At 34.4% G+C, this 281,105-nt stretch overlaps 4 protein-coding genes and 5 non-coding genes across 14 annotated transcripts; 2 read left to right on the top strand and 7 right to left on the bottom strand.

The window, feature by feature from the left end:
- Positions 1-72,798: 72,798 nt before the first annotated feature.
- On the bottom strand, positions 72,799-72,905 carry LOC149418699 (U6 spliceosomal RNA). The gene has a single exon (XR_016303071.1). It is a non-coding gene; the product is annotated as a U6 spliceosomal RNA (small nuclear RNA).
- A 23,877-nt stretch (positions 72,906-96,782) lies between these two features.
- On the bottom strand, positions 96,783-100,411 carry Cmpk (cytidine/uridine monophosphate kinase Dak1). The gene has a single exon (XM_089638624.1). The coding sequence runs from the start codon at positions 100,300-100,302 to the stop codon at positions 99,661-99,663; it is 642 nt and encodes a 213-aa protein (XP_089494750.1). The 5' UTR covers positions 100,303-100,411; the 3' UTR covers positions 96,783-99,660.
- A 4,675-nt stretch (positions 100,412-105,086) lies between these two features.
- Positions 105,087-210,624, bottom strand: LOC149418695 (peroxisomal leader peptide-processing protease). Of its 5 annotated transcripts, none has more exons than XM_089638924.1 (8): positions 210,471-210,624; positions 116,316-116,837; positions 115,055-115,298; positions 112,965-113,158; positions 110,500-110,606; positions 109,490-109,652; positions 106,562-106,888; positions 105,087-105,526 (listed from the first exon to the last, which is right to left on the bottom strand). In XM_089638924.1, the coding sequence occupies exons 2-8, from the start codon at positions 116,812-116,814 to the stop codon at positions 105,441-105,443; spliced, it is 1,620 nt and encodes a 539-aa protein (XP_089495050.1). In that variant the 5' UTR covers positions 116,815-116,837; positions 210,471-210,624; the 3' UTR covers positions 105,087-105,440. The 5 variants fall into 5 exon arrangements, with proteins under 5 accessions (XP_089495050.1, XP_089495047.1, XP_089495046.1 ...); XM_089638921.1 differs by lacking the exon at positions 210,471-210,624 and adding an exon at positions 185,707-185,758; XM_089638920.1 differs by lacking the exon at positions 210,471-210,624 and adding an exon at positions 185,593-185,732.
- Positions 144,456-144,528, bottom strand: TRNAV-CAC (transfer RNA valine (anticodon CAC)). Its single transcript has one exon. It is a non-coding gene; the product is annotated as a tRNA-Val (tRNA).
- TRNAY-GUA (transfer RNA tyrosine (anticodon GUA)) lies at positions 146,277-146,365 on the bottom strand. The gene is given in 2 exon segments: positions 146,277-146,312; positions 146,329-146,365. It is a non-coding gene; the product is annotated as a tRNA-Tyr (tRNA).
- On the top strand, positions 184,068-249,822 carry ITP (ion transport peptide). 2 transcript variants are annotated; one of them, XM_089638926.1, is made up of 4 exons: positions 184,068-184,202; positions 245,073-245,296; positions 246,145-246,265; positions 247,694-249,822. In XM_089638926.1, exons 2-3 carry the CDS (start codon positions 245,073-245,075, stop codon positions 246,263-246,265), a joined length of 345 nt encoding a protein of 114 aa, XP_089495052.1. In that variant the 5' UTR covers positions 184,068-184,202; the 3' UTR covers positions 247,694-249,822. The 2 variants fall into 2 exon arrangements, with proteins under 2 accessions (XP_089495052.1, XP_089495051.1); XM_089638925.1 differs by lacking the exon at positions 184,068-184,202 and adding an exon at positions 210,756-211,258.
- Positions 249,823-252,358: 2,536 nt separating this feature from the next.
- Positions 252,359-276,535, bottom strand: LOC149418691 (uncharacterized). Its single transcript, XM_089638623.1, has 9 exons — positions 276,327-276,535; positions 266,937-267,086; positions 261,445-261,633; positions 260,739-260,854; positions 258,765-258,863; positions 258,160-258,210; positions 257,486-257,630; positions 255,729-255,889; positions 252,359-252,954 (listed from the first exon to the last, which is right to left on the bottom strand). Exons 1-9 carry the CDS (start codon positions 276,496-276,498, stop codon positions 252,790-252,792), a joined length of 1,248 nt encoding a protein of 415 aa, XP_089494749.1. The 5' UTR covers positions 276,499-276,535; the 3' UTR covers positions 252,359-252,789.
- Positions 258,010-258,081, top strand: TRNAD-GUC (transfer RNA aspartic acid (anticodon GUC)). Its single transcript has one exon. It is a non-coding gene; the product is annotated as a tRNA-Asp (tRNA).
- TRNAI-AAU (transfer RNA isoleucine (anticodon AAU)) lies at positions 258,490-258,563 on the bottom strand. Its single transcript has one exon. It is a non-coding gene; the product is annotated as a tRNA-Ile (tRNA).
- Positions 276,536-281,105: the final 4,570 nt, after the last annotated feature.

The following is a 281,105-nucleotide window of genomic DNA, read 5'->3' as shown; positions in this document are numbered from 1 at the left end:
AATGGCTGTGTAAGCACCTTATGGTATTGATCGAGGACAAGAGTTTACGAGGCAGTGAGAACCCAGGCCAGTGGGGTTGTGTATGAGATGGGCACTTTCACTCAAGTTTCAACCTATTTTCTGGAATGAGAGCTGACCGGAGGAGTCTCTCTCCTTCCATCAGAACAGATGCCCGCTCCATTCACTCTCCGGCGACTCCTTAGGCCCTAGACTGCCTCGCAGACCCTGATGTAGGCCTGACCCTTCACCATACGAAAGAAGAAGATAACGTACATAATCGTTGAGGCTACAAACCTTTGAAAATCTTGGCCGCCTTTATTTTAAATGCCTTCACTTATTTAAAATCAAGGTGGTCACGCCAAACGCATGCCCCCTGGCCAATGCATTCCATTTATGCGAACCCTGGGTGCAGGTCAATAACACACATATGTGACATCCGCGCAGTAGGCTTATCTCCACAAATCGCATACTTGTGCGTAGGCAGCGGTTAAATGCTTAAAGCAGGTATATTTCACTGTACGGTGAAACTCTCGTAAGAAGTTCCCACTTAAGAAGTGTCACACTGTGAAGTTTTGTTTTTCCGAAAACAATAAAATATTTTTAATTCTTTTTACCTATGAAATACTACAAAAAAATTGACACATTTGGAACTCAATTAAAAAGTTTTTGTTTGTCCGGTCCCTTGGAAAACTTCTTAAGAGAATTTCACTGTATATCCTATTGCTTTTTGATTTGTTTTAATTCTTTCTGAAAAAAATTTGCCAGATTTTTATGCTTACCGGGGTTTTGTCATATACAGGATGTATCGGCACGTACCCGACAAACTTTAACCAGCTTTTCCTTAGCACATTTGGAGTAAAAAATGTTATGGGCCCTTTTTGCTGTCCGGTAACATTTTTTTTCAATTAAAAACAAAAATTGATAAAAAACATCCACACTTCGTCACTGTCATTGGTATTGTTTCTCGTGTTCAACAGCTGTTATTAGCAAGTGTGTCAAAAAGCGTGTTCGCTCTTTCATACACACTAAATAATAATAGCTAAAAATGAGACGAATGGTGCCATGCCGTTTCGTTGTGATCGTAAAAGCGCGCTAATGTAGGTACGTATGTATATTATTCAACGAAACTCGAATAAAATATTGCCAGGTGGGTTTTCAAACTTTGACAAAGGATAAAACAGTGGTGACATGTGGTGAAAATATGAATAGTAAATTTTTTATAAAAAAAAAATGTTACCGGACAGCAAAGTGCCCATAACATTTTTTACTCCAAATGTGCTAAGGAATAGCTGGTTAAAGTTTGTCGGGTACGTGCCGATACACCCTGTATAATACATTTTAACCATGTGCTTTTGGTCTAAGTACCACTCATATAATACAAGTCATTACTAGGACCCGGTGATAACTGTTCTGGGTCCTACTAATTACATACGCAATTAATTCATCTTTTGATATAAATTCAAGCCTTGTACTTTATTTAACGTAATTATATTTAACTTTCTTACTTTACTACTTTGTAATCATGAGGGAATTTCACCACATCCGAGTAAACTGTTGATTACAACTTCTCATTGAGTAGTGTAGGTTTATTATCTGTTTTCACCTCTTAGTAAGGCCACCCTTCAAGGAATGCCCGTCCTTACCACCATGTTAATCCCATGGTTAATGTTATTTGACCGAGTAAAACAGTTTAGTCAGAGATGGTGAAATACCCCTTAATTCTTAAATATTATTATACTATAAGGGAGGTAAGGTATACAGGGTGTTAAGGAAAGTACTTGACTGACATTATTTATCATAGTAAAAAAAGTAAATGTAAATGAAACATCAAAAAGTCAACAGAGATTAAAATTTCATTTACATTTTTAATTCCAAAGGAATAAAGGAATCACTAGTTAAAGTAAGTCAAGTACATAAATTAACACCCAGTATATTATTGATTTATACTTATTATGTTACCGGACAGCAAAGTGCCCATAACATTTTTTACTCCAAATGTGCTAAGGAATAGCTGGTTAAAGTTTGTCGGGTACGTGCCGATACACCCTGTATAATACATTTTAACCATGTGCTTTTGGTCTAAGTACCACTCATATAATACAAGTCATTACTAGGACCCGGTGATAACTGTTCTGGGTCCTACTAATTACATACGCAATTAATTCATCTTTTGATATAAATTCAAGCCTTGTACTTTATTTAACGTAATTATATTTAACTTTCTTACTTTACTACTTTGTAATCATGAGGGAATTTCACCACATCCGAGTAAACTGTTGATTACAACTTCTCATTGAGTAGTGTAGGTTTATTATCTGTTTTCACCTCTTAGTAAGGCCACCCTTCAAGGAATGCCCGTCCTTACCACCATGTTAATCCCATGGTTAATGTTATTTGACCGAGTAAAACAGTTTAGTCAGAGATGGTGAAATACCCCTTAATTCTTAAATATTATTATACTATAAGGGAGGTAAGGTATACAGGGTGTTAAGGAAAGTACTTGACTGACATTATTTATCATAGTAAAAAAAGTAAATGTAAATGAAACATCAAAAAGTCAACAGAGATTAAAATTTCATTTACATTTTTAATTCCAAAGGAATAAAGGAATCACTAGTTAAAGTAAGTCAAGTACATAAATTAACACCCAGTATATTATTGATTTATACTTATTTTATTTTTAACAGTGCTATACAAATAATCCATTTATATAAGTTAATATATTTTCTAGTAACAATACTTTTAGTACCAAGCGGGTGGTGTTTTTAGATAATATTTTTATACAAGATAAAATTATGAAAATTGGTGAATAGGTGTAAATGATTTTCGATGTGATTCTAGATTACTTTGCAGCTTTGATCTGCAGAGCTCATGATGGAAATACACTGCAGTCCTTGAAATTCCAGACAGGAGTCAATAATTCATGGTGCACCGTTTGGGAATTTTTACTGCTTCAAAAATCAAGACCTCTGTTTTATACTTCAGATGAAAACCAAAAATATATTTTACTCGTTCTATGGTACAGCAAGATCTACCAAAATTATTTTTCTTTTTAACTAAACCCCTTGAGTTAGCACATATATTAGGTTAAGCATTTTTAACATAAACCCCTTGAGTTAGCACATATATTAGGTTAAGCATTTTTAACATAAACCCCTTGAGTTAGAAGCATTTTTAACACAAACCCCTTGAGTTAGCACACATATTAGGTTAAGCATTTTTAACACAAACCGCTTGAGTTAGCACACATATTAGGTTAAGCATTTTTAAGATAAACCACCTTTATATATCACGGATTTGACTTTGTGTTAATCGAATGCCACTAACCATGTTTTCAAATGTTTCTATTTAAAATGAGCAATCATTTTCCGAATGTTTTAATTGTTGAAATGAGCGATCATTTCGGATTGTTTTGATTATTAAAATGATTGATCATTCCAGAATGTTTCGATTGTTAAAATGAGCGATCATTACGGAATGTTTCGATTGTTAAAATGAGCGATCATTTCGGAATGTTTCGATTATTCAAATGATTGATAAAACTTTTGGAATGGATTCCTCAATTGTGACCTTAGACATTTAGATACAATATTCAGCAGGGTCCATTTTCATTGCATCCCAGTATAGATGTAAAAAATATTTTGCTGACTTACTATTCGATAGTGTAAACTTCCAAAGAATCAAAATAGGTTAGTTTATGGTTTGAGAGATTACATTTCATTTCAACCATTAACTTACATGGTCACGTGTTTTATGATGGTGCTTAAATTATATTGCAGCAAATGCACTTTTCTTTATTAGGTTAGAAATAAGGTTAATAAAAAAAAAAATTGCACTGCTTGTTCCCATTCTTCAAAGTTTGCGAGGATTCAAAATGCATGTCGTAGCTGGGCTGTTATATTATTCGATATTCTTATTACCATGCGTTTTGTGAGGCTGTAAAGAGGAGATAGGTAGGTAAGAAAAAAATCGACAAGTATACATAAGTTTTATGAGATGGTTCCATGATATGTCATCAAAATGACAATTCAACAAACCTATAAAAATGAAACAAAAACTAGGTTAAATAGTTACATATGTAACCTATTTAACCTAGTTTTTGTTTCATCACTTTTAATGACTTTATAACACTTTTTATAGGTGTGTTGAATTGTCATTTTGATGATTTATCCGGTCACTGTAATGAGACGTACCTGACTTGCTTTAACCCATTCCATCCAAAGTTATTTTGACTGAAACTGACCACAGCAACTAAATTAATTATTCATCGAACTTGTCCTGAATTTGTTGATGTAGTAAAAATTACATAAATTTTTGGTTTTGTATTTATTCAATATCAATTTAATTTTTAATATAAAACAATTAAATAATTTTTTTAAATATAATAAAAAATGCTGTAAGATGACAATGCATGCAACTATTTATGTAAAAATAAACATTTTGTTGAGAGGCATAAATTATGGCAGCCCGGTGGGAAGCCTTCTAAGTTGGCTGCCGTAAATTGTGGCAACTCGGACGGGGTGGGTTAATTAGTGATTCCTGTCATTATTTGACGTAGATGACATTTCGTTTTTTTCCTCCAAAACGTTAAAAATCTGTAGGTATTGGACAGTCAGGGTCGGGTTGGGGAGTTGGATGGTTGAGTTACCAGTGATGACTTGTGAAAGATTTATTTTTTACACCGGAGACCAAAATTTCATTTACGTTTTTACTCCAAATAATGTCAGGAATCACTGGTTAAAGTAAGTCAAGTACGTCCCTTAACACCCTGTATATATGAAATATTCCATAATATAAATTAAATTCATTTTTATTTACCCACGCCGGGTGAAATTTCTAGGTAGAGAGCTAAGGAGCTTTCCGCTCCGTCACGAATTCCGTAGTACATAACGGGCCAACATAATGTGTTGCCAAACAAAAACAATGTTGCCAACAAAATTTGCTTAAAGCATTTTTAAAAAAACTACAACTAATTAAATTTAGAAGGTAGGTACTTTAAGTGTTAAAAACTAACGTTTTGAGAAAGAGTTAACAGCCCAGTGACTATGTATGAATATGACCAAGCAAGTATTTAGTTCTATGTAAGACTAAGATACTTAAACATTGCTTACGTAAACTGCAAAATTTTGTAGATGAGCCGAATTATGTTTTTGATATATACAGGGTGTATCGGCACTAACCCGACAAACTTTAACCAGCTATTCCTTAGCACATTTGGAGTAAAAAATGTTATGGGCACTTTGCAGTCCGGTAGCATTTTTTTTTTCAATTAAAAACAAAAAAAATAAAAATTTCCACACTACATCACTGTCATTGGCATTGCTTTTCGTGTTCAACAGCTGTTATAAGCAAGTATGTCGAAAAGCGTCTTCGCTCTTTCGCACACACTAAATAATAATAGTTAAAAATAAGACGAATGGTGCCGTGCCATTTCGTTGTGATTGTAAAAGTGCTCCAGTATAGGTACACACGTGCGTTATTCAACGGAATTCGAATAAAATATTGCCAGATGGGTTTTCAAACTTTGACAAAGGATAAAACAGTGGTGAAAATATGAATTATTCATTTTTTATTAAAAACAAACGTTACCGGACAGCAAAGTGCACATAAGATTTTTTACTCCAAATATGCTAAGGAATAGCTGGTTAAAGTTTGTCGGGTACGTGCCGATACACCCTGTATATATATACATTGATTATGTATCGTCGGCTTAGGTACTGCCATGTTATCATTTGTGTAACTTGTTAAGATATCAAAAAACTGAACGGAATTGAAGATGAGCCTTTTACTAACTCGGGTATTGTAAAAAGATGGATCTATTTTGAAATTTGTAAACTTTTCCATTTTATGAAGCCAAAATTCATTGTAATTTAAAGTTTATTTTTATTAATATTACGAATTATTTAAAATGAAAAACTCCCTGGCAGTACCAGCTTATGTAAATCAGTGTTCGGCATTACCAGCTCTGTGTAAATCATGCTGTAAAGGACACAGATATGTTAGTTAAGGTCCCAAAAAATATTGAATTTTCAATATTGCTTTCATTGAAATGTAGCAAAAAAAGATTTAAAATAAAGATTTTTAATTTTCGAAATAGTCTATTAATTAAATGTATATTATTAGTGTTGGATTTCAAAATGATATTACCTTCGTGTATTTTATCCAAAGTTCTCACTTTTCTAACCATAATTTCCAAGAGAAACGTGAAAACAAGATAAGTGAATGTGGAAAAACGAGTTCAATGTTTTCGGGCGGAAGAAACAAAAAGGAATGTTTTGGATGATCGTTGGTTTTTCATTGTGATGAAAAATTTCGTATTCGTTGTTTTGTTGTGATCACCTCGATGTATCGCGCTCGTGATCAGGGCCGGCTCTGTGCAGGTGCAATTGGAGCCGTCCGTGATACCTAACATCTAAATCTACACCCTTGATGTGTTGAAATTGGGGGCATAATGTTAATGTCAGGTTTTACCCTTTACATAGATCGTCACTTTTTTAGTTTTCAAGCCCACAACTAGATTATCGGCTAACATGAAAAAAATCCTTTTTTGCCGTGACGCCATCTGTGGAGAAAAAAATTAATTAACAAATCTTTGGCTGAAGAAAATTATTTGATATCTCCGATCGACATCTGTGAATTTATTATCATAACTATTTACTTTTTCATCGTTTTATCAATTAATAAAACAATAAATTTTACCAATAATCGGTTTCTGAAAAGATCCTTTCTTGGCCGACAGTGAGTAATCTAATCTAATTCTTATCTTCATCAAGATTACTAGAAACTTCTATCAAGTGTGTTCATTTCTTATTTTGTGAAATCGCGCACTGAGAGTACATTGTAGACTTAATCAATCAATAATATCGAAAATGAATGTATTATATTATATTGTTCTGGTGGTTCTGTTCCTTGGGATGATCCGTCCATACGTGATTCCTAAAGAATTTGACAATGGAGCTAAGCAAGCTGAAGTTATTAAACTGTGTGTGTTAAATATAACAGAATCAAATTTTTCATATGTTCTAATACCTTATGTCTTTAAGTCAATCACCGAACAAAGGTCATTCCCCAGTGGAAAAAAAAATTGTACCCGTTACTCTGTTGTAGAGGATCGCTTCCTACAAAATAATATTCTCACCATGAAAAATTCAACTGCTGTCTTCGATTCGTGCCATATTTCCAAATTACAAAAGAAGAGTCTAAAGGGGCTGATTGCGAACAAAGAGTTAGAGATGGTAACTATAGAAGAATTGCAAAAAAGTGACAAGGTCTTGAAAGAGTATTGTTTTGACGACACAAGGAATTCTTCAGAAGTGACATCATCATCCGGGAATTTGGTTTTTGCCGTTCGTGCTGTGGTCCTGATTGTGGCCACCATTGGGAAATACATATTGTAGCTGTGGAACCTGAGATGACAAAATTACAGGTACAGTAAGAGTACATTCTGGTTGTCATCGCGTTTGGGTCCAACCCAGGTGTAGTGTGTTCAATTCCTCAGCTGGCTAAGTCCTCCATCACAACACAAGCAACATTTTCCGCTTATTGTGGTTGTAGTAGGAGATTTGCAAAGTGTTAGGTTATTCGTAACTCGGAAATTTTTGTCTTTCTTTCCAAAAAAAAAAACATTAACACGTTGAACGCCATTGTGGAAATAAAGAAACATTACCATTTTAAATTTGAAAAAAGAAATACTCTAATGGCATTGGCGACCATCAAAACGTATTCCTTTTTTTTTTTTGACCAAAATTTTCCATGAAAATCAAGAAAATGAACTGCGGTCACCGGTGACCTACATGGCGTTCAACGTGTTAAGAACTATGTATTTCAGTGTAAGTGCATTTTTTTTAACCTTCCAGCGGGCGCGCTGAGAAATTTCCCTTGAGCGGGCGCTTATCGTAAATATTACGTCATCGAGTTTTCTCCTTCTAAGTGGTGTTTTCTTTATACAAATGTTAAGGAATTTCTTTAAGGTTGTGGAAAATGATAAATGGCAGTACTTAAAAAAAAATTATTTGACTTTCTTAAAAAAAACGAAGCAATACTTTAAACATGTTAATATTTCAAAACAAAATATTTATTCAAACTATTTAGTCAGAATCAATATTCTCATCCTTACAGTTGTTACAAACCACCTCAACTGAAGAATGGTTATTGCATGGCAACACTTCATTGATGCTGAGGATCTTTTCTTATCCAGTGCACATAACCGACAAACACCGCGTTTTGGAAGGCTTCTGTTTTCTTCTTCTGTTATGGGTTCAACTTCCCGACCGTAATTCACTTTGAGAAAAGCACTTATATCTTGCGGTTAGGGAATGCAATCCCGCAAGAAAATGTCAATCCAGGTATTTGCGGGACTGAACAATCTTAGTCCCGCTGGATCCAGGTATTTGCGGGATCCAGCAGAGTGGACTTAGATCAATCGTATAATAAAGACCTAATACCTCGATCTACCAACCTTGTTTTTAGAGTTTTAAATTTATACCTATAATAAAACAAGTTCTTTGGGACATTTTAAATGATTTATTAATAGGTATACCTTTAGTTAGACATAGGTAAAGTTTTAAAGTTTTCATAAATTTGCAAAGAATAAGATAAGACATAAATTTACATAACATACCCGCCTCGGAACAGACTCTGTCTAGTGAGGTGGGTAAAAGAAATCTATGTACACAAATGAAAATAAAATAAAGGCCCGGAATGCCGGCACTGAAACTGAAACTTAAATTTAAATAATAACGTTCAGACGATAAACAATATTCTTGTACAATGAAGTTTAATTAAACATTATTTTGGAAATAGCTTCGTAAAAAAGTTAAAGTATTAATTGTGTCATCTGATAAACGGCTTATGATATTGGACACAAGGTAGCCAGCTGCTGAAAAAGCTCCTTCAGCTTCCACGCTGGTTGGCACAATAGTCATTAGCGCATTGTAAGTGAATTGAAGGTATGTGCCTTTTAATCCACCGGACTCGAAGTAATTCAGAGTAAGTGAGGGTAAATCTGTAGTTGCTCTCTTTCAGCTTTAAAAGATCTTGAATAACCATCATTTTTAGTGTCTTGCCGTAATTCATAACCATTAATTTGAATGAATTAGACGATGTTGGTAAGTTAAAACCCCCGGCTTTAAAAAGATCTCGCAAATCCGACGAGGTACAGAAAACTCGGAATGGTAAACCATCTTTAGACACCATTCGTGATACCCTCTTTTCTTGAAAAATGGTCAGTGATTTTATTTGTTGATGGTTGAGGTTCACAATGAGCCGATGTGGAAGAACTGGACGTCGATGCAGTTGTAGAAGCTTCTGTGTAATCCCGCCAGTCCAGCGGGATCCCGCAAAATTTTCGACTGAGATTAGTCCCGCAAAATGTCTGCGGGATCTCGGTATTTCGGGATCCCGGTATACCGGGATTGCATTCCCTACTTGCGGTAAATGTTTGACATTTGATCTGAAGATAAGATGCTCTTTCATCATGGTCAGTGCCAAATTTAAAAAAAAAATTCTTCGATGCTTTGGAGCCTTTCCTGGATAGGCAAATTTATATAAAATTTGAGCATTTATGGCGCCAATATTCAAAAGAGTGTAAAAAACTACACACGGCCATCTCTTTGTTATTCTAGAGACCAAGTAAGCAGCACACATTTTGTCGACTGTATCCACTCCGCCTTTGGTTTCGTTATAGTCCATAATAACCTGGGGCTTTCTCGTATCAGGATCCATTTCGCTGTCGTCGTGTAATGTTGATAGTAATATTACAGATTTATTTTTCCGTGGTACATAGGAAAGCATCATTTTATCCTTTTGGAAACCAAAAAGAGTGGACCCAACAGCTCTGCTTTTGTCCAGCAAGAATTCTTTTGGGATTTCGGCTTTGTTATTTTTTATTGTGCCTAAAACTGTTATCTTTTTTGTGAGTAAATAATCAGCGAGTGGTACACTTGTGTACCAATTATCGATGGTCAAATTGCAGTTTGAGTTTTCTATCAGAGTGATCAGACGTTTTACCATATCTGTTGGAGTATTAGAGGCCGCAAATGGTTCATCGGGTTGTATTCCACAGTATATTTCCAGATTGGATGTGTAAAAACTTTTGGCATCACATAACGCAAACATCTTCATCCCGTATTTTTCTGGGAATATATTGACTGAAACTACAACGACCTCTAAATGGATGCAGCATCTCATCGATTGTAGCTCAAATTGAATGATGACTTGCAGTTGTTGACGAAAGCTTGTTAGGTGGGTTTTGACCCAGGGTACAAATAATAAACAGAGGAGTATATGTACCAACCTTACCTTTCTATTCGACGTACAAATACTAGTTGTAAAAACTTTGTTCGATAGAACGCGCCAATCTAGGTTATAATTAATCATCTAGAATGTTTATACACAATAATCTCAGCATTTGATAATTTCACCGCGGCCCACTGAGGGAAGGGGGAGGTCACATATATATTTTTTTTTCCCCTTTTTTTCCGAATTTTCACATTAATTACATTCAATATTATATAAATCAATACGAATAATGGGAACCAATTAAGGCGCATCCTGTGCGTGGGTAATATATATATAAGTTATTACCTAGAAATCAACAAACTACGGGCATATAAAACAAAAACAAGATTACATTTTGTCTAAGCGGTTTGTATAAAAAGTGTTTACAATAGTGTATAGTGAAGTTATAGGTGTTTAGTGTATTATATGGTGAATATTTTACGAGAAACATAAATTGTTACAAATGAAATAAAAAAAATTTCAACTGCTGTATCGAAAAGCCATAATTTTAACTGTTTTAAATATTGACGAAGTTTAGTAATCACTTGAATATTTTTCGGTAAAAGATTGAAAGTACGAGGTCCAATGAAACTGCAGTGTGTTTGCATTTGTTTTGTGTTCGTTTGGGGAGTATAAAATACATTATTATTTCTAATGTTGATTCTGTTTTCATTTGATTTACCGTATCAAAAGCTTTTATTAAGTCTAGAAATATAGCTAAAAATTTTTTTTATTTTGATTAACAGATGTGTATAATTTTTTAGTCAGATCGAATATAGCATCTTCAGTGCTTAGTTTTGTTCTGAAGCCATATTGATTTTGGGGCAGAATTTTGTTTTGTTGTAAGTAATTCATTATTCTATTTTTGAGAGGTTTGAGACCAAGGAGATAGGTCTGTAGTTGTCTAATTTATGCGTTTCTCCCGTTTTGTGAATTGGTATTATGATGGAGATTTTTAATTGTTCGGGAAAATGTCCCTCTTTTAAGGATATATTAAAAATATGTAGTAATGAAGTTAAAATGTAATGTTTTTTTTTTAGTGTGTTACCTGATAAACCATCAATTCCTGTAGAATTTGTTGATTTTAGACCGTCAATGTGTTTATCAATTTCATTTGTTGTGATGGGTGAAAAATATTCTAAGGAGTTAATTGAATAGTTAGTTGAGACCAAAGATATTAGAAGAACGAGATGTGCTATGAGCAGTTCGTACTGAGTGGAATTGTTTTGCCGAGTGTCGCCGGTTTTGTTCACCAATACTACTGCACACCTTCGCTTGAGCTAAGGTATCCGCACTAATACATAGAACAGATTTCTGTGCGTACACGTCCCGATACCGTTCAAAGTACCCTAATTAGGTAGTACTCCGGCTACGGTCCGGCGGCCAACATAGCATATCTCGTTCTTCTAATATCTTTGGTTGAGACTAAGTGTAAAGATGAGTCTACGTGTGTTGTATTATCAATTTTACTAGAAGATTCATGTACTTGATCTACTACATTTGTAAAAAAGTTGTTAAAGTTTTCGGCAATGGCCGATTTGTCTTTTAAACTTTTTTAGTGAACTTTTAAAGAGAAAAATAAACACGATAGGTAGGTACGGACTGAAGCCTGTGCCTCATCTTTAAATTGCCAATTGGTCCTAAGTTGTTGCCCATATTTCGAACGTTGATGTCCAAATAATATATAGTTCCATCTTTACCCTAAGGGCATGCAGGGCACAAGCCCAGAGCCCCGGCCTCAGGGGGCCACAGAACTCATAGTATAGAAACATTATTTTGCCCATATTTCGAATGTTGATGTCCAAATAATATACAGTTCCATCTTTACCCTAAGGGCATGCAGGGCACAAGCCCAGAGCCCCGGCCTCAGGGGGCCACAGAACTCATAGTATAGAAACATTATTTTGCCCATATTTCGAATGTTGATGTCCAAATAATATACAGTTCCATCTTTACCCTAAGGGCATGCAGGGCACAAGCCCAGAGCCCCGGCCTCAGGGGGCCACAGAACTCATAGTATAGAAACATTATTTTGCCCATATTTCGAACGTTGATGTCCAAATAATATACAGTTCCATCTTTACCCTAAGGGCATGCAGGGCACAAGCCCAGAGCCCCGGCCTCAGGGGGCCACAGAACTCATAGTATAGAAACATTATTTTGCCCATATTTCGAATGTTGATGTCCAAATAATATACAGTTCCATCTTTACCCTAAGGGCATGCAGGGCACAAGCCCAGAGCCCCGGCCTCAGGGGGCCACAGAACTCATAGTATAGAAACATTATTTTGCCCATATTTCGAATGTTGATGTCCAAATAATATACAGTTCCATCTTTACCCTAAGGGCATGCAGGGCACAAGCCCAGAGCCCCGGCCTCAGGGGGCCACAGAACTCATAGTATAGAAACATTATTTTGCCCATATTTCGAATGTTGATGTCCAAATAATATACAGTTCCATCTTTACCCTAAGGGCATGCAGGGCACAAGCCCAGAGCCCCGGCCTCAGGGGGCCACAGAACTCATAGTATAGAAACATTATTTTGCCCATATTTCGAATGTTGATGTCCAAATAATATACAGTTCCATCTTTACCCTAAGGGCATGCAGGGCACAAGCCCAGAGCCCCGGCCTCAGGGGGCCACAGAACTCATAGTATAGAAACATTATTTTGCCCATATTTCGAATGTTGATGTCCAAATAATATACAGTTCCATCTTTACCCTAAGGGCATGCAGGGCACAAGCCCAGAGCCCCGGCCTCAGGGGGCCACAGAACTCATAGTATAGAAACATTATTTTGCCCATATTTCGAATGTTGATGTCCAAATAATATACAGTTCCATCTTTACCCTAAGGGCATGCAGGGCACAAGCCCAGAGCCCCGGCCTCAGGGGGCCACAGAACTCATAGTATAGAAACATTATTTTGCCCATATTTCGAATGTTGATGTCCAAATAATATACAGTTCCATCTTTACCCTAAGGGCATGCAGGGCACAAGCCCAGAGCCCCGGCCTCAGGGGGCCACAGAACTCATAGTATAGAAACATTATTTTGCCCATATTTCGAATGTTGATGTCCAAATAATATACAGTTCCATCTTTACCCTAAGGGCATGCAGGGCACAAGCCCAGAGCCCCGGCCTCAGGGGGCCACAGAACTCATAGTATAGAAACATTATTTTGCCCATATTTCGAACGTTGATGTCCAAATAATATACAGTTCCATCTTTACCCTAAGGGCATGCAGGGCACAAGCCCAGAGCCCCGGCCTCAGGGGGCCACAGAACTCATAGTATAGAAACATTATTTTGCCCATATTTCGAATGTTGATGTCCAAATAATATACAGTTCCATCTTTACCCTAAGGGCATGCAGGGCACAAGCCCAGAGCCCCGGCCTCAGGGGGCCACAGAACTCATAGTATAGAAACATTATTTTGCCCATATTTCGAACGTTGATGTCCAAATAATATACAGTTCCATCTTTACCCTAAGGGCATGCAGGGCACAAGCCCAGAGCCCCGGCCTCAGGGGGCCACAGAACTCATAGTATAGAAACATTATTTTGCCCATATTTCGAATGTTGATGTCCAAATAATATACAGTTCCATCTTTACCCTAAGGGCATGCAGGGCACAAGCCCAGAGCCCCGGCCTCAGGGGGCCACAGAACTCATAGTATAGAAACATTATTTTGCCCATATTTCGAATGTTGATGTCCAAATAATATACAGTTCCATCTTTACCCTAAGGGCATGCAGGGCACAAGCCCAGAGCCCCGGCCTCAGGGGGCCACAGAACTCATAGTATAGAAACATTATTTTGCCCATATTTCGAACGTTGATGTCCAAATAATATACAGTTCCATCTTTACCCTAAGGGCATGCAGGGCACAAGCCCAGAGCCCCGGCCTCAGGGGGCCACAGAACTCATAGTATAGAAACATTATTTTGCCCATATTTCGAATGTTGATGTCCAAATAATATACAGTTCCATCTTTACCCTAAGGGCATGCAGGGCACAAGCCCAGAGCCCCGGCCTCAGGGGGCCACAGAACTCATAGTATAGAAACATTATTTTGCCCATATTTCGAACGTTGATGTCCAAATAATATACAGTTCCATCTTTACCCTAAGGGCATGCAGGGCACAAGCCCAGAGCCCCGGCCTCAGGGGGCCACAGAACTCATAGTATAGAAACATTATTTTGCCCATATTTCGAATGTTGATGTCCAAATAATATACAGTTCCATCTTTACCCTAAGGGCATGCAGGGCACAAGCCCAGAGCCCCGGCCTCAGGGGGCCACAGAACTCATAGTATAGAAACATTATTTTGCCCATATTTCGAACGTTGATGTCCAAATAATATACAGTTCCATCTTTACCCTAAGGGCATGCAGGGCACAAGCCCAGAGCCCCGGCCTCAGGGGGCCACAGAACTCATAGTATAGAAACATTATTTTGCCCATATTTCGAATGTTGATGTCCAAATAATATACAGTTCCATCTTTACCCTAAGGGCATGCAGGGCACAAGCCCAGAGCCCCGGCCTCAGGGGGCCACAGAACTCATAGTATAGAAACATTATTTTGCCCATATTTCGAACGTTGATGTCCAAATAATATACAGTTCCATCTTTACCCTAAGGGCATGCAGGGCACAAGCCCAGAGCCCCGGCCTCAGGGGGCCACAGAACTCATAGTATAGAAACATTATTTTGCCCATATTTCGAATGTTGATGTCCAAATAATATACAGTTCCATCTTTACCCTAAGGGCATGCAGGGCACAAGCCCAGAGCCCCGGCCTCAGGGGGCCACAGAACTCATAGTATAGAAACATTATTTTGCCCATATTTCGAACGTTGATGTCCAAATAATATACAGTTCCATCTTTACCCTAAGGGCATGCAGGGCACAAGCCCAGAGCCCCGGCCTCAGGGGGCCACAGAACTCATAGTATAGAAACATTATTTTGCCCATATTTCGAATGTTGATGTCCAAATAATATACAGTTCCATCTTTACCCTAAGGGCATGCAGGGCACAAGCCCAGAGCCCCGGCCTCAGGGGGCCACAGAACTCATAGTATAGAAACATTATTTTGCCCATATTTCGAACGTTGATGTCCAAATAATATACAGTTCCATCTTTACCCTAAGGGCATGCAGGGCACAAGCCCAGAGCCCCGGCCTCAGGGGGCCACAGAACTCATAGTATAGAAACATTATTTTGCCCATATTTCGAATGTTGATGTCCAAATAATATACAGTTCCATCTTTACCCTAAGGGCATGCAGGGCACAAGCCCAGAGCCCCGGCCTCAGGGGGCCACAGAACTCATAGTATAGAAACATTATTTTGCCCATATTTCGAACGTTGATGTCCAAATAATATACAGTTCCATCTTTACCCTAAGGGCATGCAGGGCACAAGCCCAGAGCCCCGGCCTCAGGGGGCCACAGAACTCATAGTATAGAAACATTATTTTGCCCATATTTCGAACGTTGATGTCCAAATAATATACAGTTCCATCTTTACCCTAAGGGCATGCAGGGCACAAGCCCAGAGCCCCGGCCTCAGGGGGCCACAGAACTCATAGTATAGAAAAATATTTTGGTTTTTGTATGTATGTTGTTTGTTTTTGTCTTTCAAAATGGGCCCCCGAACTTAGTGCAGGCTTAAGACGGCCTTGATAATATTTACCTGTGGCGTAATGCATGTGACGTAATACTTCAATGCTTAGAGGGGAAAAAATCTGATGCATGCTGATGACATTCAGTGACGCACTCCGCATCTACTCATACAGACTAAATTATATTTGATTATGTTGTATTATTTGTTATCCTGCAAACAGAAAAGTTACGATAACAAGTATAATATGTACAATAGCAAAGCCCCTGACTGCAAATTGTAAGGTTGGGTTGGTATTAATGAATTAAATAATCATGTCTCTTCTACTCTTTTTGCAGAAACTTCACCTCAACACTTCAGGACTTCGATCAACACAAATCAGAAAACCAGGCTGAACGTGAAACATACCTACCAATAATTAGTATTATGTTTTTTTGTAGATAACGTTGTGTGACTTTAAAACTTCGAAGTATTTGTAGGTTTTTTTGTAGATAACGTCATTTGACTTGAAGACTTCATTATTTGTAGGTTTTTTATACACTAGATTTGGTGGCTGGATAACCCACCAAAATGAAATTATAGGTACTTTAAATTCATTTAAGAAAATGGTCAAAATCTCTGTACTAGCTGAGAGTGATGATTTTGTCCGGGTTAAATCTTCCCGGTAGGAAAAACTAAACCCTTCCACACACTTTTCCACAAATGATCATCTAGTCAATCAACATTATGCAAGTACATTATATAAGCAAAATAAATATAAAACAATAGAAGAACAACACGTCAACTCACCAGAGATAGAATGGGAAAATAATTCACCGACTCCAGATATTTTCATATCAGAGGGTTCGGCTCGGTAGAACTCCTAACAGGGCCTATAAATCCTACTGATCCTTCAACATAAATATTTAAAAAATCTTTCGTTATCCTACATGTATATAAAATGACTAATTTTTGCATTTTTATATATAAATTTTTTGATAGATCTAATACCCCTAAATTTTGAATGAGAGAGCTAGGTATAATGCCAGTTTTTATAGTCTGAGAATGCCAAATTCTTTTTATCTCATTTCCTAGATCTGTGTATTTTCTTATTATTTCATTAACAGATTTTTACAGGAATTTGGAATTGCGACATCAATGAAATAAGTAATTTTTAATAAATTTTATATCGGGTCTATTATGACTAATCGTTCGGTCTGTTAGTATAGTTTTATCATAATATATTTTATAAAATTCGTTTTCTAAAAATGAATTTGGTTCGTATTCATAATATGGTATTATATTCAATAGAAACACTAGATCTCATGGTCAAAAACTTATCCAACAAATAACTACTAATACAACTTTTGGGCAAAAAAGCTTCTTATATCATAGTATTTAACTCTACAATAAATTACCTCTCTCACTCAAAAACCTCAACATTATAACATTTAAATCTCAAATAAAAAGCTGGATAATTAATATAGGGAGATCTGAAATAGAGAATATACTGATATCAAACACAGACTAAAACCGAATCTACTAAACTGAACTATACAACAAAACACTATCTTACTTATTTAAAAATTATTTAAAAAAAAAATTATACTACATGATATATGTTTACTACATGATATTTGTTTATAATTAAATTCATGTTTATTTTTATTATTTGCATTGCATATACACTGCATAAATGGTACAATTATAACGTCTTAGGCTATATTACCTGTAATTGTTATAAATAAATGTACAAATTATATATAAATAAATAAATAAATATGTTACTTTGTTTTAATATTAATTTCTTATAATTAAATTATAATATGTAAATGACATCCTCAGCACGGGAGATCCCAGTGAGGATATCATTATATCTATATGTTACCAATGAAAAGAAGACAATAAATCATTATTTTTTAAAACTTCCGATTTTATGTCCGGGTTAAATCTTCCCCATAGGAAAAACTAAACCCTTCCACACACTTTTCCACAAATGATCATCTAGTCCAAGGCTGCCCAACCTTTTTAACATTTAAAAGTCACTGGCGGGCCACTGACTACTGACGGTTCCTATTTTCGTCCCCCCCCCCCCACAATGAGGTGCACATTTCACCATTTTCTTTTGTCTCATAATTTTTCATTTTTGCAGGTGGCTGTAAATTATTATTATTTTTTCCTCTTATTGTTGATACCTTGTATATATGACCTGTTAAACTAACCAAATAGAATAAATTTTACTAACAAGTTACTAATACCCAGCACTTGGATACTGCGAATAACATTGTATGCATGGACATTTTCGAGGTCTTGTTTTGAAACTTTAAATGTAGACTCGTTATATCAAAAAAATTTGCGTCCTTGCGAGAGCTCTGAAGGGGTACCTAAAACAGAGCGGGGAAGTGGTGGGCCTCCTCCAGAATATTGAAATTTTATTGTCGTTTATGAAAATAATAAAATAAATAGCATCTACTGCCAAATAACGAAACAACATTTTATGTAACAAATATCTAAATCCAAGTAATTGGTACAATCAATGTGATTTCTGACATTGTTTTTGTTTTAATAATTCTCCTATGTTTGGAGTCAGTTCAGATGTTGACACATAAATAAACCACTCTACACTTGACAGTAGCAACAAATCAGACATATGTTGCTCAGTTAGAGATGTGCGGTATTTATTTTTTACTAAATTAAGATTAGAAAGAACTTTTCACAAACATACATAGATCCAAAACTACTTCAAAATTGAAACGCCAGTCTTCCTTTGGCACCAATTTCCAGAAATCTCCAAATTCTTGTCAGTTCCATACAAATTTTTCTTTAAAAAATGATGACTCCTTCATTTGTACACGCAATTGCTTCATACAAAATTTTATAGCATATTAATGATCAGCAGAATCCATTTCTAGCAAAAAAAAATACACTTGAAAATTCAAGTCTCTATGTCTATGAAAGGCGATTTTCAGCCCACTGTGCACAGTTTTTTGGCTTGCATTGTAAATAAAATATTGTAAACTAGATAAAGCATACTCATATGTAAAGCATTTAAGCATTAAAATGAATCATCAACAAAAAAAAGATTTTTTTTCCACTTTAGGATTTTAAAAAAAAAAATCGCACCTTGCGCCACAATATGAAGTATGTCAAAAAAATACAAATAAATAGTAGTATTATCTGTGTGTAAGGGTAGAACGGCCAACCTTATGATTCCAGAGATAGCCTCATTTTTAATGACAGCGCCATACAAATTTTTCTTAAAAAAATTATAACTCCTTCATTTGTACACGCAATTGCTTAGTACGACATTTTATAGCATAGTAATTATCAGCAGAATCCATTTCTAGCCAAAAAAAATACCCTTGAAAATTCAAGTCTCTATGTCTATGAAAGGCGATTTTCAGCCCACTGTGCGTCGTGTGAAAGGTCTCTGAGTGCCCTCCGACGCATCGGAACATTCCTCCGACTACCAGCAACTGAAGCAGAGAAGACTTACTTATCTAGCAATACTGCACGTGCATAAGGCGGAAACATTTAGTTTAGATTTAAATTAAATTCTTAGGGAATTTGCTTCAAAAACGGCTGAGAGACGCAACGTTTTTGGTATCGTTCAATGAATGCAATAAAGCAATATTTAAAAAAAAGTTTTTTACTCACTGAACCTGTTATTTGTTTGACCTAGTCATCTCCGTTTTGTCTTATTTATAACTAGTTGATTGACTGGAGAGGAGACTGAAGGAAGAGGGTGACTAAACAAGTTTGCCCCCCCCCCGTCATAGAGTACTTCCGCGGTCCCTGTGGCAAGCTTCTCTTTCAAGTCTTTGTGTATGGGAAACAGATCAATATTTTCGTTGGCTACACATAGTCGGAAGTAAGCAATCTTTGTCTTGTAATTTGAGATTTAAAATATTAAGTTAATTGGTTATGTCAACAAGAAATGCAAGATCACTCAACCAGTACTTATTCTTGAGTAAATCACTTTTTCCACTTTTTCTTCTAAAAATTCCAACACCTGCTCTCTCAAGATGAAGAAATGTTTTAACATGTTGCCCCTTGAAAGCCATCACACAGCGCAATACAGTTGTTACTCTCCAAATTCGCTGATTTCTTCTTCAAATGAATTGACGTCTGTGAAGAGCTTTTGAACGTGTGTAATTTATGCAGCGTACTACCAGCTCCATTATATCATTCAACTTTATGTCCTTTGTACACAACGCCTCCTGGTAGACGATGCAATGATACGAAAGTATTTTTCGATCCCAGTAATTTTAAAACTGGCGGGTATTTTGAAAATGGTTCACTTGGGCCACTTATAATTCTTTCACGGGCCACAATGTGGCCCGCGGGCCTGGGGTTGGGCAGCCTCGATCTAGTCAATCAACATTATGCAAGTGCATTATATAAGTAAAATAAATACAAAACAATACATCAACAATAATTAATCTTAGGTGGATGAATTTGTGTATTTAGGAAGCATGTTTACGAGAGATGGGAAGGCTGACAGAGATATTGAAAGAAGAGTAAATGCAGGTAACTCCATTACGGAGGACTGAACGCAGTTGGCGCTAACAAAAAATTGTCCATAGAAGCGAAGTTAGCAGTCCACAATGGAGTGCTGGTACCTACCCTGATGTATGGAAGTGAGGCATGGAACTGGCAAAGAAAGGATGAAAGTAGATTGAATGCTGTTGAAATGAGATCCCTGAGGCGTATGTGTGGTAAAACCATGTATGATCGTGTGAGGAATGTGGATATCCGCAAAGAGTGCAAGGCTGATGTAAGCGTAATGAGTAAGATCAAGAAAGGGACGCTTAGATGGTTTGGGCATGTAGAGCGAATGAGCGAAGAAAGGAGTGTAAGGAGAATATACGATGCAAATGTGAATGTATTTAAAATGACATGTATTTAAAATGACTGATTTTTGCATTTTTACATATAAATTTTTTGATAGATCTAATACGCCTAAATTTTTAATGAGAGAGCTAGGTATAATGCCAGTAGCAGAAATAACGAATGGTAATATTTTTATAGTCTGTGTATTTTCTTTGCAGTTAACGTAAGCAATGTTTAAGTGTCATAGAACTAAATACTTGCTTGGTCATATTCATACATACTCTCAACAAAATGTTTATTTTTACATAAATATGTATGCATTGTCATCTTACAGCATTTTTATTATATTTAAAAAATATATTTAATTGTTTTATATTAAAAATTAAATTGATATTAAATAAATACAAAACCAAAAATTTGTGTCATTTTTTTACTACATCAACAAATTCTTGTTGTTTCCATGTTAACCTTCCAGGGAGCGGGCTGTCGTATAATTTACGACAGACGCGCCTTATCGCTTCCCCCACTCTTAACACTTAGTCGTAAGCATCGAGCTTAGAGCTATGCTAGGGTCAGTGTTATGGTCAGTGCAGGGGCGTATATCTCCCGTCTGACCTTGTAACCCTGATGGAAGGAGTTATACCTAGGTAGATGTATTGCGCTCGTGATCAGGGCCGGCTCTGTGCAGGTGCAATTGGAGCCGTCAAGGCGCTGATAATACCTAACATCTAAAACAGGACCCTTGAGTTTTACATTCTGCCAAATTTTACACTGTGAAAAATGTTTGTTTTAAAATTGGGGGCATAATATTAATGTTATGTTTTACCCTATACATAGATTTTCACTTTTTTAGTTTTAAGCCCACAACTAGATTAACGGCTAACATGAAAATAATGCTTTTTTGACGTGCCGCCATCCGTGGAGGTAAAAAAGTAATGAACAAATCTTTAGCTGAAGAAAATTATTTTATCTCCAATCGACATATTCTTATCGTCATTAAATAGATAACAAGATTACTATAACATTCTAAAATGTATTCATTCTGTGTGGAATTTGAGGCTGTTCAGTACTGCTATTTTTATTCTGTGAAAGTGATAATGACAGTACATAATAAACTCAAATTAATCGATGATTTCGAAAATGTATATATCATATGTGATTCGGGTGATACTGTTTATGTTTGTTGGGATGACCCATTCATACGTGATTTCTAAAGAATTTGACGAAGGAGCTAAGCAAGGTGAAGTTATTGAACTGTGTGTACCAAGTTCTTTTCTTCTGCGTTACGTCTTAAATCCAATCAGCGAGCAAAAGTCATTCACTAATGGAAAACATACTTGTTCAGTAGAACCCCGTTAATTCGAAGCCCGATAATTCGAAAAAACGCGTATTTCGAAATTTTATACAAAATGGTTTTTTAATTCGAAATTCGTTAATTCGTCATTCGAAATTTATTTTTGTCCGCGCACGAAAATTTGTTCGTGTAATTCGAAAAAAAATGATTTTTCGAAAATAAATCATAATATTTCGTAAATCTGAATCTAAAAGGCAGCCGTGTCGGTAAAACCCCGAAAAATGTGTTTATACATCGTCATGTATTCATACATCGTCCTAATTAGTATGATTATTTTGTAAATCTGAATCGATTTACACTGGAATGTCGTATTTTTTCCAATTTATTTCGAATATCCGAGTTTGAAGGGCCGAGAAAATACGTTTTACGCGGATATATGTCGTAGTTTTACGAGTTTACACCAAATATCTGAATTTAAAGGGGCGGCCGCGACGAAACTCGGCCGCGAAATTTCGATTTACGCGTAAATGTATCGTAATTTTACGAATTTATTTCGAATATCTGATTTTTAAAGGGCCCGCCGCGTCGGAAATCGGACGCGAAATTTCAATTTACTCGGAAATATATCGTATTTTTAGTAACACATCGAATATCCGAGTTAAAAAATACGGCGCGACGGAAATCGGCCGAAAAATTTCGATTCACGCCGAAATATGACATATTTTTACGAATTTACTTCAAATATCTAAACTTATAAGGCCGGCTGCGACGAAAAACTGCCGGTAAAATACGATTTACGCTGAAATATATCATATTTTTACGAATTTACATCAAATATCTGAATTTAAATGGTCGGCCGCGACGGAAATCGGCCGCGCATTTTTGATTTACACGGAAATATATCGTATTTTTGCGAATTTATTTCGAATATCTGAATTTAAAGAGCCTACCGCGACGGAATACGGCCGCGAATTCTCGATTTACACGGAAATGTATCGTATTTTTACGAATATCTCAATTTAAGGGGCAAGCCGCGACCGAAATCGGCCGCGAAATCTCGATTTACCCGTAAATAAATATCATTTTTACGAATTTATTGCGAATATCTGAATTTAAAGGGCCGGCCGCTACGGTAATCGGCCGCGAAAATAATGAAATAATTGGTATTAATACGAATTTAATCCTAAAATACCACCCGGATTTGAAGAGGCGGCCGAGAAAATCAATTTTCGGCGTATTTTTTATTCTTTTTCTTTTTATAAAATTTCGAATTACGTAGGAATTCGTTAATTCGAAATTAGATTTTTAATGTCCCGTGGATTTAGAATTAACGAGGTTCTACTGTATTCGATACTCTGTAGAGGATCGCTTCCTACAAAATAATATTCTCATCATGAAAAATTCAACTGCTTTGAAGAAAGCAGTTGAATTCGTGCGATATTTCCAAATTAAAAACTAAGAGTATAAAGGGGATGATTGCGAACACAGAGTTAGAGATGGTAACTATAGAAGAATTGCAAGAACGTGTAGAGGCCTTCAAAGGGCATTGTTTAAGGACCCAAGCGATGCTCCACCCAATTCTTCAGAAGTGATATCATCATCCGGGAATTCGGTTTTTGCCGTTCATGCTGTGGTCCTGATTGTGGTCGCCATTGGGATATACATATGTAGCTGTGGAACCTGAGATGACAAAATTACAGGTATATTAAAAACTATGTATTTTTAACTTAAATTTTTTTTTTCAACGTGAAAATGTATGTCTATCTTACTATGGTCTAATGTATATTTTATGAAAAGGCTGTGTTTCTAATATATACTACTACAAAAAAGGAGTCTCTTCTCAACTCTCCTTCTGCATTATTTATTTGTGCTTTTTAATTCAATTTTTAGGATTGGGGGGATAGTGCAATCCCAGTCTGCAAAATTGCATGACATATATACCAAAAAAACTGCTCAACCTATCCGCTATTTTGACTCCTTATCACCGGATATGTCAATGAAATTGATTTTCTTTCCGCAAAAATTTGTCATGTATATATGTATATATTTTTATATATAAGGTGTCCGGGATAAAGTGCACAAACTTCGGGAGGTGTTTCTACATGATAGTACAAATAAAAAAGAACTATACCTTTTTTGAAATGAAGCCGCGTCTTTTGTCTTCTGCCAATATGAACTATTACAAACAATTATGCAGTAAATAGTTTATTGTTATAGTGATACGATACTTTTTGTTTTAGAATTAAGTTTTTTTCATTTGGACATCTGGAACAGTTTTGATGGCGTTAGGATTAAGTTAAATATTATATTAATTTGTATGTTAGTGATTTATACCTAAGTATCAGTATGTTAGACTAGATAAGCAGTTCGTAGAAGGGGATGGCCGATACAGGTGTCGATGAGGCTCGCTATCCATCACATCGCCAACCCTTCGGTGGCGCAAAGAGGAGGAAGGAACTCGAACAATGTCGAATTGGTACGTGGAATATTAGAGGAGGTATGGAAAGAAAGATGAATGAATTGTGTGACACAATGGATAGCAAATGTTTGGACATACTTTGTGTATGAAAAAAGGTAGCGGTACAATGCAGCATAATGATAGGCTCGTCATTTGGTCTGGGAGACCAGATACGGAGAGGGCTTGTCAGGGTGTTGCAGCACTACTGTCTCCCAGAATGATTGAATGTATGTTGCAGTATGAATGTGTAAGTCCGAGAATAATGTGGATCAGGTTCAAAATCGGTTTGACAAGGGTGTTTCTTGTTGTTTGTTATGCCCCTGTCAATTCTGAGAGTGACGAAGAGAAAGATGATTTTTGGACTGGTGTGAATGATGTGATGAGACTGAAAAATATTTATGAAAGGATTATAATGGCAGGCGATTTGAATGGGTGGGTAGGAATTAGACGTGACGGATTTGAATCGGCCTTAGGTATGTTTGGGGATAAAAGAACGAATGACAACGGGAACAGAATAATTGAAGTATGTTTAGAGTGGAACCTGTTTGTGTCCAATACTTTTTTCGATCATAAAGGTATCCACCAATATACGTGGGAAAGAGGAAATGAGAGGTCAATTATCGATTTTGTAGTAATTGACTCTAGGTTGAGAGCCGTTACCGAAGACACGAGAGTTTTCAGAGGGGCAGAGGTTGAAACTGACCACTTTTTGGTGGTGTCGAGAGTAAACCTCTTTCGCGGTTGGCGCTCTAAAGTGAAAACGGTACTAACTCCAACAAGAATCAAAATAGAAAAACTACAAAACGATAATGAGAGAAGTAAGTATGTGAATTGTGCAGAGATGAGATTGAATGAGAAGAAAATGGACGGTCTAAGCATAGACGAAACATGGAACCACATAAAAGTAAGTCTTTGTGAATCTGCTAGAGAGGTTTGTGGAATAAGTACGCAAGGTAGGAGGAAAGGTGATGCATGGTGGGATGATGAGATTAAAGCACTGGTCTCAGAGAAGAAGAAAGCATGGTTATGTCTGATTGCGGCTGGCAGTGCTTCCAGCGAAGAGAAGGATCGAGCGAAAGAAGTATATAAGGAATGTAAGAAAAAAGTAAAAGTTGGAGTGAAAGAACGAAAGAAACGCCTGGAAGAGGAAGAAGGAATGAAAATGACAAACCATTTCCAAGAAAACATTAAGTTGTTTTGGAAGGAAGTCAAAAGGTCCCGGTGTGGCCCTGAAACCGGAAGCATGAAAGTGATAAAATCTTAAGATGGAAAAATGTTGACGAATGAGGAAAAAATAAAAGAGAGATGGATGGAGTATTTCGAGGAAGTCTTCGAAAGCGAAGTGAGTGACAGTGATTGTAGCGGCGAATCAGATATGAATGATGATGGACTGAATGTTAACGAAATTAGCATGGATGAGATAGAAAGATCAATTAAGTGTATGAAGAATGGTAAGGCTGTCGGTTTCGACAATATTGCTGCTGAATATTTTAAAGGAGGTAGCCGTATAATTCTCACATGGTTATGCAATCTTTTTAACCAATGTTTAAAGGAAGGTTACACGCCTTTAGATTGGAGAAGGGCAGTGATCATGCCATTATACAAAGGTAAAGGGTCACGTATGGAATGTGGGAATCATAGGGCTATTAGCCTGCTAAGTTCAGTTGGCAAGCTGTATGGTAGAATTTTGATTGAAAGGGTAAGAAAGGAAACAAAGGATAAAATATGGGATGTGCAAGGTGCTTTTATGAGTGGAAGGGGGTGCATGGACCAGATCTTCTCATTGCGTATGCTCACCGAGAAGTTTCTGGCAAAAAACCAGAAACTTTTCTGTGCCTTTGTTGATCTACAAAAAGCATACGACCGAGTCGACAGGAAAAAGCTATGGAAGGTGTTGTCAAAGTATGGAGTGAATGCGAATCTGACTCAGGCAATTGCGTCTCTATATGAGGGAAGCGTTGCATGTGTTAGGGTGAACGGTGGTTTTACGGGGTGGTTTGATATCACAAAAGGTGTTAAACAAGGCTGCGTAATGTCACCGTGGTTATTCAATCTATACATGGATAATTGTATGCAAGAATTGAAAGAGGTGGGATTGGGCGTGAATTTGAGTAATCTGAAAGTATGTTTTCTGTTGTATGCTGATGATGCGGTGCTGATTGCTAATAGTATGGATGATCTGCAGTCTCTCGTGTCTAGGATGAACGAAGTATGCGTGAAGAATGAGTTAATGATGAATGTAAGTAAGTCTAAAGTAATGGTGTTTGAAAGAGAAATTACGAAAACAGTGTGCAATATAGCTGTGAATGAGGAATACTTGGAGCAGGTGGATGAATTTGTGTATTTAGGAAGCATGTTTACGAGAGATGGGAAGGCTGACAGAGATATTGAAAGAAGAGTAAATGCAGGTAACTCCATTAATGGAGGACTGAACGCAGTTGGCGATAACAAAAAATTGTCCAAAGAAGCGAAGTTAGCAGTCCACAATGGAGTGCTGGTACCTACCCTGATGTATGGAAGTGAGGCATGGAACTGGCAAAGAAAGGATGAAAGTAGATTGAATGCTGTTGAAATGAGATCCCTGAGGCGTATGTGTGGTAAAACCATGTATGATCGTGTGAGGAATGTGGATATCCGCAAAGAGTGCAAGGCTGATGTAAGCGTAATGAGTAAGATCAAGAAAGGGACGCTTAGATGGTTTGGGCATGTAGAGCGAATGAGCGAAGAAAGGAGTGTAAGGAGAATATACGATGCAAATGTGAATGGTAGCAGAAGTCGGGGACGCCCGAGGAAGACATGGCACGACCAAGTGAATCAGATACTTGAGTCGGGCCATGTCAAGAGTCAGAACAATAGAAGAGTATGTATGAGACGATGTATGAATGTGAATGAGGCAAGGAGTGTGTGCCAGGACCGAGTTGTTTGGCGGTCCGTCCTCTCTGCCTACCCCTGCGGGGAAACGGCGTGATGGTTAGTTAGTTAGTTTAACTTCGGGAGATGTTTCTACATGATAGTACAAATAAAAAAGAACTATACCTTTTTTCGAAATTCCAACGTTTTCTGGCACTTTTCAGGTAGAAAAGTTGAATTTGCTTGTATGGAAAAAATTATATTCTTCGATTGAAAAATATTTTTTTATGAAAAGATAATGGAATTTCGATAAAAGTTATTTGTTTTTTACTTCTACCATCTAGCAGTATCACCTCTTAAAGTTAGTGCACTCTTCCCCCTCAAACGCTGTATACAAATTAGATTTAAAGAGAAAAATAAAAATAAACTTGATAGGTAGGTACGGACAGAAGCCCGTGCTATCTCTAAGGTGCCAATTGTTCCTAAGTTGTTGACCATATTTCGAACGTTGAACTTTACCCTAAAGGCACGCAGGGCACAAGCCTCAGGGGGCCCCGGAACTCATAGCATAGAAACATTCTTTTGTGTTTTTGTTGGTGTACTGGACGGGAGTCCGCACAAGACTGTAGATTTAGGCGCCGGGTCCAAACCGTGTCTTCAACCGATGAGAATGCTCCTTTACGGCCGATGATGATGATAGTAGAAATATTTGATGAAATCTGCCTCCCGCACCCAGGCTTGGTGAATGTTGGGCACTGGGTGTGCTGTCGTCTCTGCTCGCTTCTGGCATTGGCGGTTTTCCAGAGGAGGGCCGGCTTGTCTTGAGGAGGTAACACCAGAAGATCTTGGAGCAGAAGACTTGGCGAGGTGAGGCAGATGTTGGGCAGGAGTCACTTGTAGATAAATAAAACGCTTGGTTTCGGTGGTAAAGATGAACTGATTTATTTTTAATTATGTGGCTGCTTATATTCAATAAGCATGACTCGCGCCCGACATTGGGCTGGGAGCCCAAAAGTGGTGGGGGATTGTACCCGCGCCAATAATGAGTTTATATGCCCCGGAAAAATGTCGCATATTCATTTTGCCGGCAGCACAGTCGAAGGTAGTCGCTTAAATTTGCGAGTTAGAAAAGATTTTGAAGGCTTACATGAATAACAATTACATAGTTTAAATGCATAGTAGTTATAAGAATGTGTATCTTGACAACTAGATTTTTTGTTTGCCAAGATACGACAAAAAATAAGAAAAGTTTGTAAATAAATGTGTAAAAATGATCTCAAAGTGATCAAATTTGTAAAACATTGTTAAGTTGGTATTTTTCCCAGGTCCCCCGTAACATAGCGCTCAGAAAGAGATAAGATTAACTATGCTACGAGGTTCCTGGATTTTTGTACACGCAAAAAAGGTAAAAAATATTGTTCAAAAAATGGTTATACATATGTGTGAAAAACAGATTTTTTAATATCTCCTCAGCGGTAGTATATAGAAAATAGTGTTTATTTAACTACCGCCGAGGGGATGAACAAGTAAAATATAAACATTTGCAATATTTAAAAATTGATTTTTCCTAGTAAATTTTACATAGAAAAAATGTTGGACATCGATCCACGCGGCAGGTAAGCGCGCGATGCGGTATCGACGCCGTTCGTAGACCAAATTTTCAAGCCGCCTGGGCCGAAAATTGGAACAAAATGACCAGTGGCGGAGAGTGGTGATTTTGCCAGTGGCGTGGGGTAGGCACATTTTATAAATGTAAAACAGATTTTATGAAATTAAATAATGTGGTCAACTACGTCCGTTACAGTTGGTTTCCTGTATGTTTTTGGCTTTCAAAAGGCACCGCCGTACTTGGTGCAGGCTTAAGACGGCCTTGATAATATATACCTGTGGCGTAATGTATGTGACGTAATGCTTCAATGCTGAGAGGGGATAAAATCCGATGCATGCTGATGACATTCAGAATGCCGATCAGTGGATGCAATCCGCATCCACTCATTCAATCTACATTATATTTTACTGTTGTATTTTTTCATCTCTCTTTTCGGGTTCTGTGAGAGAACTATTCAAGTTCTGTTATTATATCATTATAGGCTATAGTTGCATGACAACTGAAATAATAACAGAATTTGAAAAAATCTTTGAAATTTGAAGAATTTAATTTGTTTTTAAATTGTAATCATAGAAATTGATAATTTATATTTATAAAAATGATGAATTTATATGAAAAACCCAGGGTTATTTCATAATAATAAATAATATGTGTTATGTATTTATATCATACGGTTCTTTTATTTACATAATTTGAGAGTTATTCTGATTAGAATGTTTGTTTGCTATTTTTACAATCCATTTTTCGTACCTAATTTAAAACTATATTAACAAATAAAAATTGGGTTGTTTCAACTCCAAAAAAGCTTCCGCTATATTTATTTTCCATAAGAGAAAATTCAGGTAAACAATGAAAATCTTTGTTGTTAATTCACTCATGGAATTCAAGGATTTTTAAAAACTTAATTTATTTTTTAAAGTTTTTGAAAAAATTTGTTTATGACCACAGGCCTTGAGATTCCTCCCACCCTCCTTTTTCTCATCTTCTTCCTCTTACAATATTTGTGTGGAAACTCTACTTACACCCTCTAAAAAACACCCTTTACATTGTAAAAGCTATCCATTCGGAATGACAAGTTTACTTACCATTCCTTGTTATTTTCGTGAAAAAGCATTTCTGATCTTATGAAAGTAGGTACTTACATAGTTACAAGTTTTGATTGGAAAGTTAGTTCTGCAGATATGGGTTGCCTTGTATTGTGCAATATGGTATACAATTATTGAACTCCTTTGTATAAGCAAGAACTTGTACTTGCCGCACTGCATTCACACGTCGCTGACTCTTTAAGGTCCCACCTGTGCACGCGGTTTCACATAAACATGATAATTTAGATCTGCGAAACAATGTATTAAGTAAAAAAAACTACAAAGCATGGCAGAATGATATATTCGTAAAGAGGGAACTGTACTATTTTTGGATCAATTATATACCACTAGTGCCACCTGTGAAGGTTAGGTTATATTGTGTATGAAAGGTTCTCGCCTCCGCTATTTATTTATTGTTAGTTCGCGTCGGCAAGAACAATTCCTGTATTGCTGATTTTTGAATTTGAAGTTTGTCAACTGCCTTTGTCATATAAAAGGTCAGGTTTCATTAAAAACCAGGGGCGTATAACTCCCGTCTGACCTTGTAACCCTGATGGGAGGAGTTATTCCCAACCCAAATTCTTGTAGACAAAGCTGTTGTGGCTGAAAGCTCAGATCTCATTGGCTCAGAGCGAAAATTGTAGTTTGATCTCTCGCTCTCTACCATAGCGACTTGTGTAACAGAAAGAGAAGCTAAGCATGGGTTATGCTCCGATAAAAATTAACGGTAATTTCCAAGACGCCATTTCGAAAGTTGAAGTCAGTTGAAGTTTTTAGCGTAAATATTTTGAATTTTCTTTCACCCATCTAAAAATAATGTTGCGTGCTAGAATTCTTCAAGGTGATAAATTAATGCCGTGTTGTGTTAAAGGTTGCTCAGACGGATTCGATAATCCGGTCTATCTCCACCAATTGAAAGAAGGACCCGAACCCGTTGTTAAATACAGGTACTAACCTCTCGTTCTTTGATACAATGTTCCTGATTCCTGAATATACTTCATTGGCTAATAATTTAATTAATTTTCCTTTTCAGACCTATCCGTATTCCGACGCGATACCATACCACGTATAAGGATGCTAAAACTGCTAAACAAAGCCACGATTACATCAAACAAGGTCATTTAAACCTCCAGAATTGCATCATGTAAGTACCTTATTCAGATTTAACCAGCATTTTCCATGATGTTTGCTGACGACAAAGCTGTGGAAATTATATGAAACCCTTGCAGGAGAATTTCAATAACTTCTAATGCTGTGGCAATAATAATTAACACTTAAATTTGTTACTCTTTAACTAATATTTATAAGATGTAAGTCACCTGCAGTACGCTTTAACAGTGTGGAATCCTCATTTGAAGGAATATTCTGAAGGTATACACCTAATTTATATTGCAGTGAAACTCGCTTAAGAAGTTTTGTTTTCGCTCCCTACAAAGTCTGCAGAAACTGCATAAAACGCGATTTTTTCCCATACAAGAAAGTTCAAAAGTTCAACAGTGAATTAATCCATCACCATTAATGTCCCCTTTTTCTTAAAATATTTTTAATTAATTTTATCCATGAAATTTATTAAATATATGTACAATACTAGAATAGTGTAATCATTGGTCAAATTTTGTCTTTTTCTAGGTAAGACGAAGGTCATTTTGAGCTGCATTGGTCCGACGGCAGCCCTTTCTCCCAGGAAACAGAAGACGCACTTGGAGATTTTGGGGACCAGACGGCAACTGCGATATTTATAACATTTGTATACAGACTTTTCTGTGGGCCTTTTTAAGGTATACAATTCCGTAGTATATTATTTTGATATTCTCATAAGGTCTCGCCAGCATTAGCAATGTAAGCGGCTAAAAATAATCTTTATATCCACTTTTCTCTGCTTTTTATCAATATGTGTGTCTTTTTATCAATATGCATGTGTTATTTATCTAAACCTTCCGGAAGAAATTCTCTAAATGATGCTGAAAACCTTATCGAAATCAGTCACATAGTTAAGAAGAACCAAGCGCACAAACAGACAGAGGCGAATGTCACTTTATTTTATACGATTTATAGATAATGGATTCCACCACGAATTGTCAATATCCAAAATAGAAATATTAATTACATGTTCTTAACTTCTATTTCATAATATCTTTTGTTGTTTTACAAGATTTTATTATGTACACGATTTTTATTTCTTATATTATGGTTTATGTATTATGATTTAAATTGTACCATTTAAAAGTCAAAAGGCCTTACTATTGTTGTTCGTCTAGTCAGGGCCGGCCCTGAGCCAAATGGCGCATGGCACAAGTAAAATTTTAGCGCTCCTTGTCAAAACCAGTAGATGCCTAGGCCCTAGGTAGTAGATAGGCTATCATTGAAATCAATTATATTTTGATGATTTGTATGTATGCGTAGCGTGGTTTTTATGAAAGATAATCTTACGTTGGTTTAGGTATTTTCACCCTTGTAAATTCAGCGCCCGAAGTGGGCTGCTACAATTGCGCCCGCACAGGGTCGGCCCTGCCTCTAATTATTTTTTTTTATTACTTGACATAGTGAATATCTTTCAACATGTTGAATATGTATTTTGTGTATATATTCTTGTATTTTTGTGCAAGGTCAAATTAAATCCTATAAGGTTGTTGCAGTAAGACAGAAATCCTGGGTTCGATTCCTAGTTGAGACCGTTACTTTTTATTTTGCTGTGTCTTGTTCTGTTTCATGTTTTGTTTAGATATATTAGTATTATCTTCTACTTCAATGATAAATCAATACTCAATACATCGGTTGTACTGACCCTGTTTTGTATTACTGTCCATTGTCTTTTTGAAAATAAAAAATATTTTGATGTGTGCATAGCTGTGGGTTTTTATTATTTTCCTTTTCCTGCATTCCATTATTTTTATTTTTAAAATATAATTTTTTTGGGCTAGTGAATGAACGATTTTAGCTGGGTGCATTTATATTGTCTATGTTTGCACTTTTTTTAATGGCCTTGAGATTTCTTTATGGTCCACGATATATTTACCTGTCTGGACCAAACGACCGTTTTATCTGTGGTTAAGGGGGTGACAAAATGGGGGCATAAAAAAAGCCCGAAGATATCGATCTAGAGAGTTTATGGTTTTAGTTTATTTATACTAGAATGGTTTATTTATGCACCTACTTGTCCTAAACACGCGTCAGCCGTGCTGTTAGCGAACATTTCCTGTAGGAAGTATAAATACTTAACTGATAACAAATGTATTAATATTTAAAATAAATTATTATATCGATTCTGCATTGTTTTTTAAAATTAATTTCTCAATACTGAGAAAAACGTAATTTTGTTGCAAGCCCGACATGAGCGAATAGTACCTAGAATTCATATCACGCTAGAGCTTATAGCGAGCATTTATGATGATAGTAAGAAAAAAGATAAGTTTCTTGCTTGGTGTGAAAAGATAAAAGATTGGTTAAAAGAATTTGAAACAGCTCAAAACGAGATTGAGGAACAATTGCTGTCGTTAGATAAGATTAAAGAAATGTCAGAATTATGAATCATTGCGAATAATGTTGATTCAATGTATTTTGAGATAATGCAAATGAAAAGAGTTATCACTAGTACTTGAAAATTCAATTCCTAAAACGTGTACGGTGAAATGGTGATAAAGCTAGCCACTTTTGATAGTGACATTAAAAGTTTCAGTTATTTAATATATTTACAGTAAATAGTATTTCTTAGTCCTCCTCACTAGAGTGACCTGTGCTGAAGCGTACTAAAGTTATTTATTTCTGTTTTATTAGTTTTCAATGTCGTTTTTAATGATTTTCAGAGTTTTTTCATTAATCTTTTTCATCCAGATTTTTATTCTTGATTTGTAATAATTTTTTTAGAAAAAACCCAACCAATTAGCTTCTCTCCAATGACCTATTATTGAACGGTCCTAAATTGCAAACTGAAATTCCACGTATGTTTTTACAGCTGATATTTGTAAGATGTATCGGCAAATATTAATTATTCCCTCTCAGTGTAAATTCCATTGAATTTTTATGGAGAGAATCTCAGAAATAACCGATTATTAATTTCGAGTTACAAACTGTAGCGTATGGTTTGTCTAGTTAACAATTTTTGGCTATTCGTATCCTTCACCAGCTTTCACAAGATGATGAACGATCAAATTATCCTGACCCTGCCAAAGTGATTTGGTAACAGGGACAGAAACAACTAGCACAGCCCTCAGAATTGAACAATATATCATTGCCTTGTTGAAACTTGGGAAATTAGAATTTAGGAAATGGCAATCTAATACACCCTCACTTTTGGATCAGGTTTCGCAAGAGCACCAGCAAGGTAGTCATTCTTTAGATAGCACCGGGCCTGTGAAAATATTAGGCATTCAGTGGAGCATTCAGGCATTCATTATTGAAAACATTTATCGCGAATAGGGTTGTACAAATACTGGAAAATACATCAAATGCTATTTGGAAGCATGTTGTCTCGGAGGAAAATTGTGCTGATTCTGGTTCAAGAGGGTTTTTCCCACCGGACATTATATCACACCCTTTGTGGTTACCAGGACCACAATGGCTTCATCAACCAATTCAGCTGTGTACAATCAATCTGTCGAAGAAATACCAGAAATCAAAACATACAACCTTAAAACGTTTGTATCATTTCAAATAGTACCTAATTCGATTGTTAGTAAATATTCTTCATTTTGTAAATTGCTACGCGTTGTCCCGTGGATATTGCGTTTCGTAAATAATTGTCATAAACCTCCTGGTAAGGGTAATACATACCTACTCAACTTATCTTAGTTCTCGCGAATTGAATGATTCGCTTATGAAAATCGTACGCATCGAACAGGAAACGTATTTTTCTGTCGATATACGTAACATGCGAAACGGCATTCCATGTTCAACCCAAATTTAAATCTTGAAACCGTTTCTGCCACGGTATCATCAGTGTGGGCGGTCGACTCAAGTATTTATATTTGTCATACGAAAGTAAATTTTCGATCTTACTTCTAAAAATCTATAATTTAGCTTATTTAATTATAGATTATTATCATAAACTATATCTTCATGTTGCCCCGCGAAGCCTTCAATTCACTATTCAGCGTAAGTTTTGGATGGTGGCTGCACGGAATAAAATTCTCTCACAACTGTCGAAATGCATTGTCTGCTATAAAATGAAATCTTCGGCGCTACCTCCCCTAATGGGTGATTTACCTCTCTCGAGTGCAACAAAGCCGTGATTTTTCTAGAGTCGGTGTTGATTTCGGATGTCTTGTGATCTTTCAAAATGTTATTTATGTGTATTTGTATGTATGGCGACGAAAGCAGTTCATTTAGAAATCGTGTCTGATTTATCTTCAGAAGCATTTATTGCAGCTCTTAGCCGGTTTACAGATCTTCGAGGGTTATGTTTTGAAATTATAAGCGATAACGTAACCAATTTTGTCGGTGAAATCGGTACATAGCGTGATGTTATATCTAATCATTTAACATAGAGCCGCATCGTTTGGTCTTTTAACCCTCCAGATAGTCCTCATTTTGGAGGCTTATTTGAGGCAGGGATAAAATTCGTAAAATACCATTTGAAACGGGTGATAGGTGAGACCGTTCTAACGACAGTTATCAGTAGAATTAAGGGCAATCCTCCACTGCCGCCCTTTGTGTTCAATGAGCTCAGACCTCGAGGATGTCAATGGACTCACCTCTGGCCATATTTGATCGGTGGATTCCTACTGGAGTTGCCTGAATATGACTTGCTTGACACCACGTCTAATCGTTTAAGTAGGTGGCAACATCTCTAAAAGAAGTCGCAACATTTTTGGAAACGTTGGCATTTAAAATATTTAAATAATCTTCAACAACGATCAAAGTGGTGCAGAATGAATCCAAACATTAAATTAGGTCAATTAGTGTTAATAAAGGACGATCGTCTTCCACCCACGAAGTGGGTGTTAGGAGGAATTATCGAAGGATGGTATGGTTAGGGTAGATACTGTTAAAACTCAAACTGGTTCGTCGGTTCGACCAGTGATAAAGCTTTGTCCGTTACCGGGAGCATAAAATCATTATTAGTGATAATTCTTAAGATATATCTAAAATAGAAATGCGTTTTCATTTTGTTTTTTTTTTGTTTTTTGACCATTGGGATCTATATTTTCTGTTGTTGTTATTTAGACACCTATAATCGAATTCTCGTTTTGTTGTGTCTCGTTGGCAGTATAATAGATATTATATAAGAATGTACTTAAATGTTTCATCAACAACAACAACTTTATTTTTACATTGTATCTTTTTTATAAATTTCCTCATTAAACGTACAAAACTTAGGAAAATAAAAATAATTTTAAAATCTTTCATAATATATGGTAGTATGTATAATTAATATAAATAGATCGATTTGTAGGTTCACAAGATTTTGACAATACATTCGAGAGGTGAAAGTGTCACTAAATAGGTAGCATAATGTTAAAAATTATCAGTATCACAGAAGAATATATCATCCGCTAATCTCTGCCTCCTGTAGTATTCTTTCCGGTCTTCTGATGATGAGTTGTTGCCAAAATTGTTGTTATATGCTAGTGACATATCTGCATAAAAAGAATAAACCAGGTTATTATACAAGTTTACAAAAAATAATAAAGTAGCATTAGAGGAAAAATCATAATTCTTAAAGGCATAAATACAAGGCTTGGGCGGTCGAACTTTGAAAGCCGTTTTCTCATGCTCCATGGCGCTGAAAGGACTGATATTTTTATACTAATAATTTCTGAAATATCGTCAAAATCGCAGAAAAGCGACATTAAAAATAAAATAAAAAGGAGCTCTCCCGACCTCCCAAAATGTGTTTTATACACAAAACATGTGTGTTTTTTTAATGGCATAAGAACAAAATAGTGAACAAATATGTTTTTTAGTATTTCTACACCAATGAAGAGAACTAGCTCTCGAGTTTGGTGTAGGAGTAAAAAGTAATATTTAATTATTGAAGACCTAGGATCCTAGATGTGACCATATCCTTTTCTGATTTTTCTGTTTCAGATTTTCGTTTAGAAATCGCTAATATTGTCTTCAATAATTAAATATTAAAATTTGAGGTTTTACTCAATAAAGTTATTCCAAAAATAAGTAAAAAAAAGTAATATCATAGAGTGCATGATAGTACAGGATATGATAACACTATAAAATATAAATAATGTTCGAAATGAACTTACTGCATTGTGTTAATGTGTGCTCATTTTTTAAATATAATTTTACTTTTTTCTTGAATAATATCAAATCTGTTATTTTTTTTTATTCTTCGGGAAGACTAATAAAATATTTTATCCTTTGTAAATATAATTGTTGTGTAGAAATTAGAGGAATTTGGATGTTACAATTGTGTCTTAATGATGAATTAATTTTTAATTGTTTCAATGCTTTGAATACTTGTAAAATTAAGTCCTTTTATAGATAGATGTCTTCAAGGTCTTGCTGAAGGGAATGTAGGTTGTTTTTTCAAAATAAATTTAATAATTAGTTTTGGTACCACTTTTACAGGGCTTACAATTTTTTCATATGCGCCTCCCCATCCAATAATTCCATACTGAATTAATGACTCGACTATTACGATATTTCTTAATGTAATAAATATATAAATATATTTCCTAATAATAAATTTTAATATTTGGATAAGTTTTAAGTTTATTTATTGAGAAGGGTATATAAATAGTTTATTGGCATTAATTGAGAGAAGGTTTGAATCAAACTGTTAATACTTATAAATAATACTTCCAATGAGGTTTTGTTTAAAAATATCGTTAACATACAAGATAAAAAAATAATGGAACCGATACAGTGCCTTGCGGTATTCCAAAATCACTTGTAAGGGGTAGACATAAAATATTGTTTATTTTACAACTTGCGTTCTATTCTGAAGATAACTTTTTAACCAATTTAATGCTCTGTCATTAAAACCCACTACACGTAATTTTTGTAATAGTTTGACATGAGATATGCTGTCGAAAGCTTTTTGGAGATCAAAAAATATACCAATAGACTTCGAAGACCTATCTAAAGCGTCTTGTATTGTATTAGGTAATTTAGCAATGGCGTCTTTTGTGCTTCTGTTCTCCATGAATCCCAACTGATTTTCACGAATTAGGTGATTTGAATTTCAAATTTCTTGTTCCTATAATAAATAAATAATTATAAAGAAAATAAAATTTCAAGTCATTTTGGGTTTTTACGCTGTTTTACTGACAAAGTTTCCTATTGAGGAAATGTGCTGTAAAAGTTAATTTTCTTAGGACAATGCCTTGTCAGTTGAACCTTGCCCTCAGGAAACATCGATATGAATTAAACAAAAGAACAATGAACATTTTTCTACTTATCTTAATTACAGAAATGGAAACTCATGGTTACATGTTTAAATATTTTTAATTTAACAAAAACAATAAGATTAAACAGGATAATCATTAATCAATTACATGAATATGGTAGCTTTATAATAGATTACATTTATACATTGTGGAGATTATCGAACAAAGAAAATATATTTTAGATAGCGTTCGCTATCTATGTCCGGGGGTAAAGTGCACTAACTTCGGAAAAGATGGGAAATCCATATAATTGTAATAAAATTACCCTCCCTGAGCGATGGGTTCGCCTCACTCTTTACGCTAAAAACCTACCCACATAGTACACACAAAATAAATTACTGAAAGACGTGATTTTTTTGATGTAATTTATTCCGCAAATAATCGAGGACGTGATACGACCCTGAATTAGACAAAGACCAAATAAATAACCTCTCATTGCACCGTCTTACTTATAAAGATTCCCTAATACGCTGCTACAGCGCTGGTATAGGCTATACGGTGAGGAGGGCTGTATACTGACGGCCGGCGTGGTCTAGTGGTATACGCTTTTGACTACAGATCCGAAGGTCGCGGGTTCGAACCCGGCGTGCGCAAATAAATTTTATTTGATTAATTTGTGTTATTTCACAATTAATTAATTAAAAATAATATATGGTATATTTGCGGCACGTTCCAGAGTGGAAGATACTCTCAGTATCGCCCTGGTGTAAGACCACCATTCAGAATTGAAACGTTGCTTGAAATGGCTTTAGCCGTGTTTGGTGACCAGATCTGAATAGCCAGGTACGTCCCCACCTTCCTCTTCCCCATCTCCCTCCCCTCCCCAATACCCTCAGCCTCACAACATACCCCAATTGGGGATGCCATAGTCTCACTGGCTCCAGACGGGAGCAGTTGGGACTCTTGTGCGGTAATACTGTAAAAAAAAAAAAAAATACTGCTCAGGTTAAAATATTTATACTCATTCCCAGATCTGACGTAAGGTCTGCTGGTTGCTGGACTAGCTGGATAAGATATATAGTTGTAGAAATGTATTATATATTTGTACAGCGCCCTTGAGGTAACTTTGCACAAAAACGGCGCTGTACAAATAATCCAAATATTATTATTACTATTATCTAAACCACACAAATAAGAAAGTTGACCTACCTAGTAGTAAATTAGCCATCTCAGGTTCCTTTCTTTTGCTTTTATTATCACGACCACAGCTCAAGCTTATCCCAATTCAGTGGAACATTGATTTGAAGCTCATTACAATTATTATCTTCCAAAAGCGGGTCCGCTTCTCTAATTAATAATTCTTGCAGAGTAATCCGCTCTAACCCGAGGTTTGCAATTATCCCCCTTAAACTCCTGGCAGCCATTCTGCTGAGAAGCTTACATTCATTGAAAATAGCACTAAAATTATTTACGATAACAATTTCATCTTGAAGCGAACAGTTGTTATCCGGGGTATAATGCGTGCAAATTGCGGTTCCATTAATGAACAACTTACGAACAGATATTGGCTTAAATACGCAGGGAATCATTTGATATTTTCCACTTCCTGTAATATTTAAGATACACCTGTGTTCAGGCTTAGCTTGCACAGGTTCGAATTCCTCTGAAGAAGATGAAATTAGACCTGAGATGGTGACTGCAAGGCCCATGAGCAGAACTATAGAAAGCCACTTCATTTTAAAAATCACTGATTGAAACGCAAGTTAAATTTTAAATAGACCGCTAATCAACTGTAGCCCAAATATACGAATGAAAATATATATTGAAAACAACCTACTTAAATGAAATGCTTATCTAATAGTGATGTACATTTTTTTAAATACGGTTTGATGTTAAATACTCATATATTTTTATCTTTTCAGAACAAATTTATTCAACATATGATAATTCCTCACATGGCAATTCAACACAGTCATAGCTCATCATATGACAGATTCAGAACAATACAAACTAGAATAGTACATTTTTATCACACGGGATTCTGCACACTTTTTGTAGATTCACTGTTACCAATAGACACGTGCCAAAACTCACCTTCCATTTTATGGCTGTTCAAGCTTGTCAAAACCATAGACAAGAAATATTTAGAACGTACATACTTTCTTATAATACCAAAATATTGTGTGAAAAGTGCGCATTCGCTTTATTTGCGTGAAAAATTCGCTTTATCAACGATTTTGTAATTATTATCCTGGATACCAATTTCATTGGAGGTATCTTCCTGCAGTATAAGCCTGCTTTTTTCAACTGTAAACCTACTTTTGACAGTAGGATTAGGTACTAGACCCAATCCCAACGTGGCTTCTCAAAAAGTGTCTGAAACATGTAGTACCCTTCCTAGTTTATCTGTATAGGAAAACTTTCGATTTAGGCGAGGTACCCCGACTGCTTAAAAAGGCCCTTGTCTCACTAATGAAATCCCAACTAGATTCTGAGGATTTAAGTAATAATCGTCCTGTGTCAAATTTACCGTTTATCTCAAATATCCTAGAAAAAATTGTGATCAGGCAGATAACCGACCATCTGGCGAAAAATGAACTGCTGTCATAAGTCCAATCAGCTTATAGGAGGTACCATTCTACAGAGACTGGATTACTGCGCATGTTGTCAGATTTGATGCTTGCAAATAAGTTAAGTAAGCTAGCTTTGCTATCATTATTAGATTTGAGTGCAGATTTGACACCATCGACCACAATTTTCTGATCGACAGACTGGAAAAAACTTTTGGACTGGGTGGTGGAATTATCAAGTAGATAAAATCGTAACTCTGTGGCCGAACCCAATCTGTAAAAGCGTGCAGTAAACTCTCTCCCTGACTTCAGGAGTCCCCCAGGGTTCAGTGCAGAATCATTCGAACTTCTTTCCCATTGCTATGCTGACGATCAGCACATCTATTTCTACTGTGCACCAAATGAGAAAGACAAATTAAAAGATATCACTGTAAAATGCATTGGTGCCATAACAGAGTGGATGTCTTCGAAAAAACTAAGACGAAATCCATCCAAAACAGAAATTCTCTGGACAGCAACAAAAAGTTCCAGTCAATATTAGACAAATCTCCTCTCATTACATCTGGTTGCAACATCACCCTAACAATTGCATGAAACTCCTAGGTGTTCATCTAGATGAAGATTATTATTCACTCAAATCCTAAATCAACAAAACAATAAGCGCAGGTTTCGTTCACCTGGGTCAAATCAAGTATATAAGAAGAAATATTCCGGCTAACGCCACAAAGATGTTGGTAAACTCTTACGTTGTATCCTGACTCGACTATTGCAATGGCATATATTCAAGTCTCCCTTAAATATACACTGACAGACTTCAGTCAGTTTTCAATTCTGCAGCAAGGCTTATAACAGGTGTTTCCAAATATTCCCACATCTCACAACATTTGCGGAACCTTTTTGGCTTAAGTGCCCTGAAAGAATCCAATTCAAACTGTGCTGGATGGTTTTCAAAGCCGTACATGACATGGCGCCACTTGTCGGAACTGATACGCAAGCTAATTATGTAATTTTTTTTATTCTAATTATGTATATTCACAAAGCTTGTGCTACATGTGAAAATTTTATAATTATATTATTTTATAATTTATTATATTTATTTTACTATGAACCCTTGAAGTCTATTTTCCAGAATTTTTGATGTCATTGGTTCCTGTTTGGTAACCACCACCACCACCGTTTGGTAATAACAACTACCTATGTTCTTGTCTTTTGGTTTTCCCAAACAGAAAACCGAATGGGCCGCATGCTACGTTCTAGATGTGATTATTGTGTTGTGTAGGCAAATCTGCAGTACTGCTTGAAGATATAATACCTATAACATGGTTCTACAACAATAATATCACAGGAACACGCTATTAAATTGGTTAATATATTTTGCGTAAAAATAATACTATTTCATACGTGGAATTACAGTATAGTGCAATAAATGAGTTTCAAGTTATTCCCAAATAATACTATTAATACACGTGGAATTACAATAAATATATTTTTTTAATATTGAGTTTTTTTTTATCTCAAAAACAGTAAAAATGCAGAAATTAAAATTATTTTTTTTTAATATTTTTTTTTATAGTGAATACCTCACAAGAGTCCCAACTGCTCCCGTCTGGAGCCAGTGAGACTATGGCATCCCCAATTGGGGGATGTTGTGAGGCTGAAGGTAAGTGGGGAAGGGAAAGAGGAAGGTGGGGAAGTACCTGGCTATTCAGATCTAGTCACTAAACACGGCTAAAGCCATTTGGAGCAACGTTTCAATTCTGAATGGTGGTCTTACACCAGAGCGATACTGGTAGTATCTTCCACTCTGGAACGTGCCACAAATATACTATATATTATTTTAATTAATTATTTGTGAAAAATAACACAAATTAATCAAATAAAATTTATTTGCGCACGCCGGGTTCGAACCCGCGACCTTCGGAATGGCAGTCCAATGCGTTACCACTGGACTATGCCGGCCGTCAAAATAAATACATTTTGCACATCTGTATCTGAGTTTGTATTGAATATACTCACATTTAAAAAAAAATGTTTTCGTTACAATGTCAATGGACGACAAAATTATGGGACAGTGGTGGACAGGTGCGCAGTATAGTATCTTGGATTGGTCTCGTCGACAGAGAATCACAAAGAAATGGCTCTTTGCAAGTGTCAATACCTCAAATAAAAACACAAACAAAATATTTACATAAAAGCGTCAAAAACAAATAAACAATCTACTTGTGAAAATCACAAATAAATGTGTTTTTAACATGTTCACATTAAAGCTCAGAATTATTTAGTTGCAAACAACAATGTTAATTTTTTCTACTGAAACTCGGTAAACAAAGGAAAATATAATAAAAATTTGTAATAACCCTTATCAAATCAATTGGTAAAATAGATCAACCAGGTAAAATCATGGATCTGTTTTGGCAGAACTAACCCACAACGTGGGGGTGATTTCATAAGGGTTATACCTACTTAATTAGAATTATATTTTGATTACCAATTAATAAGAAATAGAAAAATCATCAGCTAGGCTTTTGTAATGAGATTTTAAACGAATTAATGAAAATATGTCAAAGTTGTGGAGTTTACTTAGGTATTTCATTCATCAATCTTAATGTTCTTGGTACGAAGTTATGATATATCGTGTTATTTAAGTGTATATCTAATCTGTCCAGAACAAGTCGAGTCATTATATTAGGGTAAATGTAAATATTTCCAGGTTACTTACTTGGATTATGTGAATTCGTTAATAGCACATTGAGGTAACTATATTTCACGAAAATCAAATCGTTTCTTTCACTGGACATGTCAACTAACTTTTCAATTTTAAATACAGCTGTAATAAAATCTTAAATTTAAAGCCAGAAATTTTGACATACCTCGATAATCCTCTCAATAAGCATTTTATTACGCGTAACATAAAACAAGCAAATAAATTGTCTGAAGAACACATTTTGAACGTGGCCGGACGTATGTCGGCGTCGGTGATAGTTGGCTTGGTATTGTTTGGCATATTGGTAGTTTACAAGTGCGTCTCCGGCGCTGGATCCTCGGCCCGCTGGAGGTGGGGGTGGCCTTGGGCCCTCTCATCCTGCTGGTGGCCTTGGGGCTGCACCTGGCCGTCCGGCCCTGGCCCCCCGAACCCTCCCTGGCGCCCCCGCTGCCAGTTCAGGCCCTGTGGGAGGAGTCCTATCCCTCCATTTCGCTGTGGGCCCCTGAAACTCTGTTCCTTAATGATGTGGTGCAAAAAGCAGCCAAACGGATGAATTTAAGAGATGAAGATGTTTTACTGTTAGACTGTCGCATATGTGAGTCATCAGCCACTTTTCCCTAATGTGGATATTGCATAAAATGTGATCTAAGAAGTTTGAATTCTTCCCAAACCATCTGTTTTATGCCCAAACCATCAATATTAATAAAAATAAAAATGTATAAAATTAGGTCCAAATAGTTAAAAAATATGGCTTTTGAAGTTTGCTAAGTTCAAATTATTGTCAAATACATCCAAAGTTTTGTTACCGAGACTGAATAAATGTTGTGTTGGGAATGCAAACCATAGTTGGAATGAGATATATACATAATATGTAAAATGTTAATGTCTGTCTAGTTATTCGTTTAGGTACGTGGAGATTGATTGAATGCGGGAGTTCAGAAACAATTGAATTTTGAGTTTAGCAATTATAATAAAAAGGTTAGGTCGTTTATGAAGTACAGAAATTAAAAAAAAAATCGTTGATGTCGTGTAATAAGTGAAATGCTAAATTCAACGATGCATCTGTGTGAGTAATTACTATGTTTGTGTCACCTCTGGCCATGATACTTATATTTACAGTATTCTTTTTAGCTTTCTAATTTAGAATATATAATGTAATTTTATGTTTTAGCCTTGCTGGGGTTTGAGAGTGAAGAAGTCTTGATCTAAAGAAGAAAAACATAACCGAACACAATACCATATCCATCATATTCCAGGTAATATCAGATAGGATGGAACACCACAATCTTTATTTAATGACGTGCATTCTTACAATACCATAGCCATCATATTCCAGGTAATATCAGATAGGATGGAACACCACAATCTTTATTTAATGACGTGCATTCTTACAATACCATAGCCATCATATTCCAGGTAATATCAGATAGGATGGAACACCACAATCTTTATTTAATGACGTGCATTCTTACAATACCATAGCCATCATATTCCAGGTAATATCAGATAGGATGGAACACCACACTCTTTATTTAATGACATGCATTCTTACAATACCATAGCCATCATATTCCAGGTAATATCAGATAGGATGGAACACCACACTCTTTATTTAATGACATGCATTCTTACAATACCATAGCCATCATATTCCAGGTAATATCAGATAGGATGGAACACCACACTCTTTATTTAATGACATGCATTCTTACAATACCATAGCCATCTATAAAAACTATAGCAGACTTAAGGTCATGCGATGACCAGTGTTTTTTTATATAGTGTCCTCTGCGTGCAGTTTTATCTTTTATAAGCATAAACTTTTTAATATAAGTGTGTTTGTCGGAAGTGACTTGCCAGGAAAGTATGTTTTGGTATCTTTTCTAAATAACAAATGTAGATCCTAGGAAATAAATTGTACAGCGCCCTTGAGGTGATTTTTAATAAGAATTTTGATAAGAATTCACGAATTCGATCAAGATCACGAAAACTGATTAGACACTGTATGTTTGTAGTTTGAAAACGATTTTTGGATGGGATTAATAATATCATTTATTCATAATATTGGTAATGATATTATGAAATCAATAACAGAGTTACAGGGTTTTTATAGGAAGGTAGAAGAGGGAGAGAGAACATCAACTTTGATGGGGGGGGGGGCGAGGGGGAGGTAGAGGTGAAAGTAGCTGGAGGGGAGGGGAATATGTTTAAAATGGGGCTATTTGATAAGAGTAAATTGGTTTTATGTATTTTTAGGGTTTTTTTTATTTCCAGAGCTTCTAGATTGTTAAAACGTAAACCTATCCCATTTCTGTGCAGCACATCTGTACCCGAGGATTTATTAAAAGAGTGATCTTTAACTATTAGGTGTGCTGCGAATTCTGTAAACGTTATTAAAACACTATTTGGGCACCTGAAGTATAATTTAATTAAGTAAATTTATTTTCTTTATCGTTTGAATAGATCAAAAGTTTTCCTAGGTTATTGGTATAAAAAGCGGCTTTAATTTCTGTTGGAAATTTTGAAACACAAGAGGATGAAGAATTATCAATCATGAATAAAATTCTACGCAAACCGTGGATTTTATTTAATCTGGTGTTGGGTACACTATTATACAGGAATTTATTAAAAAATTATTTAAAACTACCGGTAATTGTTTGGTTTCGGTTGCCTCCTTATTATACCTTTTTAAAATGTCTGCTCAGAAGATCTCATTACTGAGCACAAACTGCCTCCTGTTTTATATTATGTTTTAGTTTTAATATTCTTGTTTTGTCCTGTTCTGCTGTTATTCTAAGTTTTGTCATCACTTTGTATAAACGGTATATTTAGTGTTGTAATATTATATCTGTAAGGCACACTGTAGGAATAATTTTAAGAACATGACCACTAATACTAAATTACAATAATAGAAATGATACTAAAGTGCGCTATATAAAAGCCATGTTTTTATTATTATTAAGTTATGGGCAAATCCATTATTTATTGCAATAGTATTGATTATAACGAGTTCTTCAATAAAGTTAGTGTTAGATAGAGGGATAGTGACATGTCTGTGGACCATGGAATGGAAGGCATAATGTTTATGGCAAATGGGATGGTTTGAAGTACTATGATTACTATATCAGTAAAGTTAGGTTCTCTGTAAATATTGAAATTGAATTTATTATTAATAATGGATAGGGATAGGTTTAGAAAATTTGAACTACAATTAGTACCTACTTCTACTGTGCACTGAATTTTGTTATGGAACGAGTTTAGGAGTGACAAGAAGGAGTTAAGTTGACGATCAGTACATTTCTATCTACAAAATATTTCATCAACATATCATTTCCACATATTCACACATTTTTTAACAGAGGCGACTTAGAACCAAAAATGCGTTTTTCCAGGTTATCCATAAAGATATCAGCAGAAAGAGAGCTCGTAGGTAAACCCATTTGTAAACCTTCATTTTGCTGATATGTAATATTGAATTTAAAATAGTTTTCGCAAATATGACTAATATTGAACATACGGGCTAGATTGTCAATATTGGTCAATAAATTATATTGATTAATAACGGACAGTATATTTATACATTCGGGTACAGGTACATTTAGAAATAAATTTACTGCATTGAATGAAACTAATTTGCAGTTGTTTGGAAGAGTTAAACCTTTTAAATTGTTAATTATGTGGATGAGTGTTTCAGGCGAATAATTATTGCTTGTAAAATAATTGTTACCCTTTGTGCTATGCATAAAAAAAATCTTGTCTTAAAAACATTAGTTTACCAAAAAAATAATAATGAATATTTGACAAGTTCAAGTATTTCACCTAAAAATGTAGACAATTTGTCTCGACGCCATCTAGTGAGAGAGTTAGCACTTACAATGCCTTTCTCATATAAATAAAGTTGGTTGTTTTCAGGTGAAAAATGTAACAAGCAGTAATTGTTGAATGAAACACTAGTATATATTGAATAATTTCGCGGGTAAGAGATAAGCCGCCATAGCTCAGTGGTCAGAGCTGTCGACCGGAAATCGAAGGGACACGGGTTCGAGTCCCGTTGGCGTCATGTATCTTTTATCAGGAGATTTTTCAATGTGGATGAGTGTTTCAGGCGAATAATTATTGCTTTTAAAATAATTGTTACCCTTTGTGCTATGCATAAAAAAATCTTGTCTTAAAAACATTAGTTTATCAAAAAAATAATTGTTAATTAATTCATAGGAATTCTTAATACATCGGGGAAAACACAATTATTATATAGGTTAGTCACAAATGCAACTTTGTAATTCGGGGAATTACAGCAACAGTTCTAATAGCTATTAGTTTTGTGGATTTTCATGAATCCATATAATCTTGGAATTTTAAGGTTTTTTTTGAGGAATTTAACATTGCCATGAGAAAAATCTTTAAAAATTGGGGATTTACAGTCTTTTAATGCATTTTTGATGTGCTGTTGAATTTATTAGTCGGGTCAGTTTGTAGAATTGTCATCATTGATGAAGTTTTGGACTTAGAACGGTTCATTATTATTATTGTATTGCCTTTATCGGCCTTTGTTAATAATAATTTTTCACTGGTTCATTTTTTGGGAAAGTTGTTAGCTTGTAGGGATTCTGGATTAATCTTGGGATGATATTTGGGTTAAATCTTGTAAAATTTCAGCACTTTTATATTAGAATGTTGTAAGAAAGAAGTGAAGAAGTGTCCACTGCTACATTTTTGATCGTATTATTAACATTATTTTTAGTATAATGAAGGTTGTGTTTTAAACCTTTGGAGAGTAGTGACATCTCTTTAGGGGTAACGAAATAGATTTTGTACTCGATCATAAAATTTATGTATTTAAAATAGGGAATGGTTATTATTAGATTAAGCGGAACACAGATTTTGAAGATTTTTTTCCAGAATTAAACCTTTTTTTAAGTTTATAAACTTGATGAACTTGGTGAACCGAAACCGGTTGGTTTTATATATTGAAAATATATAAAATAAAGTGGTGTTAAAAACAAAGTTATATTATTCTAATTGTTTTTTATCAAAATAATTTATAATCTTTCCCAAAACATCTATAAAACAATATTTTTGTTTCTGCCTGTTGGCAATGGCGGCACAAGAGATTAATACCGTTAAACAAATAATAATATTCAAACCATAAATGCACCTAAGTATTGTGCTTTAAATTCCAGCAACCTAAACGGGGCTCCCCGGCCCCACGCTTACCTGACCCTTTTCCCGGGCGATTACCGGGCCCTCTACTCGACGAGCGTGTACCACGGACTGTCGAGCGCGGCGGCCCTGCTGGCCAACCTGCTGGCCCTGGAGGCGGGCCTTCCCCCTATTAAAGCACAGGCTCATTCCTGGCCCCCCAACCCGGCCACCAGGATCCACGAGAAGTACGAGGGGAAGAGTTTCACCGAGATCATCCTTTGGACGTGCTGCATTGTCACAGGTGAAATTATATTCTATGAGGCTTCAGCATGCACTGACAACCAAAATTAGTATGTTTAATACTTCTGTCTATTTTAGCCTATTGTAACCTACTTAATAAGGAAGTTGAGTCCATTTTTTTTATTTTTTTTTATCAATGTTCGCATTCAAACTTAAATACTGTTTTTTTTTTTTTTTTAAGTTTGTTTTCATAATTAAATTAATTCTCAAAGTTTAAATTTTATTAAGCCCGCCAAAACGAGCGGAATCCGAGCGGTAAGAGGCGGGGTGTGGTGTGACGTCATTCGAACTGTGAAAACCACGTCGCTTAAGCATTTTGTATGGAAAAATTTTTAATTCTTCAACAAGGAATTCCAGTAATTTTTTTACCAATGTTAACCGTCTATTAGAATTGATGTTATTAAAAAAAAAAGATTTCATAGTTAAATTAATATTTTAAGTTAGAATATTTGCTTTTCCCGCCCGGTACGGTATTTGTTGACGTGCCCCGCGCGAATTCAGGACCACCGCGCAGAAAAGTAAAGACCAAAAGTAAAATAACGGTTTACAGCCCAGTTCACTGTGAGACTTTTCTGGGCGGCCGGCGGCCTGAAGTGTATCACATGTTATGTGACATGTATAATAATCTTTCTAAAACTCTCTGTATTCCTTTCTATAACACACTGAAGTCAGCTCCCAAAACTAATCTTAATTTAAGATTTCACAATGTAAATTGTAACCCTACCGCATGCTCAAACTGTAAAGAGATGAAATCAGGAAAAAATATTAAGTACTTAGGTGTAACCATAGATTCTCAACTAAAATGCCAGCCATATAAAAAAAACTGTTAACAAACTGAGATATTTAAATTATATTTTTAAAAGAATGTGTAATATAGTTAATATAAAAACCATAAAATTAGTTTATGATGCACTAGTTCATTCATCTATTTCCTATGGAATAATTGGTTTTTTTTTTTTTTTTTTTTTTTTATTTATTTTTTTTTTTTATTTTTTTTTTATTTGTATAAAGATTACATACAATATTATTTATACCCGCTAAGCTACTGCAAGTAGCTTGTCAGCAGGAGATTAGTTGCACCTATAATAATAGTATAGTACATAAAATTAAAATAATCATCAACGCTTTAGCGTAGTAATACATACATTTCTACAAAAAAACCAAAAAAATAAATAAAAAATTGTGTAATACCTTAAATTTGAAAATACAGAAACAGTGTTGTGGGGAAAAACAGTCTTAATACATGAGGTTACTCCTTAGTAGCCATGATTTTAATATTAAAGAGAATTTACTAATGGAGCAATTTTCTTTTAATTCATATGGCAATTTGTTAAAAATTAAAGGTATTGTGTATTCAAGAGTTCTTTGACCATATTTGTTTTGAAACACAGGTACTTTCATTCCTTTATTTTGTATGAAACGTGTATTGTGTACATGATCCACCATTGTTTTATACGGACTGTCAGATATATGCTGTAATACAATTTTTTGGGGAGGAAGTTACAATAATCATCTCAAACCATTAGAAATTGCCCAAAAATCAATAATTAAGATTATGTACCAGAAAAGTAAATCTTATCCCTCCAAACAATTGTTTAGGGAAACCGATATTTTGGACCTTAGACAAACCTATAGTTTTCAATGTCTTAAATTTATCTACAAGCACCCAAACAATTTTATTAAAAATTCTAATCGTTCCAGTCGACGATGTGGCGCCTGTGAGTATGTTGTACCCCACTGTAAAACTAGACAGGCCCAGAGACACATTAGTTTTATTGCTCCAAAAATCTATAATTCAGTATGTTCAACCCTTAAAGAGACCACTCGTCAAAATCTTCATTCATATAAAAAATATATCATTCATATAAAAAATATATCAAAACTTGGCTCAAAACAGCCAAAATAGATATTTTTTTCTTATAAGTTATTAACAAAGCCATTAATTATACTTACAACTAATTAGCTTTAAGAGTAGATATATAATAAAGTCTGCTATGTGTTTGTTATATCAATTAATACTTGTTGTACCAATTAATATTCATTGAGCACTTAAATATTTTTGGAATTTTAGTAAAAAGTAACTGAAATTACGGTAAAATCAATCACCATGTACAATATTTTATTTTTATTTAAACCACTGTTTTAAATATCCACATACAAATAATAATGCCCACGCACAGGCCTCGCCTTTGTGGGATTTTTTTGTTACTCTCTTTTATTTTTGTTATTATGTATGTACCTGTATATATATGTATCAAAAAATATTTCAATAAAAAAAAAAAATAAAAAATAAAAAAACTTCTAAGTTATGCAATAAACAACATATTATTATAAAGCACTATACGAATATGTATCTTTAGAAATCCATTTCATATAATAATAACAACAAATACGTACATATATTTGACAACCCCAAATAAACGTTTGGCCTATACACCTCTCTCATCTAAACCGACCATCTCTCATGTAATAGAAAGAGATGCACCATAGGTGATCCGTTGTACGTACAAGTCACGACACATGTGACGTCAGAATTCTTTCGACCAATCGTGGAGCGTATACGGTCTATTGCTATTGAATGCTTTTTCAAGAACGTTTAACTAATTCTAAGAATAATAATATAGAAATATATTTATATATTTAGAATCGATATTTTTTGATCTACATGAACATATTTTTTATAAGTCAAAATATTTTTCACTCAACTTCCTTATTGGTGCTTTCAGGAATATCAGAGGCTGCTCTAGGGGTCCAGAAGTGACAGGTCATCTGAAAAAAATATGTGCGACTAATCTTTATTTGATATGGCGCTATGCCCTCTGTATTCATAACAAAATCGAAGCAATTCAAAACAAATTCCTAAAATATCTTTGTTATAAGTCATTTGTAAGATTTAATAAATGCAGAAGCAGCTTCATTCTTTAAAATTGATTTACTGAGTGACGGAGGCATCATAAGGATGCACTATTCCCGTATAAAGTAGTTAACAATAATATTCAATACCCAGATTTGCTAAAAAAGATTCAATTCAATATACCTGCGCGTTCAACATGCTCTTCTGTCCTGTTCAGGGTGGATCAATGCAAAACGAACTCTAAGCAGAATTCTTGCCAGAACAGCCTATGCAATAATTACAATAGCGTATTATCCAATTATGTCTCTATTGTTTATAAATCTATAATGATTTGATTTATATCTACGGCCTCTCTCCATGGCTATAAATGTATTGATAAATGTTTTGTTTTGTAAATTTTTCCTTTTATATAACCTTTTGTTTCGTATAAATTTGTGAATTCATATTCCTTTCTTACAAACTTAATTTATTTATTCCTTATTTTGCTGTCTCAGTACAGGTAAAGTTACAAGGAGGAAATCCATAATTGGTTTTATTTTGGCTTTATAATACTTATGTACCTAAAATAAATGTAAACTGTCGATTTCTCGAAAATTAATAAATGAAATAAATTCATTTGTAGGTACCTCGTGAATTCGAGAGTCAAATAACATTTTATGGTAAATATTTTTATGCGATAAGCATGCAATATGCAAATACAAACTACGATTATCTCACCATCTGTAGATGTCTCTGATGGAGTGAGAATATTTATTGCCCAGTAAAAATATTAAAATAAAATAATTCGTAGTTATTGCTGTGTATGAAAAACAGAGCAAAAAGCACAACCAATCCTAAGTGGGTATCTAATACAACTGAATGGAATCATGTGTATACCTGTAAAAGGACCCTTTTATTTTTTAAACAATAAAATGTGTACCCATTGTTTATGTCGCCGCTGCGGCGCCATCAGAGTTGTTGAATGCGTCCTATGTAACGGCATTTATGCCAGCCTTCCAAATATAAAATTGACAAACTTCCATCAGTGTTAAATGCAGTAGCACGGCTCATAACCGGGGTTTCAAAATATTCGCACATTTCAAAACACCTTCGTAACCTTCACTGACTCGAGTGCCCTGAAAGAATCCAGCACAAACTGTGCTGGATGGTGTTTAAATCCATCAATGAAATGGCCCCACCCTACATCTATGAACTATGCGTCCTGGAAAACACTGGTCTGAGGCAGTCAACTCTTAGATCAGACATCATCAGCTGTAGGCAGACTGAAAGAACCTAAGCGCAAGCCAAATACTAAGTTTGGTGATCGCGCTTTCGGAGTATCTGGGCCGAAGGCTTGGAATAAACTCCCTCCGGAACCAAGGTCCATAAAAAGTCCAACAGAATTCAGGTCTAAACTAAAAACTTACCTTTTTGAGCTGTCATACCCATAAATTAAATATACCATTCCTAAGAAAAAGTCCAGTTATATTCAATTTTCCTAAATCTTGTATCTAAATTTCGCTAATAAACAATTAGATAATGTTAATTAAGTGTTAATCTCAAGTGACATACCAGGTAAGTATTGTACTGTATATTATCTCCATAAATAGTTAAGCAATAACATAGATCACTGTAGAAATGTATTATAAGTTTGTACAGCGCCCTTGAGGTGATTTTGCACAAAAACGGCGCTATAAAAGTCATCCAATTATTATTATTATGTCACCATAACGGCGACAACGGAGTACAAAGAGTTAAGTGTTCAAAACTAAAGTTTTGAGAAAGGGTTAAGGCGTCTTAACCAGCGGCCGAGAATTCAAATTTCGTCAAAAGACGGTCTCGCGATAGACGTTTTTTTCCACGAAAAGCTGGTGTCCCCCAAGGCGGATCACTGTCTCCTGATCTGTATAATGTATGTTCTAGTGATATTCCCCCACCAACGGACCACAGCGTAAAACTTTCTCAAATCGCAGACGACACAAACGTAATTTCAAGTTCAACTGTCGTGACCACTGCTACGTGCCGCGTACAGCTCCAGGCCACTATAATCGAAGATTACTGTAAAAAATTTAGAATTAAAATTAATCCCACTAAAAGTGCTGCGACAGTCTTTGCACGAAGACTGCCCAAACAGCCCCCGAACATAATTCTGTTCGGGGAAAATGTCCCATGGGAAAAAACAATAAAATACCTCGGAGTAACATTAGACTCTAAACACATCAATGAGAAAATAAAGTCAGCAAATAAGTCAATATCAGCACTCTACCCGATGCTAGGTAGAAATTGTCGACTATCAGCAGACATATATACGCTGCACCCATTTGGGGACACGAAGCTCAAACACAATTAAATAAATTACAAGCCCTGCAAAACAAAGCCATTCGATTAATGTTGAATGCGCCGAAGTGGATGAGGGTTAACACTCTCGCTCAATACAGCGTGAAAGAAATTACGAAACATAAAAGACGTAAAGTAATCCTCCGCAAGGAGTGGGCAATTAAGTATATAAAAATAAATAAATCCTGTCCCAAGTCGCAGTATAGTTGTAAGTTTCATTTCACACCAGCATAATAAAATCATTCCAAGTAAAGTTTCAAAAGAAAATCCAAATTTGCCCTTATGCTAGAGTCAGTAAACTCATTGTTTAGGAACTCTGTCTAGAACGAGATAGAAATACCGAATTCAATACACTGCGAGCCGTACATCCGCGCGGTTGACGAAGCCCACAGCATAGTTCCGATGAAATCTGATAGTATTATTGTCCTAGCGTCTGGACGATGTAGGCCTTCTGATTGGTCAAATTTAAATTATTTGTTTCGGTTAAATTCCGCTAACTTGAAAATTATGACATTTATAAATAAAACAAACATTTGATTCAACTTAATGACAATAAACAACAACTCTTTGCATGTACGATTTTGAAAAATATTGATATTTAATATTATTTACGTAAATAATAATTTCGCACTATTTGACAGAACACCGATATGAAGTTAACGAATAATACGCGTGTGTTTGTAGGAAGTATGGGCACTGCCAACCTAGTAAAATAACATGAAACACAATCGGAAGATAGAAACGCTTCGTTGATTGTAAAGTTAGCCAACAAATCTCTAATCTGACATGTACTTATATGTATAATAAAACAATCATTTTGCCAGGTACATATATATATTTATATAATATATATTAAGGTAATTATTCGGAATCGCTGGACAAGGAAAATACGAAATATTTTTAAATAAAACCTTCTGATTTACCTTAATTAATATAAAAAAAAATTAACACAACAAAAGCGAATTTTCATTTTACGTAATTACAAATTAAAAAACTAAAATTAAAAATTTCCCATATGCTGTTCGATTCATTTTATAGTAATTAAGGTAATTCAGAAGGTATTATTTAAAAATATTTCGTATTTTCCGTGTCCAGCGATTCCGAATATTTACCTATATTAATTTACGTTTACCCATTTAGGCAATTGTTCGGGAAAGGTAAAGTTTTACCCTAACAACTCACGTCATTCTTATTATGCCTAAACTCCTTCCTGTTCCGTGTTTTAACAATATATATTCACACTCTCTCTGTGAATGACCTAATATATCTAACTATTAAATGTAACTGTTGTTAGTATCACTTAAACTGGGCAAAGCGCAACCAAGTGCCGCCCGCAGGGCCTAGCAGCAAAATCCCGCGGAGCGGGTTTTTAACTGCTAGTAACAATTATTGTTGTTGAATTCTCGGTTGTAGATTTCTTCCTAATAAGTAGTTACATACATATTTGTAAATTATACGTCGGAGTGCGTGAACATAAATAAATACAAATGCAGTGCGTTGACATAGTAGATACAAAATAGGTAGGTAAATGAATATACATTAAAAATATATACATATTGTTATTAATTTTTTATAAAATTTTATTTTACATTTATTAATTTTATTTTGGTTTTACAAAAGTGATTAAAAATCTCTCGTTTTACATATTTATTCGTTTGTACGATAGGTATTACCAGTAAGTTTTATTTCTAATACTTATCCTTAAAGTTTAACTTGATTTGATACGTATGATATTGAAAATAGGGTTTATTCCTCACAACTGAAGTAGTATATTAAAACTAGGTTTTATTGCCAACTATTTTCTATGGTACCTACCTACCTACATATGTAATTATGCAATTGCATAATATTGTACCACTTCCATGTATTTGTTTTCATGGTTAACGGAGGTAGAAAGACCTGACTATTGTTTTATTTTTGAAATCTTATTAAATTCACGAGGTAAATTTCAATTGAAAAAATTATAGGTAAGTACGTCAAAAATAACCTCTTTTTTTTCCTAAAACAAGAGGCTCAATTCACAATATGACATTATGAAACTGACAAAAAGTAATACAAAAAATATTAAATATGTTGAATGAAATAGTGAATTGGACAATAGAATATAAGTTATGAACAAAAACATGATTTGAATCGCACATCACTTGTTTACAATTTTACAATTTAAAAAATTTAAAAACTGTTTTAATGGTACAAAAAAAAACTGGGATGAGATAAATAATATTTTAGGACGTAAACCCAAAAACGATTGTGATGAAACAATAACACGATATATGTTAAAAGATAGAACTGAGGATTCTGTGTCAAATGATTTTGTGAATTACTTCTCGGATAGCATCAGCAACATGTTACATAAATGCAATCACAAAGCTACTAATTTTGTACTGGAAGAACTGCCTCACATTTTTGTTGTTAGGTAAGTTTTTAGATTGTCACGGCCAAAAGCATTTTTGTTGTTTGTTTTTGGGGTGTTGCCTCACAGTTTATTTATACCAAGAGCTACTGTAACTGATATTGAAAACATTATTAAAAAAATGAAAAACTCTAAAAGCACAAGTATTGACAATATAAGAATGTTTGATTTAAAAAGAAATATAAAAACTCTTGGGCCAATAATTACCCATTTAATCAATACGATAATAAAGCAAGCAAAAATTCCACAAGAATTTAAATGTAGCATTACTAGACCAATATTTAAAGGTGGAAAACACATTGAACTGGGAAATTATAGGCCTATTAGTATACTACCTGCGTTAGAAAAAATTCTCGAAAATTTTTTATCAAATAAATTAAATAATTACATTGAATAATTCGATATCATAGATCCAAATCAATATTGCTTTCAAAGAAAAAAATACTGAAAAATTACTGCAAGATTTTTCCAATTACATAAATAATCAATTGAATAATAAATTACATGTTATTGTGTTATTTATCGATAACTCTAAAGCTTTTGACACAATTAACTCTAAAAAAACTGCTAGAAACCTTAGAAAAAAATGGAATAAGAGGAAAAGTGTTAAATTTATTTAAAGATTATCTTAGAAATAGAAAAATATGTACCAAAATAAATAGTACTTTTAGTAAAACAAAGAATGTATCTGCAGGAGTTCCACAAGGTTCCATATTGGGACATACACTATATATAATTTATGTAACTATAATGAAAAAACTTTTCTCTTTTGTTAAACATTTTGTATTTGCAGATGAAACGGCATTGGTCATATCACATAAAGATCTAAAAATTGCAATTGAACTCATGCAAATTGACTTTAATCAACTTTGTAAATGGTCACATGATGCAGGACTATTAATAAATGCTAAAAAAACCAAAGTTATGCATATAAGATCACCTAATGCCAGATTTCAATTTAATCCTAATATTATTTCTCATAATTTTAATTGCATCCATAAAAATATCCCGACTAATTGTAAATGTGAAAGCTTAGAATTAGTTACAGAATATGTCTATCTTGGTGTTACAGTAGATTGCTTTTTCAAATGGGACAAACATATTAAAAAAAACCTGTAAAAGACTCAGATCAATTGCTGGCAGAAAGTACACATTAAATTTTTTCCTATCAATTGAAACACTTAAAATAATTTATATGTCAATAGCAGAATCTATTATAAGATATGGATTAACCATATGGGGAAATACTAGTATAACCAATCTGAAACAAGTCCAACTTGTACAAAACGCCATTGTAAAATTACTAGTCGTCCCTAATATTTTTAAACAGAGACATAATACACCGTTGCTGTTTCAGAGTGCCAAAATTTTACCTGTTGAGGCTATTCTATGGCAAAAAATCATAATTCAATATATAATATTTACCCCGCAGCATAAAGAAAAATTAGAACATAAATACAGTACTAGATTCACGCGCAATGACGGGTTAATAGTTCCGAAATTTAATAATAAATACGGACAGAGAACGTTTGAATACAACATACCGAAGATATTTAATTTATTACCTGACACTATAAAGCAATGTAAATCTATGAATAAGGTTAAATATATGGTGAAAAATTGGCTATCGGAAAAAAAAATTTACTTTAATATGTGTGAAAAATTGTATGAAAAAATTGTTGATTCTGTAGATATAAGATGTAAATTATAACTTATAAAAATGTATAATATTTTTTTTTTTTTTTTTAAAACAAATTCAATTTATTCAATAAATAAATTTACAATGTGTGATATACATATATATATTTCACTAGTAATAAGATAAGATATAATGATATGATTAATATTTATTATTTTTCAATGTTCTCCCATAAAAAACAATTGCTTGTGTGTATGGGATGAGGTATTATTTGTTTAGTTTCTTAGATTTTTATTTAATTTTTTAATTTTTTGTTTTTGTTTTTCTTTTATTTTATTTTTTTTTTTTAAATTTAGTTTAGGTTTTCAGTATATTTTTTTAATTGTGTTTTGAATTCTTTGAAACTATCATTTAGTGATCTTATATTTTCTGGCAATTTATTGAAGAAATTTGTTCCTAAGTATTTGTAGTTTTGCTGACCCAAAGTTTTTTTACAAATCGGAATTGGTAACATGTATTTTTGCCTGAGATTTGCTATGTTTTTGAATAGTACGGTTTTGTTTAGGATATCATCTTTGTAAACTTGTAAGGTTGCGTGATACAGGAAAAGAGTATTTAATTTTCTGACTTTAAATTCTTTGAAAATGAGCTCAGATGAATATAAAAATGATTTCTTTAATATTATTTTAATTATTAGTTTTTGCGCAATGTAAAGAGGTTGTGTGTGAGTTTTATAGGCGCCCCCCCATCCTATTATACCATATTGGATTATGGATTGACAGAATGCGAAGTACGTCATTCTCAGTAGTTCTTTATTTAGAATATGTCTCAAGCAACTAAAAATTAAGGTTAATTTTCGTACTCTGTTTTTGAGAATGGTTATATGTGGTATCCATTTTAGGCATTGGTCAATAGTGATCCCTAGATATTTGGTTGAAGTTTTAATTTCAATATTAGTACATAGTAAGTTACAGTGGTGTTGTTGAGTGCTTGGTGCAGAGTGAATTCGAATGTTTATTTCATGCGGCGTATTTGGTTTGTTTATGAAAAATGGTACGTAGTGTGTTTTTTTAGAGTTTAACGTTAGTAGGTTATTGTCAAGCCATGTTTTCAATTCATTGATGTCTGAATTAGCCTTTTTGTTCAGTTCTAACCATGTGTTTGCTTTTAGAAGAAGCACTGTGTCATCTGCATATGAGACAATTTCCCCGTATTTAGCAACTTCAAATATATCATTTACATATAATATGAACAAAAGTGGTCCTAAAACTGTGCCTTGTGGTATCGAGAAGTTATTACTTTCGGAATCACTTAATTCATTTAACAATTTTACTTGCTGTGGTCTATTTTCCAAAAAGCTTATAATCCAGGATAGTACCGTTCCATTTATTCCAATTAATTTTTTTTTTTTTTTATTAAGTTAGTGTGTGAAATACTATCAAATGCTTTTTTAAGGTCAATAAATATTCCAATGCATTTTTCATTTGAGTCTAGGGCGGTATATATAAAATTAGTTATTTTTGCAATAGCATCGTGGGTGCTGGTATTTTTTTTGAACCCATACTGTTTAGAATTAATAATTTTATGTTGTTCTGGGAAGGACCAGATTTGATTTTTTACAATTTTTTCGAATATTTTTGATATATTTGATAAAAGGGATATAGGGCGGTAATTTTGTGGGTCGTTTGGGCAGTCAGCTTTATAAATCGGTGTTATTATTGTTCTTTTGTAGTTATCAGGAAATACACCTTTTATAAGGCTTGTATTTATTATATGCGTTAGGGGGTAAATTAGATATTGTTTCATTGTTTTTAATACGTTTACATCTATGTTGTCATAACCGGGTGTGGAACCCCCCCTTAAATCATCGATAATTTTTCCGACATCAGTTTCTGTTATTTTGTTGAAATTATTATATTGGTGTTGGGAAGCGTGGGGATTCTTTTTATTACTGTTGGGACATGTTTTGATGGCGTTAGCCAGATTTTTTCCGACATTTGCAAAATAGTTCTTTAGAATATTACAGCATTTTTTGGTGTCAAGTTGGACATTATACGTTTTTTTCCCATCTGAAATTTCGGATACACAACTGTTCTTTCTATTCTTATTTATTATTTCGTTTATTGTAGTCCATATTTTTTTATTATTGTTTTTAGCATCTAGAATTAATTGGGAGTAGTATCTATTTTCGTTTTTCGAATTAAAGTTGTTAATATGTTTTTATATTTTTTATAATAAGAAATAATTGATTTTTTGGCAGTCGGTTGATTAGCTAATTTGTAAAGTTTGTTTTTTTTTCTAACTGCTTTCACTAATCCGATAGTGATCCAGGGTTTTATTTTTCTTTGTTTTAGAGTTTTGATGCAGATTTTTAATTTCAGAGGCATTTAAAATGTGTTCTGATAATTTTTTTTCAAATAATGATGCACATTGATTGGCGCACTTACTGTTTATTATTTCAGTCCATTTTTCGGTTATGAGTGATTTTTCTAATAGTTGGTAGTTTAATGTGGTTTTTGTGGTACTTGATTTAGGTAGGTTTTTTGTTTTATTTTTTGTTTCATAGTTAAAAAGGGTTGCGTGATGATCAGTTATATTTATCTTCCAGGTTGAGGATTTGATATTTTTTATATAATTCAGGTTTACATTACACCAAATATGGTCTAGACAAGATGGCGTTTGATTTGGTACTTCACGGGTATAGTTGTTGATGCACGATTTGAAGTTAAGATGAGTCATCATGTTCAAGAAGTTATTTTTTTCTATAGAATTATGGTTATTAGAAATATTTATGTTAAAGTCACCACATATAATCGTAAAAATCTTTGTTAAATTATTCAGGTATAGATAAAGTTCGTTTGTAAAATTCGTTATGCTTGATTTGTGTGTGCGGTATATTGTAATGATTCTATAAATAGAATTTTTAAATTTAATATCTATTTTTAAACAGTTGACAAATTCAATATTTACTTCTTCTGTGTTTATCACTTCACAATCGTCACGTACAAACATAATTATTCCACTATTTTTGTTTATAGATTTTTTAGTTGCTATTCCTCGGTAGTTGGGTAGCGCACTTATGTATTGATCGCTGTTGGAGTGTGTTTCAGTTAACCCTATGCACACCGGTGATGTATTTAAATTATTAATATTTATTAATAATTCATCTAGATTTCTTGAGATACTTCTTATATTCATATTCAGCACTAAAAAAGTAGAATCCCTATTTTGACACCATTTGTTAATTTCGGTAACGTTTTCGCATATTTCTTCTGTAATGTTGTAGTTTTGGTCAATTTTTTTTGCAATGTAATCATCCATGTTAGTTGTAGTTGATTCGTTCCTTTGCAAATTGTAACATTTTTATGCGTTGTTTGCATTCTTCATTGTTTGCTTTATGATTTGTTGGAAAATAACTTTTTTTCAAAAGATTGTTATTTGTGCAGTTTATGCACTTTGGGACTTCATTTTTGTTATGAAACTAAACTTTAAGCACCTATTGACAAGCCAATTCAATTGGCTTAGCAGGACTTGTTTGTTGATATGTATTAACTATTTATTCAATAAAAAATAAAAAAATAAAAAAATAAATTTGGTCCGTGGCTCTTTTTGACCACCAATCAACAGTTTTATGAACCTTGACATAAGTTTTAACATTTATACATGGAATATCGATGGCAGATATAAACTCCTGATAGCCCCTAGTTAATTATTTTTCCTGGAAATTAAAAAAAAACACAAAATTATCGCTAAATTTTACAAAACATATTCCGACTGATTCGTTCGAACGACCCTGTAGTATATAAAGTACATACAATGTACACGGATAATTAAATATCACTAACCTTTTTTTTCTGAAAATATTTCTCCCACGTACGTTTTTGTCGTAATTTGTGTTTTCTAATAAAAAAAAATTCTAAGGGTATTTTTCTTCCCATTTTTAACAGGTTCGCTGCCGCCTATGCACAATATAAGTGATCCTAGGAGCCAAATATATTTTTTTATTTTTTTTTAGTGTTTAACTCTTTGCACGCGGCCGTATCAACTGTTGTTACGGCAAAAAGTCCACACTCATACGCGGCTGTATCAAAAAGTGATACGGAAACTTTGAATGCCGATATTCCAGCGGTCTTTCGACATAAATTTATTTCCCGCTCGCTTGAACATTCGTAGAACTATCGCGATGCTGACATCTACAAGAATTTCTCGAAAATAAAATTGTATTTCATTAAAAAACATCGATAATCAAGTGAGCCTTTTTGCACCTTCGAGTGCTATAGTTTACAATTTTGTCAACGGATGGCGTTAATCAAATTTTGTTATTATATTATGTGACATAAAATTTAAGTGTTCAGTTTTAGAAAAAGTTTTCATAACTAAAAATGAAAAGTGATGTGTCTATCAACGCAGTGGCCTAAGTACACATACGCCGAGTGAATGGCGGGACCAAATTCAAAAGATACGGTACGTCTTTTATGTTTTTGTTTTTATAAACATCTAAGAGTGTTGACACACGAGGATTTGTTATCATATTGTGGAGAATAATCTGTTCTGTCTATATAGTCCAATAAATCATGCCAGAATGCTTTAATTTGACATTTAATTGCGTGCATAGGTATTTGGAAATATGTACCGCGTACGGGTATAGATAAAACGGAGCAAATTAACGCGGTTAAAAGGAAATATACTTACAATAATAATAAATCGTTGCAAAAGTTATTGCGTTTATAAAAACAGTTTATTTTTAAACAAGTTCTGCTGTGTAATTATTATTACGCGTAACAGCTGTTTCGCCCTCTGAAGGCATTCTCTGAAAATATTCTTATCGTCATTAAATAGATAACAAGATTAAGTACTAGAACATTCTAAAGTGATTCATTCTGTGTGAAATTTGTCGCTGTTCAGTACTGCTATTTTATTTTGTGGTAGTGATAATGAGTGTACATAATATACTTAAATCAATCGATGATTTCGAAAATGAATATATCGTATGTGATTCGGGTGGTACTGTTTATGTTTGTTGGGATGACCCATTCATACGTTATTAAGCAAGGTGAAGTTATAGAACTGTGTGTACCAAGTGCAAACGAATCAAATGGTTCACATGTTCTTCTGCGTTTCGTCTTAAAGCCAATCATCGAGCAAAAGTCATTCACTAATGGACAACATACTTGTATTCGTTACTCTGTAGAGGATCGTTTCCTACAAAATAATATTCTCATCATGAAAAATTCAACTGCTTTCTTCAATTCGTGCGATATTTCCAAATTACAAGCTAAGAGTCTAAAGGGAATATTTGCTAACACAGAGTTAGAGATGGTGACTATAGAACAATTGCAAAAACGTGTAGAGGCCTTCAAAGAGCATTGTTTTAAGGACCCAAGCGATGCTCCACCCCGTATTTCAGAAGTGAAATCATCATCCGGGAATTCGGTTTTTGCCGTTCATGCTGTGGTCCTGATTTTGGTCGCCATTGGAACCTGAGATGACAAAATTACAGGTACATTAAAAACTATGTATATCTAAATTATTTTTTTTTTTTTTACTTGGAAACTTTTTTGACTTCCTATGGTAACTATGTATGTTTATCTTCCTATGGCCTAATGTATATTTTATGAAAAGGCTGTATTTCTAATACATTCTTCTTCTTCAGGAATCTCTTCTCAACTCTCTGTCTGTGTTATTTATAATGTTTTTAATTCAACAGGATTGGGGGGATAGTGCAATCCCATTCTGCGAAATTGCGTGAGATATATATTTATAAGGTGTCCGGGGTAAAGTGCACAAACTTCGGGATGTGTTTCTGCATGACTCGGCGAAATTCGAACTCACCTACTTCCCCCCGCTCCGCGACTTTGACTCTTTCATTACCTTCCTAATTTCAGTAAACAGTGCAGCATGTGATGCGGTTGCGGCCATAGTACAAGTATAAAAGAAAACTAACTTTTTTCGAACTTTCAAAGTTTTATGGTACTTTTCAGGTAGAAAAGTTGAACTGTTTGTATGGAAAAAATTATATTCTTCTATTGAAAAATATTTTTTTATGGAAAAGATAATGGAATTCGGAAAAAAGTTATTTATTTTTTTACTAATACCATCATTGTGAATCACCTCCCGAAGTTAGTGCACTTTACCCCCGGACACGCTGTATACAACTATTAGATTTAAAGAGAAAAATAAACTCGATAGGTAGGTGCGGACGCCCGTGCTATTTCTAAGTTGCCAATTGGTCCTAAGTTGTTGACCATATTTCGAACGTTGATGTCCAAATAATATATACAGTTCCATCTTTACCCTAAGGGCACGCGAGGCACGAGCCCAGGGCCCTTTTTTATATTAACTCCACACAGGAGGCCCTGAAGAAAATAGATGTATAATAGTTATAACTCATGGCATTGAAACATTCTTTTGTGTTTTTGATGGTTTCCTGTATGTTTTTGGATTTCTTAGTGCATGCTTAAGACGGCCTTGATAATATATACCTGTGGCGTAATGTGTGTGACGTAATGCTTCAATGCTGAGAGGGGAAAAAATCTGATGCAGGCTGATGACATTCAGAATGCCGATCAGTGGAAGTATTCTGCATCTACTCATTCAGACTACATTATATTTGATTATGTTGTATTTTTTGTTATCCTGCAAACAGAAAAGTTACGGTAACAAGTATAATATGTACAATAGCAAAGCCCCTGACTGCAAATTGTAAGGTTGGGTTGGTATTAATGAATTAAATAATCATGTCTCTTCTACTCTTTTTGCAGAAACTTCACCTCGACACTTCAGGACTTTGATCAACACAAATCAGAAAACCAGGCTGAAAGTGAAACATACCTACCAATAATTATTATTTGTTTTTTTTTGTAGATAACGTTGTGTGACTTTAAAACTTAATTATTTGTAGGTTTTTTATACACTAGATAGACTTGGTGACCGCATAACACATCAAAATGACAATTAAACACACCTATAAAAAGTGCTATTAAGTTATGAAAATTGATGAAAAAAACTAGTTTATATAGTTACATATGTAACCTAGTTTGGTTTCACCACTTTTCATAACTTTTATAGGACTTTTATAGGTGTGTTGAATTGTCGTTTTGAGGAGTTATCATAGAACCACTAGACTGTAGTTTCTCTAACTATGCTAAATTCTTTTTTTTTTAAATTTTCTTTTTTCAGAGATTTTTGGTTATTACAATTATTGGGTATGTTAAGACCACCAAGCTAGGTACATGATTATACGTTGATTATATATACAGTACATTCAAATAATAAATCAAGTTAAAAAAAATATATACCTATGCATAAAAAGTTATTAAAATTATATACATATAGCATCAAAGAGAATTTGTTTTGTTTGTTACTTTTATACTAACACAGATTATAAATATGTTTTCATTAAACTTGTGTTTAATTTTTGTTGTTGTTTATCACTTTTGTATTGGGCTATTTGAAACACCTTGATTTTTAGTCAAAATAATATATTTTCCCAACGGTTGATTATTTACAAAAACAAAACATATTTTCTAATAAATAAACCTTTTAAATATATATTTTAACATTTTTTAATGAATTTTTGAAAAAAATTAAATAAGTCCGTTCTGAGGTGACAGCTAGGGCAGCAAGACGACCCCCGTGGTCAAGTGGCCAAGATTCTAGATTATTTTTATATTTATTGTAATGGTAAAAGTATATAATATTGTATATGCAGCGCATTTCAGAGTGGTGCACTATACATTCACTATCGCCCTGGTGAAAGACCACCATGTAATCGAAATATTGCTTTAAATGTCTTTAGCCATTTGTTTGGTTACCAGGTCCAAGTAGACTAATACTTCCCCACCTTCCTCCTCTCTAGCTCCTTCCCTTCTCCACTCACAATTGGTGGTGCCATAGTAGTTGTGTTGCGGTATTTACATAAATAACTACATATTGAAAGAAGGGTAAATGCAGACTTGAATGCCATTAACGGAGGACTGAACGCAGTTGGCGCTAACAAAAAAATGTCCAAAGATGCGAAGCTAGCAGTCCACAATGGAGTGCTGGTACCTACCCTGATGTATGGAAGTGAGGCATGGAACTGGCAGAGAAAGGATGAAAGTATACTAAATAGAAATGAGATGTATGGTAAAACCATGTATGATCATGTGAGAAATGGGGAGATTCAGAAAGAGTGCAAGGCTGATGTACCTAAGTCTATTGAGTAAGATTAAGAATGGGACGCTTATATGATTTGGGCATGAAGAGCGAAGACGGGAGTGTGAGGAGAATATATGAAGCAAATCTGAATGGTAGCAGAAGTCGAGGACTCCTGAAAAAGACATGGCACGATCAAGTGAATCCGATACTTGAGTAGGGCCATGTCAAAGTCAGAAGAGTAATAAAAGAAGAGTATATTTATTTATTTATTACACGCCCTAGTGGGCTTTAAAAAAATACAAGCATTTTGTATCAGAGTAAACACTTAAAATTTAATACAATAAAGAAGAATGTAAACATAATGGCAAAAATGAATCCTCACGCATATAATTGAATTTAAAAGATTCAACAAAACAAAATAGTAGAAGCGGAGAAGTTATATGGGTACATAGGTCTATTTGTGTCTAGAAGAATAAAAATGATAGAATATACAACATTTATACTGATTAGTTTTCAAATGAAATATATCACCAGATCAGAATATTTGTTTCCGAGATTGTGAAGTCTCGGAATCGGAGAATTTTGGTAAGCTAGTGTCCTGGTGTTATTGAAGTAAAAAGGTAAGAAATGTCGGCATGATTTTTTGGGAACATGGATATTGATACATTGAAGTAATTCGGGACAGTCAATTAAAATGTAGTATTCTTTGTAACAGTATAAATCTGTGCTTATTCTTCTTTCTGAAAGTTACAGTAGAGACATTTTATCCAAGAGGTAATTGTAATTTATGTTTTGTAAAGGAATATGCAATTTATAATTTATAAACCTTAGAAACTTCCGTTGAATCTTTTCAATGTTATCTGAATGAATATTGAAAAATGGAGACCATAACGTAGAGTTATACTCAAGTTGGCATCTTACAAGGGTTTTATATAACATAATAAATGTTCCTAAATTATTGAAATATTATCTCATATTCTATATGAGACGATGTATGAATGTGAATGAGGCAAGGAGCGTGTGCCAAGACCGAGTTGTTTGGTGGTCCGTCCTCTCTGCCTACCTCTCCGGAGAAACAGCGTGATGGTTGGTTAATAAGTTTTATATGTTTTTTTATTGTTGCATTGATGCATTTTTTTTTTTTTATTTTTTTTTATTCACATTTAAGCCCGCTAAACTACTTGTGTAGTTTGTCAGCAGGGACATAGAGACAACATTTATACATTCATAAGATACAATTTGAACGGTACATAATTACATAAATTGGTTACATTGCAGAAAAGTTTAAATAGCAGCATAAAAGCCTTATATAATAAGCAAGTAAAAATAAATGTATGAACAAATTAGTATTATCAACATAAAACATAAAAGCCTTATAAAATAAGCAAGTAAAAATAAATGTATGAACAAATTAGTATTATCAACAAGTACATCAATAGTTTCATAAATAGAGGTAGGTAGTCAGGTATTATAAAATAATTGTTTTTCCATTTTCTAAGAATATGAATTCCATTTCAGGGGCATCAGTATAGATCATTATTATCCAATAACCATTTCCTTAGATTATATTTAACATTGGCAGTATACATGTTATTATTTTTAATTGTCATTGGTAATAAGTTAAACATTTTGGGTACTATATAGTTTAAAGTTCTTTCACCATATTTATTAGTACATTTCGGAACTACCAGTCCTTCATTTTGAGTGAATCTTGTGTTATGTTTATGGCAAACTCTTTCCCTATACAATGAATCAGACAATATAACATGTTGACTTACAATATTATAAAACAATAATCCTCTGACAGGTAAAATATTCAGAGACTTGTATATTAATTTAATGTTACTTCTGTGTTGATTGTCATATTTATGGATTAACAATTTTATAATGGAGTTTTGTAATGTTTGTATATAGCTTATATTAGTTTTACAAGAATGTCCCCAAGAAGTAATTCCATAACGTATAGTGGATTCAGCCAGAGATAAGTAGATTAACTTTAAAGTACTTATAGGCACGAAATATTTTATTTTATAAATCCTACCCACAATAGCTCGTAGACGTTTACAAACATTAGCAATTTGTACATCCCATTTCATGTAGCAGTCAATAGTAACACCCAAATATACATAACTTTTGACAAAATCAATGGTTTCACATGAACAGGGCTGTGCAACATTTTTATGTATGCAGTCAAATGTGTGTGTATATAATGAAGGAATTACATTACATCTGGCGTGTGGAGATCTGATGTGCATAATTTTAGTTTTTTTGGCGTTTATAAAGAGGCCTGCATCATGCGACCATTTCAGTAGGGCAATAAAATCATGTTGCATAAGGTTCATTGCAGTAACCAGATCTTCGTGCGATATTACGAGCGCCGTATCGTCTGCATATACAAAATGTTTAACAAATGAAAACAATTTTCTCATAATTGAGACATAAATAATATAAAGGGTTGGCCCTAGAATTGACCCCTGTGCAACACCTGTTGAGATATATTTTCTTTTGCTAAATTTTTTAAGAATTTTTACTCTTATTTGTCGATCAGTTAGTAAATTTTTTAATAAAACTAGCAGCTTTCCTCTAATTCCTATTGCCTCCAGTGTTTCTAATAGTTTATTTGTATCAATGGTATCAAATGCCTTAGAGTTATCTATGAATAAAACCAAAACTTGTTTTTTTAGATTTAATTCATAATTTATGTGATTTGAAAATTCCTGAAGCAGCATTTCCGTACTTTTTTTCTTTTGAAATCCATATTGGTTGGGATCCAACAAAGAGAAAGATTCTAGATATTTATTAAGTTTTATGGAAATGTATTTTTCAAGTATTTTTTCTAGGGCTGGCAATATGCTTATTGGCCTATAATTTTGAATATCTGTATGTTTGCCCCCTTTGTAAATTGGCCTAATGATGCTACTTTTTAGTTCATCTGGTATTACTGCTTGCGATAAAATTAAATTGATAAAGTGTGTTATAACAGGCCCTAAAATATTAATATGTGTCTTAATGTCAAACATTCGAATGTTGTCAATCCCCGGTGACTTTGAATTGTTTAATTTGCTAACAATAATATTGATTTCTTGGCAGGTAGCTCTGGGTAGGTACATACTATGTTGCACTTCATTCGGCCTGACGGTCGATGCTAAATAATCACATTTATGTATCATAGAGCTAACACTATTGGTAAAATATTCAACAAACTTATCTGCTACGGTTTCTTCATTATTCGTATTTAACATATATTTCGAGATTATTTCGTCACAACTACTTTTGGACTTGCGTCCTAATAATTTATTTATTTCATCCCAAGTTTTTTTTGTATTTCCAAAATAATTTTTGAATTTATTGTTAAAAAAGGTAGACTTACATTTAATAATTTCTTTTGTCACCTTATTTCTGAAAGTTTTATATTCCAATTCAAAGAATTGATTGCTAGGAAAATTCTTCCACCTTCTGTACAATGAATCTTTTTTTTTAATGTTTTCTAAGATATTAGAAGTTATCCAAGGTTTTATTGACAGAGGTCTTTTTTTGGGTTTATAATTCATAACGATTTTACTCTGTTCATACAAATTCTTAAAGTTGTTTTTAATTTTACTATATAGTATATTGCAATCTTGTTCCTCAAGCAAGGAGTGCCACTTAAAATTATGAATGTTTTTGTCGATTTTGTTTTGCGATAAAAACGAAATTCTTTCCCCGTGTTCTGGGGCTTCTTTCCTTGCACTATATTTAATATTAACTGCAGTTAAAAAGTGATCCGCTATAGTAATATTATTACATACACATGAGGAAAGAGAATCGCTTTGTTTACATCCACTGTTAAATCGGACAAATATGTGGTCTAAACAAGTACGAGTAACTTTTCCTGCTAAAACTGCTTCTCTAGTTACGTCACAAATACATTTGATTAAATAATTATCCGACATTATATTTTCATATGCCATAATAATAGGGTTTTGACAATTTAACAAGTCTAGATTAATATCTCCTATAAGTAAAACATTTTCTTTGGGGCTTATAGTATGCAGAATGGCAGATATTTCATTAAGAAATTGTGGTTGGCTAGAGTTGGGGGGGCGGTATATTGCTATGATGTTTAAAATACTCTTGTTTGGAAGTGTCATAGAGCCAAGCACACATTCAAAATGATTTGTTTCTATTGTTTTCTGTTGAAATGTGAATTCATTTCGAACATATAGCAATATACCTCCTCCAGATTTTTTAGTTCGGCAATAGTTGTAACAATTAAATCCAGGAATATTATACAGACAGACAAGATTCGGTGTTATAGCCGTTTCACATAACATTAACACATGAATATGCTTCCAACAAGTATTTAAGTAGACATTCAAAGTATCCCAGTATTTATAAATCGATCTAACATTCAACTGAACAATATTAATATTTTCCATATTGTAGTTGCTATGAAACTTTAGCCAATCACAGAAATTGTGAGTATTTTCGTAATCTACCTCGTCATCTTCTTCAATGTAATTAGACGCCATAATCAATAGTTGCAAAGTCCTTGGCAAGGGCAGCCTTGTAGGCCGGGCAGGAGTCCTTGTCTCCAGTCGGATGTGCAGCGGGCTTCCCAAATCTTGTACAGGTGGCGCAGACAGGCTCGGCGGCGGCTTTTGGGCAGTTTATCCGGGCGTGACCTTCGCCTGCGCAGTGTCCACATCTTTGCTGGTCCTTGCAAAACTTGAAGGAATGTCCGATCATTTGGCACTTGGAGCACACTGTAAGTCCAATGAAGTCACGAACACGGCACACATTCCAGTCCACAAAGACTTTCCCCTGCTCCACCAGCACGTGACGAATGTGGGCAGGAACCTCGAAGACCCGGTGGCAAGTTGATCCAGTTCGAGCGCCAGCAAGGTGACTTAGCTTGCAACTTTTTACTGCGAAATCTAGGCCTGCTTTGTCCTGGGCTCCTGCTAAGGCATTTTTTAGGAAGCACTCGTCCGTTAGGTCACGAGGAACATTGAAGAAAATCACCCTTGGAAGCCGTTTTGTTGGTAATCGAGCGCTTAGAGTGTCCGAGTTTGCTAGACATGGGGTTTTCAGTATTTTATCCTGATCTTCTTGTGTTGCAGTATGGATTACAACGCCTTTGTTTCTGATTCTCCTAATACCCGTCACACGGATTCCAAGTTCTGATGGTCGTAATGTATCTTTTAGTAGCTGTTTCGTATCGTCGCTATCTTTTGTAGAATCCAGCTTTGGGAAGATGCATACAGCAGGTTTGGGGGTCCCAACGTTAAGTCCTGAGCGGTTGATTGATGGTATCATCTTCTGTGGGCCATTTTTCACAATATCGGCAAACGATAGGCTTGCTTCCGTGGCATCGGCTACTCTACGCATCACTGGTCCTAGATCTGACTCCAACTGCAATATTTTTTCTAACCTGTGTTGGTTTTCTGCTTTTTCAATCGCGATCTCTCCCTTTGCCACTATTAATTTGGCATTAACTGTTGCCAGATCAGCTTTGAAACCCTCTCGTTCCAATAACAGCTGTGAAACTGATCTGAATACAGCGGATACATATGCGCTTATCCGCAGTTGTTGATCCTTTGAGACTCTTGACTGCTTTTCAGCAAGGACATCTTGGAGTGCTCTTAGACTTGCTTCAGTGTCGTTCAGTATCTGTACTGAGGACACTGGGATTTCACTATCATTTTCAGACACGTCGGAATAGTCCGATGCTCCGTCAGATTCCTCATCTTCAACCACTGGAGAAATCATTCCCGAGGCCTTTTTTTGTGATGGGGACGTCATCTTATCCAGCATTCTTTTTTTACGCCGATGGCAGCATTCATCAGGCATCGGTGGGATGGACATTTCAATGAGAACAAACACACAATCTTAGGTTGTTTTAAAACTTTCGATAAAAATGTTTAGAATCCGCTAGAATAGTATTATTTTATTACTGTTTTATCAAATAAACTTTTTTGGCACTTAAATTTTCCATATAAATACTGTTTGCACACGAATTCGGAGGTTTTTTTTAGTTTTTTTGCAAGAGCAAAGTGTAAACACGAACTGCTGTCACTGCGATTATTGTTACACTGATTCATTTTATCACTAAATAAATTCATTAAATTGTTTTGGGGCAGGTAGGGATTTCGCAGTTAAATTATGTATAAAAAGAAATAAAAACTTCATAATTTTTACTACTAACTCCTAAGCCCCAAGGGCGTTAGTAATTAAATAAATAAATAACGATACACTTTGTCCATTAAAATGGCACAGTACATAAAAATACACCAATAAACAAAAAATATAAAAGTACCTAAATGAGAGTAAGTTGAGTTGTTACTGGAAAGCGAATGAATATTGGGACCAACTCGAGTGACTCCTCCCTTTGGGCGACTTCGTAACTGTGTTAGTAGGTATAGGCAAAAAACGCCAAAAAATGTGGAACGCTTCACGATTTTGCGTGTCATCCTTGCGCAGGGGCCATGCTAATCTTCTCTGTATCGTTCCAATTTTAGTATATGTACTGCCGAAGCGAGTACACTGTCAATTCAATTAATATTGTATATATAGTACGTTTCTAGAATATAATCATATGCGTGTGCTAAATAATCTTAATTGGGTTCATTTATTGGCTAAAATAGTTATCAGTTATGACAATAGATGTCAGCGTTATGTAATTTAAAAAATATTAATTATAACCTAAAATGAGCTATTAAAATGAGCCTCTTACCTATCATTAGAAAAGAATAATTAAAAACCTAAATCATAACTGGGTAAACTAAATAATAATAATTTATTTAAGAAAATACGCAGGGGCAATGCAATCCCATGAATTCAATAATTATTATTATTGCCAGCAATAAAACAACAAAATTGCACAACACATATTTATTTAATGCTGTATAGATAATTTTGTAAAATAGAATTAAAAAGATTAATTAGTAATATTTAATAAATAAAGAGGTGAAAATCTATAAAGTAGTTATACATATAAATATAAATACATTTCCTAATTCTTTTGACAAGTACACAAATATGTGGTTTCTATTTGAAATCTTGATCTATATATACCCCAAGATATAATGTTGGACTTAAGAATAGAACATGCTTGATTGCAATTAGTACTGACACATTTTTACTTTGGTGTATTAGAATTTTAGTTGTGGTTTTAATTTAAATTTATTGATAGAGAATGGGATAAATTTTGTTTTTTCAGTGTAAGAACAGGAGATTTTTATCGAACCAGTTTTTCAATATATTCATATCAGTATTCGCTATTAACGGTATTATTTTTATACAATATAGAAATTCAGTTAATTGACAACACGTTTTATGCATTTTAATCAATTTATTCATAAGTTTTGAGTACAATTAACGTCAATAAAATAAAATAACGACATTTTTCAATAAATACATTTTTTTAGATTTATTAAAAAAATATTAATCTAATACACAAAAAATATCATAAGCCGTTACAACTGCATTAACAACCCACAAATAAATCTATAATAATTAATTTTGCACCACATTGCATACAAATCATTTCAAAAGTTTGTCATACAAGATGGCTGTTAGGCAATTTTCCCTCACCATAGATTTGGCTTCAATGCCATTCATATAAATTCGCACAAATGATCTGTCCAGGGCGTTTAAAGTCCATGGTAAAAACAGAATTAAATTAACTTAACCTACCTTATATTTAGTTTTTATCAGTTTTATGGGGTTCAGACGTTTCAATTTTAATTCATCAACTTTTATTGAACGACAACATTTCTAACTAAAAACTAGCTCAACTTTGTTCCCACTAAATTGTCAATACTTTCAAGTGTCGAGTTGATCAACTAAAATTGAAACGTCTGAATCCGCTATTTGAGCATTGTTTCGATGACAATATTATAGACTATAGACAAAGAAAAACATTCTCGTTTGATATTATTTAAATTAAATTCCTCATAAAATGTAAAAAACCTATGAAAATAAGATAATTTAAAAAACTTTCATTATAGAAGGTAATATGTATGATTAATATAAATAGCTATCAGTGGGTTAACAATATTTTGACAATGCCTTCGAAGGGCAAAACTGTTAAAAAATATCAGTATCACAGAATTGCGAATATCTGCTTCCAGTAGTATTAGTATAACGAGTCTTCCGATGATGAGTTGTTGCCAAAACTGTTGTTATATGCTAGTGAGATATCTGAAAAAAAGAGAATAAACATAGTTATTTTATATGTTAATAAAATAATAATAAATCATACTTAGGGGCAGTGGCGGCTCGTGAGTTTTGTGACATAAAAAAATCGAATTTTCGAAAACAAAACGTTTTCGGCTACAACAGTAATAATGCCATTTTATTTTAATATTAGCCCCCTCTTACTCCCAAAAGTCACGAGCCACCATTGCTCCCCAGCAGAAGGACCCCTCCTACATGCAAAACATGGGTTCGAACTTAGAAAGCCGTTTACTCAGGACCTATTGTCCCGTTCTGACAGAGCGATTTTAGTTGAACGACTTTTATTGAACGACAAAAATTGAACAATATATCAATCAGACGTTTCAATTTTACTTGAACCGATTTTGTTAATCAAGATGGCGTCAAGTGAAGTTATCGCTGCGTGCATCCCTATGATTTCGAACCTTTTACGAAACGAACTTTAGAGTATGAAAAAGCATAAAATACTTCGTACGTGGGCTAAAAAATGGATTATAAGGATATTATAACTTTTAAGGCGTTAGAAGATACCGAAGGCTATCGCAATCATTTGCGAATTTCGAAAGAACAATTTGTACTGTAAAAAAAATCAAGAAAAAATCCAAAAACAGGACACAGTTATACGCGCGGCTTTCCCGGCAAAAACTAAGTTACAAATTACGCTAAGATAACGGCAACGGGGAATTCTTTTTCAAGTCAAAAAATATTATATCATTGTTTATAAAAGAAGTGTTCGTTGCAATAGTTGATGCCCTAAAATTTGTTATGAAGATAAAAAATAATAATTTTTTGAAACATTCATAGACGTGTTATTTAATAATAATAACTTCTAAGTTACAGTAACACTTTAAAAATAATATTATTAATTGCAGTGTCACGGGCATTATTATTTTTGTAAACTTTTTGCTTCTGATCCCAATGATAAGGATGGCTTTGGTATAGATCCATAAATCTAAACATCATATCATCCGACCACTTAATACATTTTTTCTTTGAAGTAGATGCCATGATGGTAGGAACTAGGTACGCGTAAATAACTCACTTAGTAGGGATGTCTGACGTCTACTTTCGACTGCAGGGAACTAAAAATCGCAAGCGACTTGAAACATATGTTCACACGTTTCGATTCGGCGGGAAAATCGAACGATGACTCATACTTGAACAACAGAAGTAGGCGGGCTTTCAACATTCGTCGTTCAACTAAAAACTTGATCAACTCTGTTGAAAGGCTGTTCACACTTGTCGATTAGCTTTCAAGTGTCATTCAACTTCGACTTGTGATCAACTAAAATCGCTCTGTGTGAACGGGGTGTATGGCAAACGGTCTGCAATTTTGAATGCGTTCCAAGAATTATGGTCTCAAATGAAATCAACGACAAAATCTGCATTAAGAGTTAACCTTTGAAACCCGTTTTCTCAGGCCCTATTGGCACCGAACGGTCTGAAATTTAAAATTAAAATAAAGAAAAAATGGACTGGAGTTCCTTATTATATATTGCCCGTAGGTACATAAGATATATTAATCTGTGTGAATTGTTTTTTTTTTTAATTTTATTTATTTTTTTATTGTGAAAAACAGTGTATACTATATACAGGGTGTATCGGCACTAACCCGACAAACTTTAACCAGCTATTCCTTAGCACATTTGGAGTAAAAAAATGTTATGGGCACTTTGCTGTCAGGTCAGGCAAGTATGTCGAAAAGCGTCTTCGCTCTTTCGCACACACTAAATAATAATAGTTAAAAATGAGACGAATGGTGCCGTGCCATTTCGTTGTGATTGTAAAAGTGCGCCAATATAGGTACACACGTGCATTATTCAACGGAATTCGAATAAAATATTGCCAGATGGGTTTTCAAACTTTGACAAAGGATAAAACAGTGGTGACATGTGGTGAAAATATGAATAATATTTAATAAAACGTTACCGGCTAGGTAACGTTTTATTACAAACTTTAACCAGGCTAATAGCTGGTTAAAGTTTGTCGGGTACGTGCCGATACATCCTGTATAACCAATTACATTTCACAATAATTTCTACCTATAAATCTCAAGTCTTAGATAACGGCATAAAAATACACAATTTTATCGCAAAACGTTAACGTAAAAATACAATGCCAAAACACGCGCGCGTATTTGTATATAAAATAATTATTATCTAAACAAAACATATTTGCGAAAATGAGCTCATCTAAAAGTTCTAACGATGTAATGCGTAATAGTGATGGACGATACAGGATTGTTGAATGTAGTAAATTAAATCAACGCCTGGGGAGATTAAATAATTTATCAAAAATGTGGCGGTGTTATGTTATACTTGCTGGCGTTAACTAGTCCCTTTTTATCCCGCTTGCACGACGTACTGTACTATCCATTGATGTATGGTACTATCATATGTACGGTGTTGATTTTTGGGCTAAAGAAAGAAATTTGGTTTACTTATCAATTTGATATGAAATATCGTACGAAACGTTATTTACGATATGAAACCGTATGAAACGGGCTTCACAAATCCAATATTATTCACCACCAAGCGTTGTAGGAATATAACACAGGAGTGTTAGACTCTCGTAAAGGTAAACATGTTTAATTATAATTTGAAATATGTTCTTATTATGTAAATTTAAATAATTATATAGTATTTTATAAAATAAATTAAAAAAATAACTACTGATAATCCAATTCTCGCCGTTTCTCACTTATTGTTTGAAGTCAAATCTTTTGCGCAGCGCATTTATGAAAACCAACGAAGGGGCGGTACACATAAAAATCAAACACAAACAATTTTATATCAAAAAAATAATAATAAAAACTATATTAAAAAAACCCTATTCTAATTCGTCCGAACTTTTATTCAAACAATTTAAGGTCTGAAAATTAAGTGCATTATACTTCTTCCATGCAACATTTCAAATTTATAAAAACAATATTCAAAATAATGTTGCACCCTTTAAAAATAACAGAAATCTTAGACAAACGTCAATACTTCCTACTCCTAAATGTAAAAAGACAATAAGACAGTTCAACCATGAATATCTTGGAGTTAAATTTTTTAACTCATTACCAGAAAAAATTAGAAACATGAATGCAAATATAAAATAATTTAAAAGCCACCTTAAAAAGTATTCCGAACAGTTGAACTGAATCATATCAAATTTAAACCAATATAACAACACCCCCATACACACAAGCCCTGCTTATTTATGGGGGTACATCAAATACTTATATTATATTATGTAATTAATAACTGTATTATTATGTAATTAATAACTGTATATTGTGTAATGTAATTCGTGTATCTTTTTTTATTAATAAAAAAGTGGTGATAATTGCTAAATGTAGAAACGATATCTCGAGTGCTCAATACAGGGTAGTCATCTCACAATACGTAGTGAATAATATTGTACCTATTATAAGTTCGCTATAAAAAATATAGGAAGCCTATAATCAAAGATAAAAATCAAATAAATGGTTTGTGTAGAAAATGTTTGGCTTTTCCGGAAACTATAGAACATATTATATCGGGATGTTCTGTATTAGTACCGTCCGGGTATTCATTTAGGCACAATCAAGTTTGAAAAATTATTTACGAAAGCTTGGTAATTAAACATAACTTGATTGCCTGCCGTAATATAGTAACATATTATGAATACGAACCAAATTCATTTTTAGAAAATGAATTTTATAAAGTATATTATGATGAAACTATACTAACAGACCGAACGATTAGTCATAATAGACCCGATTTAGTTTGACATGACAAAATTTTTAAAAAAGTTACTTATATCATTGATGTCGCTATTCCAAATTCCTGTAAAATTCAAAAATCTGTTTCTGAAAAAAATAAGAAAATACTCAGATTTAGGAAATGAGATTAAAAGAAGTTGGCATTCTCAGACCATAAAAATATTACCATTTGTTATTTCGGCTACTGGCATTATACCTAGCTTTCTCATTCAAAATTTAGGCGTATTAGATCTGTCAAATAATTTATAAATAAAAATGCAAAAATCAGTCATTTTAAATACATGATTCTTAAAATATTTATATTGAGGGATCAGTAGGATTTATAGGCCCTGTTAGAAGTTCTACCGAGCCGAACCTTCTGATATGAAAATATCTGGAGTCGGTGAATTATTTTCCCATTTGATCTCTGGTGAGTTGACGTGTTGTTCTTGTATTGTTTTGTATTTATTATTCTTATATAATGAACTTACATAATGTGGATTGACTAGATGTTCATTTGTGGAAAAGTGTGTGGAATGGTTTAGTTTTTCCTGTGTCGGAAAATAGAAAAAAAAATGAGACGATGTATGAATGTGAATCAAATATTTATAATATTTATCAATACCCACAAAACACCTGTTTTCCATTCGATGTTAACATGATTTCTATTTTGTTTATCACAAAATAAAATTAGACTTTAAATAAATAATATATTTTTTTATACGTCGGGAGTGAAAATGTGTTACAATGTTTAAAACAATTGCGTAGCAAAAATATTTACAGAACCACTAAAAATGGCTTAAAGATCGATTATAATATCCTTTGATTCAAAATATAGGAGAATAATAAAAATATTAATTTCATCAAAGACGTCTAAACCATTTATCATTTTTATTATTTCAAAAGGCACTTACAAATTACTTAAATAATTTAAAAAAAAACAATATTTTTACATATAAATAGGGTCTTGAATAATTTCCAGTCGGTTGCTGAGCGAATGTTGCGCCGGGAGGTCATTTATTTTTTCCACAAAACACTTTCGTGAACATGTAAGTACATCAGAAAAAGGTAATTGTAAGGGTTAGTCGTTACTTTACATCGAATAGCTAAGTTGAATTTTTTGAACATCCAGCGTATCGGCGACTGACAACCTATAACTAGAGATGGCAAAATTTCGTTTAACTAAAAACGCGAAAAAATATTTATGTTTCGAAAATAGGGGATTTATAAGTTTTCTTTGCGTTTCAAGGCATTTGAAAGTGTTTCCAGTGATTTCTATTTCGCGAATTAACGCGAAAAACGTGATTTTGGCCGTATTTCAGCTAAATTATTCTATTTAGCGAAATAGGCGCGAATTTCCCGAAAATACCGGGTATTAAAATAATATGTGAGAATTTCAAAAAAACGATATTTACATTACGATTTTTTATAATTTTGTTACTATATGTGTAAATATTTAATATTTTTGTACTGTAGGCTAAAATTGCTTTTTGACATTACACAAATTGTGCGAAATAAATTACGCCTATTGATGTTAACCGCAATCTGAATTTGTTGTGTTTGTGTTCGACCCGTAGGGGAGGGCGGGGTTGGGTTAAGTAGGAATTAACAAGCTGATTCCCGCGAAACGTGAAGTGTCAAAAATATGATACTCGGTTTAGAAACAGTATATACACAGCCGAACGTGTCCTGACTTTTCAGATGCCAACCGGCCGTCGCTTGTAATGGTTGTGCGCAGTGACCTCAGATTGACAAGTAAGCAAACTTTTTGTTCTTTACAATAAATTGATTTAAGATTTTTTCATTCGCTGAATCAAATTATAGTTTTATCATGAATCGAGCTCTATTTTATTTACAGTAACACTATATTATTTGTTTGTAATTATTTTAAATAGTTTGTTTTCTGTAAATGATGAAGTAAAAAAAGTGACCTTGGGGCTAAAATTAACAAGTTGAGTGGGGTAAGTATTAACGTGTTAATAGTTACCCCGTTCATGAAATTATTATTAACATGCCTGATATTTACATAAGTATTTTGGAGGTTATTGGTCAAATATCACGCGTACCATCAAATGGGCCGGAATTTTCAAACGAATCAAGACCATCTACTAATAACAAACCCGGACCATCAAATGAGCCAGGACCTTCAAACGAGCCAGGACCTTCAAATTTCCCAGGACCATCAAATACAAAGCCTACAGAAAAGTTTAATATTGAAAGCATACGACAGCTTCCAAAAGCATCACCACGTCTTGACTCCAAATGCAAACGTTCAATAAAATCAACGATCCTCACCGATACTCCAGAAAAATTGGCCTTAGAGGATGATGCCAAATTAAAGTTAACCAAAAAGATAAAAAATAGTCAGATGGAAGCAAAAAAACAAAGTCAAAGGCAAAGGAAAGGGGAAAGGTAAAGGCAAAGAAACCCGGAGAGCAGAAGTGAAAAAGGTAAAGAAACATATTCTGCAGGATGACAGTTACGAAGAAGCCTGCTTCTGCTTAGTTTGCGCTGAGTCTTATAACGAAGACACATCTGGACTTGACTGGATACAATGTATTTTATGCAAAAGATGGGCTCATATCACCTGTGTTAGAGGTGACACCAGAAAATACATATGCCTCAATTGTTTCTCGGATGATGAGGGATCGTATTCCGAATAACTATTGCCTAACATAAAAATATACTATCAAAGTTCCTAACATAGTTCCTATCACAGTTCCTATCATAAAAATTACCGTTTCATTTCAAATAAATATATCTTTAATATAAATGACTTTTATTTAATTATATCATAGAATTTTAGCTTCTGTTAATAATTGCCCCTTGAGTTAATACTTACCCCAGCTCCTTTAATATTTACCCCACATACGGGGTATGTATTAACAAATGATTTTATTGGTTTTGATGACTCTGTCTCTGAAAGGACTTACCTAACTGATGATTTTTGTTACTAATATCATAGCTGAATAACCAAAGCATGCTATGAATAAAAAAAAAAAACAAAAAAGTTCATTATCATTGAAAATATAAACAATTTTACAAAATTTGTTAGTACCAGCCCCGCCCTCCCCTACTTAGGACGGGTTGTTTCGGAGTATTTGAACAATTCATCAAATTTCAACGTTCATTTCTGGGATCTGTGAAAGTCCAATTTAAGTTCTGTTATTATATCATTATAGGCTAGTTGCTTGAAAAAACTGAAATAAAAACAGAACTTGAAAAAATCTTTCACAGAACTTGAAAATGAACGTTGAAATTTGATGAATTGTTCAAATACTCCGAAACAACCCGTCCTTAGAGTTTCCTTCCTTATTAATTTAATATTAAAATTAATTATTTATAATCTTTCACATGGAAATACTTGCAAATGAAGGTTAAACATATATTTTACCAAAAATACTTAAAATATGCGCTAAAAACATTCAGGAAATACATTTTTTCTATTTTGCTACATAACGCTAAATTATGCCTCCAAATGCTATAAAACGCCAAATTTCCAATTGTTAATGCTAAAAAATCAGAAAATTAATGCTAAATTTTGCCATCTCTACCTATAACCCGCGGTTCTTTTGTACGCTTTACACGATACGTTTTTTCGTACAGATCCATGCAGGTCGTCTTTCGATATGGACTGACTCGGAAAATAAGACTTTTTTTGATACCGATTTTAATGTAGGTTATTATTATGAAGTAGGCACCATTTTTGAAGTAATTTTAAGTACACCTAATAGAAAATATTAGTATATAGATAAATGTGTGGTAATGTGATAAACCGCACATGCGGTGGAATTTCACAAAATGCTGTTCATAATAATGATGACATAAAAATTATTAACTTCCCAGAAGAGATAAATGAAAGTGTCACAGATAAATATTTTATTGAAAACACCACACAAATAAACACAGTTTCATGATTCCTGGAAAATAATTTAAATTGACAATTGATTTTACTTGGTCGATGGATACAACAACATAATTCCCAAGTGTGATTAATAAATAAATCATCAATATTTTAGCAATCCATTGTAAGTATACAATAGGCATATCGTCTAGAGTAATTATGTATTACCAAATACTGGAAATTGAGCGGTGAATTGCCCTTGCAATTGGTATAATTTTTTAATATTAATTAGTATGTTTAATTAGTATATTTATTGATTAATTAGAATATATTTTAATGTATTTAATTTGTATTGTACGTTTAAGTACTTAGGTAGATTTAGAGTAGGATATGATATGATATTTTTTGGTTCCTATGTGTTTTGCTGAGATAGGTACAGATTAGGTGCGTATAAACACACGCGAGCCGAACTACCGAGGTGAATCACAACTTGAGGAAAGGAAAGAAACAACCGTAAATGGCGTGAAACGCTGCTTGGGGTTGCTTCGTTCCTTTCCCGTAATTCGTGGCTCTGCTCGCGCGTTTTATCGTGTTTATAAGCAGCAGTATACATTTAGAAAATTGATTATTATTTAGATAAGAGAAGTGATATTTCGTCACATTAATAATATAAACGTACATTTAAAAAAATGTATGTTTATATTAGAGCACATGAAGTGTAACTCTTTTAAGTTTAATACATAAAATAAAATTAGTAAAACCTTACAGGCTGAAACAACAACCGTTTTCTTTTAAGATTTAATCGTAGACCTTATCTATAAATGAAAAAACCTTAATCGTAGCTTTGCAAGCATAATATCAATGTTGTAATATCCAATTTGATCACATTTTTATAAGATTTTTTAGTGAATTAAATGAATTAATAATAGAAACACCAAAAGTTGGAAGTGTACGATTTAAGGAGAAAATATTATGGCATTATTAGGGTACATAAAATGGTTTTCTGTACCCACCTACCTGTAAATTAGACTCAGGTTCCTCGATGGCTTCCTTTCTTTTGCTTTTGTTATTGCTATAATAATATGTATGCAAATTCCGCAACGATCACGACCACGGCTGAAGTCCATCCCAATTCAGCGGATCATCGATTTGTGCTTGACAATTATCTTCCAAAAGCGGGTCCTCTTCTCTTATTAATAATTCTTTCAGAGTAATCCGCTCTATCCCGAGGTTTGCAATTATCCCCCTTAAACTCCTGGCAGCCATTCTGCTGAGAAGCTTACATTCATTGGAAATAGCACTAAAATTGTTTACGATAACAATTTCATCTTGAAGCGAACAGTTGTTGTCCGGGATATAATGCGTACAAATTGAGGTTCCATTAGTGAACAAATTGCGAACATAGATTGGCTTAAATACGCAGGGAATCATGTGATATTTTCCATTTCCTGTAATATTCATGATACACCTGTGTTCATGCTTAGCTTGCACAGGTACGAATTCCTCCGAAGATGATGAAATTGGACTCGAACTGTTGACTGCAAGGGCCATGAGCAGGATTATGCAAAGCCTCGACATTTTAAAAATCACTGATTGAAACACACAGATTAAATTTTAAACCCACTTTGAACTACAAGATGGCCGGGATGACATGTGCAATAATTTAGTCTCCGTGGATTAGTGAATTTATATAATGATTCCACTAAACAAGCGCACTAAAGCAGCACAAACAGTGTAATGAGACCCATTCAAAAAAATAATTGATGATAAAACTACACTATTCGTTATCTATACATATTTTGAACAGTGATGTGTAACCTTTTTGAATCTATTTGTTTTCTCGAATGAATGTTTGAATGAAGTGAACCTTGGAGGTGGAAATTTAACCACTTCCCGACATCCGATCGAAATGAAACTCAATAGATGGACTCGTTGTCGATGACCATCATTGGTGGCAATCACGCATGCGCACGTGGACATATACCCATTTCTCCGAAATTGGATGACGTTACCCAATCTGAATTTGGCTCAGTTGTTAGCGCGGTTGACTCCAGTCCTTGGGGAGGAAGGTTGAATCCTCATTTTAAAAAATACATCTACAGTCGAACTAGGTTATAACGATCACGGCTATAAAGAGCAATTATATAACGATATTTTAGTTCAGGTTCATCTTCATATAATTGTTGGCTGTTATAACGAGGTCGATTCGATGATATATCGTGTACATAATTTTGTCAACACAATTTATGAATACATGAATGGGTCGTTGGGTATGTAAAACACGAATAATTGGGAATTATTATAATTTACCTGTCCGGTAGTGAGTTTCTGGAAAGAAAATAGTACCGCTAAAGGGAGTTTTTTGGGATTGGTCTCATCGCGAGTTTGGTCCGGACAATACCGCGGGTTCGCCGTCCTCACGTTTCTTGAAAATGGCCGTTCTTTCTTCGCCACCCAGCGAGACTTACAGTTGCACTTCGGTTAAAAAATTTCCGTACTGGGCTGAAAATAACCCATGACCCCTTCAATCCCGAAAAGTGACCGTTTGGTGTGCGATTTCCAAGTTTGGGGTGATTGGGCCTTATTTTTTCGAGGACAATGGACGAACCCTGACTGTTAACGCTCAATGCCATGTTTCCATGTCGGAAATTTTTTTTGACCCTCAATTGGAAGAAACAGATCTGGGAGACATCTGGTTTTAACAGGACGGTGCTACAGCTCATACTGCTTAAGTTTCAATGGTGAAACTGCGACAGATGTTCCCTGCGCGCCTCATCTCTCTGAGGGTTAACGTGGGTGGCCCGTGTTTTTTTTTTATAGTGAATACCTCACAAGAGTCCCAACTGCTCCCGTCTGGAGCCAGTGAGACTATGGCATCCCCAATTGGGGGATGTTGTGAGGCTGAAGGTAAGTGGGGAAGGGAAAGAGGAAGGTGGGGAAGTAACTGGCTATTCAGATCTAGTCACTAAACACGGCTAAAGCCATTTGGAGCAACTTTTCAATTCTGAATGGTGGTCTTACACCAGGGCGATACTGGTAGTATCTTCCACTCTGGAACGTGCCGCAAATATACTTTATATTATTTTTAATTAATTGATTGTGAAATAACACAAATTAATCAAATAAAATTTATTTGCGCACGCCGGGTTCGAACCCGCGACCTTCGGAATGGCAGTCCAATGCGTTACCACTGGACTATGCCGGCCGTCTAAACATAAACATCTTCCTCATCACTTTCGATTAAAATATCAGCAATGTCTTGTACATTCAAATGGTTAGCCATTGTTTATAAAAATAAACGTAAAATATATAAATTGAAGAAGTTATCAATACGAAACACAAAGTCAAATCACAGTAAAACACTGTCCAAAATATGAATAACCTAAAATAATAAAATGTCAATGATAATAACAGTATAACGAATAATATTTTATATCGTTCACAGCACTAAGATTAACACTATTGAATTTTGTTCAAACTGTGAAAAACTGTATTCAAACTGAAAACAAACACTATCGGTACAATATATGTAATACATATTCACATCCAAACACGTGAGGTAATTTTTAATGCAAGATGATTAAGTTATTCAGTGTAAAAACAAACAAAAACCACAAATTTCACTTCACACAAGACGTCGCTCGCAATAAAAATGTTGTTTACCACCAACTGCCAGACAGTAACGTCACGGAATATTTAAATTGTGAATAACTCCGTTGGTAACATACCTCAATCGTTAAAAACTTTTGCAAGTTATGACAAATTGTCCCTAGATGGCAGTAACTTTCGGTTCTCTGGAAGAAATTCAATAATTAATTAATTTTAGGCGCTACCGTGGTACGGTCATACTAATTACAAACTATTTTTGTCTCGCCGTACCTGTACGGTCATACTACCGGACAGGTTAATAAGTAGGTAATAATAAATTTTTAAAAAAGGCCCTGCGCACAACGGCGGCTGGTGGGAATTTCCCATTCCGTTAGGGACGGACTCATATATTATGTTTATGGCAATACCTGTGTAAGATTGTCGACTATGTGAAACATTACTATCGGGCACTATGTAAAATTGTCATAAAATCTGCGAAAGTCATGTGAAATTTGAACTTGGCAAATTTGTTCCCTTTTTACGTCTTCTTTTGATATACAACTCATCGTCATTTTTTTTTTAAACCAATACATATTTTTATGAAGGTACCTACCTAGTTACGAGTACCTACATCCCTGCAAGTGGTAAATTTATGAAAATGTAATAATAATAATAAATAAATTAATTATTAATTTGCATGCTTTTTAATCGAAAGGTGGTATAAGTACATGTAGTTATTTTATTCATTTGGAGTAAAAGGAGCTGATAATATTGCAAGCGAAGGTACATAATAAATTGCGAAAATAATCTGTTGGTGGCTCGAATGCTGATATAATATTTCAAGAGGATATGGTAAAAGAAGAAAAAAAAAATCAATAAATTAATTTTATGAAATTAAATAGTTAATTATATACTAAGTATGTACCATTAAAATTTGAATTTGATCAATTACTACTAATATGTACCTGCAATCAAAAGATATGTAAAAAATCAAATTAAAACTATAAAATATAATTATTATTTGGTGGATCAAGAAGTTGTTTTATTTGTAATTTAAAGGCTTTATAATTTTTTTCAGATTTGATTTTATATGAGAGTGCATTAAAAAAAATTATACCTTGATAAGTATAATGGTGTTGAGAAGCGCTCATTTTAAATTTAGGGATTTCTAAGTTGCCACGTGATCTTGATCGGTTACTTATTTTTGGAAATGTTATTGTAGGATTGAAATGATCTTTATGAGTTTGTAACAATGAGTTCTTTTTAAATATATTATTTAGACTGAGAACCCTAAAAGAGTTAAATAACTGTGTTGTTGGAAATATAGATGGTTTACGTAGGATGACTTTTAGAATCAACCTCTGTGCCTTTTCTACAGGTAAGAGGTTAGTTTTGAAAGTCCCCCCCACCCAATTATACCATATTGTAGAATAGATTGGGCAAGAGAGAAATAAATAGTTTTAATCATATTATATGATAGCATGTTTCTCAATCTAATGAATAAGTAAATAAGTTTTCTTACTTTGGTTGCCGTATTTTGGACTTGTTCGTTCCATTTTAAGTGTCTCTATCTACTATGATACCCAGATACTTTATATTTTTGCATGTTATTGGTAAACAATTTACATGTATTTTAATGGAAATGTTGTTTTCAATTTTTTTTTCTTACAAAGAGAATGGGATGCAATATGTTTTCTCGGTATTTAGTGAGAGACAATTTAGGTCGAACCATGTTTCTTATAGTACGAGAGCCCACGACCAAAACCATGTCTCATAGCAATACGGCAAAAACCCTATAAAATCGTTAGATTGTATGATTCTGAACCCGACTAGGTGTGTAGTAACGGTCGAAAGTGTAGCAACTGCGTGGGAGGCCATTTCTGCTGTGTCAAAAAAAAAAGACAGTCGGTATTATAGCAATACGTCTGATAGTGAAAATGTACATAGATTTTATAATTGTATTACGAAAAAGTTTGTTTTCAGACATTTTGCGCGTAGCATATAGTCTGAGCGCATTTTTGAAAATGTCAACAAATTTAGCCGACCTGTATCATAGCAATACGGATAATTTTTTTTTTCAACTTTTCGTATTGCTGCCATGATTACCAAAAACCTGTTTTCAGACACTTTAAGTGTAGCATATACTCCCAAAAACGAAAATAACGTTTCGGAGTCGCCTGGCCGACGCCTCTGTTAAATGTTTTTTTTAAATTTACAGCCTTCATAGATATTCAAGAATCTCCCTTGTCTATTATATGTACTTTGACAGATGACAGATGTCATTACTTATTTCTTTTGTAAAAGTTACTCAAGTGTGCTTTAAATAAAACCAAAACTATCAAATCAATCAGTATTTAATTTCAACAGCCTCAGCGCTTGTTACGACGATTCCGAATCCGACAGCGATTGAATACGAGAATATTTTGTAACTTTGAATAAACCGTTTTTTTTTTCAACTTCATCCCAGTTTCCTTTTGTGCGATTTATTTCAGTCCTTCAACTTCAATGTTACGGTTTCGGGTAAATTCTTTGTTAATTATCATCTAATAAATTCAGGGTCGCAACGTATTCATTGGTTTGTAACAGAAAATTCAAGATGCCTCAATACGATTTTTAAATGATATCTGAGTATCGAAAAGTTGTCTGATAGAGAAGGTGCTACACTTAATTTGTCTGATATAAATTTTTTGCACATGTGGACAACTTATTTTATCATGTCCAACAATTTTCAGACATATTGCTATGATACTGATCGGTAAAATTTGTTAACATTTTCAAAACGGTCTCAAAATTTAATGCGTTCACATTTCCGTCTGAAAATTGTTTTGTTCGCATCAAATAACCAAAATTTACTAATAAAAAAGATTTTCAGACGTATTGCTATGAGACATTTTTTTGTCTCATTTTTAATTTTTTTAAGTGATTTTACGGGTTTGCGCTACACCACTAACGTCTGAAAAATATGTTTCCGGTATCTCAGAACTATCATTCAACTACAGTCTGCAAATCAGACATATTGCTATGATGCAGTTCGGTAAAATTCTTTGACAATTTTGAAAATTCGGTCAGATCAAACGCTACGCGGAAAATGTCTGATATTGGTATTTTCGAGTTCAGGATAATCCATAGACATATGAATATTAGGTAGACCTGCCCTAAGTGATTAAAAGCGTATTATCCCCACTCCCCATACCGGTTCCGTTGAGCCGGCTGGGCTCGCGTACGGCCTCAAGTGATATTTGAAAACGTGACGTCATCATTCTTGTGCGAACTATGGTCGAGGCATCATCGGTTCATTTTACGAAATAACACGGCAAAATGTTTACTTGTACTATGAAAACTGGTAAAAATAGATGCGAAAAAAGAGAATAAACCCAATTGTCGTATTACATTCCATATATAAGCATTATTTTATTTTATTTTAAGCATATTCACATCGTATAATATGAATCAGTTGTTACTATCACATCGAGAAACGTCTGGACGCGAAACACAAAGCTGGTTGGTTGCTGGGAAGTAAATTATGAACATTTATAAAAGTGTCTTAACTAAATACTCTGAAACTAACTACGACTCTGAATATAGAAGCTGCCTTACTTTGCCGAATTTGGACTTCGCAAATTTGTTCATAACGTGGCGAGTAATTTGCGCTCCCATGTAAAAATGTCTATTCATTCAAAGCAGATTTTACTTTTAAGAAGTAAATGGTGATATTATAATGCGAGATGCCTATTTACTGTCAGATTGATTTATTGACGAATCACAGTCATCTTCACTCCCTTCGTTCTTCAACAGTTGATTTTACCCCTCGCCTTTATATTCTCGTCTATTAATTCCTATGTCTGTGGGATAATCGTATTTATCGATTTGATGCGGTTTTGGCCGTATTGCTATGAGACAAAAATTTTGGTCGTGGGCTCTCGTACTATTATGGATCTTAGTTCCGGAGGAAGTTTATTCCAAGCATTTGGCCCAGATGGTATATAAAAGGTATTTGGCTTGCGCTTAGGTTCTATCAGTCTGCCTACAGCCAGAGATGTGCAAAATGGGTACCCAAAACCATTTGAAATGCAAAATGGAAATGGGTCAAAACTTTTCCATTTGAAAATGCAAAATGCAAAATGGTTTTTAGAAAAGCATTTCAAATGCAAAATACCTATTTTCAAAATGCATTGAAAATGCAAAATGGTTACTCAGGTCAAACAATTAAAATAATTATAGAATTTAAACAATTTTGTCATTTAATAATGGACATCAATGTAGAACAAACATATTACATGATGGTACATCCAAAAACACCACAACTACATATTATGAAATAACAAAAAATTTGCGCTGGTCTAATGTTGCCAACGTAAAAACATAGAAACTGCTATCTAATATTTAATATTACAGCGTCTTGGCCCATGTTCAGTATTTGAATCAGTATTTTTTGTAATGTTATCACTCAATTGCCAGGGCTCCTACCAGGGAGCAACTTGACAAATGTAAATTATCTCTCATAGCGAGGTTGAGGGCCGACTGATATTTGGGGCTTATGAAAAAAAGATGAGTGGAGATAGTAGGAAGAATGTTGCAAAAAAGCATTTAAAATGGAAAATGCATTGAGAAAAGCATTTAAAATGCAAAATGGTTTTTAGAAAAGCATTTAAAATGCAAAATGGATAATACGCATTTTGCATTTTGCATTTCCATTTGAAATGGATTTATTTGAAATAAAGCACATCTCTGCCTACAGCTGATGATGTTGCTGATCTAAGAGTTGACTGCCTCAGACCAGTGTTTTCCGAAATGCATAGTTCCGAGATGTAGGATGGGGCCATTTCATTGATGGATTTAAACAACATCCAGCACAATTTGTACTGAATTCATTCGGGGCACTTGAACCAGTGAAGGTTACGAGGGTGTTCTGAAATGAGCGAATATTTATAAACCCCGGTTATGAGCCGTGCTGCTGCATTAAACACTGATTGAAGTTTGTCAATTTGATATTTTGGAAGGCTTTCGTAAATGCCATTGCAGTAATCGACACGTGAGACTACTTAAGAGTTGATAAGTAGTTTTGTTGAGGCATAACTTTTTCAACAGAGGGGCCGCTTTGCCTATTTTTCAAAAGCCCGCTACCTTCAAATGGATTTTTTGTTTTTTTCGACAGCGACATTTAAGATTGAAGATTTCAATTGATTTTTGTTTAAATTTCATGTTATGCAAACCGGTTCTTCAAATTTAGTTCCATTTAGGATATGCAGCGTAAATTAATCAAAACTTTATTAAAAATATTCTCAGCCAGGGTTTTCAAGAATTACCCCAAACATTTTGATTTTTCTCTATAAGTGGGCAGTATAAAATTGAAAAGCGGGCCACAAGAATTGAGCCGCGGGTTGTATATCACTGGTTTGTGACAGTTAAAATTTTACAGCCGAAAACCAAAACAATCCGCCAAGCTAGTTATTTATGACTTATGACAAATGAGATTTTACAAGGGGTACGATATGCGCAGTGGGTACGATAAATATGCCTCTCCTTTAATGCGCAAGCAAGTGATAAGAAGATTGACAATTTAGTGATATTTTTCTTGGAAGCCTTGGAACATGTGACGATAGTTACAATGCGTTGATTGTTTTGAGGGGGAAATTGAGAAGCATGAAATTACTTTAATTTGTAATTAACTAAAGTCGCACTTGCATTTAACTGCTATATGTAGGAAGGGTCGACAGTCAGATGGGTCAACTGACGGTTATTTGACATAGGCTAATAACAGTAATAACTATTCTAATATTATTCTGTTCACGACATCGATGCACGGATTTTAAATTTCGAAAAAGTAATTTTTTTACTTCTACCATCATGTAGAATCACCTCCCGAAGTTCGAACACTTTGCCCCCGGGCCCTGTCTTAAAGTGTAACATAGTTTTTTATAAATATCAATTTTATGAAAGTGTATATATGTGTAAATACTTTTATAAAATTAATATATATGCTTTTATAAAATGATATTAAAAAACATTTATCGAATTGAAATAAAATTTTCTCCCATGAAGGTTTTTCTTATAAGATTATCTATTCATGTCTGAGAGCAAAGTGCACTGATAAGATGTAATCTACATCAGTGCTCCGCAACCCTTTCTCACCTAAGACACACTAAAATTCTTCCTAGAATTCCGCGTCACACCAAAAGCTAAAATATATAGGTATTAAATTGATACACAATTTTTTTGTTTTTTTTATTTGACAAGTATGCATACATATAACTATAACTATAGAACTTCGGAGAGGTGAAGTTTTAAAGTCATGTCATTAGTGCTTCCGTAAAATTTATTGCATTGGTTGCAAAAGGATTTCGAATCCAATCATATTGTTCCGTATTGATGGAATAAAAATACAGATCAAATTTGTGCTGAAGCATACTTAAATGTTGTTGGGCCAGATCCACAATTAACTGTTTGTTTTCAATAGTACTTTGGTTGATCTTTTGGTACATTTCCACACATCCTTTTTGCAACTATTTCTGCCAAAGTTCGTTTTTTTTTTCAACCCTTGTAATTTGTATTTTGCATTTTTTTATTAAGTTCATTCAAATGCTCGAATATATCAGCCATGCATGCAAGTTTAATCAATCAGTCATCATCATCGAGGTGCTGATATACGTAGTTCGTGCATATTTTGAATTAAAAGAAACTCACGCACCTCGTGACGAAGCTCAAACAATCTAGCCAAAACTTTGCCTCGGGATAGCCAACGAATTTCAGTATAAAACAATAAAGATTCATATTCGGCTCCCATTTCAGCACAGAATATTACAAAATTTCTATACTACATTTTGAAAAATAGACAATGTTATAAAAAATAATTTGTCATTGTGTATTAAATACATAATGAAATACTGTAAAATGTCAAATACATTGAATTTGACCGCGTCACAGCTGTGTCCGGCTCACGGCACACCAGTGTGCCACGGCACACTGGTTGCGGAGCACTGATCTACATGATGGTAGAAGTAAAAAATATAATTATCTTTTTTCGAAATTCCATTATTTTTTTTCCAATGAAACAATATTTTTTGAGTTACGTAAAAAAACATCATCATTATTCAATGGACAATACAAAACGTATTTACTCGCATTTCCAATTACAGATGCTTTAGATATATTTTCAAATAGACGCATTTTGAAATAAATAAAATATGTAGCTAAAAATAATAGAAAACTTTTTACATAACGATAATTTCTAATACTTAGGTTTGTTTTTTGATTATTTTTTTGGCTTTAACTGTTTTTTTTTAAATTTAAGTAAATAATCAATTTTATAAAGATATATGTACATTTTATAAAAATGTACGTAAGACTTACATTTTAATTAAATATATTATTAATATAAAAAAGAACTGCGTAATTCATTAAATCAATAATCTTCCCTCAGTTTGAGAATTATCAGCTACCCGGTGAGTTGTTGTTAAAAAAGACAACGCGAAAGCCTCTTTTACATGTTTTCCGAAATTTGGTTTTCAAGTGGATATTTTTGTAAAAGTTAATTCCTACGATTTAAATACTCCAGGAGGATTGGCATTGGTACAACGGTAGGTAATATTCATTGGAACTTCACATAAAACATTGTTTTCGTTGGAAAAAATATCAACCATGACGTAAAATATACTTATCGAAAGATTGGAACTAGCATTTTGGAGAGACCGTTTTGTGGTACTCTTTCAGGATGCAGAACGGTAGAATGTCCCATAATACAGGGTTTTTCAATAAGAGGTGTTATTTTGAATAGGCCGCTATTTCGGTAGATGTTATTTTTAAAGCTGTCATTTTTTGACATTTGACAAGTAGAAACTGCGCCATTAATAAAAATGGAATGACACACGCTTCAACAACGCATTGAAATTATTAAAATTCACTTGAGTGAAGCAAATGCAAATCATCTTGAGTGATGAGGCCCATTTCCACCTCGGTGGCTTCGTCAACAAGCAAAATTGTCGCATCTGGGGCTCGGAAAACCCAAGGGTTATTCTCTATCGCCTCTCTATCCTCAACGTGTGACTGTTTGGTGCGGTTTATAGTCCGGCCGCGGCGGAGTCATTAGACCTTACTTTTTCGAAAATGAGGCTGGAGCAACAGTTACGGTGAATGGATTTCGCTATCGAGAGATGATTAATGATTTTTTATGGCCGGAATTGGATGGTATTGATCTGGACAGCGTTTACTTTCAACAAGACGGCGCTGCGTGCCACACAAGCAACGAAACCATTGATCTTTAACGATTGAATATCAAAATAACACCTCTTATTGGAAAACCCTGTATTATGTGGTGAAACTTATGCCAGATCATGGTACTGGCAATTGAACACCGAAAGTTTGCAAGTAAAACTTTTGCTATTTATTTGGAGTAAAAACGTTTAGTGACATTATATAAAAAAATATTGTATTGTATAATATAATAATATAAATATACGGGACCATGTAAAACGGGCTTGCACGCTCACAGTAGTATCGCAAAATTCTAGCAGTTACCGTCCAGATTGCAACATGTGTGACTTGGAGATTTCATAAATCCGAAACTCTTTGTTGTTTATTTCAATTTTTGAAAAATAAGATTTTCCGATAAATGCCATAAACACGTAAAATAAATTATTCAAATATTTGCAATAAAATATTATTTACAATAAATCACGAAATTTTTGGTGCCGAGAGCAAAAGCGCATGTCTGTTAGGCAAGCCGTTCGATGGCCGTCCGACTGGCGACAGGCGAATGACGATTGTTTGAAAGGGACTTATGTAAATACGAATGTTAGAGAGAGCGCGCTAATATTAGCATTTAGCATTTAAAGAAACACTGATTTTTTTCAAACTGTAATGTGTTAAATAACAGAACAAACCTGTTTTTTTTCGGAGCGATTAAGCAATTAATTCACGATTTTTTCTATCAAGGGAATTTGATGAATTTACTTTTTTAACATAAAAAATGTACGGAGATTATCTTAAAAAATGTGAAAAAAGTGTTCAGGGGAAATTTATTACGGTTCGGTAGAAATTCGAAATGCCGGGTCTAAAAGTCTTTCAAACTTAATTTTTTTTGGTTTGACTTAGGATTGAACCCTCCTACCCAGAAACAGGAGGATCGGGTAGAATCGGGTAGGACCGAAATTTATTTCTTATATTGGTGATGTCATCCGATTTCAGATAAATGCGTATATGTTCACGTGTGTGTGATTGCCACCAAAAGTTGATAGAATGTATTGTCATCGACGAAAAGATCTGCCGAGTTTCAGGTCGATCGGATGTCAGGAAGTAGGTTAATTTCCGCTTCCAAGATTTGCATTAATTCATGACCGAAAACAAAAGTGTATTTATAAAAGCCCTGTATGTTTCTCGTTCTTCAGAATTTTACCAGAGTGACTGAATACTTACGCGGTTGTGCATCAATGAAATTAGAGATTTTATTTATTTATTCTTGTCTAATTTATATAGCGCCGCTTTTGTGAGATATCACCTCAGGGGCGCTTTGGTCAATATTCTTCTCCAGGCAATACAGAGAGTTTACTAAAAAAAATGATGAATAAAAATAAAACCAATTGTTTTCGATCAAAACTATCTGACCTCTTAGCAGAAGAGATGACATTTATCATTATACAAATTAATATTTTTATAGCAAACTAGGTAGGTACCTACTTACTTTTAAAATTTGAAAATGTTCCTCCTCATTTTTGCAAATTTTTATCGTATACAAAGCACAACATTTCCTACTGTTGGGAGACATTGGGACTATAGCATCCCTGATAGGGGTATATTGTGAGGCTGAAAGGAATGGGGAGGAAAAGGAGATGGGGAGGAGCAAGGTTAAGCTGTTAGGTAAGTTTTTTTGGTATTTTAATCGGTGATTTGCAAGGACAAGTTAAATGTAAGCTTGGTTAAGTTTCGTGGTATATTTTGTGTTCATTTTTGAATATATCGATCGTCCAGCTCATTATTCGGACAAATCCAAAAACAAAAAAAATTGAGTTAAAGTTATAAATAATTATGCAGCATTATGTTTGGAAGCGCGTCTCTTTATCTGGTTCCTATCAATTAGTCAACATTAATTTTGAAAATTTCGTAGAAGTTTATCCGGTAGTTATCTCCTTTCTTATCATAATTATCACTTAAAAAATGTTATTACAAGTCACCATGACCTTTTCAGACATATTATCAGTGAAACAGCAGTAGATGAAGAATATATAATACGCAAGTGAATGGTACAAGTCAGGAACACCCTAGGAAAACACGACACTATCCAGTAAAAAAACATGTAAAACCATTTAATGAGTGTGGAAGATACATAGAATAAAGAAGAACAATAGAAATGTCTTCCAGACAAATTTGAATGGATACAAATTACACGACTAAATTCGTACCTTTTGGTTCTAGATCATTAAGCAGTTGCTCTATCTCACTTAAACTTTCCTGACATTGTATATCGCCCTCCCACATGATTTTCATAATGATGGTGAAACGCAGTTTTGCATTGAAAATTTAATATGTGATTGGCCAGATTTAAATATGGCCCATACGGCATTTTTGTTCTATGTAAGATCCTAAAAAATGTAACTTTCTATTATTCTAATTCTTACTATTGTATACTTTTCTATTATTCTAATTCTTGACAAGGCCCGACTCAAGTATCTCATTCACTTGGTCGTGCCATGTCTTCCTCGAGCGTCCCTGACTTCTGCTACCATATGTATATGAATGAAGCAAACAGTGTTCGCCAAGATAGAGTTGTGTGGTGGTCCAATCTACCAAACCCCTACAGGAAATCGGTACTGTTCAGAGTCGAAACATGCTCGAAATGGCTTCAGCCGTGTTTAGTGACCAGGTCTAAACAGGCAATCCTCCTCAAATTGCCTGAATTGGGGATGCCGTAATCCCACTGGCTCGAGGCAGTTAATACTCTTGTCTTGTTTTCATGACAAATAAAAGAGAAATGATTTAAACGGGTCATCCCTCGGTTCGGCTTCACTGTATCATGAAGGAAGGATAAAAACATATAAATAAAACATCAAATGAACTTACAATTTATAATTTTATTAGCATTTTTCTAAGGCCAAATTAATTGTGACTAATCAAAACAAGAAACCAACTGGAGGTTGTTCAACGCAATCATAATAATTTTTTCTTTATTCTCAGAACAGAAGGGATCGGACAGAAGAAGCAAAATAATGATTAACAGTTACTATTAATAGTTGTATTCAGTTGGCTTCTCAAGTAATATAAATCAATAAATGATGCGGCCATATTGGTTACATTATTACATACATAAATTAGTAATTATTTTTGCATATGGGAGTTGTAGCAATAGCTAAGTAAGTTGCGATCATGTACACCGTAATAAGTTCTCATACGGTGGAAACACAGCACTAAATACAAAACGAAATCCAAATGCATGATATCAAACAAGTGCCTGGCACCTGTTTACGTAGAAGCCTGAACAAAGCACCTACCGCTGAAAATGTTCAGGTTATACGTACAAAGTTTCCTTTTTTACTGTATATCAGTAATTTCACTAAGAAGTTTGTATTGGAGTTTATTAATAGACAGAGTGTAGCTACCTTCAGTTTCATAGACTTTTTTTGTTAAAATTTTACCTATCATCAGTGTTTATTGTTTTAAAACATTAACCGCCTTGCTTATAAATGCGGTGTAAATATAATGCGGAGCGAAGGTCAGAACAGTAAAAACCTGACTTGTTACCACAGCGTTTGAATAGTTAAAACGGTCTTAAACCAGGCTCAAGGCCGGCTTTACCATACCAACATTATATAAGAATCTAATCAGTAAAACGATTGGTAAAACTAAATATGATTATGAATCTTGTTTCAGTTATATTTTGTCTGCTCGAAACTACAAAAAAAGAAAGGTTAATGTTAACTCTACAATATTTTTCAATTATTTCTGACGGTCATTTTGCCATTTGAAAATTGGTTGTCTGATGTCAAACTGATTACTCGCAGCAAGTTTGTCATAAAAAAGCCCTTGGTGCAGGTGTGACAACTTCCACGGCGCGGTGCCGAATATTTTACTTGCATGTGAAGACAGGGCTTTACAAAAAATCAATATATGTATACATTTTGCGTATTATCCGAAATTGTTTTGAAAACTTAAGGTTTAACTGTTCAAGTTTATGAAACATGGCCTAGTGAACTTCACTTGACACATTCACGGACACAACGTCTATTGACGTTGTTTTAGAGGAGATGTGATGACACAACATATACATATATACGTCTTTTAGTCAGGGAGGCGATAGGACGCAATTGACTGGGAACTCAAGTTACGCATTGTAATAAACACTTCTAGTGCTTCTGTACTGAAAAGTGTCACACCCAAAGATGATAATTTTTTACTACCTATTACACATGAACCTTGTTGTATTAAGAACGGTGCTTAGCAATTTAACATTACATAATTGTAACTAAAACCACATCATTTTGTTTTGATTGAAAAGAAATGTCACCGGAGACCAAAATGCAATGCACATTTTTTACTCCAAATAAGCTCAGGATACGCTGGTTAGTCTGTTACACCCTGTGCACATATTTTTTTAACGTAAAGCCCTTACGTTTAGTGCTTCATAAACAATTGCAGATAATATGTACATAATATGCACTAATCTAATCACACTTCGTTGTAATGTTTGCAATAAATCATTGATTTAAATACAATACACTACTAAATACAATAACAACATAGTAATACAAATAAATTATGTATACACACATGATTACAGATTAAATACAGAGAAATTTATTTACTTCAAGGATTTACTGGCCATGATTATAAATAAAAATAAACGGTAATTATTTCCCTAAGGCCACAGATTATGGAAATTACACTCTGTTGATACTTAATTATTACAAGAAACAACTATTTATATGTACAAAATAGCTTATCAGGTGTTTAGTTTGGGTTGATTGATTAATGTAGATTGAAATGTAACTTTCGTATGTGCCACTCCTTACAAAAAAAGTCCAAAATGGCGGCAAAGGGATCAAACAAATTTTGAACTTTGAATAAAAATGAAATTATAATGCATCTTTTACCATCTATCCCGAAGTAAACCGTTGTTTCTTCTAGTAATTAAGTTGAAACAAAGTGTTTTTGCATAATCTGTGCCCATCCAAAGTGCGGCGGTTAGGGAAATATTTACCCAATAAATAATTTTCTAAGTGAAGGTTATTTTTTATAGCCATTGAATTCATTATATACACAACACAGGTACTAATTTACCAACTGTCATTTAAGGTTAGGTTGCTTCTCTTTCTTGCCCAAGTGTAGGAACTCTGTCCCGGCGCATTTGATTTGTGCTGAACTGTCAGACTTGCAATAATCCCTTTTTTGCGAGTTGTTATAAGTAACTGTGGTTTAATCCAATTAAGCTAACACTATAAAGTTAATTAGATGAAGCCATCCATTGGAAATATCCCTGAGTAACTAGAACCATTAAGTTCCCTAGCTACTCAACTCTTAAGTTACTAATGGTAAAATTTGGACTAATTTTTTGACATTTTTCAATCAATAACATCATGGAACTTAGTTCAGTAACGTACATATTCTATCTCTACAGTACAAGGTGCATAGTTACAGCAAAAACTGTTAAAATAATATAAATATGTAAATTATAAATAGTAAATATTAGCGACATTCACTGTTTTTACGCAATTAAATTAAAAGCTAATACACATTTTTTGGTTGTAAGCATAATAAAAAAATATTATATATTTAAAGCCTGTTCGTATTGGGAGGGAAGAAAAAACTTCCAATGCGCACAGGACATTAGTTTATCAAAACATATTCAACTTAGTACCTAGTGTAGAACATTACATTACGCAGAGTGTAGAACGGAGAAGAGACTGGAATGAGCCCTACACAACAAGCCTCGAGCTTACGCGGATTCTCCGGCGAACTTGCTGAAAGCCTCCTTGACCTTCTGGAAGACCTGGTCGGGCGCGGCGGATGCGTCGATGCGGGCCACCAGGCCCTCCTGCTCGTAGTATTTGATGATGGGCAGACTGTCGTTGAGGTAGGTGTGGAAGCGCTTCTTCAGGGACTCGAGGTTATCATCAGAACGACCGCTGCCCGCTGCGCCGCGCCCGAGGCAGCGCGCTGTGCACGCATCCTCCGGACAGTCCAGGAACAGCACAAACAGCAGCCGCGCCTTGTCCCCCATGGCGCGCTGCCAGCCCTGAAGGTTGTCCTCGTTGCGCGGAAAGCCGTCGATCAGGAACTTGCTCTGGCCGGACAACTCCATAGCGCGCGCGATCAGCGAACATGTCACCTCGACGGGCACTATCTTGCCGTTGCGGATCATCTCCTCGATCATGTCACCGTACTGCGAGCCGGGCCGTGCTCGCTCCTCGCGCAGCAGGTCACCGGCCGACAGGTGCACGAGGCCGAACTCGCGCACGATGTTCTGGCACTGCGTTCCCTTGCCCGCGCCGGGCCCACCGAGCACGAAAACAACTTCGGGCAACATTTTGAACTTTGACAAGTTATGGACCGCTTTGCTTATCACACGTCCACTCATAAAAACTTTGTAACTCGATCGATTTTATCAAACGATAGCCGATAAGCGGCTATACGTCAGGTATCGCGGAAGTCCTTGAATTGTCAATTCTTTTGACAGTTGTTGGAGAATGGGGATGCCATACGAAAAAGTACTTATTTTGACATTCAAGGAAAAGGTGAATAATATCGAAATTTATGAAAATAACCGATAATAAAATTCATGAACCTAGAGCGGCCAAATGAGTATTTTATTGCTTCCAACTCTCAATAATAGCACTGATACACTATATAAATACTAGACTATAAACATAGAAATTGCACAATGTAAACCCACCATATTATAGACGTCACTTTTAAAATCAATTTATTATCTTCTTTCGATTTCATATACGGATAATATAGGAATGTATCTTTTTTAGAAAAAAAAATAGGTACTTTTTTCCATTTTAATCCTTTTATTATTGAAATATCTAAAAAATATAATTTATATTTTTTGAAAAAACATTTATGAAACAAAAAATGAAATATAATATATAACATAAATATTTTTTACTTCTGGCGTCAGTATTTCTTTTAGTAATGGTATCACTAGTAATAATTTGTCAGGGCTCCTACCAAAGAGCAACTTGACGGACGAAAACGAGCGAAAGTAGCCTGCTGCGAGGCCTTTTTCTTATAGCCCAGCTACACTACTCGCGAAGTTGATCGAAGTTGACCAAATACGATAGTGTGGGCACGAACTTCGCTTCGCTTCGGGCATCTTCGCTTCGCTTCGCTTCGCTTCGCAAGACTTCCGATTGTTGTCGGTAAATGCGCCCGAGTCAAAGGACTCGAAGCGTCACGGCATAAATAAACCAATCACTGACTGGTTGGACTGAGTTACTCGCGAAGTACACGAGTGTGTGGGCACGCACTTCGAACTTCGTCGAGGACTTCGTCGAAGCGAGTAGTGTAGCGGCCGCTTTACAAAACTTCTATAGATTTGAAGCCAAAATACTTAAACTAAACTGAAAAAAAAATAATCCAAAGGTAAAAGGCAAATATCTCGTAAGGATTTGTGTTACTTAATTTATTTATAAAATGGCCAATTTTAGAGCCAACTTTGGCAATTATTTATTTTTGTCAGATAATTGTACTCATTAAAAAAGTACTCTTGTCCAATATAATGATATGTAAAATAATAAATTAAAACATTTATTATAGTACCTAGCAAATATTTGTGAAAAAATTCATAAGCACCTATCTACATAAATAAGTGATCTTCCCACTGATTTTTATAAAGTGCATGCCTCACTATTTTAGAATAACACAATGCTGCGTTATGCAAAAATGTTAGTAGTATTATTTTCGATTTTTGTAGGGGCAAATAACAGTCATTTGGAAGTTCGAACCGCTAGCTGTAGGCGCGCAAGGTGGCAAGGTGGCAAGAAAAAATATCAGATGGGGGGGGGGGGGGGGTATAGAATGAATTAAATAAATCTTAATATAACCGAATTATTTAGATAACAATACGCATCTTTTTTTATACCATCCTTTTGTTAGCTTATCCGTAGGATAATTATCCGAGTTTATTATTCGGTACTCGAACCTACAAATAGTTTAAGTATATGGGGTAAGTTTTTTTACATATTGCGTGTATTTAATTGTTTTTATTCATAAATAAACATTATCCTATGGATAACCTATCAAGGGGATGGTGAAATACTTCAAGTTAAGTTGAGGTATATCCATGGACCTATACAGCCCTGGACAGAGCATTAGTGCGATTTTGTGTGAATGGCATTGAAGCCAAATCTAGGGTGAGGGGAAATTGCCTGGGAGCCATCTTGAACTGATTTGTATGCGAAGTGGTGCATAATGAACTATTATTATTTTATTTTTGTGTTGCAGTTATAACGGCTTGTGATTTTTTGGGTATTTGATGAGGAAAGGAATGGGATACGTCATTAAAAAACTTAAGTATGTTTTGGCATTTTCCATACATCTTATCCCTCACCCCGCGGCTTCAAATTGTTCTTGAATTGCTCCGTACAGGGCATTTTAGGACCATGGGTATATCTAATACCCACTATTTAATTTCAGTGTTTCTTGAGTGGTTTATTTTGAATTGTCTGAGCGTAGCTGGTAATGTTTAGTAATTTATGTCTTTGTATAACATAATCAATAACAATCCATAACATAATCAATGTTATTATATAATTTTCATAAATTCTCCAGTCCTCTAAAAGAAGTATCAAATATACCTGATTCTAACCCCGATCAAAGTGGTCCAGAAGCTAATCCTCAAAGTAATCCTCAAGAAACCCTTCACGTATCCAACAGAAACGCTATTTACAGATTTCGGGGTGCCCCGAGTGGAGGATATATTCAAGAAAAATGCAATTATCCAAATTTATAAAAATAATATAATCAAAAAATTTGAAACCCACCTATCTAAAAGATATCAATACAATATCGAAATTCCTAAATGTAATACCAAACAAATGCAAAATAACTATACCTATTTAGGAATAAAGTGTTTCAACAACCTTCCGATTGAAATAAAGAAATTAAAGGATATTAACATACTTAAACTAAAACTGAAGTTACGCTTTCAGAAATAATTAACAAATAAATTTCGTTTTTCCCTTTATTGATATTTATTGTCAGTCTATACTCATCTCCACTGTATTTAGATGTTGTTTATTTATATATTGTTCCTATTATATATATATATATACTTACCTATAGCATAATGGTATTCTATTTTTCTTATAATTAGTGTAACTCTCTCACCAAGCACAAGAACCAGTTTCTTCATTGGTGAGATTGCGAACATAAATATATTTTGTAACCATTTGTACACTTGATCTTTCCAACTAATTATCTAATAAAAATGTAATGTCAATAGTAATGGAGGGTAAAATAGCAAATGTGCAGTGTTTTTACTATTATATTTCACTAACCGTGTAAATTACAATTCGTTTCAACTTAATTACTATAAGAAACAACGATGTTCATCGGGATAGATGGTACAAGATGCTTTATAATTCCGTTTTTATTAAAAGTTCAAAAATCTTATAAAACATTCTCTTTGGCGCCATTTTGGACTTTTTGTATGGAGTGACACTTGTAAGAGTTTAGTTTCAATCTAAATATGCATAAATTGCTTAATTAGCCCAAATTAAGAACTTAATAACCTATTTTGTGCATTTAAGTAGTTGTTTCTTGTAATCATTGTTCAAACAAAGTGTAATTTCCATGTCTGCCTAAAAGTACAGCAGTTAAGGAAATATTTAGTATACGTTTTTCTGTTTCTGTTTGTAAATAATAAAATTAGACAGACCTTAGGAACTCGTGATAAATTGTACAATTAGACAGACCTTAGGAACTCGTGATAAATTGTACAAAATTAGACAGACCTTAGGAACTCGTGATAAATTGTACAAAATTAGACAGACCTTAGGAACTCGTGATAAATTGTACAATTAGACAGACCTTAGGAACTCGTGATAAATTGTACAATTAGACAGACCTTAGGAACTCGTGATAAATTGTACAATTAGACAGACCTTAGGAACTCGTGATAAATTGTACAAAATTAGACAGACCTTAGGAACTCGTGATAAATTGTACAAAATTAGATAGACCTTAGGAACTCGTGATAAATTGTACAATTAGACAGACCTTAGGAACTCGTGATAAATTGTACAATTAGACAGACCTTAGGAACTCGTGATAAATTGTACAATTAGACAGACCTTAGGAATTCGTGATAAATTGTACAATTAGACAGACCTTAGGAACTCGTGATAAATTGTACAATTAGACAGACCTTAGGAACTCGTGATAAATTGTACAATTAGACAGACCTTAGGAATTCGTGATAAATTGTACAAAATTAGACAGACCTTAGGATCTTGTGATAAATTGTACAATTAGACAGACCTTACGAACTCGTGATAAATTGTACAATTTATTACGAGTCGTGATTTTGTGACAGTACAATTGTGATTTTTCACAAAAACGTCACCATTATCCTTTTTTTATTTTTTTCCGACTTTATGTCCGGGTTAAATCTTCCCCACAGGAAAAACTAAACCCTTCCACACACTTTTCCAAAAATGATCATCTAGTCGGTCTACAGTGCAAGTGCATTATACACGGTGTCCGGAAACTCGTAGTACAAGCGGGAAACTGGAGAATCTACACCACATGGGGAACCCAAAAAAACATAAAGTTTTTTGATTTGAGCATTTTCAAAAAAAAAAAAAAAAACCAAAAAAAAAAATATTTTTCGGCTATTTTAGGGTTAAAGTTTTTTCTGGTGTTTAGGGTTGAATAACAGATGTTTTAACCCTGCAGAGCAGAAATATTTTATGATTACACCGGGTTAAATGAAGGGTGATTTCAAAATAATGCTTCAAATCCGAGTTTCTTCATTTGTTTTACTTTCAAATAGTTTTAATTAGTTAGGTACTTTGATCTTCAGTAATAATTTATAAGAATTTGATTAAAAAAAAAAAAAAAAAAATCAACTTCAAACTCGATTTACTCGATAACGAAAGCTCAAATAAAAAAAAAATATACTACAAAATCGACTCCAAATGTGATGTAGATTCACCAGTTTCCCGCTTGTACTACGAGTTTCCGGACACCCTGTATAAGCATAATAAATACAAAACAATACAAGAACAACACGTCAACTCACCAGAGATCAAATGGGAAAATAATTCACCGACTCCGGATATTATTATTATTATTATCTTTGCTACTTTTATTTATGACCGTTTGTTTCTTAAAAAAAAACCAAATCTTGTTTCTCAAAAAATTTATTTACAAAATAGGTAGGTATAATAAATATTATAATTTTGAAAGGAATGCGTATATATACATAAATTCCAATTATTTACACAAATTATCGTGATTTATTTTTGGGGTATTATGCCGTGTTACGCTACCTCCTTCTTAAGCCAAAGTTTCAGACAGCGTTGTAGTATTCATCATCAGGTCAGATGAAGAAGGAGAAAGTACTACCCCATTTAAATCATGATAATACTTTTGGCGTGAAAATCACAAATCATATCTATTTTTATAAAGTTTTAAGTGTTTAATTACACTCTAATAATAAAATAAAATAAAACTATAAAACCAATCCGTAGTTATTTTTGCATAGTCCTACAATTTACTCGTGTATGTTTGGAGTTTCCAGAGCGATTGTACTTCTGGTTTCATCTCTTCCAGTTCATTTAAAACTGATGAGGCTAAAACAAAATAGAAAATTAATGAATTGTAAAATACATTCTTTTTTTAATTGTATAAAAATAAATGACACTTCATAATATGAAATACTAAAGCAAAGTATTTGACACATATCGAGGATCAAAGTCAAACAATGTTATATAAAGACTAAACTAGATTTGAAAAGATAAAGGAGACATTTAGTTCAAAACACATTTTTGTTTATTCTACATTATATAATTAAAACTATATAAATAAAATTCTAAATGTTCGTTTGTTCAAAATCTTACATCTCTGAAAGTTCTTAACCAATTGCTTCGAAATTTTGACACAACGTTGCATAAGAATATGTGTGTTTTTATATACCTATATTATTTAGATGACACCTGTGACAGGTAAAAACATGACTTTTTTTAAAACATCGCCATTTTTTGGACGTAAAAGCTACACGGGCTCTATATCTGTTAGCGTAGCGTAGCGAAGTTCTGTTTTAGCTCGACCATTTGGTTCTATCATTGTAATAATGACCATTTATCCTAGAATAATAATGACCATCCTGTTCATGGGAGTGGTGTTTGTGGTGGCCATGTTTGATAGTACCTTTTTATCCCGCCAGAGTTTACATGAGCGTGGATTTTACTACTAGGTGTCAAATATGATTCATCAATATTATGGTACCTACATGCCAGAAGAAAGTTTGAAAACATAATTGTCATTGAGATGTGATGTTTTTTTGTACATTAGTCCTAATTTGAAATTATATTGTTTTACATAAAATAGCTAATTTATGTATTTAATTACCTACATACAAATCTTATGATTTCTGAGAAAATTTTGGTTTTCATTTGTTATATGAGAAAATTAGAGAAACATACCCTTTTGGAAGCGAGATCTACTGTTCACAGAACTACTAGTTCAGCTTGGAATAAACTGCCTCCTACAATAAGGTAACTATAGGGTAAAGTGTCGATTATCCTGTAAACTTGTACTTTTGTACAAGTTAACGTTGTTTGACTTTTAAGTCCTCTATATATATTTTTTTAATAAAAATGACTCACAAGGGTTTTGCAAAAATTTGCTAAGTGCTTCCTGAAACACGCTGGTGGGGATTGCCATGTTGATGTTGGGAAACTTGGTGTTGCTTTTTTCATCGATGGTATTGCAGGCGATGATCCCAAGCAGCTGGCAGGCAAGGGTCTGGCGCCCGTCTTGTCCTCTCCGCAGGCGCAGCACGGCCCCCCCGCTACACCCCGCCTGCACGCAGCACGAAGTCTGCAGCATGTTGGGGACGGACTTGGTGACACAGCCCTTGGTTATAGTGGCTCGCAGGGTGTCTGTGTGTGCCTCGCTGAAAAAGGGGAACCCGACGGCGATGACAGTTTCTCCTGCAATGATTTTCATTATTATGTTTATTTATTTCACAAATGTAGTGATGACCAATATTTGTTAGAAGTCAACTTGAGTACAATTCTCCAGTCTGGAACCCACAATACAATAATCATATACGCTGTTGAAAGAATACCAAAAAAAATTATACTTTCTAGGGACGGGTTGTTTCAGAGAATTTGAACAATTCATCAATTTTCAAAGTTGATTTTCAAGTTCTGTGAAGGTTCTTTTCAAATTCTGTTATTATATCATTCTTGAAAAGTTGTTTCACTAAACTGAAATAATAACAGAACTTGAATAGTACTATCACACAACTTGAAAATCAACTTTGAAGTTTGATGATTTGTTCAAATTCTGTGAAACAACTCGTCCTTAGTTTTAAAATGTATATTCCAGCAATTTTGTTGAACTGTTACACTCTTTTAAAATATATAAATATCACAGACATATGAATATATGGACTAGAAATTAAAGATGAGGGGTAAAATCAACTGTTGAAGAATGAAGGGGGTAAAGCTTACTGTGATTCGTCAATAAATCAATCTGACAGTAAATAGGCATCTCGCATTATAATATCACCATTTAGTTCTTAAAAGTAAAATCTGCTTTTGAATGAATAGACATTTTTACATGGGAGCGCAAATTACTCGCCACGTTATGAACAAATTTGCGAAGTCCAAATTCGGCAAAATAAATTTCTTCTATTTTCAGAGTCGAATATTTCGCTTACGTATTTAGTTAAGACACTTTTATAAATGTTCATAATTTACTTCCCAGCAACCAACCAGCTTTGTGTTTCGCGTCCAGACGTATCTCGGTGTGATGGTATATGTTTCTACAACTGATCCATATTATACGATGTGAATATGCTTAAAATAAAGTAAAATAATGCTTATATATGGAATGTAATACGACAATTGGGTTTATTCTCTTTTTCACATCTATTTTTACAAGTTTTCATACCACAAGATACCATTTTGCCGTGTTATTTCGTAAAATGAACCGATGATGCCTCGACCATAGTTCGCACAAGAATGATGACGTCACGTTTTCTAAATTCACTTGAGGCCATACGCGAGCACAGCCGGCTCCAATGGAACCGGTATGGGGAGTGGGGAATAATACGCTTTTAATCACTTAGGGCAGGTCTACTAATATTCATATGTCTATGATAAATATGTTTAAATTATCGAACAGAAGGTTTTTCACTGACTTGATATTTCGATATAAAATTCTTAATAATGCATTTGATAATCCAGAATTGCTTAGATCGATATCGATAAGCTTTTGGATTCCATTATTTAATACTATAACTCGGGATTTATTTCAGAGCAGAAATTCTAAGACTAAATACCATATGCACTCCTCACTGTCCAGAATACTAATGGAGGGAAATAATTAAGCCGAGTCAGTGGACATCATTAATTTATCACTAAATAAAAACAAAAGATCGTTGCTGGGGCAGTTCAGTTACACATAAAAGAAAAAAGACTGTATACTTTTAGTATTCTTATGTGAAAGCCCTTGAGATAGAGTTTTTTAAATTTATTTTTTATTATGGAAGACGGTTGACTTAAGGTTCCCGTGAGCACTTGGCCATAGGCCCATTGTGCTATGTCCCATTTTACCTCATTCCTTTAACAGTAATCGGGTCCTTTTTATAAAGTTCACCAAGGTTGTTATTGGATATGTGGCTATGTCTTCTGGTTCTACAATGTGTCTTCCCAGGTATCTGAGCCTTGTTCCCCAACAGGGCGGGACATTGGCGCCAAAGGTGAATTGGAATCTCTTCAATTTCTTCACATTTTCTGCATCTGTTGGTGTTTACCACTCCCAACAACTGCGTGTGTCTCCTGAGATGGCAGTGTCCCGTTAGTAGTCCTACCTGTTCCCTCAGTGAGTTTCTGTCCATATTGAGTAGTTGTCTGGTTCACCTTGGGTCTGGTCTGTTTGTGAGTGCTTTGGATTGCCTCATTCCGGGTGCCCTTTCCCATTCCTCCCAGTGCCGGAATTTGACCCACCTTTCAATATGTACTTTTGTATGGCAAGCTGCTACGCCTACTGTCGGCTTGGATCCCGCAAGAGGTGCTTTCGCCCCTTTCCTTGCTAGTCCATCAGCCCGCTCATTGCCACTCAACTCCTTTATGTCCTGGTACCCAGAACAGGGTTATTTTATTGATAGTAGCAAGTTCTTCAAGCACTGTCCTGCATTCCATCACCAGTCTGCAGTCGCATTGGTTACTTTCCAGTGCCATTAAGGCTGCCTGGCTATCAGAGCATATGCCAGTGTTCTTATTCCTGTACCCGATACATATGTTCTCTTGTGTACAAGCTAAGATGGCCTCCATCTCAGCTTGAAATACAGTACAATGAAGAACAGAACAGTACAGTACAGAACCCTGTAAACAGACCCCGGACCCTGTTCCTCTGAATTAATACACATGATAGTGATGACCATTATTATTTTCTACTAACTAAGGTGGTAGTGAAACCTGCTCTGCATTTTAGTCTAAAGTAATTGTTTTATTTTTAATTATGCTGTCACATCATAAGGTATTTTGTATAAAATTTATATTTTTATTAATATTTTTTACTACCTCTCACAGCGGGTTCAGAGGCCAACTCCAAAGCCTTGGAAGAAATAAAATCATCAGAATGAAGCAGGGCCAAGTCATAGGCCACGTTGTCGAGAGTTTTGTATATGAGTTTGGCTTTAGCAGTTTTTCCCTTGCAGAATATTGAAAGGCCGTATTTGCCGTGCTGAAACATTAACAAGACATTCACAGAAGGTTAAAACTATGCATACATCGTTGAAATTACATACATTCAAAATACTTAGATATTCTACATAGATTAGACGAAAAAAGGTTAAAGTGTAATTATCAATGTTGTGCTAGTTGTGCTTTCCTGCAATGGATGTTTAACCCATTCTTTAAAAAATTACACGGATAAGCACGTACAAGCCAAATGCTCATGTTATTTCAAATGTAATTTATTATCTTATTGTATTATGCAGGGTGTTCGGGGGTAAGCTGTGCTACCTTCAGGGGGTGACTCTACATAACTTTTTTCAAAATTCCAACATCTTAAGGTAGTTTTTAGGTAAAAAAATTAATTGTAATCTTTTTTACTTCTACCATCATGTAGAATCACCTCTAACCTCCGAAGCTAGCGCATTTTACCCGGGACACCCTGTATATTGACAAAACTGATTGATGTGAATAAAAGAATATCTATTTATCATGAGAAAAGGAGTGAGATCTTGACGAAGGTGACTTTCATAACACGTATGACAAATGAACATCACATGCTCGGTGCAGAGAAATTGACGGCAGCGTAGAGTTAGAGGACAGGCGCAATGAGCAAAATGCCGCACTATGGTAGATGACCCTCACGAGCACCTCACCAAGCGGTTGCGGGCGGCAATGAGCGGGTCATGAGTTGCACCAGGTTGGTTAGGAAGGTACCTAGGCTCTTACGAAGCTATTGTACAAAGCAAAATTCTCATAGTGTTCCTTCTCACAGGTTAAAATAATGTTTATTTAAAAATATGAGTGGGTAGCATTCTGCATACTGCTCTGTTCTCCATATATCATAGTAACCTTACATTCTGCACGACATGTGCGCAAGTGAGGATGTAGCCTTGGCCCATCACCACTCCAGATCCCCAGGACTCTCCGCATCGGACCAGGACTATGGCGTTGTCTATTATATCTGGAAGAAAGGTACAATTATTATTATGATAAATGGCACGTTTGGTAAACAAAAAATACAGGGAAAATTTTACATATGTATAGTATAGGTATGATGAGAAAATGTTCTGCTTCTGAAAGAGTAACCCTAGCTATTTATAAGCAAGAAATATATGTTTGCAACAAGCAGAAAAAACTCTTCAATCGTGAGATCTGGCGCCATGAAAATGAACATTTTTTTGTCTGGAATTTATATATCAACACCATAGAATAAAGAAAAACACTACAGGTGCCTTCCATACAAATTTGAATATAAACAAATTTCCCATTTAGCCCAATAGCCCAGCACTCTATTTCACTTACACTTGCCTGACATTGTAGATCTTCATCCCATAGGAATTTCGTAAACACAGTTTTGTATTGGAAATTTAAGCCCCGATTAGGCAAATATTTGGATCACGAAACACGCTTCAAGACACTTCTTGTGTTATTCTTTATTCTATGATCAATACAAATATCTTCAGGTTACATTACGCAATGTTATTTCAACATAGGGGAGTGAAGAGAGCTATGAAATATTAACACACTTCAGCAACATTGTTCAATATTTTTAAAGTACCAAAAAGTGAAGACCTTATTATAAATTTTCAAAGAAAATGTAATAAAAAAATTTAAACTTAACTCATCATTAAGGCATAAGCATAACATCCAAATTCCTCTATTTTCAACACAACAAATGCACAATAATTATTTTTACAAAGGCATAAAATATTTCAATAGTCTTCCCGAAGAAATAAAAAAAAAATAGCAGATTTGGTATCATTTAAAGAAAAAGAACAAATTATATTTTAAAAAATTAACAACCATAACATCACCAATCATTTCATTTCTTGCCATATTATAAATTTTTAACGTTACAACATCCTAGTATTTAAGATTATATTTACTATACACTATTTTATAGTATTGTGGGGTAAATTATAGGAAGTTTGCATCTCCCGAAAATTACAACAATATTATTTTTACCCATATTCTTGTGAGGCTGGTATCATTGTAAACCTGGTAAATAATATCATTCTGTCTTCAGAAGTCTTGCCGTCGGGTTGACCCTAAACCTCCTCTAGCGTACGCGATTATTTGTTTGTAAAATTATTATAAGTGAGTTTGTTAAAATAAAAACTAAATTAGAATTATCCGAATTCTCGTTATTTCACACTAAAAATAATCACGCAACCTCGGATTCTGTGGATTCGGAGAACCGCAGAATCATTTAGCCATCAATCCATTTAAACTGGCGATGATAACCAATCCTCCAAAGTATCATTGTACACTAAAATGTAGTAAAATTATGAAAAAACTCATACACCAAGCTCAAGAGCTAGCCCTCTTAATTGGCGTAGAATCCCTGTAAATGTATTTCACTATTTTGTTTTTGCCATATATTATGTTTATTACAGTAACAATGTTATAATTCTTCTTCTTCTTCAATGGCGCTACAGCCCATTTCGAGCCTTGGCCTCCTTTAACATGAGCCTCCACCGCCCTCTGTCCTCGGCCGTCGTCTTCCAATCTGCAACATGGAGTAGTCCTCTGGCATCTTTCCTGACATCGTCCTCCCATCTCAGCCTAGGTCTGCCCGCCTTTCGCTTGCCTCCCGGGTGTCCTGTTAGAACCTTCTTTGGTACACGTGTGCTTGGCATTCGGTGCACATGTCCTGCCCATCTTAGTCTTTGGAGCCGTAAATGAGTAGAGAGTCTGGGAGCTTGGTAGATGTTATATGTTATAATTAATACAATAAAAAAATAAAAAATGTGGGCGAAAACAAGGGTCCCATTCCAGAAAATTGATTTTGTTTTAAACAGCTATATCTTTGAAAATAACACATATATTTTAATTAAATTTTTTACACAGTACTCACCGCACCCCAACTATAAAATTATTGTCTGAAATTAAAGCCTACTTTTGTAATACAACTCCACAAACTGAAGTCAAAGTCAGTGTTGGGCCATTTAGCAATGTTTTATTTGTAATAAATGTACGCATTTTATTACATCTAAAAAAATAATTTTTGTACAAATCATTGTAAAAAAACTTTCACATCTCCGGTGCGATAAGTGTAAGGATGTAATAACGGTTCTACAGGTTTAAATATAGTTTCCTTTTGATAAAATATTCTTCCACACAAAATACAAGAATTTAAAGATGGAGAAGACTTGGTTCACATATTAAAATACATAGAGGTACATAGTTGTTGTTTATTGACATCAAATAGTTATATAAAATTTTCAGACAGCAATTCCTTTACATCCATTCAAGTATCCCGCTGGAAGTGTGTTAGTTAACTTCCCGAAAATAAGATGGATAGATTGTTAGTATTTACCAATAACAGCGAGCACTGGTAGCTCCTTGGGCGTGAGGAACTGCTGCCGGGTGGCTGGTGACAGGGGCGGAGCCAGCAGGTGGCGCAACGAGGGCCCCAGGCACCCCACCAGCGAGAGCCCCACCCACTCCCCGCGGTTCCACGATAGACTGTTCAGTGTCATGCCGAACAGACGGCCTTCACTCGCACTGTTGCTGGAGAACACATACAAATAATCAAAGTGATTTCAATTTCTTAATGATTATTTCAGCCAAACATCATATTGCAAGCTTTAAGATCTCAAAACAGTGTTGAGGTTCTATTTATATCAATTTTTACCGCAATACCGCACAAGAGTCCAAATTTCTCCCACCCATCTGGAGTCAGTAAGACCAGGCAGGGCTGGCTATGTGCAGGAGCAATTGGAGCAGTCCGCTCCGGGGACCGACATGCCAAGGTGTCGAGGAGCCAAGCAACCAAGTGGCTGATGCCTAACACAGTGCCCTTCAGGTTTTTAATAGCAGCAGGCGCCGTTTAGCTAAGGGCCAACCCTGATATCCTATTAGGGTATGTTGTGAGGCTGAATGCGGGGAGGGGAAGGAGATTGGGAAGAGGAAAGTACCTGGCTATTCAGATCTGGTCACCAAACACGGCTAAAATCATTTCAAGCAATGTTTCGATTCTGAATGTTGGTCTTTCACCACTGAGAATATCTTCCACTTTGAATCAAACTGAATAACTATTTGATTAAATAATATTAGCATGCCTTTATGTTAACACATTGTAGTCGGGAGCTTCAAACAATAGACTCTAGCCTATAGCGGGTGTTTTTCGCGATTAGCGCAAAAATATATCCTCATCCCTTTCGCTGGTATCTGAAGAAATTTTTGAAGGGTAAAAGAAAATATCAATTAAATAAATTCCACTAAAAAACATGTCTGTTTTGTAACTCTGTATATCATAACTAAAGCATGTGTATATTAGCGCCACTCTATCTTCACAAGTAAGGAGTGCTGGGAATACATCCAATTGCTAAACAATTTTTGTGTTATCTCTCATTCTGGAAATGATTATTGTAATAACATCCTCGAGATTATCTCAAAAAAGTAAAGGTCCAATGAATTTATAACACGTCATAAAAATATAATAGGTACTCATATTTCCAGTACGACTAACAAACAATCTTTGAAATTTAACAAAATAAAATTGCCTAATTATAGCAAGAGTATGTGTGTACATAAACGCCTACAAAAACAAATAAAATCCAAACTGCTTTCCAGAACCACCAAGGTAATAGTGTACAAAACACTAATTAGACCAGTGCTAATTTGATTGTACGCAGCCGAGACGTGGGTTCTAACTAAGAAGAATGAACGAGCACTGGACGTTTTTGAAAGGAAAATTTTGAGGTGCATCTTCGGACCGGTTCTAGAAAATGGATTTTGGCGCAGACGTTATAACAATGAGCTCTATACTCTGTTTAAGGAGCTAAACGTCACAAAGTTCATAAAACTGGGAAGACTTCGGTGGCTAGGTCATGTGGAGAGAATGACCGAGCATCAAGAACCAAAGTCCCTGCTGAGCTCAAGACCGATAGGGAGAAGGAGCCTGGGAAGGCCAAGGTTAAGATGGAGCGACAACGTCCTCAAAGATTTGTCTGCCTTGGAGCTTCGAAACTGGAGAGAGCTGGCGCGGGACCGAGATGAGTGGAGGAAGACTCTTGAGGAGGCCAAGACCCACCAGGGGTTGTAGAGCCAAAAGTGATGATGATGATGTGTGTACATAAAAGAAACAACGGCTTATCTTTTTTTGTTATATGTGTGTGTAGTTTGTAATGTCTTCAAGCGTTTAGATTAAATAGTCACGGGAAACAATAATAATAATTTTCCTTCCTCGCCTTTGATGTGGAGCCGGCGTAAAGGGTATTTTTACCCGTCCCGCCGATAAGCACCAATCGGCCGCGCGGGAAAAAATACCATTCCCGCTCATAGTGTGTTAATAAACCTCCTAGAGCCTTGCATTCTTTTCGGATCTAGTCAATCGTCATCCATTCGTCGGCGAATTTTTACTACCATAAGGGCTCACTTCTCTGCCAGGTAGGTCATACTTACTTGTCTTCGAGATATGCAGGGCCCCCTTCACAGCCCAGCGTGGTTGAGGCATCGCACAGCAGTAGTTGAGGGCCTGCACCCAGGCAGTTGCAGGCTAGCCCCCGAGACAGGGAGTTGAGGAATACCTCGGAGCCGAAGGGGGTCCCTTGTAGCAGCACCCCCTCGCCGCGCTGGGGCTCCACTGGAGCTAGGAGCCCTAGAAGATGAGTGAGAGCATCGCGCACTGAGGGAGCACTCGAAGGATCTGAAATACAGTAATTTAAATAAATAAAAGTTGCTGATTCTGAAATGCGCTTAACTGTGTGACTTTCCATCAAGTCTTACAGACAAATGGCTTCTGTATTTAATCATCGCACTACAGTCCAAAGGATTGGAAATCAAATGCACATATATGGGAAGAGTTTTAAGAGGTTCATAGAGTTTGAAAAACTGTGCGTACCCAAAAGAAAATTATGACAAAAATAAAGCCAGAGTAAAGTTGGCCTCTCAGAAGCTGGGCGTACTGTACAGGGCCCGCAGATACTTTAATAGTACACAACTGCTCACCCTGTACAAATCGCAAGTGCGCCCTACTGTCGAATTTGGCAGCCATCTCTGGTCTGGAGCCCCAAAATACCTGAAAAAAACCCTTGACTCTGTGCAGAAACGGGCGGTCCGTTTAATAGATTCCCCAATCTTAACAAACGGACTGCAATCTTTAGAGCACAGGCGTCAGGTAGGTATGCTGTCCTTGTTCTATCGGTATTATAATGGAAGATGCTCTGAGGAACTAGCGTCATTGATCCCTTCGGCACCGATGCGTAGTCGGGATACACGCCAAACGCGTGCCCAACATTTGTACACAGTTGACACTTGTCACATGAGAACGGGTCGCTTCTACGATTCGTTCTTAAGTTCAACAGCTCGGCTGTGGAACGAACTGCCGGCCTCTGTGTTTCCTCCCTCCTACAACATGGGACTCTTCAAGACCCATGTTCACTCCTTCCTCTCCACAAAAAGACCCTCCACACAGCATCCCCAAAGATGACATAGGCCCTGAGGGAAATTATTTTCTTCAGGGCCTCCTGTGTGGAGTAAATATAAAAAAAAAAAAAAAAAAAACATCAACAGATGGAAGATTAAGAACATTACATAGTATCACACCGCACCAGGATGATCCTAACAGTATCTACCTCTCTGGAAAGAGGTGCAAATGCAGTTTATGATCATGCTGTCACTTCGATTATAATATTAACGGAAATAAAAAAAGTAATTTCATTACCTCCAATATCTATTAACACGAAAATTGAAAGAAAGTTTTTTCCAGTTTCATCTTGTTCTTGCAGATCTCCTTGCTTGTGACCGATGGTCCAATTGTTAAATAGATTGTCAATAATGTTGCCTAGCAATTCGCATTTCCACAAAAATTTTATTTTCCCTGGGGAAACCACAATATTGGACACATCCCTGCCATCTTCCGACAAATTCTTTAAGCTGTTACTATCATCAGTGGGGTTCCAAACCAAATCATTATCATTCCATTCGTAGCTTACATAAACTTTCGGCAGAGCTTTATATCTTTTGTCTCCTTGGAAATCCACACCATTTTTAAGATTTTTTAGTATTTTTTCTGCGGCTCTCAATGGAGAAATCAATGATCCGTGTGTCAGGACCCATCTTCCTCCAAATTTTATGCCAGATGAGAAAAATGGAAGAGGATTTGCTACACAACTTTCTGATTTTCCTACGACGTACGAGACGAGGGCACCAGCAGTATTCATTATTTTTCTTCACGTCTACACTCCTGAAAAATAATAAAGCGGAGTATTATGTCATTGGGATTTGTTGGATTACTTTGATCGGAGAATTCTATGGCATCGGCTGTCAAACGATATATTTCCAGCACGGATTGTAAAAATATAAATAAATATTCGAGGTAAAATAAATAATTACGAAAACCATAGACATATGAATATTAGTAGACCTGCCCTAAGTGATTAAAAGCGTATTATCCCCACTCCCCATACCGGTTCCATTGGAGCCGGCTGTGCTCGCGTATGGCCTCAAGTGAAATTTGAAAACGTGACGTCATCATTCTTGTGCGAACTATGGTCGAGGCATCATCGGTTCATTTTACGAAATAACACGGCAAAATGTTGACCTAATGCTATGAAAACTTGTAAAAATAGATGTGAAAAAGAGAATAAACCCAATTGTCGTATTACATTCCATATATAAGCATTATTTTACTTTATTTTAAGCATATTCACATTGTATAATATGGATCAGTTGTAGAAACATGTCTGGACGCGAAACACAAAGCTGGTTGGTTGCTGGGAAGTAAATTATGAACATTTATAAAAGTGTCTTAACTAAATACTTAAACGAAATATTCGACTCTGAAAATAGAACCGAATTTTTTTGCCGAATTCGGACTTCGCAAATTTGTTCATAACGTGGCGAGTAATTTGCGCTCCCATGTAAAAATGTCTATTCATTCAAAAGCAGATTTTACTTTTAAGAAGTAAATGGTGATATTATAATGCGAGATGCCTATTTGCTGTCAGATTGATTTATTGACGAATCACAGTCAGCTTCACCCCCTTCGTTCTTCAACAGTTGATTTTACCCTTCGCCATTATCTTCTCGTCTATTAATTCCTATGTCTGTGACGAAAACATATTTTTAAATTAGATATAATAAAGGAAGAAAAATAAATTGAGCGGTCAAACGATATATTTCCAGCACGGATTGTAAAAATATACTTAAATAAATATTCGAGGTAAAATAAATAATTACGAAAACATATTTTTAAATTAGATATAATAGAGGAAGAAAAATAAATTGAGCGGTCAAAAGCGGTGTAACCCACAAAAATTACCAAAAATACTGTTTCACCAAATAATGAAACCGCACAAGAGTCCCAACTGGGAGAGAGGAAGGTGGGGATGTACCTGGATATTCAGAGCTGGTCAAAGACGGCGTAAGCCATTTCAAACAACGTTTAAATTCTGAATGGTGGTCTTACATCTTAATCTTAAATCTTAAACCATTAATTAATTAAGATTAATTTATGAATTAACACAAATTAATCAATTTTATTTGAGCACGCTGGTATTTGAACCCGCGCCCAGCTTGCTAGTGGAGAGCCTTACCCCTTGACCACGGAGGCCGTCACAAAGTGGATAGATCAACCAAAAAATGTATTTCACTGTGAACTCCGCATTTTATGTTGCAAATTTTACTTGAACCACCCCCACGTATAAAAACTAAACCCAATATTATCTCAACTCCACATTTTTGTGGATTCATCTATCAATATTCCAATAGTCTACATTAACATTTACAGTTTTTATTGGTTGGATAAGCAATAAGTTTTCAAAATAGATTTGATAAACAAAAAGGAAAGAAAAATATAATTTAATATAAAAAATGCTGATTTATGTGGTAAATCGCTAATCTCCTTGATTCTGACCTAATTTAAACAATAAACCAGAATGGGTCGCGAGTTCAAAATCCGACTTTTGCAAAGAGAAATGAATAGCAAAAAAATTAAATTGGTTTAATAAGACATAAAATTTTATATAAAACATTCGTAGTATTGGTAGTACAACAATTCAAATTCAAAAGTTTTTTTTAAATCCTTTGTTTAACGAAAAAAGAAAGAAGGCAAAAATATTTAAAAAACGAAATGCTCAGATCGAAATAAAAAGTTTTCAAAATGTTAAATCAGTTTTCCGCTTGTACAATTTCCGAACACCGTGAATATATTTCAAAGAATGGCAAACCTTCCCAGGTTACGAACAAGTATTTGAATTCCTCCTACCACGATCATTATAAGCGGAAAACGTGCTTGAGAAAATAAGGAGGACTAACCTTGCAGAAAATTTAACCCACGTCACCTTTGCTGGAACCCGACGCTTTAGACAGCTCGATTAATTATCCGATCATTTAACCCAAACTCAGAGAAATTTCAACACATTCTGAGAATACGACATCAGAAGTAAGTTTAATTCCCGGGCAAAGGCGGGAACTCACCGCAAATGTATAGCATTACCAGTCAATTATGTGGCGGAAGGTAATGAATAATGAAAGAGGGCGGTAGAAAAAGTGATGTGATTAAAGATCCAAAGGTGAAACTACAATTTTATTATAGATCATTGTAATGATAGGGGTAACGTCAAGTGCCGGCCCGCCTCTAACAGGAGCGGACAGGCGGGGGGGCTATTTGGAATTTAAATAAATGGCGTCTGAACCAGATAAAATGGCGCCAGAATCAGATGGAAAGGAACCAGAATCAGGTTGAATGGCTCTAAAAGCAGATGGATTGGCACCAGAATCAGTAAAAATGGCGCCTGAATCAGGTGTGGCGACTGAATCTAATTGAATGGCACCTGGATCAGATGGAAAGGAACCTGGAGCAGATTGGCGCCTGAATCGGGTTTAATGACACCCAGATGCATAGAACATGGACAGAATTAGGTTGAATAGCTCTAGAACTAGGCGGAATGGCACCAGCATCGGATGGAATGCCACCTGAATCGGGTTGAATGGCACCTGAATTAGATTCATATTACCTGAATCAGATGAGAGCAGCCATAATCAGGTTGAACGATTTCAGAATCAGGTGGGGTGGCACCTACATCAAGTTGAATGACACCCGGAACAAACAGAATGACGACTGAATCAGGTTGAATCGCACCTTTTTTATTTATTTTATTTTATTGATACATCATTTAGAGAGTACATGTGGTTTTTTGTGATATTCACCCTCCATGCTAGGGATGACCCTGTGTTATGGCGGGTGAATCAATTGAATGTCGCCAGAATAACCTTCGGTTGAATTTCGCCGGTATAAGAATAACGAATGTCGCCTAGATCAGATAATCTGGCACCTGAATCAGGTTGAATGGCACATAAGACTAAATGATATCAACCGCCATCTGTATATTATGTTGGCATTATTAGGTCTACTTGAACACGACTGCCCACAATGATAATGCCGTGAAAATCAGAAGCAAATATGGAAAATAATGGTAGTGTTACTTTCCCGGATTAATCTAATATTTTATTTTGTATCTCTTCTTCCGTTTCGACTTCTGTGAATATTGTTGTTGATATTGTTTCAATAAATGGAATCGATTTTATTTGCGTACGCCGGGTTTCTAGCTAACCTTCGGGTCCGCAGCCGAGGTCTTAACCAATCGGAGGTCAATTTTTTCTGGTGTTGCGTTTTTAAGGTTCCAGTCCGCCCCTGCGATCCGAAGGTGGTTGTGTTTATATTTAGAAGTGACGCCATCGCGTTAGAGGAATGGATTGGTGGTGGGGGGAGGTAGTTGGTGGTGAGATCACTGATCAGCACCCGGCGAAGTACACAGCCTCTGGCTATCTGGACCAGATTACCGAGCGGTTTAGTACGCCCTCTACCAGACGCCTTGGACAGTGGTTGTCACCAGAAATGCCAAAAACATTCACGGGGGGGGGGGGGTTTGGCTAGCAAAATTCTGAGAAGAAAACAAAGATTCCAAGGAGTCAGTGGAACTGTGAAGGGAATAAAATTAAAGAGAGAAGATTGGAAAGTACCTGGCTATTTATAACATGTCACCAAACACTTCTAAATGTATTTAAATCTTATCTTCATTCGGGGTTTTTTGTTTTATTTTTTTTTTACTATACATTAGAAGTACATTTTTTATAAAATATAATTTGGTAATGTGAACCTCACTTGGTGCTTTACCCGTGCTGAGGTCCCAATTTTACAATTTTATGCTAGTAAATAAAAAAAGTACTGTATTGAAGTTATGTTAATCAAACAAATTTAAATTAATTGTTAAGAAATAAAATAAAATAAAGTAAGTTCACTTTTTTAAATATCTAATTTTATCATTCAGTTTAATTTTTTATATATTCTACTTTATTTTCGTTTCTACATAATATAATTATTTTTGTTATTACATTATAATATAACCTATGAACTGCTACCATGACAAGGGCACGAGCCTAATATGGCAGTCGAGAGAATACAAGTAAATTGTAATATGTAAAATTTATATTACGAAATAAAAAAAGCAACGTTTCGATTCTTAATGGTGGTCTTTCACTAGACAATTAAAACATAAAATAAATGCCCTTCTCCCCACACCCTCCGGAAAAAAGGTTGATCAAATATTAGAAGCGCTTTCTTAATGCCCTCGCCGACCCCTTACTGCCTTTCAATATCTAACCTGTCCCTAAGCCAATAAGGCTCTAACGCCCCAAGCAGCATTTTGGAAACCACTTGCATAGACGATGATTGTTACAGTAATTTCAAATGTGTACGCCACACTAAATCAGACTAAAATTTGACCGAAGGAGATAGACGTGATAGAGGCAAGACGAGGGTCCTTGGTTCAAGTCCTAGATGCGACCTAATGTTGTCTTAAATAATTAAATAATATAATTTAATCATTGAAGACACCATTAGCGATTCTTGAAAGAAAATTGGAAACAGAAAAACCACAATAAGATCGGTCGCATCTAGGAATCATTCCTATCTTTTTCTGTTTATAAATTTTCGTTAAAGAATCGCTAATGTTGTCTTCAATGATGCTCAACGATTGTTACATATTTTTGGGCAATATCAGGACATTTTTTTTTGAATCTGTATAAATTATCGACAAAAATTTTTACTTTCTACATAAACAACTACGCACGATGGCTCCCTAGGCAGACTTAGTAAGATGATCCAAAATGGTTGGCGTTTTGGTTGGATGGTGGTTGGATTCTCTGGCGGTACAAATGTTCAACTTGATAGCCACAACCACTTATTGCATACAACGCATCTACGGATGGTTAAACTTCAAGCGCCCTTAAGGCGTGTCCAGGTATCTCTATACTGCTCTACTTCAGCGACCTCCGTCCGTAGAGCCTCTCCTCGCACAGCCAGTGGAGTTACTTCCCCCAACTCTGTCTTGGATGGCCCATTGAACATCTTCCCTCTGAAAGAACACTTGGAGTTGCTTCCCCCAACTCTGTCTTGGACGGCTCACTGAACGTCTTCCCTCTGAAAAAACACTTGAAGTTGCTTCCCCCAACTCTGTCTTGGACGGCTCACTGAACGTCTTCCCTCTGAAAAAACACTTGAAGTTGCTTCCGTCAACTCTGTCTTGGACGGCTCACTGAACGTCTTCCCTCTGAAAAAACACTTGAAGTTGCTTCCCCCAACTCTGTCTTGGACGGCTCACTGAACGTCTTCCCTCTGAAAAAACACTTGAAGTTGCTTCCCTCAACTCTGTCTTGGACGGCTCACTGAACGTCTTCCCTCTGAAAAAACACTTGAAGTTGCTTCCCTCAACTCTGTCTTGGACGGCTCACTGAACGTCTTCCCTCTGAAAAAACACTTGAAGTTGCTTCCCTCAACTCTGTCTTGGACGGCTCACTGAACGTCTTCCCTCTGAAAAAACACTTGAAGTTGCTTCCCTCAACTCTGTCTTGGACGGCTCACTGAACGTCTTCCCTCTGACAAAACACTTGAAGTTGCTTCCCTCAACTCTGTCTTGGACGGCTCACTGAACGTCTTCCCTCTGAAAAAACACTTGAAGTTGCTTCCCTCAACTCTGTCTTGGACGGCTCACTGAACGTCTTCCCTCTGAAAAAACACTTGAAGTTGCTTCCCCCAACTCTGTCTGGGCCGGTCCACTGAACGTCTTCCCTCTGAAAAAACACTTGAAGTTGCTTCCCCCAACTCTGTCTGGGCCGGTCCACTGAAAATCTTCCCTTTGTATTGGAAGAACACTTAGATTTGCTTTGAGTTTGATCTTCTGGCATTCTTAATACATCCCATTTTGCAACTCCTGCTATTTCTAGTAATCAACAATTCATTATCACTATTTGTTCCCATCACTATACTTAGAAATCACACAATCTGTAATAACAGGAATAACAAAGTAGCGTAAAGGAGTCTTATTTCGTATCTGCGGGGTAACTTCGCCACATAAAAAAACTTTCTTGTTGGAAAATGTGTCTAAAAATAATGTCTCTCTCAATATTGAAAAATTTCAAACGATGACTTTACCCGAATCAAAAATCCCATTACGTATCATATTCTTTCACTTGCAAAGACGGGTTGTTTCGGAGAATTTGAAAAATTTCAAAGTTAATTTTGAAGTTCTGTGGAAGTTTTTTTCAAGTTCTGTTTTTATTTCAGTTCTGTCAAGCAACTAGCCTATAATGATATAATAACAGAACTTGAATAGGACTTTCACAGAACCCGAAAATTAAAGTTGAAATTTGATGAATTGTTCAAATTCTCCGAAACAACCCGTCCATGAATCGAGCAATTTGTCAGTAATTTAACTTTAAAATCATTTGTCCAAATTGGAACAAAATAAATAGGTACACATTTAAAATATAGAATTATAATTAAATTTAAATGAAATAATTTTACGATTGAGGTAGGTACCTACCTACTTTATCGCCTGTCGGAATTCACACAATCATCAGTTTCAACTTTGATAATATAAAAACAAATTTGAGTTAATTACGCACGAATATTACATAATTGATAAGCCTCCGGATTCCACAGCGTAATACTAGAGGTCAGGATTTATTTCAGTGCAGAAATTCTGGGACTAACTACCATATGTATTCCTCTTTGCCCAGAATACTGATGGAGGGAAACAATTATACCAAGTCAGTGGACATAATCAATTTATCTTTAAACAAATATAAAATATTGTTAAAGAAGCAATTCAGTTATGTACAATAAATAATGTATATTTCTTAATATTCATATGTAAAAGCCATGAAAAAGGTCGTTAATAAATAAATAAATATTACGCACAACCGGAAAGAGTATATTTGATGCATAATCCTTCATACCCTTAAAAACAAAAAAAAAAACAAAAAAAAAAAAAATTAAAATCATGAATATACATAAAAACAAACATAACATCTTTACAGCGGCGAGTAGCAGGCGTCCCCGGTGCGGGCCAAAACTGTTGGTAAATTTTGCCAACATTCGCGGCCTGCACACAAATTTAAATTCCGTCCATCACCATCTTTTGTCCCAACGTCCCAACCTTCTTTTCCTATCCGAAACTCAGATAGCCGAGCCGCCAAACTCCTCCTATCTGGACTGCCCGGGCTTTACCCTCGCAAGCAAATTCCGACTGAAAGGAGGAGTCTGCCTCTATAGTCGAGCTGACGTCAGCTGTGTGCGACTATTGAGTCTGGAAAACTCCAGATTCGACGTAATGTGGGTGCGCGTCAATCTTGCCAGTACGGCAAGATTCTACGCATGTCTATACCGCTCACCGAACCATAGCGAATCAGACACTTCCGAGCTCTTCAAACATTTGAGCGATACTATTGATGATCTCTTGCCCCGCTACCCTTCGGCCGAGTTTGTTGTTCTGGGGGACTTCAACGTTCATAACGAACCATGGTTGAAGTTCTCAGGCCCAACGGACTCGGCTGGCCGACAGGCGGAATCCTTTGCCATTTGCTACGGATTAGAGCAATTGGTTCAGGAGCCTACAAGGGTTCCTGATGTCCAGACTCACCGCTCCAATCTGTTAGACCTATTCTTAACTACTGTGCCACACGGTTATAAGATTGACGTCACAGCGCCTCTGGGATCATCTGACCACTGCCTAGTGACGACATCAATCCCCGTTAGCCTCAGACCAACCAATGAGAGGCTGAGGAGAAAAGTGTGGCACTATAGGTCAGCAGATTGGTTCGGTATGCGGGCCCATTTCAATGCTTTTCCGTGGTCAGCTGTTTGTTTTCGGACTTCGGACCCTTCAAGATGTGCCCAGGAGATTGGTGAAGTCATCAATTCGGCGATGGATGGCTTCATACAATCGACTACTAAAGAAACTGGTGTGGGCTCAAAGCCGTGGTTCAGTCGACAATGCTCCGAAGCAGTTCGACGAAAAAACGCGGCTTACCGAGCCTACAACACATCTCGAACGCCCGAAAGCAGATCAGCATACAACAAATCGGCAAAGGAATGCAAGAGAATCATCAATAGGTCAAAATTCGAACACGACCTGCAGATCAGCAAAAAGCTGGCTGCCTGCCCGCATGGCAGCAGAGCATTCTGGTCGCTTGCGGGCTCAATAGGTCGAAATTTTTGCAAACCCAGTTTGCCACCTCTTACCAGACCTGACGGCTCACTAGCAAACACCGCCACCGAAAAGGCAAACCTTTTAGGGAAAATGTTTGCGGAAAACTCGACCCTCGACGACGGGGGTGCTGTTCCGCCGTCGGTTCCTCACTGCGGCTTCTATATGAAAAAGCTGAGGATCCGGCATCGGGATGTACTCCACGTCATACGGGGGCTCGATGTTAACAAAGCTAGTGGACCTGATGGAATACCTGCCCTGGTATTGCAGAGGTGTGCTGCGGAAATAGTTCCAGTTTTGACAAAGCTCTTCAAAATGTCCCTGAAGTGTGGCACTGTGCCCTCTGGTTGGAAAAAAGCGGTAATTCACCCTATTCCCAAGAAAGGTGACCGCTCCAACCCGGCCAACTACCGCCCCATAGCGATCACATCAGTTCTGTCCAAAGTGATGGAACGTGTGATCAACGACAAACTGCTCACATACCTCGAGAAGAACAAAATTATCAACGACCGTCAATACGGATTCCGGCGGAACCGCTCGTGCGGTGATCTTCTCGCGTATGTGACGCATGTTTGGGGGCGGTGCCTGGAACGTCACGGTGAGACCCAAACGGTCGCACTAGACATATCCAAGGCCTTTGACCGGGTCTGGCACCGAGGACTTGTCAACAAATTGCATTCTTACGGACTTCCCGCATCCTGTGTACGTGGATTGCTGACTTTTTAAGGGATAGGTCGATTCAGGCGGTTGCTGACGGTTTCACCTCTTCCTCGCACTCCATAAATGCTGGCGTCCCACAGGGATCGGTTCTGTCTCCGACTTTGTTTTTGTTGCACATCAATGACCTTTTGACATGTGCACCGATTCATTGTTACGCGGATGACAGTACAGTTCATGATAGCTTTTTGTTTGACAAGCCCCCAAAGGGCACACAAACTCCAACGGCTCGGAGGGCTTTGAAGCAGAGAATGGACGGTTATCTCGAGAGTATTTCCTCCTGGGGTAAAAATAATCTCGTCGAATTTAATGTTTCAAAGACCCAATCCTGTCTGATTACGTCTAAAAGGGATCCAAATGATAATCTAGTCTCCTTCAACGGAAGCAATCTTCCGAACAGGCCTTCCATTGATATGCTTGGTGTAACTATAAGTGACCAGCTCAGGTACGGGGGCTCCATCGAAGCTAGAGTAAAGTTGGCCTCTCAGAAGCTGGGCGTACTGTACAGGGCCCGCAGATACTTTAATAGTACACAACTGCTCACCCTGTACAAATCGCAAGTGCGCCCTACTGTCGAATTTGGCAGCCATCTCTGGTCTGGAGCCCCAAAATACCTGAAAAAAACCCTTGACTCTGTGCAGAAACGGGCGGTCCGTTTGATAGATTCCCCAATCTTAACAAACGGACTGCAATCTTTAGAGCACAGGCGTCAGGTAGGTATGCTGTCCTTGTTCTATCGGTATTACAATGGAAGATGCTCTGAGGAACTAGCGTCATTGATCCCTTCGGCACCGGTGCGTAGTCGGGATACACGCCAAACGCGCGCCCAACATTTGTACACAGTTGACACTTGTCACATGAGAACGGGTCGCTTCTACGATTCGTTCTTAAGTTCAACAGCTCGGCTGTGGAACGAACTGCCGCCCTCTGTGTTTCCTCCCTCCTACAACATGGGACTCTTCAAGACCCATGTTCACTCCTTCCTCTCCACAAAAAGACCCTCCACACAGCATCCCCAAAGATGACATAGGCCCTGAGGGAAATTATTTTCTTCAGGGCCTCCTGTGTGGAGTAAATATAAAAAATAAAAAAAATAATAATAATATTTGGCTGATTTATATAGCGCCGTTTTCGTGCAAAATCACCTTAATGGCGCTGTACAAATATATATATTGAATAATAAATAATTATCTTAGACATAAGAAATGTCTATGGTTTGGTGGAATTTTTTGATAAATTGGGGTATTACGCAATTTACAGGATATTCATCATTAGTGAATGAAAATACTTTTTGCAGACAGAATAATCTCTTTCCAGGAAAGAAAACACAAGTTTTGCAAGATTTTCCCACTTCATGAAAATTTTTAACAATGCAATGTTTTAAGATATTTTATTTAATACTAGCTGTACCTCACCACTGCTGTGCCTATCAGTCCGTCTATACAGATAGAGAAACAATAGCGCGAGTTGCTTTTACATCTAACAGGTGGCGTTGTTTGTCAAAAAAACATTTATAAAAACACACGCGTATTCGAATGCAAAGTCGTGTCAAAATTACAAAGCAATCGATGAAGAACTTTCAGAGATTTAAGATTTTGAACAAACGAACAATTACATTTTTATTTATATTGATAGATAGATTATTATAAATCATAACAGCTTTTCCATACCATAAAACGTTGAGGTACATAGAAAGAGTCTATATTTCTTGAAAAATAAGTGAAAAAAAATGTTGTTCCCGTGCGGGAATTAGAAAGGGGGTTGTGGCGGCTGTCGATGACGCCCGAATCCTTCCGACCGCGAGCGAACTCCACGAACGGAACCGCTGATGACAGCACGCCGCGCCACGGCACGGAACATTTGGGTTACCGGCGCGCCATCTTCTTGAGTTTTTTTAATATTGAAAAGCCAATTTACGCGACTAAAGATTATGGTAAAACCCTGTTTACGGATGAAAGGTTGCCATTGCTTTCCCTATCTTTTCCAGCATTACTTGTAGAACATCTCAGCGTGCATGTCTGCATTTTGAAGTTATCGCCGGAGACCTATGTCTGGCGAGCGCTTGAAACCGACTCAAGCCCGTGGTATCTCAAAGTGAACAGTGAACCAATGCTTGAGGGGAAGAAGATGAGGAAGAGGAAGGTGGGGAAGTACCTGGCTATTCAGATCTGGCCACCAAACACGGCCAAAGCCATTTCAAGCAACGTTTCAATTCTGAATGGTGGTTTTACACCAGACAAAGTTACCCCCACAGGGACAAAGTAAGCACTTTTACGGCACCTACTTTATGAAAGCGTAGTTGGAAACTCTGGTGAGGAGTTAACTGAGGAGCGAGGAGCGAGCTTCATAACGAACTCTCCAAGAATATGATGGTAATAATAGGGCAGAGTCCAATGAGTTCTTTACAATTTGCATACAGCATGTTATTATTAATGCCAATGCGGAGAATAAAAGGATAAGGAACTTGAGAGAAAAATATTATGGCTTAAAAAACACATATTCATACAGATCACAGGTCCCCAAACTTTTTTGTCCCATAGACCATGAGCCGATTTTTTCGGTTTTGAGTGGACCCCTGCTTACCAAATATTGATTTTTTCAAATTCATCAACTTAAATGTGTTTTTGAAGCTGATTTACTTTAGAGAGATTTTTTTTTTAATTAAAGAATTATATGTTTTATAGTTAAAGTTAAGTTAAGTAAAAGATAAAATACAAATCAAGTAACATAGCGTTTTTTTATTTTTTTTTGAAGTGAAACTTCTTTAGGCGCGTAATGGATTTTCGATGGACGGAGTAAAACCGAGTCAGGATCGACACGAAAATGCGGGTACCCCCACCACCGCTCACCGTTCACTGTCCCTCTCTCACCATATGCGCTTGTTGAGGTGGGGGAGCCGCTCACGAACGTTCTCTCTCTTCTCTTCTTTCCTCTCTCTCAGACACCAGCGAACTGCGCCACGCCAAGCATCAGCTGCTTGGTTAGTATACTGCGTCGTGAGTGTAATACGAGTGAAATACGTAATTGATTGTGGTTCATACGGTTTAACAAAAGAAGTTTCACTTCTGTCTTGCGTAGGCTTGACACACCCACTTTTTTTTTATTAATATCAATAGAAAAATTTGTACATTATGTAGGTTTAAAGTATAATATAAGTATATTTTTTGTATTTTTTTCACAGTCCTCCTCACTAGGGTTTCCTGTTCTGAGGCGGCCTGTAGTTTTTCTTAAATTTTTGTATTTAGTTTTGAATTGTCTTTACATTGTCTTCATAATGTTTGTAAGTTGATTGTTACTTTGATCTCTAAGCCATGTTTTGACTTTTGTTTTAAATATACTCATTTCGTTTATTTTTTTGGTTTCATTTGGTAGAGCATTGAACAATTTTATAGCATGGAATTTATTATTTCTCTGTCCAAAGGATGTGTTTAAACTGGGAGTAATCAGGATATTTTCGCTTTTTGCCCTGGTTGTGTATTTATGTTGGGCAGTGGAGTATTCGGATATGTTTTTTTTCAGTTTAAATAAAATATTTTTTGAATATAGTTTCTGTACATTGTAAACATTGAAGTTTTTGAATATTTCTTCTGTCGGAGTTCTAAGCGGAACTTTCAGTATAGTCTTTAATACTCCTTTTTGTGCTATATTGAGCCGCTCTGTGTGAGTGCTCAAGGCAGACCCCCATCCAGTTATTCCGTACTCTATTTGTGATTGACACAAAGCATAGTATACTTTTTTAATATCGTTTATATTGAGGATATTGCGAATGTTTCTAAAGAAGTATATGTACCTGGTTAGTTTTTTTGTAATTACATCTATATGTGAGTTCCAACATATAGATGTAATTACAAAAAAACTAACCAGGTACATATACTTCTTTAGAAACATTCGCAATATCCTCAATATAAACGATATTAAAAAAGTATACTATGCTTTGTGTCAATCACAAATTTCAAAATTGTGTCAATCACAAATCAAAATTCCGTTGGTAAATAAGTTTCAATGTTTTGTCTTATATGTAGTGTTGTTGTAATTTCTTTTTTACTTTATGTTACTCTTACGTTTTACTAATATTGCTTCATATTTAGTATCTTTTTTATTTAGTTTTTTTTTTTAAATTATTTCTTAATATTTTCTCATTATACTTGTAATCAAAATTTTACAATTGTGTATTTTGTACCTTCTTTACAATGGATTACATCTATTTACTGTCAGTATTTCCTGTATAATACAGATATTCTCCTATGTACACTGCATCATGTATTACTTTTATATAAAAGCCTTTTTAGGCGTATATTTATAAATAAACATTTTATTAAATACACGAAAATAATATTTTAATGATGATGGTTGAGCCTGATTTGATATCAAAATGCCAACGTTTCAATCAATACTTTGAAAACTATTCCATATGAAACCACAGAAATGTGAGTTTCCCAAAAAATGTGGCTTGAAGGGTTTTAACAAAACACAGTCGATATAATAATTAGGAAATGTACTATATATATGAGCACTAGAGCCTTAAGACAGTCACATGTTAAATCTTTTAACCGATGATTCAGATGAAACAGATGTTTTAAATAAATGCTATTAAGCTGAAAATTCTCTACCTACTGACATTAGAAGCACGTAAACCAAAAATTCATTTAAAAATAAAATCATTGATTACCTCCAATAAGCATATCCATTGGGAGTATTTCATAACATATTTATATTTGTGCTTACTGTGTATATTATGTGGTTTGCATGCTTCTAATGTCAGCATATAGATAATTGAATAGTTTAATAGCATTGTATTATTTATATACTATGTACATTTGAAGCATGCAAACCACATAATATACACAGTAGGCACAAAAATTCCTTTAAAAATAAAATCATTGATTACCTCCAATAAGCATACTCATTGGCAGTATTTCATAACATATTTATATTTGTGCCTACTGTGTATATTATGTGGTTTGCATGCTTCTAATGTCAGTATATAGAGAATTGAATAGTTTAATAGCATTGTATTTAAAACATACATATTTATATACTATGTACATTTGACTAAAGTTTTTTGACCTGTTTTTTCTTATCATTTATCACTATGCTTTTTTGTCAAGCTGAAATTTAATTACATTAAAATTATTATCCCATCGTCTTAGGACGGGTTGTTTCGGAGAATGGGAACAATTCATCAAATTTCAACGTTAATTTCCGGGTTCTGTGAAAGTCTTATTCAAGTTCTGTTATTGTATCGTTATAGGCTAGTTGCATGACAGAACTGAAATAATAACAGAATTTGAAAATTCACTTTGAAATATGAAGAAATTCTCCGAAACAACCCGTCCTCAATCTTCTACATTCATACTTGAATTGTATAGTTAAAAAACATACTGATTTTATTTTATCTGTCATTTTCATAATATTGTGTAAACAAACACCTAGTTAACAACCACTCAACACATCTCAACACAGGGGTTTCACACCTAGTAAGATGGACAATACGTCATTGCTATAATTACATGTCATATATAGCGCCCCTGAGGTGATATCTCACAAAAGCGGCGCTATACAAATTGTCCAATAAATAAAATAAATAAATAAAATTAAAATGTGAAAAAAAAATTATATGGAAATATTGCGTAAGTACCTACATATACCTACTATCTATGTTTAAGGTTAAACGCAACGCTCGTTGTATTCTACGTGTTCACAGATGGCGTTAATTAATTAATTTTGTTTAAATACGCTTTTGCAAGGTATTGCTTTACAGTATTTAGACAAATTATTTGTTTGCGCCCGTATATACGCAATATGAATATGAATCAATAGTTTTGTTCGTTTAAAGACTTAATTCTTTCGAGAAAGGCACACAAATACAACATTTTACCGATGATTCAATCCAATATTGTATTTGTATGCCTTTCTCGATAGAATTGAGTTTTTATATGGACAAAACTATTTATTCATATTCATATTGCGTATACGAGGGCGCAAACAAATGATTTGTCTTAATACTGTAAAGCAATACCTTGCAAAAGCGTATTTAAACAAAATTAATTAATTAACGCCATCTGTGAACACGTAGAATACAACGAGCGTTGCGTTTAACCTGAATTAATTATTTTTTACTAATACGTTTACGGGAATACAAAAAATAATATTTTCTTACATACAGTTTACATAATAAGTCCCAGTTACACAAAAAAAACGGTAACTGTATGGGTTATTAGTAGTGTTTTGTGAACTCCTCACTAGGAGAATCTATGCGGAAGTGTTCACATGCTTTAAATAGTTTATACCATCATAAGTACACTAAATGATTTATATTTTAATGAAAACAAATGTGCCGTAATTTCATTCACAAAGAACATTAATAAATTCTCAAAGACATATCACATTAACAATATCCCTTTACAAAACACAACTTCAATCAAAGACTTAGGCGTGACATTTGACTCGTCACTTAGCTTCAATAAACATGTAGATACAATTTCAAAAAGTGCATCACAAGTATTAGGATTAACGCTAAGAATCACGAATTGTTTTAAAAGTACAGAATTAACTTTAACATTATATAAATCAATTGTGCTAAGTATTCTCGAATACGCATCAACAATTTGGTCTCCCAATTATGAGATTCATAATTATAGGATTGAATCCATACAAAGGAAACTAACCCGTGTAATCGCTTATCGTGAAGGTTTATCTGGTCAATTTGGAACATATAATGACCGAATTTTGCACTATAAACTACACTCACTGACGGTCAGACGTAAACTTTCTGACGTACTGCTCCTACACAAAATTATACATGCATCAGTTGATACACCAAACATTTTATCCCAAATTAACATCAATATACCATCAAGAAAAAAACAAGAAGGATGAAAGACATTTTCTATGTTAAAGCCTACCACACAAATACAGGATATTTTTTCCCTGTACCGCGAACATTAAGAAATTATAACATTATACATGGCTCTAATAATGAAATAGACATTTTTAATGACCAATTTAAACACTTCAAAAAAAATGTATTACCTTTAATCATATTAAGCTGATATTGTGATGAAGCCCTTTATTTAAAGAGAAGCAACATTGTACCTACCTAATCAGTGTCTCACCAGTACAGGTGTGACAATAACAAATCGTTTATGAACATATTTGTATTTACCTTTTACCCATTCTTATTTGTTATTTACTTGCATATTTAGCTTAAATATTATTATAATAGATTTAAACTTCCGATATAATATTAATATTACTTACATTTTCCTTTTGTTACTATTTTTGTTATTATCATTTTGTTATTATTATGTATTTAAACATCCATGTATGTAAATTTTTGGGCACCATGCATGTTTTATGTACTTAAATAAAAAAAAATAAGTGAAAACACAGCATCGTCCTTGAGATTATCAGGGAGGATTCTGTGGCACCTATTCCACCCATGGCGGCAGTATTGTATATTAGGTTAGTGGCAGCAAAAGTAGATCATATCTACTTATAGGCACAATGTAGTAACAATTAAGTGAAAAGAAAGAGATACTGTGTGGAGTGAACTTAATGATGCAGTTAAAAATATTCAAACAAATGAATTAGAAAAGGATACTGCATGAAGTGAACTTAATGATGCAGTTAAGAATATTTAAACTGAATTAGAAAAGGATACTGCATGAAGTGAACTTAATGATGCAGTTAATACTATTCAAACAACTGATTTAGAAAAAGATACTGCATGAAGTGAACTTAATGATGCAGTTAAGAATATTCAAACAACTGAATTAGAAAAAGATACTGCATGAAGTGAACTTAATGATGCAGTTAATACTATTCAAACAACTGATTTAGAAAAGGATACTGCATGAAGTGAACTTAATGATGCAGTTAAGAATATTCAAACAACTGAATTAGAAAAACCTACAGAAAAGAAGAAAAGATTAGGTTACGGCCAAGACTAAAACTCGGAACATTCCCCTATTTGAGAAAAAGCCTCTACCAGTTGTGTCACCAAAACCAATTTCCTGGTCAGTAGGTAATTAGAGTATGAAGTTTATATCAAGAAGAATATATAATGTATGTTGCGGGCGGCGTGACTGTTGTACGTACAAATCTACAGGTTTATTCCGAGATTGATGAAATTAGCACAATTGACTTTCAAAACAAGAGGGAGGTGACTGTCTACACGATATTTCCAAAACCCACCCCATCCGTCTTTCCCACCCTATCAAGCAGAATGTTGATACTTCTTGATGAAATTATCACAGTTGACGTTCAAAATAAGATTAATTACTTACCGTCTACATCTGATTTTGATAAACCCTCCGTAAAGTCCGGGTAACTCCTTTAGCTAGTTATAATATTAAAGCAAGTAGAAATTCAAAACTAAAAATTTCGCGTATGTTTGAACAAATGGCTTATAAAATTAAGAAGTGGCATTTACGACGGATTTTTTTACAGAATTTGAACAATTCATCAATTTTCAAAGTTAATTTTCAAGTTCTGTGAAGGTTCTATTCAAGTTCTATTATTATATCATTACTGACCATATACTTCACAAAATTGAAATAATAACCGAACTTGAAAATCAACTTTGAAATTTGATGAATTGTTCAAATTCCGTGAAAAACCCGTCATTAACAAAAAAAAAATTGACATGTTTGAAAACAGATAAATTGGGAAAATTAATAAGCATTAAAGAAAGTTGATCAAACGCAGATATTACAACTTACAATCATTGTAAGGTGTCGTAGGTAACAACTAGGCAATACATACAATAATTATTGTTACTAACTTTGGCGATTGAGAAGTATAACGTCGTATGTATAAGGTGAAAAGTCAGCAAATGGCTCTAAACATTTTCTAACTGCTTTTGGCATTTCTCCACGGGCCCATAACAAAATGAAAACAATTTTACCATAACGAATTTATTTTCATTTCCATTTTTATACCTAGACATTTATGTGACTGAAAAGGTTTTGTATGGTTTCATATCAATAGTTGGAAATGGTTTATTTTTCTAACTAATTGTTGTTAATTTTTATGAATCATTTCAAATGCATTTCGTTGGTTTGTTGAGGAAGTCTTTATAGGTATACCAGCGAGACGGATTCATTTCCCATGTTTGAATCTTTTCATACCCAGACTAAAGTACTTGATTTAAGGCGATGCCATACGTCGTGTGACATTTTGAATCAAGCTGCTAACAATAACACCCCTTATGTAGATTTAAATTCCCGTTCAACACCATCCGTCTTTTTTGATAAATACAAGAAAAAAACATGGCCAAAAAGTAGCTTTTATTTTATTGTGCGGACGTTCAGGCACAAATATTTAATTGTTTTACGATCATTTTATAAAGAACTTAATTTGCTACATTATACAATAAAACCGTAACCGAAAATGCGTTCGTAAGTAGGAGATTTTGAACTTTAAAGCAGTTTTTATAGGGCTGATACATTATTTTTTCTAGGCTTATTTAAAGACTTATCTAAAAAATACTGAATTAACTAGTAGGCCAAGATGTGTTTTACTCGCAGTATTTAATTAAAGCATCTAAAACATTTCTAAGTGATCAAATTTTCAAACCAAAAAAACATGATTTTGCATTACTACGTATGGCATCGCCTTAATTTATCGTGGCATGTCTCTCTGGGATGTCCCTGGCATATTTTTCATTTTCTCGGCCTCAAACAAAGTTATATAAGGAAATTTATTGATTACGCCGGCATTATACTAAAATTATTTAAAAAAATATTTTTTACATCCGCCCACAAGTCAAGTGCGTCTTTAAAAATAATAATGAAATCATTATATCCAAAATAAAACGTTAGTCACTCAAATTGGCCTCGCGTAATTAATTAGCGAACGGAATAAACCATAGAATAAATAAGAAAACTAGAAATGCTCTCCATACAAATTTGAATGGAAAAAATGTTTTTAGTCCAATAGCCCAGCGTTCTGTCTCACTTACACATGCCTGACATCGTAGATCTCCATCCCATTTGAATTTCGTAAACACAAATATTTAGATCGCGAAACGTACCGTCAGTAACAGTTTTTTTTTCTCCTTTATTCTATGATCTAAACCAGACATGCCCAACCAGCGGACCACGGGCCGCTAGCGGTTTAACTGGGAGATTATTTCAGCACAGCTGTTACTGTTTATACTTGTAGTCAGTAATGCTATTCCTACAAATTTTAAAGTTTATTTTCAAGTTCTGTGAAAGATCTTTTGAAGTTCTGTTATTAATTCAGTTATGTCAAGAAACTGGCCTATAACAGAACTTGAATAGGACATTCACAGAATGTCCGAAAATCAACGTTAAAATTTGTGGAGTTGTACAAATTCTATGAAACAACCCATCCTAATGAATTCAGTTTGAATTTCAAAATCTGAAAATTTTGAAATGCAGAATGTACAAAAGTTTTTGAAACCTCGTAAATCTTGTGGAATTTGTTTTATTTTTATCTGTGTCGCCCACCTCACTCGAGCTCAGTAATTTTTTTTGGCCCACCAAACAAACAAGTTGGGTTGGGTACCCCTGGTCTAATCCATGGAATAAAGAAGAACACAAGAAATGCGACGTGGGTATGATTCGTGAACCAAAAATCTGACAACGCTTAAATTTCAAATGCAAAAATTCGTTTCACAATCATTATGAAATTATCATGTCGATCAAATGCACTGGCGATATACGATGTCAGGCCGTGTAAGAGAGACAGAATCTAAGTCGTGGCTACAGTGAGTTTTTTCAAAACTCCATAGAAGGCACTTCTAGGTTGTATCATATATTCGGTGGTATAAACCAATAATAACTGGTACACGTGTCTCTAAACGCTGCAAAATTCGAGCACGAAAATACACTTTCCAGAAGTTAAAAAGTAGCCATGTTTGTGGATGAATTTGTGATTATTATTTAACTGTTTGGCTAAAACCGAAAGAGATACCCTATACTGACGGCGTAACGTATAGATTGTAGTAATGTGTCAAAATATAACTGGCCGTTGAAAATAACGGCTGACGTCGTTAACGTCCAACGCTTTTGATGAAACATTGCGTTAATATGTAGATATAATTATTGATGTCAGAATACTACCCAAATACAAATGTAATTCGATAAAAGGCAACGCAATCTATGGTCATAAAAAATATTATTACATTTTTTAACAGATAACATAATATAAGACAAAGTTTAAGACGTAGCTTAATGTTAAGAGAAGCTGACCGGCAGTCAGAAGGCTGTGGGTTCAATTCCCGTCGTCGGCATTTATTTTTTAAAGGGAGATTTTAAAAAAAATGTATAGGTATTTCAGATGAATAATTATATTATTTATTTAAACGCCATAAAATGGCTTTTACAATAGAGTGATACAATAAAGTGATTACAGAACAAGTAATGTGTACACAAAAATACTGTTGCAAGTGATACAGTTGTTAATAGAAGTGCAGTTAAACAATACAGAATTAAAAGAAATATCTACTAGTATAGAAATAGTTGAATGAATACTAGGTTTGTATAAAACCTGACATAAATCGAGGTATGAGGTGTTTATGATAATGAATAGTAATTAATATAAAGTAAATTCTATTAAAGCTTAGAATGTTTTAATAACAGAGAATATTTTATTTGAAAATTTAGTGTATCTTCAAATGCAACTAAAGCATTTGTCGAGAGATTTTTGCTTTATTTCAAACGAGTCGGGTTTTATTAAATATTTTCACAATTTTCGCTTCATTATTAACGTTTTTCAATATTAGCGCACTTCCTCTAACATTCGTATTTACATATATCTCCCTTTCAAACCATCTTTGAACGCTTACTACGGGGCCTTAAAAAGAAGTATTTAGACATATTTGTGGATTTCCTTCCTTTACGAAACGGGCAATAGTCAAGCAATTCTGCGGTTGAAATTAAATATTCTCGCTACAGCAAAAATAGCAGCCCCAACAGTTGTTGGAATTCCCTAACGTAACTTTCTAATTATTTTTATTGTTATAAATTATTTTTATGTAATTAACCACACAAGATTTCCAACTGGTCCCAACCGTTGGAGCAATTGGGATTGTTTTGAGGCTGAAGGAAGTGTGGAGAGTAAGAAGATGGAGTAAAATGTGGTGGGGAAGTACCTGGCTATTTAGATCTAGTCATCAAACATGACTAAAGCCATTTCAAGCAACGTTATGATTCTGTATGGAGCTCTTTCATCAAGGAGATACCGAAAGTATCTGCCATTACATAAATATATATATTTTTTTTTGAATAAATTGTGAGCGACACAAATTAATAAAATAAATGTTACTTGCAGTGTGCAATGTGCAGAGCCCGGATTAGTACCCGCGACCTCAAGGTTAGTAGTCGAGGATTTTAATCATTCGAATTCTTAGGCCGTTAACTATATTACTAGTATTTCCGTGTGCAGTAGATTTGCGTCCAAAAAATAATGTTTCTAATTTATCTTATTAAATAAATCAAAACCAATATTTTTTCTGTATTCATAAGATTTGTAAGTAGGCATATACTTAAATACCTACTTATTTAATTATAAAACACAAAAGGATATTTTGCGCACATTAAAAAAAATTCAAATAAGGAATTATGCAATAATTTGTCTAAAGAAATGTCACTTAAAGTTGGGCTTCGCTAGCTCAAAGCTATAGCTCGAAAAATGGAACCGTGAATATTGTTTATTTTTTAATATTTGTTTCTGTAGCAACTGGAATGTTCGAGAATGTTTTATTTTCCACCTAGATAAGCGACGACGTGAACAAAATGATCAGTACAGTACCAGCAACCGCGACATCGAGATTGAATTATTTTGCCTACGTGAAACGCTTCGGAACATTCCCGAACCTTCCTTTCGTAAATCATTTTGTTGTATTTTCTACGTTTATTTATTGTTTTCGGATGTATTATTAAAAACCGCTTCAGCCAAATTTCGTAGTTATTTATTAATAAAAAGAATACCGAACATAACTACATATCAATGTTTTTTTAGGACCAATTTGTTTCATGCGAAAAGCCCGAATATAGTAAGCGGTTTGTCAATTAGGATAATTTTTTTTGTTAGTGCCGCCAAAGTTGGCCGGCCAATCCGATTATTGTCGGTTTTTCGTGCACACGTCAAAGTATCTTAGCGCCATCCACGTTGGCCCAATGGGTTAACGGTTATATTCAATAGTTGACATTCGCAAACGATAACGGCGTTGGCGTTTTTTCGAATTGTCGTCAACGTACAGTACTGCCAGTTCTAATAGGTTATATTATAATGTATAGTCGAGGTTGGGCCCAAGGCTTATTAACTCAGCAGGGGAAAAGGTAGTTAGGCTGATTAAGACTATTGTGGAGATGTGAGAAGATGCGTCCAGAGTAGGATGGTTCAGAGAGGGAGGGATGTTCTAAAATAAAATACTAAAATATAATAATTTCGGTGATATGTCTGTGTGTCTAACTTTAGAACTAGAATTTGATTCGATTTTCAAAATTGGAATTGATTAATTAAGAATTCTAGATATTAAATATGTACTTCTTTTGTTTAAATTTTTGACAGATTTTGTAAAGTTTACTAACGGTGTTCGTTTGAAAGGCAATGATCCTGAAGCATTTTTTTAAATTATAAAAACACTTTCAGCTTCACAAATCCTACAATTATTATATCCGGTCATTTATCACGGGTCTGCGCAAGTTAATTATACCATTGAAACAATATCAATAATAATATTCAAAGAGTAAGACAAAAAATTATAAAAAACATTCGAACTCGGGACTCTACTATTTTCTCTAAATAGTACCTATAAAAAAAATCGCTCTCCGCGTCGGTCTGTGCGCTTAGGTCTTCTAAACTAATGAACGGATTGTGGGTTTTTACAATCATTCAGAGAATTTCTTCCGGAAGGTTTATATATACAGTATGTATCGGCACGTACCCGACAAACTTTAACCAGCTTTTCCTTAGCACATTTGGAGTAAAAAATGTTATGGGCACTTTGCTGACCGGTGACATTTTTTTTCAATTAAAAACAAAAAATTATAAAAAAATCCACACTCCGTCACTGTCATTGGCATTGTTTCTCGTGTTCAACAGCTGTTATTAGCAAGTGTGTCAAAAAGCGTGTTCGCTCTTTCATACACACTAAATAATAATAGCTAAAAATGAGACGAATGGTGCCATGCCATTCCGTTGTGATCGTAAAAGCGCGCCAATGTAGGTACGTACGTATATTATTCAACGAAACTCGAATAAAATATTGCCAGGTGGGTTTTCAAACTTTGACAAAAAATAAAACATTGGTGACATGTGGTGAAAATATGAATAATACATTTTTTATTTTAAAAAAATGTTACCAGACAGCAAAGTGTCAATAACATTTTTTACTCCAAATGTGCCAAGGAATAGCTGGTTAAAGTTTGTCGGGTACGTGCAGATACAACCTGTATATATACATATACATATATTGTATTTATAGAAAGTAGAGAAAAGTTGATGTTTTGTAATCAAGTCATTACATTATTAAACTTTATGAGATACATCAAAATAATGTATTACGGAATTGTATATCTTGAACAGGCCTATAGAAAAGTCTATGAAGGTATATGTCTATCTCTTAAGGATAACCCCCATCAACGCCGGGTACATGTCAGCTAGTAATATATGAAAATTCGGCCTGCGTATGTTTGTGCTTGCAAAACTCGAAAAGTAGTCGACCGATATCGCAAAAAATTACTAAGTTTATTTTTATTAGTGCCAGGAGTGTTTAGAGAGAGTCGGGGACTGCCGAGTAATATCTTCCACCGGAATGAGACACGGAGTCGAATGAATTCGATGTAATGTAGTTTTTTAACTGTAACATTGTGGTATACATTAGTGAATGGTGGAAGAAGTCGGATACGCCCGAGAAAGACAGTAGCAATAGCGAAACATTGCGGGGTCTACTAGTATACTCGTATATACTAAATCTGGGAGTAACGCATCTACCGCTGCGCTACCGAAACCTTTCGAAAAAGTGGTCCTCTCCACTCAAAATATGTGGGGAAATAAACCATTGCGTTTATTTGAATTGGTTTTTATATTTCAACTTTAAGGTGATGCACTACGTCGTGTAATATTTTTTAATTGAGCCGCTATCAATAACAATCCTTACTTAGATGGCGATAAGGTTTAAATTCCCGCTTAACACCATCCGCCTGTTTTGATTTATGCAAGAAAAAAACATGGCCAATTATTTTATTTTGTGGATGTTCAGGCATAAATATTTAATTTTTTTTCGATCATTTTATAAATAACTTAATTTGCCACATTATACAATAAAATCATAACCGAAAATGGGTTAGTAAGTAGGAGATTTTGAACTTTTAAGTAGTTTTCAGAGGCCTTAATATTATTTTTTTCTGGGCTTATAAAAAGACATATCTAAAAATTACTCGATTATTTCAAAGGCCAAGATGTATTCTACTCGCAGTATTTAATTAAAGCATCTGAAACATTTCTAGGCGACCAAATTTTCAAACCAAAAACACATGATTTTGCATTACTACGTATGGCATCGCCTTAATAAGATTATGCATTTAAAAAAAGAAGAATGGAGATTAGTTGTGCGATTTTTTTTCAAAATATGTTTCCTATTGTGTAAACAATAATGATACAATAATTTAAAAAAAAACTCCTCTTGATTTTGGTGTTGTTCACTAATTACAAAATTTGCAGGAAACGTTTTGTCAATTTGATATTTTGAAGTGAAATTTTTGTAGAGAGTTTTATTTATTTGTGAGAGTTTATTTATTATTTCATAACATTTTATAGATTTTCGGCAGTGTTGTATAAGATAAAAAATATATTATAAGACTTTCATATTGAAAGCTGCTTTGAAAACATTATGGCATATAGCCTGTGGGTATAAAACTCGGCTAGTTCAATTTTCACAGCGCACCGTCTAAGTTTCAACACGAATTATACTTTGGAAAAAGTTCTGTACTTATTATATATCTTAAAGTGCATCCAAATAAAAAAAAGTAATAGATAGGTACCTACCTACCTTATTTTTATGTTTGAATCTGAACCTCCCATAGATGCAAAATGGCAAACCGCCACCAGTAGTTCTACGTCAACGAAAGAATTATAGAAGACGATAACCGTACGGGGTGGCTGATTGCTCGTGTATTCGCACAAGTCTATTTCTATTGCTCATCACCCCCCCCCCCACCCCATATTGCCACCCTAACGCCCCCCAGACGGGGTGGAGATACATCGCACAGGATGGCCCTATATAAATCCTCCCCGTCAGATCTCATAGCTCGTCTCCCAACATCCTCCGCGGAAGAAGGGCGCGTTGATTCGAGTCAACATCCAACGGGTCGTGTGACGTCATAAGTACCCAAAAAGTTCCACATTCGCGAAATATTTTTTTGAATCGTGGGTTATTTTCTATTTCTTTAAGAAATAATTTTGGTTAAAACTAGTGCGTCTGAAATCTAGTGCCTTTTGGAGCTTTTCGGTGATAGCTTCGTAACAGATTAAACATGGTAAGTTTTAAAGTTTATTTTATTTTAATAACTTTTTTACAGGTTATTTTTTAAATGATTTTACGACCACCAGACTAGGAATATGTCCATAATGAACTATTTTTATGACGGTTTAAGTTCGCATGCAGTAAGTACACCTAATAACATAATAACACATCAACGAAAATAAGTCATCAATTAAAATAAAATATGTAGTAAATTTAAAATATTTTCAGAAGATTTATTAAACCCTAAGCCTCTAACATTTTGCAGTATACGCCTCATATGAGAACTGACCAATAAAGAAAAAAATAAAATAATCAAAAATATTTTCACATTACATTCGATTTACGATACATGCGCTATTTTTGAACGTACATATTTAAAAATCAACTGATTGTGTTTTTAACCTAATGACTGTAAAGTTGCGGATTGTTGTTAACGGAAGTGGCGCCCTCTGCTATTTTAAAAAAGAACCGTTCAAGTTTTCAAACAATATTGGGTTTTTAATTGGGTTGCTTATCAAAGACTTTTCTTAAAAGCAAATGAAAGATTTTTTCAGATTTTAGTATTATGAATCGACGGATACTATTAAAATATTCAAGTTTTAAACGCAAATAAAGATTAAAAAAAATTAAATACGCTTACCGATGGTTTTTATCGTGTAAACTGTAATTACTTCTTTATACGAAATTAAAAAAAATAATAACTAGACAAAGGGTATTATAAAAGTTATCGTCACTTCACTTACAAAAAAAATATTAAAAAATTTGCAAAACCCTGACTTGTAAGAACGTTCTAGTATTTTTTTATGTAATGCTGATCGACTTATAACAAATACAAATAAACCATTAATTGCTTATGTAATATTTAACGAATTGGCTGGATATAGATTAATAGGTACCATGTAGGTACTCAATTCGTAGAAACGTCAATGTAGTATTGTTATATTGTAATATAATACAATATGTAATATTGGTCTCTTAATATATAATATTTGTGATTTTTTTTTTTATTATTTTGTAAAATTATTAACCTTAAGACAGGCCTAGTGAGGTTAAAAATTCAAACGTGAAAAAGATAGAATGTAATGAAACAATACATAAATAAATAAATATCTCGTCGAAACGCGTTCCACTATTATCACTTGAGTAATAATACGTTTTTGTTCAATGCGTGAGTACCATAGCGCGGGGACTGGATTCGGTAGTTTCCGGTCGTTCGGCATTGGGAGCGTTGAAAGTCAAATTGTACTAATTGGAGGTAAAAACGTGGAATCATTTTTTTCGCTTCGTGTCTCATCTAAATAAAATCCATCAATGTCAGAATTCGAGATGAATCAGTTCCAATTTTGAAAATAGGAAATAAAATAATTTGTAAATAAAATGTGACAGGTAGATAGATACTTTATCGCTTGTCTGAAACCTCCAAAAAATCACTTTCAAATTACAAAATTACACATAAATTCAAAGTAAAAGTTCTAGAGTTCATTGAATCGGAGTAACAGACAGACAGATGGAATCACAACTGAAATTAGTATTCTGAATAATGTTTTGTGAAACTGAGATTTAAAAGTATATACGTCTACAATAATTAAAAACTAACGAAGAAAACTGAAATGTTTTTTTGTTACCGAACCTTTACCGACAAAATAACTTTTAAAAGTATTCAACTTAAATAAAAAGTATAAAAAAAGATTATTTTAAATACGATATATTTTTTTGATTTCATTAAACATGTCAAAGACGAAAAAAAATATATATTCATGACTCGTCAAAGAAATTCCAGGACTCTTTAATTTCTTACTGCCTTTAATCTGGAGCAAAGCGAATAACTCCAGCTTTATCCCGTTCTGGAAGTAACTGGAAATCATTGAAACAATTATTATTTCATTACTGGGAATGATTCTCAGCTGTTCACGCCTGTGATATTACGCTTATAATTTTGCAGAACCAATATTTCATTTTAAAATTCCTGTAGTCCTCTCCCTGTCTTCTAAAAGAAAGAAAAATATTATTTAAAAAAGTTAATTTTGCAGAAAGCTTGAAAATAAATAAACAGTAACATGTTTTATTATTAAAAAAAAAACGAAACTCAAAAAATAAATGTTTCCGCCCGGGATCGAACCGGGGGCCTTGTGCGTGTGAAGCACACGTGATAACCGCTACACTACGGAAACTTGAAGGTCAGCGGCGTATTTTACGTACAAAAAGCAAATGGTCGGAATAATGACAGGGTTTAAAACCTTGTATAAAAGTAAATTAAATATTATCACACATACTAATTTCAATTGTCTGTGATGATGTGCGTGAACGTGAAATATTCCGGCATAGAATTATTCGCGTTCATTGAACTTTTAATTTTTCATTTTGAACAGATTTGAAAAGTTAAAAATTGAGATATCTAAATTTGAATCACTAATGACTTTAAAGGTTTCAACGGTGTTAATTCGAGAAGTAAATTTCTGATGGCATCACTATTTTTTTTTTTAAATAATCTGAGGCAAATAATTGTTTTATGATTATTATAAAGACTTTCAACTTCATAAATCGTACATTTACAATATCCCGTGATTTTTCACGAGCTTGAACTAGTTGTATTTATAATGTCCTTGTGCAGACGTCAGTGATATTTTCTAAATTGGAAATGATGTAGGTTGTGATACATATTTCTATTTTTGTTAGTGACAGTTCGTGGTAGATTCATTCAAATGATATATTGAATCAATTTTAAACTTTTTTCACTTATTTTATTCCTGACCGTATGTTTCAACTTATTATGTGTAGCCATGGAAAAAATATCAAATTATAAAAACAAAATGGAACTCATTGTGTGAAGAATTCAAACAAGCAATAAGTACCTACCTATAATATGAAAAAATGTTTATACACATGTTAGGTTCTCTGTGTTACGGGACGCCGGGTATATTACAAGGTTTTATTCCTATTTAAAATGTGTAACATTTTTTATGCTGTAGAAACAAAAATTTCTCTGTTTCCTTGTTGGAGTCGTTTTTCTGTGATTTTTATTAACAATAATGTCTAGTAGTGGGTGGTTTATTTATGGACAGTATCTAGATCTCGCGTCCAAAAAAGTATCCAATTTTTTCTCATTTAATAAACCAAAACCAAAATTTCCTTTAAATCGTAAGATTTTTTTAATTATGCAGTTAAATGCCCACATAATTAATATACGCGACATCACATTTGAAAAAAACAATATTATTTACTGAACCATTTTTTATTTTTTTTATTTTGGTACAATATTTTACATTTCTTATCACAATTTAGTAATGTTGGCCTCACTGGGTGGCTTACCCGTGCTGAGGCCTCCATTTCATAACACAAAAAAATATTCATAATACATTTATAGAAAATATATATAATGTTGATGAAGGAAAAAAAAACATAAGATTAAGACAAATTTAAACTAAAAATCTAGATTTAAAATTAAAATAAAATTTAAGTGTTCGTGAATGATGTGTGTTTTATATTGGTTTTGTGTGTTACGTGTAAGTTTTATATTATAGTTATGAAATTTTGTCTTTTTTGTTCTCCATTTTGTAATTTTGTGTCTGAATTTATTTGAGTTTTCCTCAATTTTATTTTCAAGTGTTGAAAGCTTTTATAGCATGGTATTGTTAGTGTCTTTGTCCAAAGCTTGTATTTACCGTTGACGTCGTATTTACATTAAAACGGTTACCATTTTTAACCGGAACAGGAACGTAACAAGCACATTTACAGAAAGAAATGCAAAACGCTGGAGTAGTCTGAGTTTAAACATGACATCGCTACGCGTAATAAATAAATTGTTAGGTTAAAAAATATATAATTTGACGAGTTATGGTTCTATTCTTTCCAATTTTATAAATAAAAAAAACACAAAAAAAATTATTAAGAAAGCTATAAATAAAAAAAAAATATTGATTCCTTCGAGCCGGATTTGAACCAGCGACCTATGGATATCTAATGGGAAACCTCTACAGTCCACCGCTCTACCAACTGAGCTATCGAAGGTATGAAGAGGGGTGCGAAAATAGGGTTGAAAAACATAAGGGAGGAAAATGCAAGGGGATGAAAAAGTGGATTAATAGGAACAAATGTTATTTTTGCTAGAATTTTTTTCTGGTTCTCTTCGTATTATGTGATTTTTTTATTTACTTAACGCCCAGAAGGCTTTTACATGTAGGTGGTACAATTTTAATGACAGTTTTGAAACATGAGAAAGAAATAATAAAAATACATTAAAAAATAATATATGCAAGAAACAAAATTAAAAAATACAGCGATTTGACTGGTTTACAAAAATATAACTTCCATATTATAGAGATATCCCATTATTGTAATTATTAATAAGTTAGGAATTGTAGACAGTTCTAAAAATCATCATCTGCCGCCCTTTGTAGCCAAAATAACGAAGAACATATACATTATTTAAAAAAGATTCTTGACGTTTGAAGGCAAATTTAAGAGGAACGGACGCGCAGCTTTTTTTCATACAAAACAACTAAATTTGGATTTCAGGCCATAATACTTGACCAAATTGAAAAATATTTTATTTAATCTATAGGTGTAACAAATATCTAGTACAGATGAGTGCTAAGTAATTAATTTTTGTGTTTCATATTATAAAATGAGTAATGCAAAATTTTTTTATTTTTTTATTAGGTACAATATTTTTTACAATTCAAGTTTTCCAGTAATGTTGGCCTCACTGGGTGGCTTGCCCGTGCTGAGGCCTTCATTTTATAATATAAAAATATTAACTACATAATAAATTTAAAGAGAAAAATTATACATTTATAATATAATAGTTTAAAAAAAAAAAACAATTATATTCGAATAATAATAAAATTTTATTATTTCAGCTAAACAGGGCGGTGAGTGCAATCCTCTGCCTGACATATAAAAGCATACATCTAAATAAAGGATATGATAATAAAATAATCTGAATGTTTTTTTTTTGTATTAGTCAATTCACCCTAAAGAGAGTAATCTGAATGTTAATCCTGGTCAAAGACCAACGCACGTCACTGTAATTAAGCCAGAATTCATGCTAGTATATATACCAATAATAATATAGTGTGGTTTCCATTAAAATCAATATCGTAAAAGATTTATTTGTGAAATAAACCCACAAATATTTTGAATTGAATCAGATCGCCGAAAATAATTCGCTGATTCAGTGTTTCAACTCGATGGCGTGTGTGTAACCAATTAAAGTAGATTAATTGAGATGTCAGACAAAAAACTACATCGGTCAGAAGTTTTGTTTCTGGGAAAATAATAAAGTTATGTAGGGTAAACTTTTTATACGAAGTTTTTTACGTACGAAGATTCCATGACAGTTGATCCGCCGACAGTTGGCCCGGAGACACTTGTCGATCCCTCGGTCAGTTGATCCCTCAGGCAATTGATCCCCTAAAGCAGAGGTTGCCAAACTTTTTTGCCCCGTAGACCACTTGCCAAATATATTTTTTTCCGTAGACCCCCTGCCTTCCGAATATTGAATTTTCCTAAAACTATTAACGTCCCGTGTGATAATCATTTCTCTTTTTCGTAAGAAGATTCCCTTCCCTTGCCTGTGCAACAACCGGGTGGGGGTATAGTTTCTCTGTCTTTACATTGTGCATACAGGGGCGCCCTTGTGAGGTATTTATTACACCAAATGAAAAGAGAATTTCTTTCTGTAGCTGGCCCTACAGAACTGTCCCTTAAGTTCTTTGTTAGCGCTTATTCCGATCAGTTCTTGTTGTCATATGATATCCGATTCTTCAACATTCCATTTCCACAGTCAAAATGTCCTCAAACTTAGTTTTGAAGTCTGAGTGAAGTACATTTAAATGTTGAACGTCATTATTACTACCCTGGACGTTTTTCAAAAACAAGTTGGGAATCTAGGAAAATTTGCAGCTTCCGATATGCAATGTTTTGCTTCAATATATATTAATATTGACTAGAAAAAGAATGTGTAATTTTATTTATATACCTCAATAAACAACTTTACGAAATAAAAAAATCAAATAAGTAATTTCTCAGTCTATTATTAGTATTACGTAAACTGTGTTATTTGTGTTAGGTGTATTGTGTCATTTACGGAACTCCTAAATGTTGACTTAAGGTAAATGGGGGTCCGCTCGTATGTACCCCCATTTGAATCTCGTGGACCCCCAAATTTTTTTCTCGCTGACGTAGACCCCCAGCAAGCCGATATCGACCCCTGGGGGTCTATATAGACCACTTGGGGAACCTCTGCCCTAAAGGATTATATCTTCTAGGCGACTTCATCGGCTGAGTACTATACTTATGTATGCAGTCTGTTTAGGGAAATACTCGCTTACGTTATCCTCACTGCATACTCCTTAGGCGATACGGCATTGTAGCAGATGCAGATACAAGTATATCGATTTTTTGTGTACGGTCGTATATACTCTCTGCGTACTTACATCACCAATGAAGACGTACAGATAAAAAAAAGATCAAACTGTCCGGGGGATCAACTGTCTGGGGGCCAACTGTCGGGGGATCAACTGTCGAGTCACCACATTTTAATATGTACGTGTGGTAAAACTATGCATGATCGTGTGAGAAATGTGGAGATCCACAAAGAATGCAAGTCTAATGTGATGTAAATGATGTAAGCCTAATAAGATAGGGGACGATCAGAAGGTTTGGGGGTGTATAGCGAATGAACGAAGAAAGGATTGTAGGGAGAATTTATGACGCAAATATGAATGGCAGATGAAGTCGGGAATGCCCGACGAAGACATGGCACGTTCAAGTGAATCAGATACTTGAGTCGGGCCATGTCAAGAGTCAGAACAGTAGAAGAGAATAATATGAGATTTTACAGAGGAAAGAGGGTGGTGCCAGTTTCGTACGAAATTTTGTTTTTAATTTATGGCTGTTATATCTACAAAGAGATTTTTTTCGAAAGGTGTGTACCTATGTATTATAATCTAGGTAGGTAGGTATAGGTATCGCAGCGAATTTTGATGCGGACAGTTATTTCAAACCCTGTATTCCGTTAAAAATTTAAACGTTGCTTGAAATGATTTTGGCCGTGTTTGGTGACCAGATCTTAACAGACAGGTACTCCACCACCTTACTCTTCCCAATTTCCTCCCCTTCCCCCTACCTTCAGCCTCACAACATACCCCAATTGGGGGTGCCATAGTCTCACTGGCTCCAGAAAGTTGGGAGGGACCCTAGCGCGGTATTCACATAATCAAAACTTAATTACCATGTCATTACTCACGTAAACTTCATACATGACATTTGTTACTGCTAGCGCCTCGGCGTCTAAAAATTGAACTATTCTGCAACTTACCAAGGCTTGGAAAATTTTTGAGCAAGGAATGTCGCACACAGTGAGGATATGGACGACTGAGAGAGAGCCTAGGTCTCAATCTCTGCATTATCGACAGCTATGTGCCATCTATGGGTAGTCTATTAAACTACTATCAACGAAATAATATTTAACTTTTAATGCTATAATAACTTTACTAATAGTTAACCTATTTTCAATAGATAAGTATTACTATAATTTTTACCTAGCCTGGTCTAATTAATGGTCGTAGTTTACGATAGATTAAACTCCACTGGAATTGTTTTCACAGAATATGTAATTATTATGAATAATCACATTTTGTAGTTTCGCCGTACCTCCCTGCAACACGATGTACAATTAATTATTGTAAATACATTTTTGCAAAGTCATAAATTATATTTCACTGGAATTAATCTATCCGATATTTCAAAAGAAGCTAAAATAATTAATTACAGAAACAAAATGATTCATCTCTTACGAAGAATAATGAAACTTTATATATTTATTCTTCCAAGTCTGAATGAAAGATTCCGTTCACAAATATTTCCACGTGGACACGTCAATCATTGCCATGATTCTATATTGAATTTTACTAAGAAGAGTAATAACATGTTTTATGCATTATATGTATTATAGCGGTATTTGGTCCAGTGGCGGGGAATTTACAGGTCACTTAACCCTTCATGCTAATTTGTTCGCTTTTGGGAACAACTCATGTAGCCTCATGTAAATTGTTGTGTATACGTTACTACTGTGGCGAGAAATATGATCTAAACGGTGTTCGAAAGAGGAAACACCACGCTTTATATTCAAATCTAGATGTTAACCACAGAAGAATTAAAACGCGCACCTTTATTATGAAAACAAAGGCCCCGACAGCGATTTAAACTAAAAAACTTCATGAATTTTTGATGAATTATTTTTATACTAAACGATAAGTGATATTAACGTTTTTAATACAGTTGTCTAATAAAATAAGTGTGCTTTTATATAATTTTTTCGTTATCAGTAATTTTAGTTATAAAAATGAGTGGATAAATACATTTTTTTATGTTTGCATTCAAGATTTTGATATATATAAAAAATGTGTTAAAAATGTACTAACTATTAGCAAAGTTCACCACCAGTTACTTTACAGGCTCCTGCCTAGCACCTAGCGGTCAGAGGTAAAACTAGGGCTAACAGATAAAACAGATGTTTTGCTTATCATTTTGGCTTTCTTTGACAGTGTTTTGTTTCGACAATTAGCTTTTCAGTGTGTGTTACTTGATTAGATTATAAAAAGCCTCGCCGAGTGGATTTTTAACTTCTTCTCTCCTATAAAATAGTAACAAGCGGTCATTATGGTCGACAGGCCCTTAGTAAAAGTGTTTTGTCCGAGTCGGGAATAATTTAACTCGTTGTAACATTAAATAAAGTAAAAAATGCAGTTTGTGCAGTAAAAACAAAAACCATGCGTCTGTTATTGAAGTCTTCATCAAGCCCAAACAATTCTTAACAATATGTTTATTTCCAATAATACAATTTGAAAGCGTATTTTATCACCTTTCAAAAACAGTTTTCGGATACGTTCTGAAATATTCCATTAATTTGAATTTTATTGAAAAGCGGAAATACCCGACCTTCTGACAGAACATGTCTTAGACCTGAGGAGTTAAGAGATAAACCGATAGAAGCGTAAAGAATCTTAGGATAGAAGTGTGTCCGTGTGTCCGAAATTCAATTTTTCCTTACCTCTAGCGAAATTGATTAAAACAAAACAAATACATTGGGTTGTCCGAGGCCTGAAAGTAGAAAGGTCTCATTTAAAATGGCGACAGCAGTTTTCTTTCTAATTGGTAAAGATCACATAAAATTACACATTACATTCGTACAATTAGTAAGGGAATTATAAAAACCAAGATAAAAAACACCGGTGACTTCATTTAACTCCGATGCAACTATTTGACAACCATTGGTTGCTGAGCATTTTGGAGAGATTGACTACTATTATTACATGATCTGGTTTAAAATCCTACTGAGTTTTTTATATATCAAATCGGGAAATTTTTTCAAGACGCAATAAAAATAATGATCTTTTAAGAAACCGTGCTTTATTAAATAAAACTGGAATTTAGATGGTTACTTATCGTTTGAAAAAAAATACTGTATTGTACCTACATAATTTTTATCCCTAAGGGGTGGCAGAATTATACTAGTCAGTTTCTTGAACATGGTTACAGGTATTTTATTTACAAATTCAACTACTAAAATGTTTGATTCTAATAACTGTGATAAAACCAATTTGTGACTGTGACAGAGCCAACAACTGTGACAAAACCAATAACAGTGATAAAAACAATAACCGTGACAAAACCAATAACTGATACAACAAAAAACTGCGCTCGAGAACACCAGCAACAGCACGCCACTGATGCACTTATCGACAGTGCCAAACCTTCTTAGAAAATGGCTCAATTATAAAAAATAGGTGCTACCGGAACTAAACAATAAATAGCACTACTATATAATAATAAGGTTCCCAGGAATTGATTCTATAGTAGTATGTTTAATTCTTCTTGTAGTACCGGGTCCGGCAATTTGACCGAAATATTATTAAAAGAAAATCTTTTACTAGGCATACATTTATTAACATTTTGTTACTTCATTTAAACCACGATCTATGGAACTCATTTGTCAGATATTAAGAAAAATAAGACAAGAGGCAATATCGTTTTTTTTCGTGCTACAGGTTTTAAAAAATTTATTTGGGAGGCATATCGTTATACAATACAATAATCACAGCAAATAAATAACACAAGATTAACCAAAACCTATACAGGCTGTCAAGTTTCCAGTGTTCCTCCTCTCGACTATCTCAAATTCAAAAACACTTCAGCGAGTCTCAAATTGATAAATTTTGTATCTCGAATTCAGATAAAACCATTTTTTAAATGACCGAGTCAATGACAATCGCATTTATAGTAAAACAATTGAGATTTAAGCTGCTGCCACACGCAAAGCTCACATCAAAAGTTAATGTACAGCGCATCATCTTTTCTACCGACACACGACGCTATCAAATATTTCTTCCTATGGTAGGAGAGGGGGTCAGTTGAATTCGAGAGCGGCCGAGGAACATAATTTCATCTGTCAAAGTGACAACTTTACTTACTGACAGCTTGAGCACGTTTTCGAAATGGATGATACTTGTCGCCTATTGCTGGATCTGTTGGACAGCTCATCCTCAGATGATGATTCCGCCAACTATATAATTATAAATGCTATTTATAAACTTTTTAGATTTTAAACAATCTGCGCGTAAATAGCGCATTTTCACATAACCTGACATAACCTCTCCGTCGAATCAGGAAATTCGCAGTTCGCACGCCGATCGACGAAAGCGACATATAATAAATTATTGTAAAATAAGCTCAACTTTCGTCCAAGCCGTCCAACTTTTATCAAAAAACCGAATGATATTACCATATAAACATACTGAGATTAAAAATATGATTAATTTTGAAAGAGCGAAAATTTGTTTACTTCAAATTCAAATATTGATTATATTTATATTTTAAATATATGTTAAGTATGTTTGCCAAATAAAGTTTTTTTTTATGTTTCTAAATTTACTAGCACACATGACGATATGAGCTAACATAATAAATAAGAAATGCATTATTAGGCTGCTTATGTCATGGCTGTCAAAGGGAACACGGAACTTAGTTGGTAGCTCCGTAATTAAAATGACCCCCTCTCCTTTTTACGGCGGAGAGGGGGACGCATAACTTTTCAAATATCGCAACAGGAGCGGTTACGTAAAATAAATTCGGTTAGCGAAGTTCAGAACCACACTTATAGCGCGTTATCTTTTTACGTGTGTCGGGTCTGTATGGGATTGTATGGCGAGCGCTATTGTGCTTTATATTATCTGTTGATGTGAGCTTTGCGTGTGGCAGCACCATTAATCATTTTTAGCTGGAGTTCACATCAGCAAAACCGTGTTAACAGCGTACGTGGTAAAGTGCACAACTTCGAGAGGTGATTCTACACGATGGTAAAAGTGAAAAAGATGCATAAATTTTTTCGAAATTGTTTTTTTTCCATACAAAAAATTTAACATTTTTGCCTGGAATCGTTTTAAAATGCTGGAATTTCAAAAAGTTTATTTAATTTTTTACTAACCTGTACTATCACGTAGAATCGCCCGCCGAAATTAGTTCACTGAACCTCCGGACACATTGCATAAACCAATATATTTCAATAAAGAAAGAAAAAAAAATAATATACAAAAAGTAGAATTTTGATGGCGTGGTGGAGGGGCAGAGAGGGATAGAACAAATTTGCAATATGCAGTAAAGTGCACTAACTTCGTAACTTCAGGAGGTGATTGGTAGAAGTAAAAAAGATAAATGACTTTGAAGAAATTCTATTGTTTGTTCCCAAAGACAAAAGAAAGAAAATTTATTTTTCCACGCAAAAAATCATTTTTTCACCTAAAAACTTAAAACGTTCAAATTTAGAAAAAATGAATATATCTTTTTTACTTGTACCTTCATGTAGAATCACTTCCCAAAGAGAGTGCATTCTACCTTTGGACACCTTGCATGTATCTGGAGAAGAAAAGAGAGCGCGAAAACTCGTGCGAAGCCGGGTAGTGAAGATATTAAAATAAATGATTAATTATAAATCAGGTAAATATACAATTTTCCATATTGATCACTGGTCAATAGATTAGCATCTAATTACAATGGACAAACTAATAAAAAAGGTAACATAAAAAAAGTGCTTATATTGCCTCGTTTTAAAGCGGTTTTTTCATTAATGTACGTTCTTATACATCGCTTTAACGTGGGAATATTTTTACAAAAGACTGCGCTAAATAAAATAAATAAAAAATATAAATACATATATTTTTAAAAGGTATATTTTCAATTCTCTCGGGGTACCCAGTACGTACAGTCACCATTTAGCATGATCTGCATTAATAATAAGTGTACACACAAATTGCAACTATTCACTTCTCGCAAGACAAGTACTTACGTATTTATTGCAAGTACTAATTAATTAACAAGGCTCCATCTACAGTGACTCGGCATAAACTTACCAGTCTGCAGTCAACTGTCTGTAATACTTCCTTGCAATAATGAGATGCAATGGGGAATCCCAGACATTATCTCTTTCATCGCAAATTATAATACATTATTAACGATTACACTTATTCAAGAAAAAAAATCCACAAATAAAAATAAAATACATTATATAATTCGTTATTTCGGCTACTGGCATTATACCTAGCTCTCTTATTAAAAAATTAGGCGTATTAGATCTATCATAAAATTTATATATAAAAATGCAAAAATCAGTCATATTAAATACATGTAGGATAACGAAAGAATTTTTAAATATTTATTTTGAGGGATCAGTAGGATTTATAGGCCCTCTTAGGAGTTCTATCGAGCCGAACTCTCTGATATGAAAATATCTGGAGTCGGTGAATTATTTTCCCATTTGATCTCTGGTGAGTTGACGTGTTGTTCTTGTATTGTTTTGTATTTATTTTGCTCATATAATGCACTTGCATAATGTTGATTGACTAGATGATCATTTGTGGAAAAGTGTGTGGAAGGGTTTAGTTTTTCCTATGGGGAAGATTTAACCCGGCATAAAATCGGAAGAATTAATTTTAGTATTAAAAAAGAAATCAAGTAAATAAAAATGTATATGTTCGTTTGTACAAAATCTTAAATCTCCGGAAATTCTTCACCGATTGCTTTGGAAATTCTTCACCGATTGCTTTGGAAATTCTTCACCGATTGCTTTGGAAATTCTTCACCGATTGCTTTGGAAATTCTTCACCGATTGCTTTGGAAATTCTTCACCGATACTTTGGAAATTCTTCACCGATTGCTTTGGAAATTCTTCACCGATTGCTTTGGAAATTCTTCACCGATTGCTTTGGAAATTCTTCACCGATTGCTTTGAAATTTTGACACAACCTTGCATTCGAATACGCATGTGTTTTTTTTTATATATGTATCTATATTATATAGATGTCACCTGTTGTACGTAAAAGCAAAATTGTTTCTCTATCTGCACAGACAGATCGAGTCACAGCAATGCGTAGCGGGGTACAGCTAGTATTAAAATAATAAAAAAATGGTGTATGCATTGCATTTACAGTACAGCTCAAACAATACAGTAAAAAGATTGCAGGTAATACGTTTTTTATAGTGATGTTCTTGCGAAAAGTTACTGAGAAACAGCATCATTTTGTCTGATTTACGTCTGTTTATTATTTTTAGCGAGAAAGGGAGAGAGCGACCACTTTTAGACGGCCTTCGTGGTTGAAGAGTTGCGATTCTTGGCTACGTATCCGGAGGTGGCGAGTCCAAATCCCGGCGTGCGCAAGTAAATTTTATTTGATTGGAAAATTGACAATTAATTAATTTCAAATTATTTATAGTAATTACTTCAGAAATGAAGCGTTGCTTGAAATCTAAATAGCTTTAGCCATGTTTGGTGACCAGATCTGAATAGCCAGGTACTTCCCCACGTTCCTCTTTCCCATCTCCTTCCCCTCCTCACTACCTACAGCCTCAAAAGATACCCTATAATTGGGGATGCCAAAGTCTCATCTTCTCCAGACGGTTGGGAGCAGTTGGGACTCTTGTTAGATACTTAGGTAAAAAAGTGCATAGATACGTTCGAAAATATAATACTCGAAAGATTTTTTTATTTATTCGAAAATTTTTCTAGCGTGTGTTTTTAAAGACATAAAAATACGTTTTTCAATTTCAATAGAATTTGCTTTTCAGAAGCCGAATAACAAATGTAATAATGCAAAATCATGTGTTTTTGGTTTGAAAGTTTTGTCGCCTAGAAATGTTTCAGATGCTTTAATTAAATACTGCGAGTAGAATACATCTTGGCCTTTGAAATAATCGAGTATTTTTTAGATAAGTCTTTTTATAAGCCCAGAAAAAAATAATGTATAAGGCCTATGAAAACTGCTTTAAAGTTCGAAATCTCCTACTTACGAACCCATTTTCGGTTGTGATTTTATTGTATAATGTGGAAAATTAAGTTATTTATAAAATGATCGAAAAAAAAAATATTTATGCCTGAACATCCACAATATAAAATAAAAGGCACTTTTTGGCCATGTTTTTTTCTTGCATAAATCAAAATAGGCGGATGGTTTTTTTGTTGTTTGTTTTTGGGGTGTTATGCCGTGTTGCGCTAACTCCTTCTTTAGCCGACGTTTCGGACAGCGTTGCAGTGTCCATCATCAGGGCAGATCCGGTAGATCCGGTAGATCCGGTAGATCCGAAGATGTGCCCTGATGATGGACAGTGCAACGCTGTCCGAAACGTCGGCTAAAGAAGGAGTTAGCGCAACACGGCATAACACCCCAAAAACAAACAACAAAAATGCTTTTGGCCGTGAGAATCTAAAAACTTATAGGCGGATGGTGTTAAGCGGGAATTTAAACCTTATCGCCATATACGTAAGGGTTGTTATTGATAGCGGGTCAATTTAAAATATTACACGACGTAGTGCATGGCCTTAATCAGGGTTTGATTTTAAGCCCCGACAATTAAAAATAAATAAATTGTATCATAATTTTATTAGTTTCAAGTTTTTGATTTTTAATTTTTACTAAATTTAGTTGAAATTTTTAATCGCGCGACTTTTCACGGGTCGGCGCTATTGCAATTGGTGATTTCTAAAAGCAAAGTGCTTTCGAGTGGATAAAGGATTGAAGGATTTCGAGTGCACATTAACCTGCAAATACCCGGGAATAATAAATTGCTAATTGACACACATAAAACAGCGACTTTTCCATTACCATACTTAAACAAAAAGTGGTAGATTAAAGCTCTATGACATAACATAATAATTATTTTGTTATCTTTTTCCACAGTAATTTCCCTAAGCCAACAAGAAGATAATATAAGTCTCAGTACTTAGTTGTCAGCTATTATATAAGTCTTAGTTAGTTGTAAGTCCCTAGTTCCTAGTTATAAATATTAGTTGTAAGTCACTAGTTATAAATCTTAGCTGTAAGTCACTAGTTATAAATCTTAGCTGTAAGTCACTAGTTATAAATCTTAGCTGTAAGTCACTAGTTATAAATCTTAGCCGTAAGTCACTAGTTATAAATATTAGCTGTAAGTCACTAGTTATAAATCTTAGCCGTGAGTTATTAGTTTTAATTCAAAGTGATAAGTTGTAGGTTAAATAAATTAAGTTGTAAAGCGCCCTTGAGGCGATTATCCCAAGAAAACGGCGCTATATAAATAATGCAAGAATAGCCAGGTGCTACCCTACTTTTTTCTTCTCCATTTCTATCCCCTCCCCACTACCTTCAGCCTAACAATGTACCGCAATTTGAGACGCCACAGTCTTTGAGCTCCAGACGGTTAGGAGCAGTTGGGACTCTTGCGCAGTATCACCTAAAAATTAAATTAAAATTAAAGCATTTAGTGTAAACCATGTAACCAATAACTTAAAATAAATCGATTAAAGCTAGAAAAACTGACGGTAAGTATGAGATTAGGACTTCAAAGAATGTTTTTAGACAAGATCATATTTATACCAGCAAACGATATAAAAAACATAGATAAGTTTACAATTGGAAGAATTATGTTTTCAACAGGAAGGAGGTAACTCTTAAAAAATTGAAACATGAGATCGATAAAATGACGATAAAGAATCAGGTCTCAGTTAGTGTTTTCCCGGTTAGACAAAGATCCTGGTTTCGAACCCTAGTAAAGATCGAAACCTTTTTTTTAATTTGTGACTATTGAATATTAGTTCTTCAGTGATTAAATATGTATTACATTGAAGTTTTAATTTTTTTAAATGATTTTTTAATTGACACATAATTATGTCCGAATACAATCCTTGTACAAATACATTTAAAAAAATGTCTGACCATAATGTATACATTGGAAATTCATATACAAATTTGTTTATATTTTTTTCTTATTCAATTTTCTATGGCAGTTCGCCATTGCATCGTACATCAACCAACGACTTATGACTATGGGTTTGTTATGTTCTAAGGGGGTGTCCTATTTGATTTATGTTCCTCGTCCCACGTGTGTGCTCGTAATAAAATAAATTGCTCGTTGGATATGTGTTCTACTCGTGAAAAACTATTAAAGAAATCTATAATAATTGTAGGGAATAAAAACTTTACTGAGTGTTGAAAAATCCGATTCCAAGCTTTGTTTTCGAGATGGATTTCGTTTACACATCGCCTTTTAACCAATATTTTCTGTTTATATATACTTATTCCTCCCATTAACGTGAGCTCCCGGAGCTCACCTTATGGAGTAGTAAAATAATAAGGAATTTTTATAATTTGAAATCTTGTATTATTTTGTAAAATAAACACATAAATTATATTTCTAATTCCCAGAGAAAAATTCTAATTTCCAGAAATTGCATTCACTCGCTGCTAATACTAACGTAAGATATCTACACCCCATTTAGATAATCCAATAATACAAAAAATAATCTGAAAGCTTTTCTGATAAATGATAAATAGTACCTACCTAGATAAAACCCGGAAATTCACCTGTTTAGGAATTAGTAATGGTTTATGCGATGGGTAGTGACGTATCACCATGGCGCCATGAAGCGACATATTTCAAATCGTTTAATTCTTTATCACTGTTTGAATCACCTAATATCTAAAAAATAAATACAGATTAGTACGAACTCGCCGATGCATTTTTCTGGAAAAAAATAACCACTGACGTATCCCGGATATATGAGTACCATATTATCATTATCTACTAGCCGAAGTCCCGGTGTTGCCCGGGCTTTACATTGAGTTTTCGACATCAAATTAAATTTCCTCTTGTTTGAAAGTTGAGTGTGCAAAATTTCATCAAAAATTCTGCTTTAAGGGGTGGGAAAAAAGGTTGGGGTGGTTTTTGAAATCGCACTTAGACAGTGACCTTCCTGTTGATTTGATGGTCAAGTGTGCAAAGTTTCATAAATTTCTGAATAAAACTGTAGATTTGTATAAAAATCAATTCCACGTCGCCCGTCACAAACGCTCTTCTTGATATACATTATATATAAGAAGATTCTGTAACGTAAACGTTATTTTATCGATGCTGGAGATTTTGTGGTTTCCATCAGAGCATCAATTCATCTTTGGGGATGCTGTGTGGAGGGTATTGTCAAGTAAAAATGGTTATTTCCTCGTTTTTGGCTTTAAAATGTCTTCTATCAAGTTGATTCACGATTATAATCATAGAAAAACAACGCAGGTTACGAATAACCAACCATCTTTAATATAAAGATTAATTTGCTTTTTTATAAACAAATAATCAATATTAAAGTTATGTTAACAGAGTTAGTCGGTTTAAACTCTGTGGTTATCCATTATAAATAAACGAAACAATATTACTTTGTTTGAACCACTATATTTATTTTTTTATTTTGTATTCCTTTCGTTTTGAAAAAAATACATGGATAAATATTCTTCATATTAATAACAAAGGAAATTAAAAATAGTCGATTATTAAACAAAAAATATTATCTTACAGTCCCATCTTAGACATGTTCCCTTTCACCGTCCGTTCCATCTCCCCCCCCCTCCCACACTTCAGTAATCCCTATTCACGCCGCCACCCCCCCCCCCCCCCCACTTCAACACTAAGTAATAAATTATGTTGTATAATAATAGTGGTTCAAACAAAGTAACTTTGTTACATTTATAAAATATCTATTTTAAATGAGTATTTGAAATATTCTGCAACCCAAGATATTGATTATATATGATATATAAATGGGATGAATATTGGGAAGATCAATTCTATAGGTGGGTGTCAGACCGGGTACCTAATAAGATTAAGCTACACTCGTATTTAGGTCAGCCTTAACAGAAGTAGGACTGCTACCATTATCCTCTAAGTTTATCTCCTTTTTAATTGAATTGTCTATGTGAGAGTCCGTGTTATCGATTTCCTTATTGATTTCCTCTGCACTGTTATTGTTATTTTACGATTTAAATTTTATTTTACATTCATGTTTTACGATTTCGTACCTGGGGCGGTATGGCCTCAAGGGCAACAGGGAGGGGGTCATCGGGAGTCAAGGCGAGGAAAGCAAGTAGTTGATGAAAAAAATTATCCATTAAGGCGACGCACTACGTCGTGTAATAACACCATCCGCCTGTTTTGATTAATGCAAGAAAAAAACATGGCCAAAAAGTGCCTTTTATTTTATTTTGTGGATGTTCAGGCATAAATATTTAATTTTGTTTCGATCATTTATAAATAACTTAATTTGCCACATTATACAATAAAATCATAACCGAAAATGGGTTCGTAAGTCGGAGATTTTTAACTTTAAAGGAGTTTTCATAGACCTTTACATTATTTTTTTCTGGGCTTATAAAAAGACTTATCTAAAAAAATACTCGATTATTTCAAAGGCGAAGATGTGTTCTACTCGCAGTATTTAATTAAAGCATCTGAAACATTTCTAGGCGACCAAATTTTCAAACCAAAAAAACATGATTTTGCATTACTACGTATGGCATCGCCTTAAGTGTTTAACTTACTTTTAAGTGACTGGCCTAATGTAAACAGTGCGTTTAGATGTTTTTTTAGGACAGTCGTTTAGTTACCACTTACCACTGTCCTTAACAACGTCCTCATGTAAACAATCCATTAGAGTGACTACTGATTACAGTTTAGGTACGCGCCCCTTGTCACTTACCGCTTAGAACTGGACCGTTTTATAGTAATAATAATAATGATTGGATCATTTCTATAGCGCCGCATTCGTGATAAAATCACCTCAAGGGCGCTTAACAACTTAATACAGGGTTTTCCAATAAGAGGTGTTATTTTGAATAGCCCGCTATTTCGGTAGATGTTACTTTTGAAGCTGTCATTTTTTGACATTTGACAAGTAGAAACTACGCCATTAATAAAAATGGAACGATACACGCTTCAACAACGCATTGAAATTATTAAAATTAAAATTCACTTGAGTGAATCAAATGCAATTCATCTTGAGTGGTGAGGCCCATTTCCACCTCGGTGGCTTCGTCAAGAAGCAAAATTGTCTCATCTGGGGATCGGAAAACCCAAGAGTTATTGTTGAAAAGCCTCTCTATCCTCAACGTGTGACTGTTTGGTGCGGTTTATGGTCCGGCGGAGTCATTGGACTTTACTTTTTCGAAAATGAGGCTGGAGCAACAGTTACGGTGAATAGATTGCGCTATCGAGAGATGATTAATGATTTTTTATGGCCGGAATTGGATGGTATTGATCTGGACAACGTTTACTTTCAACAAGACGGCGCTACGTGCCACACAAGCAACGAAACCATTGATCTTTTACGATTGAATATCAAAATAACACCTCAATGACTCCGCCGGACCATAAACCGCACCAAACAGTCACACGTTGAGGATAGAGAGGCTTTTCAACAATAACTCTTGGGTTTTCCGAGCCCCAGATGCGACAATTTTGCTTGTTGACGAAGCCACCGAGGTGGAAATGGGCCTCATCACTCAATATGATTTCAACGCGTTGTTGAAGCGTGTATCGTACCATTTTTATTAATGGCGTAGTTTCTACTTGACAAATGTCAAAAAATGACAGCTTTAAAAGTAACATCTACCGAAATAGCGGGCTATTCAAAATAACACCTCTTATTGGAAAACCATGTAGTTCCAAAGATTTTCTTATACGTATCGTCTTTAAAATGATTTGCCTGCCCTGATCTATTTACTCAAAGATTTCTCAAATCAATACGTCATGTCAGTTGATTCTATAAACCTTGGGAGGTGAGTCATATTCAGTTATAGCGAGTTGTGACATTCTGTACGTGTTTTATAAAAAATAGGCAGTTAATAATATTGAATTTCGCATCGTGTAATCAACATGGTTAACTCCATGATTGACAAAGGTCTTCGGAAACAATAATAATTGGCAAAATGCCATTTGTTCAATTTACAATCGATTGTTTGTTAGCTACCAACCTACCAGGGTGTAGTGTGTTTGTAAGAAACCGTATTTGTATTAAAATGAGACAATCCCTAACTAAAGCCAGAATCTTAACGGCGTAAGTGAAGCAGCCGTGCACAATAATATGAGACGCGCGGACCTGGCGAATTGGACAGAGGCAATTGAATTTTCCCTTTCAAATCTCTAAAATAAAGTGGAAATCTTAACGACATAAGTAATAAGTCGTGTAAAAACAATATTCAGCGCGCGGCCTAGTGTAATGAACAGACCTAAGGTCTACTTTGCCTGAGCAGGCGTAGAAAATCGATCCTTCCGTGGGGTTTATTTTAATTATGTATTTATTATTTCCTTATTCATCGTTTAGAAAAATAAAATGTGGTGCTTACCGCTTATTTTATCGGTGAATATTTAATATTTTAATGGTAAGGCCCTGTTTTTATTAATCATAAATATAAATAACTTACATCCGTAGGGATCCCTTTAGAAACATTTGAGATTTTAGTAATACGTTCAACAGACATAATTAAAAAGTGAGCGTCGAACAAACCCCCGATTCTTATGTCGCCTTAATAAATAAATTTTAAAATAACACGGAGAAAATCAGTATGGCTGATTTATTAAAATGTTATTGTAATCCATTTCCTAATAAAAATATTAGTCCATTCAAACTATATCGGAACACGTGTTCAAGCAGATGCGCTTTCCTGATAAATATGATGACGGAATGTGACAATATTTGAATTTTTATGAACACGTGTTCCGCCATCCTAATCACATATTTTTGATATACCGACGGTTCGTTAGGAAACCTGTCAATAAATTCGTTAAAGGCCTGCAGTCCCGTTTTTAACAGGAATACGAATAATTTTTAATAAATTAGCAACATTTTATAACAGTGAGTTTTCTCCGTGTATTTATTTTAGGTCGATTGTAAAAATTTAGTAAACCATTTTTTTACATTAACTCCACACAGGAAGCCCTGCGGAGCCTATGTCATATTTGGGGGTGCTCTGTGGAGGGTCTTTTTGTAGAAAGGAAGGAGTGAACACAGGGGCCGTAATTCTGTATTGCAACTAAAATCGGAAGTACTACTTCGAAAGCCAAATTACGATTTAAGTGAAAATGAATTGACCAACATTAAGGACGGGTTGTTTCGGAGAATTTGAAGAATTCATCAAATTTCAACGTTCATTTTCGGGTTCTGTGAAAGTCATATTCAAGTTCTGTTACTATATAATTGTAGGCTAGTTGCTTGACAAAACTGAAATAAAAACAGAACTTGAAAAAATCTTTCACAGAACTTTAAAATGAACGTTGAAATTTGATGAATTGTTAAAATTCTCCGAAACAACCCGTCCTTAGAATCGAAACGTTGCTTGAAGTGGATGTTGCTATGTTTAGTAACTAGACCTGAATCCTCTTACCTATCTCCTTCCCATTTCCATTAACACTGTGCTACTCCAAGCATCGCCCCGGTGAAACACCACTATTCAAAATCAAAACGTTGTTTGAAATGGCTTTAGCCGTGTCAGGTGACCAAATATGAATAGCCAGGTATTTCCCAATTATCCTCTCCCCCATCTTATTTCACTTTTTCTCACTCCTTCCAGCTTCACAACAAACCTAAACCAATTGGGGTTGTCACAGTCCCACTGGCTTCGGATAATTGAGAGCAAAAAACCCCAATTGGTGGTTGCTTGAAATGTCTCTTGCCATGTTTAGGAACCATATCGGAATAGCAAAACATCAGCTTCCCATGTCTGCATCGCAATAATCTCATAATTGAATAATGTAATTTGTAGTTCAACTGGTTCCGCCCAGATGAAATTCTTGCTAGTTTTTATAGCATTAAAAAAGGATACATTCTTAACGAAAACCCGTTTTCCCTCTCTGTCGAAAGATGTCCGTAAATAAGTGGAGTGCGTAATTCATAATGGTCCCGTTGAATTAAATACGCATTGAATCAATCAACCGCTCCTCCTCTGTTGATCTCCGCGAGTCACTAAAGTTAAAGGACTTGTTGTGAGTTGCCTCTGACGTAACACGACGAGCCCCCTATATCACGTGAGATTACAACTTAGCTATAGACAGAGACTCTGGGTATATTGACTACATAATACTCTCGATTCACCGGATTCGACGTAGCAAAGAAAAAAAGTTTTAAAAAATCACAATTCTCTTCTCCCGCTTTTTTAGTCGAGAGTTTTATCGATCGAGAAGCGTCCCTGTCTCAGCTCATTTCAGACCCTGACTCTCTCACAGCGTCTGCAGCAAGCGCGGATCCTTCATATCCCTTGTGTCCAAGAATCAAAAATAATAATTATTCATTCCGAATAAAAATTCTTCGGAAATTTTTGCCGTGAATAGCACTTCTGCAATTTAATAACACCGTCCCGTCCTCAGAATTAACACACAATTATACGACGCATGAAGCGAGTCAAAATACCCATTGCTCGAATACCTGTGAATAGCGTAAACACATAGACACCAGCAACAGCGTGGAGTAGATTATATCTGATTAATATTCCATACCCACAAAGCTCGCAAGTATTTGAATATCGATCATGCGCATTCAGTTCCGCCTGCTCAGGTCTTTAAATGATAAATACGCATTTACTCCATTCAGCGTTGCACCAACGCATCCAAAGTACAAAAAACGAATTTAATGCTTATGGGTGTGATGAAAACAATAGCATCACGTATTGCGATTCGAGTGAATTGTTTTTAGCACGATCAGACATTTATTTGCGTGACGTATAACTGAATGGCTTGAATAATCCGAGACTAAATGATTGAAACATCGTATCACTAGATTTGATATACATACTATTATTGTCAGCAATTGCATTTTTTCGTGGGCAAGTCTTTATAACATATTGTCCTGCATCCATTCTACAAAAAGTAACCGACTTCCACTGGTCCGCAGCTGCTTTTCCCCGTTTAGTGTGAGGCGGATCACTGTAGGTCCTCCTGTTGAAATTGTCGTCTGAATTTTTCCTAGTCCCATCATAAAAAAGCTAAAATTGTTTCTTGTGCTATGGACAGCTTGCGCAGAGAATTGAACCCGTAGCATTTTGGACCACTTGCCTAATAACTGGTTGTCGTTTAGATGGGTCTATATGTATGCCTACATAATATTGTAGATTACCTTATTATGGAGCAATTACACCACTTAACTGTGATGCATGAGGGATGTATTTCATCAATGAACTCCGCTAAATCGAGAGACTACTGTATTTGTTTTTGATTCGACCTTACAAGATGACTTTAAAATAAATACCTTTAATTTATTATTCATGCAGTCATAACAACAAGCTATTAAACCAGAAGGAATGAGATCAACAACAAAAACAAACGAGGAATAATTAAACTCGGAAAATGATTGTCATGTTAGTCAAGCGACGCATTATTATATTATTAATCATAATATCTTTAAAAACCCCAATTAAAAGGTGATATAGGAAGCGAGACTAGCAGTCCATGGTGGAATTCTGATATCAACCCTGAAGTACGGAAGTAAGGCGTGAAACTGGCAGAGAAAGGACAAATTCTTGAAAGTGAGATTCTTGAAGGGTACGAGTTCCACAATATGGCTACCCATGTATCTAAATCTCCTTTTCATCTAGATGGGACATTAGCACCATAAAAGTTCTGATGCAGCTCTGATGTATGGCAGTGAGGCGTGGAACTGGCTAAGGAAAGTCGAAAGAAGACTGTAGCAGAAATGAGGTCTTCGAGTCGCATTTAACTAGGATTTGGATTTGGATGTTTACTGGCTCCAAAATAAGGCTTCCCATTTAGCTGAGCCTTCTTACCATTCAGGGGACATTGGCGTCATAGGGAAGACCTTTAAAATATGGCAATGAGATATAGTACTGGCCCAGGAGTCTTAATGTGGTAGGTACAGCCGCGTTAAGAACGAGGAGATCTGAAAAGAACAAGCATAGTGAACACGATTACGAAGCTGTTTTGGTCATGCAGAGCGGGAAGTATGAAGAAAATATAGTTATGCGATTCTTTGACGCGAAAGTGGATGGAAGAAGAAGTCGAGTGCGCCAATTGCAGCCTGAGGTGTCTCGAGTATTATTATTTTAAAATTTATGATAATACTGCGGATCGACTTAAGTAAGTTAACAAGCTGTAGATAATATCTATTTTCCATGCTGTTGTTAATAGTTAAACAGTCTCAAATTCAATGAATACAGTGCCCAGACCATTGGTCCATATTTAAGGCGAAGCTTAGTGCTAAATCACTATTTTTATTAATCTTTATAATGAATTGGTGTACATTATGAATACCAAAAAATATGCTTTAGATAAATTGAAGGTTTTCCTATCGTTTCACTTGAGTAGAATACAAATAAAAAATTAAATTACTCAATAAAAAATATAAATGTAAACTAATAAAAAAAAACATTTTTTCAATAGAAATGTATGAACGGGTAAAGAAAACAACTTTAAAAAATACAGTATTATAGCAAAGATTATCTGTAACAGTTTCACTTGATTTTTTTTCTTTCTTATAAAATTATTTATAAAATAAATAAAATAAAAACAGTTTTCTGCATGAAATCGAACATTTCTTGCCTCCGTTTGTCAGGCGATTTAATGCCTATTACCTACAATACCAAGAATATACACATTTTTGGCTTGTAGCTTTCGCTTAAGCCAGTATTTGCAAGTAAAATGTATAGTTAGTTACCTAGTATTTTCAGCATCAGTTATTCGTAGAGCTTTTGAAGTTCATAAACTAGAGTAAAAGCAGCTTGAAATAATAATAATGCAATTACATCCCTATTTTAGCTTCTTCACTGTCCGTTTTGAGTTCAGTGTTGAACGAAAGACTCCCTTTGGACCTCCAATCCACCCTGTCAACAGCCTAAATTAATATCAATTAGTAGTAACTACATAAAAGATAGGATGTCTTCAGAGAGAGGGTCTTTGGTCTATCGTTTACCGATACTTTTTCGACCTCTTCCGGGTCTCTCCTGACCGATTATACAGTCCATATATTGTTCTCGAAAGAGAATTAAAGTAAATATTCTTTTTCCAGAACCACTTGATTTGCTATCTTTTTTACGAAATCTGATAATTTTGTTTGCTGACGGATCAATTATTTGTGCCATGGTCCCGCAGCGATATAAAAATCATTCTTATACTGATTGCTATTCGCGTCTCTCTCAGTTCCTGAAGGGAACTTGGGTAAATACCATGTATTGTTTAAAGTTATAAGTGAGCGCAGGAAGGACATATGAGACAAAAGTCTTTACCAAAGACCAGCCTCAGAACAGACTTTGTCTAGTGAGGAGGGTAAGGAGAAAAATCATGTATGTACATAACTAATAATAAATAAACGCCCGGGTTGCCGGCACTGAATTGAAAGTTATCTTCCACACAAGGACACTTTAAGGTAGGTAATTTTTTAGAAAATTTTAATATTGATTTATTTCTTACATCATTTTAGCAATCATCGTTTTATTTCATGAAGCCTGAAGCGTTTAAGCATGGTTTTTCCTTTCCAAAATAAGCCATGTAAATACGCATTGCATTCTGGTTTACGTTGATAACTTCCTGGCTTGACCAATAAAAAAACCTCATTCACTTTCACTTCATACTTCATAATCCGTATCTTTTGCATCACCGTAGAGGCAATTACGTCTCTTGTCGTTTGTCGTCAACAAGTCTGCGAAATTCTCGTCTCACCTCTTCGAGTCTGAATCTGGATTTAACTGGTGTTCGTGCCGATTAAGCCATTTTTACAATGGTTAAGTTGACACCGTTAACTTTGCATGAGGCATGCAGAGAATGCCAATCTCCGTGTCTATTTTCTAGGTTAACCTAACAACCCGTGGTTCAACCAACCGGCTATGGGTTAGTTACTGAGTGCCGAGTAACTGCGCAGTTTAGAAAGGAGCTGACACTATTAATCTCAAATACAGAGTATCTGGCTTTAGTATGGCTATGACGCAATCTGCAGCCCGCGTTACTTTACGTTAACATCGATAGATTCAGAGAAACGGGTTGGTCCCTACAAATATTTTACCTTGGGACAAACGCCAGACATGGTTGGTTAGAAGGTTGACCCGGGGCCTTGAAAGAATACCACCATTGGTTTATATTGATAAAATTATATGTTTTTAAGGAAATAAAACATTTTTAACTGTAGTAAAGAAAACCGGAATTCAATTGGGTAATTGGTGGAAACTCCAGACAAAAAATTACATTACATTAAACTAGTAATACAAGGAGAATCGGTGGTTACGTTGATGGAAATGTTTGCGGTATCTTTGTTAGGTTAAATCACATTACTGATTACAATCAATCTGCGAAATCAACGCAGTGCGCTATTCGTGGAAAAAAAATTGCAGCAACTCATCTAGGAAAATGACGTATATATGTGGAAAAGTCTCACGCAATAGGGAATGAAAAAAATCACTCGAGTTACTTCATCTCCGTTAATTATTTCCAACGTCACAGAAACCTGCATGGCCCAAGATGGCACCCGAGAGACGAACAAGGATGAGGCTATGGTGGGAGTGTGAGTGCGAGCGAGGTGACCGGGGCTGGGCAAGGCCATTGGTGGGGCCCGGCCCCAGCTCCGGCTGTGATTGGTCGAGAGCGATGGCGCGGTTCGCAGTGAAAGCCGTCGGCGTACTGGAAAAGCTGCATTTTTCCCGGGACGAGTTTTTTCATTTTGATTATTTTCTCGAGGGGCAGATCAGATACTAGGCCACTCTTCTGCGGCGTCACAGAAAAGCACGTCGACGAAGAAAACTCGCGTCATCGTACGTAATCACCACAACTTAATAAGCGGCAAAACAATAGTAAACAAGACATTCAATTGCATCTTAACAGAATGCGATCTGGTGGTAACATTACAATTAAAGACAATTCCCACTTAAGCGAATGTGGAGCTCCGAACAATGACAATAATTGTACTTACTGAACTCACGTATAATATATCAACATAAAGTTAAAATATCAAAGTGTTGGAACGCAACTTAAAAAGTTACTGTAAAAGCCACAAGAAATTTAAAAAAAAAAGATTGATGGCATATTTCCCATTGAATAGGTAATAATATTCACTAGAAATGCTTCCCGGAAAAGAATAGCTATTGATTTGGCAACTTTTGGTTCTAGCGCATTTAGCACGCGTTCTGTCTTTTTTCCACTGTCTGACATCGTGTATAATAATCGTGCCATTCTGCTTGCTCGAAATGAACATTTCATACTTATGATGGAAGGAATTTAAGCAAAGAATGGTCAGAATTTTGGATCGCAAAACACGTTAACATCGCATTTATTATATGAGTTCTTCTTTGTTCTACGGCATTTCTATATTTACAAATGTCGCGGGCTGCAAAAAGATATGTACCAACAGTAAAAGTGTTAATAAATGAAAAACACAAAAATCCAAATTCGTGAGTGTCAAAAGCAAATAAGATATTCATGAAATAATGTACCACGGGCTACAACTGAAAATAAGGGTCAACTCTGTTCTCTAATTATTACAGATGATAAAATATGGGTCAACTCTGTTCTCTAATTAGTGCAGATGATAAAATATGGGTCAACTCTGTTCTCCAATTATTACAGTTGATAAAATATGGGTCAACTCTGTTTTCTAATTATTGCAGATGATAAAATAGGGGTTAACTCTGTTCTCTAATTATTACAGATGATAAAATATGGGTCAACTCTGTTCTCTAATTATTACAGATGATAAAATATAAGTCAACTCTGTTCTCTAATTATTACAGATGATAAAATATGACTATTTCAAGAGATGAGTTTTGCTCTTTTATCAATAATATTTCTCCGAAAGCGCAACTTTCGATCATTAATTACTGAGGTGCTGTTGGTTTTTTCAAACTTCCGATAGCTGATAAAGTTGAAGGTCAAATATTTTACTGTCGTGAATTGGTGGTTTCAGGAATGTACAATTCGGACGATCAGTAAGGCCATTTGGTTCCCTAATTGGTTAAATGTCATTCTAGAAGAAATTTAACAGACTATTAAAAAAATCAATGATTTTCGAAAGCATAAATTGTAAATATTATTAAAATACAAACTTATCCAAAGTTACCTGATTAGAAAAAGTTTGACAACATCACAAGTCATGAGAGTCATGATAGATCTAGGACGGGTTGTTTCGCAGAATATGAACAATTCATCAAATTTCAAAGTTGTATTCAAGTTCTATGAAGGTTATATTCAAGTTGTGTTAATATATCATTATTGGCCAGTTAGAAATCAATAGAAACTTTACAGAATTTGAAAAACAACTTAAGAAATTTGATTAATTGTTCAAATTCTGTGAAACAACCCGTCATTAGTTTGGAACGTTGAACAATGATTATATATTTGCACAATTTTATTATTCAATTCGAGTTCCGTTCTGTATAATGATAATTGGCATGCATGACAAGACAATGGAAACTCTACCTGATCAAATAATGATTCAAAGAGTCATACATAAATAATTATTAGTAAACCATTGGTATAGGAAGTGGTAGATGCTGACCAGGATGTTAAAATGAGCCAATTTTAACGTATTTCCAAAGATCAATAATAGGGGTAAGCATAACGCCAAAACGAAACGGCTTAACATCAAGTACTTCAATGGAATCAGTTTCATATCTCAATAGCTGAACACCGTTGCGTTTACTTGGTATTAGAATCAACCCAGAAAAAGCTATGGAATTTCATGACGCGAGTCAAAGCTGTTCGATAGTTTTTAGTGGAATACGCAAACAGATTTCCCGTTTAATACACAATTGTCCTGAATGAATTTTTCTGCACAATTTCTCGGATTCAATATTCTCGGATTGTGACGTAAATAAAATTTTCAAAATTTGATTCAAATCCACAATAGAGGACCACGCCATTTTGTGACCACTTTTTCAAACAGGTTTTTTAATGATGCGGTGACTCAGCCAGTGGTGAGTCACTTGTAGTAAATTTTACGGTTGCGTACGCGGAGCAAAAACGTTATCGGCACAGAGGTGGACCTGACCAACACATTCAACAAACTTAGCAATTTAGATCTAGCATCCAGTGCCGATATCAATCTGGAGATGTATTATTATTCTAATGTACGGAATGCATTATATAATGTATCAGAATCTAGCGTAATTGAACCCTTCGATATCGATGAGCAGCTGTGCCGCCAAACGCGAGTCCAACATTTGCCACTGCAGCGTCTACAGCTTAGCCGTGGATTTGTTTCTTTGTTCCTCACTGCTCACCCCATAACTTGGGTTTATTGAAGATTAAGATTATTATTAAACTAAGTTTCACTTCTTTCTTTTCTTAAAAAGACTTCAAATCCCCAAAGATGATACCTTCAAGACAACATCAGTGTCTCTGTGTTAATTTTTTTTTAAGTAAGCGCCAATGTTAAGAACTTGTGAAAAATTTGCATTTGCATATCCACGAGAAGGCATGTAAAGCATACAAAAATAGCAAAGTTTGACGAGTTCATTTCATTCGCAGTTAACAAAAATCGTTTCGTCTTCTTTCAACCGTGTGAAACTAGGTAGATATGAGAGGTTTTTCAATCTTGATGCAAACGTAACTGATATGAACATCGATGAAAATCCCTATTGATATATAAATACTCTTACCTGAACTTTCAATGGATCCCATAGAAAATGTTGCCCTTAGCTCAAAAAGTTTTGAAACCCCTGGTCTAGAGTCTAGACAGCAGATGCTGAGATCAGGAGATGAATGAAATCATATTAATGAGAATTTGAAAAATGACATCTGGTCATCTGGGATTTTACAATGACAAGACAGGAGGCGTAGTATATAAATTTATTATGAAAGCTCGAATGACAAAACGTGGAATTTCTTGGTGCCAATTCATGCTCTCATATGTTCGCGTTACTCAAATTTAGGAAAACATGTAGTTATTCGTTTTGTACAGTGAATTCTATATGTTGTACAGTGAGTTATAACTAGCTTCAGTCAGCTTCGCATAGCGTCCAAAAATTATTTCCAAAATGCCATTTTTGTTTGTTCAACTCCTCAACTTCTCTTTCCTTGTTTTTCCCTTATTTTATCATCATTCTTCTTCTATTTTTATGATGAAAAGATTAAGTGCCACTATGTTTAAATTTCTGCAACCAGTAGCACCATTTCATAAGTATACTATTATGGATTGTCGGAAGTCATAAGTTGTCATAATTGGAGTTTTTACATGACACCTTCCACGCAAGAGCTATGAACTACATCACCACAAAACGTTGTGAGGCGGGTTAAGACAGGGATTGTAGGAGTGAGGGTTCGTTTAATTTAATGCGGGTCTTGAGGCCAGAACAAAATGAAGGAAAGACGGATACTAGAAGATCGATCACACAGGAACAAATCGGAAAAACGGACCATTTTCATAAAGCCGAGATCAAATACGGTAAATCGGTGTCCCACTATTGTCTGTCAAACATCTAGTGGATTCATCGATGCACGGCGCTAGTTCAGAGTAAGCTTCATTGAAGTATCTGCAAAAGATACTAAGCATATGCAAGTTGTGTCTGTTAATCACATAACTCAATCTTTCTATCAGTTTAACTTAATTAAATATGCCCAATAAATAATACTAACTGTTTTAATATGAATGCGCTTCTGTACAGCTTGAAGTAGAACTGCTTGAACCAAAGTGAAACAAAAACCGGTTTTCAGTGTGTTAGAATATATCTGAAACAATTAACAGGTACAACAATTCAATGGTGATTGTTAGTTCTGTTGTCGGGTTAAAAATAATTGGTGCTAAACGCTAAACGCTTTATGCTTTACGTCACCTCTAAGCACTTGTAAGAGGGGTTTTTCCAAAGAACCGCCTTTTGCCAAATCACTTTGTAATTACTAATTACATTTTAATTGTAACTTTAGTTCGTCATTGGCGTTAACTTTTTTAGTCTTGCTCGTCATTCTAGCTAAAATCAGTTCTGTTATTTTTTGTAGCTTCAAATGCAGTGCTATATACAGAAATGGTGAGAAGTGTCGTTACTGACTTACTTTAAGCATTTTTTGACATTATTTGGAGAAAAATTCAAAAAACAAGCAAACAAAAACATTATTTCAGACGTCATCTCTGATCACTCAGCAGAGAAACCGCCCAACCAGCCACTCCGAACCTAACTGTCCAATATCTACAGATTTTTTTCATGTTTTTAGTTGAAAAATAAAAAAATGTTACCAGAGACCAACATATCATTTCTTTTTTTACTCCAATTAACCCCAGGAATCACTGGTTAAAGTAAGTCAGGTATATCTCTTAACACCCTGTACAGGGTGTATCGGCACCAGAGATGTGCTTTATTTCAAATAAATCCATTTCAAATGGAAATGCAAAATGGGTATTTTCCATTTTGCATTTTAAATGCTTTTTTAAAAACCATTTTGCATTTTAAATGCTTTTCTCAATGCATTTTCCATTTTAAATGCTTTTTTGCAACATTCTTCCTACTTTCTCCACTCTTCTTTTTTTCATAAGCCACAAATATCAGTCAGTCCTAAACCTCGCTATGAGAGATAATTTACATTTGTCAAGTTGCTCCCTGGTAGGAGCCCTGGCAATTGAGTGATACAATTACAAAAAATACTGAACATGGGGCCATGACGCTGTAATATTAAACGTTAGATAGCAGTTTCTATGTTTTTACGTTGGCAACATTAGTCCCGCGCAAATTTTTTGTGGTTTCATAATCTGTAGTCGTGGTGTTTTTGGATTTACCATCATGTAATATGTTTGTTCTACATTGATGTCCATTATTAAATGACAAAATTGTTTAAAAATTCTATAATTATTTTAATTGTTTGACCTGAGAAACCCTTTTGCATTTTAAATACATATTGAAAATAGGTATTTTGCATTTTGCATTTGAAATGCTTTTCTAAAAACCATTTTGCATTTTGCATTTTCAAATGGAAAAGTTTTGACCCATTTCCATTTTGCATTTCAAATGGTTTTGGGTACCCATTTTGCACATCTCTGATCGGCACGTACCCGACAAACTTTAACCAGCTATTCCTTAGCACATTTGGAGTAAAAAATGTTATGGGCACTTTGCTGTCCGGTAGCATTTTTTTTTCAATTAAAAACAAAAAAAAATAAAATTTCCACACTACATCACTGTCATTGGCATTGCTTTTCGTGTTCAACAGCTGTTATAAGCAAGTATGTCGAAAAGCGTCTACGCTCTTTCGCACACACTAAATAATAATAGTTAAAAATGAGACGAATGGTGCCGTGCCATTTCGTTGTGATTGTAAAAGCGCGCCAATATAGGTACACACGTACATTATTCAACGGAATTCGAATAAAATATGGCCAGATGGGTTTTCAAACTTTGACAAAGGATAAAACAGTGGTGACATGTGGTGAAAATATGAATAATAAATTTTTTATTAAAAAAAAAACGTTACCGGACAGCAAAGTGCACATAAGATTTTATACTCCAAATATGCTAAGGAATAGCTGGTCAAAGTTTGTCGGGTACGTGCCGATACACCCTGTATATAGAATTAGAACAAAAGTTACCTACTTAAAGAAATATCACTTCCATTGAATTCAAAAATGTTTTCTGAGAATCGACAAATCCGGGTAAAGAAATATTTATATCAACAGCTTTGAAAGAAATCAGGATATAAATATAATATTCTGAAAAGAGTATTTAAATGGATTAAGATTAACCTGACATTGTTTGAATTCGTCTTACTAACATCACTGTAAGAGGAATAAGTTGATTACACAATGATGGAAGATTTAGCTAGCAGAGGATTAAACCCGCGAAAACCTGGGTGGAAATCTGACGATTTGTCTACTTAGCCACTAACCGGTAGAGCTGTATAATTACTTCTAGTACTTACTTTACTACCCGGGTTCGCCTGAGATTTGGATGGACAACTATGGAGTAAACGATATGACGACTAGACTATTTTTAACAATTAAAATTATATTATTTCAAAGCTTCTAATCATATAAATCATATCGATGCTGCGTTGCTACAACAACGTAGAAATTTCAGACAGAAAAAATTATGACGCCAGAACTATCGTTTTTATTTCGTTTCGCGAGTTTTATTGATGCTTCAGACAAATAGATTTTCTGCTGTATAATAAACTAGAAAGATCAGACAACAGCTATTTCACCCAGCTACTGTCATCTTCATACTGATATATTTGTAGCTAATCGAAGATATTTAAAACATCTTGGTCATTCCAAACCAGACTTGATCAAATACAATGAATTATTTGATTAGAAATAACCGAAAGTAAAAAGTAACCTGACACAAATTCATGGTTGAATTGGATAGAAAAAGGAGGTCTACCAGCAATGACTGTTCAATCAATAATGTATTCCAACGATCTGTCAATGACTATTATTTATTTTTTGCTCCATTGACGTCCTCGAGGGTTAAAAGTCAAATACCCTCGCAAAGAAGTGCATGTTTCTTTCTAGATCAACCATTCTCTCAACGTCAACACTTGTCACTCCTAGTTAGACATCCTTAATCATTTCGCTTGATCGATGCTCATTTCTATATAAAGACGACCTTAGCGTGAACCAGACCAAGCAAAATTGATATAAGATGATAATGGACTTTAATAATATAACTGCGACGGTGGAATTCCATAGTTCCTAATGATTGAAATACCGTAAAACTCCCGATCGATCGTCAGTTCACCGTCATCTTAAAAATTCCGGGGTAATGCTATCTTCTTTCCATTAGATGTGACATCTTTTAGCGCACCTAGGGGCGTAACAAGCGTGGAAAGACGGGACGACGCTGTTGCACCTAACAACGCTTCATTCGGCCAGCCTGGTGACTTGTCAGCTCTTTCAGCACGGTCGCCAAAACTCTGTGCGGTACATTTGCTTCCATTCTCACTAAAATTGGCAATGGATATATTATATATCCATTTGATGATGATGAAGAATTTTCGAATTGGAATATATTTTATTGAGTATATTTAAATAATAATAAAATAATTGTTATTAATAAAATTGCTGTTACAAAACAATAAAGACTATCATTTTCACTTCCTTCAATAAAAATATAATAATAATATACATTTATTGTTATTAAGTTTAATTTGTAGAACTCCATTTTAATTTTTAATTTTTTATATATTCAATATTGTTATTAGGTTTATAAAAACAGTTTATTTTTAAACAAGTTCTGCTGTGTAATTATTATTACGCGTGACAGCTGTTTCGCCCTCTGAAGGCATTATCAAACTGTCATTTGATAAAGTCTCCAAACAAAAAAAAACTGTCTTCTAGAATAATAACAGGACAGAACATATAAAATAAGTTACATAGTTTGTTGCTGTCCCAACAAAAGAGACTGGCTCTTGTGCTGATGTAGACTTACTTGCTTATACAATTGTTTTGGTTTTCTATTATATTTTCCTTACACGGTGTAATTATTTTAAAAAAAATAATGAGTAAATAACTATTGGAAAATAGCACAATCTGATGAAAAGTTGTTTAAAAATTCACCATGTTAAATTTTTACTACAAAAATCGTTTCTAACGAGGAATTTCTTGGAGGTTAGGGCTAGAAAGTGGCGATTATTCATCTGACGAAATTGAACCAGAATTTAACTTTTCCCCCTTAGAAAAACGTAGGAAAACTCTAATCCCAAATGCATTATGAAAATTATTGAATATTTTATTGACTTAATTTCTGTTCTGCAAAGCACCCATTTCAACGTCCCTTTCCGTAGGCTGAGAAATTATCAATAACTCATCTTCAATAAAAACTCCACTATATATGGATACTGTTCTTCATCGTTCAGAATGTCAATAAATGTCTAAGGAAGTCAAGACCTTTAAATTATTTGTCAGTCTTTACGTAATTATACTTTTTAGTCGTATTTTCTATTTTTATGGCTGTGTTGGTGTTGTGTGTACTATTCCTCGGATGGCTAAGTCCATTCTTTCCGACACAAGCAACATTTTCCGCTTACTGTGATGTTAATAATGTTAGTGCAGGACTGATTCCGAAATGATACTAAAAAATGGAATTTGAAATCACGAACGCCTCTATGTATCTTTTTTATGTATCTTTTTATGTATCTTCGTTTTAACATACTTATTTTAGCTAGTCTTAAATCCTGTATTCGTCTAGGATAACTTGAAACCTGTAAATTTGACTGTCCTGAAACGGGAATCCTTCCTAGTTGGACAGTCAAAATCATAAAATGTAATCAATATTATAAAAAATAAATAGGAGATTTTTAATTATTGCCAGGTTATTCGTTACCTGGAAATGTTTATCATTCTTTAAATAAAAAATAATATATTGGATTCCATCAAAACCTTGTTAAGCCTTGGTTGATAGTTAATTTATATAGCGCCGTGTTCGTAAGGAGATCACCTCAAGGGAGCTATATAACTTAATCTATTTAATCTTTAACTTATCACTTAGACTTATAACAAATAACTTACAGTTAAGATTTATCAGCGACTTACAACTAAGATTTATAACTGGTGACTAGCTAGGAACTAAGTACTGTGACTTACAACTAATGACTTATAATAGCGTGAGTAGTGATTTTAAAACTAGTGTTTCCTAATACCCACGTTATTATTTATATATTATCTGCTTAATCCTTCACACAACTGGAATATTGACCGTTACATATCTTAAATATGCTGTCATACAGCCGGAGAATTTGTATGCATTTTCGCTTCTCAATAAAATCCTAATAAATAGGATATTTCTGAGCGTATTCGAAAACCAATAACTGATTTAGAAAGGTGATGAAATACGCCTTAAAATTTTATTTTTAGAAATAAACATAAATTTTCCAATATAAAGTTTTTGAAATCAAACACAAAAGAAAATTAAAAAGGCTCACTTTATGCCATTTCACGTTAAAAAAAATCACAAAGTTTCATACATTTTTCTTAAATTGCGATCGAAACTTTTGGTTTCATGGAGGTGTACATTTTAATTAGTGAGACAGACATCGAAAAAAAAACTTTTTATTGATAATAAAAAATAAAAAATAATAAAAAAATTATTTTGTTGTCAAATTTTTGAATTTAAAGCTTGGTATTTTTTCTTTCTAACACCATTTAATTCAAATTTCTAACTATGGCGGTAAGGGAGACAACGATTTCTATGAGATCATATGAGCTGCTCCTAAAAGCGAACACACTAGCCCGAGTTAAAGTATATTTATAATAATAATAGTAATATTTGGATAATTTATATAACGCCGTTTTCGTGAAAAATCACCTCAAGGGCGCTGTACAAATGTATTTATTAAATAATTAATACTAAAACTACTGACTTAAAACTAGAGACTTACATATAAGACTTATATCTAGTGACTTACGACTAAGGCCTATAACTACTGTCTTACGACTAGGCCTATAACTGTTCTATGTATCTATACTTTATTCATATTTATTTCGTAACCTTTTCGTTTATTTCCATTATTTTTCACTTCGTGTAATATTTTGTTATAATTGAACGTTAGTTGCTAAACAAATAATAATCATCATTTTTTTCCATTTTCCCAGTCTCGTCTTTTTGAATTAATTATTGATATGGTTTATATTACATTTCGGATACTATCTGTCAGGGTCTGGTACTTGTCGCTTCGACAAGTTGCCTCCAGACGTCCTTGTCTTATCTAGCCCGAAAACATTATATTATTTACGTAATGTTAAATAATTTATAGTTTTCCTCCGACTGAGTTATTTGTGAATGTTGAAACTGCGCGAACGCTTCCACCAAGGGGAAGATTTAATATAACAGCGCACGTTCAGTTTGATTGGTGAAATCGGTCGCAGGTACATACCTACTACGTAATCAAATATATATATACCTCTACAGTAGATAATGCCAGTATAACTGTATCCACCGGATAATATTTAGGTTGCTTTGGTGACTAGGTACTAGGTACAAATAATATGAATGGGCTATGAGTCACTAGCTCCATAATTAGTATTCATGAATATTCATGAAACAAATGTACCACTGACTTAATACCACTCGGTTCTAGATCATTTAATACGCGGTCTGTCTCTCTTACACTTGCCTGAAATTGTCTATCGCAATCCCATTTGAATATCGTAATCATGGTGCAACACAGTTTTTCATGGAAATATAGGCCCAAATTGGGCTTATATTTGGATCACGAAACACGGCCAAAAGGCAGATATTGTGTAATTATTTATTCTATTTAATAGCGTTGTAAATGACATTATTACGGTGACCGGATAACTGATCAAAATTACAATTCAACACACTTTTAAAAGTCATATAAAGAAATGAAAAGTGAAGAAACAAAAAATAGGTTACGTAGGTTAGGTTTATATGTAAAAATATGGCTTTGATGTTGAATTGTCACTGCGTCGAGTTATCATGCAACCATTGTATTGAATTTAATTAAGAAACATTGATAATTAAATTCACTGTCAATTTTACGCAATCCTGAAGACACTCATATTAAAAATTTCTTCAATGGCGCGGCGTATCACAAGGACGCTATATTAGCCCTCTTGTATTAAAATCGTTATTACATCAATAATCTTATGGCGTCATACTTTTGCACGTTAAAAATATATATCTCAAGAACGTGAGCATTTCGTCAGCAATTCACACTAGAGTCCACTGTTGTCTCAAGGACTATATTCATTCACAAAACGTAAATCGCCCGAAGGCATAGTACTATATTGATATGGTTTGTTATCTTTGGTAAACAGAAAGCCACCGAGTTCTCGATTCTTGCAATTGTGGCACCACACTCAATTGAGCCGTTCACGGTATTAACTTTATTGGGAACACGTATTTTTATATCACGCCACTTGTAACTGAATTACTGAGTAAATAAGCACCAGATTTTCTAAGAACTGCAAAAGACGTATGAAATAATAAGGGCCAAGGTGAAAATTGAGGAAAAAGAACATCGCCTTTTCGTGTTAAAGATTTGGAATGATTCATTTGGGATGGTATGAAATAATCAAATGACGAAAGCAAAAGTATAAATACAAAAATAAATTGATAACTAATCTGGCTCCGTTATCAATAAATAATTTTACTAGACAAAGTAGACTTTCATACCCTTAAATGCAATAACCGAGAGACCTTTCTTGTGTTGCTTAGATAATACGAGTATATTGATGTATAACCGTATTACAGAGAACATGAAGAAATAAATAACGTAATTACACTTTATCACCCCAATCTGTTTCGTATTGAGCGACGAATCATATTTAGAAATTCTAATAAAATCCCTGTACCGTACCGCCCATTGCAAAATTTGCTTTAATTTCCTTAAAATGGACAACGTTGTAATGCGTAGTGATTCCAATATAGTGGTCCCTGCTTGTATTATGTACATATGCATACAACTCTCTAAGAACACTAAAGCGACCTGACAGGTAAGTATGGTCCTGTATATACGAGTATTCCAGTCATTTGTATTTTTTATTATGTTCCCCTTCTAACTTAAATACCAGAATTTTTTACAGTTTTTGATATCGTAGGTAAAATAATTTTCAAAGTTTGCATTTTTCAAAGCCCGCTAAAACAATCGAAATCTGACGGGTACGCGTGACGTCATACGTCCCTCGGTTTTGTCGTTTAACAGCACAGACATAGGAATTAATCATATGTCTATGGTTAACAGTAAAATCAATCCCACTCTGGTCGGCATGAAAACAAAAACTCAATAAATATATTTAGTAAAATTTCTAAAAAAACATGAATTCTTTTGAAATTATTTGTAAACCGCGGTAGGGACGCGTGTGCGAGTATACGCAGCGCAATTTGGAACAAAATTGTTCGCATTTAGCCGGCTAAGTGCTGTCAGAACCCGTCGACCAATCACAGGGCGTTTGAGTGTCTCACGGTTACATTCGTTTTTAAATTACGATTTATTAATTGTACGTGAAAGAAAGAAAGTTGATCTATATGAAAATATGTTTTAAAGCCATAATAGTTACATATAATACGAACTTTTTAATGGAATATCATGCTCATTGGTGAAACATTGTAAACTTCTCCAAATCGTTCGAAGCCAGTGGGACTATGGCACCCCCGATTGGGATATGCTCTGAGGCTCAAGGGAGTGGGAAGGGGAGGGAGATGGCGAAGATGACGGTTAAGAATTATATGGTTTCCCTTCAATGAGACTCAAAAATAAGAACGTCGACCAACTTATGTACTTTCGGCGGCGATTGCGAGCGACCTAAATTGGAGAATCGATACCCATATATTCATACGACGCTTTTAAAAGATAGGTTCTAACAGAACTCTCAGCACTAGGGCCAAATCCAGTTACATCTGACTGGCGGTAAAATACGCCGTAAATATCTGTTATATATTATTAGTATTATTTGTTTGAATCATTTGTTGCAAAGGACGTCCCAGTCCGTGGAAGGTATGCGACCTACGACCGCCGTCCGTCTCCCTCTTCCACGTGTGAATGGGAGGGGGTGGGAAGAGGTAGGAGGAGCGGTGCCGGCAGGACGCAGGCGGTGTCCTCACGCAAACTGGATAATGAGCGGATTCCCTGTGCGGACGGAGACAGCTATTCCGTTCCCTGAGTGAAGCAGATCATAAATTTTAATACAAAACTGATACTAACCGGTTTCGTTCGATTTTCAAAGATTTTTCAAGTTGTGACTTAATTTCATTTGAATAGATCATTTCTGCACGATAGCTATCCCGTTTCATGTATTTTTTTCAAGGAACAGTTACAATGATAATATACATTATAGATGACAATGACTATTATCTCGGTGTTCCTCAAGGGATGATATTGAGTCCACTTTCAAACATGATATAGATATCAATGCACTTAAACTATTCCCTAAAAGTCGAAGAAAAATAAAAATATGGCGTGATATATAAATGACATAACGAGCTGAAACTAGTGGCATTGACATAGAGAACAGACAGAAAAAAACTCTCCGTTTTAAAAGTTTTAGTGAGTGTTCTGATAGAGAATTGAACGAAATTAATGACATTTGGCTCCGATGCATAGTAAAGAGATTTGTATTTTCTCTTCTTTTAACGGAAAATGGTCCTTTATCACATAACCAGCAACAATGATTTTAACCATAACGCAGAAAACTCGTTTGTATGTCTCTCATGCATGTAAATTCTCGAACGCAACGACGTTTTTAAAAACCATTTCTGTCTGGACGAGAACACATAATAAGACAAGCATTATATTGTTTGTTCGATATTCTTTAAAAGTATTATAAGAATTGAACAATTCAAACTAAACTGTCCTAAAATTTATCCCTGTTGATTCCGAAAAAAATCATTAATGTCTAGTTTTTGTCACGCGTTGCTAATCACAGGTTATATAATCCTCCTCGAGTCACGGAATGGAAGTTCTCCTCATTGTCTGAGGTGAGTGGTCAGCCAGTGGTGGGGGGAGGAGATGGGGCAGGGAAGGGGGTCTCGCTAACTCCGAACCACTGTCGCTAATTCGGACCCAACAGTCACCGACAGAGCGAAACCACATATTCCAAACTCCTTTAATTTCCAACCCATTCGAAGTCCCAAGGTCCTCGTTCAAAGTTTTAAATCTGTTGTGGTGTTCACCAAGGGTGTGTTATTGTATATTTTTGTAAAGGTCAGACTCAAAACTGTGCTGCAAAATGACTGCTGAGGTCACAAGGTCAGCTAAAGGTAGTCAACACCCAAACCACAAGTAAATAAAACAACACAAATAAACAAATGAAAACAACAACGGTGAACTAAAAGAGTTGTTTGAATAATTAGTGTGGGGAGTTTTAAGTGACCAGGATTTATTGTTGTTGCATTTAGTCCAAGTTTTTATACGATACATATTACATTGAAAGTGAAAACAGAAAACAAACGCGTTTGACTAGAAGTTAATAATAATAATGACTATGTAAAAGATTCGAACAAGAAAAATGGAAAAGTTGTAGTGCGTTTTTTGCTGTCTTTAATTTTTGGGACCTTGTAAACGATAAAAAGTGAATTCTGAATCGGACATGTAGTGTCATTTATCACGGTTCATTTATCCTATCTTCCTTCAGTGATCGTTCTACACAGACACTGCGCTAAAGTAAGAAGTAATAAGCTGCATCCTGTAGTGTTCGCCTCGCACGTATCTAAACGTTCCCTCACACACCCGCACGACAGGGGCACGACGCGACACGGACATTGTTTAGTCGGAAGCGACGTCTGACAACATCGTACGACACGCGGGAGTATACTGTCCTAAACGCACACAAAAAACCAGGCATATTGTTTCGCAAACCACAGAAAACAGTGATTCCCCAAACGCATCCAAAAGAACGGGACATATTAGTGAAATTATATTTTTAAAAAACATGTGATGTTCAATGTTTAATTGAGATTCGAGACGTTTTCAGATCTTGCAGTGTTTGTACGTGTGTTATTGTTAAAATAGTTCATTGTGATCTGCGATAATTATTCCGTGATGCGACATTTAATTAAATTCGAAAAGAATACAAAGCGAAAAAAAAGAGTCACATTTTTCAACCCAGACCACTACAACATATTAGGTAAGTAACTGCACGAAATTTTGTGAACAGCCATACTATGGAATTGTTTTTTTTATAGCCCATTGCTTGCAAAACATTTTTTGTCGGCGTGACAAAAACAATTGATTTTATTCTTACCAAATAAATGATGGGGCAGATATAAAAGCAAGATTGCAAACTCAAATCATTAAACGCAAAAATCTTAGAATTTCGTTATCTTTTATCAGAATGTTGATAAATTTCGATATAATTGTTAGTTTTATGGTTCCTGGAAACGTGAAAGCATTTTGAAACATAAAAAATCGTTAAAATATTGAAAATTACACAAAAAAACTTAATTGCAAATTGCAGACTGCGCTGAAACATAAAATAATAATGGTAATTATTCAGAATCGTTGGACATAACACACATTTTTTAAAATTAAATAACAAATGGTTTCAGCTTCATTATTACAAGAGACGACGATTATTTATGTCCGGGAGACGAAACAATAAGCACAAAATAGTTTATTAAGTTCTTAGTTTGGGTTAATATGCCTATTTCTTCACATTCAAACTTAATCTACGACAAATGTCAGATCAAAAACATGGTTGTCGAAACTGTCAAAATACGTGAAATTTTAAACTTTGATTGAAGACGTAAATAGTTGACTAAAGATATTTTCGTAGCTTGGCGTATTTCAGGATATCGTTCCTCATACATTCCCATTAGTAATGTATGGTGAGCGATATGCTGAAATAGTCCAAGCCATGATGCGTGTAGCGTAATGTATGGCCTGCGTTATGCCTGTGTCAGGGACGCCATACTCTCATGGCTTGGCCTGTTTCAGCATATCGCCGTGCAGTGTGGGCGAACGATACGCTGAAATAAGCCAGGCCACGAGTACATCGCAAGCGTACATTGTAATAATTCAAAATCTTTGTAGCTGTATTCTGAATTTTTATTTTTCAAAAATTTACCAAAACCATTTTATACGATTACTTTCAGTAAGCAAATTTATTTATTTTATTATTTACTCTTGTTAACATAAATGCACATGTACAATTTATTATGATAATGAAACTACATACTTGTATTTTACCTACTTATATCATTAATGCTCATTTTATCTACACATTTAATAATGTATACATAAAACTTCCGTGGCGTGAATAAATAAATAAAATTACCGTATTGTTTGTAAACAGTTTCTTTGAATTCGTTTAACGTAAAAATATCACAAGAGCTACCGTATTATTTTACAACGTTGACATTTGAAACATATTTGTCAGTGTAGTAGTTCGTATTGAATAGTTTTCCCACCTTCGCGCTAGAACGTATTCTAATCTGAACGCTGTCAACATTATTTGTGGTTATGTTGACGTCAGATTGTAAACATTAAAACAATTACAATGAATAGCAAGATCTTACCTTAAAAATCGCCAGATTTACACGAAATTATGTTCTGATTATCTTATTTTATACTTAAAATGAACTTATTGCACATATTTGTTACGAAAATTCGAAAATACCACAAGCAAAAACCTTTGACAGCGAATGACAGTTCTATGGGACCAGTGTGAAGTTAGGCTCGGGCTGCTCGGGAACAAAGTACACAGAGGCCGTTATCTGATGTATTTTTACGCTACTATTTATTATTTTTGTGAACTTATCTAAATTTTATCTATTGCATATTATATTGTGCAATAATCGTATTCGCTTCATTTGAAAAACTTTCTACATTTAGACTTTTTTAACTTGCTAACTAACCATTACGCAATTTCTCCTCACTGATGACAGAGAGGATGGACCGCCAAAAAACTTCGTGATTTTCTTCTATTATAATTAAATTATTCATATACCAGAATCCAGAATTTGATTAACTTGTTCATGCCATGTCTTTTTCTGATGTCATCTACTTCTTGTTTTAATATTCTAGTGGCATTATTTCCCGCTTTCATTCGCTCTAAGTGTACAAATATCAGATCTAAGGATCCCTTTCGCAATCTTATTAATTTCGCCTGAAATTTATTCAATAATTTTACTGTCCACATTCGCGCATACTCCTCATTATAAAAACATAAATGATTTATTATTCACGCTTTTAATATAAATAAAAAATAGAAGAAATATTGGAATCTTTGAAGACAATTTTAGCGACTCTCAATCGAAAATTTGAGACAGAAAAATCAGAAAAAAATTCAGTCGCATCTAGGATTTGAACCAAGGAACTATGTAGTTATAAAGTTGTATTTTCAATGGTATTTTTTATTCTCGAAAAAAGTTACGATAACTAAGGTATTTTTATTGAAAATTTATATTTAGAATTTTTTTATATTTGCTGCAACGATTTAAAATTTGCCATTTTCAATTTTGAAATATAAAACAGACACCAAGTCTTGGATGATCAGCCAAGACAGATCTAAGATCAAGAGTTCTATCATTTAATGCAATTAAATATTGTTATATATGCTATCTTAGGTTATACTGGTTATATTAACTTCCATTTATTATTTCATTAACTATTTTATCTTAACTTTTTCGTATACATTTTCTAACATTGTTATCCCTGTACGATAACTTACACTTTCCATTATGTCTTCACGGTTTTAAATGTATACAACTTTATAATTTATATTTTAGTTATAGTTATGCATGTATCAAATAATACGTAAATACTCATTTATGTATCCAATAAGTCTGTCTCGACACACGTATATCCTAGTGAGACAGATATCGAAAAACACATGTAAATATTGATAGTAAAAAGAAAAAAAAAGAAGAACAAAATTGTTGCCAAATCCACATGTTCTTTTTTATTCGTGAATTTGGCGGCGTTGGTGACAGCCGTCTTACCAGACGTGTTGGTTGTATCTATGTCATAATGACGTTGTAGCCAATTGGAACCATTCCGGACTGAAATATGATATAATGAAAATATTTAAATTGCTTATTTTTAATACGATAATCAGAAAAATAAACTTTAAATCTTCCACACATTTTAACAGTATTCATATGTTGTGAAAATATCCCATTGACGACATCGGGTTTCTTTCAAATCGGTAGGTAAGTATACCTACAATGACGTCACACATTTTCGTTGTCATCTTTTGTCATGCTTAATTCTCTAAACAATTAGGTATATAGTTATAAAGGTACGTGCCTAAGGTTGTACAAATATATTTTTTTTGTATAAATACAGATTAATTGATTCCACTTATCGAAATAAACATCATATTCTATCCTCGATAAGTGGTTTCTTTCAAATCCTGAACAAATACATTGATAATAATAAACGTATTTTAATAAACTGTGGTGTGGCTTTGTATTCAAATATTGATTCAGGGAATGAAGTAATAAGGAAATTAATATTTTTAGAAATTCTTGTAAAATACTCTGCAAATTTACTGAAATGGAATCAAACGGAGAAAATGAGTAGGTACTGCCAATTTATTAAAATCCTGTTAATAACGAGAGGGCTTGTCATTTCCTAATAAACTTTTAGTACATTCATATATATATTTTTTTTTTATTAGTAAAAAAAGCTACACGAATTACATTACACAATAGAAAACAGTTATTAATTACATAATATAATATAATATAAGTATTTGATGTACCCCCATAAATAAGCAGGGCTTGTGTGTATGGGGGGTGTTGTTATATTGGTTTATATTTGATATGATTCAGTTCAACTGTTCCGGAATACTTTTTAAGGTGGCTTTTGAATTCGTTTATATTTGCATTCATGTTTCTATTTTTTTCTGGTAATGAGTTAAAAAATTTAACTCCGAGATATTCATGGTTGAACTGTCCTATTGTTTTTTTTACATTTAGGAGTAGGAAGTATTGACGTTTGTCTAAGATTTCTGTTATTTTTAAAGGGCGCAATTTTATTTTGAATGTTGTTTTTATAAATTTGTAATGTTGCATGGTAGAAGTATAATGCACTTAATTTTCTGACCTTAAATTGTTTGAATAAAAGTTTGGACGAATATGAATAGGGTTTTTTTTAATATGGTTTTTATTATTAGTTTTTGTGATATGTAAATTGTTTGAAATTTAAATTTAAATTGTTTTATCATTATAATATATCGGAACACGTGTTCCTGCGTTTGTTCCGTACACAATGATGAAATGCGAAAATATTCGAATTGTTTATGTTGAAACACCTGTTCCGACATCGCTATTAAACATTCGTATTTTAATGATAGTTTATTAGGACACCTGTCAATTCATTCTTTAAAGGCTTGCAGTCCCTTTTTTAAGCGTGCACCTCGAAAATTAATCAGGCAGGTAGATACCTATATAGATCGATCGCTTAGAAGTTACTCAAACAACCCAAACATAGAGATGTGTGTATTAGTGCTTATGTACGCTTCCTACAGTGATGTACTTGCCAAACGTCACTGAGAAACAGCCTTTTGTCCTGTTTACGCCTTCTTATTGTTTTTATCGTAAAATGGAAAACAATACTAACAGAACAGTAAACTATATAATGATCAGTAATTCTGTAATCCGAACTGTTAATAAGCGAGCCTGTTCAGATTATAGAATTTTAGGATTGCTGGAATCTTTAGGACGGGTTGTTTCGGAGAATTTGAACAATTCATCAAATTTCAACGTTCATTTTCGGGTTCTGTGAAAGACTTATTCAAGTTCTGTCTTTATATCATTGTAGGCTAGTTGCTCGACAAAACTGAAATAAAAACAGAACTTGAAAAAATCTTTCACAGAACTTGAAAATGAACGTTGAAATTTGATGAATTGTTCAGATTCTCCGAAACAACCCGTCCTAAGAAATGGCTTGATTTTAGAATTTTTTTCACGAATATTCGAAAAATTTTACATTAGCATGATTTTTAATATTTATTTATTTATTTATTTATTTATTTATTTATTTAATTCAAAAAACAGTTTTTACATAAAAAGCATACTCTGCACATCTCACTAGGGCATTCCTGTATCAAGATGTGCAGCTTTACAATAATATCATTTAAAAAATACATATATGTAAATTTAAAATAATAACAACATTAAATTAAATTTAAACAAAAAAAGAAAAGTTTATGACACGGACGTTTCGAGACCGGTAGACAAAAATAAACAAAATTTTAGTAAGAAATGTATGAAAAAAATAAAAACAAAAAACAAAAAAGTCAACAAAAGAAAAGAAAAGAAAAGAAGCATTATTAAGTAAGTTGGCAACAATAATATTCTTCTGTTAACTAAAGTACAAGGTACCTGTGCTGGCTTATCAGACACAGGCATAGGAAACCATACTGATAAGATAAAGAAATAAGAAAAAATAAAAAATAACTAGATAAAAAAAGGTAAATAATAACCGATAGGTAAGTAGATAATATTATAATAAAAAGTAAGTAAGTAAATATTTTAGCTAGACAATAATTAAAGTAAATATTAATACGATAATTAAGTAGATAATAATAATAATAAGTAACATAATAATAAATAACCAAAAGTTATTTTAGAAGTAAATAAGTGCATGCGCAGTAAGTAAATAAGGATTGTATCGAAACAGAGCTTCCACAAGGAATTATGATATAAGCGACAACATGGGTGATCCAAAATCATCATTCTCAGCTAGTACGGAGATTTTGACCATTTTCTTGAATGAATTTAACGTACCTATAGTTTTTATATTTTCTCCAAGCATATTATATAGCAACGGAGCTTTATATGAAAAACTCCTTTGTCCGAAGGATGTTCTGGTATACACCGGCTGATACATTAAAGAAGAACCCATTCTAGTGATGCGCACTTGTTGAGATCTTTTGGCAGTAATAGTGTTGTTGAAAAATTTACAGAGAGCCTGTATTATGTACAACTGCCTTATTGTCATAATTTTGCTTTCACTATATAATAACTTTGATGGATACATAAAATTTCTCTTATACATTATTTTTAAAATTAATTTTTGCGCAACATTCAAAGGCTCTAAGGTAGTCTTGTTACAAGAACCCCAACAGACAACATTATATGAAAGCATTGATTGAACTAGAGCATAATATACAGTTTTTAATGTAACTTTGTCCAATATGTTTCTTAGATTTTTGAAAATGTAGGCTAGCCTTCTTATTTTGTTTCTTAATGTAGTAATGTGATTGTTCCATTTTAAATTTTTATCAATAATTAAACCCAGGTATTTGATGTTGTCTACTCTTTCCAAAGATTGACAGTTACACTCCTGCACACAACAATGTATTTTTAATGAACGTTCCAAAGATGGTTGATTTACAGAGGAAATGCTAAAAGTAATATATTTAGTTTTGTTCATGTTTAAGGTTAACAAGTTTTGATCAAGCCAATTTTTGACTGCCCTTAATCCTGCCTCGCACTTAGCATACGTTTCGTTCCACGTGTCAGCAGCAAACACCAAGACAGTGTCATCTGCAAATACAATTGAAGATCCAGAAAATTTCAGTTTACAGAGGTCGTTAATATATAACAAAAATAGAATTGGACCCAGAACACTACCTTGAGGAACACCATATACAATTGATTTATTTGAGCTAATGTGATCATTAATTATTACTCTCTGTGTTCTATTTTCAAGATATGATCTGAACCAATCTAAAGATTTATTAACAATACCCATTGAACTGAGTTTTTTTAAGAGTAAACCGTGGGATACGGTATCAAATGCCTTAGACAAGTCTAAAAAGACGGCCATTGCTTTATTGCCAGTATCAAGAGCTTCTACGACTGTGGTAATCATTTTTAAAGCAGCATCACTTGTTCCCATGTTCTCTCGGAAGCCAAATTGATTATCTGAGAGAATTTCATATCTTTTTACATAAGACATCAACCTAATTTTAGCTAATTTCTCTATTATTTTTGATAACGTATTTAGCAAGGAGATAGGTCGATAGTTATTTACATCTTTGTTATCTCCTCCTTTAAATAAAGGAATAACTTCGGAATTTTTGCAATGATTAGGGAACAAGCCATTCTCAAAACTAACATTTACAATGTGTGTAATAGGTATTACTAGTTCAGAAGCATTTTGTTTGTAGACCATTGTACTTATATTGTCATTTCCACTCGAAAAACCTGATTTTAGCTCATTAATCACATTTAAAACTTCATTACAATTCGTTGGTTTGAATTCAAAGCAGGCATTTTGCATAGATTGTGTTGGATTATAATTTTTTACTAAAGATTCTTCACTGGTGTTATTTGCACTACACAAAAGATTAGCAAAATTTTGACCTATATCACTAAAAAAATTATTCACATGGTTAGTAATGACTGTTGGATTATCATTTATGGATACAATGTTATTATTTACTTTCAGTTTATTTATGGGCACTGATTCCTTTTGCAAATCCAATGCTTGTTTTATTATTTTCCATTCTTGCTTTATGTTTCCTTTTACCTCGTGAAGCTTCCCTTTATAATATGTCTGTTTGGTCGTTTTTATAATTTTAGAACACCAATTTCTGTATCTTTTATAATGTGCAAACAGTTCGATATTATTTGGTTTTTTACGACAACTCTTGTGTAATTTGTCACGTTTAATGAGGCAGTTAACAATTCCAGAAGTTATCCATGGTTTCAAGTGCTTTTTATTACAATGGATTCTCTTAGTATATGAGCAATTTCCAATATGTAATTTTAGACGTCTTATGAAATTATCAGCTGCAGTATTGACATCACTGGTGGATAAGACTGTATCCCATGTTTCCTCTTTCAGTGTCGAATTTAGTAGGTCATTATCCACAGTTAGTCTAAGCTTTACGTCTATTTTTTTTGATTTTGTTACTCTGGATTTAGGATATTTCAATAATGTAGCAAAATGGTCTGTAATACTGGTCCTGAATACAGCACTCTGAGGATCGTCTTTTGACTTAACCATAATGTGATCAATACAACTCTCAGTACTTGATGTTACTCTAGTCGGTGAAATAATTAATGGTTTTAGACCGTGGTAAATCAAAAGTGAAAGATATTGTTCACTTTTTATGCTGTTCATATCCAGAATATTTATATTTATATCACCACATAAAATCACTTCATGGTTATGTGTTGATACAGAACGTAGTAAGTCATTTAGGTGGTCAAGAAAGGTATCAATGTGTGCTTGAGAAGGAGATCTATAAACTGCTAAAACACATACATTATAAGGTAGTTGTAATTTAAGACAGTTGGCATGTGGAATAGTTATTTCTTCAACAGAAACTATGACATCATTCCGAGTGTAAACGACAACTCCATCATTTTGTAAATAATTTTTTTTGGTGCTATGTGATGAATATCCAGTAATACTTGGGATATAGATTGAATCTTTCAACCAAGCCTCACTAAAAACGATAATGCCAAATCTATGTTGTATTGCGTCGAGAACAGCTATAGTATCATCGAAATTTTTTTTTATGCATCTTATATTCATACAATATATAGAGAGAGCAGAATGGTTAAGAAATTCATTACATACTGATGGGTCATCTATGTTGATATTGATTTCCTTGTCGTCATTTAGTTCTTCATCCAATATAGAATCCATATTAATACTTTTTTATACATGTTGCTGTTGGTGGTGTGACTCATAAAACAAAAGCAAATAATATGCGATGTAATTAATAATAATAATAAGAATAATAATGGGTGTATATTAATATTTAAAAGGTTTTTTTCAGATTCATCCAGAATTATCTTTTCTCAGTCTAAGGACGGGTTGTTTCAGAGAATTTGAACATTTCATAAAATAAAAATAAAAGTTCTGGGAAAATCCTATTAAAGTTTTATTACTTTATCAACATGGGCCAGTTGCTTCACAGAACTGAAATAATAATAGAACTTTCACAGTCATTGAAAATTAACTGTGAAATTTGATGAATTGTTAAAATTTTCTAAAACAACCCGTCCTTGGTCTCATAAAATAATTGAAGGATGGTGAATACACATGTAATAAATCTTTGTGAGTACTTTGTTCATGTCAACTTGTCAACTCTGGCGACGGTAACTATAATTATAACATTTACTTTAATAAGAGTAAAACTGTACTGCAATTTATTTTTTTAAATACACCTATCTCAATTTCAATGTTGGTTTCTTGGAATCTTGAAAGTGGAAATAAACCCAGTTCCCGACATCCGATCGAGCTGAAACTCGGCAGATAGCCTCGTTATCGATGACTATTCGACACACATACGCACACACACCCATTTTAGTCAGTTCCTAGGGAGGAAGGTTGAATCCTCAGTCAAACCATTTTTTTTAATTATAAAAGACATTTTAAAAGTTCACTGCAATTAAAAGCCAGTCCCTGGGGAATGCGGTTCAAATCTTTGTCAAACCAAAAAAATATTGAGTACGTGCATTAATTAAAATATTTTTTTTCGTATTATAGTTTAAAAATGTTTGTTTATTATTAGTTGATTTTTTAAACAATTATTACCCAATCAATGTTCCATATTATGTTCACAAGTCTTAGAAGCGGGGAATTATGTTCACAAAACCTAAACAATATAACACATTTAAATAAATTAATAACTGCTACATCATTATTAAACAATTAAGATAACATTAATGTGGGGAAAACAGACTTAGAAACACCCCCACAGAATATGAAATGTGTTTTCACAATTATTTTATCAGTAAATCGGTTTAACCGGTAATAAATCATTTTAAATTGGGAGGGGGTAAAATAGAATCATATAAATAAGTCGTCTAAACGTGGTTATAACCACAGTTTTAAAATGGCATTGAAAGCCGAAACAGCTGTAACAATAACAAAAACCAAAAAATACTTGCAGTATTAGTAATTATTTTATTAAATTTGATTTTAATTAAATTAAAAAAATATATTAAATGCAGTTCTACGAATTAAACACAAAAACAATAAAAAAATCACAAGTCTTGTTTTTTTAATACATTATTTTAAAGTAAATTGCATCATTTTTTTTTTGATCAATTCGAATCGGGAAGCTATTTTTTTCATTCTTCATTACAAGCACCCGCTAAACTGCCAAAGCAGTTTGTCGGCAATATCTTTATTTCCTCCGGAAATAAGCAAATAAGCAATGTGTTGAAATTGTACTGTACTTTAGTAATTTCAAATTTTAAAAAATCTAAAAATTGTCCTTCACTACACAGGTGAACTCTTAATTGAAATTAAAACTTTTCTTTTATACCAAAACCAATAATTGCAGAAAATACCCACAGCTATTGATTTTACGTCAATAATTGATTATTAGTAACAATCTTGATAGCAGTTTCACAGTAGTGTGGATATTTCCAGCGCATAAGGAAACTGTCAAATCAACCAAAAACGGTTAAACCATCCGGTTAAATAAGTCCGCAGAAGGTATTGCTGAAAATAAACCGCAAAGGTCGGTGAAAATTTTCTCTCACCGCAAATTAGTTGTTTATTGGTGTAGGTATCCTGGTTATATACATTCCTCTTGTAGTGATTATATTAGTACATACAGCAGAATATAGATTTTAAGCTTAACCGTATAGCGGTTTATCCGGGACCTTTAAAAAAAGTTTTTTTTTGTAAATAGTAAAAGTTACTCTAGTCAATAGAAAATGTGTTAATGTCTCCTGTAATCCTGTCACGTTACGATATGTTATTTTGGTTGTCAGGGGTTTAGAACTTTATTTTGACGTGGTAGCTAAAATATTTAATCATTATTTGGCATGGATTTACCAGAAGAAATTGCTTTTGTCGTGAATTGTATCAAAACGCTTACTATTGAAGCGTTTTAAATTATGAATTGATCTGCACGGAGAAAAATAAGTATTGCAAATTTATAAAGAATCTCTTTAGAACTTCCGGTTTAAAACGGGATTGCAGGCAAATAAATTAACAGGTTTCCTGATAAACTTTTAGTAAATTACGAATATATTATCACGATGCCAGAACACGGAAATTCGAATATTTTTACCAAGGCACGATATAATATAAAAGTTTATCAGGAAATCATTCATTTGTAAGGCCTGCAATCCAGTTTTTAACTAACCGTTTGTATGTTTGGAAATCAACGACTGAGAGATTTAAGATTCATATTTAATAATGAGCAAACATTAATAATCTATCTAAGCATTGAAAGCAGTCTTTCGTCCGCTTTCTTTACATATAATATCACAAAATATAATCTTATTTGCTTTATTATGTAAATTTTATCTGAAATAAGAACCATTTGAGATGGTGGATAGTCGATAGTCTGGTTGAATGGACAGAGTACCTACGCGAGGAACTGCACGAACCAGGTTTGACATTCACGGCGGGTAATCGATTTATTTCCTTTCAACATAATATATTATGTTATTCTTATAATACTTCTTTAAAAAAACACGGATTCAATTCTCAAAACAGTCATATAAAAAGAGCGCAGAACATTTTAACTCCACAACTTTCCGGCCATTCCCGAAGCTGCTTTCCTAGCTTAGACTCTCACCGATCCCCTAGTATTATTTACTAACCAGCAGAGAAAAAATAAGAAGTCGAAAAGTCATTTTACGATACTGTGGAACGCACTTCTTTTGCGTATAATCAGTCCAGTGTCAACCGGGCAAACGATTTTTTTTTATCTTTCTAGTAAATCGAGATCCTACTGTAAGTTCCTAACAGAGGCAGTCGAACCATAAACAAGAGGTTAACCATCCAGTTTTCGTGTGGGGATTCCTGCACTACGTATCATATACGTCAGAGAGTGCGAACTTCGGACGATATCGTTCAAGCAGGAAATTATCCCAGATACGTGCAGGGAAGTAGGTAGGTACTAATGCTAAGAAGTTATATTCCAGGAAAAAAATAATGTTGCCGAACTGAGTTATTTTCCTTTGAGGTTTGCGTAAATACAAAGTCTAACATCTAAATTATGAACACCCGTCCAAGTGCGAAATGCCAACGGAAGTGGCGACATCTTGTGGCGAATTCTGAAAGCACAGTATTTATGTTAGCCTGGGGCCCATCCAAGTGCGAAATGCCAACGGAAGTGGCACCATCTTGTGGCGAATTCTAGAATTAGAAAACCGATTGACAGCGGTTAGAGTAGATGTACCCAGTATCAAGGTATAAATGCAATGGTTTTATATTGTATTATTATATGGTATTGGAGTATACTTAGACATGTTTTTTGCGTTTAGCTTTGGTGTAGCCGTCAATTACCGGATACCAAGAGCTGTTGAGCTTAGCTCCGTCGTCTCTATTGATATTAAATGGATTTTTGTAGATTTCAATTGCCTCCATAATCAGGCGTGATCTATAAGTTTTGGGTCTTCCCAGGACCTCGGGAGCAAATCCAAAGTAATGGCCGGTTTCAATTAAATGTTCGGCGATTGCCGATTTATCAGGGTGGCCAAGTTGGTGGTTGGCCAAGTGGCCAAGGCTGTTGAGAAAAGAAAACATCAAAACTGTCTTCGGAACCACCACCAAAATCCAAGACCTACTGAGGTCTGCAAAGACTAAGTTTCCTCTGGAAGCAGATGGAGTGTACAAACTCAGCTGCTCTGGTTGTGACAAGGTTTATATAGGCCAGACAGAGCGGACGATTTCCAAAAGGATAGCAGAACATTTTCGTGCTTGTAAACTTGGCCACCCTGATAAATCGGCAATCGCCGAACATTTAATTGAAACCGGCCATTACTTTGGATTTGCTCCCGAGGTCCTGGGAAGACCCAAAACTTATAGATCACGCCTGATTATGGAGGCAATTGAAATCTACAAAAATCCATTTAATATCAATAGAGACGACGGAGCTAAGCTCAACAGCTCTTGGTATCCGGTAATTGACGGCTACACCAAAGCTAAACGCAAATAACATGTCTAAGTATACTCCAATACCATATAATAATACAATATAAAACCATTGCATTTATACCTTGATACTGGGTACATCTACTCTAACCGCTGTCAATCGGTTTTCTAATTCTAGAATTCGCCACAAGATGGCGCCACTTCCGTTGGCATTTCGCACTTGGATGGGCCCCAGGCTAACATAAATACTGTGCTATCAGAATTCGCCACAAGATGTCGCCACTTCCGTTGGCATTTCGTACTTGGACGGGCCCAGGCCACAAATAAATAAGCACAAACTCGACAACCAAAATTTACACATCTTCGGATCTACCGGATCTGCCCTGATGATGGACACTGCAACGCTGTCCGAAACGTCGGCTAAAGAAGGAGTTAGCGCAACACGGCATAACACCCCAAAAACAAACAACAAAAATGCTTTTGGCCGTGAGAATCTAAAAAATTTCATTCTTGTACGCTATTTCTTGAATTTTGAAAACTTTGAAAAATAAAACAAATTGTTCCATTTTCTACAACACAAATCTAGATAATAGTAAACTAGTTGATTATCTATAAATATATCCATAGCCAAATCATAATCATTTTTTTAGTTACATCTTACTAAAAAAATAGTAAGGTACAATTTAACTAACTTCCTTATATTCTTAACTGTTCTAGAAAAAAGTTAACTTAACAAGTTTTTTTTTCTGCCAAAACCGGGTTGTTAGTTAGAATTTTCAAACCTGTTAAAAATGTACATATTTATATACCTACTTATGTTATTATCTCATTCGGAATATATGCATTCTTGGCATATTTGTATTTAGCGCAATTGTATTAATACAAATTTGGAAAAAAACATGTTATACAACTTTTAAAAACACAAACAGTATTCCACGTACCTGGTACAATGACTTTTCAATTGGCCAATTAATTTTTTTTTAAATCACAAACGTTCATAAAAAGTTGATCTAAATGGCCTTGGAGTAAGAGTTTTTACGGACTTATTAAAACTTCCCAAAAAACCAAGGAATTTCAAAAACCCGTAACCTGTAAGGCAATATTCGATTTATTGCGATGTTTTTTTTTAAATAGTTGCCTAAAAAACTTTTAAATATTTCTTGACGAGACAGGTTACATATTTTTTTATAAACATTTCCTGTCTTTTCCATGTTACCAAAATACCATTTCGTAAAAAGCGGTTAATTTGAGGCTTATCTTATTTAGGCGCGACCACAGACATAGGAATTAATAGACGAGAAGATAATGGCGAGGGGTAAAATCAACTGTTGAAGAACGAAGGGGGTGAAGCTGACTGTGATTCGTCAATAAATCAATCTGACAGTAAATAGGCATCCCGCATTATAATATCACCATTTACTTCTTAAAAGTAAAATCTGCTTTTGAATGAATAGACATTTTTACATGGGAGCGCAAATTACTCGCCACGTTATGAACAAATTTGCGAAGTCCAAATTCGGTTCTATTTTCAGAGTTGTATATTTCGTTTAAGTATTTAGTTAAGACACTTTTATAAATGTTCATAATTTACTTCCCAGCAACCAACCAGCTTTGTGTTTCGCGTCCAGACGTTTCTCGATGTGATAGTATATTATGTTTCTACAACTGATCCATATTATACGATGTGAATATGCTTAAAATAAAGTAAAATAATGCTTATATATGGAATGTAATACGACAATTGGGTTTATTCTCTTTTTCACATCTATTTTTACAAGTTTTCATAGCACAAGTCAACATTTTGCCGTGTTATTTCGTAAAATGAACCGATGATGCCTCGACCATAGTTCGCACAAGAATGATGACGTCACGTTTTCAAATTTCACTTGAGGCCATACGCGAGCACAGCCGACTCCAATGGAACCGGTATGGGGGAGTGGGGATAATACGCTTTTAATCACTTAGGGCAGGTCTACTAATATTCATATGTCTATGGGCGCGACATATTAATCGGTCCGTGTCCTGGCTATGTACGATATTCCTCGCTCAAATTTAAGCGGGCTAGAACTGTTCTGCGGCTTACCCGAGATTTAGATCTCATCCAGTTTTCTGGGGATTCCTGCACTATGTATCAGACTATATGTTCAGGAAAATATCCCAGATACGTGCAGGAGAGTAGACGTTTAGACGCCGAGGTGCTAGAAGTAACAAATGTCGAATATGACGTTTACTAAAACCAATTATGTAATTCCATCTGACCGAAATTAACGTGAATTGCCTAATTTTATCAGCATGGACAATTATATTCATGAGGGATGTTTATGTTATTAATTGATAATAAATCTAAAATAAACAAATAGTTTGGTTAGGTATTATAAACGGTTTTTTCAACGTTTATATTTATTATATATTTCATAAATAGTGTATTGATTCAGCAAAACAAACACCATTTAAAATGGGTATCGTCGCATATAGCATCATGCTGATTGAAGTAAGGAACTTTATCAAAAAATCAACTCGTATATAACATTTTGAAAGCTTTTAATCTTCCGATGACAGTAGAGGTCATAGACATATTACTCACGTAGACAATATTTTGGTTTTTCATAGAAAAAAGAAGAACATTCCACTATTAAAATCATAGACAATAGTGTAATATTGCCGATATCTAGGCTTGTGACCTGTACACGGATTATGTTCCAAGCTGCGCTAAGCTCGATATTTCAACCAAGCCGAGCTTAAAATCAACTGATAAACCGGGTCTTAAACTTTATTCCTAAATTAATAGCACTGACGAAACTATTTTCGAAAAAACTTTTTTCCGTATATCATAAATATTTTTAAGTTATGTTACTCCTAGTACATTCCTAAAGTACCTGTCTTAAAATTATTTTTCGTCCAGTAGTAATGTTTATTTATTTTTCGGACCTCACTTTTGAAAAAATAAAGTATTGCCAGTTCCATGAAGAATACCTGAATAAACAACATTATTATTTTAAACTTTCCTTACATTTTTCTTTCTTAAAGTTTTTTCCAAACAACAAAATGTTGAAGAAAAATTTCACTGAAAAAACATTTTGCAAAACATCTTTTTCAAAAACTTTTCTGACAAATATGTTTTGCAAGTTATTTTTTAAAGTTAGTTTCAGTGAAAATTCTCTTTAAAATTTTGATAAAATAATTCGTGGAAAATAGTTTTAAAAGAGTCTAATAATAATATATTCTTATTTAAAAATAATTAATAATATTAATTTATAATATTCTTATTTATTAATAACAAATCAATAATTGAAATAGATTTCTGTCCGTAATTGGATTTCCCTCTACAATTGATTAAAACTTTATAGTTAGTCATCATATTATTTATAAAACAGGTACTTTTTTTATAGAATTGTGGAAATATGCGGAAAGCGTTCAAAGTAATTCTGCGATGGGAAAAAATAGTGTGGTAATTAATTGTATTTGTATATTTTTAGTTCAGTTTTTATTATAGATTTTTCTGAGTGGATAAATTATAACCGGAACCGCACTGGTAGGTACTTACTATATAGTAGTTATATTTTTTCTTAAATAATGTTGATTATTTTGATTATAATAAAATAAAAATACATTAGTATTACTTTTGGCCTGCAAAAGAAAGCCATTTGGACGCACATTTCAAATATATAATAAAAATAATTGTTTGACAAAGTATATAACACGAACGTAATTTATCACTGTCTGCAATGGAAAATAAAAAAAATTTAATTTGAAAATTTTGTAAAGATTTTTTATTATTATTTATTTTGGCTTTCATTTTTTTGGTTATTTTGGCTATACACATTTTTTCTTATAAAAAAATACAGCAAATGACAGAATATAAATACACAGATGATTATACAAAATGAACTTTTCTTAAGATAAATAAATCTATATTATACGTATATCAGTTCCGATTTTGAAAATGACAGACTAGTGCGTACTCGTGGTAAGCACGAGGAAATATCGAATTCTTAAAAAAATTGATCACAAATAATCGCATATTGCAAGAAGTGACACCAGTCAATATACTCGTATTGAAATAATCGTATATTGCAAGAAGTGACACCAGTCAATATATTGAAATAATCGTATATTGCAAAAAGTGACCCCAGTCAATATATTGAAAATGTCAATTAGAATAATTTTCCGTTACAAATAATGTATGTAGGTAGTTACTTACTAAATATATATAAACACATTATTTGGTAAGACGGTCCAATTACAAAAACAAAATTTTCAAAAACACAAATAGGTTATTACGAAAATAGAATCAACTGGCGGACGGCGATAATTTGGCGTTGGCACACCAAGAATTACTCTGTCTTGCATTCTTGTCCATACATGCGCCTCAAGGATCTCATTTCTACAGCATTCTGTCTACTTTCATACTTCCTCTGCCAGTTCAAAGAAAAATATTTATTAGTAGGAGATTTTAAAATATTGTCAGGTAATTCTAAATCCGGGATTGTTTGTCTTTTCAATTAAGGCGATGCCATACGTAGTAATGCAAAATCATGTGTTTTTGGTTTGAAAATTTGGTCGCCTAGAAATGTTTCAGATGCTTTGATTAAATACTGCGAGTAGAATACATCTTGGCCTTTGAAATAATCGAGTATTTTTTAGATAAGTCTTTTTATAAGCCCAGAAAAAAATAATGTATAAGGCCTATGAAAACTGCTTTAAAGTTCAAAATATCCTACTTACGAACCCATTTTCGGTTATGATTATATTGTATAATATGGAAAATTAAGTTATTTATAAAATGATCGAAAAAAAAGAAATATTTATGCCTGAACATCCACAAAATAAAATAAAAGGCACTTTTTGGCCATGTTTTTTTCTTTCATAAATCAAAAAGACGGATGGTGTTAAGCGGGAATTTAAACCTTATCGCCATCTACGTAAGGGTTGTTATTGATAGCGGCTCAATTTAAAATATTACACGACGTAGTGCATCGCCTTAGTAAATATTTAAAAATAAATTAAAATTATAATGATTTTAATTAGGCAGTAATCTTGCTAAATCAACTTTCTTACATTAGTAACGCAACACGAAGCAGGATCTCCGCATGGGTAGGCAGATGGGGTAGAAGTAGATACCGCTGACCTTCTTGGAGGACTCTGCTCCGCTTATTGAGAGGTTGCGGGTTCAATCCCTGGCCAAGTCTAAAGCTTGGGTGTTCAACGACTCGTGATAAATTATTGTCATCAGCAATTGACGGGGAATAAAATCAACCGGCTATTACCAGTTTGATAATTAAGCGAAGGAAATTATGAGAACAGATATGCAGCATTATTATTATTATTTTTGCGAAATAACATACTTGCCCCCCTTTTATTAATGGTGTCAATCGACGTTCGAAAAAACATTTATTTATCTGTAAATAAATTATTATAAGCAATAATTAGTAGCCTGATATATTTATACAAATTGAAAATATCTCCCGAGTAAAAATAAATGCCGCTGGTGGGAATTGAACCCGCACCTTCTGATCTCCGGTCAGGTACTCTGGACCACTGAGCAACATCGACTTATTCCCAACCCGCAAATAATTCAATATGTACTAGTACTTCAATCAACAATTACTGCTTATTATATTTTTTCACCTGTAAACAGCATTTTATTTTATTTATTTTTGTAGTAAAGGCTTTGTTAGTGTTAAATTTCCCACTAGATGGCGTCGAGACATATTATATCTGATGACCGGATAAATCATCACAATAATAATTCATCACATCTTTAAAAAGTTATTTAAAGTCATGGAAAGTGATGAAACAAAAACTTTACTAACTGTGTTACGTAGGTTAAGTTAAGTTAGGTTTTTTTTTTTTTTCATCGTTTCTAATGACTTTATATCACTTTTTAAAGGTGTGTTGAATTGTCACTGTGTTGAGTTATCATGGAACCATTATATCTACATTTGTTGGTGAAATATTTTGACTTGTCAAATATTGTTATTTTTTAATGATGAACTAATGTTTATAAGAGAAAGTTTTTTATGCATAGCACAAAGGATAACAAATATCTAGACTGAAATATCCTATATATTTCATATAATAACTCCAACACAACAACATAGTCTATCTTGGAATAGGAATCCTTAGTGACTGTGAATATAAATAACCTATATACAGGGTGTATCGGCACGTACCCGACAAACTTTAACCAGCTATTCCTTAGCACATTTGGAGTAAAAAATGTTATGGGCACTTTGCTGTCCGGTAACATTTTTTTTAATAAAAAATTTACTATTCATATTTTTACCACATGTCACCAATGTTTTATCCTTTGTCAAAGTTTGAAAACCGATCTGGCAATATTTTGTTCGAGTTTCGTTGAATAATGTACGTACGTACCTACGTTGGCGCGCTTTTACAATCACAACGAAATGGCACGGCACCATTCGTCTCATTTTTAACTATTATTATTTAGTGTGTACGAAAGAGCGAGGACACTTTTTGACACACTTGTTAATAACAGCTGTTGAACGCGAGAAACAACGCAAATGACAGTGACGGAGTGTGGATTTTTTATTTATTTTTTGTTTTTAATGGAAAAAAAGTTACCGGACAGCAAAGCGCCCATAACATTTTTTACTCCAAATGTGCTGAGGAATAGCTGGTTAAAGTTTGTCGGGTACTTGCCGATACACCCTGTATACTAAACTGTAAAATTTGTACTAAACAAACTAATTTCGGATGTCTGTGAGGGGGTGATTACGTGATTTGAAATTGTATTCCTGGGTGGTGTGTACCATTAATTCAATGAACTTTTAATTTTCGCCATTGGAACTGATAAATATAAATAATAATTGTAAATCATGTCAGACAATCGATAAAGTAGGTACCAACATTTTATTTTTCCGTCACTATTTTATCCACCATTACTATTGATATTATTACATTTATTGGATCTATCTAATTTGTTAACAAACCAATATAATTACATTATAAAGAATATCTATAAATAGTATAAAACAAGGTCGCTATTCAAGTCTGTCTGTTGGTGTGCTTAGTTCTTCTAAACTGTGAAAAGGATTTTGATAGGGTTTTCATTGTCATTTAGAGATTTCTCCGGGAAGGTTTAAATATATAATACATACCATAAAAGTCGATGTTTTGTAATTAAGTCAAAACAAATATTTTCTTGCGATTACATTGCTAACGCTGGCTAAACCTTATGAGATACATCAAAATAATGTACTACGGAATTGTATATTTTAAAAAGGCCTACAGAAAAATCAGCAATTGTATATGTCTATCTCCCACGGATAAACCCCAGAAAGGCTGGGTACACGTCAGCTAGTTAAGGCGATGCAATACGTAGTAATTCAAAATTATGTGTTTTTGGTTTGAAAATTTGGTCGCCTAGAATGCTTCAAATGCTTTAATTAAATACTGCGAGTAGAATACATCTTGGCCTTTGAAATAATCGAGTGTTTTTTAGGTAAGTCTTTTTATAAGCCCAGAAAAAAATAATGTATAAAGTCTATGAAAACTGCTTTAAAGTTGAAAATCTCCTACTTACGAACCCATTTTCGGTTATGATTTTATTGTATAATGTGGCAAATTAAGTTATTTATAAAATGATACGAAAAAAATTAAATATTTATGCCTGAACATCCACAAAATAAAATAAAAGGCACTTTTTGGCCATGTTTTTTTCTTGCATAAATCAAAACAGGCGGATGATGTTAAGCGGGAATTTAAACCTTATCGCCATCTATGTCCTTACATAGATGGCGATAAGGTGTTATTGATAGCGGCTCGATTTAAAATATCACACTACGTAGTGCATCGCCTTAACAATATTTAAAGGCAATGATATTCACAAATCCTATATTTATAATATCCCCCGATTCTTCACGGGTCGACGCCAATACTTGACAAATATTTTTTCTTAGTTAATTACCTTAGTAATACTGACAAATTTCTAGCTACATACTATAATTACCTTAGTAATACTGACAAATTTCAAGCTACATTGTATAATAAATTACCTTAGTAATACTGACAAATTTCTAGCTACATACTATAATTACCTTAGTAATACTGACAAATTTCTAGCTACATACTATAATTACCTTAGTAATACTGACAAATTTCTAGCTACATACTATAATTACCTTAGTAATACTGACAAATTTCTAGCTACATACTATAATTACCTTAGTAATACTGACAAATTTCTAGCTACATACTATAATTACCTTAGTAATACTGACAAATTTCTAGCTACATACTATAATTACCTTAGTAATACTGACAAATTTCTAGCTACATACTATAATTACCTTAGTAATACTGACAAATTTATAGCTACATACTATAATTACCTTAGTAATACTGACAAATTTCTAGCTACATACTATAATTACCTTAGTAATACTGACAAATTTATAGCTACATACTATAATTACCTTAGTAATACTGACAAATTTCTAGCTATATACTATAATTACCTTAAAATGCTATTTAAAAAAAATCATAATGTACGCAGGCGTAGTGCATTCCGTAAATTACGATGAAAATAATGTATGCAAAAAATAGAAACTCAATGTAAAAACTAAAAAAATATCAGAAAACAGTTCATTTTCCTATTGTAAAACTTATTTTCTCGACTAGTTTATAATATTATATATTTATTACATTATTTCAAAGTATACATGCAAAATACATTTTTTTCCTAAATTATTCTACTACTCCATAAGGTGTGCTCCAGGAACTCGTGTTTATGGGAGGAGTAAGTATATACAAAAAGAAAATAATGCTTAAAAGACGATGTGTAAACAATATTCTAAGTCTTATTAAATAACTACAAACGTAATTCAATAGACAAATAAACATCATATTCAAATAAACTAATTCAATATACACAATTTAAGAGAATTAGTACTATAACAATGGCCAAAGTTTTTTTTAAACGCTAATTAGTATACATTATGTAAACGTTAATTAATGGTACAAAATATTATAATCCAATTATGGATTTATTTTGCTTTTTTAATTGTTCATATTTCAGTTATCTTCATTTATATAGTACCCAACATTTTCTTCTACTAGTTTGCTCCTATATTGTTATAATAAATAATTGGTTGTTTTTTCTTCCTTCTAGTCGTTCACAAAATTATAAATATAATAGAAATGCTTTTTAAATGTATTTTTACTGTATGGTTTTTTTCTCGGCTTCTTCGATATTATGACATTTTCTTCTATTAGTTTTTGTTATTTTCGATATATTACTAGTAGTTCTGTGAACAGTAGACTTCGCGTCCAAAAGTATGTTTCTAATTTTATCTTATTTAATAAATCAAAACCAAAATTTCATCATGAGATTTGTAAGTAAGTACTTTGGTTCCTACCTAATATAAACCATATATTTCTTGTAACATTTTTTAAATTTCAAAAAAGGAATTATACAATTTGTCCAAAGAAACGTCATCAAAAGTGGTAGTGTAGGGTACCATTCTATATTTAAAAAAAAAGGGAATAAGTCCAAATAAACAAAAGATTTCACATTTGGAAAAATAATCTTTTTTTAAGGCGATGCACTACGTAGTAATGCAAAATCATGTGTTTTTGGTTTGCCTTTGAAATAATCTAATAAATAATGAAGTTCAAAATCTCCTACTTACGAACGGATTTTCGGTTATGATTTTATTGTATAATGTGGCAAATTAAGTTATTTATAAAATGATCGGAAAAAAAATAATATTTCTCCCTGAACATACACAAAATAAAATAAAAGGCACTTTTTGGCCATGTTTTTTTCTTGCATAAATCAATACAGGCGGATGGTGTTAAGTGGGAATTTAAACCTTATCGCTATCTACGTAAGGGATGTAATTGATAGCGGCTCGATTTAAAATATTACACGACGTAGTGCATCGCCTTAACCATGAAAACGGCCACCATTTTGAAACTGAAACTGAACAGGCAGACGTAATGCAAAACGGTCTAGCTAAAACAGGCAATGTCAATAAGCTTTTTATCTTTTTTTTGTAAATACCTACTTTGGTCTTATGTGTATATGTATGTTATGATATATCTCTGTTTATAAATCAATTACTTTACTTATTAATTTTATATTACAGTTTGCATGTGATTTTTATAATTTAAATTCCCCTTAGATTGTGTGGAATTGTATTACCTCCCAAATATGTTTTGTAAATTACTTCCGTTCCGTTTTAAAACTCATCGGGTTTGCTATGTAGCAAGAAATGATAATATAATAAAATACCACTACAAAAAGTACGCCAAACATTTGTATTAAGGCATATTTTAAAATATCGTATGCATTACAAAGACACGGTTACATAAAACCTATTTATACTTGCTGTAAGTATTAGCGCTACCAATATTCTTTCCATAGAACTCGTGAACATAATACCTGTTTCAAATTAATTTAATTGTAGAATAGTAAAATGTAAAAAATATGCTTACAACTTTTTAGATGCTTTATCATGAATTAAGATAGATAAGATATGCTACATAAATACCTCTCGTAAATTTAAGTGCTGATAAAAAAGCTTTCAATTTTCATCCGGCGACGATTATCGACAGCCTGGTTTTTAATTCCTTTACGATTTTATCACTATCGCAAAAGTATGACGACAAGCCGGATTGAGATTTCAACTTGTATATTTATTTTATTTACAACTCATTAACCCCTAGGATGCTAAGAAATCCACCGTGGATTTCCTCGTGGCTCACCGTACTTGTCTAGATTTTATTGTGTTTTGAACCTTTAAAAAATCTGAAAGAGAATAATTTTTTTTCGCTAGGAAAGAAAATAATGTATCTTAATTTTATTCTAGCTTGTCATTTCGTCAGTAGCAAATATATTTATTATATCTGTGAAAAAATGTAACGCAAAATTCCTTGTCAAACGTAATAATTTCGCAAAGGATAACAAATTATCAATACAAATTGAAAATATCTCCCGAGTAAAAATAAATGCCGCAGACGGGAATTTTTTTATATTTCAGGCGAATAATTAATGCTTATAATAATTTGTTTTCCTTTGTGCTATGCATAAAAACCTTGTCTTATAAACATTAGTTTATCATTAAAAAATAGTAATAATTTGGATTTGTAAAAGTGATGAACTTATTATGTGACTTATTTTTATTGTTAGAAAGCTTTTACCCATGGCATTCCAAGGGTTAAGAAGCTTAAAGCTTTTCATAAATAAGCTTTATAATACAAAATAAGGTTTGTATTACAAAAAAATCTGAACCGGTATTGCTAATAAAACAACATAATATTATTGTCTAACATTTTTAGGGTAGTTTAGAACCTTAACAGCTCTGATGAATTATTAATAAATTTTTTTGTAAAGCATTTATCCAAATTACTTACTTTGTAAATATATTTTTCGTGGGAATTTTACATTACTTATCTTTTTAATTTGTTTGTTTTACATAATTTAGCTGGAGTAATCTTATAAATTGAATTTTCAAATTGCACTTTTGACACATGGCTATCGCAATGAAATGTATGGATATAATTACATCGCCTTTGAGGTGATTTTTCACAAAAATGGCGCTGCATAAATTATCCATTATTATTATAAAGAAACGGAACTGAGGAGCATGTATGATTCGATTTATGAATGCAAATGAAGCAGAGAATTTTTGTTGTGTTGCGTGACGTTCCACCCTCTCTTTATACATATGTTCACAAATAGGCGTCAGTGAATAGTCGGCGGTAATATGTAGATTAACGATATAAATAAATAAATTTATTCTGTAAGGTCCTTCAAACTTTTAATCCAATATTCGATATTCTGGAAACCCTTTTTAAAAGTTCGTAGAAATTTATCGTTGGTTGTAGCTCTTTTCAATTACATAGCAGAGAATAAAAAACGGAACACAATAAATTAATAATTTCCGACTTTATGTCCGGGTTAAATCTTCCCCATAGGAAAAACTAAACCCTTCCACACACTTTTCCACAAATGATCATCTAGTCAATCAACATTATGCAAGTGCATTAAATAAGCAAAATAATTAAGAAACAATCAGTGGCGGTTCGTGGTCTTTTTAACAGGGGGTTCAGAAATTCAAGAGAAGATAAACATATCTAATTAAAATTTACTTACTGTTGTCCTTCGTCAAATAGTCGAATACGGCAGCAGTCACACAACTTAAATAAAGTTAGTGGGAGGGGTACCTACATATTATTGTTTTTAAATCACTTTACACTAGACACAAATATTAGATAATGAGAAAAGTTTTATAGGAATTAAATTGTTTAATGTTTTTATAGCACTCAATGTATGTTGCTAATTATTATTGTTTTTTCGAGAAGAATAATTTCGTAGAATATATAATAGATATTTAAAACATTAAAAAAAACAAATAAAGGTGGCACGAAATAAATTTACTAAGTCTACTTCAATAGGTAGTAGATTTGCAAATGCCATAAGCAAACGGTTGGAGAAATGCAGAAACAAGAAAACAAAAATATGTACAAAAATGACTACAAAGTTAAATACCATAATATAACATAAAAATAACACTTGCTTCCCTATGGTTCAAAGTTCAAACGTCGACCGCGAAGTTCTCGGGTTTCTTCGGTTACATTCGTCAATGTTCGGAGGTCACGTGATAACATAACGCGTGTTCGGCGCACACAATTTGTCTTACTTTTGCAAAGAAAGACCAAATTTTGTATATGTCACCGTCATAGGGTATGTACCGGCTAAAATTCTTTTGTATGAAGAGTTTGGCGCGGATTACAACTCGCACAAAGTTGGAATATGTATCGTATTTTTCGGTGGCGCGGGTTTTGAAGGCGAAATTTTAATAGCGTGCTATCTATAATGTGCTTATATTATTATAAAACAAGTTTGTTTTATTTTCTCATCTTTTTAATGGGGGTTCGCCGCACAAACGCACTTTAGAGAAAACCGCCACTGGAAACAATACAAGAACAACACGTCAAATCACCAGAGATCAAATGGGAAAAAAATTCACCGACTCCAGATATTTTCATATCAGAGGGTTCGGCTCGGTAGAACTCCTAACAGGGCCTATAAATCCTACTGATCCCTCAACATAAATATTTTAAAAATCTTTCGTTATCCTACATGTATTCAAAATGACTGTTTTTTGCATTTTTTAATAGATCTAATAAGCCGAGGGTTCGGTTCGGTAGAACTTCATATAATTAATAGAAATATTTATTATTTTCTTCAGGGCCTCCTGTGTGGAGTAAATATATAAAAAAAAAAAAAAAATTAAAATAATATTACTTGACAATCTTCAACGAATATGAAAATAGAAACTTAGATGTACAATATTAGGTTAGGTTAGTTGTGACCGAGACAGATGTCTTTTTCTATTTTCGTATTATTTAAAAATTGTTATTATTTGTATGTTATCAATATTTTTTCTTTTTATTAGTGATAAAAATAATCCTGCTACATCAGTTTCAGAATATCAGGAGCTTTTCTCTCCCCAATTTTCAGGGCGCACTTATCAATTTATTGCAGACTAATTCAACATCTCCGAATATAATCTGTATATTATGACGAGGTTAGTAGGTAGGTACTTACGCACTGGTTTCTACTCAATACGCATGCACTTCCCCAGGCGGAGTACGTACTAGTTCCAGATAAACTCTCGGGGAACTTCCCCAGCTGTCGGGACGACTGCGGCAAGTTTCCTAACTTCTGCGAACTTCTTGCAGACGCAAAGCCTCTCAGCAGAGAGCAGACAGTGGCCGACAGATCCGAAGTCCGCGGAAGATTGCCGATTACCGTCTCGCGTGGTCCACAGCGGGGAGAGGCGCGGCGGCGGGGGTCGGGAGGGGCTCCGACTATAATACCAGCTCCGCACGCGAACTACAGCACTAGCGATCTGACACTCAGCAAGCTCACTCACTAACAAAACAGGCCCCACTTCGGTACCTTGCGGAACCCTTAGTTTGCAGTTCTCTTCTTTACCAACCAAAAAGCGCGCGGATTACACTTGTAACTCGTAATAATCACGCAAATTGAATTGATTCTTGCTGAATTTGTGCAAATTTAAAGTGAAGTCCACAGTGAACGCTGTTTTAAGTTGTTTGAAACACTATAATCTACGTTTTTCGACTATTTACAATATCAGTTCTTTAGCTTTTCTCGTGTGCATCCGCGAATACATATTCAAGGTTTCTAATCACATCCGCTGCAAGAAGTTTATTACCTTGTCAGTGATATTGATAGATATTTATTGTGAACTTGATTGATACCTGTGATACCAGTTGACAGTGAAGTAATTAACAAACGTTTATAGTTTTCCATTTATTTGGAAAATTATCCTGGCTTATACAAGGGATAGCTCCACCGTCCGTCGGAATACTGTGAGTACCAACTTTATCCAAAAATAACATTATTTTAAAAATATACTGAAACTAACATCATTATATGAATTTGAACTACTATTCAAATGACACAAAATAAAAAACTGTAATACCAACGTACTATTGCATTTCATAAATTTGATGTAAGTGTAGATAACAATTTGAAATCATTTATATTTTTCGTAAAAATAAGATGCTCTTCTTAAAAATATTAAATTCATGGCTAACCAACGAGTAATCTTTTAAAAAAATTGTGTAGCACCCACGTATTTTAATTTTAAAGGATTAAATTATTTAATGCTTTCCAAAAAAATGTGGATTTGCTAACATTATAATTAAGTACAAAATAATTTTTTAAAATATGTTTTTCTAAAACCGCCAATAGCTTCAACATGGTGAGCTCTGACATCATTCAATCTGCTCAGTTTTTTCTGTCCGCTTTGAGTCAACGTACATATTTTGAGCTCTCAACGCATTTTTCTCATTAGCCATGGTGCTCTCAAAAATCAATATGGTGGGTAATTACGATAAAAAATCAAAAGTTTTGAAACTCGGCGAAACCGAGATGTAGCTGCAATTTTTTAAATGAATTTATTGCTGTCTTATAAATAGGTAGGCTGACGATATTAAGCACATGTTTAAATCATTATTTTACACGATTGGAAGAGCATCATTGCAGTGAAAGTTTATTGTTGCGACTTTTACATCTTCCGTGTGCACTAATGTGGGCCACCTGACACGACAAACGTGTAATACCCTACTCGGCTAACTCCAACTACCTCCATACAATATACTCCAAACACTCGCTTACTTGCTCCTTACACCATTCAAATTCTACCATACATCCTCCAGAATCCTTACAGAAGTCGCTTTATCTGGCCATAAAATATATCTCACGCAATGGTCTTTTATACATCATAAAATTCTACAATTTTTTCCCCATAATCCATACAGTCTTTACTAGATTCCTACACCATAAAATTCTACAATTTTCGATAAAGTCTACTGGCCTCTACTACCTCCATACTACATTTTCCTTACATTCTTATGTTCCCCGTATGCTCCCACAACGTGTGATATTACATCAGCTAAAATTGTACTGACATTGGGCTCTTTATATCGCTCAACTGCCAAAGAGTATTTTTAAATTTGAACTACTCTCAGGAGATTAACTGCAACTTTTTAAACTGAACTTTTGAATGCACACAAAATATGAAAGTATTACAATTTTGGCAAATACCTAGATCAATATAATATTTGTGTATTTTTAAATAATAAAGGCAATTTAATAATGCCTAGTTTTAATTTTGTAGTGATATTATTTTGTGAAACATCATGAGGCTTTATGAAAAGTTTAAACTGTTGATATTTTACCATTATTTAACAGTTAAAATCATTCAATAGTTGGAATTGAGTCGTACGTTCTTGCGGCATGGAATTTTCACAACATTTTCAGTTTTGACTTTTGTTCAACAAAACTTTTGAAAAAGAGCTTTAATTTAACTGTCTCAAAAAAATAATACAAGGCACTGTTTGGTAGCAGAAGTCAGGGACGCCCGAGGAAGACATGGTCAGGAAGACCAAGTGAATCAGATACTTGAGTCAGGCCATGTCAAGAGTCAGAACAATAGAATAGTATGTATGAGACGATGTATGAATGTGAATGAGGCAAGGAGTGTGTGTCAAGACCGAGTTGTTTGGCGGTCCGTCCTCTCTGCCTACCCCTTCAAACGGCGTGATGGTTATTTAGTTCTGTTTGCTCTGTATTTTACAACATGGAAAAATTGTGTTGTATCTTGACGAATCCGGAGAATTGAAATCTTACATTATTTTTAAACTTGGCTACAATATTACGCGGCCCGTAAGGTCAGAACAGTGAAAAACTTGATTTATTATCATGGCGTTTGTTTGGTTAAAACGGTCTTAAGGCGAATCATAATGCCAAATCACTATTTTTAATAATCTTTATAACGAATACCAAATACCAAAAAATATGCTTTAGATAAATTGAAGGCTTTCCTGTCGTTTCGCTTGAGTAGAATACAAATGAAAAAATAAATAACTCAATTAAAATATAAATGTAAACTACTAAAAAAAATATTTTTTCAATAGAAATGTATGAACGCATAAAGGAAACAACTTTTAAAAAATACAGTATTATATCTAAAATTATCTGTGACAGTTTCACTTGATTAACTTTTTTTCTTTCTTATAAAATTATTTATAAAATAAATAAAAACCAGTTTTGTGTTTGAAATCTAACGTTTCTAGACTCCGTTTGTCAAGCGATTTTAAAGCCTATTACCTACAATATAAGGTATACCAAGAATATACACATTTTTGGCTTGTAGCTTCCTTTTAAATCAGACTTGAGGTCGGCATTACCACGCCAATGTTGAACGGGCATATAAGAATCTAATTAGTATGACGGTTACTATTTAAAAGATTTAACACGTTTTTTTTAAATGTATGGAGACCCTTAATTTTTGGAGTCCTGCCTGTTGCAACATTTCACTCTGTTACATTCTTAGTTTGTGATAAAGAGGGTGAACGGACCTATCAGCGGCACGCCTTTATCACGTTAATAATTTTCAAAACCGTATTTCCAAGAAATTGGGATCGCTCCATGGGTCGTCTGTCTAGTATTTTTTTTTTAGATAATTACCACGTTTTTTCTTTGTGGCAACATTTTTATCTGGGCCCTGATAACCCATATCTTGGGTGGTGACGTCACCGTGACGTTACCGATAACCAATGTGTGGCACATGTGCTGGCCAACCTCCCAACAGCGGCACGTTATTCAACACGCGTCAGTTAAATAATTATTATCACCTAAAGTCAATTAAAAATCCAACACGCTCTTTTGAAAAGGAAGGCTAACGTGCTCATAATCAAGACGAGAAAACAATGTGCGATAGTTACTAAACAAGAATCATCCCAGTTGAACTTAAAGCTCATCTAAAAGCTAGGAAACATTAGAGAACTTGTCCTAGAGATTTTGTCCTGGCAAAGCGTAGCATGACGTGGGGAGTGGTGCTGTTGAACTAACTAGCAAATAATTTGGATGTAAGTGATTGTTCTCTAAATGACCTAAAACAATTATTGAAGAGTCACTTAGCTAAATGCTGATATGATGTAAAATTGTACTGTAACTGGAATGAATGTTCTGTTGTACAATAAAAAAAAGAACACTCCAGGAATTGGAAATTGGACTAAAGGTTCTGAAGACCAGGCAAAATGGTTGAAGGTTTTAATATTGGATTACGAAACTAATAAACAAATTGGTAATCTATTTTTTGGTTAATTTGAATTATTAAAAACTCTCTGACCATGAGCTCTGGCGTCTTGTGATTTTTACAAGTATTTTTATCAGGATTTTGTAGGTCATCGCAGTTTTCAGATTACTATTACATTTTCGTAATGTGATTTAAAATGCACCGTCTGATTGTTTCATATATTTTAAATTTTAAAAGTTGAAAATCCAACGAATCTTGGAAGTAGTTAGGTACCTATTTACCAATAATAATTAGTATAAAATTGAAGTGGCTAAAATTTTATAAATATTTGTGAGTTTAAATGGAAGTAAAATGTGAAAACATTCAAAAGTTTAACGTCGTTTGAAAAAACTGTCCTCTAATGCATTCCTAGTACCTTTACAAACACTTGTTTGAAGAAAAAAACATGAACGGGCCCTTTTTTACAAAGGGACTGCCGGCTTACTACGAAATTTACGATACTTCAATGTACTCTGGTCTATAATGGAGTCCCTAGGTAGGTGTCAGGAGCTTTTTTTTAAAATGGTATAAGTTACTAGAATATCGTAAGAGCCATGTTTCCAACACACCCCTCGTCGCGTGATAACAATGTAATAGAAGGAGACACAAGAGGAATGAGTAAAATCAAAAAAAAGAATTATTATTACAATTTTCATATTATGTACTTATAGAGCTGCACATACGTAGAGCTTTCCGAAAAGTCAACCATTAAATATATCCCCAGTCTCGAAAGTGCTACTTACTGTATTATACTCGTATTATTGATCATAAAATCTGTTCTACACGTGTTTATTTGCTGACGTGTGCAGTGTTTGTCTCGGCTGTAGCATTTTAAGACTACTAAATGGCCAATCCATGCATTATTTATTAATCTAATGATGAATAATGTGAAACTAGACTCTTGACGTCTGCGTAAATAAAAGCACTATATATTATCATGAGAAACCCTTCTTACTCGTACTAGAATACCTGCGATTCAGTTTTACTAATCATACCCTCCAACATAAAGGATATATATAGGCGCAAAAACTTGCCCGGAACACTCGGAAAGTTGATCTTCTTCATATTTGTGTACAGGATGAAAACTTGGATTCTAAATGAAGCCAGAGAACGGACAACAATACGTGGTTCTGGAAAGCATGCTTAGTGTATTATGGATCTAAGGCCAACAAATCCATCTGTTCTGGAAGAGTTACAACGTATCATGGTGTCTGTAGTGGAAGATATCTGGAGACACAGCTGGATGATAACTCAGCTTACGATCGACCTTATAAATGGGATTCCACACCCCTTCAACCAGAACCTTTAAGGACTGAAGGAGCCTGGTTCATCAGGACAAATTTTGTTAAAGATCATCCTTAGCTATGAGAGATGAGAGAAGAAATTTTACAACATTTCACACACTTTTTTCATTGCATTGTGGAAGTAAATATACTCTCCAGTAGATGTTGAACGATGTCACCTCCCACAACGAGACTAAAGTTCATAGATGGAGTATATTTAGAACCCGTAAAAGAAAAGGTATTCTTCTCAGAACTGTCTAATTATAGCTGATTGAATGATTTCTGAGTAAACGAAGTTTTTTAATTGGCACCTAACGTGAGCGGAAATATTCGACGTCTGACGACTTTAGTGCCAACTTTTCAAACATCGCCGAGAAGCAGATAAATGACAATTAAGTTTTTATTTTATGGAACATGGAAAGTTCCAGAATGGCATAAAACTACCGCTTTCGTAATTAAAATAGTAATGCCTACCGAACACGAAGTCTTACAAAACGATACACGACACGCAAACAAAATATCACAAGGAACTTGGTATATTTATGAATTCAATAAACTTTCATATCTTGCACTATTCACATAACGCTAATTGTGTGTTAAACCATCAACATCAACTGACATCAGTCGATTTCAAAAAACCTAATTAATAAAGGTTGTCCTTTAAAGTGTTACTTATTCACAATACCGAAAATCGAAAGTAAAACCAAAAACATCGATCTACTCAACTTGCATCCTGTTGTTTTCCAATGAATTTTATGTCAATTAGTGACTTAGTAACTTGGGAATCGCTACATTCGACCAATGTTGGAGGGTTGTCACAACCGCTATGTTCCTATTAATAATAAAATATTGAAATCTTTAAGAAAGAAAAGTAAAACAACTAAAAAAACAAATGAAATTATATACACACAGTTTTTACCAGCGATTCCTAAGAGTATTTGGAGTAAAAATTTGGACATCATTTTGCCTTCCGATGACACTTTTTCAATTAAAAACAAAAAACATGATTTTCTATCACCCATCGCCACTCGGTATAACCTAGCGCATTACGTGATATGCACTCCTTCTCGTTCCAGCAGTACCGTACATACGAAACAAGCGCGTACCTAACACTGTTTTACTTCTTGTAATCAAATGTTTTTTTTTTAATATCTAGAACCTTCCTTTATTCTGTATAAATACCAACGTACTGACCGCCAGCGTGGCCACCGTTGTTCAAGTAATTCTTACACTACAATGAATTAAACCAGGATAAGCAAGCATCGTCTACAAAGAGGCACTGATACTGCTACTGTCTGTGTTACGTAGGAATTTTTTTGCTTTTGGTACATGACGTAAAAGTCCAAAAGGCGTTGGTTTCCCCAATCATCGCTCATCTATCATGATAATCATATTTAAAGATTGATATAAGTGCTTGGCGCCTGTGACTCATTCGGATGCTGCTTTTTTAGACAAAATAATACTCTTGAGATCGCATTAGTATATTAAAACTTCTGAATCACTCCAAGAAGTTCGATTGCACCATAAATTATACAAAAAGTTGTTTCATTCATTTTCGTGAAGGTTAAGTACATAAAGCATTTCCCAGAAGAATTGGTTTTGAGTTTGTTCGAATGAATCATTGCTTCATATTTTCTGAGAGTTGATAATTTTCACAGCCAATCTCTAATATTCGTGAATACTGTTATACATAGTTTGCATAAAAAATAATAGGTTTGAGGCTTGTCCACACTTGCGAATCTCTTGTGTATGAGCACAATGATAAAATCAACTTATTATTATTTGGGACTGGAAGTCTAATTTGAAGCTTCGAACACTGATTGCAAAATATTTACAATAATGGTTAATGGTTAATAGATTTAAATAAACATGAATTGTTGCGAAACTGGAGTAGACGTTCACTTATTCATTTCCAATGAGAGTATATCCAAAAATAGACACAAATTTTCATTAATTATTGCATGTTCAAGTAGCCGGAAACCACTGGGTTAGTAAAAAAACTACACTTGCTCAGTAACCATCGCTGATAAATTGTAATTTGGCCTGCGGTGTTTTTTGGCTTCTGACTAATTCGATGAGAGGCTCTCGTGCGAATAGTTTGAAGAGGTTAATTACTATACTCAGTCGATTGCCTGTGGCTATGAGTATTTCACGAGTCATTAAAATGATGGACGAGAATGTCTCCCATTGACAGGACAGACGTGAATTCACCGCTACATTGCCAATTATAGACAGGGACAGATGACCACGGGTTTTCTTCTAACCTCACAAAATTCAGGCAAACTAAACATAACAATTTTGCAAATGTCATAATAAATTCCTATAACTACATCCATACACATTTTTCATTTATTGGTTAAACTCAGGTCCGAAACAAGTTAGGTAACTCAAATAACACAATTTTTTGTTATGCCTTTAACGGATTTAAGGCGATGCACTACGTCGTGTAATATTTTGAATCGAGCCGCTATCAATAATAACTCTTACATAGATCCGCCTGTTTTGATTTATGCAAGAAAAAAACATGGCCAAAAAGTGCCTTTTATTTTATTTTGTGGATGTTCAGGCACAAATATTTAAATGTTTTTCGATCATTTTATAAACAACTTAATTTGCCACATTATACAATAAAACCATAACCGAAAATGGGTTCGTAAGTAGGAAATTTTGAACTTTAAAGCAGTTTTCACAGGCCTTATACATTCTTTTTTTTGCTGGCTTTATAAAAAGACTTATCTAAAAAACACTCGATAATTTCAAAGGCCAAGATATATTCTATTCGCAGTATTTAATTAAAGCATCTGAAACATTTCTAAGAGACGAAATTTTCAAACCAAAAACACATGATTTTGCATCACCTTAATAGATTTTTAACGAATCTTCAAGGGTTTTATCATTCCGTTCCTGATTCTGATAACAAGAAATTGGTAGCTTTATAAATGTCTTTTAGTTATGAGCCCATGATTATTTATTATCTTTATCGGACAATTAACTGATTGCTTACTCCGCCACTGATCATATAACTGGGAATCGGTGGCTTTGTAAATTGATTTATTTCAAAAACCCACATTTTTTAATCAACTTTAACGGATTAAACGGATCTATAACGGATTTTTAACGGACTTTTAACTTATCTCTAACGGATCGCTCACTCCGCCCCTGATCCTATGACTGTGAATTGGTGAGATTTAATAAGCTACTCTGTGGCGTGTCGGTGAACAATTTATTACTGTATTATTTTAATGGCAATAACCGGAGTCAAGGAGCTTCCGAGAATGGGCTATTTTTAGAGATATTTATTTATATCTACTCCTATAAGTAGCTGTTGGTAACCAGTAACTAGAATTCACGTAGTGATTTCATTGCTCGAATATTGAGTACTCAATTCGTTTACTCAATATACTCGTATTTCCGGGGCCAAATAAAAGTGTAGGATTCTGATAATATTATGTTTTAAGTGTTAGTGGAAAATATACCTTTAATCAATTTTTGGAAATATTGATGGGATGAAAAATTGGGAAGTGAATGAGAGGAGGAATGAGTGTGTTGAGAAGTACCTACCTGGGTATTCAGGTATGTGAGATGTTTCATGATCACTAAACAGTTAGTTTATAGTCTGAGTAGTTTTTTCTCATCGGCTCCCAACTTCTCTCAACCGTCTGGAAGCCAGTGAGAATATGGCATTCGAATTGGTTATGTTTTGAGCCTGAAGTTAGTGGGGAGGGGAAGGAGATGTGGCAGAGAAGGGTGGGGAAGTAGGTACTTGGTTTCTGGTACCTGGTTGGAAAAAAAAACTTCCTTTCTCCACTCCATTTAACAAAGTAACTGGCTATTCAAATATGATGACGTTTCGATTCTGAATGGTTGTCTTTCAACAGGGCGACACTGAAAGTATCTACCACTCTGAAACGCCCCTCAAATGTAATAAAAAAAATTTAAAATTAATAAATTAAGAAATTAATCAAATAAAATTTACTTGCGCACTCCGGGATCTGTAGGCAAAGATCGTAACCACTCAGTCACGGAGGCCGTCGTATATTCGACATTCCCCACCTTTTTTAGCCTATCAGCATTCCCCAAATGGAGTTGCCATTGTTCCCATAGTTCCGTGCATTTGAAACTCTTGTACGGTATGTATAATATCCAGAGATGTGCTTTATTTCAAATAAATCCATTTCAAATGGAAATGCAAAATGCAAAATGGGTATTTTCCATTTTGCATTTTAAATGCATTTCTAAAAACCATTTTGCATTTTAAATGCTTTTCTCAATGCATTTTCCATTTTAAATGCTTTTTTGCAACATTCTTCCCAGAGGCGGCTCGTGACAGAATTTGCCTGCAGTGCATTTCACAAATAATGGTAACATGTAAAATAGGAAAATAAAGTGATTTAGGGAACTACATACCCAGTACAAATAATTCATTTGTAGAGAAAATCCATTCGTCGCTCTTTCTTTTGAGATAATTCTTCATTTACAAGATTATTAAAGTCTGGCATAGACGAGATCAAACTTTTTTCGATGCTCATCATTGATAAAGCATTGAGACGATCTTGGGACATAGTATTCCTCAGAAATGTTTTTACACGTTTCAACGTAGAAAAACACCTTTCGCACTCGACAGTTGTCATCGGAATAGTACAAATTATTTTTAACAGTTTCACTATTTCACTAAAACACTCCACCAAGTTACACTTGTAAAATAATTGTAAAATTGATATTGCTCCGTCAGCATTCGCAAAATCATCTGTAGTTTGTTGGGATTAAATGAACTTCGGTTACTTTTGATAAAATCAATGTTAACCGCAATGTTTTCATTAGCACTCATTTTTAAAAAGCTTTTTGCAGAGCAAAACTCGTAAAAACCGTTAAAACCTCGCGTCAATCGCCAATAATGAATACTGTCAAGTTTGCAGATATGTAGATCGCGCCGGTAACGCTAGAATATTATAACATTGTTAATTAGTTCGAAATCTGTCAATCCTAACTAATGCATTCCAAACGTTTTACGCATGTTTAAGGTTTTTGATATATATCAGGATGTTTCGGCGCATGCGCCGATAATGCACCGACCAGCTTCTATCTCCACTGCTCTAACACATCAACAGCCGTTATGGGTCTCTACCTGTCTCGCTCGTTTCACGGTTCCAACCTATAGAGACAGTGCCTATAGAAGGTACATGGCATGTCTCGGGCAAAGCCGAAAATGCACGGGTTGATATATTACCTACACTGTTTTTCGCATGCGCGGGAGTCTAGTACAAACTTTGATTGGTAATAATATTATAATGATCTGGCGTGAATTCTTCGTGAGTGGATATACAAATTTACATTTCTAACGTATATCGATGTTTGGCAGTGCAGTGCACAAATGCACTAAGGCAGGGACCGCCTCTGATTCTTCCTACTATCTCCTTCATATTTTTTTCATAAGCCCCAAATATCAGTTGGTTCTCAACCTCGCTATGAGAGATAATTTACATTTGTCAAGTTGCTCCCTGGTAGGAGCCCTGGCAATTGAGTGATACCATTACAAAAAATACTGAGCATTGGGCCATGACGCTGTAATATTAAATGTTAGATAGCAGATTCTATGTTTTTACGTTGGCAACATTAGTACCGCGCAAATTTTTTGTGGTTTCATAATCTGTAGTCGTGGTGCTTTTGGATTTACCATCATGTAATATGTTTGTTCTACATTGATGTCCATCATTAAATGACAAAATTGTTTAAAAATTCTATAATTATTTTAATTGTTTGACCTGAGAAACCATTTTGCATTTTCAATGCATTTTGAAAATAGGTATTTTGCATTTTGCATTTGAAATGCCTTTCTAAAAACCATTTTGCATTTTGCATTTTCAAATGGAAAAGTTTTGACCCATTTCCATTTTGCATTTCAAATGGTTTTGGGTACCCATTTTGCACATCTCTGATAATATCCAATATGAACAATCATACATGTATTATTATATATCTCGTGATATCTATTACTAATATAAATAATATAATTGCTTTAATAATAGTTTTATAAACTACGAGAGATGCATAATGAAAAATGTAAAGTCTGATTGATAAAACATTTTCCGCGTTAAAACGCCAACTGACTACCTGAGCGACGAAATGCGATCATCTTGTAATGTTTCATTCAACAGTGATTAAATCTGAACAGCCAGGCCCCTTGGCCATTTGGTATTCAGGCTTCACCTGCACGGACCACCTGCCATGTCGGACATGCTGGCTGATGGGACGCACTGGGAATTAGAATAAATAAAATACACTCACCAGTCGTTGTTCCAAATACAAAAAACCGTACCTTGTTGCTATGTCATTTTTTCACCCAATTAAGAGGTACCTACTTACTACCAGTATTCTGAAAGTGAATAACTCACCTAACCATTGATAATTTTGTTTGCATAACCGATTGAGAGATTAGTTCGTATTCCACTTTGGGATAGGAGACTCAGTAAAGAAATATGCTGATCTTTGTGACTTCAAAATTTATCTGTTAATGCAGTTCTGGTGAGTTGTTCTGGTCTGCAGCCAATTGGGAAGATAGTATCCTTTATCCAATATCCTTTTGCATCCTTAAATAGACCAATACCTTTTCATGGTGGTATCGTCTCTCACCCTGCATGAAGTCTGAAGTCCTGAATATCCTTCGGGATGGAAAGAGCGAGGTTCTTCCGATTACGTCTCACTCCATAAGATTAGTGAGAACTCGTGCACGACCACCTTGAGATACAGCCTCCGTTATCACTGCCCCGTAAACCTGGTTCTTCATCAATATGATTAGGTGCTCCCACAACCACTGTACCCACATGATGTATTTGGTGGGCATGTGTGAAGGTAGTATGTGGTGCAGACCACCGAACATGTGCTGTAGTGATGTGGTCAATGTATGACCGCACTATTCATTTCCCACAGATATTAATGAGGCGGGGCCATTGCGGTACAACACCTACCTAAATTATCTAAATGAGCTAGAAACTATCCTAAGATTCTGTAGATCTCAATGACTGTGGCTGGCTGGACATATATAAAAAAAATGTCAGAAGACCGAGTGAGTAACTAGAGGTAGACCAAAGAAGAGGAGGACTGACTTACTGACTGACTGACGAGGATTGGAACAGGACAGGAAGGTATAAGGACTGGAGAAGAGTGGCTAAAGATTGGAGTTAGATAGATCAAAACCCTTGCAGAGGAGAGATCAAATTTCCACCGTTGTGCACCATTGTAGGGATTCGACAGGGACACTTTATTTATTACGTATGGAAGTGAAAGGCAAACGTTCCACAAGTTTCTGTACACCATTATGTTGTTGCATCTAATCTAGAGGCGAGCCAATCAATCAAAATTCCAAACATCCAACCAAAAGAAACTTAAGAGTCAAAACGTTCATCCACAGAGATTTCCTTTTCATCAAGTGCCAGTCTGATTAAAGAATATCGATGTAACACACCATGTGCTGATTTCTATATATGATATAGCATATACATGTATATATTACAGTAAAATACATTATGCACTTGTTGCATACAAATATGCTTCAAGTAAAAAAGCTTCCAGTTACGTCTCAAATGAATCAAGTTTTGCGTCAAGTACAAATACACCACCATCAAAAATTGAAATTAACGATTTAACTAGAAAAAGTATTTATGTAGAAAATGTCTTGGTTTTTTTATTAGTGTTCGTTATTTTCCTGTACGCTTTCCCGGTTTGTGGTCTCTCTCAGGACGGTTCTACCAGACTATCTGGCAACGTGCTCGCCGGCACGTAAAGACGGAAAGATATTTTATTATTGCGAATTTATTATTGGTTATTTATTATGTGAAATTTGTATTTTCATATTTATTTTTATCTTTTTGCAACACGATTGGTCTCGCTCCCCGACGCGATGCTGCGGCGGATCAAAGAAAATAAAACAGTTTTAAAAAATAATACTTAATATTTAATATTATTACGGCGTATTGTAAATAAATGTTGAAATTTATTGATATTTGATATGTCGGTAAAGCACTTTCGTAATATTTCGGTTTTTGTTAACAGTTTGCACGTTTGCAGGTGTGTTTTTGAAATCTTGTATTTTTATTACACCTATATTAGTACCTACCCGGCTTCGCCGAGATTTCATCCGTTTTTTTTAAATATAGAATAAAGAATATAGCGTATTGTCTGCTCTTCTATATAATAACTTCGATATAATTAGAAAATGGCTTCGTTGGCGTAGAATTTCCCGATGGAAATGGAATTCCTCGACTCCAGAACTGCTTTAGAAGAAACACAAATAGAGATTTTTATTTAAAATCAAGGTAAGCAGAAAGCTCATATGCTGCGTCTAATGTAACGTTATCGTAAATTTGTTAATGGAAACTGATTACTTTTATTGTCGTCATTTTGATTCTTGTATTATTTTTTTATTTCTATGTCCATTCGAGGCAAACTTTGTTTTGTATAAAAACGGTCATTTTTATCCAAAATCGAATTAAGAAACTAGTTATATTACATTAGACTGAAGTGGCATCCACCTTAAAGATTTGTTTCTAACTAAATAGGTTAGATACAAATCACTTTAATAATTATTAGTCTACTATTTTCAGTTGCTTCTCTTTTGAACACCGCGTGCTTTCTGCGTTATAAAGCCTAATGTTCCTAGACTCTAGAGTTTAATGTTAAATGGTTGAATGATATCATATACTTCTTTTAAGATTACGTCAACAGTAGACAGATAATAAACCAATGCTGGTCAGGGTCACTAAGATTGATATACGTTTGTTATCATACGTTATAATTATGTACTTAGAGAAGTAAAAAATAGTCGAGTTAATTACCGAAGACCGAAAACTATTATATACACTATTCGGTCTAAAATTGGGATGAAATTGCTAGTTCTTACCCGCTTTGGCGATAAGTTGGGCTGTAAGTTAAGTACCAATTGATAATAAATTGATTGAATATCATATGTTTTTGATTTGAAAATTTGGTCACCTAGAAATGTTTCAGATGATTTAATTAAATACTGCGAGTAGAATACATCTTGGCCTTTGAAATTATCGATTTTTTTTAGGTAAGTCTTTTCATAATCCCAGAAAAAAATAATGTAAAGGCCTATGACAATTGCTTTATAGTTCAAAATCTCCTACTTACGAACCCATTTTTGGTTATGATTTTATTGTATAATGTGACAAATTAAGTTATTTATAAAATGATCGAAAAAAAATAAAAATTTATGCCTTAACATCCACAAAATAAAATAAAATGCACTTTTTGGCCATGTTTTTTTCTTGCATAAATCAAAACAGGCGGATGGTGTTAAGCGGGAATTTAAACCTTATCGCCATCTACGTAAGGGTTGTTATTAATAGCGGCTCAATTTAAAATATTACACGACGTAGTGCATCGCCTTAACAATTTTTTTTCTGTCGGATACATAGGCCAAACAGAAATAACTCTCAAGCGACGAGTTATAGAGTAACGAAACTTTCACAGATTTTTTGTCGTCAATTTATACGCCAACACAACTCATTTTAGATCATTATGTCATTTCAATCAGGAGTTACAGAGCTTTTATACATTAGTTTTCCTGACCAAAAATATATGTAAAACGCCATATTTTTTGTTGCATAATTTTTAAACGTTCAATTAAAATAAAGAATAACGAGCTTTGAAAATCGGGTGAAGCCGGGTACTAACTGTTAACGACGGTAGTTAATCTCTATTGCATCTGCATTATTTTTGTGTTAGATTTTATTATTCCTAATAGCAGACATAAAAGAACACATCCAATTTTATTTATGTATGTGGTTAGGTTAGAACAAATGATCTTTAAAATTAATCGAGCATTTACCCGCAATATAGTTATTTTTAACTATCAACTTGTTCTGAGAAAAGATTGTTCTAATAATAAATAAATCTGATAAAAAAAACCTTTTTATTAAAACTAATGTTTTTTTCCGAGCCATAAAACATGATCTTATATTTAATGACGCAATTGCTAGATTTTTTATCTTGATTCGAATAAGCACTCTTTATAAGAATCGTTTTCTCTTGTTTCGAAAATAAATCTGCATTTTGTTCCATTTCGAATGCAACTGCTGACTTTTTTTTTCTTGAACTGTTTCCTTTGATTATTGTTTATTTCTTTCTTATAAAATTATTCACAAAATATATTTTAAGTTTCACTTTTGCGCTTGAAATCGAGCAGTCTGGACTCCGTTTGTCAAGCAATTTTTATTCCTTTTACCTATGTTAGTGGCGCTATAAGGCATACTAAGAATATGTACATTTTTGGCTAATGGCTTCTTGATGCTAGAGTTCACCGTTCACGACTTATTCCGCTTATAATTTTAAGAAGCTGAAAAGCATAAAAACAGGCTTAAAATTAATTATTGTTTTACCCTGTTTGACGTCTTCGTTGTTATGGTTTAGTTTATTTATTTATGTCATCAGTCTATAACGTGTCTCTAAATCGACTTGAGAAGGAAATAAAGCAGAATTAGTGTGGTCCGTGAATTTTAGAAGGTCCCACAAATCTTTCAACACCTCACAGTATTAACTACAAGTCCTCGAACAAGAAACAGGACTTCCTGGATTAAAAAGTACCCTTTTCACATAAAATATTTTAATTCATAACTTTAAAATAAAAATCACAAAAATAGATTAGTTATTTTCAACAAATTTGAACATTAATTCAATATTAATATAAAATTAGAGTAATGTAACAGTAAAATAGAAATTGGGTTTCCTGAAATAGTAGCATAATTTGTCAAAATTATTTTGCTCAGTGCCTCTAATCATCTTTGGGGATGCTGTGTGGAGGGTCTTTTGATGTCTGGCATTCTTGAAATATGCACGGTTAAGTTGGTATTAAGGTCACTCCCAACGTATTGTTCCATCGTTTTAAATTCAAATCTCCAGCGAAACAGGCTAATAAAGATAGTTGCTAATACCCTATCCTATCGGAGGTTGGTTATCATCAGGGCAATATTCACTCTTCAGATGTAGGTTTCACGATAATTTATAGTTTATTATTATTTATGTAGTGTGACGTAGTATAGTATTATTTATGTAGTAGTGACGCTGTGGTTGTATGTTGTGAGGCTAGCGGTAGTTAGGAGTGGAAGGATATGAGGAAGAGTTAGGTGTGAAGATACATGGCTATTCAGACCTGGTAACCAAACACGGCTAAAGCTATTTCAAGCAACGTTTCGGATTTTGAAAGTTGGTCTTTCAATAGGGCTGTAATGAAAGTGTCCTCTATAATTGCCGCAAATATGCTATAATATATTATTTTTAATTAATAAACTGTGAAATAGCACGAAATAATTTCATAAAATTTACGATTTGAACCACGGAGGCATTCAATTATAGCGCCGTTTTTTGTGAAAAATCACCTTAAGGGCTCGTACCGGTTTGCTTCGTCAATCAACAAAAGAAAAAAAAAACCACTTAGGACGGGTTTTTTCGGAGAATTTGAACAATTCTTCAAATTTCAAAGTTAATTATCAAGTTCTGCGAAAGATTTTTTTAAGTTCTGTTATTATTTCAGTTCTGTCAAGCAACTAGCCTATAATGATATAATAACAGAACTAGAATAGAACTTTCACAGAACCCGAAAATGAACGTTGAAATTTGATGCATTGTTCACACTCTCCGATACAACCCGTCTTTAGGACTTCAGAGAATTTGAACAATTCATCAAATTTCAATGTTAATTTTCAGGTTCTGTAAAAGTCCTATTCATTTTTTGTTATTTTATCATTATAGTGATTGACAGAACTGAAATAAAAACAGAATTTGAAGAAATCTTTCACAAAACTTGAAAATGAACGTTGAAATTTGATGAATTATTCAAATTCTCCGAACAACCTGTCCTTAAACGCAAAATTTCAGGGTTTCAGTTCTGAACCTTTCATTGCCAGTATACTTGTACGTGTTTTCCTCACTATTCAGTCGGCGATCTCTTTATAAGACCGCTGTTGACAATTTATCGAAAAAACTATTAGAGAAGCTTGTTTATAACTTCCTGCGACTTCTGCGGCCCGGTAGTTTCTCCTTTCAGTATTGCCACTGTTGCTATCCCATAGTGATGTATACCGACGCCTTTCGGTTTAAAAGATTGCATCTCTCACTCTTCTTCGACTGTGTTACGTTTTTTTTTTAATAATACGTAGAGAAGTAACCAAAATAAAAATGCCTATATCTTTAAAGGCTATTGTTTCACTGCTACTTAACATTTGATACGTTATATTATTAAAGTTATATATTTTTTTGATATATGTGTGTTCTTTATTTGATCATTTCTCAAAATATTAATATGAAAACATATGAACTGCCTACTACGTTTTAAAGCCAATGAATCCACCTAGATTTAGCCGCTTATTCCATGTTTTAAAGTTCTACAAATTGGTCACATTATGAAGCGATCGCTTACAACGTTTTTTGCAAACTTGCCATAATATGCCAAAAATCGATCTGTTTTGACACGTGAACTTTTCCCAGTGAGACGGGAATGGCAAATTCTCTCGGCTTAAATTCCTTTAGAAAAACCCCAGAAGTTATTGTAACTAAAATCATTCTAGTATAAACTTTTACCATTGGGTATTAATCGAACATTTTGAGCAGAAAATCTGTTAATTTATGTCAGTTATTTCCTTTTAAAATACTCGCTATTCTATACGGAATTTCGAGGTCAACGCAACTATTTTTTAGCTGGCAAAGTCATCCCCATCATAAGCTATACAGCTTTGAAAAAAACAAAACCCCGTGTTGTTTGTGTCACATTTTTAATTTTTCAAAAAGGAGTAAGTAGCTGTTTTATATGAAATGGGTGTTAGTAAGTAACTAGTAACTTTCAGTATCATTATATATTTATAATTGCATAAACCGGTAGAACATACTTGGTTTTTCCTTATATGTAATATTACATTGTATTTATTGTCCCGCGTATCAGACAATTTATGTAAAAAAAGTCTATTATACACGAGTTGTATTCAATACAATTTCAAAATTATTTATATAATGTGGGTTCCTAGATATAGTAAGAGATTATTTATAGATGTGACTGGTAAAAATAAAGCTGTTGGTAATTCAGGGATATGGACAAATACGATTGCGATCGCAAGATCAGGGTCCAGAGTCAATGCTACCGCCTGCTAATAAAATCATCTAAGCTTCATTATCTATTACTAAATAAAAGTCCAAAGTGTTTTGTTGACCCCGGAGTTTTTAAGTGTTCTGGTCCACCAGTTTGAGAGGCTGTGAGACGCCAAGTCTAGCGTCACTTGCTGTCGGAGATGTGGCCAAATCTCGCGGACTTTCCGCCCGTAAGTTGCCACAAATCTGCTCACACATCTTACGTCTTCCAGAGGCGATGGATATGACCGAGGAGTGAAACCCTCGGCGTTTATTCCACCAAAGTCACTGCAATGTCAGTCGATTCTCCTTACCTCTTTCACTTCCTCCGCTCCAGGGCGATGATCTGCGCTGTTGTATATTATTTATCCCTGTGTCCCTAATATTGTAATTTTGCCAGACATTTCGATCCTTGAATGAAAGCGAATTGTGAATGATACTGTTTCTTAGTATTTTCTAAATATATTGGTCACGATTGTTGCCGTGAAATCCTAGATCTTACCTTATAAATAACTGTTCAATCTTACAACCTTTGTTCAACCTATTCTCAGCTTGACTTCTTTGAGTTAAAATATTTTATTGTACCGTATTTTACTAGGGCGTGTCTCACTTCTCCCGACTAAATCTAAATTTTCATTACTGGACGAGCTTTCAGAATGACTATTTATTTTGCAAATGGCATCGGGGCACAACGCGCAACGCAAATTAATAAATAATAACCTCAAGGACTTGTCATGTTTACAAAAAAAATGTTAAATCAACACGGCGGAAAAAATATTTATCGAGTCTCGAAACCTGCATTTCCCGTAAAGTCGGATGAAAATAAGGATGTCCTTGCTTCCCGTCTCGGCGATTAGCGTGACACGCTGTTTATTTGGGTTTTACATATTGCGCATGAATGGGACGTCTCGTGCGGCCGTTGTCACCTCGTAAAAACAAAGCTTGCCCGTTGTCACTGCGACTGTCACTGTCACACTGTCAGACTGCCAGATTCAACATAACAAAACCGAAATTACGCAGAAGCGGGAATGAACCATAAGCAGGTCATGGATTCAAGAGGCGGAGAGAGGGGAGATGGGGCAGATCCCCCACACGGCTTCGATTCTTTCTTCCCTCCCTTCCACTTATCTTGGGTAGATTCTGTCTTCTGAGAACCGATGACGTTACCGTTGGAAGAATGCCGAACTTTGAGTGACCGCGTTCACTTTTTGCCGAAAGAAACCAGAAAGGTTTAATTGTTTGATCCTTGATTTAATGGCCCCTTGTCTGACGGAATAACTCCAGCATCACGTCACTTCCCGATATACATTCGCCATTCATTATTATGATCGGTTCACGAACCAATTTAGCATAACACAGGTCCATCGACTTCATTCCGATTTTAAACAAATATGTACTCATTATGTTGGAAGATCGAGTTCAGGAGGTGCTGAAACTTGTCTTCTTTTACATACGGATTAATGTGAAATATCAGATTTAGGACTCTTTTTAAAATTAGAAAATTAGTTCAAGCTTTGTATTGCTTAGAATACGAAGCCACAGAGGTTATTTCAAGCTTTTAGGCCTGATACTCCGAAAGCTCGCTCCTTAAAATTAGTATCTGGAGTAAGCTTCGGTTGCTTCAACCTTCCAATACTCACTCATAATAAAGTTGAATTTATTAGATATTTTTATCACTGTGTCTAGCCCTACCTCAAGATTATATTATGCAAATAATTTCAAATACAAATTTAGATTTAAGAGTACAACTATTACATTATATAATTTAAGGATGTTGATAGTTAAATTGCACTCAGCATTCCGAATAATATTAATTTTGTCTAATATTATTCAAAATTTAACGCTTGACACCATGACAGATCTGTTCGACCTTATGAGGTGATCACTTTGCTGCACGTCACCATTGCCATCTGCTGCCATTTAGGTTATACATAAATGCCTTTATTAATACGTTCTTGACTTTTAACAATCAATTGGAAGTGTGACCAAATTCAATGGGATGCTTCACGCTGACTGGATAATTGATTCATCTCCTATCAAACTTGCATCATCACCAGATTGTGTAAAAACTAAAACAAAAAACACCATAATCCCTTTTGATTCATCTCTTAAACAGATGTATAACTCTTAAATCTCATTTATTCGTTCGCCGTTTAGAACTTATATTAATTGTGGCGTACATAATCCAAGACGCCTTGCTCTTGGGTTGCCTATAGTTTTTCAACATTTTGAAAACAATTAAGTCATTTTATAACCATATTGTGCAGGTGGACATCTTAAAAACTGGTCATTTTCTTCTTAATACCATCGGGATTTCTTATTTTCACAGATTCTATCTCTTTGTGGTGTACCTATAGAATCTTAAACGTCGTGTTTTAGCCACTAGGCAATTTCGACAACATAAAGTCCAATAAACCTGTTGTCACATAGACATCATTATTTCTTAATCGCGAGCGTCGGACAGACCCCACAAAGTCCCAATTAATACCAATACACGCATAAAACGGTTGTCATCTCGTCTATCAATGAAAGTAGTTTCTTGAAAAGAGGAGGTCTTGGAGGACTTCCAACTGAATGGAAGATCCGCAGCATCTGAGAGTTATTATCTCTGAAAACATAATATTATGTACTGTGCGGGCTTCCGTCCCCTGTACCAGTCTAGAGATGATGTCAATGTATCAACACTTCTTGAATTTAAATCACTTTCAACACTGTTTACAAAACATTAAAAGTTATTGAAATTGACCATGGCAGCAACTCAAAAATCAAGCGCCAGTGTTTCCTCAACGATATTTCTAAGTAAATAGCGATCACGCCGCAATTCTCAGGGATCGTAACATATATTATGATGAATGCTACACAACTTTCTCTTGGCACCCATTTCTTGCTTCACTCAACTTCATACACACTCCTCCGTTACACCAATATTTGACAAGACCTGACTCATATATTTGATTCGGTTGTTCTGGTTTAACCATTGCGTCCTTGATTCCTTCCAAAGCACCTCGTTTTCAGATCGTTATAATAAAATTCATAATCCTCACCAACTACAAATTCGCTTTCTTAATTGGCTAACTAAAGTAATATTTATCGAGCCCACATTAAGGCCAAGTTAATGTTAATCAGTTTCTCAACCGCAACAATATTTTATCAAATCGATAACACACATTTCTCGTATGAAATTATAACGATTAATGTTTGATATTTGCGTCAATTCAATGCTACGTTTCATTTAATTTTCAGTTTAGTAATACATTACTTCAACCGTTGTTTCAATTAGAGTCGCGAACGGTATTTCTTAGATAGGTTCGTTTGCACTAACGTTGTGAATCCCTGACCACGTATTGAACATAACATACATTATTTCATTGCTTGCATAAAGCAGTTCAACTGAATGAATATACTATGTATTTAAGAATATCTAACTAATAAATTGCCTCTGCAATCTGAGCGTTAATTGTCTAAACTTACTAGAAAAAATACTGGCAAATCAATTTTTAAATATATTATAAAGCTGCTAATTTATAAATTCAATTAGCTCAGCAAATTAGGGTTCTTATAATGAAATTTTTAAAGGATTCACTTAATAAAATCTATGCACACACAGAGCTTATAAAACTGTAAATGACAAGCGCTAAAAGAATGGCAACAAGGAATTGAATCGTGTTAGATTATTGCAATATTTGGAACTAACACTTCCACCATCCACATTTTGAGTACAGTAATAGTAATAAGTAATCCAAACAATAATATTATTGTAAAGTGCAGCTTAGCATTTCCACCAGTATGGACGACACCGATATGATACCAAGGTATCTAGCACGGCCGATCGATAAAGGATTTATCGTTAATGTCGATAACTTGTCATCGTTCCCAAGCACGACTGCAGATCGCTAGCATACAAACAACAGTTAAAGTCGAACAAATTAAGAACTTCTAGTCGTCGTGAACTGTTATTTTTTCGTTTTCGGGAGCGATGACAATTTAACGACATTATCGATAAAACCTTTTTCGATCAGCCATGCTAGGTACCCAGGACGACAGTAGTATCGACAGGTAAAATCTTCAATGATCTTCATATTTGTCACATCGAAAAACAATAATAATTCCATTTTTCATGAAAATACAAAATTGGAAGCTTCTTGAGACAAAATCAATGATGGCTATGATGTTTTTCCTTGGCTTGTTTTCGATTATTTGTTTTTGTGCCCCACTAATAACTCTCTAATACTATCTAACACTAATAACTATCAACTTAAGTAGCTGTCCTGGAGAAACTAAATACAACTTTTATAAATAAATAAACCCATTATCTAGTATGACAGAACAATTTACAGTTACAATTCTGACATCAAGAAACTTTCAATCTAGATACATTGTGAGCTATGTAGCTTCAAAACATCATTTTAATGGTTGAAAAAATGGAGAAGACACCATAATACATTTTTAAATATTGTAAAGGTGACTGTTGAAGACGTTAGACGAAGCCTGGTAGTAACCACGAACTGGCAGTGACATAAACGTGTTACATTTTGATTTGCTTTATATCTAAAAACCTGCGAAACTAGATTCTGCGCTACCAGGTGAATAGAAGTTTGCAGGAGGTGTTGGCTGCAGTTTGCGGTAGTATTGGCAGCGTGCGGTGTGTGGTCCATTCCCATTGCCAGTTCTCCCCCGGGCTGAGCGGGTAGATTGGCTGATAGCAGTTCTGGTACCAGTTCGTTCAGCTCTCGTGTCGAGTGGCCCGCAGCGAGGATTATGTTCTGTTTGGTTCGCGAGGGACTGGTTTAGGGCTTGTCTTTCTTTTTGCTTGCTTATGAACATAATTTTAGTCAGATATACTCAATTTAAAATGTTTTTTTTTCCTCAGATCTAACAGCAATGCGTATAACCTGAAATGGTCTGAAAATGCAATTATGTTAAGCTGTCAAGTAATTATTTTCTAATAATGCATGGTTCTCCCACATTTTGATCAGTTTTTTGAACAATTGATCACAGATTTGGGTAAAAATGTGACAGGATTTGTTAAACATTAACCTCTAATTCTAACTGATTTGTTATGTTGGTAGATAGGTAAGTCAGATTTTTCCAAAGCCCTAGTTTGAACTACAAAGTAGAAAAATTGTTTGTATGACTCAATATAAATCTAACGGTGTACTCTATCGGAATGTAATATGGAACTTCTGGTCCTATGCAATTACTTCGACAATGCGCAACAAGATGCCAGTTTCTTTCTTTCGTGGACAAGTAACACAAATTCACAAATCCCGCCAAGCACAGATTGGCTTATTTAATCTATATGTATTTAAAAAAAAATATTATTTATTATGTGGGTAGCGGTAGCCCTGGATGGAACTGGTTACTTAACTAACTGGCCACGACTCGGCAAATACTGGCCGTTAATTGGTCCATCTGGCCGCTATGCAGATGTGATCCCTTGGACTTTACCGACCAAAGTGAGGTCCCCTGAACCTCTCTTCCGCCACCTTCCGCTCCAGACCTCCACACCCCCCTCAGCGGCACCTTTCAGATGTTATCTCTTATCCGTTTGGATAAAGGCGTTCCGCTGATATCTCCCTCTTTCTCATGAAGGACATATGGGACAGAAAGAAATGTTACGACGCAACTCTAAGTGGCAGGACCATACTTAACGAGCTGATATTTTTTCTTTCTGCCCGGAGTGCAGGAAGCACAAGTGGTATAAAAAGTCTTCTTTTTGCTTCTTGACCGGTATGACCGTTCGACTAAAATTTTCATTCAGGTTTCACTTACACTTTTATGGTCCTGATGCTGGAAGCTCCGTTGTATCATCACTCTCTTTTACGGACGTCGTTTACTGAGAATAAGGGAGGTATTACAACTAATAAGTAGTTCTATTTATTTCAAAAAGTGTCTTGATCTTCATCCTTAATTTACTTAACATTTTGTGTAATTCAGAGACTCTTATATACACGTTAAGTACACCGATTATATCCAACTAATAAATGACCGGAAGATGTGAAGAAAGATGAGCAAAACCAGAAGATCTGGAGAGTAGCCAATAGCTAGCTGGACCGAGGACGCGAAGAGAGAAAAATGACTCGAGACATGAGGGACTTGTGTTCAAGGAAGATCAAAGCTCCCTCAATAAAACAAAATAGAAAAAAAAGAAGGATACAATATGTAACCATTAAACATAAGAAGACGCTCGATCGCAATGAAATGAGTTACCAATGATAAACGTTATGATTATAATTAAACTCTTGGTCATTCGTCTGTGAAAATATAAGCAATGGTTATTGAGAAATTTCAAAAAGACTTTATGACGATAATTATGTCCTCGACCCATATTATGTGGTAGTTATGTTGTAGAAATGATAGGCAGCTAATTATTTGTCGTTTCGCTTTATGTTTATACGGGTTTTAAATTATTAATTAGCCGCCTCACGCCACTTGTGTCAGTAATCTAGTCCCTATGCCAAAACGGTGACACTTTCTAAATTTCAAAATAGTTTCTTAATATGTTTGTTGTTTGTCTTTTGCCATGTTGACTTGAATTGCTTCTACAACCAAGGTTTCATACAGCTTTGCAGTGTCCATCATCAGGCGTACTATTGAAAATCCGTAAGAATCTTAAAGCAATTTTTTTGTGCATTTTTTTTGCATATTTTCTTTGTTTAAATATCTGCTGGTCAAAAACTTTATAATCTTTCGATAATGGTGGAAATCAAAATGTTTCATGTGAAAGCAATCACGAAAACCCTCTTGCTGTCACAAGGCAAATCAAATTGTAGTTTAATTAATGCGGTCAATGTGGTCTTCGTGGCTGCTGAAATAAATAATAAATAGCTCGTAAAACAAAACCGTTCCAGTTGACCCTCGATGGCTAAAGTTTCCTCTCTCAAGTCCAATAAATATAGCATTGAATTCGGTCGTTGGTCCAGAGCGTTTTCCTTGAATCACAATTTATGTGATTTTATTATTAATTTGGCATCTTTACTCTGATTCCTCGCTTCGGAGTGTTTATCTTTTAATAACTCATCATCAACGGCAATTGACGTTATTGTCTCTGTGGAATCCGAGCTCTCGTACACAGCCACGTGGCTTTGTGGTGTTTGTAATTATAATATTGTGACAGCATTAGTGTGCGACAGACTGTGGCAGTGTTGGCGTGTTACAGACTGTTGCGTTGTTGGTGTTTGGGTGTGGAACCACATGCCCGCCCCACCAGACGGCGTGGCGACACATACTTTAATGAACACAGTTCCAGAATAATGGGTCGTCGTTTAGCGTACAAGTATTTAATTCTACGTTAGGTAGATATGTTTTTAACAGTTCCCACAATCGATATACCTACCTACTCTGTTTTAATATCCAAACTGATCCTGCAGAAGGACTACATCTATGTAGTCATTTACAACAATATACCGTAGCCAACAATCCCAAACATCTAAAGAACCGAACATCAAAGATATAAGAAGGAGGTTATTTTGATCCGTAACCCTATTTGCCAAATAGTCAAGTAAACTTAGATTCGTTTCTGAGAACTCAAGAAAACATAATTATGTTACATATATGTATAATGTATATGGTTTAATTTCCCACTCAAAATAGGTTGTATGTTTCTCGATGAAACAACGAAAATATTCCACAGATTTCATTTCTGAAATAGCCAATTATCTTCAGCATGAAGGCGAATCTATTTTTCATTCGTTCAACTCCTGGTTTTCTGCGCTGTTATTTTCCCAGAAGCGGAGATCAACACGCCCCGAAATAAGCCAACCTAACGTTTTGCCACAAATTGACACGATCGCCTAGAACATTCCATGTTTAATTGAGTTAACCGGCCAGCGACTGGAGACCAGGTGTTGGTGGAAGCAGATACTTATGTACCCGACCAGCGAATGGAGAAAATAGCGCTCCGAACAGTAGACTGCTTGGCGCGACTGAGTTCGTTCACTCCACTAACTAACCTGCCCTCACTCTGTCTTTATGTTTTCCTGCCATCTCACGCCACATTTTCTGGTTTCTTGACATCTTCAATGTACACGAAAGTAATTAATGTATCTATTTTTTATCTTTTCAAATAGTCTTTCTAAACTAATTCACATTTTTCAACTACCTACATTTTTGTCCTAATATAATTAATAATAGTGTTCTGATCAACATTTAAACAGAGTGAGTTTACAACATATCGCATTAAGCAAGTTCCTAACTTAATAAAAGATCATGCATTTATTTCAAACCCACTGTCCCAAATCTTAAAATGATGTAATTTTAAGGCATCGTCCAGTTATCTGACTAGTTCAAAATATATGATAGTAATTTTATAACTTCTCAAATGGTCTTTTAAAATAGTATAGCACCTTGTCCCAATTATATCTCAGTATGTAATAATTTTACAGCGAATTGCATAAAATTTTGTTTGACAGAATTCATAGATTTGATCATTCGGCATCGGAGGTCAGTGCAATTTCACAACAAATGATAATGGTATTAATGTTTTCCAAGTAAGCGTAAAAATAAACATCAGACACTCATCGCGTATGTGTTTTCCACTGATAAAATCATTGGACCACACTTTAATGGGTATAATGTATCGTAGCCAATGCTTGTGGTGAGTTAACACACTTAAAGCGAAGAGTTTAACAATAAAAGCCATTCAGAATAATTAGTCAGCGACATCTTTATACGTGTATGAATTTATACTTGTATGATGGTTGTTATAAATTCCGCATCAGACACAAACCTAGTTTGGTGTTTATTGACATAAATGACATGGATACTACAACTAAGTAGTGGCTAGCTAGTGGCTGCTGCACGATAGACTCATGTGGGTTTTTAGTCCCTCAAATTATATAATATGTAATGCCGCTGCTCAATAGATACAGTAAAACTAGTCAATAAAGGATAGTAATTTCACTAAAAGCTTTAAGACTGATTAATCACGAAGTTTACTATCCCATAGGCCAATTTCAAATCCTTTAGAGAGTTAACTAACTTTATTTATCAATTACAATTAAGGATGGGTTGTGTCGGAGAATTTGAACAATCCATCAAATTTCAACGTTCATTTTCGTGTTCTGTGAAAGTCCTATTCAAGTTCTGTTATTCTCCGAAACCATCCGTCCTTATTATTGTTTTGGAACAGGTCATTTCACATTATTTGAGCAATTCTGGGTCGTCAATATAAGTCACGTGTAATTCAAGCCATTGAGATGATCTCATAATATTAAAAGTCGTATTTATATATCGGAGCATAGTATTCTATTATAGTGGTATTCTTACCTAATGCAATTGCATTAATCGCCTTGTATGTGCATATAACTTTCCCTTATATGTGCAGGCCTGCGTTAATGAATACAGAATGCTGCAGCTTGGTGCATTGGCTCAGCCGTTCAGAGTGCACGGTACACAGTAGTGGTTATTGTGTACAGTTGCCTTCGTTTGTGAATACGAGAAAAATGTTAATTGGCATCAACTGTGCAACGGACCACATTGCCTCGACAGGTCTGCGCCGGAGTTATTATATTACCAATATATGGCAATAATATAAGCTCTTACACGTGGAACCTATCTGAAAGCATGACAAGAATTTTAAAAAGATCAAAAACAAGAAATTTCCCCTGCCAATGTGATGGAGAGCGGTGTTTCTAGACCTTTAATTATTTTAGTATCTGGATTCGTGGTCATAAAACATTACAACGATTAGCAAACTATTGGCATAGAGAGGGGTATAAAAGAAAATACAGCAAAATTCGGAAACGTTTTCGGCACTGTCAAATTTTATAAGATTTTGTTTTAAGAAACCTTAAACTTTAGGTGTTGAAATTTTTTGATTGATATACCATGAACTATTTATTAACTTATTATTAGTACTGAAACTGGTGGAGCATTCTGCCTTTGCATCTATACCCCTCTGTACGGAAAGAGTGGTTCTAATTGGACCAGATGTACCTATGTGAAAATAATGAAAATTAGTTCATTTTTATGGATATATGAATCTAATAGTGTAGCCCTATAAGTCTTTCGGTTTAATTGAGTGCCCTTCTTTTGGGAGTTTGACCTATAATTCATTCACTGTCAGCCTCGCTGAGTCCCTTGCCGAGAGATCTTCCATTGTAAATTTATAATGCACGTATCGAGCTTTCATGGTGGCCACAACCAGCAGCTGAAACACTTGAATTAATAATCCCGCCAAGGACTCCAGGTTTTATCGACTCGACAATTTCATTAAAATATTTCCAGTTTTTCTCTCATGCTCGTGTTATTATTCCATAATGTTGCATTGGTCAAAGATTAACGATAAGCAGTTTGAATTTTTATTGACAGAATATAATCGTGTCTCTTCTTCATATTGTGGTGTCTGTGGAGGTCAAAGTGGGATGCTGGCCATTAATTTAATTCTTTAAAATATTGCGCTTCAGATAAAGAATTTAGAGAGTGGGTAGAGATTCTTACATTATGTACAAAAATGGAAAAAAGGGTTTTCCTGCTCATGGAGTAGTTTTATGTTAGTGCTTAAGGCGTTAACTGTGTAGGTACTGTTTTCAGCCCTTTTCAGTGAAGAAGTGTAGAGAAACTTAATATCTCAATGCTCCTAGAATGGAGCCAGACAGGTGTGACAGGAATCTAACATCTAACTAGCTGTCAGAGTCAGTGGGTAAAAACTAGCTTAACGTCTTCTCAATTGATAAATAATAATGTTGTTAACGTATCATCGGTACGCGGCTTTAAATACACTAGTCACACAACGAAAGTTGTTGCAACAATAGACTTATAATGTCAAGCCAATTCAATTGGCTTAGCAGGACTTGTTTGTTGATATGTATTAACTATTCATTCCATAAAAAAATACATAATTAAGTCTAACCTATTTTCCTTAAGGTATACGGGAGCATCAGAAAAATATAGAAAAAATTGGCTTTTGAAATAACTGTACGTAAAAAAAACGGAACACGATAAATATATTATTGTGTCAAATAAAAAAAAAACTTAAGCTGTACCAAAATAGGCACTTACATTTTCAATTGTGATTAATAAAAGTCCAAAGTAGCCTCCTTGAGGAATACCTGTGGACCACCAATATCAAAGAAAACATGTGTTTTTTTATTACAAATTCAATATTTTTAATGTTTTTTTATTATCAGAATGCAATGCAAAGCACGAACACGACAAAGATTTTAATGTGCCGTCAATTATAAATTCATTCACGTTTCCCAATTGATGTTAAAACTTACCGTGGCATAAACAGAATAATATATTAGTCACCAGAGGTATAAAAAGGGAATAAATACAATCGTGTGCACATGTGTACAGGTGGTATGTGCGTGCTGTGAGATCGCACACGGATCACAGGTGCTTGTTACTGACACAATGGTTGGCCGCAACCTAACGGGTATTTCATGAAATCTTGCCACATAATGTCACATTTTGTCGTTTGCTGGGTTTTAGACATTAACCCGGCGATCATTGTAGAGTGGATTGTTAACAATAGCGTAATAATAGCACTCTTTGACGGCTTGCATTGGGGACATAAATTATATTTATGGTCAGTTGCTTTCCCGATAAAAATGGACACATCAGGTTTGCACGAATGAGTCGCAGAAATGGTCAAAATATAGGCCTACTCTCGTGTGTATATTATTAAGTTGACTAAATATTGATTAAGGAAGCAACAACTTCGGGACGGTGAGCTTTTTGAATAAGAAGAAATAATAAGAATAATTTAGAATTTTGTACAGCTGTTTCTATCTACGTATGTAATTAAACTTTATTAACCATAAATAATAAATTGAACTTTATTTCGACGCAATTATTTTTAGATTTCACCATAATCACCTATCATAAGCTTTGATATTGCAATAAATTACCAAAAATAAGACAAGACGCCAAATTGTTTTTTTCAAGTTTTTCAAAATTTAAAAAGAAAAAAGATTAATGATTCTTGGAAAAGATAGGTATCTTTTTTATGAATTAATTACGCTTAATTTCAAATTATTGTTTACAAGGTATACATTTAGACGTACAGTGTAAATAACAACTTCCTTACAGTCAATAAAGTTTTATTTAAGTATCCGATAACATAATTATATCTCAGTATATCGTTTCTTCCTGCTTCTTTTATTGGGCCACATTTCACTGTTGTCATCTGTGATTTTGTTCGTTGCAAGGACAGCCAATGCAATCCGTGAGTTATATTATATCTATAAATTATTCCGGTAAGCCGGCGTAAGTCTCCGTAGGAATAATAATTCTCCTCTTCACAATCAAGGTAGCGATCTTGCGTGCAAGAATTTTCTCCTACCGACGAATGCACCACCGGTACGTCTGTCTCTGTGGGAGACATAAGTGCAGTAACTCTAGTACCTACCTTCAGTACCTGGGCCTGCACTGCAGACTGCATGCCGCTAGCTGCACTGGTTACTGGTTACTTTCCCACCATCGCGTTGTGCGAGTACTGCGGCGACTATACCTGATGAATCAATCACCCGCATTGCACCATCCACGCATGTTGCATTCAACTTTAACGATCTTCCAATTACTGGACTCCCCGATTGTCGAGATAATTAAGAGAATTTTTTAAACGTTGGTGGTCTGCGTGGATTCACCATTTTCTTCTTTGTCCTGTTAGTTGATAAAATCACGCTTATTATTGTTACAGAGACGGCTTGCAAAGCTCCCTTAAGCATTCAGGTCTAAGTCCACTATGTATATTCCAAGTTTCACCAGTCCCTTCGAAGTTCACGAGGTCGTCATTAGGTGTTTGATGTTATATCCTAGGATTACCAGATGTCTGAGATTTTATGTTATCAGGACGGGAATTCGTCATCAAAATGCGCTGCCAACAGGTGGTTACGCTGTATACCCAAAAAGGATACCTAAAATACTAAATCACGCAAACGTCTCCAATTTCATAAAATTCTTAGCGGTTCTCACCCAACTAAAATAAGCGGTTCTATTACTATTAGTTCGTTAACAACTTTCTTGGTGATAATCCATGTTCGCGCTCTAAACGTCAGAAGCTTGAAGTAAGATATTTTATCCCAAAACAGATAGATGACACTGAATATAGGAAAGTGACGTGGGAAATCAGACCAAGAAATAGTGTACGTGCAAAACATCACGTCTCCAACACAATCCCCTCTGCAATACGGCTCAAGATATCGCAGGAAGTCAGATGTCAATTAACAAATCAAACCGAAGAGTAAAAAATAACTTTGAATGACATGTAGATGTAGGTAGTCTAATAATAAACCCAAAAAAACCTCCCCAGTCCTGTAGTGCGAATATGAACTGCTGCTCTGTAACCAGATCTATTCGACTAGATAAAAAAGATATGTACGTAAAAAGTTGTTACATTGTGCCTTCTCATGGTGGTCGAAAAGAGTTGTTTTATCTTAGTGGTTTGGTTATATTTTTGTTTCATTTAATGTGTATTGCAGATCTTTGCTATTAGTTTACATATATGTATTATATTGTTATCCCTTTCTCAATTCTAGCAAGTTGTAGTAGAATTTACTTTTTGATACTATTAACTATTATTATTTGTGGTCAGCGAAAACGAATCTTGATAATAACCACTAATTGGGATATAAAACAGCACTCTAGGTTTTAAATGCAATCTTGGCTCATTCGTACAGAAAATTATGACTAATATCCATGGAAATTCGAAACCAAAGATAAAACTTATCCTTTCAAATTTATATTACGCTTCGTACCTCTAAGTATACATATACCGTTGATCTAATCTCTAAAAATATTTTGTTTCTATAGCCCTTTGACTAGGTACAATTTTGCTTTCTATGTTAGTTACTTAACTAAGAGTGTTGCTAAGTTACAATTGAGTATTATTAAAAGGGGTTTGAAAAATTATGGATGAGTTGAGGACCTTCGGGAGAACTCGGCTTTGATGAAAGAAAAAATCCCTTCTCCAACGATTCCCGAAGAATGTAAGTATTGTATACGACACGCAACGCGAATGCCAATCACTGCAGTGAACAGGCTCTTTAATTCCTATTCTAGTACACCTGTTGCAGTATCTACCTTATTACAATACCTGCACCGACCTACCGGCTCTTATGCCACACACAACGATCTGCGAAAAACACACGAAGGATGTGACAAAATTTAAGTAATCTATCGATACAAAACTCTCCGTTTCAGACTGGTATAATCTTGCAAACGTGGAATGGATTACACCTGCAAATAATAAAAGTCATAACAGATAATTTTCGTGCCATTCAATATAACAAGGACAATACAAAACATGTTTAAGTCAACGATTCGATAGTGTTTGTATTTTATAAAGTTTTTCCTCCTTGTAAATAATATCCTTAACATTTTTAAATATCCATTATTGAAGACTGTCATAAAATCGAAATATTCTGTTTTTAACCAGTTCTGTGAGGCTAATAAGATTTGAATTTAAAATACCAACTGCTTTGCGCGTTTTATCGTAATTTGGTATGGAAAAGTATACAATACAAAAACTTTATTCATATTCGTAACAAACTATAGAATTACTTGTGGCCGTCTAGACCACGTAACTTAATACTTCAGTTGTCTCTCATTGTATGCTTGTATTTTATACAACAGCGAACTGGGTAGAAGTGTAGGGCAGAGTTTAAAACTTTCGATTGAATTTCCGTCTTACACTGTCCAATGTCAATTGCAACTGAATATAAAATAACCTTTCAACATTTTGTTCTTATTTACAACACTCGTTTTTATAACGTTATGTTTGTGATATATTTTCAAGGGCGCTTTAAAAAGTTAAGAAAATTACAATAATATAATAGTTAAATTGCCTTGAAAATCTTAGCTATTGTATCAATAGTAAAATTGTTGCGGGCTGTGAAAAGTTTCAGATTTGTTAGACAGTATTAAATTAGATTTTATATAACATCTCAAAGATCTAATCATCTAATAAGATGCAAGAAAGGTGTTGCTTCCAGTTTGCGTGCCAATAGGAGCCAATATTTTCAGGAAAACTGTTGAACTTCACAGTCAAAATCAGGTCTTTAAGGAGAATAACAATGGAAGAAATTTTCTGTCAATGAATTGGTCGATTCGTTAATGAATCACCGGCAGCAAGTGGTACAGACTGCAAAGCCTTTAGGCCCCAAAGGTCGTTTTCTTCCCCTCCTCCTCGGTCCGCCGGCTTCGACCAGTGACGTAGTGTCCGCACTGTACGGTGTACAACTGTTGCCGGAAAAGAATAAAGAAAAACCTGCCGGACGAAATTCGAACCGACTCCGTCTGGGATCGTGGGCAGCTTCCGGACTCGGCGAGGAATCTGTTCTCGGAAAGTCGCTCGACCAAAGTTTCTCAACGGGCGATTTGGCCAGAAAAACGTGCCGGTAGTCTGGCAAACATAGCAACCATCCACCATTGTTTGAATGACTTAACGTTAATGATTGGTTACTTTGACCGCTTGGGATATAAATAGACACCATGGCTCATGGGTATCTCAAAGTAATACTGCTTGAAATATTTGTAGTTTGGAATTCGGAAATCCTTGTTAAATTTTAATGATGCTGCAGTCATTCTTGTAAATAATAAATCGGCACTTTAATTAGTATTTTTGATAAATGACCAGCTCTCTTTTATAAGCGACGTTTAGTGTTTTAGGGAAAAATTCTTTTGCTATATCGTCATTCTCTTCCCCCCGTTAGTTTATCCATCATAAACAATACAAGATATATTATTATTATTTTGGTACCTACTAACATAATACGATTTAAAATAAATTAATATCGCCACAGTAACTAGTGAGAGACCTCCATTCGAAGTCAAAACGTTGTTACAAAACGGCTTTAGCTATGTTTATCTAGATCTGATATGAAAAGCCAATCATCATTTCCTCTTCACGTTACATCATCCGCTTTCTACTCACAACAATCACCAACAAAATATATACACAGTTCCATTGGACCCTTGAAATATACAAACATATTTTACAATATGTATAATTGTACCAACATATATTAGGTTAGGTCAGAAATTATTATTACAATTACTTGGTGAAAACAGTGTCCGTGAATCCAAACGGTAACTTGTAGTCATCCTTCAAAAACCCCTTGTCCAAGAACTTATGATTGACACTATGACTAAGTTGTTTTCTTTTCGTGATTGTTTCAGATGGTCGTTAGGTGGTGGGGCGGCTTGTGGGCGGCGGCGCTGGTGGCCCTGGCGGCCGCGGGGCCTGCGCAGTCACCTCAGCCTCTGCACCACCTTACCAAGAGGTCGTTCTTTGAGATCCAGTGCAAGGGGGTCTACGACAAGTCCATCTTCGCCCGGATCGACCGAATCTGCGATGACTGCTATAACCTCTTCAGGGAGCCGCAACTGCATACGCTATGCAGGTATGTCCATTCACCATCATCTCAACTGAATAAGAATTTCGTTCACCTTGATCCCAATTTTGATTAGAATTAGAAATTTTATAAGTAAAAGTGGACCCAATATCGTCCCCTGCGGAACACCGTTTCTGCAATTTGAAAAAATTTTGCAAAAATGTTGCCTAATTTGTCATAAAGGTACGAATATGCGCATAGTTGATGCATCAAAATATAATCATTGTAAACATAAACGGATGATTACTATTGAAGGTATTGTGGACTCCATCTCCGTCCTTGAGGAATGCCATGGATAAGAGTAATCGTGGTAACTGCTCCTTGACAAATTATTGCGGTATATATAGTTGATGAAGGTATATAATCTTACTAGGTTGTGAAATATTGCAGGTTTTAACAAATTGTAAGACCATTCATACTATAGTTGTGAAGGACAGTAGAAAATTGAACTCTTGCTGGATTCTTAGGACGGGTTGTTTCGGAGAATTTGAACAATTCATCAAATTTCAACGTCCTTTTTCGGGTTCTGTGAAAGTCCTATTCAAGTTCTGTTATTATATAATTATAGGCTAGTTGCTTGACAAAACTGAAATAAAAACAGAACTTGAAAAAATCTTTCACAGGACTTGAAAATGAACGTTGAAATTTGATGAATTGTTCAAATTCTCCGAAACAACCCGTCCTAAGTAAGCGTTTTGAAGTGATGCAGTGACAAAAACGGCACTTCAAAAAAAAAGTTTACTTTCATCATGTTGTTAATCAAATAATATTGTGTGTGGGTGTTTTCCACACCTGCAACCGAAAGACAACGTTAATGAGGCACATAAACATGAAATGACCGGTTATTGACTTTTCAGGAACGATTGTTTTACGTCTGACTACTTCAAAGGCTGCCTGGAGGCACTGCAGATGACGGACGAGATAGAGCAGATCCAAGTATGGATAAAACAACTTCACGGGGCAGAACCTGGGGTTTAGGTATTGTTTTATCCCCTTTTATTTTGATTTTTCCTTCATTTTTTCCTAACATTTTTTTCTCCTTTTATGACTAACTCTTTGAATATATCTTTTTAGTTTGATCGAACATAAAAAGTCCTAATTTGGCAAACCTACTGGTTTACTTTTATAAATTATTAAGGACAATTCTTTATCTAATACAAATAGATATTAGTTTTCCCTAGAAATATATTTTTAACCTTTATTTTCTCCACCTTTAACTGACTTGATTCTCTTTCAATCTATTTATTCATGTTTTTCTATTGGTTCTATCATTATAAAAAATATGCTTCCACGCATACAATATATTTTTTTATCTAACATTCATTCTCTTCCTTTTTTAATAAAATGTTTATGTCTTCATCTTGTTTTACAAACCATGTGTTTGGTTTTCTCCCAAATTTCATCACCGTGAATTGTTTTTCAACCGACTTAATACAATATTTTAAATTTTTTTCTACCTTATTTTCTCTGTTTCAATAATTACTTTTTTCCTTTGATTCAAACAAGCAAAATCCTAATTTTTCATCTTCCTATTATTACCTTTAATTACTTTCACACCCATTCCCTTTTTTTCCTCTGGGGGTGGCCTTCAAACTAATCTAACACAACTTTTTTCATCATCACTAATAAATGTCCTTCTTTCTAGCAAATTTCTTCTGTCTGAGCCTGCATATGTCTAACACCTTCTTGTCTTTACTAATCTATGCTCATGTCTCTTTTCTAACCTGTTTTCTGTCCAATATTTTCTGTTTATATTTGTAATTGTCATAACTATGTCTTATAATACAGGGTCCGGGGGTAAACTCCGCTAACTTCGGGAGGTGATTCTACATGATGGTAAAAGTAAAAAAGTAATAAGTTTTTTCGAAATTCCAATATTCATTTTCCCATACAAACAATTTAACTGTTTACCTAAAACTACCTTCAAACTTTGGAATTTAAAAAAAATTATTAATCTTTCTTACTTGTATTATCGTATAAAATCACCCCCGAAGTTAGCGCACTTTACCTCCGTATTATGTAATGTTATTATTATTATTTTCCTATTAAAACATTAATTTTTGTTTAATTAAATGTCTAGTGCTTGTAAATCTCAATGTATTACAAATTTTTGTGACAAATAATATAGCATTTATCATATTAAAATAATACAGTATCTTCAGTTGGAAAGAAATAAGCTTGCTTTACTTCAATAAATCAAGTACTTACTTATTCACTGCTGCACCTAATGCACAACAGAGGTAGAACTCTGTCAAACTGAATGTGGTATTCAACCAGTCAGAAGTCTCACATCAAATAGAGAATCTTAAATGAAATCCAACAAAATAAAAAGAAGAAATAAAAAGTATTCCCTCCAGATTATAATCATATACGGCAATGAATAATTTAATGCATTGTTTCTTACAGGCTCCAATGCTTCACGACACCATACTTTAAGGGCTGCTTGGAGGCCTTGCTCCTCACGGAGGAGGAGGAGAAGGTCAGTCAGATGGTAGAGTTCCTGGGGAAGAAAAAGTGATCCACCCGACCTAGCCAGGACCCAACCCGGCCGAGTGCCACCAACACCATCTAATGGCAGCTCTCGCAAGCTTGCAGTCAGACCAAGCACGCCGCACACCATCTAGTGGCAGCTGTTGCAAGCTCGCAGCCGGACCAAGCACAAAGCACACCATGACCGCCAGGGAACTTCTGCCATCTGATATCTATCCTCATTCAATCTAGTCGCAAATCATCGATGTATTTTTAATAGTTTATTAACGTATAGCTGTAAAAGGTAGAAAAACAGGCCATATTGATCTTAGCTTAATTTAAAATAAAGCACCATTGAAAATGAAAAAAAAAACTTGTAATATATATTTTTGTAAAGTAAGCTAGGGTTACTTTTGTGACTTGTATTATTTAATGGTAAATAACCTTGGTTTTGCTACGCATATTCGAGTATTCTTCCGTGTAAAATATATTGATTAAAATATAGTAATTAGAAGAACTAGAAGGAATGTTGCCAACTGAAGCAAGTAGGAAGCACACTCTGTCTGTGAAGTACAAAGTTTGCTTTCCAATCTGACGAGAAGTTTCTTTGTCTATTCAAATAATTGTGATTTTGAAGGTTCTACCAATGCACATTGTTTTATATTTTTGACTGATAGCTTAAGGAATACATAGTTCTCAAATTGTGTACATTAAATACTAACTCCATAATATATTAAATATGTGAAATATGTAGTAATGTTTATGCAATAGTGCTACCTTTCTTACACATGGCCAAAGAATGTAATTCACTCGGAACGATTTCCTTAAATATTCATACAAATATATTATGCTAGTTAATTCACTTTTTGAAAAAGACCGATTCATTTAAGGTGCCAATGTTTTGGGAAGATGGCTTAGATTTCCACGAAACCAGGAGACATCACAAAACTAGGCTACTCTCAAAGGAATAAGGTGTTAAATTGGAGATAGCTTGAAGGACTTATGTCATCATGCTTGCGAGAGTTCTGTAGACGGTATCTATATAAAAAAAATAATCATCAATTCTTTCTCAAAAGACTTGTTTTTAAAATAGTTAAAACTCATCCATAAATTTATTCTGTTGACATCAAAGTATTATTGTATCATGCCAAGCATCAATATTGCGCTTCGTTTAATTATGATTTGTAAAGGGAACCATGATGCCTAATATGGTCACGCCGACTCTGAGGTCGGAATGGCTGGCCGACGCGAAATTGGTATGACTATGTATCATGGAAAGTGACTCCATAGACAGGTGACTGGACACGGATAGCGGGTACCCCTGACCTGACATGTGAAGTATAATAATCACATTATTTTACTAAAGAAGCACTCGAAGTGTTATGTATTAGGTGTAAATAAACCAACTAATTTAAAAGAACTTATATTGTAAAAGGGTATTTTTGAAGAAATATTTTTTGACATAATATTATATTTTGACTTGTGAGCCTAACGAATATGAAATAAAAATAGCTAATCTATGTGCCAATTGTATATTAACTATCAGTGAATCCTTACTAATGTTTTATAATTATTTTTATTCAATTAGTTTTACGATATTTGCAGCATTCCACTCTCAGTATTTAAAGTGTATATTATTTCTTATTTATTTATTTATTCCTTCATTTCATGAATCATCGCTACATTTTATTTATTTACACAAATCCATTTAATTCATTGAATATTATTTACTACCTTTAAATGTTAAAATATGGAATTGTATCAGAACAAATGTACGAGATTTCCCATTGGTGAAATACATATTTTTGGTTTGTTTTCTTCAAGTCTCTCTTTAGTTGAATCTCTCAGGAATTTGTGTTCCTTAATGCAGCTCCTTAAATAAACATATTGTATTAGATCAGTATTGATTTCCTAGACTTAAAACTGTTTACTATGTACAGAAAAGTATTATTTTGGGTCCCTTTATTATAATTTGTAAAACATTTATACGGGATATGTCTCTCTCTAAATCAATTACTATTAGAGATATATTTATCATAACCGCAAGGTATAAATTATGCTATATATTTCTTGTCATTGTATTTATATTACATTATATTGAATAAATAGCTTTTTGCAATGACATGATTGTATTTTATTATTCTGAAAAATGTGAGTAAAGTTATTCATCGGTTGTTGTTTAAAACCTGTCGGGTATATGGGATAGGATTCTCTACTAACCCTGTACTTAAAACCTGTCGGGTATATGGGATAGGATTCTCTACTAACCCTGTACTTAAAACCTGTCGGGTATATGGGATAGGATTCTCTACTAACCCTGTACATAAAACCTGTCGGGTATATGGGATAGGATTCTCTACTAACCCTGTACTTAAAACCTGTCGGGTATATGGGATAGGACTCTCTACTAACCCTGTACTGAAAACCTGTCGAGTATATGGGATGGGGTGTCATTCTCTATTAACCCTGTACTTAAAACCTGTAGGGTATATGGGATGGGGTGTCATTCTCTATTAACCCTGTACTTAAAACCTGCCAGGTATTTGGGGCGGGGTGTCATTCTCTACTAACCCTGTACTTCTTTCCTTTTAATTTCAAACTAAGGACGTTTAAAAGGAAACCTGACTAACTCAAAAACTCCTTGAACATTGTGAACTTGTGCTTGTAAATGGATGATTCAGAAGTCGATCGTCCTCTCCCTTCTCACACATCTTGCATGAAAATGAAAAAGACAAGTTACTAGAATGATTATGTCATGTGTGACCTCTTTCTGGGACCACTATATTACTCGAAGGGATGAAGATAGAAGAAACACATGCATTCATTTTAGCGGTGACGCTGCCATGAATTCTTGCCGGTACACTGGTTTAACTGCTATATAAACCCGTTGTCCCACAGGTCGGTAAACAATTTACATAAGCCAAATGCTTTAAGACCCTGTGCAGAAAAGTTCCACAATGTACTGCGCTGCCGACCATTATCTTACTATAACGAACTTAATTTTCGTACAGTAAGAAATACAGTTCCAAACATGAATATATATTTTGACCCAGGGGCCTACTCTATATCTTTCGAAACTTTCCTGCCGCTGGTTTAGCCAAGTCACAAACCCGTATTAACCCTTCCCTTACGGTGTTCAAATTCCTCGTGCTCCGGTGCTATACACTCGGTAAATATTTATATATGGTAATTATTAATACAATCAAAAAATGTATTGCGGAGCAATACCAATAAAATTTAACTCTGTGTTTAGTATATTTACAAAGATATATTATTAATTATAGATGATGTTCACTCAGTTGACAGCACCGGTAAGGAAAGTTTAAACCACGAACTTAATGGTTTGTTAACCGGAAAGATACAGAGTAGGTAGTTGTACCTTGATAACACCATCCGACCAAATTTTATCTTTAGGTCAAAGATATTAGATTGTTTACTACTGTGTAAGCATGTAAAATCGTATTGACTTCATCATCATAAAACAGATGCTTGATTTCAAAACAACTTCTCTAACTCAGATTTTATTCAAATTCTAAAATAAGTTTCTACAATTGAAAAAAAAAATTCAACTGGCTTGTGTGGCCTCCTATCCATATATGTATTTTTTTTTGACCGCTTGGATCATATGAGCTTGTTTTCACGACAATTTAACTTAGGTAGACATAGGAATGACGTATGCCCCGGACTCGAGTTATTAAATGGCTAAAATTGAATCCCACTTAAGAAGTTTTCCCACTTAAGAAGTTTTTTTTCCCCGGTCCCTTGGAAAACTTCTTAAGAGAGTTTCAATGTATATCTTATGCAGTCGAAAATGTAAAATATTGCTCTGTATTTGTCTCTGCTTTCTACCTATCAATTACATTATTAAATTCACACACCCAACTTCTGTGCAATAAATACAACAGCATGTAGATAAATACTCTGAGTAGAGTTTGAATACCGGGATCTCTAGAACCGGGAATCCCGGACCTTTTTCGGCACTGTAATCCCAGTGCTAAATCTTCGTTTCCCACACCTTTCAGCCTCTAAATCCTAATTATCGGGGTATATTGTGAAGCTGATTACGGTATTCACATAAAAAAGTATTTTTCTGCTATACGATCAATCTGTTTAATTTAGCCACTCTGGTGTAGAGCCCCAAAATACTTGGAAAAAACCCCTGACTCGCACAAACAAATTGCAATCTTTAAAGCACAGTCGTCAAGTGGGAATTATTCTACCAATATTTCAAGAGAAGATGCTTCAAGAAACTAGCGTCACTGATCCCTTTGGCACTGGTACATTTGTACACGGTTGACATTTAGAACATGAGAACGGGTCATTTCTACGATTCGTTGTTGAGTTTCTCTGTGTTTTCTCCCTCCTACTACATGGGTCTTGATGTTTACTCCTTCCTCTCCCCAAAAATACTCTCTAAACAGCATCCCCAAATATGACAGACCCTGAAGATATAAATATCTTAAAAGGTCCTTTAAATGATATTAAATCAACAACATTTTGAAAGGTCTTTATTCTTAACATTTTATAAAGTTCTTAGTAAATTATTAACAAGACACTTAATAATATCAGGTAAAAATGATAGATACAACTTAAATTATGGTAATGATGATGATTTAACAATATTTCAAATATACAATGTAAGATAAATTACATATTATATGATTACATTAATTAATTACCCATATTATTTCTTTTTAAATGATTTACTTATTGGAAAAGTGAAAAATATGGCGTAGTAAATATATATTCCAGTCAGAAAAAACAAACCTCAATATTTGGGAGTTTTTTTAAAGCAAAAGCTTTATTTGAGACAGTATAAGAGCGGTAACATTTTTTTGACAAAATTTCTAGTGCTTATCTTAAAATTAAAAAAAAAGAATAAATGGATAGTGTAGGACAGAAAGAGAAAAATGTTTTAGCTAATATTTATGTAGGTAAGTACCTACCAAAAATTCAAATGGAAAAATTGTTGGAATTACATATTACCATAAATTTATGGTTTATTGTCTTTTGTATTCATGTGTGGTATGGAGTTACTGTGCTGTGTGTACGATATCCTTGATTTTGAGCTTCTCTGAGAGTTCCTTGCAGGATTTGATCTGGTTGGGCATATAGGAGATGGTGCCTTCCTTGTCAGTCCTGGTGCAGTTCTTGGCAGCCTTATCTCCCGCGATGAATACTGGTTTAGATGGGTCCACCTAGAATACCACACAGTTAAATATAATGACATTGTGTACATGAGAACAGATAAGTGAGAAAGGTTCCAAGATAACTCAACGCAATGACAATTCAACATACCTTTAAAAATTGATATAAATTCAATAAAAGCGATGAAAAAAACTAACCTCGGGAAGGAGATTGTAAATTTGAATAGACTCATGGTCTATGCTTCTCATACCACTTTCAGTCTTTACTGTTTAGTGTACAATTTATTATGTTGTCTTGTGTTCGTGTACTTTTGATGTTTTTATAAATGTTGTGTTTGTGCGTATTAGTCCATTTTGTATTTTGTAGATGGAAATGCATATGTCGTGTTTGTACAATTTTCTAATTTTCAATAAGTTCATTTCTTATCTATTATCTAACCTATTTAACCTAATATAAACCAAACCTAACCTATTTAACCTAGTTTTTTTTTTCATTCACTTTTCAAGACTTTATATCACTTCTAAAAGGTGTGTGGAATTGTCATTTTGTTATTACCAGATAGAATATGTGGATAATTAAACATACTAATTTCGATTGTTGGCGTGTGGTCATGTAATGTGAAATATTGCAAAATAATGTAGATTCCTTAATAGTGACCAGCTGCTAACCCTAAACAAATCTCAAGTATGCCCAGCAATTGAATTTGGGAGCCACCTATGGGCTGGAGCCATGGAGCCCCATAATACTTGATAAACCTACTTGTTATGTGCAAATGAGGGCAGTCCGTCTGATTAACAGACCGATTGCCATCTCTAAATCGCAGACGCAATGTGGGCATGCTGAATCTGGATATCTGGAATCTGGAGCCTGCTCCAAGGAGCTACCAGCATTGATCCCAGGTGCACCATTGCACGTGCATGAAACTTGACGGACACGAGCGGAACACCCATTCACAGTTGATGTTGCCTTCATGAGAACAGGACATTTCTTCGACTGGTTTTTTGATTAAGTCGGCTCGTCTACGCAACGAGCTACCGGCAGCTGTTTTTCCTTCTTCATATAATCGACCCGCATTAATAAATCCCTATCTACAGCCTCTGCCTTCACCCACCTCACAACGCTGGCCAAACGTATAGCGAGATAGTTCTCCTGCATCTACACTGTACAGACAGGGGTGCTCATGGAGCGCTATTCTGAAGCATCAAATAAATAAAAAAACATTATTCAAGTTCTTTGAACTTTTAATTTTCAAAATTGGAACTACTTATAATATTATCAGTCAAGCGATAAAGTAGGTATCAATAATATTTTAGAATTAGTGGTGGGAAGATACGTTACTGAGGCAATATGCGTGTTTTCATTCAACTATGTCCAGTGGACATACTTTTGCGGGCCATTCGTATTGCTATTTTATGTTTAAACACATATTCCTTTTCATAAACGGTGCAATGTTTTTGTTCAATTAGTATGAATATAATACATCTTGTATTTCTATTGTCATTGGATTGATTGCTTACTAACATTCGGAAGGTAAATTTCTTATTTCGGCAATGGAATTTTAGGCAAACATATTTTTTAGAAATACTTTCAGCTTCACAATTCCTTCAATTTTAATATCCCATGATTTTTCCCAGGTCTCGTCTAGTAAATAAATAAATTAATCATGAAAGTACATATTGTCAATTTTAAATTATTTTTACAATGTAAATAGGTACCGCATAAGTATTGCCACTGGAATTATGGGGAATGGAATGGAATTATCGGGGGAAGTTGTGAGGCTGAAGATAGTGGGGAGGGGAAGGAGATGGGGAAGAGGTAGGTAGGGAAGTACCTGGCTATTCAGAATTGGCCACCAAATACAAGCAAGGGTAAAAAATGTTAAAGCAAGCAACGTTTCGATTCTGAATGGTGATCTATTACCAGGGCGATACTGAAAGTATCTACCACTCTGAATGAATTAGGTCATTCGTACAAGGAGATACTTACAAGTAACTCGAATTTTATACACGTAGCATACGGGCCGTTCGTGAGTATCCACCATACTATTTTGCTAGCGTAGGAACACTAGTTTTTTGTTGAGTACGAACTCAACGCGATGCATAGACTGTGGGTTTGACAGTTGTGGTAGCATGCTACACGAGTTGCATTCTCATCTACTGCTCGTTTGACAGAAATGACATGATTTGAATGTTAAATTTATTCTGGAGGTGGGAAAATATCCATGTTTGTTTAACTATAATTTACCAGCATACGTTAGAAAGGATTTGGCGGAGGAGGCGTGAATTGAGGTTGGAAAGAAAAGTCCATTTGACATCATTCTCATGCAGTTCTTTGGCTGCGAAGACTGCCCCACAATTAACATTTATATCGTTGTATGGATTAACCTATATATAAAGAAGAACAATATTATCGTGTTCGTCGCTTGAGACACTTGACATCGAATTAATTCCACGGCTGCACTTGAAAAAATGATCAACTTAAGTACAATTCCAGTAGCACCGTGTATGGAAACGAGCTTTAAAGAATATATCGGTAGACTACTTGCGGTTGTGTCATAGTCACGCAGCTTGTAAGTATGTATTTCTGTGTATGAAGGGCCTAAATTGTGAAATAACACAAATCATAAAAATGACTTGCACACGCTGGAGTTTGAAGATCTGAACCACTCAACCACGAAGGTCATCGAAATTAGCATCAAACAGAAAATTTCATGGTGCCAGAGCTCACCATTTTAAATAGCCTTAAGTAAGCTCATACACAGATATTCTGCTTTATAGCCAGGATGAGAAAATAATGTTTAACATCATTGATAAGGGCGTCTTACGGGTTCGAGTCCCCTGATATGTGTGAGCATGTCGCTCATTCTCCCCTGGAAGCCGGGGGCGAAGCAGTCAGGGTCCACTGCGATGAAACACTGTCCCAGGTTGGCCTCTCCGCCCACTCCTTGGTGGGACCAGCTGCGGATGTGGTGGCTATAGAGCGAACCTGGAATAAACAATTCAAATTGATATTATGAAATTCAGTAAGGTATTTTGAACGAAATTCAGGTAGGTACTTTTATGCGAAATTAGGATAGGTATCTAAGCACTTTCTGTTACTTGAAAAAATCATTTGTTGAAATTGTGTTCTATTTTTTTTAAATGGCAATAAACAGGTGCAATGAAATTCGAATTTTTGACAGTATTATTATGAATTGGCGGGAAAATAAAAAGGGAAATGCTTTGAGGTGAGTGGTTTATTTATTGCTGTGAGATAATGGTAGTTGGGTTGTCGGATTGTTGTATTGTTGACAATATAATAATGGTCTAATATATAAGCTTAACTTGAGGATAATAAACGTGAGAACTCTTACTGTTTACAGGCAGCAATATTTTAAAAAGATATTATTTTAATAGTCCTATTACCTATTATAACAGATGTTTTATTGGTCAATATTTACTGAACCGCCGCACTTCAATAGGCATAGATTATGGAAATTAACATTTTGTTTCAACTCAATTACTATAAAACACAACTATTTTCATGGGGGGAGGATGGTAAAGATTATACTTCCATGTTTTGTAAGCCAAAGTTACAAAATTTCACATATTTTAGCGGAAGTTTCAATTTCAGTCTATGTATGCATTTTTGCACCTTTTTCCATTTCCCCCGTTTTTGTTGTATGCCTTTATTGAAAGAATTTTATTATGTTTACGGACAAAACTATTTATTAATGTTCATATACCTTATGTACTGGCGAAAACAAACAATTCATCGTAATATTTTAAATTATAAAAAATATATATGTACATTATTGTCAAAACACTGATACATAATCAAAATACAATACAAAAACACATATTTATCACCTCTGAACACAATTGTCAATTCTGTATTAATCTGTACTTTATTTATCAATGCTATCGATTATTTTCTAATCATCCAACTATATTATAAACTTATAAACTACCCTTCCCATTTTTTCTACCTTACAACTCCTGCGGTGATCTGTCTTTTTATTACTACTATCTGGCTGTTATTTACTTTACCGGTTTTGTTTTATATTAAGTACTAAATTATAATATGAACTAAACTTGTCAATTTGACTGGCCTAAAACAGGATCCATTCCTAGTTGGCTAGTCAAAGTTTCCGCATGTTTTATTGTATGATTTTTATGTGAAATAAGTTTATTATTATTATTTTGAAGCTCAAATTGATAAAAGTGTTTTTTTCTTGTAATAATTAAATTAGCGCCATCTATGAACGAGTAGTTAATAAACTCTTTTAAGTATGTATACTGTTGAAACGAAGTGCATTTTCCATAATATAAGAAAAGTTCGGCGGTTTATAAGTTTAAAATACATTTTAGCTATAAACAAACAACAAAAACTCATCCCCACAAAAAAATCTATGATAGCAAGAACAAACTGATCACTTTCCATGCAAAGGTGTGAACTCCGTTACTGAATTTTTTTTAACCTTTGCCTTCGAAACCCCCCTGGAAAGTGTACAATCCAATGACTAATAAAATACCCGAAAAGGTACAATCAATGATCATTAATGGTAAATATAACATGATAAAATATATAAATTCAACAAACCTGCAGATATTCCACAAAGAACTTCAACCATAGCACCTAGTCCGAATCCTTTGTATCCTGAAGTGGTCTCAGCTCCTCCCAGGGGCATGAGGCAGGCTGTTTCAAAGGCCAAGTCAGCATCGGTAGTCACACGTCCTTCAGGGTCCTAATAAGAAATAATTCATTGTTAAAGAAAAATTTCCAGTAAAAAAAGATTATTACTGCCATCTGTGACACATTATGTAACTATTCCATAGCTTCGGCTATTTATCGCTGTTTCATAAAAGAGCGCTGTTCAAAGGAATGATGTGTTTCTGTGCTGATAACTTTCAGTTCCCTTGTTTATTATAGTTTTCAAATGTAAATATGACAATAGGGACCATTTCATTTGGCAAAAAAATGTTTGTTTTGCCTGGATGGACAAAATTCAACCCGAGGCCGACTAGAGAAATCTAATCTCTGGTCGACGTCACCTTCTCTGATGACGTTAGCAGTTCTAAAAATAGATAGTTTTATAAACAAAACTTTTGGCGCCTCCGTCACCATCCTCGGTAGTATAGTGGTAAGTATCCCCGCCTGTCACGCGGGAGACCGGGGTTCGATTCCCCGCCGGGGAGATATTTTTGCATCTCTTTTTATTTTTTGGTAGAAAATAAAAACCTAGATAGTAATTTTATCATGACAATATTATTTACCTGAGCCCAGCCTTCCGGAATTGGTTCTCCTTTCCTCCTCTGGATTTCAATCTGAAAATAAATTTAAAAAGTACCAGTTTAGACATCCGAAATAAACGAAATATAATTTAAATTTTTTTATTAAAAGGATTATTCAATAAAAAAAGTAGAAATGGAATTACACTGTTTCAAAATTATAATTTAAAAGAATAATATATTAGCTGAATTTGTATCATTCAAATAACCACGACGTCACAAATAATGATAAAAACATTATTCGCTTGTGATTTACGATTACTTTAAAAATAATCTTATGTTATGAAAAATAAGAAGAAAAAACAAAAAGAAATGTGGCCCATGAGGGGATCGAACCCGCGACCTTCGCGTTATTAGCACGACGCTCTAACCAACTGAGCTAATGGGCCGATGCTGCAGTCTGTCCAAAATACTGTGTTTAAGCTACAGAACAATGGCAGCCAAATGAATCAACGAATTATTTTTTGTAATCTGAGTTTTATGTTTTATCAGTATAAAATAATTATTTCAGTTTTATTTCGGTCATAACACTTTCCACTCAAATCTTGGTCTTGAATATATAAACGATATCGTTTTTGCACGTTACGTACCTTTCCGACTGCCACAGCTGTGGTAGCCATGTCCAGTAGGAACCTATCGCCATTCTCTGCAGGAGCTCCCATTGCAATGGGATTTGTTCCTAGGGCCGCCTGAAAAAAAAAACAAAAATTGTCTCTTCTGACATCTTCATTTTCCATTGCGAATTGTTTACAACATACCTACAGTGGAACTTTTCATAACGAGTTTAATTCGTTCCAGAATCTTACTTGTTATGTGAAGCACTCGTTAAGCGAAACAACCTGGAATGCGATTTCGATTTGCAAAAAACAATAAATAAATCGAAATAACTAGTTTGTTATTTATGAATTTATGACAAATAATAATTCATTATTTTTATTTTTTACTAGAAAGCTGTCTAGAGACATTTGTTTTTGCTGACGCTTCAAAATTTGCTGAAAATGTGACACAGCATTACCATAAAAAATACAACGCATAGCCACCTCCTTATTAGGGTGATGCTTCTCAATGTATGATGCAACAGTTTCCTATGCTTTCAGCATTTCTCTTATTGCGCCAGAAGATTCATCCACTAACAAACTCTTCTCCATAACTTCTTGCTGTGAAATACAATGCAACGGTGGTCAGCTCTTAACTGTTCTCTTCCACAAGCTCATCAATATCGTTGTTATTCACCTCCAGTCCCATGGTATTGGCAAAAGACACAATGTCGTTGACTGTAGACTCCACGCGTACTGTTTCAAACCCCTCAAAATCACATTCGACAACGCTCTCTGGCCAAAGCTTCTTGCAAGCATAAGTTAGGGTCCTCTTGGTAACCCCTTCCTATGCCTTGTCAATCATCTCGAGGCAAGTAACGATGTGAAAGTGATTTTTCCAAAACTCTCCGAGAGTGAGACTACAGTCACCTCAAAAGAAGCTCGAAGAGTGTTTTAGTGGAGAGTTTCTTAAAGTTAGAAATAACCTGCTGGTCCATAGGCTGGAGTAACGGAGTGGTTTTGCATCTATTTTCTTAATTTTATCCTTGTTCTTGAGGACAGTGCAATTCCTTGGAGTAGACCGGTTGAATGTGCTCGCTATTAAGCCGCGCTCATACCTTGATCTCGCTTTTCAATAATTTTACGTTTTATTTCCATTACTTTTATTCTCTTATGGTCTTTGCTTCGGGACATTTTTACGAGAGTTATTAAACTTTGCCCAAAAAAACAGAACACGAGTTTGTAAAAATGTGTTATCCGTGCGACACTAACGTGCCAGCGGAACGAGTGCTAACCAGATACTGGCGCGCTGAGTGACGTGAAGATAGGACTCGCCCTTTCTGCCTCTTTCGTTATGCGAAATGTCGCTCGAAAGGAGCATTTTTTATCATCTGTTTTGCTCGTTATGCGAATTACTCGTTATAGGAGGCGTTACACGAAATAAATAAAAAAAATGGGAGTTTCTACATAAATATATTGGATAGGTAGGTACTTTAAAAAGGTCAAATTATGACGTCTGTAATTTAGTAGGTACCTACCTAATTATTAGATTCGTTCCAAAAGCATGAATAAATTTGGATTAGGAAGGTCTAAAAAGAAACAAGGGATAGAATATATATTTTTAAGTTAGGAGAGGTTGGTTCAGGTTAGATTAGCTTAAATATTCAGTTTTTTTAATGGAATAACTTAATGAGTAAAACCTCACTTTGTAATCTTTAATTATTGAAGACAATTAAAGATTATATATTAACAGCCATTTTTTAGTTTTAAATTTATCGTTAGAGTGTGGATAATATTGTCTTCAATTATTAGGTTAGGTTCGCTTAAACCAAACGGCGCCGGGCGCTAGTAAAAACCTCAAGGGCGCAGCGTTAGGTGTTAGGGATTATTAGCGCCTTGGCTCCTTGGCAAGTCGGCGCCGGAGAGGACTGCTAGAGTTGCGGCTGCACAGGGCCGGCCATGCGTTTAGATGAGGATAGGTCAGGCTAGATTTGGTTAGATTAGGCTAATTGAGGTAAGATAGGTTACCTTCTTGCTGCGAGTGGGCGCCATGAGGGGAGAAGTGTTGGTGAAACTCATTCCGATAAGCCCCTGGTTCAGTGCTCTCATGGCGTACCAGCCCGCGATGCCGTAGTGGTTGGAATCTGCATCGTAGTATTCATTAACATATACTGTATTTAGAACTTCCACAGATCAAAAAACGACGGATAATAAAATTTAGGTACCTATCTATCTAGTCCAAGTTTTTCATAATAGAGATAACACACACACGCACACCCCCACATACAGAGACACACACATACACACCTTCCATTAGAAATGCCTTCTGTGTGGATTTGAAAGGGATCCAATCTTGCCACTGACTTTACTTTACCTTTTGACTATCAGATAGAGAAAGCCAATGGACGTTGAGTAGTACTCTGTGTCTTTTATGCTGCGTATAAATAGGATAAATTGCTTGCGGTAATTTTCTCCTGTTTATACGGAGCCTTACATCGTATTCGCCTTCCATTGGATTTTTAATTAGCACTGAGAGGTCGAATTTCTTAATTTGAAATTTAAGCAAATAATGGTCAGACATTTGGATCACGAAACACACACACATCGTATTTCTTGTGTTCTTAACGAAACCATTTTCAGAGTCTCACAAAGAATTTAAATGAAGACTGCTAGAAGCGCAGTACGTAATGTATGTAATTTCCTACCAACGATTAGTCAAATATAGTGAACTCACGTTTAGCAGAAACCCATCCGACTCCGCAAGTCTTGGCCTTCTGGATGGCCAGGTCCATACAGAAGTCCCCCACGGTGGCCCCCAGGGCTCCTTCTCCATCGACCCATGCGGTGGCTGGGGTCTGCTTCAGGATGGTTGGTGTAGCGTGGGGGTGACAAGCCCCCGTCAGAATGTCGTTCACGTACATGGCTGCAAAGGGAAATTAAGTCGGTTAGTATGCTGGAGCTATTGATAAAGTTTGGAATGAAGTTGATTAGTATGTTGGAGATATGGCTAGATCTTGAAATGAAGTCGGTTAGCATGTTGGAAGTTATGGCTAGATTTGGAATGAATTCGGTTAGTGTGTTGAAGATATGGCTCAATATTGTAATGAAGTCGGTTAGTATGTTGGAAATTATGGCTAAATTTGGAATATTATAGTCGATTAGCATGTTGGAGTTATGGCTAGAGTTTGGAATGAATATTTGTACAGCGACAAATATTCATTCACAGATTAGCGCAAAATCACCTCAATCACACTTGAGGTGATTTTGCACAAAAACGGCACTATACAAATCATGCAAATAATATTATTATTATTAAGTCGGTTAGCATGTTGCAGATTTTGCTAGATCTTGGAATCAAGTCGATTAGCATGTTGGAAGTTATGGCTAGATTTGGAATGAAGTCTGTTAGTGTGTTGAAGATATAGCTAGATCTTGGAATGAATTCGGTTAGAATAATATTTGAATTATGGTTAGAGTTTGAAATTTTTTAGCATGTTGGAATTATGGCTAGAGTTTGGAATGATGTCGGTTAGCGTGTTAGAGCTTTCGCCGGACTACTGCCTGGTTACTATGAAGAAATTATTGCTAGCGAAATGTGGAATAAAGAAGTACATCATAAAGAACTGGAATATAAAATGAAGAACGTTACGATGAAAGAAGAATTCGGAATGTGAAATAGGTACAGATATAAGCGTATTAGTATAAAATGTAGAATACGTAGGTACACGGAGAAAACTTACTGATACGAAATATATATTGTTAAAAATCTAGTTAAATTTTTCGTTTTTCTGTTAAAAACTACCAGTAAAGCACTTATATGTTATAGAGGAAGTCAGAATACGTGTTCCTAAAATATAATGTTTGCGCATCTCGTCCATTATATTTATTCGGACAAGGCCACCTACGTAAACACGTGTTATTAGATAGATATATTCCAAATTACTAATATTTTATTAGGAAAATAAAATTTCTTTAAATAAATTTTCTTCTCCGTGTAGTACGTCCCAAAATTCAAAATCTGAAAATAAAACCGGATAAAATATTTATTTTTTTATTACACGCACTGAACAGAAACTACCTAGACAGTGTGATCTACACCGATCTGATCGAATACTGATGTGACTAATTAACAGAAGATCTTTTGATTCCCAGGCCCAGGACGGTCAATGAATTTGATTAATTTTATTATGTTCAAGAATAAAAATAATAAAAACAATAATCATATTAAAATATTTTTTTCCTGTTATATTAAAAAATTTGTTAATGAAAAAATAAGAAAATTAGATTTAGATTTAGGAAATGGGACAAAAAGAATTTGGCATTCTCGGACTATAAAAATATAACCATTCGTTATTTCGGCTACTGGCATTATACCTAGCTCTCTCATTAAAAATTTAGACGTATTAGATCTATCAAATAATTTATATATAAAAATGCAAAAATCAGTCATTTTAAATACATGTAGAATTATGAAAGATTTTTTAAATATTTATGTTGAGGGATCTGTAGGATTTATAGGCCCTGTTAGGAGTTCTACCGAGCCGAACCCTCTGATATGAAAATATCTGGAGTCGGTAAATTATTTTCCCATTTGATCTCTGGTGAGTTGACGTGTTGTTCTTGTATTTATTTTGCTTATATAATGCACTTGCTTAATGTGGATTGACTAGATGATCATTTGTGGAAAAGTGTGTGGAAGGGTTTAGTTTTTCCTATGGGGAAGATTTAACACGGACATAAAGTCGGAAAAAAAGAAAGAATTTCGGCAATTAAAAATAATGTTTGACCAAATTTCAACTAAAGAAATATAAAATTGTCCTTATTTCGGGCACACAGACACTTCCATAACTTATATTCGTGTATAATTCAGTGATACACGCTTTCTTCACCATTATAATACATACCATCTATTCCAAGGTCGGAAACCGGGGACCGAAAAACTCTTTAATTACCATGTTATCTAAATATATTTCTAGGTTATCATGCTTCTCTCGTGACATAATCAGTGATATGCGGAACCGTAACGTTACAAAGTTAACATCAGTTTCTTGGGCCAAGAAATTAATGGCCTGATAAATGAATGAATATTTTACCTAGACCTGCGTCATACTACGTATCATACTGTACAATAAATTATACTTGTGGTATTTTTAGAAAAACGAAATTTTGGCAGTATTGCGAAATATTCATAATTTTTTTTTCATAAACAGGTGTAGATGAGTGTTTGTCTGAATCCATTTTTAGATAAGTACCAACTCGTGGACAAAACGAAACAAAAATTGGACAAAGGGAATCTATATAACAATTACTGTGTTTTGTTCCTTTGAAATAAGCTATTGTCATAGTATGATCGGAACTGTGAACTTAAAAATATCAAGTTATTGCATAAAAAATCGACCATGTTAGTAATAATAAAGACAACATTCTTTAGATATCAAATATGTAAGTATGGATGAAACGGTAGGATATTTTGGTGAAAACGGAAAATGCAAAAAAGAGAATTGTACAATTCCGTAGGTCCCCAAGGTTGGACAATATTGAAAGAATACCAGATGACAGGACGCCAAAAATACAGGTACCCCAGTGGAAGCGACCACGATGCAGACCATGGAACTAGTCAAACCAACCACAGTATCCACCCAGGATCCATGATGCAGACCGAGGAAGATGTGGTTAGACTGTGTGGAAGAGGATTGGAGCAGGACGGAAAGGACTGCCTGGAGGCGAATGGCGTGGGACCGCAGACAGTGGCGATCATTTTTCGAGGATGCCAAATACTCCTCTGGGATCTATATCCCTTGACGATGATCATGATGTCAATAATGATTTTGACAGAAAAAACACGTTCAGAACAGATGCTTCTAAGGTCTTATAAAACAAATTCTAAGCAAGACTCTGCATAAGAAATATTTAATCTAATATCTATAAAATACTCAACATTCTGTCAATTTCTGCAATCATGATCAATGTTTCATTACCTTCGATGAAAATGATTATCTAAAACATTTTCGAAATTTCAAAATTCTTTTTTGAACACATAATGATTTTTATTGGCATATCTGGGGTCTATAACTTAAAATGTCCCATGCAAATTGGTAACATCAGATTTATTTCAAATTGGTAGGTATAGATGGGATTTCTTTGTTCATTTTATGGCGAGTTAAGAGTGCGGAGTGTCAGTCCCTGACAAATATAAGCGTAAGGGTTTTGGATTTTTTGTGAGAAAAATCTAAAGCGGAATTTTGGAAAGCCATGAAGGACACCACGAGCTAAATCAACTGTTTGAAGAGTTGTCAACTAGAAGCTACATAAAAATTAACAGAACACGTTGCAAGGATGATAGAAAGCCGACCACCAATAGACTTCTTTATAATAAGTCCTGAGTTTCAGGAAAGCTAATATCAGACGGCTGGACGATGTGGAGGTTGAGACAGCATCCCTGGTCGGAACTGGAACATATATATGGAACTAGAAGGAAGTAGCATTAGCCCAGCAGAAGTGGAAGAGTTTCCCGAAGGTAGGTAGCCAGGTCAATAATAATAATACTAATACATTTGATTGCTCAAGGTGGTCCCCAAGGTGATAAGCGTACGCAATGGATAATCATTAGGCCTTTAATCTATTACAACTAAGTCAAGGTTAAAGCGTGTTATGTAACCTGATAATGTAGGTATTAGTATTATTCATAATGATGTGAGAAATGTCTGCTTAGGCTAGCGCCAGACAATTCGTTAATCGCCATTGTTTTAGGAACAATGGTTTAATTTCCCATCACTTGCACTTTCAATTAAATATTATCATGATCGTGTTTAGGGCAAATAGCGGTTAAATAACAACTGTAAAATACGTTCAAATTAAGTGGCTATCTGATGTGAAATGGGCGGAAATGGGTCTTTATAGTACCGGTTGTATTTAACGTAATAATTATTATCGTGGATATGGACACAGTTGTAGCGTTAATAATTTTAATTGATGGTGGTTTGGTGAATTAATTGCAATAATTATCACAGTTTTTTTATTCGTTCTAGCTAAAATTCCCATACAAGGATGCGCGAATATATTGTAAAATTATTAATCTAATCATATTTATAATTTTACACTATCACGTCCTTTTTCGTAAGGGGTAGGCAGAGAGGATGGAGTTCCAAACATTACGGTCTTTACATACAACTCTAGTCTCTCCTTCAATCACTTTTAACCTTGCTCCTCTGGTAGGTAGATTTATTTACATTCAACCTACACAGGAGGCCCAGAGGAAAATAGATTTCCCTTAAGGCCTTTTTGTTTTTTGGGGATTCTGTGCGGTGGGTCTTTTTAAATGAAAGGAAGGTGAGGAAGTTCTAAGAAGGTAAAATGTATGAAAGGTGGTTGGAATCTAGGGATCAGTTTGTCCAGGATTGACGGACTTAACAACATATCCCTCCAGTTGCGATGCAAGGCGATGGGTCGAGAGACCAGTTGGAGAAGTCAAAGGGTCTACCCAAACCAGGCGCATTTTGAACACACCTCACCCGATGAACCCCAGCGCCCCTCCTAAATCACCAAACGTAGCGAACCACTTGGGGTGACCTATGGCAAAGGTGTTATCCAATAAATGGTTGCCAGGGCGAGGGTACCCAAACCCGCCTCCCAATTGGAAGAGCTATTACGTATATTACCATTTTTTTATTATTTATTAAATCTTTTGATACATACATTTAATTTACCAACTAACAGAATGAAGACGGGTTAATTTAATCGTGGCAATTTCTTCCCACCAGTCAAGCAGGACTGTTATAATATTATATCAGTGGGAATTCAATGAATAAAGAGTATTTTTCGTAGATACTAATGTTATATTTTTTTCACGAAGAATGGCGAAATAAAAAATATCGATATTCAAGCATTATGCTATGCTGACGGTGGAAAAAAATACGTGTTTTCAATTTAGTGTTAAAAAGTGCATTTGAGAGATCTTTCCAGAAACGTTAGGTTTTAACTATGCAATAACTATCTGAAGTCTTACATTACACATATTTACACAGCGTTCTTAGACACCAGATGTAGATAGTAATTTTCCTCTAATTTTGAACCGCAAGTGTGCAAGGGGTGTAAAAAGAGGAAACCCGGACCACCGAAAGCGAACTGCCCAGTCTAGATGACGGAGAAACATGTTGCCAACACAAATCCGCCCCCTCATAAGGGGGGAATCAAAAGGTGTGTTAAATGTGGTACAGTGGAACTCACCGAGCCTGTTCATGCCGTGGCTATAGTGTCCCTGTCGGTCGGCCTCAAGCATGACGGCTGTCTGCTGGGCTGCTGCAGCGGCCGGTGCCCCCGCCGCCACCAGGCAGTCCTGCATGAAGCGGCGAGCCTCATCCTGGTGCACGTTCACATCTGCAAACAAAGAATAATTAGGTCTTATTTTAGAAACTAGCCGACGTGGAACCAGCGTTGCTGGGGCTATCCTTAGAAGATAGACATATACCTCCGCATACTTTTCTGTAGGCCTTTTCAAGATATACAATTCCGTAGAACACTGTTTTGAAGTATCTCATAAGGTTTAGCCAGCGTCACCAATAAAAGCGATTGTAATCTCGAAATATAACGTCTCCACTCTTACTAACCAGCGAAAATACCTTGACCTAATGACCTTATACAAAATCTGTAACAACTTTATCGACTGTCCTCTGGCTTACTCAATAAACTTTAAAATACCACCCAGAACGACTAGGCTTAACGACATATTCCATATTAGCCGGTCGCGCACAAATGCCGGTGTCAGGGGTCCAATCAGAAGAATGTGCGAATTGTATAAAAAAAACCAAAACCTGAAGGATTCCGACATATTTTTGAAACATATGGTACTTTGGTAGGAAATTGAAGTTTGTTTTCCTATAAAAAAAAGAAAATTTGTACATACTTCATTCACTATACTCTTTAAGTACTTTTTTTAAACAAACTTCTGTCCAGTATTAATTATGATTTATCTCTAAACTTGAATTTAAAAATATTTGTACACTTTTATTTGACATTTTGAGCATTGCCTATGTACAAAATAATTTCCTTATATACCTACCTAATTTTTCTCTATTTACATGTAAAAAATATTTTAAATTGTAATCTACCAAGTTAATTTGTGAGAAATAGTTAGGATACAGGCGAATTCTCAAGTTATTGATTTATAAAATTATCTTCTGTCTGTATCTGTGTTTTCTCCTTAATAAAAAAAATTATAGGACTTGATTTCAAAACACTTTTGTAATCACTGTGTAATGACTTTTCTCTACTTTCTATAAGTATATGAAAATTCTATCAAAATCCGTTGCGTAGTTTAGAAAACGCGGATGGCGACTTTATTTTATACTATTTAGAGATAAGAATGATTGTGAAGAAGAATTTAAATAGTACCAATAATCAGAAAACATTTTTGAAAGATCCTCTGCTAAATTTGTTCCCATTTTAAACATGTCATTTAATAAATAGATCCCAATGGTCAAGTTGGTTAAGACCAGTCCCAAGACAAGAGATCCTTGGTTCGATTCCTAGTTTGTGATTGTTATTTTTTTTTTCTGTGTCTTGTACTCTTTCATGTTTTGTTTAGATTTATTAGTATTATCTGAGGACTGAACGCCGTTGGCGCTAACAAAAAATTGTCCAAAGAAGCGAAGTTAGCAGTCCACAACGGAGTGCTGGTACCTACCTTGATGTATGGAAGTGAGGCATGGAACTGGCAAAGAAAGGATGAAAGTAGATTGAATGCTGTTGAAATGAGATCCCTGAGGCGTATGTATGGTAAAACCATGTTTGATCGTGTGAGGAATGTGGAGATCCGCAAAGAGTGCAAGGCTGATGTAAGCGTAATGAGTAAGATTAAGAAAGGGACGCTTAGATGGTTTGGGCATGTAGAGCGAATGAGCGAAGATAGGAGTGTAAGGAGGATATATGATGCAAATGTGAATGGTAGCAGAAGTCGGGGACGCCCGAGGAAGACATGGCACGATCAAGTGAATCAGATACTCGAGTCGGGCCATGTCAAGAGTCAGAATAATGGAAGAGTATGTATGAGACGATGTATGAATGTGAATGAGGCAAGAAGTGTGTGCCAAGACCGAGTTGTTTGGCGGTCCGTCCTCTCTGCCTACCCCTGCGGGGAAACGGCGTGATGGTTAGTTAGTTAGTTAGTTTAGTATTATCTTTTACTTCAATGCTTTATCAATGATTTGTCAAAGTTATAATGTTGTCGATACATTCAGAAAAATAATATGTATGTTTAAAAATAAACACATTTTGTTCATACATCAGTCCCATAACAGGTATTAAATAATTTTGTTTATTCAGGTGGATTCCAAACACGTAAATATTAAATACGTACACATCTTTTACGTATTTAGTTCAATTCGTTACTTCAGTAAATTCTCTAAGTTTAAAGGAAATGGTATGTAAGAGATGTAGCACAAAGACCAAATAAACTAACCTTTGTTTATTAATCAAACATTCAGAGGGTTAGATACAGATTTTTAATTAAAAAAATAACTTTCGTAATAAAATTTGTTTCATTACAAGATTGATGAAATTTTACACACTTGACCTTCAAAACAAGAGGAACTTCACTGTCTTAATCTGATTTTTAAAAACTCTATATAAAGCCGGGGAGTGCAGTAAGTTAATTATATTTTGTGATATGGTCAAAAGAATTTAAACTTTGTTCTTATTAGTGCTAGGAGTGTTTTTTGAATGGTAGAAGAAGTGGGGGACGCCCGACGAACACAAAATATCTCTGCACTGAATTAAAGTCGATGTAATGTATTCTAATATATAAAGATGATTGTGTTTGTGGCGGGCGGCCTGGATTTGATTTGAATAAAAATCTACAGTTTTATTTCGAATTTAATGGAAATTTGCACACTTTACCTTCAAAATAAGAGAAAGGTCACATTATCCATGAGATTTTGAAAAACACCCCTCAAAGCAGTATTTCGATACTTTTTCGTCTTATTTTCCACGCTTGTCCTTCAAAATAAGACGAAAATTACTGGAGAAGCAGTCGATTTAAAAATTAAAATTAGTGTGAATTAATTTTTAAAATTCATAAATTAATTAATTAATTTTTAATATATATAATGGACAAAAGAGACATCTCTGGTCATTTTTGGATGGATTTTGCTCTGCAGGTGAATGGTAACAGATTACCGACACCTTTTGCATTGATCAGATGGATTCATCCAGTTTGTATCATTTGTCAAAAGAGGTCTATTGAAGACTAAAATGTTTTGAAATATTTTTTTGACAATAAATGTCACAAATCACGGCAGTACGTATTATTACAATGTGCTGATTCATCATTAATAATTCTACTTCTGTTAAAATTAAGTCTGATTTCGAAAAACAACGCCGGGATCAGCTATAAATTATCTATTAATATCTACATATATAAAGAAGAATCTCGGCGTGGCTTTGATTTATATGAAAATCTACAGTTTTTTCCGGGATTGATGAAAATTTGCACACTTGTCATGTTATGTGTGGTAAAATGAGGCGTAAGTGATGAACTAAGAAACGTGTGTAAACAGTATGTATGTTGTGAAAGTGAATGATAGAAGAAGTCCAGGTCACCCGAGGAAGAAACGAAACAAATAGGTACTTATCTGAGGTAAAGCAAGGCGTAGGTATGTATAAGGCTGATGTAAGCGAAATGGATAAGATTAAGAAAGGGATGCTTAGATTGGTTGTCGGGGACGCCCGAGGAAGACATGGCACGATGAAGTGAATGAAATACCTACAAAATGTACCTTTTCAATTATTGAAAATATTATTATTTCCAATAATTCACAATCCGAAAACTTTACTCCATGCCATTAATAACCCCGAGCAACCCCGGGCTCACAGCTATTTATATGAAGGAGGTTGTCTGTGGCGGCCGGCCTTTTTTTGATTTTTATACAAATCAATAGTTTCATCCCGAGATTCATACTGATTTTAAAAACTCCGTGTGAAGCCCTTACAATGCCAGGGAGTGCAGATAGTTAATTATATTTTGTGATGTGGTCTAAATATCGTTGCTAAACTGTATGTAAGTGACAGAAGCGAGTAAAAGCAGGATCTTATTACTAAATCGATCGATAGTTTGTATTATTAGATTTATTAGTACCTAAACAATAACTTGAACACCCTCAGAAAACGTTAAGCAAAATAGTTTGAGTTTTCAATTATCTGACCACAGACAAACCGGCAAAACAAATAGTGTTGTACAATCGCTGTTGATAAAACTAAAAATAGCACTTACCCGATAAGGTATTAAATAATATTTTCGCGCTATTAAAATTTATGTAACTGATAACAAATTATAAGTATGAAATTTACTACTCAAAACACGTTGCTACCGAATTTTAAAGATAAATCATCCAAATGAATTGTGACAATTTCAATAGTGACTTATTCAGACATTCGTGATAGATAATTTATTCGTGATAGAGTATTTTCTTTAAAGTTTTTTAATCAATAACTATAACTATGATCTTATTTTTGTTGCATTAAAAATTATATTTTTTTAGATTAATAATACTTTAAAAGACAAACTTTAAATTGAAATGGAGTACAACCAATTAAACAATTTTAAAACATATACACTGTGAGAATTTCAAACGAATGAATTGTTGGCATTTATATTTTTTCAGTATTACCTATACGAGCATCCGTGCATACCGTAAGAAAGATAAATGACCAAATAGTCCGTGGCTGTAATTGCACACGATATATCTGGAAACAATACAAATTGTACATTTAGAAATGATCGACAGTTATAAGAATATGAAAGATCCAATTGCTATTGAAATTATTAAAATTGATTCAAAAGACGTAGGTTCAAATTTAGGTCAACCCAACGAATTAAAAGGTAATTCAAAATTAACATTAAAAATGTGTAAGTAAAGGATTTAACAGAGGACCAACATAGGACCCCTGTGGTACATCCGATTTTGCAACTGTAAGACACGATTCATACCCATCATTAAGAAATAGCAGTGTTCTGTTCTTAGATAAGACTTTAGCTATCGATAAAGTTCAGAAATATATAAATTATCCAAATGTTAACACTAAATTAGGTACCCAAATGAATTAATACAATGCAATAATCGTAACTCTTCTAGATTTTAGAGTTATTGTAGATCGTTTAGGGACACTGATGTAATTATTTACAAGCCGGACCCAAACATATTACCGTTTTTTTCATTTATATTTTAAGGAAGAGGAGATGGGAGGGGTGTAATTATGCTGCTATGGCGTTTCATTCGAAACGTCATTCGAGACTCATTCTAAATGTCATTCGATTGTTAGAACGTTACCAACACGTGTTGATTATGTCCATGACTAGCGTATAACTGTGTTTGATTAATTACTACCAATTAAGGTTAATATTCTTTGCAACAAATGCCGCAACTTCAAGTGCACAATTGGAAAAATATTTTAAATGTTGTAATCATTTGCTAGATAATTTTAATATTGATGTATATTATTAAATTAATTGGTACACATCTTCAATCAAAATCAAAACGTTATAAATGATAAGATTAAAAAAAGGTTTTGAAACATATACAAAACGTATATTTTACCTTTTACATGATGGTTTTAGAAAAAGTTTGTATACACGGTGTCCGAAAACTAGTAGTACAAGCGGGAAATGAAATTTTTTAGGTAAAATTTGAAAAAAAAAACGGTCGCTAGGGATTTACATAAACTATTTAATGTCTTTCAAAATGCATCAAAGTTTTGACCCAGTTAAAAAAAATTTCATACCCTTCAGTTGCTGATGAAAATGAAAGATGAAAAAATAGTCAAAACAATCGGATCGAAAAAAAAGGTTTTTGGATTCTCTAAGAGACTAGGGTTTTCCAGTTTCCCCCTTCTTTTTTTCATTTCCGGACACCGTATATTTCGATGATTAATATCACTAATAATATTCTAACGAAACATAATTATCCACTATCGGGTATAGTTATAAACACATGAATTGTTATATAATTGCATTCTATAATTCATACACATAGTTTTATTAAATTTGTTGTACTTCCATTTATTTTTATTTATTTATATTTGTTACTTAGTTCTACTTTTTAATATTTTAGTTTAGATTTGTTAAGGACTTAGTTTTATATTTTAATATCAACCTATCTGTGAAAATTTATAATTGGTATGTTCTTTTCATCCTCTTCTGTATATTATATTAAAATGCATTAAAAAGTGCATATTCTTTAAATAAATAAATAATTATTTTACACTGAAGTACTTAGCTTTATTGCTAAATCAACCTTTCTGTGAACATTTATAATTTGGTCTGTGTTTTTCATCCAATTCTGTATAATATATTAATATGTTTTAAGAAAGTGTATATTCCTTAAATAAATAAATAATTATTCAACACGGAAGTACTTAGTTTTATATTTCTAAATCAACCTATCAGTGAACACTTATTTTATTTTATTTTATTAGGAACATTAACAGGTTTATAACATAACATGCATAGAGAGAGAGAAAAAATAAGTAAAAGAATTAGGTTACAACCCAATAACCAATGTTCACATCATGCAATAAAGATAAAGAAGGTTAAAAAGCAATAAACAAACAAAGAAAGGTTAAAAACAAAGAAATTTTAAAAACAAGGAAATAATAAGAGAAAATGTATATATATATATATATATACACGTATAAACACATACATACATATATATATATACATACACATGCATATACACATATAAATACATACGTACACACATACATATTATACATAGTTGCATACATACATACGCATACATACATGCATACATACATACATACACACACGTACATTTGATATTAAATACAAATAATATGTAAGAGTGATAATGAATAAATGATGAATGTAATGTATTAAATTTAGAAAAGGGTTAATTATTACAATACTCTGTTAACAATTTTTTTAAAAGCTCCTAAGGTACACGACAGTATATCGGGTATATTATATCTTATAATTGGGTATGTGTTTTTCATCCTTTTCTGTATAGTATATAAATAAATATATCACTTATAAAATATACTTGAATCGACAATTAATTATCACATCGTAATGGTGCTATTTTTCTTTAGTTGAACTGTTAAAATATGTATAATATGAAACAGCCTATTGGAGTCCAATCTTAATTTTAGAGTAATGTTATTCCAAGATCCATAGCATATGGAAATGATGTTGCGAGCTAAACATTGATTTGTTAAACTAAATACTTCCAGCAGAAGAAGCTGTGCAAAATGACGATGCCACGACTGCACCATTTCAGAGTTTATGTTACTCGATACCAACAGATTTTCTGCTATCTTTACGGTAGCGGTGGAGAAAATAAGTTCAAAGTTTTGCGATCCCGAATATGTTTACCCAGGCAGAAGCGCAGGTTTACTGCTGTATTTTTTATCACTTTTAATGTTATCATTTTAGGTATTATATAACGAAGTTAACCTAGTGCAATGTTATAAAGATAAATATTATTGTGAATCTGAATTACATGAATAACACATTATAGCTATCAACTGCAAATAAAGGTATGCTCCTGAAGATAGCAGTAATGAATCCACGCCAATGATCTTTACTCTAGATCTATTTGTATAAATTAAAAATATACTATATATATATACTACGAGAATAATCTCAAAGTATTCCTGTGAGTCCCATAAAAATACTGCGTGTGGACAGTTCGGCAAAATCATTTTTTAATTATAGAAAGATCTGGTGCGAATTTCTGGGCAACGCAAATATTATGAGATCAATTTGTGGTTAGCATCACAGAAAATTATTTATATTTATTCAAAATTAAAAATATTTTTTTTAATTATAAAAATACCAACATGAAAAATAGTGATAAGTAAATAATCCTAAGTAAATATATAGTTAAGTACATAATTTAAAATTTTTTTAATTATAAGTAGATAATAAATTAAACAACCTACATAAATTAAGAAGATAATTAAATTAAACTTTTCCATATTCCTGTAATATTCAAAAATCTGTTAATGAAAAAATAAGAAAATACACAGATTTAGGAAATGAGATAAAAAGAAATTGGCATTCTCAGACTATTAAAATATTACCATTTGTTATTTCGGCTACTGGCATTATACCTAGCTCTCTCATTACAAATTTAGGCGTATTAGATCTATCAAAAAATTTATACATAAAAATGCAAAAATCAGTCATTTTAAATACATGTAGGATTACGAAAGATTTTTTAAAATATTTTTGTTGAGGGATCAGTAGGATTTATAGGTCCTGTTAGGAGTTCTACCGAGCCGAACGAGTTCCCAAGTTTTCCGGTTAACATTCTGGACAGTGGTGAATAGTATCAATAATTAGATGAGTGTTGATTGAGGCACAGTCTCTTGTACTTCTATCATTTGTTGTTGCAACTACTTGTTTATGTATTTTTTTACCATTTCTCATTTACTGTGCCTTTATATATTCTACATCTGTAATCTCTGGGGTATGTAGGTGTGCAAATGTTTTATGGAGACTATGAATAATACATAGATAAGTGAATTTTAGTCATGGAAATAAACTAAATAGGAAGTGCAGAGCAATATATGTCGTTGTAAAAAAACTCAGGAATCAGAATAAATGTGATGCCAAAAGACAATCAAGTATTCAAGAAAAGTTGATAAAAACAAACAATCAAAAAAACAAATTCAAGAAGAAAACTCAGGACACCTCATGAAAACAATTTTAAGTTGGTCGAATATGAACGTATGCACGATATCAAAAAATATTAAATGTTGAGAAGAACTTTACATAAAAATAATCGCATCTCTCAAAGAAATGCTAAAAAGGTGATGGCGAAAGACAATCAAACCAACAAGAGAAGTTCAAGAAAAAATTCATTCCACATAAAAAAATAATCAGTTAAATATGACCATGATGTCGAAAAAAGCCAAATGGTAAAAGGAAGTTGATATTTTACTTAAATAAATAAAAACAACATATCAGTTAAAGATGAAAACATGACGACAAGAGACAATAAAAATCTAATCATAAAAATAATGTATTCCGTAAAGAAAAAAAAAAACTTAACTAAAAGACAACCACATAATACAAAAATGTTAATAGATAACTCATCTTTATAAAAAAATAACAGGAGATCAAAAGACATTAATCTAGAAAAGTTTATAAACTCTTCACTCTACATTAAAAACATGTTTCCGATAGGGAAAATAATAAAACGTGACATCAAAAAATAATAAAGTTACTTAGAAAAGTTGAGAAAAAACTTCATTCCACATAAAATTACAATTATCTGTTAATGAAAATGAATAAAACATGACTTCAAAAGAAATCCTAGTTTTCCGTCTTAACACGATGCTAAAATACAAACAAATTATCAAGAAAAGTTGAGAGGAAACTTCAATTCACATACTAATACAATGAATTTTACGATAACTGTGTGTATGGTAAACAAAATTAAAGAGATATTACTTCAGAAGAACTTCAATCTTTCCGTCTGATGTCAAAAGCCAGACAAATTGTGAAAAAAGTTATTAATATGTTTTCAAAATCAAATTTAATAATATGTACCTAATTGTAATGAAAGGCAATTAAACATAACTGAAATGCAAACTTACTGTCATTTCCCATGGTGCAGTATTGTGGTTTTCCCGTCACGTGATTGGATGCAAATAATACTTTTCTCTGATTGGAGCGATTTTTGTTAGCGCAGCACACACCGCGCACTGTCACCGAAGTCTTACCAAATTTGAAACTGAGCCGTGGAGTTGAACCTCCCGCCCTCGACATCGAGTATTTCAAGATGTCCGACCGCACGTAAACAAATCGTACAGAAGTGGAAAACATTTTAAGGCCGTGCCGCACTATTTAATTTATTAATTCACCGAGAAACAACACGGTAACACACTCTCAATATTGATAGTTAAATCAGCTGATAAGATAACTATACAAAACTTTTGTAAGGTTATGTGATAATTTAGTTCTACGTTTCACCGCTAGGTTTGACGGAAACTTCCTTAGTGAGTAATCGAAGGCAACTAAGCCAATGATTTAACGACGAGAATCGTACACGTTAGATATTTATCGTATATTAATGTATAATTTTAGCGTCAAGGTTTGCCACGTGAGTTGATTCAAACGTGATCGCCAAGAATTGTAACGCGTTGGTACGGAACAGAACACAGTTCACTTATCAAGTTATTTATAACTTAATTTTCGATATTAAAATGTACTTATTATTATTATTGTTTCACAAATTTATTGATTATTAAGTTATTTAAATGACTAACACACACAAATAGTTGTCGTTCTTTCTTGATTTCCAATCTAATCGTATTATATATTTGATATGATTTTTTATGTTGGTAGATTTTTGTTGATTATATAGTTTGGCTATAAGCTAAGCCTCAAAAATATTATTTACAAATATCACGTATATTGATGTACAGATACGGTAACCACAATAATTTTAGATATGATTTTTAAAAACCATTTTAAAATATTGGAAGATCAAATGTTTTTAGTAAATAATTTTGGTTATTGCTTTATTAGATTAGATAAGATAAATCGTAAACATTAATATTTGGGTCATAAATTATTATCAAACACGTAAACAACTTTTTTTATACGTGCAGATATCAAATTGGATATAAGTTAAATAATTATATAAAGCAACTACTTGTTATGACATTCCGCGATAACTTGTCAAATGTTTGACCATAAACTATCCTTATGTATTTAAGATTTTTGGTTAATTTGTTGAAACTATAATAAAATTTTAGTTGTGTATTGTTTTGATATCAATTGGAAGACGTTTCAATTCGAAATTTAATGTTTTTTATCGGAACTCGGAGGTATCGACACGAAGGCTAAGCCGGTACGAAAAACGTCAGAATAGTGACACACGCATGCGCTTAAGGGTTGGGATAGGGCATGCGCATATTATCTGTATCAGTACAAACAATACGAAAATTATCAGTAGGGGAGCGGAGGTGAACGTCGCTCATCTAAAGAAAACTGTGTTTATGTTTATTAAGGCGATGCAATACGTAGTAATGCAAAATCATGTGTTTTTGGTTTGAAAATTTGGTCGCCTATAAATGTTTCAGATGCTTTAAGTAAATACTGCGAGTAGAATACATCTTGACCTTTGAAATAATCGAGTATTTTTTATATAAGTCTTTTTATAAGCCCAGAAAAAAATAATGTATAGGCCTATGAAAACTGCTTTAAAGTTCCAAATCTCCTACTTACGAACCCATTTTCGGTTATGATTTTATTGTATAATGTGGAAAATTAAGTTATTTATAAAATGATCGGAAAAAAAAATTTATGCCTGAACATCCACAAAATAAAATTAAAGGCACTTTTTGGCCATGTTTTTTTCTTGCATAAATCAAAACAGGCGGATGGTGTTAAGCGGGAATTTAAACCTTATCGCCATCTACGTAAGGGTTGTTATTGATAGCGGCTCAATTTAAAATATAACACGACTTAGTGCATCGCCTAAAAGAAATTTGTATTAATTGTAATACAATTATAATAGTTTCTGCGCTCAATTCTCCAATACTCAACCATTTGCTTGACGTCAACATACGTTTGGTTGAGATAATTGATGGTAATTAATGGTTTGTAAGGACATTTTTTTTTTGGTTTGACCGAGGATTTAAAATTATTTCACAGAGACCGGCCTTCCAACTAAAGTGAACTTTTAAAATGTTAATATTTATTTTATATTTTAATATTTAATTTGTTTTAAATTGGTTTGACTGATGATTGAACCATCCTCCCAAGGAACTGGAATCAACAACTGAGCTAAGTCCCGATTGGGTAGGACCTACATTTACTTCGTATATTTACTGTTGTAATGTTATGTTAAGTTAATTTCAGAGAAATGCGTTAATGTCCGCATGTGTACACGTGATTACCACAAAATTGATAGAATGCTTTTTCAAAGAAAACGAGTCGATCGGATGTAGGGAAGTGTGTTAATTTCCACTTTCAAGATTTGAATTCTTTCGTTCACGAAAACAAAGTTGAAATTCATAGATTTATTTAAAAAAGTTAATTTGAGCGCCATTGCCTACAGATAGAAGGCCACGTAAAACAAATAAAGGAAAGTGTCAAACAAAAAAAAATTATGACTTAAAAAAAATATATATTTATCAGATGATTTCAAAGATAGTTGAAGTACAATGCTTTTGAATGTTGACAAAGCAACTACTTGTGTACCTATTTCATAATACAAAAAATCACAAATCCATTGAGTGATTGATCCGAGCAATCTTTTCTGGAACTGAGAGGAACTTCATATTTCCTTGAAGACTGCCGAAATTTGTTAAAATTTTATACCTGTAATCGCTGCTTGCATAATCTCTTGTTGCTAAAAAGACTTAGTAGTTGTTTCGGTCCGTTACAAGTACTAATATTGATAATACAAGTACTAAAATTTGCACATAAAATAATAAAAAATATCGGTTCCCATAGTGTAGCATGAAGTTAGCAAACTGAATTTATTAGCATGGAAACGAAATTTGTTTCGGAGAATTTGAATAATTCATCAAATTTCAACGTTCATTTTCGGGTTCTGTGAGAGTTCTATTCAAGTTCTGTTATTATATCATTATAGGCTAGTTACTTCACAGAACTGAAATAAAAACAGAACTTGAAAAACTCTTTCACAGAACTTTGTTTTGTTAATTGTTCAAATTCTCAAAAAAAAACCCGTACTTATTGAGTCTAATTGAATTATCACAAAATATAAAACATGTTTAGTGTTGGATACATTTATTATTTGTTATTATGGGTTATTAGAGCTAGTTTGACGAATATACTTTTTTGTTGATAACTTTGATTTTAAGCATTAGATAGCGGCCACTAATGTTTCAAAGGGTTCACAATCTAAGACAAATTTTTTTATAAAAGTTCTTTTGGTCGGCTGAAGAGAGGTGAACGCTATTGCCCGCTGAGTAGCCCAATAGCCTCCTCTCCCCTAATGTTATTTATTTGAATGTTTATCTTGGCCGTCAGGGCGTGCATTTTCTGATAACGCTTTCATGAATTGTTGGTACTAGCATAAACAAGTGGAATATGTATCCAAGTGTTTCGCCAATTAAGTGCCCACTAAATTACGTACACATTAACGTAGATTAAACGCAACCTTCTTTATCATATAAGCGTTCATAGTTGGCGTTAATTCAATCATTTTATTAAAATACGCTTTTTGTAATGTATTGCTTTACAATATTAAGAGAATATATTTTTTGAAAACATACGCAATATGAATATGAATAAACAGTTTAGAAGGTAAAAAAACCCAATTCTTTCAAGAAAGTCATACAAATACAATATTGGATTGAATCATCGCATCGGTTCAATATTGTATTTTTATGCCTTTCTCGAAAGCATTGAGTTTTTCAACGAACAAAACTATTTATTCATATTAATATTACATGTGTAAGGGCGCAAACAAATAATTCGTATTAATATTTTAAAGCATAACTTGCAAAACGTGTATTTAAGTGAAATAATGAAATTAGCGCCATCTATGAAAGAGCAGCTTATGAATTCTTTTAAGTTTATCCGTAATGTGAATACAGCCCCCTAAGTCCCAGTTGCTTCCAACCATCTGGAGCCAGGGAGACTATAGAATCCTCAATTAGGGTATATTGTGAGGCTGGAATCAGGCGTTAAATTTCCAATACAAAACTGTGCTCAATCATCATTATGACATTCAAATGGGATGGCAGTATACGATGTCAGACAAGTGTATGAGAGACAGAGCGCTTGATAATTGGCCTAAGTACCAAGTGAGTGGCGACATTGGTTTCCATTCAAATCTACGTGGAAGGCATTTTTATTTTGTATACTTCTTCATTTGTGACTTTGATTGCGCAATACTTTTACGTGAATTTCGTAGCTAATGTGAATGGACGTTAACACAAATTCCCTGCAAGGGTTGGCAGGGTGGAAAAAACATCGCACAACTCTACTTTGGCATCAACTTCATGCTTCATTCACATTCATAAATTGTTTCATATAATATTAATTATTCCATCCATGCAAGTACCTACATTTAATACATTCTTATGAAAATCTCCGTTCATCTGCTCTACATAATATTCAAACCATTAAAGCGCTTGTCATTCTTAATCTTGTTAATTATGCCTGCATCGACCTTTTTATTTTAAATTATATTTATTTTATGTTATTTATTTATTTCTAATTTCACGCCCGGCTGGGCTTTTACATTTATTTTTTGATTTATTTCAAAGTACATCTATATAAGCACGACAAAATCAAAGCAAGATCAAAAATAAAATAGAACTCAAAACAAAAGAAAAAACAACATCTAAAACACAAATAAAGTCTAAAGCGTAATAAAATCAAAACTAGAT

The sequence above is a fragment of the Hesperophylax consimilis genome, chromosome 13, assembly GCF_061612785.1.
Source record: "Hesperophylax consimilis isolate HC1 chromosome 13, BYU_Hcon_1.0, whole genome shotgun sequence".
NCBI lineage: Eukaryota > Metazoa > Arthropoda > Insecta > Trichoptera > Limnephilidae > Hesperophylax > Hesperophylax consimilis.
Note: the sequence above shows the minus strand (reverse complement) of the source record. Positions and strands in the feature narration are given on the sequence as shown.

Bases quoted from the DNA above. Each gene is read 5' to 3' on its own strand.
- Cmpk (XM_089638624.1), bottom strand. From the start codon at position 100,302: ATGAGTGGACGTGTGATAAGCAAAGCGGTCCATAACTTGTCAAAGTTC.
- LOC149418695 (XM_089638924.1), bottom strand. From the start codon at position 116,814: ATGAATACTGCTGGTGCCCTCGTCTCGTACGTCGTAGGAAAATCAGAA. The intron at 115,299-116,315 runs GTAATGAAATTA...ACTGTATTTCAG, and splicing joins CGTGTTAATAGATATTGGAG to ATCCTTCGAGTGCTCCCTCA. The intron at 113,159-115,054 runs GTAAGTATGACC...TGTGTTCTCCAG, and splicing joins CCTGCATATCTCGAAGACAA to CAACAGTGCGAGTGAAGGCC.
- ITP (XM_089638926.1), top strand. From the start codon at position 245,073: ATGGTCGTTAGGTGGTGGGGCGGCTTGTGGGCGGCGGCGCTGGTGGCC. The intron at 245,297-246,144 runs GTATGTCCATTC...TTGACTTTTCAG, and splicing joins CAACTGCATACGCTATGCAG to GAACGATTGTTTTACGTCTG.
- LOC149418691 (XM_089638623.1), bottom strand. From the start codon at position 276,498: ATGTCGAGGGCGGGAGGTTCAACTCCACGGCTCAGTTTCAAATTTGGT. The intron at 258,864-260,738 runs GTAACCTATCTT...TTTTTTTTTCAG, and splicing joins CGCCCACTCGCAGCAAGAAG to GCGGCCCTAGGAACAAATCC. The intron at 255,890-257,485 runs GTTTGTTGAATT...TGTTTATTCCAG, and splicing joins TCTTTGTGGAATATCTGCAG to GTTCGCTCTATAGCCACCAC.